At 40.1% G+C, this 239659-nt stretch overlaps 13 protein-coding genes and 1 long non-coding RNA gene across 40 annotated transcripts; 4 read left to right on the top strand and 10 right to left on the bottom strand.

The window, feature by feature from the left end:
- The first annotated feature begins 8766 nt into the window (after window positions 1–8766).
- ccn2a (cellular communication network factor 2a) lies at window positions 8767–11515 on the top strand. The gene is made up of 5 exons (XM_044049475.1): window positions 8767–9043; window positions 9206–9422; window positions 9523–9774; window positions 9872–10083; window positions 10202–11515. Exons 1-5 carry the CDS (start codon window positions 8981–8983, stop codon window positions 10496–10498), a joined length of 1041 nt encoding a protein of 346 aa, XP_043905410.1. The 5' UTR covers window positions 8767–8980; the 3' UTR covers window positions 10499–11515.
- A 1147-nt stretch (window positions 11516–12662) lies between these two features.
- chga (chromogranin A) lies at window positions 12663–20472 on the bottom strand. The gene is made up of 8 exons (XM_044049474.1): window positions 20188–20472; window positions 19821–19870; window positions 18388–18481; window positions 17122–17190; window positions 16947–17042; window positions 15494–15844; window positions 14427–14824; window positions 12663–13483 (listed from the first exon to the last, which is right to left on the bottom strand). The coding sequence occupies exons 1-8, from the start codon at window positions 20231–20233 to the stop codon at window positions 13400–13402; spliced, it is 1188 nt and encodes a 395-aa protein (XP_043905409.1). The 5' UTR covers window positions 20234–20472; the 3' UTR covers window positions 12663–13399.
- Window positions 20473–23103: 2631 nt separating this feature from the next.
- si:dkey-177p2.18 (phospholipase B1, membrane-associated) lies at window positions 23104–30574 on the bottom strand. The gene is made up of 16 exons (XM_044049175.1): window positions 30499–30574; window positions 30188–30252; window positions 29699–29789; window positions 29519–29577; window positions 29121–29188; window positions 28925–28968; window positions 28694–28814; window positions 28401–28452; window positions 28221–28301; window positions 27679–27744; window positions 27492–27583; window positions 26508–26589; window positions 26249–26350; window positions 26025–26120; window positions 25843–25914; window positions 23104–24796 (listed from the first exon to the last, which is right to left on the bottom strand). Exons 1-16 carry the CDS (start codon window positions 30554–30556, stop codon window positions 24629–24631), a joined length of 1317 nt encoding a protein of 438 aa, XP_043905110.1. The 5' UTR covers window positions 30557–30574; the 3' UTR covers window positions 23104–24628.
- A 240-nt stretch (window positions 30575–30814) lies between these two features.
- Window positions 30815–41625, bottom strand: sel1l (SEL1L adaptor subunit of ERAD E3 ubiquitin ligase). The gene is made up of 21 exons (XM_044049174.1): window positions 41082–41625; window positions 40899–40936; window positions 39887–40085; window positions 39066–39233; window positions 38843–38948; window positions 38399–38561; window positions 37978–38031; window positions 37785–37844; window positions 37614–37695; window positions 37330–37484; window positions 36664–36720; window positions 36507–36575; window positions 35933–36010; window positions 35723–35785; window positions 35406–35493; window positions 34613–34761; window positions 34220–34385; window positions 33493–33567; window positions 33152–33324; window positions 32850–32978; window positions 30815–32681 (listed from the first exon to the last, which is right to left on the bottom strand). Exons 1-21 carry the CDS (start codon window positions 41167–41169, stop codon window positions 32376–32378), a joined length of 2466 nt encoding a protein of 821 aa, XP_043905109.1. The 5' UTR covers window positions 41170–41625; the 3' UTR covers window positions 30815–32375.
- Window positions 41626–42362: 737 nt separating this feature from the next.
- arhgap18 (Rho GTPase activating protein 18) lies at window positions 42363–60853 on the bottom strand. Of its 3 annotated transcripts, XM_044049290.1 has the most exons (19): window positions 56611–56679; window positions 54324–54418; window positions 51907–52183; window positions 51076–51205; window positions 50352–50431; window positions 50093–50242; window positions 49379–49439; window positions 48290–48408; window positions 47670–47741; window positions 47483–47576; window positions 46800–46891; window positions 46490–46567; window positions 46159–46318; window positions 45959–46041; window positions 45650–45856; window positions 45327–45461; window positions 44668–44789; window positions 44486–44541; window positions 42363–44022 (listed from the first exon to the last, which is right to left on the bottom strand). In XM_044049290.1, exons 1-19 carry the CDS (start codon window positions 56662–56664, stop codon window positions 43931–43933), a joined length of 2157 nt encoding a protein of 718 aa, XP_043905225.1. In that variant the 5' UTR covers window positions 56665–56679; the 3' UTR covers window positions 42363–43930. The 3 variants fall into 3 exon arrangements, with proteins under 3 accessions (XP_043905225.1, XP_043905226.1, XP_043905227.1); XM_044049291.1 differs by lacking the exons at window positions 54324–54418; window positions 56611–56679 and adding an exon at window positions 60502–60853; XM_044049292.1 differs by lacking the exon at window positions 54324–54418 and having other exon boundaries at window positions 56392–56646.
- A 2608-nt stretch (window positions 60854–63461) lies between these two features.
- On the bottom strand, window positions 63462–67553 carry fkbp6 (FKBP prolyl isomerase 6). 3 transcript variants are annotated; one of them, XM_044048764.1, is made up of 9 exons: window positions 67029–67553; window positions 66097–66214; window positions 65918–66007; window positions 65605–65807; window positions 65221–65340; window positions 64882–65079; window positions 64604–64713; window positions 64093–64191; window positions 63462–63825 (listed from the first exon to the last, which is right to left on the bottom strand). In XM_044048764.1, exons 1-8 carry the CDS (start codon window positions 67107–67109, stop codon window positions 64119–64121), a joined length of 993 nt encoding a protein of 330 aa, XP_043904699.1. In that variant the 5' UTR covers window positions 67110–67553; the 3' UTR covers window positions 63462–63825; window positions 64093–64118. The 3 variants fall into 3 exon arrangements, with proteins under 3 accessions (XP_043904699.1, XP_043904700.1, XP_043904698.1); XM_044048765.1 differs by having other exon boundaries at window positions 63462–64191; window positions 65918–65977; XM_044048763.1 differs by having other exon boundaries at window positions 63462–64191.
- Window positions 67554–67630: 77 nt separating this feature from the next.
- tmem244 (transmembrane protein 244) lies at window positions 67631–87835 on the bottom strand. Of its 2 annotated transcripts, XM_044048767.1 has the most exons (10): window positions 87771–87835; window positions 84193–84235; window positions 84008–84078; window positions 83056–83117; window positions 81058–81183; window positions 69766–69851; window positions 69572–69648; window positions 68715–68840; window positions 68447–68491; window positions 67631–68278 (listed from the first exon to the last, which is right to left on the bottom strand). In XM_044048767.1, exons 5-10 carry the CDS (start codon window positions 81130–81132, stop codon window positions 68181–68183), a joined length of 507 nt encoding a protein of 168 aa, XP_043904702.1. In that variant the 5' UTR covers window positions 81133–81183; window positions 83056–83117; window positions 84008–84078; window positions 84193–84235; window positions 87771–87835; the 3' UTR covers window positions 67631–68180. The 2 variants fall into 2 exon arrangements, with proteins under 2 accessions (XP_043904702.1, XP_043904701.1); XM_044048766.1 differs by lacking the exons at window positions 81058–81183; window positions 83056–83117; window positions 84008–84078; window positions 84193–84235; window positions 87771–87835 and adding an exon at window positions 71983–72317.
- Window positions 76450–92151, top strand: tmem200a (transmembrane protein 200A). Its single transcript, XM_044048762.1, has 5 exons — window positions 76450–77354; window positions 87520–87657; window positions 87753–88048; window positions 88135–88298; window positions 89283–92151. The coding sequence occupies exons 2-5, from the start codon at window positions 87527–87529 to the stop codon at window positions 90366–90368; spliced, it is 1677 nt and encodes a 558-aa protein (XP_043904697.1). The 5' UTR covers window positions 76450–77354; window positions 87520–87526; the 3' UTR covers window positions 90369–92151.
- A 9698-nt stretch (window positions 92152–101849) lies between these two features.
- LOC122783854 lies at window positions 101850–115650 on the bottom strand. The gene is made up of 5 exons (XR_006362100.1): window positions 115587–115650; window positions 106011–106074; window positions 105870–105927; window positions 102521–102558; window positions 101850–101870 (listed from the first exon to the last, which is right to left on the bottom strand). It is a non-coding gene; the product is annotated as an uncharacterized LOC122783854 (long non-coding RNA).
- A 1731-nt stretch (window positions 115651–117381) lies between these two features.
- Window positions 117382–162700, bottom strand: epb41l2 (erythrocyte membrane protein band 4.1 like 2). Of its 18 annotated transcripts, none has more exons than XM_044048747.1 (24): window positions 162538–162696; window positions 148395–148618; window positions 147800–147985; window positions 146412–146678; window positions 143255–143359; window positions 143070–143112; window positions 139522–139597; window positions 138113–138209; window positions 137889–138013; window positions 137655–137742; window positions 135749–135901; window positions 135471–135568; window positions 134822–134994; window positions 133643–133719; window positions 129722–129772; window positions 128794–128826; window positions 126814–126981; window positions 125109–125195; window positions 124070–124720; window positions 122851–122979; window positions 122438–122536; window positions 122199–122279; window positions 120929–121046; window positions 117382–120385 (listed from the first exon to the last, which is right to left on the bottom strand). In XM_044048747.1, exons 2-23 carry the CDS (start codon window positions 148602–148604, stop codon window positions 120939–120941), a joined length of 3105 nt encoding a protein of 1034 aa, XP_043904682.1. In that variant the 5' UTR covers window positions 148605–148618; window positions 162538–162696; the 3' UTR covers window positions 117382–120385; window positions 120929–120938. The 18 variants fall into 18 exon arrangements, with proteins under 18 accessions (XP_043904682.1, XP_043904677.1, XP_043904681.1 ...); XM_044048742.1 differs by having other exon boundaries at window positions 128767–128826; XM_044048746.1 differs by lacking the exon at window positions 128794–128826 and adding an exon at window positions 129508–129540.
- A 9521-nt stretch (window positions 162701–172221) lies between these two features.
- On the top strand, window positions 172222–196640 carry itpkb (inositol-trisphosphate 3-kinase B). Of its 2 annotated transcripts, none has more exons than XM_044049263.1 (12): window positions 172222–172741; window positions 176851–177049; window positions 177656–177809; window positions 177904–178194; window positions 178654–179643; window positions 189606–189705; window positions 189992–190029; window positions 190177–190352; window positions 190681–190885; window positions 192232–192333; window positions 192687–192758; window positions 193339–196640. In XM_044049263.1, exons 2-12 carry the CDS (start codon window positions 177003–177005, stop codon window positions 193546–193548), a joined length of 2385 nt encoding a protein of 794 aa, XP_043905198.1. In that variant the 5' UTR covers window positions 172222–172741; window positions 176851–177002; the 3' UTR covers window positions 193549–196640. The 2 variants fall into 2 exon arrangements, with proteins under 2 accessions (XP_043905198.1, XP_043905199.1); XM_044049264.1 differs by having other exon boundaries at window positions 177659–177809.
- A 2224-nt stretch (window positions 196641–198864) lies between these two features.
- On the top strand, window positions 198865–214013 carry coq8aa (coenzyme Q8A, genome duplicate a). Of its 4 annotated transcripts, XM_044049320.1 has the most exons (18): window positions 198865–199093; window positions 199169–199217; window positions 202003–202102; window positions 203002–203084; window positions 203165–203445; window positions 203527–203716; window positions 203848–203914; window positions 206556–206630; window positions 207502–207627; window positions 209209–209294; window positions 209457–209597; window positions 209820–209901; window positions 210001–210094; window positions 210887–211028; window positions 211138–211245; window positions 211336–211401; window positions 211640–211726; window positions 211864–214013. In XM_044049320.1, exons 3-18 carry the CDS (start codon window positions 202009–202011, stop codon window positions 212158–212160), a joined length of 2019 nt encoding a protein of 672 aa, XP_043905255.1. In that variant the 5' UTR covers window positions 198865–199093; window positions 199169–199217; window positions 202003–202008; the 3' UTR covers window positions 212161–214013. The 4 variants fall into 4 exon arrangements, with proteins under 4 accessions (XP_043905255.1, XP_043905254.1, XP_043905257.1 ...); XM_044049319.1 differs by having other exon boundaries at window positions 198865–199217; XM_044049322.1 differs by having other exon boundaries at window positions 198865–199217; window positions 206556–206621.
- A 1672-nt stretch (window positions 214014–215685) lies between these two features.
- Window positions 215686–234485, bottom strand: stum (stum, mechanosensory transduction mediator homolog). Its single transcript, XM_044048522.1, has 4 exons — window positions 233670–234485; window positions 221309–221491; window positions 218785–218793; window positions 215686–217678 (listed from the first exon to the last, which is right to left on the bottom strand). The coding sequence occupies exons 1-4, from the start codon at window positions 233878–233880 to the stop codon at window positions 217644–217646; spliced, it is 438 nt and encodes a 145-aa protein (XP_043904457.1). The 5' UTR covers window positions 233881–234485; the 3' UTR covers window positions 215686–217643.
- Window positions 234486–237865: 3380 nt separating this feature from the next.
- ccl38.6 (chemokine (C-C motif) ligand 38, duplicate 6) lies at window positions 237866–239150 on the bottom strand. Its single transcript, XM_044049483.1, has 3 exons — window positions 239025–239150; window positions 238329–238440; window positions 237866–238199 (listed from the first exon to the last, which is right to left on the bottom strand). Exons 1-3 carry the CDS (start codon window positions 239107–239109, stop codon window positions 238097–238099), a joined length of 300 nt encoding a protein of 99 aa, XP_043905418.1. The 5' UTR covers window positions 239110–239150; the 3' UTR covers window positions 237866–238096.
- Window positions 239151–239659: the final 509 nt, after the last annotated feature.

Genomic DNA, 239659 nt, shown 5'->3' on the forward strand with positions numbered 1-239659 from the left:
TGGGAATTACGGTCAACAGTAAAATCAGTCAACAAACTCCATAGTAGACACACTCTTTCTCTGACAGTAAAGAAAGACGTTGTAAAATAAGTTTCCCAGCTTTAGGTGAACACTGTGTTTGAGGACACAGTTTTCGTGCTGACAGCCAAACCCTCCAGTGAAACAGACGGTAAACACACACTTTCAAGACCACTCTGACATCCCAGGCAACCGGAGTATACGGGAAAAAAAGAGAACACAAATTAAATGAAAGTCTTAAAAAAGTCTAATGATAGAAAAAACAGTCTGAGCGTATTTGATGTAGAGGAATGGGAAGGTGAAGCCTTGACCTGGATTGTGGCACATCACGCCTCGAAAAACACCTGTCGGGGGAAACACAAACCCACAACTGAAAAAGTCTGTTTTTTTCGGCGCTTGAAGTAACATTTACCCTGGCAGCGAATGAGACAAAGTGGCAGCGTGTGATTAAAGCCAATGTTTTTATTCAAGGCTTTTACAGGAAGCTAATTAGCTGAGGTATGCAGTCGTGTGCCAAGCTAATAGGGGGAAGCTGACATTCCTGCAGGAAAGCCGTAGCCTCAGAACGCAACAGAATATGTATTTACACACAAGCCTTTCAATTCAACATGTTCTCATGTGCATGATTTTATTTTTTTACTTTCAAAACACAGGGGAAGTTAGGATGTGGTTGAGCTCAGAGAGCGGTGGAAAAAGAGATGTGCTCAGGTTTTTTGTCCTGCTGTAGTCACTTTGAGATGAAAAACCATTTAAGTTGTTTAGAATGTTTTGCTTTCTATATATCAGATTAAAGTAGTAAGGCAAGAGGAGGAAATGTAGGATCTGCGATAGACCAATTTGAAGGGTCACACTATAACCAAAATTAATGATGGCTGAGTTCCATTTGGCTTCCCCACTTTATAGGTACATGTGGGTTCACTGTCACACTGTGACACTAAAACATGTCAAAATGGCTGCTGTGCAAAGGGGCCATTCAGGTGCAGTACACAGAAAGACCACACAGCAAAGGTAAGTCAAAATGAAATTAATAATCCAGTGAATAATCCAGAAAAGGGTCAAAATAAAACTGAGAAACAGCACAGACAAAGGGAGAAGCAGACAACGAGGAGCAGCTGTGACAAATTGGGGCGCGTGCAGGTAATCCATGAAGTGGGAAACACAGGTGAGCAGGAAGTGAAGACACCCGAAATACGATAAGATGTGAGTATCAAAATAAGACAGGAAGTACAAGACAACAGGAACGAAAATGGAACAGGGATGACACCTAATAGCAGTATTTTATATATAAATATCTGTCATACTATTTTATTTATAGTATAACAGATTTGATTTATGTGCAAAACATGCAGCAGCAATTACTGCAATGATGCCCAAGATCAATACAGCACATATAATTCTTCAAATCACGAGTGAGTGTCCTTATTGCATGACAGTTAAAAATACAGTTTAAATGTAACTGAATTAAGTCAAGCTAGGTGTTTTGTTTATTGTCTTACACTAAGCCACAAAGCCAGCTCTTAAGTTCCACACTGAATGAACAGACATGAAATCAATCTACTCACTTTTCACACAAAGTATTCTTTAGAAGAAGCAGACCTTCAATAAAGTGCCAGGCTTAGTCACACCAAATGAGCCTCCAAATGCTTCTGTTTTAGTTGAAGATCTGTGTGTGGCAGCAGGACCCACGCTACACTTGGGAACATCACCTGTAAAAAGCAGACCAACGTACGGGTCATAGATGCTATGTGACCCTAAAAGTTCAGTGTGATCCAGCAGCAGGCGTTTTGGAACGTGAGAAAGGTAGTTAGTTTTTACTTCTGATGGTTTCAGGTGATTAACAGCTGGCTCAAAAGGCAGTTCTAAAGCTGGCTGCTCGATGACGTTGCCTGGTTTCATCCATCCGTTATGGTCTAATGTGAGGTCCAGAGGAGGAAAGTGCTCAGTGAGGACCAAGCAGTGTGTCAGACCTGAAGGCTAAGATTAGTAAGCCGCTGAACCTCTGGCTGAAAGGTCAGTGAAACAGAACAGAGGCCATCCTGGACTCACATGGAGCTGTGTTTAAGTTAAGACCACTCCACTTCCATAGCCATGTGTGTGGCAGTGAATCTACATCTGAGATGAGTTTCGGCTGTTTGTTGAAAGAGTCCAACAGCCCAAATTCTCATCACCGTCACTAGTCTAAACACTTTCCAAGATGCAGGTTTTAAATAGGCAGTTTCCACTCTCTCCCCCTTCAGTCCAGCTTGTTATATCTGTACAAATGTTCCCAGGCACTCAGTCTATTGTTAGATTCCACCTGTGAGCTTCAGCCAATAATTAAAAAAAAAGAGTTAGTTCAAGGCAGATGAAAGCAATATAATTTCCCTTGTTAACAGATTGGCAAATGCATTCCCCTCGATGTCCCTAACCGAATGATTTATGAGAAAGTTTGACCAAAAAATGCATTCCTCCTTCCAACAACGCCCCTCTGGTATTAATCAATATATTATATCTTGGCCCATTACCCCAAGAAACCCTAAACCCAAGTGTTTTGTTCAGGCTGCACAAAAGATTGGGTCTCATGTGTGTTTTCAGTCTGAACCTTTTCCACCATTCTGGGCTTTAAATAGAAACAGTTTCCATCTTGACAGTTCATCTGCCCACCAACCCCATTGTTAAATCTCAACAAATCATCCTGGGCTCCAGATCCATTATTAGTTTCCACTGCTTGTCTCTTCATAGGCAGGCTTCAAAAAAGCATTCCATCACTTCCAACTCTTTCATCTCTCAGTAATGGACCTGTCCCTTCTCCACTGTTAAATGTCAACAGATCACCGTCCAATCCATTTAAATTTTCCCCGTAAGTGTTTTTGCAGGCGTGCTCCAAACTGTTGAATAAGGCCGCACTTCACTTTCCCAGCACGACCTCATTGGCCCGTTTCATTGTTAGCGATGCTGATGAAGCACATATTGCAGACGATGGAGGAATGCTGTGCACTTATGCTACGATCTTGGCGAGGTTGTACCCTTGTTTTGTAAACTGGTGCTACAAAAAAGGTGCACTTCTTTTCAAGCTGTGTTTACAGAAAGTCAATACAAGTGCCTTAAATGTCAGTATAATGCAGGACAACAGAATCCTCCAGTTTGCAGCCGTATTGTTTTGGATTTTTCCACCCTCACATCTCTCTGCAGGCAGTCCAAGAGTTCAAAGAAGCAGAAATATGCAGACAGGAAAATCATTTTGCGATCTCGGTTTCATGTTCAGTTTACGGAGTGGTATATAGATGGTTGGTTTGAAGGCCAGAGCCATGGAACATTCCTCAAATATCCTGCCAGCTACCACTAATGGAATTTAGTTTAATGGAAAGCTGAGAGCAGATAACACCGCTTCAACTTCAAATACAGGAAAAGGCCATAACAAATGCATGTTTACATGTGTGTTTACTGTGTTTGAAGGTTTAAATGATAACCCAGGAATTAAAAAATAACAAATATGAAGCTTTCTTGCAGATTTATGACGTGTTCTTCATAAACTGGCAAGTGAGTGTACAATTAAAGTCCACTAACTACTTCAGCATGGGCTGGATATGTATCCAGCAAACCTCACACACTTTTCTCAAACTGGCATAAAAAGGAAAGTACACAAAACAAATGAAAGACAGATGATTGAAGAGGTACTTTGTGTACTAAAATGTATACTGTGAAATAAAATTCTATATCTGGCCCGATGAGCAATAATGTAACTTTTCTTCAAAGTTTGCGTTGCCTTGTTTACTATTTATTTACCCATTTAGCTGCCCTGGAAGGTGTGACTGCAGCTTTACTGAATATGAGCAGTATGCGGGAACCATGATGTCGCAAAGAGACACAGAGGCCTCCTCTGTGACATCAGGCTTAGCTGTGACATCACCATCATGGTGTTAAGGAAACCTGTGAATAATTTCCACTTTCCATTCCTGAGGGAGAAACTAACTGAGGACAGTGTCATCACCAGAGTCTGATGTGGGCAAATATGTAGCCGGGGTCGGAGTGTGTGTCGTCTCCACTGATCCTAAAATCGGAAACTGCACAGCTGAAGTGACACCGTTGTGTGGCCTTGTGATGTCACACTGTTACTAAAAACTGAGTGGTGAAGTCATGAGGCTATGAATGGGAGGTAACAACATGCATGGACCCAGACTAGAATAGAGGGCAATTTAGACGGTCTGGAATTACTGTGTGACACATTTGTTTCCTATCAGTGCAGTTCCATTTTATATTGTGTTTGTGTCATTGTTTTGTTTTTTTGGTTTTCTGGACCACAGCTTTACTGGGAATTTCTATTCACTGCCCGTGTCAGTGTTGTCACAACAAGCAGCCGTTGCCAACAACACAAGCACTAAAAATGTCATCCAAGTCCAAAACTAATGAAGTTAGTGGAACATTTGGCTGTTAACTGACAGTTTACATTAGGAAGTTGGTGAGGAGGTGAATATAGTGTTGTATACACTTGTCCAGGCGCCAGAGACAAACCCTTCCCCCCAAATACATTTTCTGCTGAATGAACAATTTAATCACATCAACTTTATAAAAGGTGTGAATGGGACTAGTGTCTTTTTTAGTAGAGGGAGGACTTTTTCATTTCTACTTGCTTTACAACAAAATGCATCATCATGCAGTCGAACAGTTCTTTGTCTTAACACATACATCATCTTTTAAAGCTCACTAGCACAGAATACAGTTTTGAACCCACAAGCACAACCCCAAAACAAGAGAGTGGTGAAAAGCACCGTGTATATATAAGCTGAGGGACTAATGAGTGAATGGGCTGCAGGTGAGTAGGAGTAGATGGGCGTGGCCCAGCAGGTGAAGGAAGTTAGGTGATTATCTAACATGGAGGAGGGGAAGCAACTGAAATAACCAAGAAACAGCAACTTTAAAACAGAAATATCACTGATAATTCATGACATCATCATTATATAAATTGATCATAGGTGGAGAGCAATGAAGTACGTTTACTCACGTTACTGTAATTGGGTTGGTTTTTTGCGTACTTGTACTTTTTAAAGTCATCTTTAAACATGTGTCATTTTACTTTTACTCATGTGTGTTTTATGTGGAACTTACTGTACTTCACTACATTTTAAATCACATCCGTTATGGAGTAAAAAAAAAACTTCACGCACTGAAAACTTTGGCTATGAATGATACATATTTTATCATTATCTATTTATCTAACCCTAACCCTCAGCACTTTAATTCTTAAAGGTTTGCCTTAGATTAAAAATAATGAATGTGAGATTTGTGTCCCCTTGTCCTTTTTTGCACGACACAAGAAAGAACCCCAAACTTGTTAAAAAAGTAACTAAGTAACTTTTACTCTCAGTACATTTTAAACAAGCTACTTTTTTCAGTACACTTTTATCAAAACAGTGGTACTTTTACTTGAGTTCATTCATCATCTACGGTTGTAATTGTATCATTTAATCATCACGAATCATCGACACACTGAACAACATTACATTTCAGAGTGTGCACATGTTAAAGATTTTAAGTGAAACAGCTTGCACAGGTATGTTTAAAAACACCGATGCCAACAAGTACAGAGCTGAACAGACGCTGTATCACCACCACAGTTCTGATTACTGATTTTCACTCACAGCCACTTGCTTGGACAAATATCTCGGTCTATACTTAGTCTTGACATATCTGGGCCTACCACACACGGAGACATATGTTTCCTTTGGCCACCACAGTCAGGCCCATCCACACATTTAGATGTGCCGAACTGTGAGTCTGCATTTGAAACCATGGACCTGACAAGCTGAGCTCAGTGAATTTTACAATCTGACAGCAAAAGCAAAACAGCCAGTAACCTAACAGCATGCAGAAAAAAGGTCCTGTGAGTAAGAATTAGTGACATCTAATGGTGAGACTGCAGATTGCAACAAGGGAGTCAGGTAACCAGAAAAGATAGCGCTCTTTTTTGTTTTCCGTAGTTGCCTAAAGTACATGTAAAAGGCTTATTCTAAGGCTGCTTGTTTAAATTCGATGTCATCTGATGAAAATGTGTACATCTTGCACTATTTTAAGGCAAGAGAAAGCCATCAACAGGATTTCACTTTATTGTTAAGGAACATTCTTTAAAGCCCATTCAAGAATGTTCCTTTCTTTCCTGTGATGTAAGACACACCGACTTTATAAACAACCTGTCAGACAGTAAATTACTCTGCACGCAACATAACAGCATCAGCTACACTTGATGTTGTTGTGCAGCGTGGCTGGAGTGTGTCGCTCCGTCAAGCTGCTTCCTTTAGATATCACAGAGGTGACGTTTGGGTCCTGATGCTGCAACGAGTAATCAACACACACACACACACACACGTATGCACACCAGTCTGTTTTGAGAGACAGACTACTCCACACAAACCACACTTTCATTCCCGGCTGTATTTTTCCTTGGTTTGATAGTAGTTCCAACTGTACTGAGCCAGCAGAGAGAGAGAGAGAGAACATATCCATATTAGGAAAAGAGCAGACATCCTTATATGGGGATGCTTCCTCCCCGTAGTAACAGCCCAGTCTGCTGGCTTCTTTCTCACATTCTTTCAGATCCAGGTTTCTCTGGGAGTTTTTCATTTCCGATTCGCTGGCTGGAGAAGGAGCAGGGCCGCCTTTCATAAGAGTCTGGCCTGGTGTGTGATCCCCCTTCGACAAAAAAAATACACAAACCTCCGTCTCGCCGCTTTCCTGCAATCCTCAACTCTGGGGTTTGATGTAGTAGAAATAAGCCTGGCCAGGGACACAGCACACCTGGCCTCTCAAGTCGCTCATAGACTAAACCTCATTAGGCAGGTGAGAAGCCAAGGAACATGGAGCTTTTGTTCCCACAATCTCAACCACACATACCTGCATGGGCCGGGATGCACTTTCACTTCTGCCGACTCAGGATTTTTAATCACCATTTGTTCTTTCTAAGACCTGGTGGAGACAAAATGTCTTGTCAAATGTGAAATAAAATCCCTGAACGTTTTGTTCAGCAAAAATCCTCAAATTAAGACAAGCCACCTTATGCTATGATCAGTTAATAACTGAGAAAAATAGTCTTTATCCCCTCAATACCTGTCGTGCATGCCTTGGCTGATCTGTGCATTCAGCTCAGGTGTCTCAGAAAACTGACCATCATTATCTCATAGTATTCAGTTCCTGAATGAAAAGTAATGATAGCACACTTTATATTTCAGGTATTTTGACTTTGGTGAATCTTATTGCGTCATGAAGAAGGGAATCTAAATGAAGAGGGGGTTTATTTGATGCTGAGTTGATTTATTTTATTCTCTCTGATGTTTCTTTGATGACCAAAGTAAGTAAATACTCTTCAAAGTAAGAGCTTTCATTAAAGCTTTCATGGGGTGGAGTGGCTCAGTGGTTAAGACCCTGCCTTGTGTACCAAAGACATCATGGTCGCAAGTTCGATTCCACCCCTGGCTAATTGTACTTGATTCCATTGTAAGTCGCTTTGGATAAAAGCGTCTGCTAAATGACATGTAATGTAATGTAAAAAAACTATGAAAAGCTCAAAGGTTGATATACCAGTATCTGATGTTTTTCTTTGATATGTAACTTTTCCCCTGAACATCTCCCATGCTTTTTCTTTAAACAACTGTTGGAGGCCTATGAATGTCAAATTATCCCATATGTCACCAAAAGAAACTTTTCCTCTCCTTTTGTTTCTACGCCATTAATAATCATCAACCCATCATTGACAAACCACTGTAAACTACCTACAGCAGTTGTATACAAAGTAGCTCCACCTGGACACAGTTGTTACACTATAATAATACATGTGCATGGCTGCAACTGTATTAACAACATTTACAGATCACTCAAAGGAGCCAATTCTTGTCAGAATGATTGCTTTCCCTCCTGCCGCAGCAGCATTCATGTGCTTTTACTAAAGCAAGTGTTTTCAAAACAAAACTCACTTCTCTTTTTTTGCATTGCTTTCACCACCATCACGTAATAACCGATAATAACCAGAATGCTTCATTCATTCATTCATACTCATGCACCCACATGTGTTTAAGTGAGTAATACAGCACGATGCATTTCAGCCGCTGATGTCAGTGGACAAAAATGCCACTGCAGTCAGTGTCCCAGACGAAACCACACAAGTACAGAAGACAAAGTGAAACTGCAGCACTGGAGTTTGGAACAAGCACCTTGATCGATAAGCAGCTCAGGTTAATAATGACACAAAATACAAAGTACAGACTGCCCACGTGTCTTTGAAGTAAAGGCTGCAGGCTTATAATCCTAACCACCCATTACACATCAATCCGTTTATTAAACCGAGGCATGTTTATGTGTTTCTTTACGAGTTTACCTGTTGTTTTTAACTGCCCATCTTTCATGTAAAGCTCTTTGTGCTTCCATTTTTTATTTTTTTTTCTGATCTTCTTCCTCTTTTTTTTCTGAGAATTAATATTTATAGGTACGGCTGTCTGTTTGTGAAGTCAGTCTTAAGGAATTCCCAGTGTGGGGTCCCTGGTCTCTAACCAGACTTAGCCTCCTATTTCAGATGAAAGCTGTTCTGAGACGGTGTTGTTTGGCCGAGCAGCAGAGCCTTGCCTTCAGACAGCAGGAATGTGGGATGTCTGGAGTGGGGGTCAGGAAGCGAGGAAAGAATGCCAAGTATGTCCATGTTTGTCCAGGGCTGGCTCTCCATTCAGCCCCCAGTGACGTGCTGCGAGGGCCAGCGAGTATAAAGGGAGCTCGCCTCTCCAGTCAGAACTCAGATCAACTCCTCTACTGAAGCTAAACTCTAGCTTATACCAAGAAAGAAAGAAAGAAAGAAAGACATTGACCGGAGCAGCAAAGAAACGAAAACGAGATCGACTTGATCAGAAAAAGGTTTCTCAAGCTCAAACTCGAAGACTCAAGGAAGACTTTCTAAAGAAGACTTTAAGGAAAAACTAGAATTTATTTCTGCAAGGAAGAAAAGATGTCTGCTGGACTGAAGAAAATGATTTTGTTGCCTTTCCTGTGCATCATGCTCTCATACATGGTAAGTCCAAAAGACAATTGTATTGTTTTAGTTTTACAACTGCATTTAATTTGAACATTGACTCTTCCAACTTTTATCGCTGAGTAAGCTCATTGTGTTGTCAGTGTGCTGAATGCCAAGCTCTTGCTATAATGCAAAATGTGGCTTTGATATTTACCTCAGGCTGCAGGTCAGGAGTGCAGCAACCAGTGTTCGTGCCCCTCCACTCCCCCTCAGTGTGCACCTGGAGTGAGTCTGGTGCTGGACGGCTGTGGCTGCTGCAGGGTGTGTGCCAAACAGATGGGAGAACTCTGCACCGAGAAAGACGTGTGTGATCCCCACAAAGGCCTGGACTGCGACTTCGGAGCCCCCATCAACAGACGCATCGGAGTGTGCACAGGTGAGCCACGGTGAAATATGACTCCACAGCAGGAGCCCACTGTAAATGCCCTCAGCTGTGAACTGAATCATGACCTCTGCCCTGTTGATTCCTTCCGCAGCTCGAGAAGGCGCCACCTGTGTGTTTGGAGGGATGGTGTACAAGAGTGGAGAGACTTTCCAGAGCAGCTGCAAGTACCAGTGTACCTGTCTGGATGGAGCTGTAGGCTGTGTCCCTCTCTGCTCCATGGACATCAGGCTGCCCAGTCCCGACTGTCCCATGCCCAGACGAGTGAAGGTGCCAGGAAAGTGCTGCGAGGAGTGGGAGTGTGATTCTCCCTACAGACACAGCTTCATGGGCTCAGTTTTGCCTTGTAAGTTAATCTCCTTACGGGCATCATACTGCATGTTTTTTAATATGCAAATGAGCTGTAATCTAATCCTGTTGTCTAAATCCTCTTGTTTTTATAGCTTACAGAGAGGAAGAGACCTATGGCCCAGATCTCTCCTTGATGAGGGAGAACTGCCTGGTTCAGACGACTGAATGGAGTGCCTGCTCTAAGACCTGTGGCCTTGGCATCTCTACCAGGGTCACCAACGATAACCGCGATTGCCGCCTTGAGAAACAGACCCGATTGTGCATGGTGCGACCCTGTGAGTCACATCTGGAGCAGAGCATTAGGGTGAGTCTTTGTTCTCTACTGAGCTGCCACCACACGCTTCACATGAAACACGAAACACACCTGAACTCACAACGAACGCCTGCTCATGTTGTCTTTGTCCGCCATTGTCTTCCTGCAGAAAGGAAAGAAATGCATCCGTACTCCCAGACTCTCCAAACCCATGAAGTTCGAGATCTCTGGCTGCACCACCACCAAGTCCTACAGGCCCAAGTTCTGTGGCGTCTGCCTCGATGGCCGCTGCTGCACCCCCCACAGGACCACCACCCTGCCCATGGAGTTCAAATGCCCCGATGGACAGGTCATGAAGAAGCACATGATGTTTATCAAGTCCTGCGCCTGCCACCACAACTGCCCTGGGGAGAACGACATCTTTGAGTCCATGTATTACAAGAAGATGTTGGGAGACATGGCGTGAGCCACTCAAGGACGATCAGAGCTTATGACTTGAAAAACAAAAAAAAAACAAAAAACGCAGAACTCCATCTCATTTTGCAGCTCAGTATATATGTTTTTGTTTTCTTTCATGTTTAAGTTTGTCATTGTCTCATTGTAAAGGTAGTCCAGACACTTTGTCTGAGTGTCTGTGAGTATTTTATGGCTGCTGAATATCAGCCACATAGACTCAGACAGAGGGCTGCATAGCAGCTCCAAGAGATTCCTGCACTATAACTATTGACAAGCCTGCTGTCAGGTTCCACCCATTCCCCTTGAAATGTGTCCATTTTACAGCGTGCATTTTAAAACCTTATCTAAACCTTTGCCGCCTCTAAAAAATGAGGTGTCTAATTACTCCCTCCACCCTAAGTCCTGACCAGACCTGCGAACTCGTAGCAGCTGTAGAGGGAGCATGCAGACCACAGCAGGCCAGTGTTCCCCTGTCCAAACAGGTCTGAATGTGTCCTTGTGTGTGTGTGTGTGTGTGCGTGCGTGTGTTTGTGTGCGTGTGTTTGTGTAAGCACAGGCCTGAATGTCAGCCTTGTCTGTGTAAGACGCTGTTCACTCTCGTCAGAGTGGAGGAAAGGTCAGAGTTTCCGCCCAGCATGTGGATGAGAAAGCAAGCAGCGCCCTGAGTTTAGGGTTAGATATGGAGACAGTGGGCTTTGCCACAGCACTGAGGAAAAAAAAGAAAGAAAACATGACTATTCCTGATTCAGGTCAGAAGGAAGAAACCAAGTGTTCATAGAAACGAAGACGTGTCTATTTTGTACAAAATGTACGAGGAACGACTGGAAGAATTGCAATTTCATTCCTTTTTATTGTCGACGTGTAAATGTTGTACATACTTGTACAGTTTAAGTTAATTTAAAAAGCCAAAATTTTGTGCTGTGCTTCGAAAAATGTATCAACAGTGTATTTTTATTGAGAAGTGTGACAAAGATGTTACATGTTTGACTTTGTAGCTGGAAATAAAATGTTATATTTTTATACAAAACACGCTTTCCAGATGTGTCTTTAATTGTTATTAATTGATAACCACTCTTCACTCATTACATCCACTGGCTGACATTTTTAACATATTTAAAGCCTTCAAACTGCACTGACTGCAAGTGATTATTACTTTTGAACACGAATGAAACATTTCCACTGTGTCATGTTTGCAGCTTGAGTGAAAAAAAGTAAATAATAAAGCTGATTGAAAGGATTTGTAATCCTGTAATGTTATATAATTGACCTCTAACCATGTGCGCGAGTTTTTCCTCTTTGTTGAATTTACATAAGAAAACATCTTCTTCTGTAATGAGCTGATACATTAAGAAAGTGTGTGACCATCGGAGTAATATGACAAGTTTTTTTTGATGAAGAAAAAAGAAACCCCACTGTACCAATGACGCATTTTAAAACTGCCTCTCAGACGGTACAACGTCGCCACCTGGTGTCCAATTCACTTTGTTGTCCTCAATATTTCTGCATTTATAACAAGGTTTTTTCTGATGCATGTGTTTTGCTGCAGATTATAATAATAATACAGTGTGATTAATAGCTAAGAGGTCTGCAAACAAATATAATCCACTCTTCTTTCTTCAATCATGTTTAACTTGTTTATAATGAATGTGTTACCAGTTTCAAATTTTTATTTTTATTCTTTGAATATTAATGTAGGCATAAAAGTTGGTGGATTTCGACTGCGTCTACAGCAGCTATAGTTATATAAGTTGCCAGAGAAAGTCAAACTTTTCTTCTCTGTCTGCAATCTATTTTTGTCTCGTTTCAATCCGTTCATTTATTTATTTATTTTTTTCACCTTTGCTCAAGCATCACTCTCTCCTTAGCTATTACTCATCAGTAAGAGTCACCCACTCTGCAGCGGCTGATTGACGACTCCTTCTCATTAGCAACGGCCAAAGCATAATAAATCCAGGATCAAAACGTTGTCGTCTAAGAACACATGTACTATGGAAACAGCTCGAGTGCCAGAGTGATGAATCATGTTTTCAGCTCCATCGCCCACAGACACAAACAAGTGCAGACTCAAACTATACATGTGAATCGATCGTCTCTCTGCAGCGAGGAGCTTCATTCACTATGAAGATGAGGATTAGAAGTTTATTGCACATATTGTATCCAAGAAATTTGCCAACCAGCTTTCCAGATTCAAATTTATTTGTTTTCTTACACAAATTTCATACAGTTTCAGATTACAATCTGGCCATTTTGTCTGCTAAAAATGTTCACTTATTGCCTTGGCGTGACTAGACTCGACTGTATTTAGAATAATAAACAGGCATGTATCTATTCTTGTTCCTTATAATAATTAAGTAAGCATCTCAAGAAAGAGCCGTGTACATGTACAAACTCATGGTGATAGTGTGTTTATACCTGGATCTGCCTTAACCTTTCACATAAATCAGTGTGCAGGATTCAAAAATAATCTGAAAAGCAGGCGACACGCATTGGCAAAGAAAGGCAGCGATGATTGTCAGAGAGGAGAAAAAAGAAAAAAGGCAAACTGTCGTCTTTCACTTGGGAGAGATTTTCCCCCTTCAGGAGCCTTGCTGAATGTTGTGTTGTGATTTGTGTTTTAATGCAGAGAAACGGGTGCATTTGTTTTGTTTTTTACAGTATGTGTGTGTGCGTGTGTCCGTGAGGGAGGGAGGGACGGAGGGAGGCGTGGGAGACTGTAGCAGTGTGGACATCCTCGAGAGAAACAGCAAAAGATAAAAACTTGTCACATATTCACACACTATCTATGGAAACCAGGCATCTGGTAAAGCGGAGGAGGACGAGGAGGCAAAGGAGGCAAAGGAGGTTGCAGCAGTGTCAACCAGTCTCTCTCTCTCGCTCACCCTCTCTCTCTAGCTCTCTCTCTCTCTCTCTCTCAGCCTCGTCGCAGCTCATGGAGTTTCTGGGCAACATTTTCCAGCTCTGACTCAATGGCTGCCAGGCTTTCAATCTCAGGTTCCTGCAGAGATAAGAGAGAGAGAAGACAAAGAGAGAGTTTTTAAGAATTCATATAAAAAAAATTCAAGGTTGATATTTTTTTTTTTAGAGACAATTCAAAATTCTCCTCCGAGTCATTATATGAGTTAATTTGGCTTTCTTATCAAGAGAAAGTATATTGATATTACCACAAGACACTGTGTAATCAGGGTTCCCACACCTTGGTTGACATTAAATTCAATGCTGTCTTCAAGGACCAATTTCCTCAGATTCAAGGACTGAATGTCCTGACACAGCCTACGGTGCGAGGGCAACTTTTAAGAGCCGCTTTGCCCGTGGCGTCCACTTTTATTGATTATGAGCACACTCCGCACCTGGACAAGTGACTGTCTTTGAAATCTTAACTGCAAGCCAGTCTTTGAAATTATCTTTGGTGAGCCAGAGATGTTGGAATTTGCATTTCCCTCATCATGTGATTGACTCTCTCTAGCTTAAAGTTACTCGCTCATTGTTCTGCCTAGGCCTACATCAAGCAATGCAGAGCATGAAACAGTAACAGACAAGGGAGACATTTACCTAAATATCAACTTAACTTCTTTCTTGCACAAAATTCAATGACCCATGTGTATTTAGGTCAATACAGCCTTGAAATGTAGTTTTTGGATTCACAAACTTTAAAGGATTTCAAGGACCCCGGAGTAATGTGTTACATCTCATTTGTTACAAAGTGCCACATATTTCTTCTCCATTTGTAGCAACAAGCAGTCGCTTGTTATAACATGATAAACTGTGGGGTTTCGAGGTGCTGGTGAGCTGTATTAGGTAACTTGTAGACAAATAATGTATGCTAAGCTAGGCTATCTGTGACATAAGTGACGTTATCTACTCTAAGTGAACTTTTCCTTCAGACTTTGTCACCTGTGTCTCTCGTCTTTGTTAAGAGATAAAAGGAGTGAAATGTTCACCTCTGACTTTCTACTGGCGCTCCCCTCTTCCTCCAAACCCTTCCTCTCCTCTGGTGACCTTCCTGCGATCATCTGCAGCTCCTTCTCCTCTGGACTCTTCTGTGCATCTCTTTTCTTCTTCGCCTCCTCGTCCTCTGCAGCCTCCTTCGAATGATGTGCGAGCTGCTGCGCCTCCTTCCTCTCGGCTTTCTTCTTCAGTCGCAAGCCTTTGCCTCTCTTGTTCCACTGCTTGCCGCTTTCCTTGCTCCCTCTCTTCACGTCACCTTCCTCTTCCTCCTCATGTTTGTTTGAGAGAAACGAAGATCTCTTGTCTTCCTCCTCCTCCTCACCTTCCTCACCTAGAGTCTGCTCTTTTGATTTGTGCCTGGGTGCATCTCGCTTGTCCTCAGATGCAGCACCTGGGAACGGCAAACAGAGTCGACATTATCGTCCTGACACACCTCACACACAGTGCTCTCCATCAGCAGGATTGCACTTCTTGTAATCAAACGTCTCTTGCCAGCTGGCAGCTTGGGCTCCAGTACTGCTAGCTGTGCTTTATGGGATTGAAAAGCATGGCGAGGTAATTAGTTGACTTGGCTGAGGCTCCCTTTTACAGAGTATGTACAGTAAGTATCTGTTCATTTAAAAAAAGAAAAGGAAAATGAATCAGAAAGATTTGACTGCAGATTTAACCTCAGTGTGCTTTTTGAAATGTTGGTAGATGTGAAACGAAGCACAGCAGCTAATTTAAATTCAAAGTCATGGAGATGTTTAATCATTTCTGTTGTGTGTGTGTGTGTGTGTGTGTGTGTGTGTGTGTGTGTGTGTGTGTGTGTCTGCCAGCATCATTGGCCTTGCTCCCTCCCCCCAACCTGAATTTCATCTGGTAGATGGAGGTACTTCCATCAATCAGCCAGTCCTGTGATGGCACGCTGTTTCATTTACTAGGCAGTTTTTTTTGTGTGTGCTGCCTTCAGAGAGCTTCAGTATTTTAATTTGCTTCGATAAGGAAAAACAATTATGACCGAACACTTAAAATACGAGGCTCTACGTTTGAATATGCACATTTACCCAAACTATATTACCTTTCTCCTTCTTAGACAGGTTTTCCTTTTCCTCCTCCTCTGAACTCTCCTCTGAATGTGCTCTCTTTTCTTCTTCTTCTTCTTCCTCCTCATCCTCATCCTCATCCTCCCGTTTTCCAGCCTTCCCCTCTCTCCACTCATCCACAGACTCAGAGACGTGACTTCCTGGGCTCTCGTCCTCTTCCCTCTTCACCGGCGTCTCCTCCATGATGTCAACACTGTCCTCCCGAGAGTCTCCATCTTTGAGGCTCTCAGCCTTTTCTTCTCCTCCGTCCCCATTTTCTGTCTTTCTTTTCTGGGAGAGGATGGATCGTTCGCCGATGCTTCCCAAGGCCTCCAGCATGGATCGATCTAAAATAAATGGGAGAGGTTGAAATTTACTTAACTAGAAGGAATTGATTTTTCAGTGATGCTGAAAAATGTATTAGAGGAGTTATTCTCAGCCACAGCTGTACAACTTCACACAGTTTCTGTCTAATGGAGAGAAATCAGTAAGTCAGATTTTAACAAACATATAAAAACGACTTTTTTAACTAAAGCCTGACTGATTTGCTGATTTCATGTAACGATGAACCTTATTTTTCTGCTTGGTCGGTAGTTTGAAACATCATGCTGAAGGGTCTTTGGGCAAGACACTGACTCCTGATACCTGTTAATCTGGTGTGAATGAATGCATGTGAACGGGTGAAGGTACTGGTCTTAAGGCTAATGCTCGTGATAAACTATTACAGGCTAATTCAATTATATTTAGGATAAGAATAGGTAGGACTTCATCACTAACACGTTACATTTACTTTGCATGCATAAAGACAATTAACACGCAAAGATTCAGTCAGATTCAATGTAATTGTTATTTCTATTGTACGTGTTGCTTTTAACTGTACTTTAGTGACTGTATGTGCAACTCTTTGCATTTTTATCAGTGTTTAGGTTTTAAATCGACTCTTACATCAGAATTAGTAGATTTCCGTCTGTCACAACTGGACATGGTTATAGATCCTGAAGACGTTTAACCCTAAGTCGAGAGGTGAATCTACGACAAAAAACTCCAGATGCTCTGGAAAGATCTTTTCTTTCCATATTCGTCAGTGCTGCTCTGATTCTTTCCTCACAGCTCATCCAGAGTCTGTGCGGTGTTCTGTTAGTCTGGAAGCCTCAGTGCGTCTGACCTGATTCTGTCCACTGAAAACATTGGTTTGAATTCACCTCAGCACTTTTTCTCTTCTCCACCGTTTATCAGCCCTGTTTTTTGCTGACAATGGAATACAGGAAGTCGTGCATCATTTTTTGACAGATGGTGCTGATTATACTTACACCGTCTTTCTCAAACTGCAAGTGACTGAAATGTTGTGGAAGAGTGGAAGTAAATAAATAAACACAATAACAATGCAGCAGAGTGGACACGTTTGTTCACGTCAGTTTCCCGTGAATCATCGCGACGGAAGAAACTCACCAGAAGCGGCGTCTGCAGTCTGAGGAGTCTGAGGAGTCTGTGTCATCGCAGCAGGTGCAGCCGCGTCTCTTTGCACCTGAGCTCTTTCTTGGCCTCCTGGAATTAAAGCATGATATTATTCAAACTTCCTGTCTGTGCCTTCACGAACGTAGGCTTTAGCCGATCCGTGACTCACCGTGCACAGCGATCTCCTGCAGCTCCTTCAGAAAGTTTTGATGGCGAAGGATTGTCACAAGTCTGTCATCTGCTCACACACAGATAAAAGACGATGACATGATACGGCAGCAGGGTAAAACACAGATATATGTCTTTCCTTTTCATTTTTTTTTTAACACGACTCAGCACTTTGGTTCAGTGATTCGTCAGAGTTAATTGCCCTGAAATGTACTGCTTTCAAAGCAAGCGCACGATTAATCATTTGGCTCACAGTGACTCCCCCCCAGTGAATTAAAGAACCCGGACTTTCTGCTGAACGCACAGATGGCACCGCACACTGCACACACACACACAAAAAGACACAACGCCTGTGCTTTCATGCTCTACTATCAGCCTGTGATACTCTCGTATTTCTCTCTCGCTTCTTCGTTTCCTTGGCTATGACTCCCCCTCCTTTCCTCACCCCCTCACCTCATCCCTCGGGTGGATTACAGTTTCTCTCTCACAGAACCAGCTCAGTGACAAATGCTCAGAGTATAGTGCTCTGATTGATTTTTTACAAGGACGGCATCAAGGTAATACAATGACCATGTAACTGAATAGCCTTCCATGAGTGTTAGTGATCCTGCTGTATATTATAACACTCTGCAGTGGGTTTTTCACCCAGCAGTCACTGCATTAATCCATTAACGTTGAGATGTACAGGCCTCGTGCAGCAGCATGCAGATGCGAGAGGAGAGAGGATGTGATGGCTTTCATGACAATGATGCTGTTCTCAAGGTTGCAGTTAAGGCAAAGTGAAAAAAGAAACTTCATCGAAGCATGACGATGATAATGAGGAAGATAGTGACAATTTACATAACCCACAGTGTCATGTTTTTGTTAAACTGTATTAAAAAGGGCTGCAAATGATGAATCACTTTCATAATCAATGAACTTCTTAATTATTTCCTTCATAAATGTAGTTGTTTGGTGCACAAAATTTCAGAAAACAATGGGTATTGTTGATCACAAGTGTCTCACATTTTAAATATTTTGTTTTTCTGGTGTTTTATCCACGAATGAGCAACAAAACAATAATATTTAAGTATCTAAAAAACAGAGAATTAGTTTTTAAATAACTGATTCATAGCTCCAACCCTAATACAACATATTGTAAAGAAAAGTTAACAATAATGATGCGTTTATGCTGAAAATCTCAACATTCCTATAACTTTTCACTCATAAAAATGGGACATTAAAGATGGGGTTTGTCCAAATGTCTTGGCCTGTGGGAACGACTCACCTGTCCTCAATAAGACCAGACACTCCTGACTGACAGGCACGGGGTGCGGCCTTGATAACACGTCTGCCAACGCCTCAACGATACATTTCATCACCTGTGGACAAAGACAAAGTTTGGTTTTAAAAACCTCCAGATCCATATATTGGTCTCATGTCTAGAATGGAGTTGTTTTAACCAGACAGGATTAAGAAGACACAGTTTAACAAATTCAAATAATTCTGTTTCTCTTTGAACGCATTTCTGCTGCTAACTCCACCAACTCAAAGAGTGAAACATGAACATCATTTCAGCTCCTACTGTACAGTGTGTTCAATGTCAAACCATTCCCACATGACTGATCATTTTTAGTTCCTTTCTCTCCTTTGTTCTGCTTCACTCTGCCAGATCTTTGGCTGCTGCTGCTGAGTCAGTCCTCACAGTCGACACACACACAGCTTTTGAACATCGTCCACATCTTCCCTTTATGTATTCATCTCTCCAAAACCCATTCTGGAAACGACCTTCCCTCACAACGACTCCTGTTCACTGTAAAGCCAAACACAACCTACCTCTAACTGTCACCTAACCTCACTTCACCTTACACCTCATAAAATATGTTTATCTTCATTGTACATTCACACTTTACAACATCATGTGGTACGACATGAATACAATATGTCAGTATAATATTAAGAACTATACAACTCTCACATTTTAGAGTGACACATCTTTTGCCTGATGAGAAACCATGACGATTTATGGTCCCATTATTGCAGGAGAATATCAAATATTATAACCACCCACACACACACCATTGCTCTCTCTCTCTCTCCCTCTCTCTACACAGAGCAATGGATCCAGTAATACCAAAACATATCAATGCTCTACTCTCTGGATAGTATGTATTGATTTTAACAAGGTCACAGTGAGGGAACTTGTAGTGGAGAAGCTACATGAATGAGTTCAATTGCTCAGATCAGGCATTTGTCTGTAAGTGTGGCAAAACATGAAACCATTAAAGCCACAATGTGATGAAACAGTGTTTGGTACAGTGCATCTCTGATTTCTGTGTAATGGACTCAACTATTACATTTTGTATTACAGTACAGTAACAGCAAGGTAATGTGAGGTAACATTAAGGTAGAAGCGTCTCAATGCAATTTCCAGCGTGGCAGTAACAACAGTGATGGTGTCATTATATTAAACAGTAATACCATGTTATTTCCAAAGTCATATCCAGGTAGTAGCTTGGTTATGGAAATTACAATAGGCTACTTATATTCATCCTATTAGTTAGTGATTACTATTAAATGATTCTCTTTAAGATAAATCATATTATTACCATATTGTTACTGCAACATCATTTAAATGTATCATACTATTTACACGTAATGCAACAATATTTCAGATACAAATCATATTACAAGAATAAAGATGATTTAAAAAAATGTTACCTTCACGTCTTCATTCTCCAGCTGACTTGAAGTCACTGGCAATGACAGAACTGCAAGAGAAAAGCATCGAAATGAAGATGTTGTTGTTGTTTAAAAACAACCTGTACAGATGTGATGATTTCCTCAGTAATCGTGTTACAACCCCTCACACTGTGTGTGTGTTAGTAATGTGAGTGTCAGTGTCAGGGACTGTGAATGTGCCAAAGGTGCATTCAGGTGAATTCTCTGCGTCTGTCGCTGCATATGTAAAGACGCGTCTGTCGCTGTCCTTGGTGCTGAAAACCCTCACATAATAATATACGCACAACGAGCAGCCTCCACTGTGACATCAATTAACTTCACTGCACTGACAGGATGCTTGACTTACCGCAGTTGGACAATACTGTCACTATGAACAGTCCTCTCCCGATCATGTTTGGACACGAAGCTCTCCAGGAATAGAAAAAACAGCGGAGCTTTATGTCAGAAGGTTTGGGGTTTTTTGTTGTTTTTTTTCCCTCCGTTTTGAAACAAGTCCAGTGGATCAAGGACGCATTCTGAACCAAAACTTATCCGCCTTTCGGGTATTTCTGGAGAGCTAAATTCTCCTGAAGCGTCGGTGACCCGACACACTCCGTCCTCTCAGGTCTCTCCACCAACACCTCGACGCGACAGCGCCTGCCTTTATAGGGCGATGTGGACACAGGAAGTGACGTCACCCGAGGACAAATTATTTGCCGATGCACCTGATCATATACCTAAGTGGTTGTCAGGGCGTGTACAGGTTTAAAGCACCTCATAGGAAGTGGACTGGTTCATATGTGATATAGGTTTTGTTTATTTAATTTCACAGTATAAAAAAGCCCTTAAATGACCTTAAATCCAAAACCTGAACTCTGCAAAGATAAAAAAAACAAAAAAAACAAGACACTGTGACCATATCATAAATTATATCTCAATGTTTTTATAAGTAGAGTATTTGTGGATAAATGGTGACATTATGTCTCACATCTCCATCAAATTTTGTTCTCATGGAGGACAATGCTGTCTCATCATACTGTATTTACTGATCATGTCTCTTGACTACCTGAACGTGTTGCTAGGTGACCGCTTATTGAAAATTATTGCTACCATTGTTGTTGCAGTGCCCACTTTGATCATGTGAGCCGCTGGATTGAATAGGAGTTTTTTTAAAAAAAGGAAAAAAGAAAAAAAGATTTAATAACCCAGGACGTGTTCACGGTTTATCAGCACACAGAGCCGTGCAGGTGTCACACAACCGACCACACACACACACACTATAGATCAAAACACATGCTTAACTTGTGCATGGTTATGAAATTGTACAAGATGTATTCTGAATATCTTAAAGATAAAGCCAGTATAAGTCAGCGTGATTATTGTGGATACTTCATTCAAGCTTATTTTAAATAATTCAAGAAATTTGAAATGTGGTTGTATGAGGTATATTGACACATTTATTAACAATGACTTGTGACTTGTGAACCAGCTTGGGATCTGAACATATGGCTGCAGACAGGAACAGAGGGCGAAAACTATTTTAGTTTATCGGTTAAAATGTGTGTCGTAGTCTCTATCAGTTTCAGTTGTATAATGACTATAAAGATCCTTTCCTAACTTCCAACTGTTTTTGGCTGGAAACTCACATTTTCAACACTCTCTCTCTCTGCACCATAGTTCACAGAGAAAATATAAAAATATAGCTATTATGGAGGCACACAGGAGTTGTTGATCCACTGCTGCCTCCATCAGCAAGTTCCAGTATGTTATCTTGTGACAGATTTACCAAAAAATAGCAGCGATGGACGAGCAGCTCATTTGCCCCTGCAAGCTAGAAACACTTACTTTTTACCTATGGACTTTGGTGCAGGAGAGTGAGTGGTTTAGAAACTTTCATTTCCAGCCAGGGAACACCGTTTATCAGTGAGATAAAGCAGAAGTAGGTTTTACTTGTTTGGTCTTTTGTAAACTGGCCATGAAAACCATGTTTTCACTGATGAGTGAGTCTCCAGGTCTCGGCTGGTTGACTCACATGACATGCACAACTGCACACTTGGTAAAGTCATTGGAAATAATACCGTGCCAATATCTCATACAACCACACTTAAAAAACAAACAAACACTGTAACAAAGGGATGGTACATGGCGAATTTGGAACTCAGCTCGATGGAAAAAGGCTGAGTCATGCTCAGCATCTCTGAAAGTGTACCAGGACACGTCGTCATCACAGAAACATCCACAAACTTCTCACAGATGCCGGTTGACATTAAAGGAGAAATGATGCCATTATTGAAGAATGAATTGTGAGTGAATATTAATTAATTGACTATCTACTAAACATAAATCACACAAACCTACAGTATTGCGATCATTGTAGGTCTCATAGGTGCAAATTTAGAACACATGACAGGAAATGCACTGTGTTACGGAACCCAGTGATTCGTATTCTTATCATAACGTGTCACCAAATGGCCTGTTCGACTACGCTCCAAGAAACTTGGAGCTGCGTGGTGCAGGAAGAGCAGCAGCTGTGACTGACACATGCAGGTATGAAGTCAGGCAGGGTGAGCTTGTTATTTCTATTTTTTAGATATTTGAGTATTGTGTGGAGCGGAAAGGCTTAACTCAGTACTGTGTGAGCTGCACTGAGGTTTGAATGTAGCAGACATTTCTTAATATAAAAAAGTTACAGACTACAGCTTTTAAATTCCCCGAATCAAACAAAACATACAATACATTCATTGCATTGTGCGTTTTGCATTACATCATAAATGTCTTACGGACTTATTATTGTGTGGACACATGAACACTGTTTGCTCTCTGTTACCTCATAAGCGCAGATGTTGTGGTCACTTTCATTTGTTGCCGACATGTTCATTAAAAACACAATGACGCACAAAGAGGTTTCCAAGGTGTGGGCCCCGCTGTTGTTTCAAATTTCCTACCGAGATCCCAAAGATCTCTTTATGCTTCCAGAGAGACAATAAAGGCCCTATTTGCGTCAGAGCCCTGATCCATATTTGTGCCACACAAACTGGCAACCGCTTTGTTTAAACATGAAAAGGGTTTTTCTTTGAAAGCAATAATAAGGTCATTATGAAACCCAGCAGCGATGAGGACTAAATGAAATTCAGTCCACTGCCACATCCAAGAGATTTATAGAAAACTGGGATATACCTTATATCCTAAAGTGTAAGGTTAACAAAAAATACTTAATGGGGCGATAACATGTCGACTCAAGTTTCTGTAATTGCTAAATAAACAGATTAGAAAGGGCCTTCTCTCTCTTCCAATAGGTTTTATTGTGTTTACCTTGAAAGGGGCTGTAGAAAACCATATCATTTAAACCATACAAAGCAAAGTGCTCTTATTTTCCATTCAAGGGCTAAATTATCAATTCAAAGTGAGCCACAGTAGCTTGACATGAGCTTATTATAGCCTCCACCTGTCCATGCGCTTACACTAATTAAACAGTCAATACATAATGTACTGTTCTCTCTGTTTGACCAGAGACTGGATGTATAGAGGAGTGATATGCAGTAGATGATCATATAACACGGGTCATATTTTGTGTTGTGTGTGTGCAGACACAGATTAATAGAAATTCATCAGAATATACGTATAGTGTGGAACTAAAGCGTCATACAAGCATAAATCAGTTTAAACAAAGGTTATCTTATTTCAAGAATTTCTTGTCTATTTACTGTAGGTTTTTTCTTGCTGAGTTTATCTTCCTCTTTTTCTTATTAGGTAACTGCTGTTTAATATAAATAATTAATGTAAATTTGTTTTTAACTTTGGGTGAGAGGGTGGAAGGAGGAGTATTTAATGATAAGAAAGCAGGTTGTGTATTATTAAAATTGTTTTCTGTACGTGGTTTGTTATTCAAAAATATTAGACAAATATGTATTAATTTATTTATGTGATGTCTTACTTCCCCCTCCTCCTCCATTTGCTCGGTGCATAATAACGCAGCTTCTGCAGGAGTGAGAAGTATGTGGGACAGCAGCATCCTGAAGATCTGAGGAACAGACGTGCGACTAAATTGTCTATGGCTGAAAAAGTCACCAGTTACGTGGAAACTCTGCGGAGATAAGATGGATGACATACTCTTTAAAAAAAAATTTAAACGGTGTCACTGAGCTGATCAGGGTTTTTCAACCTCTGCGTGTAAAGAAATCTCATTCAGCCTCTTGGATGAATGAATTCCAACATGCTGATTGTGGCAAATTGTAAATTTTATCTTCACAAACCCGAGATTTTTACTGGCAGTGCAACAAAAACGATTGGTATTGTGACATTGCCAAGATGCATTACGTCCAGAGTAACTGAATCTAGATTCAGGATTGTGTCCAAGTACTTTTTCCAAGAAAACACTTTCAGAGATTAAACAGACATTCACTTCACTGTTGGACAGAATCTAATTAGATCAATGTTTTAGTGTTATTACATTATTCATAATTATATTTGCTAATTACAACATTTGAGATGGATATCAAGTCATATAGTGTAGTGAACCAGGCAAGACTTTTCCTAAAAATAACTACAGGAAATACATCTCCAAAATCATCATGGTGCAGTTGTAATGAATTAAAATGTAAAAGAGAAAAACTCTCATCTGGTCACAAACGACGAGTAAAAACTCTTCAACACTTCCCACTCCAACTGCATCTGAATAAAATTAAATATTTAGGCTGCAGGATTCACTCTGTCGCATTATCCGGTATAATTTCTCTTTGCTGCCGTTTGAGGCCACAGATATGCAATAAAGCAAAAGAGCAGCACACAGAAGGGTCTAATGAAGGCGATCACGGAGATAAATAGCTCAGCAGAGTCAAAGCTACACAAGTCCAAGGGGATCCCAAACCCACAAGCAGTGAGAGCAGCACGATGGCTGCGTCTGATGGTGCAGCAGACTGAAGTGGACGCTGGCCTGACTTAGCCACAGTTGGTCTGGTGAAGATATATGGATGTTCCTGCAGATGGGACACAGAGATGTGAATCTCAGAGAATATTTATGACTGTACTTGTGGTTCTGCAAAGTGTCACTCTTTAATTATACATCACTGAGGACAGATTTTTTTTTTCCTAAAGCAGATGCTTTCTTTTGGCCTTGTTCTAATTATTACAGCTTGGCAAAGCAGCTGCACACGCACGGTGCTGAAAACAGATTTTCATCAACTATATCACACATGTTGTACTTAAAGACAAACGAAGAAGAAGACAGATTAAAAATTAAACAAGGAAATTCCAGTGTTGGAAATAGTACAAAAGTAAATGTATCTGCATTTTACTGTATTTATATTTGCAGCAACTTTTACTCCACTACATTTCCTCTAACTATCTTTGTTATTCGTTACTACAAAACAAAATCAGAAGAAGAAGAGTTGGTAATGGTCTGTTTATTTATACAGAGCTTTTCTAGTCTTGATGATCTTTCAAACCCATTCACACACTGCAACATAGGGTTAAGTGTCTTGCTCAAGGACACATATAGCCAGGAATTGAACCCACAACCTTACAGTGGAAAGACAACACGCTGCACCACTGAGCCACTATGGCTCAATCCTAACTCCTCACTTGTTTAAGTAGATTTTATATCAGAAAATGACTTTTGATATTTCAATGTCATATACTTTAAGAATATTAGAAAAAAGTGACTTCAACTTCAACCAAAGTCATGTTCTGGTAACTACTATACTTATACAAGACTGGCTATTTCATTCATTGACTAAAAGTCTGAATTTTATTGAATGCACCACAGTGAAACATCCCAGAATAGTCCCTGAGAGCAATTGGATTAGAAATGAAAGAAATACAACAATAGAAATGACCCCCAGGAAAGAAATAGGGCAACAAACCAACAACATTTAGTAAAAGGCATTAAGCATGCTCTAACCTAATTTTCCCCTAAACATAAAACTACACCCACAATAATAACTATCAATTAGTTCTTGTTTGGTTTAACTGTCTGTTTAAAAACCCTTTCAGACTAAAGACACAGGTAGCATCCGTATCTTACCACAGGTGGACAGATGAGACCGATGGGGTCAGAGAAACTGTTCACAATCATCTTTCCTCCCTCAGGCTGAAACTGTGAAGAAGGAAACACATTCATGTGAGACAAAAAGTTATCTTTGTAGTATCTTACATTGTTCAGCCTTTAACAAAAGGCACAGAGCCAGTGAAATTCATTGTTGTCACCATGTTGTTCCATAGCCCTTTGGCCAACTCTTCATGTCCCTTTATGGTGAAGTGGAAGCAGTCGTGAGTGAAGAAGGTCATATCAATCTTCCCGCTCTGCTCACGGACACAAAACAAACACACGAGTGTGAATCCATGCTTCCCTCTCTTATGATTCACTATCTGATATGTTGATATAATACTTTGGCCTTTGGAGAGAAAGAGAGAGAGAGAAAAGATATTACCGGGAGGCGGGGAGGGTCAGCGTGTTTGAGGAAGGGCTGGAGAACAACAGCAAAGTCATCCTTGAAGAAACGATCTCTGTAAAGCAGCTCCTCAAGTCTTTTCTTAGAATGGACACAACACAATCATTTTTCAATGTATTATTGGCAAACAAGCAAATATGACATCAACAATACTTCACTGATGGGTTTATGTTTATAAAAGTATACAAATACTCATAATACAAATTCAATAAAACTAGAGGTATATGGTAAACTGTACCTGGAACTCAAGATTGACCTCTACCAGGTCCTGTAGTTCAGGAGACTTGGCAACTGGGTCTATCAGACACGAACAGAAAGACCTGAATCAGGACGAAAACAAAAAAGATGTAGAAATCTGAACCAAACAACAATTTAACCAAAGACTTAAGACATAATTTAAGTCATTATTAGCTACACCCACTGCAGGGTTTGGCTTTAAAGCTACACTACATTAAAATGATATTATTTTGTTTTCACTTTGAAACTGCTAACAGTTTTTAAAACTACATCCAAGTCACTTTTAAATCTTTTATTTCTGTATGCATGTGTATATGAAGCAGTAGAATAGCTCGCAGTTGTGATGTCACAAGACTTTGTTCTTGAAAGTTCATACCATCAAAATGTAGTGCGGAACTTATAAATATCAACAAATGTCATTCAATGCATTGTCAAATCAGATCACACAATTCTGATTAAGTCATCAGTTGCACACAACTCTCTGTGCGTGTTTCTCAGGATAGCAGCGTTTAGAGCTTGTGTCACCCCGGCGACATTTCCGAGGCAAACAGGAAGTGATTTGTTATACTCAATACACTGAACAGGTTTGAGTATGACTTTAAAAAACAAGGAAGCTCCAACAAAGTTTCAGAAGTGAATGGTAATGTTTAAAAAACACGTTGTTTGATGGGATAAATGCTTAGTGCCCCTTCCTGCCCCTGTGCTGCTGTTGTACACAAACAGACGCTCTCTCAGTCAGGTCTGATAGTAGTGCTTGACAGAGCCCACTTCCAGATGAAAAACACAGCAAACAAATAATGTTACATTCTATCTGTTCACAAAGACCAACCAGGAGCAGAATAATAATATCAACAACAACAAAGAATTCTAAAAACCTACACACAACAACTTTAAAGTGGGATGTAAGAGATAAATGATAAATGTGAGCCTTCTAGTGTCAAACTCTTAATTTTCAAATGCGCTAACAATCAGCCAAGCGTCTCACCGTTGGAGCAGGCAGCCTGGAGTGGGCTTCTGTACCTCCCTCAAAGCTTGCATGGGCAGAATCTGAACCACGTTAACGATCATGCGAGGAACCTGCAGCACGACACAGCAGGGAGTGCAACGTGTTCTATACATCAGTGAATTCAAAAAATTAAATCAATCCAAACACGGTATGCCTTACATCTTACCTCGTTCATAAGCATTTCCAAGGAGACGGTCATATAGTGAACAAAGTTATCCACTGAATAAAGGGCCTGAAAAGAGGCTGCAGAGGTTAATTACATTCTGTCCGACTAATTTGCTACTGCTTTTCCTCAGACCATACACAACCCGGACAAAATTAACAAAAAGTCACATAATCTAATATTTCACTTAGTGTCCTGCTGTACAAGCCTGTGGGGTCAGTGTTCTGGGTTTAGCATCATAATAACCCTAAAAACAATGTGCAGCTGACTGCCTAAACATACTGAATAACTAGGTTTTTGTGGCATATTTTAAGACCACCTATGCTTGGAATCATTGGGAAGCACAAGACATCTTCTCACATGGATTGTCCACCACTGAGTCCAGACCTTAACCTCACTGAGGTTGTGCTCGAGTGAAGCAGTAGGCAAAAAAAAAATCAATGCAACTGTAGATTGAAATAAATGTTGTGACATTGCATAAGCTAATTAAAGCGATGCTGCAGCATTATTTGCAGATGACCAGTGTAAAAGAGGAGCCGACAGACCTTGTCTTTGCAGTAATCACAGATGTCATTCATGCCAATGAGGATGGTCAGAAGCTTCCAGTCCTCCTCGAAATTCACACCCTCAAGGAAGAGACAACAGGAGTCGGGTGTATGAATCAGATATTTCAGAATGAAGGTTGTTAAAAAAGCAGCTCACTCTATCAATGCACTCCACCATACCTCATAATCTCTCAGCGTGTCGATCAAATGTCTCGTCTGTCCAGGCAGATTGCTACAAGCAAACAGAAGAATAAAACGTCCTGGTGAGATTCACTGATGAATAAAAGAGGAAATGCATACACTATTGCGCTTAGCAGAAGCACCGTGAAGCCCAAAGACGTTAAACAGTTATGATATAATGGGTCATAAAATAAGCCAAGGAGACATAAAAGTGTAATGGTCCCTCTGGATCAACAGAGATTATTTCAACAGGTAAAAAACAAACAGTGTTCATCCCAGTGATGACAATTTACAAGGTGTTATGTCCAGTCACTGCCAGGTTGAAGCCAGTTGCACTGATATGAGCCTGCATCCCATGTATCGTCCTGCCAGAGGCCGCACCGACCAGATTGGGATTAAAAAGCTTGATGATGTCTGACACGCAAACAGTAAAGAGAAGAAAACCATGTCATGTTTTCTGTTCAGTAAACAGTATGTGGAGGTTTGACATGAGGTGTTCTTGAGGTGTTAGTAAATCCTCTTACTTGCCAAAGTAATAACATCCTGAAATGACCCGTAACCACCGATACTGTGGGATCCAGAAGGGGAAAAGAAAAGATTATTAATAGTGAAAATATGACAATAAACATTTCATATATATTTGAAAAAAGATTCCTGTAAAGTAATTATATATAGAAAATTAGACACTATTGTCAGAAATGTCAACACATTATTTGCTACCTCCACGAAACATGTCGGAACTCGATGGGAATCCCCAGGACAGTGGTGGCGTTGGCACCGATGCCTGTCTGCAAAAGAAATAAATACATTCTAAGAAAAGTAAAGATGACGTCATTATGATGCACAGGATCTGAGATATATATAAAGAAACCAGTGTCACTCTTTCATAAGAATAAACCGGGAATGAGTAACTCTTAGTCATCACAAGTTTAACTTTGTTTTTCTTTCCTCCATCCTCCACCTTCCTAACATTTCAAGATCCTACCACAAAAAATAATCTGCATATGTGTTTGACCCTTCCTGCATGAATCAACTGCAAACAGTAGATACGTGTCATACACTGTATTCCTCATCATGGAGCCAAGAAAACGAAATACAAATAACAAAATAACACCTACTGTCAGAGAATCTCCCAAGGCAGCAATGACTTTGATATCAGCCGCCTTCACAAATTCAACTGAAGTAAAAGTATGGAGAAATAAAACATGGAGACCGAGAGAGAGAAACAACATGAGAAACAGAGAAGCTTCAGCTGAGTTAAGTGATTTGTGGATATGATGATGGATGGGGGACAGAACCTGATGAGGGGACAGAGGGAGAAGGACTCATGTCTGGACACTGAAAAACAGGATGCTTGAAGTTCACGGGGCGAGTTTTCTCTGGAAATTCCTGGAAAAATAAATAGAGAGACAGATTAGACAGACCAATTATATCCTTAATTGTTGTGTACTAGAACTCAGCAAATCAAACAGATCTGTTCTGACCTTTGTTTCCTCCTTTTGAGACTTAAACTCACTGACATGCGTTGTTTGTCTTTAGTGTGTTACTTGTGCTTGTTGTGCACATACTCTGGTCACTTGTCACCACATGGAATTGTGTCTCTTGTCGTTAACGTAGATAACCGATTGTTACATAAAATGTGCTTGTTTTTGTCCATTTTGTGTGTCCATCAAGGCCCTTTGGTCATTGTGAGTTGACCAGACATGTTTAAATAACAAACAAAATCAGATGACAAACTAGATGTATGATCGATTCATGCTGAAGAATAAAACATGTGTAAACATTACCTTGTTGAGGGCCTCCTTGCTGTAGTGTCTAATCCCCTCCTCGTACTCCAACCACCAGTCGCTGCCTGACAGAGGATTATCAACAAGTTTTCACTTCAAAATAAACCAATCAACATTATCAATGAAGAAGAATCATTCTTAGTCCAAAAAAAAGGAAAAATCATAACCCCAGGAAAGCAGTAGGCTATTTAACTTCAAACTTCATCTAACTGTTTAATATAAACTGAAGTAGGTCACTACATTGCTGAAACAATAAATGCAGAAATGCTGCCTCACACGTGCTCTGTCCTCCTGCTTGTTCCAGCACTTACCTTTGACAGTGCAGGACACGAGCACACATGTTGCCACGGTGATCCACAGCCACTCCATAGTAGTGTCAATGGACTGCACAATGCCGTGCTCCGTTTTTTTACAACGCTGTCACTTTGTCGAGCCCTCCCTCCAAAGCTGAGTGACAAACAGTGGGTCCTCTGACAGCCATCTTTCAACGTTCAATCAGCGTCAACAGCAGCAAAATACCTCACCCAATCACGCATAACTCATCCCTTCATCTTTCCAACGCGTCATTGAAGGCATCGACACATTAACGAGAACGAAAAAAAACAGTCAAATTAAAAGTGACAAAACTAAATATCCATATATCATTTATTTCCTTATAAACTTGTATTTACTATAATAAAAATGCAGTCATCGCAACTCTGTTCACCAGTGTTTCATTTTAGCGACATCATGAATGTGAGAGCGGGTACAAACGCCTGAATGCAGAGACGCCAGTGTCATTGGAATCAGGAATCATTTGTCATCATACTGGAAAAAAAAAAAACCCAAAAACATTTGACTGTTCTTTCTTTGTCTTCATATACGTCATGCGGCACATCAGTTCCCAATAATTCCAACAACGTGTACATACGGTGTAACTGAAAACAATGGACCTAATAGAATAAACTGGGAAAGTGGGACATTTTTTATAAAACACTGTAACAAGGGCTTTATTCATTTCCCATCTAAAAGGTACCAATTAAGACTTATTTGAGCAAAAAGGAAATGCAGAGCACAGAGCTACAACATGAACTATTCTGAGGGGGTGGATATTCTCACAACAGCTGAAATTGGGTGAAAAAAAAAATTCTCTGAGAAGTGGAAACACTCCAAGTGTAAAGCCCTCGTATTTTGTGAGGCTGCTCTACTTTCTGCCTCAGCAAACATGAGGCTAAAATGACAAGAACATAGGAAACTGTTGAGTTCTCTTTTCTAAAACCAACAAATCAAAGCAAATTTATGGAGGAAGCGATCACAGGAATATACAGTAGTCGTCACTGCCCTATGCTTTCTTTCACAGGGCTGTGGACATTTGCTTTTCTACCTTTTGCTCTTAAAAATGAATTTCCACAAAGACTATGCACTCTGCTTCTCTCTGGAGTGAAAAAAACAACGTTCTATGTGAATTTTCAAACTGGATCCACATTAGAGGATTTGACAACAGCTTCTCAATGTCAATCTGTGTGCTGATCAAACAAGCATCTAGTCCAGCTCTTCCATCAGTTAAAGTAAACCAAATAAACATATTGCATGTGTTACTAACACTGAAAGAAAAAAGTTTCTGTGAATAACTAATAAATGCAACGCAAAACTGTTTCTTGAAAAAAAAAAAAGTGCCTAAAAATCAGCAACAACACCAGGGCTAGCAAATAAAATTATCTCCATTCACTTTTTTTATTTTAATTTCTGCACAAAATAATTGAAGCAGTTCAACTGTGTTTTTTTTTCTTAAAAAGGGAGAGTGAGGAAAAACCTAATGCACACATCAGACTCAGCTATGTTGATGAAAATTCCCTTGATCCATCAACTGCAAGACTATTTCCACGCTGAGGACCTTGGTGCTTCTGACAGCATCCTGTCGGGGGTCACAGACAAACAAGTCTGCGATTATCCATCTTCTCAACACTGTTCCGCAGCACTGACCATGAACACCTCTGCTCTAAAGCAAAGGACTGGATTTTAAATAAAGAAAACGAGTTGTGAGGCTGCACACTTCTGCAGCCATCTTTGTCTTTTTTCCAGTGAGTGAAGTGGAGCAGACAGAGAGAGAGGCACTCAAACTCCCGGGGTATCCAGCAGCTGCTTCGTGCAGTGGTGCCAACACAGCTCGAGTCTGTCTGTTCCTGTCCTTGCTCCGCCTAGCCTCCTCTCACTGTTGCTGCTGCTCCTCCTCCTCCTCCTCCACCTCCCCCTGAGCCAGGTCCTGGGCTTGCGTTTCTCCCTGATCCTGGGTCTCGTCCTGGGCCTGTGGCTGTGGCTGTTCCTGAGCAGGCCTGGCAGGCGGCGCTGGGACGGGTGCAGGTGCATGTGGACGAGGCGGCACTATGATTTGGTGCTGGCGCTGTCGGTAGGCAATGACGGTGCCCAAGAGTAGGGCGATGACAGTCATAAGGTAGAGGTCCCACTCTGGGCCAAGCAGCTGGTCCAGGTCCACCTGAGAAGTCAACTCATTCAACTGAGAGGAGCCAAGACCAAAAGGACAAAGACCATATTGAAAAAAAAAAAAAAACATGATTAATTTCACTTCGGCCTAATGAAGAAGTATTTAATGTGCTTAAGTGGGTTACAGCTCCAAGTCTCCATTTCAAAGCCAATTTGTCAGCTTAAAAATTTAAGTACTCACATTAAGATCCTGCAGGTACTGAAGTGTGTAAATCAGGCCGAGCTTACACAGAGCCAGAAACACTGGGACCTGAGCATCAGGGCTGGCTTCAGCAGCCATGTCGTAGAAACGCTTAGCTAAATGGATGTCCTGCAGAGAGCAAATCAGAATTACAAATCAGCCTGTGTATCTTCTCTGAATACAAGATCAGCCACTCCATTAACTACAACATATTGATCACCAAGTGTTAACAAAGCACTAATAAAAGATGAATAAAGATTAAGCTTAATGTTTAAGAGTCTGAGCTGAGACTCAGTGCCCACCTGCTTGATGCCCAGGCCTTTCTCATGCATGTAACCCAGGTTGAACATGGCCTGAGCACTGTGCTGCTGCTCTGATGCCAGCCTGTAGTGGATGACTGCCGTCTCATAGTCCACATCTGTCCCATAGCCATAGAAGTGGTAGTCCCCTAGTTTGATCCTAGCAACAGTGTAACCTGGGATAGAGAATAAACTGCATCAGCTTTCTTTCTACCCAGAGTAAAATAATTCAGCGAGCTTTCAGTCAAATCACAGATGAAGTCTCAATAGAAGAGAAAGGTTAAAGGCAACAAATAAATCTCACCGAGATGCAAAATTGATGAGGGACAGATGAGTGGACTCACCTTGAGCTGCAGCTCTTGTCCAGTGGAGCAAAGCACGAGGGTAAGTCTCATTGTCACTGAAGATCCTTATCCCTTCTGTTTGAATTAATTCAAAAATAATTCAATTGTTAGAATATTACATTTAAGAAAATGAGTGCTTTGACACGAAGGCATTCTTTACTACATTTGTTTGAGAAAACACATTGTGATTCAATAAGATGACCAAACAAAAATGGTCAACAACACCATCAGAGAGCAGTGAAGGCAACAAGGTGAAATTAAAAAGACTTTTGAGACCTTTTAAAAACCTCAAAAAGAATTAAGACCATTACTGGGGAAAAAGAAGTGTCACATACAAACAACTGCGGTATTTGTCCTCTTCCAGCCACCTTCCGTTAAATTTACATTTGCCCATAGTTCACCCTCCATTCCTCATCTTCAGATCCTTTCCTCACCGTGGCTCTCGAGCACAAACTGTCTTCTTCTACATTTTAATGGCGGTCATACTCACAGCGATAAACAGCACATACACACTAATGAATACATAACTACGTCCACGAGTCGGGACATTAAATACAGGTAAAATAAAACATTAAACTTGAACATTAAACCAATATGTTCATTCTGCCCGGAGAAATTTACTGCCTCACCTTGTAAAATTCCAAACTTTATATATCAATAATTAAATCTATGACATTTTAAGGATCCGCAGGGACCCTGATGATGTAAATGTTATGGTTTTTCTTACTCTGGTCTAGAATGAAGGCCACGTTGCTCTGGGCCACCTCGTAGCCCTGTTCAGCCAGCAGGAGGTACTGCACCAGTCCTGCATCAGTCTCACCCTCCTTATAGCTGCCATAGGCCATCATCAGACGCTCTGACCAGCGACCGCGTTCGCACACGTTCTTGAAAAGCTGCAGCACAGACAAAAGACACAAAAAGTGTGAAACAACAAACAAATTGAGTAATTTTATGCCTCTCTCACACGACGCCGTAAATAATGACTGTTAAACTAAAAGATCGGCTACATAATCAGCAGCATACGGGCAAAAATCGATGAGTTACTGCTGTATCACAGCAGAGAGATGCCCTCAATCTGTCCTCATGTCAGCATATAAAAAAAAAGAAAGGAGCGGCTCACCTCAACAGCAGTGTGGCACGAGCGCATCACACCAGTGCCAGTGGCGTGCATCTGGGCCAGATTGTAGAAGGCCAGGATGTGACCTGCCTGTGAGGCCAAGTTGAAGAACTTCAGTGCCTGTTTATAATCACGCTTCACACCAATTCCATCTGGTGAGCGAGAGGAAAGAAAAACAGTGAGGAGGTTTCATTCACCCTTATGGTCAATTTCAAGAACTTTTCAAGCACTTTCAAGTTTTTCCAGCAACCAACAGCTGTGGTATATTAAATACTTACACAAATATATACAGTGATACTCAACAGTATCAAAGAAAAATACATATTTTGTCCATCTAATAAGGTAAGTATTCAGCCAAATAGCCATTTGTCATGAAAGAAGTTACAATAATTATTATTATTATTATTATTATTATTATTATTATTATTATTAATAATAATAATAATAATAATAATAATAATAATAATAATAAAGTATTTCCAAGCACTTGAATTACTTTTCAAACATAAAAACAACATTCATATGAAAACATGTAAGGATTTCAAGCACTTCTACAAACTCTGGGAAAATATGTATTCAAGTCAACAGAAATTAAAATGATTTGAAGGATATAAAGATAACGAGACACTGACAGATTGGAAGAGACATGATATTATGATTTACCAGACAGATGGCAAAAAAAAAAATATGACAGGAGGCAACGGACAATGTGTGCAAAAATCACATACTCCAAACCCAGGTGCACATACACAGACACGCACACCATGTGTATGTTCACTAATTCCTCAACACTCACTGTAATACATGGTGCCCAGCTGGAGTTGTCCGTCCACCCAGCCCTGCTCTGCTGCCTTCTGGAAGTATTTCAGTGCCAGCTCATAGTTCTGAAGACACAAACACACAACTTTCAAAAGGCTGCTCTCACTTCAGCCTTCACACAAAGTGAAATCCTCATAAATTAAACTACTGAGAAACTCAGTAATTAACTACTGTTCTTAGTGCCAAAAAGCCTAAAGGATTCGGGTTCAAAAAGTCTGAAATAGATCATTGTACGTTTATCTTGTGTTAATGTACAGGCAAATTATGGGATCATGACCAGAAGAGGTTTCTTACCACTGGGACACCTCTTCCATATAGATAGGCCATTCCCAGGCCACTCTGTCCTACTGGATTACCCTGAATGGAAGAACAGATGAATAAATAAATGAAATAGACAGTTGAATGATGTGTGTCTGATGAGAAGGTAACAAACACGTGTTCTTTGGCAGAGGTATAAGGAGTCTTTTACAAGGAGAAGTGACTTTCTTCATTATTTATTCTTACCAGGTCTGAAGCCTTCTTGAAGTACTGCAGTGCTGTCTCGTTGTTTTGAGGGAGAAACTCACTGCCTTCCGAATACATCTGAGCCACACAAGGAACAAAGCTATGAAAACTTGATTCGAGTTTCTCCGTCATTTCTTATGCAATTCCATACATGAAACAAAAATGTGCATACCCCTAAAACCGCATACTAAGAAAATAGGAGTGCAGAATGATAAATAACAAAACAGATGACAAACAAAAACCAGTATAAATGGATGAAATAGCCCATGCCAGCCAATTATTTGATTTAATTTAACTGATGTAATGCCTTAAATACAAATCCGCTAAGCCACCTACAAGAGCACTGCCAGATTGTTGGCTTTCTTCATTTTGGACTGGATTGAGAGTGTCTTACTGCTCTCCAACTATCGCACTGTTTCTCCTACATTATGGGCAACATTTTCATAATATTTGCAAACACAGAAGTGACAGAGGAGTAACCTTATCAGATAAGACCAATGAACAACAAAAATAAAGTTGCATTTAACAAGAAATATAAAGTAAGTGACAGATTGATTAATTTCATCTCACCCACCTTGCCAAGGAAAGCCATAGCGTGTGTATTCCCTGCGTTTGCAGCCTGAGCGAAGTAGTCATACGCCCTCTGTTGGAGAGTAAGCATAATGAATATATTAGCTGGTGAAAAAATAACCCCAAACATAATATAAAGTGGTCTTCAAAAGAGAAGCTACCTGGTGATTTTGTTCAACTCCACGTCCTCCATGCAGATGAAGCTGACCCAATCCCACCTGAAGTGAAACAAAAACATATAAAATAATCTATGCAACTGACTAATTTACAACCAAAAACAATTACTACACTATAAAAACTTGTTATATATGAATTCTGGTGTTGATATGTCCACATAAAAGAAGATATTTTATTTCTCACATAGTGCAATAGTGAAAAAAGTTCTGCTCCAACACACCTGGTTCAGATGAACAACTCGTTATCAGGCTCCTGCAGAGCTTGATGACGAGCTGACCATTTGAATCAGGTGTGTTGGAGCAGGGCTACATCGAAAACATGCAGGGCAGTGTTCCCTGAGGACCAGGTTTGGGAAACACTGCAATAAGTAATGAATGACCATGTACCTGCACTTGTTTTTCAACTAAGACATGCCAGTTATTAGATTATAGAAAGCAACTGCACAACTGAAAAGCAGAAATTATGATATACACAGTGTATGGCAACACGGATGTGCTTCATGAAACCAAGAAATTCAAATTAGTTTTTGTTCATTTTCTATTACTCTATTTGCATAGGAAAGCAGCTGTCATTGTGACACTTTCTATACTGACTCTAAATTGCATTTAAGAGAAAATGTAAAAAAAAAAAAAGAGTGAGATTTGTTTTACCTGAGCTTGTACATCTCCTTTCTCAGCAAGGAACTGGTAGTATTGGATTAAGTCCTCCTCCAACATCCCGCTGGTGGACCCTGGATTCTCCACCTCATCCAGGAGTCTGACCCTCTGCACAGCCGAGCCCCCAGTCAGAGACACGTCGCTGGCCACTGGGAGAGGAGATAGAAAGCAGAGTAGAGAAACAGTGAGAGAAAAACTTATTATGAATTTATGTCTTCAGGCATCTGAATATCACACCTGATTATTACAATAATGAGTTAAGTGCAAGAAAATCTTACCCTGATTTGCCACAAGCCTATAGTGTGTTAGAGCTGACTCACAGCTCTGGGGGACACCCACACCTCCCCAGTATCTGTAGCCCTAATAAGACAAGCGAGAAAAGCTTTCTTAAAATGTAATAGATTCAATATGCAACTGTAATTTATTCTTTGACTGATCTATGGACTTACCAGAATCATATGAGCTACCAAATTCCCACCGAGAGCACTGAAGGTATAGTAAACCAAGGCCTGAAATACAAGACTTATGTGAGCAATTGTTGGAAATGAGTCAGAAATTGCATTACTTTGGAGGTAAATAACAACTTGCATATAAATGAAGTCATACAGACAAAAACAAAACAAATACAGACATATACAACACCTTAGCTTGACTTGAGTTAACTCCAAGTCCTGCAGCATACAGAAAGCCAAGAGCCTTTGAAAAACAAAGCACAGCGTTATACATTATGATTATCTTGAACACATGAAGAATTTAAGATGTCAGGTCACAATTTTTTATCATTTTGCAATGCACTGGAAATCACAGTGATTATCCATGGTCTGTCTTTTGGGTTCTTCCTCATACAGATTATTATCTAATTGACATTGGTATATGAATAATAAGATTCCTTTGCTATTCAATGATTTAAAGATAGAATTCAATAATCTAGTAGAGGAGAGAACATTTTTATGTGGCAGGTAAGTGTGTCTGACAAGTGGACACATTTGTATAGATGTGATTCAGTCCCAGTGTAAGCTTTAGCAGTTTCCACAATAAAAACATTGTCAAAAGGTTAATGTACCATCTGAGCTTTGGGTGAGCCGTCGATGGCGAGCTTCTCAAATATTTCTTTGGCCTTGGTGATGTTCTGGTTCATGTAATCTCCAAACAGCATGGCGTAGGCCACTTTCTCCATGGCTTTCTGATGACCCTTCTCTGCTACTTTGAGCAGCTTTTCATACAACCTGGTTAGAGTGAGTGTTTGCATTAGCAGAGGTGAGGTGGAGGAATGGTGGTGCCACTGTGTGATATTTTAAAATAATGTGTACACAAAAACTATTGTGACATCCATTGCAAATATGGATGTGGTAACTACATTCACCTGGTAACAAATCAAATTAAATGAAAAAACTGAACTGAGAAGCTAAAGCTTGCAGATGAAGATAAAAGCAAAATGAAACCTTTTGTTGTGCACACTGTGTGTGCTTCTTACAACAGTACAGTAAAGCAGAAAGAAGTAACTCACTCTTTTTTCTGTGTCCTCCTGGTGGTGATATTGAGCATGCGCAGGACAGTCTGATACTGCTCTTCAGCCTCCTCTGCCTGCAGTCTCTGCTGTGCCTGCTCATCCGCTATTGGAAAGAGAGGAGAAGCCAATAAGAACATACAGATCAAATAAACAGCAAGAAAGGTTAAAGGTATGAATCAGCTTTCATAATTAGTTTCAGAGCTTTTAACTGAAGACTTACTTTCACAAAACCCCCACTTTTTATCCTGGTCATAATCAAAGGTTGTGGCGCACCACAGCCGTCCGTCACCCCGTCCATCAGTGGTACAATCCCTGTACTCCTTCCGCTGAAATAAGTATGGGAAGACACAGGGCTCTCCATGGGCTGTACCTCCATTCACCACTGGAACTGTACAAAATTATAGTAAAAAAAATGTGTGTAAAACACTTGAAAATAACACAGAGTATATCAAATTAAAACCTTTATCCAAGGTTTATAAATCCTCCCAAATGAAGTTTGATATAACGTGCAAGAAGCCAGTAAGAAAACTGGTTAACAATCCCCAAGTATAATGATGTAACTGACTGCAAGACGAGCCACAGGTGCACAGCACAGTTAATTTCTCAGGGGGTTTAACCATTCACTCTATCTGGTGCTGCCTTGAAACCACATGTGTGCTATTGCTTAGAGTCAGCAATACTGATGAGAGATTAACAAATAATAATAAAAAGATTCAATGTCACAAAAACAAGGCAATACCCATTCTTAAAAAACAGATGTGATTTAAGATATTCATTTCCTTCAAAAATCACACTGCTCTTCTGGGTTTTAATTAGACAGGTGCCATCTCTGTCTCTCACAGTCATATCTGCTAGTTACAGCAACAAAGAGCCTCTGTTCTACTGTTACAATGGAAAGGCACAAAAACCCACCTTATAACATGAAGTACATAAAAGAAAACATGTTTTTGAGTTGTGTGGGTAGATGCACAAGGTTAACAGTCCTCACATGTCATTAATTATTTACAGCTCATTGTTCCGAGTTTAAATGTTAGTCTTTACCCTCTTTAGGTTTCTCCTCAGGTGGAGGAGGCTGGTCAGGGAGGTCCTCTTTCTCCTCTCCCTCCAGTCCTTCTACAGGTGAAGATTTCTCCTCTTCTGTGTGTGAGGTTTCATGACCAGAGGCCACAGAGGCACTTGCCACAATTACTGACGACACCAGATGTACGTCCTCCTCTTCATTTTCGGGGTCGTGATAAGACTATAAAAAATGGGGGAACCAAATGCACATTAAAAAAAAGGAATAAAATAAGCACATTAATTTGTCATATCTGATATCTCCTATACTTGTCCAGTCACATTACAAAATGTCAGCAATGTACCAAGTGTTTACATGATGTATAAGTTTTTCAGATAATATTTTTTTAGTTTTTGCTCTTTATGACATTTGATTCAAGGATTTTAACTTTAATTTACATTATATCTCAAAGAGTGTAGAGCTGAAACGATTAATCGATGAATCAATTATTAATCGATTACTAAATAAATCGACAACTATTTTGATAATCAAATAATCGGTTTGAAGCTTTGTTCATGATTAAAACAAGATTTCCGAATGTTTAAGCTTCTTAAATGTAAATATTATTTATTTGCTCTGGATAACAAAGAAATCATTAAAAGTCAATCATTTTGCTTTGAGGACAAAACAAGACATTTGAGAACATCATCATTTCCAGGTTTGTCAAACACTGATCAACATTTTTAAAGGTTTTCTGATATTCTGAACACCAAACGATTAATCGAGAAAATAATAGACAGATTAATCGATTATAAAAATAATCTTTATTTGCAACTCTAAAAGAGTGCTTCACAGTGCAATAGATATATTAGCACACACCGTTTAATATTGTTATTAAAGAAAATTGGATTGCAAATGTATCGTTATTAATTTTTTCTCCAGCCCCAAGTATATTATGAACAAACCTGCTCTTATTGAAATTTATATGCGAGTGGTTTACATATAAAAAGTTAGGGAAACACTGCTTTAACCAATATCAAATGCCGTTTAACATACCTTCAGCTCTGGACCGTCATTTCCGTCTTGCTCCTCATCTGAAAAGTTTCAACAATGCAGCACTTAAATCAATAATTTTAAGATACGTGAACCTGTTCTGAGCACACAAACAGTTGGCAGCCTACAATATCAAATACAAACACTTCAAATGGCAAATGAGTACAGCAAAACCGCGGTACTTACCAGATGTTATTACTGTGACGAAGACGATCAGCAGAATGGTGAACAAATAAAATGTTCTCGTTGTCTTTAAACACCTTTTTAAATCCATAGCTTATAATGACAGGCTAACAATATGCTAGCTGTAGCTGTTGATGTTGCTATATCTAACACCAAACATTCAGGTAGAGCTGAGATCCACTGTGGTTAGAAGCATAAATAAATATACACGAGCACACTGACCAGAGGAAATAAAACCCAATTCCCTTTGGTGTCACTAACTTCGTTAGTTATAGCTGCTGTAGCTGTCAGACAAGCTAACAAATTCCAATGCAAAGCTAAGCTAGTCAACTGGCTAAAAAGACGTTGAGCTACAACGCCAGGGCCACTCAAAGACCCAACAAACCGCACCCTCTTTGTGACCAAACTCCTTGGACAACCCGAGTACCTTTAAGTTCTACAAAATATTCAAGGTTAAAGACGAAGATCTGGAAAAACAAAAGCGTTTAGTTGGTATTGCCCAGACACTATTTAGCTAGCCATGTTAAGCCCTACTACTGGCAGACACTTCCTATTCTCGACATTTGACCAATCAGAACGCGTATAATTTAACAGTAGCCAATGAGCGTGGACCAAAGACGTGTCAGCCTATCATGTGTGTACACAAATGTATTTCTCGTTGATGGGCTCGTCCACGACATCACAACACGTTGGGGAGATGCAGTTGGTTGCGATAGCAAAAAAAGGAAAAAAGCCTCTTGTATGTGTATGTAATTTTACTAAAATTAAACATGAAACCTTCTCCTGTTATTTATATTATCATTTAGAATCTATCTATCTATGGATCAAAATGATATCCAGTGATTTTTGGAATTCGTACTCTGCACACCAAAATACACTATAAAGGTCATTTACAAACAACGTGCAAACTAGAATAGCCTAAAAAGGTTGTTGTTGTTATACTATTCTGGCAGATTAAATATTGACATTGTAGGGGGTCAAGTGCAGGCCATTAATATGTTGATCAACTGAAATGTTCATGTAGATGTACATGCTGTATATAAAGTTGCATTTGTATACATGAAACGTGCAAACGTGTAAATAAATAACAAATCACCTACGTAGACTCTAGCTGAACACATTCTCTTGGTCCTAAAGAATGTGTAATAAGGCATGTGTATGTGTTGTGGATGTGTGAAAAGATCTTGTATACAGATATGTATTATCTTTCTTTATGAAATGACACTTCAGTTGCAGGTTGTTGTTTTTTATCTTTATATACAAATGGACTCATAACAGCAGATATAATGGTAAATTAAGTGCAAGTTTATTTACAAGCGGTTTTAGTGGTCATTTCCAAGGCAGTAATAAGACATCATTATTTGGAAAGAAAAGTTTCACAGTAAACACGATAATGCAAGGCAAGGAGTATCATACTGAGATAAAAAAAAATATAATATAAAAGTGACACAGAGTTTGTTGCTTGCGCTCCACAAAGGAAACATATGTGAAGTTTGACTTTGTGGTGCAGATACGATTCTCCACAGGCTTATGAAACTGAGAAAGCACACAGGATTAGTGAAGACATAAGTGCCAAACAGATATTATTTTATACTCCCAGCTAAATTAAACTGCTGCCAATGTACTGCATGTGTTCATTTCCAATTGTTTTAGTGTCCAGAAACTTATTCAACCTGTTCATAGAACCATTTGTGAGTGAGAAAATTATAATGTAAGAGGTGCTTACAGTATATTTAGCATGGTAATGTAAAAAACATGCAAGGCAAGTGGTTTAACTGATTTCATGTGAGTTAAAAGGCAGAGATCATTCTTATACAAAAAACAATAAGGAAATGCATTTTCTTCACACAAGCACATTTATGCTACGCATTTTTGAGGATGGATCCATACAGTAACACACTCAAACATCCAGTTTAAAGTCAGAATGCACCACAATATATGAATGTGCTATAAAAACAGAGGTGTTGTCATTGCGTGTCCTGGTTACTTGACTGCAACAGTTTTTTTATCATGAAATCCCAAAAGTGGAGACAATAAAACCAGTTTGTGCTGGTTTATGCTGCACTCACTCATGAAGTGTGCCATATGTGGGACCCCACTCACATGTAACTGACTGCAGTCACTCCTCAGGTCCAATAGTTCCTCCTGGTACAATGAAGAGCATCCACACACTGACATTCGATATTATGACCTGTTGTTAACTTTGACTGAACAAAAAAACTGATAAATAAAAGCCAACATTTGGCTTCAGAAAATAAATGTTCAAGAATTAACAGAATTTGATCATTCATTGCCACAAACTATATTTTAGCTTATTATAGCAGGCACAACAAAGTGATTAGAGGTAATTAATCACAGTATACCTTTGAAATACTTACAGTTTCACACCATACCACCACACCAGATAAACTAGAGGAAATAATGTATTTCCACCAGCGTTCAACAGTGGTCTGTCAGGAGCACAGAGGTGACGGTGTAATTCACATAAAGGAGGTTTTCTTGTAATTGCACTCACTGTATTGTACTTCAGGTTAGTTGTACAACTGCGATACCCAGCAAAAGGCAGACTGTGAATGGTTGTTTTTGCATATATACTGAAATTTTTAATATATTCTTGTCTGGGCATCCTTGTCATGCAAACAATTAGGAAAAACTAATTTCACCACACCTTTCTCCAACTAAATAATTTGCATTTTTGTGATAGATTTCAGGTCAAAGCAGAGGCTTAAAACCATGTTACACTGCCTATGTTTGCTAAAACTCTGCAACTTCTCCAAGTGTACAGTACGTCTTAAACCTCAGAGAACAAGGTGAAGTCTGGTCTCGGAAGGACATCCAGCATAGGAACAATTTCACCGCTGTACAACTTTGATGACCCACTCTGCTGCAGGATTCAGCTGGAAGAGGTCTTTCATGAATGTTTCCCCATCCAGACATCTCTCCTCTTCAAGTAGAAAGACAGAGATAAATATTTAATGGATTTAAGACACATCCTTTCTTATACTGTATGTAATATGTACATGATGTAAATTGTAAAACTTGACATTGTGATATGTAAAATTCTGAACTGATTTGGCAAGAAGAGATTTGTGCCATAAAAGTTACTTAAATTTGAGAAATATTAACTAATGGATATGATATTCTCCGTATGACTTTAATAACCTGTGGGGTTTTTGAGCCACAGCATTGATGCCTAGTGTTTGCTTATTGTATGAATTGTTGGGTTTCTCTTCTCTCTATAATATTGTAAAGTTTTCTGCCTTACAATGTACAGTGTCTTGAGATAATGTACGTTGGGATTTGGCACTATACAAATAAAACTGTATTAAATTATGTATTTTGTTTTGCCCTTCTGTCTGTTGGGTCCCTCAATAAGTTATCAGCAGAACGACAGAGAAAGGACTTACTGATGTTTCCCCCAATCTCATAGAGACACAGCTCTTCACGTTTCACTGCCACTGAACTGAGAGAATAAAAAAAATACATTACATAATCAACTTTACATACAGGAGGGAAATCATGTTTATTTATTAATGTAACAGTGCGCAAAGGACTGTATGTACTGTACACACCGTCAAACACACATTACCTGTCTTGGCTGAGGAAGCGTGTTAAAACATCAGCAGCCTGCAACTCTTCAGTCAGCTGAACTGCCATAGAAACTTTCCTGAACTGAGGAGCTTGGACTCGAATGAATCCCTGTGAACTCTCCTGGTTGTAAGGACAGAGACAGAGAAGCATAAACATAGAGTGAGAAGAAAGTGACTTGCTCTATTATTGGTACCTGCAGCTCATAGCAAGAGCCAGCTCCTCTTCCTTATTCTTCTTTTGTACTTAACTTCTTCATCTTCAAGAATTTTACCTTAAGTGCCAGGGCTGTTATGCTTTACTTAATTGATTTATTTTGCATCTATGGAGTCTTCACTCTATAATAGCTTACTCCATGATTGTAAATTCTCAGCCACGACTTTCTAACATATTTCATCTCTGCATTTGCTTTACACACACTTCAAGAGTGAGTGTCAGTTAAATTTCAATTCTCACGTTTCATGATGTGGCCAGTGTATGTAATCTATATACTAAGCTTAAACCTACATTTGTTTTAAAATGTATGGTAGGTTTTGGAATGTCATATAATCTACGATCTACTTTAAAATTGATTTTGAATTACACTCCGATCTGGAATTATTGACAGTGATTTCTAAGAAAAGGGTAACTGAACAATGCAAATGGAAATTAAACCTCTACCTCAGCCACAGCTTTATCAGGTGGTCTGTCAGTGGTAATCTTCTTCAGCAGTTTCCTTACAGCTCTCTCTTTATTTTGTTTCCGCTGACTTTCCATGTTTTGCTGTCTGACCTGGGTCACAATGAACTTGGGGATCTGGGAACAAGAAGTACACATGGAGAGTGAGATGTGTTACCCAGCACAGCACGGTATCATTAGTCATGCTGCATGGAAAATTCTAACTAACTACACCGAAAACTATATTGCTGGCACTTACACACATGTACAGCGTTATAGGTGTTATGAATGACAGAATATAGAAAATTAAATCCGGAGTTGCTTACTGTCCACAGCAGATTCTGGTATCTAATCAACAGACGGACAATATTGGCTGTGCTAGTTGCCATGGAGATCTCCTGTTGTTCTGTAACCTTGGAACGGAAGCCTTTGAACATGAAGATGTTGGGTGCCATGACAACAGAGACATTGTTAAGTGTCATTTTATTTTTGGACTGATGGTCAATCACATGTTGGAAGAACTCCACCAAAGCCTGGGGGGAAAGTAAAAAATAAATAATACATTTACTAAAGTAATTAAGGGAAAATGATTGATCACTTTCATGACGAATGTTTGAAACTGAGCATGCACTTACCTTTAAAGTGTCTCGATTGGGCTCGGGAAGCAAAAGGACCAGTAGGTTCAAAGCCTGCAGTTGTTGTTTCTTTGTGGGGAGCTCTGTATCAAAGACACACAGAAAAGTGTTTAGACGTTAATATGCATGTTTTTAATTCATTGTGGCATTAAAGCTCTTGTGAATAAGCTGAATACTTCATGAAGAGAGGTTGTACATACTGTTGACAGCGATAAATGCACTGAGGTACTCCACAGTCAGTAAAGGATGGGGTAACTCCCTGATGAACAGCTTCAAAAGACTTGCGGCATCGTGCTGCTTCAACTGTTGCCAAGGAAACATCCCATCATAGAAGGAGGACTCCAGCTCCTGGCACAGTGACTGAATATGGGACAGACACAATGTTATCCGCTTCAAGAAGAAGTCAGACTGCTAAGGTTAGCAGTGATGACAGACTTGACTGGCAGTAAAGTAACAAAGTTACATGAACCTAATAATCTTAACCATCTTACAGTGTGTCTGTAATGGTGTCAGTCAAATACTTTAACCAACCTTAACTCTAGTGGCTGCTCCAGGAATCCGTAGAAGCCCCTCTGTGTCTAATCCTTCCTCCTCGATATGAGAGATAAGCTGGAGACAAGAGCCAGATTATGTTTAAGTATGACTACACAAGTGTGAAGACTATGATCTACATTGGACATCATTAATAATGATTACAGCACAGTACCAGGCACATGTATGTAATGTAAATTGCATGATCATATATAAAAAAATACAGTATGTTGCACAAGTATGTTGCTTCTGTTTGATCAATAAATGTCATCATTGTCTCCGACTGATATGGTGATTGGCTGCTGCTCACCCTCTGCAGTATAAATGGCACTTTGGTTCCGGGAGCACGTCTCTGGTCCTGATCCAATAAAGTAATGAGGGGAACACCAAACAGACCAATTTCTGCACAAACACACAAACACATGTTCAGTTAAAAAATAACTAACCTATACATGCTATGTAATATTCAATTCTAATGACTTTGAAATGAAACATACTTAAATGACACATATTTTTGCTCATGTATCTGTTGTTTTCATTCATTTACATGTTTTTGTGTGACTGTGCATGTCTTGAATTTGTATTTGTCGTGCGTGTGGATTGAGAAAGTACATTTACTATGCCATTGTTTTGTCTTCAGGTCCTAATGTGTATTTCTGTTGTAATAATATATACACAAATAGTATCTTCATTTATATAGCACTTTTCAAAACAGGGATACAATGTGCTTTAGACCAGGGTTTCTCAAACCTAGTCCTAGAGGCCCACTGTGCTGCATGTTTTAGAAGTTTCGTTTCTCCGACACACCTGATTCAAATAAAAGGCCTGTTATCAGGCTTCTGCAGCGCTGATGAGAATCAGGTGTGTTGGAGCAGAGAAACATCTATAACATGCAGGGACCAGGATTGAGAAACACTGCTTTAGACAATAAAGATACAATAAAATAATGTAAGTTCCAAATGAAACATGATAGCATATTATATATGTGTTTACCTTTAGTTTTAACTTTAACAGCTTTGTGCGCCTTAAGGTCTATTCCAGCAGTGTCGAACAGAGCAGTCATCTCCACAAGCGCCAGCCTATGTACCTAGAACATTAAAAACAAACAAAGCTTATCATTAATAAACATGCACACACACACATATACATGGATTATAACAACATATACTAACATACTTACCTTTTTCATATCCAGAGGAGACAGATCTCCTATTTTGGTTTGGCCTGTTTTATCTCGAAGCAGCTTAAAGTTCTAGAAAAGTTAAACAAAGCACAGCATTTTCACTAAACGCGTAATATAAAAGGCTGAATGAACAGAATTTTAGTGGCTATGGATTTTACTAGAATAGTGGCAATAATCTGTTATACCAGCTATGACCACTAGATGTCACTGTAATCTAATCTCAAAATAATCATTTGAAATAACCTGTGTTCCATGCTATGCTATATACTCAATTAGGTGTGGCAGTACACTTTTCTAACAATAAATCAACTATGAAAACATAATCTAATGGATGTTTGTTGGACTAAAAATCACACAATAAATAAGGTTAATAGTTGATTGTGACACAGCAAAACAAACACAATATTCATAATTATTGAAGTGCAAGGAACATTTATAAACTGTGAGAACTAGCTTGAATGTCACACCACAGTACAATATAGATACTTACAACAATAATACAAATTCAAAAACATAACATCTTATTAATTCACTGTCAGTGGAACACTTGGTACTCCACAACAACAGACAGACTCATTTATCAACACCCTGACTTCGACTTTGTGTGTGTGGCTCACTGGTAGTTTGTCATCAGGTGAGTTTGGGCTTGTGATGACCTTTAACCCTTGGAAGTTTTCCCTGTAGGTGAGTGCTTGTTCTGAAAAGGCCACTTCAACGTTCAGCTCTGTCTCTGTTTCTGCTCACGTGTACACACACACACACAGAAAATAAAACATATGAGATCACATAAGTGGTCCATTTAAACTGGTATGGACTTGCACTTACTTGTACATTGCACTTAGAGTATGAGTAGCACTTTATAGTTTGCCATTTTTGAAGCACTTACCTACTTCCAGCTCTTGTTTGTACCCGAATGTTGAAATGCACTTACTGTAAGTCGCTTTGGATAAAAGCGTCTGCTAAATGGCATGTAATGTAATGTAATGCATGGTCCAAGTGTATACATTTAAGTGTGTTTACATGTATCTATGGTGATAAAATCACAGTGTTTTTGTTACTATGGCAGAAAGAGGAAGAAAGAGTGCTGCCTTTTATGTACATAAATAAATAAAGCAACATTTCAGGCTTTCTTGGGTGTTTGCACCGATTTTATAGTGATGATATCCAAACTAGGACCTGGGGTCTAATGTGATCACTGTATTGTATTATTGTATCAAGTTGTATTCCCTTGTATAGTGTCAACATGCAGCACTCTCTTCTTTACACCTGCTGAACATTTCCAGGCAATAAAATATGTTTGTGTGAGATATTGATGCAAATTGAATATCCCCTCGTAATACTGTTTTTTCCCTGTTCTAAAATATGTTTAGGAGTTGCTAGGCAGAAGTTTATTTGTACCTCAGTTAGTCATTCTCGATGCTGACTCATACTGCATTTGTTTATATGCAAGTGCATGTATACTTTAATTTGTTTCCTCTTCAGGACCTTTTCAGGACTAGTAGACCTTAGTGGGACCAAATCCTGATCATAGCGGGGCAGAACATCCTTCCTGAGATAATGCTTATGTATAGGACTAAGACTCATGGTTAAGTTAAGGTTAGGGATTAACTGGATGTGGCTGTGCAAATGAATGTAAATCAGTGCAGTGTCCTAAGAAGAATAGCTGAGCGAAGCTATGTGTGTGTGTAGGAGTATGTTACACATACCAGCCATGACATCTTTTTGTCCATTCTCACTTCCCTCTTTGACTTTTCTTGGCTGTTCCTCCTGCAGCAAACAGGCAGACAAGTGATCAGCACACAGTGTAATGTTCAACAAGCCATGACTTCAAACACAACTTCTCCGTGCCAGCACATTTTTTTCATGTTACAAATTATCTTGTCTGTTAATAACTGGACAAATGGTGCATCTAAGTGAAACAACTTGGTTATTCTTGCTGACAGCAGTAGTTTAAACTAGCAGTCTAATACTTTAAGGTCCAGTGGGTAACATTTGGGAGGTTTTACTGGCAGAAATGTAATTATACATCCCATAAGTACGTTTGTAAAAGGATCATGTTTTGTGGCTAAATCTACTTCCTCATTGGTTGCTGATCACTTCCAGACTGGAGAAGCCACAACAAGAAACACATTAACAAAAGAAAATGAGAACCTTGTCTGTTGTGGTGGAACACTTAATTCATGTTGTAAAAGCAGGAAGACATCACTGAGGAAAAAGAACTACCCCAAAATGAGTAATGGAGGTCTCAACTTGTGAGAAACACACATAAAACAATTTGCAAAAACTTTTTTTGTTTTATAAACAAATAAGTCACAAAGTTTCCAATAAGACCTGTTCATTATTTAGCTGTTATATATATATGTGTCACACCAGTGTCGATACACTCCAATTAGTCTGAGCCATCGTGTGCATCTTCTGACCTTTTCACGAGGTCTGAATATATCCCTAACATCGGGGACGTGCTGCCGGTTGCGTCGCCGTAGCGTCTGCTGTAGTGTGGTCACACGCCGTTCTACCGCTGCGGCCTGAGTTCTGGTCAATGTGGACAGGAAGACTGCATGGTCTTCTTCCTGTCAATCAATGAAGTCGGACATGAATCAGGTGACATAGCGTTTAGAAGACAATCTGAGTTAAAAAAAAAATATATGAAACTGAGACTTAGCCCTGTCTCAATAATACCTGATCCTGGTCAGCCAATGAATGATCAAAGAGTCGTCCTAGCCCTGCCTCTGTAAGCCACGCCTCCTCTTGCTCTCCTTCTGTAAGAAAAAAGGGGTAAAAATAAAAACAAAGGTGTGTGATATTATGAGTTAATATATAGTATACTGTATATCACTAGTGTCATACTGAAGGAAAAGTGGATTTCAGTATCAGTTAGTTATTGTGTATTTGTTTATTTGTCCATGTCAAAGACAATTTAAGACTACATGTATATACATATATACAAATAGAGGTGAAGGAAAGGGAAATGAGTAACCACAGACAGAACATACAGGAAGAGTTTGTTTGCTCCTGAGGACAGTAGTCTGCAATAACTAAGCTAAATAACACTCACAATCTACATTCCTTATGTGCAAAACAGTATAACACCAGTCTGAACAAGCCTGAGCTTGAAATGTTTGTTCTATTTCTTTTTCTTCTCTATGAAAATCCCAGAGATCTTGTTTATGAGTAAAGATGGAGAAAAACAAGCTTTGTTCTACCTATGGAGCAAATTCTGGTTGGGGTGTCCCTCGCTCTCCCCTTTGTGGAAAAGATGGTACACTTGTAACATATCTGTGTCCAGTATCTCCATTGAATGAAAATGTGCCTTGAACCACACACAGAATAATATGTGCCTCTTTGTTGTTATTCTCTACACACAGTGTTCTTCAGGTCCATCCATGGACACAGTAAACCCCACCTTCAGGAATTTTATGCTGCTCCTCCTCTTGATTTTCCCCTTCTTCTCCCCTCCCTGCTCCTTCTCCTGAACTGGTGATATTCTGCACCTCCTTCCAATAGTCGTCCATCTCCAGCTCATCCAGAGAATCCTGCAAGAAAAACATTTCACAGTTTCAAATTTAAATTCCAGTTCTGGTCTAGTTTCTGCCTTGAACTGTGTTTTTGTAGGTTAATTGTCTATTTGAAAGACGTGATGGAACATTTGCTCTCATATAACACACAGTAAAGAACACACACACACACTGCTTATGTAAAACTCCTTAGTTTTAAACAGACCTTGTCTCGCATGTCTCGCCTGCTCACTCGCTACTTTTCCAAAAATGGTACTTAACTTAAAATGTATTCAGTGGATATTTACTGAGATTTTTACTCCTCAATGCTGTGGAGCTTACACACGCTCACCACCAGATATAATCAAAATTGTGATTCTTTGTTAAAACCATACATTTGAAATAGATACAGTAAATGAAAGCCAGTCCATTCTAATCTGTTTTATAAGGACAGTTCTTTCCATTTCATTGCTCAAGATGAACATTGTGATACTTCCACTGAGTAAACTAGCTTAAATGTAAATATAGAACTTGAAAAATCAACCTCTACTCCATAAGTGAATAATTGAGATTAAAATCTATTTTTCAAGAAAGAAGTGGCCAAACCTGGAAATTGACTATCACTTGAAAATAAACACGCACAGCTAAATATAACCAACAGAAATCCAAACAAACATGGAAAAGAAAGTACACACTGCCATGTGATCAGGGCAAATTTCATCACATCAATTACGGCTTACCTGAGAGTTACAGCGCTGACATGTGGGTCGGTTCCTGGACCTGGGACTGTGTCTGGGACTGCAGTTAGACTTTAGACCGGAGTTAGGCTTTGGACTAGAGCTAGGCTTTGGGCTGGTGGAGCTGTGAGACCTGGAGTAAGCCGCAGAGATTGAGTTGGGCAGAGATGATGACTTGACACTGCCTGTCTTGCTGGCATTCGAGGCAGAGGCTTTTGTGCATCCGTCTCCATGTTGTGTGTTTTGGTTCTGTGGAATGGTGTAATGGCCTGATCTGCGACTACAGGAGAAACAGACAAGAGACAACTTTGTCAGGGGTTCAGAAAGAAAAGACATGTGGTTATTTGTCATGATCTTGTCATGATCATGATCTGAGCTTGGCCAACATATGAACACAAGTTCTTCTCTATCCAATCCAAGCCAATCCAACGTTATTTATAAAGCACAACAACAACAACAGCTGAAACAAAGTGTTGTACAACAGAAATAAATAAAACAAATAAAATATAACAACGGAAATAAATAAAACAAATAAAATATAAAAACACAAGACCTAATAGACCGAAGAACAAACAATAAAACATACAATAAAACAATAAAATACTGTAAAAAGTATAAAAACAACACAAATAAACCGGTCATACAATAAAACCATTAAAAAAAGTACTGGGTCGCAAGCCAAAGAGTAAAAATGGGTTTTAAGATGCATTTAAAGTGGACAGTGAAGGGGCGTGTCTAACATGCAGAGGAAGATTGTTCCAAAATCTTGGCGCAGCGACAGAAAACGCTCTGTCTTCTCTGAGCTTCCGTTTAGAATTTGGTATCTGCAGGAGCAGCTGATCTGCTGACCTCACAGACCGGGCAGGAGTGTAAGGATGAAGCAGCTCAGGTAAGGTAAGGCGGGACAAGACCATTTAAGGAAGTCATAACAAATCAAATAATTTTTAAAATGAACTCTGAAGTGCACGGGCAGCCAGTGGAGTGAGGCTAAAATAGGTGTTATGTGTTCCCTCTTACGTGCTCCAGTTAAAAGACGTGAGAGGGAAGTCTGACTGACTACAAAATAAAGGGCTTTTGCAGTAATCCAGGCGAGACGTAATTAAGGCATGGATTACTGTTTATATGCTATATGCCTTACCTTTGTTAACGTTCTTAAATGAAAAAAGATGGACTTCACTACTGCACCAATTTAAGATCACTGTCCATTTTAAAACTCAAATCAAGTTCCATCTAAATTGACTTCTTAATGCAACCGGCAGAGTGGTGGCTATTCAATATATCCTTACTTCCTGGTTGTGCAAAGCAAAACAGGAGGCAGATGTCCACTTTTTATATACAGTCTATGCTATGATCCAGATTAACTGACCAGTTGATTAATCTGTCTTCCTCTACCATTGCTCCTTTACATAACGGTCCGCCTCACTTGCAGCGGTGCACTTTGCACCTTGTTCGCCAGTGACGTTATGACATCAGCCGTCATAAAAATCTTCCTGGATTGTAAATGTTGGATTATCCATAAAAACTAAAAAGGAGAGTATGTAGTGGTGGTTCAAATAGTTTTGTCTTTTATTCCATTTAATCGTTATGTGAGCATTGTGTCTACAGTGGAAGTTAGTGTGCCTTTAATGACTGTAAAAGAAAGAGTGAGAAAGAGAGATGGCTTATGACACAGTGTGGTCAGTGAGTCAGAGAGACAGCCATCAGCCAAAAGACTATAACTAACGACATGGTGAATTTACAGCAGCTCAACTAATGAGGTCAACATCGGCAGAAGACTAAGAATAGCAGCTCTAACAGCTTGGAGTTCACTTTACTTACTCAACACAGTCTTTTCATCTCAGCCCCATCGAGATGGAATGAACCATTAGTGCTAAGTAGAGGTTTAAAGTAACCTTATACAGTTTGTCTCACTATAATGACAGCCATCGTGTGTTGTCATATACAGCACACTATATACTATATCAACACTGCATTCTGACATGTGAAACCGACACTCATCATGGGAAGAAACATGCACTCTAACAAATAACATGTTCACGATATTCACAAATTACTTCAACTGTTTTGTTTTGCATTTTATAAATATATATAGAGTTACAACAAAGAAAATGTTCAAAGTGATAAACACGCACATAACTGCATCAAAATACACCAAAATGGTCACACTGATGCTGAATTTTTGAAACAAGCTGATATTTCACAGTTTAAAGCAGTCAATAAACCAGTCACCTAAAAAAAAATCAACATGCTCCCAACAGCAAATGGGAGAAGCCTCTTTAAATTATTTAAATACATATTTTTCATCATACACATCACATCATATTGTCTTACTCTTAGTTCAGCATTTCTCTTAATATAAGAGTTGCTTCTGAAGTTACATACACTTCAAACACTGATTTCTACCTGCTCACCAAACTCACATAGTGCAAGGACAGAGGTTCAGGTGCAGAGTGGGAAAGTAAGAGGCTCCATTCTCCCTATCAATAGACAATGTGGTTTTCAAGAAGCTGTTTCTCTGGAACAAAACAAAACAAAACATTGCACACTGCTTTACAATGGGTAATTGTGTTGCCTTTGTCTTTACTTATGAGTTCCTGTTCAGTAGCAGTAATTGAAAGGATCAGGATCCATTTGGGTATAGCTACTGATTCCAATTTACAAGGTCTTTTTCTGAATCGATTTTTTTCCAATATTGATTCATTTAGAGACATTTCATTTTCAACATACATTTTGCTTAGTTATCAAAGAGGTGTTCACAGAACTAATGCTGCAAATTGTATACAATTTGAATTTGGGACAAAGTCGTAAACACAACACAAAACTAATCAGAAAACCAATGTCAACATTATTTCTATATCAATACAGCACTTTCACACCATTTAATGTCATTATATTTTTGTGTATCAATATTTTCTTCCACGACTAACAATAATTCTGTTTCTGGAACAAGCTTAATCTGTCTCATTTCAGTACAAAATAAAACTCAGTTAGTGTGTGTTTGATATTGGGTCTTGTTTCATTGATTTTACTGCTGCTCATCTGAATGGTCTCTTTGTTATAACAGGAAGTAACACAGTGTGTTCTTTCTTTGCCCTCTTTCTTCTACTCTGTCGTTTCAATCTTTCTTTCCCACCTCAAGCCACAGGGATTATTCATTGAGCTACTACAACTCTAATAAAGGTGACTGATGGTGTATATGGCTGCCTGCAGCAGATCTGTCATTGCTGTGCCACATTCCAATCACACTCAAAGGTTGCTGTAAAAATTGTCATCATTCACAAATCTGCTTATGAAGCAATCCAACCATCCAAGCACACTGTCATAAAAGAAACAGTTCTGATACTGACACTGAAAGCAACCAATACAACAGCAGCAGCGAGAAAGTAAAATATCTGTCAGCAATAACGTTGATATACTACCCACGACATCACCGCCAACTCAACATATCAACTCGATTGGTCCATTTAATTATTGAAAGCAGCTGTCACATTGTAGCACTTAAGAAAGAACTAAAGTACTGATGTAGAGTGATGTTTCAAGCGGAAAAAAAGACATATAACTTGGTTTTCGGTAAAGCTCACTCACTCATCTTCTACCGCTTTATCCTGCACATGAGAGTCATGGGAGGCGCTGGCACCAATCTCAGCTGACATAGGGTGAAAGGTGACAGGTCACCAGTCCATCACAGGGCATCACATATAGAGACAAACAACCATTCACTCTCACACTCATAGAGTCCAACCTAATGTTCTGACCCCTGTTCCAACCGGGTTGCAAACATGAGTCTTCTTGCTGCAAAGGCAAGAGTGCTAACCACTACACCAACCGTGTGGCCCACATAGCACAAAGCTTTTAAATATAAACAAATGTCTGTTATATTCAAACTATTCTCTAAGGAGTTCACACAGAGCTGTTTCTCAGAACGGCACTGCATGACTGATGGAGGGAAGATGCCAGAAGCATGACAGGCACACAAGCAATGCAAGACAGCAGCAAACTTAAGGTTATGCGATTAACCCCGGTTCTCTGAAACACAAGTGAGGCATCTCACTATGGTGGAACATCATATAGGTCATGTGGACGGGGCTGTTTCCAATAATTCCTCACAAACACATCGAACTGCAGTGGAAAGCAATGCAGTAAAGGTATGAAATAGTGAGCGATATTAATTTTGAAGTTGGAGTGAACAGTATGTGGTCGATTTGCTGTATTAATCAATTTGGCATTATGGGTATGAGAGTATTACCCAGAGGGTCTGTCATGCTGAGGCAAAGCCACATACCACAGCCGTCTTCCTGCTACACACACATTGTGTACATATTAATACAGCAATAACAAAAACCCCACTGATAAATATAGATACAGGCACTTTGATCTGGTTTTTACAAAGAATATCCGGCACTTTACCAAACCATGTGACCTCTTCCTCCCAGCAATCTCCTTTCTTTCCTCTACCCTTCACCCCTTTCCTCGCCTCCTACACCTCACCTGGCACTTGTGTCATCTCCTTTTCCTCTGAGTTTGGTGTTTTGTTTTTCTTTTCCTGCCGTCTTCCTTCCTGCATTTTCCCCCTGCCAACTCCTCTCTTCTTCCATCCTTTCTGACATTGCCTGAAGAGCATTTATCTAAATCTCAGTGTGCAGAAACATCTGCTGTGTGTTTCCTCTCTGTCTCACTTTGCTGTGAGAAAAGACACATGTGAGCTACCTTGAACAGCTCAGTAAGCTGCGTGAACAACGGCAGACATGTCCTGGTTTTCATAGAGCTACAGTAAAAAACAGCCTCGGAAAACCATAAATCCAAGATTAGCTATTATTCATCATCTATCTCCAAACCTGTCTAACGTACAACGAATATCCAAAGGCGACAACAGACCAACGCTGGCCATTGATTACTTTTTTTTTTTTATGGCTCTGATGCAACAGATTCTATACTATCCGATTGGCTGAAGGGCTCGTGCTTTGTTTTCCATTCAACTACAATCCTGTGGTGCAAGAAAATATGTCCACAAGCTTGTTAAATATTAATCACCGCGGCTTCCACAGTGTGGAGTTTCTGTTGACCGCTCTGGGAGATTTGCCAATCTGGAAAAATCTGTGAAAAACAGACAGGCTTCTATTAAGTGAGCCGAGGTCAAAATGCTGAGATGTTTTTTTTTGGTGTTGATGGGTTTTTTTTTAGTTGCTATCTCAGGTCATAGAACATAAAAGCAACAGCCGCATAAAAGTCATTGTACGCATGACTCCACTGCACACACAGATGAGCTGCCCTTGTGCAGAAAACAAGCACATGCTCTCCCTGGCACACATTCATGGACCACTAAAACAAAACACTCCCACAGCTGTGTGAGTGTTTGTTCTAGTCTTTGTACCTTTATCCACATGCACACACCTTTTATCAGTGCCTTAAAGCCACAGACAAAGTGTGCGGCTTTTTGCGTGTGTGTAATGAAAAGTGTGAGTTAAAATAAACAATGAGGTCCAGAAATGACTAGAAGGAAACAGTATCGGCCCGCAAAGAGCACTGACGGTTCAGACGAGTCAAGGTGTGAACACATGTGAGTGTGATTATTACTGCAGTGACACGGCGAGAGAGACATCAATTTGAATATTAATCTACTTAATTTCAATATTCACATTATAAATGTGAAAGAGCAATATTAAAAGTTTTGTCTGCATAAAATTGACTTTTAAACCTGGCTTGGTACCTATTGGCTCTATTCAGCCTGTTTTTGTTTGATTGTCCACACGTGGTTGACCCTGAATATACAGTGGGTGAAGTTGTGGACATTTGATTTATGTATGAACACTTGGGCTCGTTTTTCCTGTTTTGTTTGGTTGTTTTTAGGGTATGGTTTTGTAGTCATTACAGAAACTACTCTACAAGGATGCAAATTTAAAGATATGAAATACCATTACCCAAAAAAACCTGGGTCAGAAATGACGCGAGACACATGGCCTATGGCCTTTGCAATTTCGGTTTGAAAATGATTAATTGTCAACTCTAGTGTAAAGTGCTCACGGTATATGTTATGTGGTGATTCCATTCAAGTTTGTTTTTTTTCCTAAACAGAAGCCTTCATATCAACAGCGAACAAAGCACAGCTAATGAAGTTCAGAAGGGTTTGTTTAAAAGATGAGAAGAGTGTGTGGTATTTCCATTTACATCCACAGGTGCCAGCTGCCCCCTGTGAAAACAGTGACCATCTCTGTTCCCCCTTGGACACAGTTGCTGGTGTGTGAGCGATGACCCACAGGCTGAATCAGTCAGCTGCTCATATCATATCCACCCCCCTGCCCTTCTTTTGTGCTGGAGGTCTGAATCAGTTCATCTTCATCAATGTCTCTTTCTCTGTTTCTGTCTCTCTTGCTATTTCTTTCTCAAGACTGTTATTTTACATGAGCCTTTTTAGTCTTCCATTCACTACAGCAGAATGTTATGACTTCTGTTCTCTTCAGCTGAGAACAAACAGAATGCTACAGAACATCAGCTCTGATGGCTCTTTTAATTGCAGCCCACGTTTGGCTGGTGTCTTGTAACTCTTCACAGATCGTCTTCCTTCCTCCACATGTCATTTCCTGTGCAGCTCAGTATATCTGCCGACTTGCTGCTGGCTCACACTCTACGTTTATCAAAACCATGTGTGACACACAGTGGAAGTGTTTCCTCCTAAATACAGTGGAAATACAACAGTTGTACAAAGACAAACTTCTGTGTGCAAGACTTCCAGCAAGCACATCACTTAAAGCTCCTTAGGCCAAATGTCTACTGCTGGTTACAGGCCAGCAGATTATCTGTCTGTTTGTCTGTCTGCCATTCCTTGACCAGGGGAACAATGACCACAGAAACAAGCCTTCATGTCAACCTAGACAGGAGACACAAGCACACAAACACACAGGACACACGCTACTGTGGGAGATGAGACACAAAGGCAGGCTGTAATGTGATGCTGGGTTTTTTCCAGTTAGCCGGAGAAGCCATCTGGAACACACACACACACACGAATACATATACTGTACACACACTTTTATACAAAGTGCAGGTGTGTCCTCCTGAATACCAGCTGCACACGGTTGTTTACTTTTACCACATCACAGTTGTTGACATCAGTTGTTTGCTGAAGTTAGCATGCACTGGACACACACACAACCCCACACATAAACAAGCCCAATAATTATTTTAGTGTAACTGAACAGTTGTTTCCATATAAGCGTAGTTCCTGTGCATGAGAGGACTGTTGTCATTATCCTGTAGATGTGAGTCATCACAGATCTGTTTACCACCGCCATAAAAACAACAACAAAAGAGATATTGGTATTCATCCCTCCAGTTGCAGCCAGACCAGAGAAAACTTTTAAATGAACTAATTAATGAATAAATGATCAGAAATACAATCATCACATCTGCTGATCAGTTACTTGTTTAAGTCGTTTAAGTAGCAAAAGAGACGACTGTTTGCTGGTTTCAGTGTAAATCATTTGACTTTTAACTAAGTTGTATCACTTTCAGTACTAGGTGATTAGTATTAGTAATAAGTGTTCTGTTTTGCTCAAATAGCAGTTAATAAATTCAGTTTTAACTGACTAACCTTCAGTTGATTAATAAACCCACAAGGTGCTGATTCATATCCTTGTGTTCGTACTATCTTTAGACCTACAGTGGTAAAAGACTGGCAACCCTGAAGAATCTGTTGTCGTTATAACTAAGTCAAGGTGAACCTGCTGATGAGCTGATAAGGAAACTGCTGAAGGAATAACATAACCCGGGGCCATGCAGGGAGGAGCTGGACATAAAAAGCACATAAAAAAGAATATGGTTGCCTTCTGAGGAGAAACTAACTGACCAGGTTAGTATTGGCTATTAGTGTGATGGGCTTTATTTAACTCTTTTGCTCAATAAACTTCATCATTTTTGCTTTGGAACACAGTGACCTTTGCTCACCACCCCTTAATCGCACACAAACACATGTTCTTGAGCAGCATTTTTAGTGAGGACACTTCTAGACTAATGATTCTTTAGCTTTTTACCCTAACCTTAACCATCACAACTAAATGCCTGACACTAAACCGTGACCTAAACACTCATATAAACCTAATGATAAGCCTAACTGTAAATCCAGGCTAACATTCTAACCTTCTCCTAAGTGGCCCCTTGCATCTGAAATAAGTTAATAATAAATACATACACAAAACAGTACAAATGCAAACAACAACAAATAAACTTGGTTGCAATATTTATAGTCTCCACGTGTGTGTGTGTGTGTGTGTGTGATATGTTCTAGCTTAATTTTACATTTAAGTACACACTACATTGACTCCCATTCATTTGGACAATCATACTAAACTTTTACCCTGAACCTAAACCATAACATGTTAGTAAGCCCTAACCTTAACCTAACCACAATCCACACCATGTCCTAACTGTAACCAGAGCCTCAGAAATGAGGTTCTGTCTCGTTACTAACAGACTTTGGGGACATTTTCAGTCAGTGTTTACACCAGAAACGTCAACGAGAGATAATAAAAACAAGTACACACACACACTACGCCATCGTTCTGTAGTAGGGTAAAGTCGTGGTAACACACTAACTTGCCCCACCTGTGCCCGGTGGGCTCGTGGTCCAGTGCTGACAGACAGTTGGGAGGACACAGTCCAGTTTTCGACAACAGTTCCGTGTTGCTGTGGTAACCCGTTAAAACCACTCCCTGGGTCTGCTCCTGCTGCTGCCGACTCATGTTTCTCCTCTTCTTCTCCTTCTTCTTTCCTCTGCTTCACACACCGCGCATATAAACACAGCTCAGTCTGTGGAGAACATCTGGAGAATTATCTGTCTGCGCCTTCCATAACTGGACTGTTATGCTGTCGACTCATTCTGACTCCACACTTTCTTCCTTCTTTCCCTCCGTCTCCCTTCTCTTCCCTCTCCAGGCTGTAACTGTCTGTGTGTGTGTGTGTGTGTGTGTCACATAGCTCTATGATTGGCTGAAACTACAGGGCAAAGTCTCTCACAGGTGAATGCGCCCCCTGCTGTTCAAAGTGAGCAACCTTCTTTCTGAAGCCATCACCGGTCACTTTATTAAGTACACCTGTTCAGACTGCTTGTTAATTGCAAATATCTAATCAGCCAATCACATGGCAGCAATCCACTACATTTACACAGGGTCGATAGGACCTGCTGAACAATTTAGTATTTTTGCACTATTCCCCTGTGCTATCATTTTCTACACAGTGAATATTGTTATATTATGTGATTAAGGTCGACATATTTGTAATATTTTCTCTTATATTTTTAGGTACTTGTTTTATCATATTGCTAATTCTAAATCCTATTTTATTGTATACCCTTAATTGTTATCTTTGTTTTGCCTATACATGTTTTGTACTCAACACTGATCCATTTTGTTGCTGTAAAAAGTAAATTTCCCCAATGTAGGATCAATTAAGTGAAATCTAATCTAATCTACTGTAATCTAGTTTTATCCAATTTAATATGCGGTTCAAACCAAGCAAGAGCATGGGGAAGAAAGTTGATTTTAGTGACTTTGAACATGGTATGGTTATAGGTGAGTATTTCTGAAACTGCTGATCTACTGGCATTGAGAAAATGACCACAGAGTCCTGCCAATTTATTAGGTGTCCGATGTACCTAATAAAGTGGCCAGTGACTGAATTAATACAAGACAGTTGTAGATCTTAAGTGTTATATAAGAGCAAAGGGTTCAATAAGATAAAACAAGACAAGACGAGTAGAAATAATATTTAAACAGCGACATTTAGACTGATGATGTTTTGAATGTGATTGTTTGTTGCAAAATCTTTGTTTTTATTTTAGCTTCATGACTAATAAATGCCACCAACTTCTACAACACTAGAGCTCGTTTTCACACTGGTATTAAGTAACAACTGTAGAAATCGTGTTTAAACACACCGTCTTCCTCAGTGAATGTGAAGCCAAAACAAACACTGAAATATTTCAAGGCCAAACAGTGAATTGTTCCTTGTCTATACAAGTCACTTTAAAAAACCTGCATTTGACTGAGGGAAACACAAACTTGAGACAAGTCAAGACTAAACAGATAATAGATAAATTGATATTTGGTCTTTGATTCATTTACAGAATTGTAATTACAGATTGTTTTTTTTTAACTGCGATCATTCATCTTTGTGTGATTGCGTAACTTTGCATATTTTCGACAGTCATTATACTAAAAAATGTAGAAATACTGCCGACTATATTTCATGTTAATGTGTTCACAAAAACATACATCACAGAATTTTAAACTTTAAGTGGCACGATCATTATTGTATAATTTAATAAGTACTGAGAACAAGATAGAAATAAATCCATATATAGATGTGAATTTTGTGTTCAAATGTCACACACACCTGAAAAATGGGTAATGGGAAGAAGTATTTTTCACACACAAAAATGTTTCCCTTACTTAAGATGAAGGTAGTGAGCGAGTCTGGAGACCATGGTGTCTGCGCCAACTGTCTGTCACAAGCACCACACACTATGAACGTGTGACCATGAGCTGCAAGATGATGGTAAAACACTCACATACTGTGACAAGTGGATTAACCAGAGAGGTCAATCAGATTTTTCTGCACCTCCATCTGTCCATCTACCCACTTCTGACCCCATCACTCCATTTTCGCTCTTCTCTTTCTACTCTGGTCCTCAGTCTCATTTCCTCACCAATTCTACCTCACTATATCCCCCACCATCATCTGGCAACACAAACACTAAAGACAAACAAAGGCAGCATAATACTGCATTGTATATTACATGTGATGTTTTTGCTAAAGATAACCCTAATGTCTCAGCTTCTGCATACCTAAGAGAGTTGATGAAAAATAAATAATAAAGCTGTAAAAACCTAAATCAATACTGCCCTCTGGTGAATATCATAAAGCAAATGAGAAAAAGTAAACCAAAGATATTTTAGTTTTCATTCATTTCCGATGTCAAATGCACTCTGAAGGTAGGACACCAGAGCGAAGACAGAGTGCTCATGTGCCCCCTAGAGTCTGTTGCACAACACTACAACCAGTGGCCCTTAGTAAATGATCTTATTTGTCCCGCAACAGCCCTGTGGCTGTATGACTCCTCCTCAGCTGAACTTACTGTATTACACACATGCACGCGCGCACACACACACCATCTGCTGTTAATCTAATTAAATGGCTTCAGTACTATACTGAACAACATACAGTCCAAGGATACAAAAACAATTATTTTCATAATCAATTAATCTGTTTTATATTCTAAAATAAGTAAATGTCAGAACATGTTGATAAATATTAATTCCCAAAAACTTAAAACTCTAATATTCTCCCATGTCTTGTTTTGTTCACAAAATGGTTCAGTTTGAATGATTTCTTTGTTATATGGAGCAAAGAAACCAGCAACTATATACATTTAAGAAGCCGAAATATCAATTAGTTATTAATTTAGTAATTGATTAATAATTAGCATTCAGCACTACATATTTGACCCTGAAGCAACTAAAACAACAGTCAACAAACACATGCAGGTTAAACAATGACAAGATATATTAGATTTGACATTTTATTTTTTTTATTTATTATTATTATCATTAGCACCAACAGTGATCAAACCCCAAGTCAATGTTTAACAATCCAGTACAAACATTTGGAATATATTTCAAAAAGTGTGGCAACTTAATAGAAAATGCAGACACTTGATATGTTTCATAACTGTTCAAACTAATCTCAGTGACAAAGGCCAATTCTGCAAAAGAATAACTGTTGGGGCACAGTGTTAACAACCATTTGATGAATGGTAAACACCTATTTTAAAGTAAATTAATGACACATCTGTGCAACACAACCTTCATGACAATCAAAAACATGATGGAAAATGTAACTTTTGATTCACTTGAGCTGAAGCTTTGTCATCTGCAACACAGTGAATTTATTAGTTAGGTAAAACTTTCTCAATCCACAAGGACTTTATTATAAGATAAATTACTATCTAAAATTGTTAGACCGTAAAAGTTAAGCAATTAATGTCATGTTTAATGCAGGAGAATCATTATGTTGGATTTCAAACACCCCAAATCAAGTAACTTTGTCTAAAACCAAGACTCTTTGAAATTACATGTGTGGTACATTCATTTAATTTCACAATGTTCATGACATGTTTAAATGAGCAGGTTTTCTTACCTTTTCTCTCTCTTGCATTTACATCATCATTGCCCCCTCAGCTCTTTGCACATCTTGGAGTACATGTCTTTCTCCTTGTCCAAATTGTCTTTATAGCATCTAGAAAGTGATTACAGTCATTACATATAACCTGTTATGTTACAGCTAAGGCTAACATCACTTAAAACCACACACTAAAGATGCATTCAGACATGTACTGAAGGCTGGCCATTTTCCTGGAAAATATCCAGGACCCACTATATGTGAGATTGCAAAAATCCACAAATGTTGCACTGAACTTTTTCTGGAACTTTTGCAGCCAATCAACAAAAATACAGATCAGAGCCATGTAGGAACACAACAGAAAATTATCTGTAAAATTCACAGTGAGTGAGCATCTTTTCATTCTCATCCCAATCGCCACCCCTCTCCTTTTCATGTTTTGAGTACTGTAATTTTTGGTCAAGTGTGCATGTAAATGAATTACTAACATTTTCAAAGCAGTGAATGTGTGAACTAATGTTGGTCTTACAAAGCCACTTTCCTCAGGAGGTTGTTAATGTCAGTGTCAAAGGGTCTCTTCGCTTGAGCAGTTATGAGGCAACTCTGGGCGCTCTCGTACTCCTGCAGCTCCTGGTAAGCCTGACAGATATGACATCAGAGCGTGAAACAATGCAATACATAGATAGATATGTAAAACTGAAAGGCCAACATGTAAAGCTGGAAATGTGATGCATTTACTTTCAAGCAAAACCTTCAATATTGTACACTTCACAGCCTGTGAGAATAATAAGAGAAATCATAACAAACCTGTCCACAGCGGAAAAGAGCCTTTGTGTTGTTGGAGTCAATCTTTAAGGCCTTGTTGCCATACTTCAGGGCTTTTTGTGGGCTGTCCAGACGGAGTTCAGTGAGAGAAAGGTTCAGGTAGAGAGGAAGCAGAGCTGTCTTGATACTCTCCTTCTCTGCCTGGCTCTGTGATGCCCTGCTCTCCATCAGTGTCATGGCCTATACTCGCCAAGCAGAGAATCCAATAGGAAATACATTCTGACTAAGACTGGCACATCATAACAAATGAAATGTAATGAAGAACAAAAGTCCTAAAAGCAGAGAAAGCTTTTCCCGTCTGTCATTTCCTTGAAGCTTTACCTGTTTGTAGCGATCTTTGGCATTGTAATAACGGCTCTGCTTGAAGCAGCGGTTGCCTAAGCTCCGTAGTGTGCCGACAACATCGAGAAATCTGGAAAGAGGAACAGTGTTCTGCTCCTCCTGATTACAAAACAAACACAAATTAATGTGAGGTAACCATTTTAAATGGATAGACACAATTTACATCATCATCATCATTATCATCATCATATAATGGACTGTGTTTTCTCTGGAGGCAAAAAGCACGACTCTCAGGTTTTGCTGAACTGCATAAATGAAAATAAATAATGATGGTTTGAGTGATAATAAATGGCTGACAATATAAATAAAGCGTTAGCTAAGCCTTGGTTTAGTATAAATGTTCTCCTGTCCATTGAAAAATACCGGGCTCAGTGTGAGAAATTCATCCACTTGTCCTGAGTCGAAGAAATCGAGGAGTTGAACCTCATACAGAACCGTGGCAGCAGCAGGAATTAACGGAGGACAACCCATCTCCCCGAAGGCATATCGAGGCTGGAAAAGGAAGCGACAGAACTCCCCTTTCTTCATGGTGTACAGACCCAGCTCCAATCCTGCCAGTGTCACATCTGTTTTAACAGTACATTTTAAAAACAACATCATTTCTTTGTAATCGCCAAAGTTAAGATCTGCTATTAGCTGTAAATTGTACAGACTAGTAATGAGAATAATTACTGACCTCTCCCTAATTTCAACATCTGCGGGTATTTAGTGTATGTGTTGCTTTCAAAAGGTTGATCTGAATATTCCAAGAAACCAGAGTAATGGACTGTATAAGAAACAAAAGGAGGGGGTGTAACAAAAACATTTGGGAAACTAGGTCAGGAGTTAATACAATAAAACATAACTTGTAAATACTTAATACTGAAGCATTCTGGGGCACAGGAGGGCCTACTCCAGGCTGGACCACCTCTTTCAGGATCCCTTCATCTCCCAGGAGGTCATCCATCTGCTGACGTAGATGTTCAAATGGGCTCTGGAATAAAATAAATTAATAAAAATCAATCTAAAGGCTTATTTTTACATTCAAGTCAATTAAAGGTAAAAGCTGCAATTTAAGTCATAAACTTTCACCATTGTCAGTCTTTAGTGTGGTAAATGTTAGGGATCCGAATCAGTATAGGTCAGTATTGGTATCGGTCCGATACTGGTCAAAATTACTGCATCTGATATCCGACAGATAAAAATGTAAAATCCGGTAAAATCCAAGAATCTTTTACATTGCATGGTTCACTATGCACAGACTGTAAAAATGTCATGTTTGGACTGTTTATTTCTTCTTTTTGGGAGAACAATATGTTATCAAACGATCATAGTTCATAAAGAGTTCATAGTTCTAAAACGACTGCATTGGACCGTATTGGTAGATATTTGAGTGTGTGATATCAAAGTGGTATGTCCCATCCTTGTTATCATTTGAAATCTGTAACTTATGCAAGACTGACATACAATAAAGTACATGGTTAATGTCTGGTTTACCAGTTCAAAATGATATTAAGTGTCAGAGAATTGCCTTTTAAAATAGTCAGAAATGTATTATGTACACATCTACTCATTAAATTTACTTATTTGGTTTATTGTCAGTTTTTCAAGTGTCTCCCCCTATAAAAAAAAAGGTTTGCAAAACACTACTAAAATACTGAAAAAGGTTCATTCTTGACTGGATTTTAACGAAGAAAATGGCGGAAAATATTACATTGGTATTCACCATCTCATCATTAGCGTTAGCATTAGCATGTCAATAGCTATAGCAATGTTACAGGTTATAGCCTACAGGTTAGCATGCTTACAGGTTGGCTGTTGTTCGTCCTCGGATGCTCATCAGCGTTTATAAACCTCCGGATGCTGGATATTAACCCGTTTCCCGACATCTCACCGGAGGAGCAGTCACTTTTTTGTCGTTTATTATACGAGTTTTGTATATTGTGAAAACTTGCACCAGCACAGCAGCGGTCGAGCTAACTGTTACGGCTCAGGTGTAGGTGCTTAATTGAAAGCGGGGTTGCCAGGTCTGGTGGCCTAGTACCACATCCCCTGCCACATGATATACATATCCGTGTATATACGTATGTACACTGATTTGACATGGCATAACCAATGCCAGAATTTCTTCTTCTCCTTCATTTGAGATGCATCTTTCTACTGTAGACCTAATTACTATATGATGATTAAAATAACCAAAAAAAAACATTAAAAGCAGCTGGCAGAGAACATTGCAGTAGGTTGATTAGGCATATACATGTGTGCCAGAGTCAATTTGGCAGGAATTGAGTATAAATAAATCATAAATCAGTTTATGAATTATTCATTTTTACTGTAAGCAAAATAGGTCTACCCAACAAACAGATGGGGTGGGGGGGACTTCAAGACGAGCCCAATTCTGGTGGAAAAGTGTAGATCTGTATTCACTTTATTTGTACGACTGCAATCATTATCAATAACTTAATCTGCAGGATCTGCAGGATCCATTGTAAACACATTTTACATAATAGATACAGTGGGCAGTATTAACACATCAAAGGGTTGAAATAGTTGTCTGAGCACATGTAGATGGAGAACAGACCTGACAGACGGGTATTTTGACGGGTATCAGATTAGTATACTCTACAAACCGGCCATGTAACATTGTACAATATATTACAACTCGCAAATATTTTCCTATATTGTTTACAGTATGACATTTGTGAAGAAAAATGTACAAAAATATTGAAACTGTACAGAATATGTTACAAAAATACTGATAAATTGACAATATATGCTGTATACACAAAGAGGGATCTGATAATAAGAGAATGAAAAAAGTTACCAAGAGTGTTGGGAGACAAACACACACCAGCATTAACATGAAACTAGCTGTACACTCTTTAAAGTGTACCCACTGGGATGCATGCAGGCCTGAGATTAACCAGTAAGCCAGTTAAAAGATTTCCTCATTGTGTTCATCAGAAGTTCTGCAGGTCAGCTGGACACACAAAGTTGGTTCTGAAGAGTTTGTAGGCCAGGAGCTGTCCCCCGAATATCATCATCACCAGGCCTGATCCTGCAGAAAGACAGATTAAATGAAGTGATAAATCATGTCTTGGATAGATTGAAATGAGGTGGTGAGAAATAGAGAGTGGGATTCTGCAAACAGGACTGAAGTCAGATAATGTTACACATGATGAAGCAATACAGAAGCATGAATAATTAGAAGTAATCAAGAACTTACCAAGAGCTATCCACCAGTGTTCAGCTGAAGGGAAGTCTGACATCACTGCAAACATACAACACCAATACAGTATGTTTAACACACAAAATAAACAAAAAAACTTCCATCTAATTATTAATACAAAGTAATTGATTTATTTTGATTCAGTTGAAGTGGTGAAGATATACAGTAACTTTTGCCACTGCATTCAGTTACATAACCAGGCCACGCAGGCTTCCAATCCCATTTTCTCTTCCGCACCATTGATCCACTTTGTGTGTGTGTTTACCTGCCACGGTCATCGCAACATGTAGCAGTGTCACAGTTATGGCGTAATCCCAGACCCACTCCTCTACAATCCAGGCAAAGATCAGCCCTCCTAAAACGTAGGTCACTTCTGTGGAAATGACACCAACTAGCCAGAGAGGGAAGCATGCGATGATGACATGGTTAAAATTTTATTAATTCATTCAGTCAATTGTGAATTTAGAGTCTAATAATTGACTGAACCTAAATCTGCATGTTTGTGCAGTGTGGCAGGAAGCCAGAGAAACTTAAACACACAGGGACTTGCAAACAAAGGAGCTACAGTCAAATTGGGATTCAAACTGTCAGCAATCTTGTTGTGACAGTAACAATGCGAACCACCACGCTATGGTAAACATTTGAATGAAGGACATGGTTCTCTTGATCTCTGTACATGTGATGATCAATAGAAACATTAAAATCAACATAGCTATTTTCTTCCACCACAGTAATAACTTCAAAGCAGCCGGTGCAGTTGTGATATTGCAGAATCGCAGTTCTAGCAATACAATTGAGAGAAACCAGGCATCATATGAGTGATGAGGAGATAAAACACTTCAATAAAATAAACGTATTATAATAATAATTTGATGTATTAATTCCACATGTGTTTTTGCTTTGCTCTTTGTCACAGCTTCTGTAGTTATGGAGGAGGGATTTGGATCTTTTTTTTTACTACACTATAACAGTCTAACAGTTGTTTGTTACATATTAAAAGGGTAACTACAACTGCTAATCGATGCAGTGGCATAAAAAGAAGATTTTAGGAAGTATAAAGGGGAATAAAATTGAAATACTCAATGTAAATGTATTTAATTTTACTCCGCCACAGATACTCACCCAGGTACTTCGGGTTCTGCCATGACGGTTGCGTTGTGTAGTCGAATGGTGCCAACAAGCTGTTGATCTCATGAACACTGGTGGCACAACAAGAGGACTTAGATGTGCACCAACAATACACACGGACATCATTTCAAGGCTTTATTGACTCAAAGAAGGTTTTTATTTATGTGTGTGTGTGTGTGTTTGTGTACCTGAACAGTCCGATGCAAAGACTGACCGCAATGTAGTAGAGAGAGTAGAAACACACCATGCACATCAACAGATTCTGCAGGACGACCTGAGAAAAGGAGAAGAATGTGAACATCATTCTATATTCCATTCTGCTGTCCGACGAGGACTTCTTTAGAAATTAAATTTCATATATAGTTACAAATATTCCCGTGTTGTAAGTGCGACAGTGTGGCGCAGACTGTATAGTCTGAATATAAATTCTAAAATCTGTAATATTTTATTAATATTTTTTGGCTCTTAGTCCATTGTTTTCTTTCATATCCTTTTGACAGTTGAATAAAAGATGAAATTACAATCCTAATACAATTAAGTAGGTTACATATAAATCTTGGTCACTGAAAAGACTTTGTACCATTTGGCTGCTAAATTGTCTTCCATTCACCATCTGATAATGTGTGATCAATCAGAATAAGAGAACAACAGCTGGGGCTCTTAAGGGTGAAGAGATAATTGCTATTTAACTACTTGTCTGTTTACAAAGAGACAATTTTCTCGCCTGCATTTTCAAATCTTTCTTTAATGACACAGACAAGTAACGCTCATAACAGGAGAAAGCAGTAGACAGTCGGCGCTCGCTCCCCTTGCTGACGTCTCCTTTCACAGATGATTAACTGCAGCCTTTACAGGAAATGAGTTACACGACACCTCAGAGGAAAAGATAGAAGACCTTTATTTCAGCTTGTCAAACAGAGCTTTAACTATTTACATTAATAATGGGCTGCATGCCAGTCTTGTGTGTGTGTGTGCAGGTGCCAGGGCCCTGTACATTTTTACAGGCTGACTTAGTGGTGCACCTTAATGGAAATGGAGCCTCCATTATTGTGTTTAGTTACACGTGGGCTTTCCCTGCTGTGACAAATCAAATATCAACTGTGACAGAAACAAGATATGAGATTCAGTGCCAACTTTCACACTGTCTAAGATATATAAACTATATAAATATATAAACTTTCCTCTACGCTGCTTTTATTAATCTGCATGGAAATGTATGGGGTCACAAAAAAAACCTATCTTATATATATTATATTACATTGTTCATCATATTAGGCACTAAAAATAGCCAGACATGTTGTATAATGTACACATTTCTTCTTACCATAATTTATACACATGAATTGAGTTGAGATCATTTGTCAACCTTAAGAAGTAGATCCTCATATAAAATCTGTTCTATTCTACTATTCCACTATTCTACAGTGTTTCCCAAAATTTTTATATGAGGATAAAGAGCAAATTCTGACATTTAAGAGGATGATAATATGTTTGAGATTGTGCTGATTTGTGTAGACTGAAACATCTCAAAATCTACAAGATAATTTCCAATTAAATGTAAGAGATAAGAACATGTACAATCCTGATTAGTTAACACGCACACATGAAGACTATAATGCTCTTTCATTATGTGAAGACGTTACTATGTCTCACTACAGCTACACACGTTTGCAGACTCCTTATAAATGACTTTTTGCTTTAACATTGTCATTTGTGGACATCCACTCTTTTCTTTCTCTTTGTCTGTGGAGGTGAATCGTGGTGAGAAAAATCATGCTAAGAATTCAGGGATTATAGATCATGATTAGTTGTTTTTTTTAAAATTACATTACTGTAGACACCTCAGCTGGCAACCACATGGAATCTAGTTACACACTGTTCTGAGAGCCATGAGGATGTGGGGGCATCAGTTAAGCAGCTGATCTCATACTAATACCCTCAGAGTCGGCTAAACACATTATCCAGCTCTCTGGTGTGTTTTTGTCATCTTTGGACTCGTCTGGACTTCACAAGCTGCTCTAAAAACCCGCTCCGAGGCTTCAGTGCACCATTTGCCCTGATGACATCAGGTGACTGAACCCACTGATATTCTGTCAGTCTGACGGTGACATGAGGGCATTAACTTCAATAAATATCCAGTTTAACACTGGGATTATTGCACACTCCTAAAGAAAGTAAATAATACTGGAATTATTTTAAAAAAAAGACATTTAATGGAATACATGATCTGTACAAATGAAAACAATAGAGTTACTCATATTAAAAATCTATAGAAACACAGTAAAATGGTTCATGCTGTACCAATCACTGGACATATTGATAAACACCTTTCTGTTTCACTGAGCCTGCACTAATAAAAAAACATCTCAACTCTCTATTCCTACATTGTGCAGTGTTTTCCTTACCCAGGTATCAGTGGGTGTGGTCTTGAGGGACAAGTGTCCATGGCGTTTTATGAGTGTGAATCCACAACAACGACAGCAGTAGTCCAACAACATGAATGGCTGCGGGTCTAAATGAGAGTATGTGGGCTACACGTATGCATCCGTGTGTGTGTGTGTGTGTGTGTGTGAGAGAGAGCATGTAGGGGATTAGGGCGGGGAAGGGATTAGAAGAAATGGGATTACTAAGAGTAAATCCTAAAATGGATGAAGTTGAACATACTCAGGTACAGTACAGGTGCACAAACATGTATATGTTCATTTAAAAAGCACATTTTTGGAAAATAGTTGTTTACCGATTCAAAAGGATATTAGGTATTACGGATGTGACTTTAAGTTTGTTGCCACATTAGGCTCAAACTTGCTATTGTCAAGACTGATATTGTGATTTGGATCATGATAGTTTGCCATTTATAAAAAGTGGGTTCTCAAATAGAAAGCTTGGGAAACACTGTTCTACTCTATGCTTCATTTCATTTGAGCTCATTCTTTCCATTTCTTGTAACTTATTTTCTCATCCCTCACTTCTCCCTTTTTCCTTTCTTAGTTGCCACTTTAAACAAACCTCTTTTAATGATTTATTTCTTCCATTAGGTCTGTCTCATTTCTGTCCTCCCTTTTCATTATACAGCTTTCCTCCTACTGCTAGTCTTTATTTGGTGTGCCTCCTCTTTTCAAAAAAAACTGGAACTAACGATTCTTTTCAATAATTCGATTAATCTGTCGATTATTTTCTCGATTAATCGATTAATAGTTTGATCCATAAACTATCAGAAAACCTTTTATTTTTCTTCACAAATTCGCAAGACATTTCACCTGTTATCAAAATGCTTTTTTCCAGCAGTTCTGACAATGACCACAAGGTGGTAGTCTGACCTAACAAGCACAGATTTAAACGCTCCCCAAAGACAACCAGCACACAAACATGAGATAAGAGTCACATACACAGGACTGGCAGCAACAGATAAAGACGCTCCATTCAAATGTGTAGAGCTTTGACGTCAGTGTCATAAATCATTTCCCTACATGTTTACTTTTTTTTTTAACCAAGAGATTATACATACACACAGAACAGAGAGGATGAATCTGAAGGGTAGAAAAAGAATGCTTAGCTGCTGACCATCCACCATCTGTTTTCATGCAAATGAAGTGGGTGAATTGACAGAGAAGACAAAGTAAGGGCAGAAATGACGTCAGTTCAATGTTGCCGTCTCCCTCCAGAAATAGCTAAAGAAACTCCTGAGCATCACGGACAGGGTGTATACTGTGTATATATATATACATAGATAGATATCTCTGTGTGTGAGGTGCCAAGTAACCTGCATCATTGTAACCATGGTGATGAAGAGCAGGGGAGTCAAAGGGCTGTGGAGCAGGACAGACGTCATAACTAATCAGAGTGCTCTCTTTATATGCGTGTGTGTGTCTGTAGTAGGCTGTGAAGACATTTAGGCTGGTCCTCACAGCCTTTAAAGGCTTTTTTTAAAGAATTAGGATTACTCTCAGGTTCAGGTTTTTAGATGTTGCCCTTATAACACACCTGATTCAAATGAATGGCTCGTTATCAGGCTGTTGCGGAGCTTGATAACGAGCTGACAATTCGAATCAGGTGTGTTGGAGCAAGGAAATGTCAAAAAAGTTGAGGAATGCATAATGTTTATCTGTGTTTATCAGAAATACTTGAAAAAAAGGACTTTGTAATAAGAAATAAAGAGACTTTTCAGACTTAATATAGCTAATATTGTGTTGGAAGTACAGTATAATATGCACAACCAAGGTTCTGCAACATTCTGGACTCAGACTCTCAAGTATCCACTCATTCCGACGCGACTTATAGCCATTTATCTTTTATCTGTGCAAAAGAAAAAGTATTTTATTTATTTATTCTACACTATTTGTCATTCCTTTCTCCATGTCGCAATGGAGACAAACTACAGGCAAATACATTTGCACTCACCAAAAATTTTAAAAGTCAATGACTCAAGGACGCTCCCTGGTGGCTGGCTGCTTTAACCCCTCCTCCCTCATTTGATCCAAACTAAAAAGGTCAAACAATATGACATTGTTTTCCCCAGACGTGTTGATTTATCTTGTCATTTTTCATGCTGTGTGTTAAGCTTTAATGTGTCATATGCTAGGAAAGAAAATGGGCCAAATGCCAATGTGTCACAAAGTTACAAGGGCATATACAGTAGTAGCTAAGGAGGCAGTAATACAACATAAAGAATGCCAATTGCCATTAAACTCTAAAGAATGAGGGGAAAAAAGAAGTCATCTGTTTGATAATGTGGCTCCACTTCTTCCTCCAACAGTAAAGTTCACACAAGAGAAACAGTCTCACTTCATTAAAGCTGCAGTGTGTAACTTGCGTGGGGATTTTTGTTGTTGTTGGTGGTGTTTGTGTTCTGCGTGAACCGATATAATAAGCAATAATCCTATACAGCAGGAGCACAGGGGCGGGCGGGGACAAGAAACATTTATCCCATCAATATGCTGTTTATGTTTACAAGTTAGACACTCCTGTTTTTAATATACTGTAGCTGTCTGAGGCACAGCGGCGCAACAGCCTAATATGAGGGTGAAAAATGGGACTGACAGAGACAAGTGTACAGAGTGTTTACAACACACACAGGTGACTTTAAACAGTCTGTGTTGTATCCATAGAGAAGTGAACACACACACACTGTATCTGCTTTATTCTCCTTATGTGTTTTTAAAAGCAGTTCAACACACTCACACACACACACTGAGGCTCACTGACCTACATGTCAGCATGTTGAAGTAGCAGAGAGGCTGCTATCTCCATGTTCTCAGTGTGTGTGTGTGTGTGTGTGTGTGTGTGTGTGTGTGTGCATCATGATTTATTCAACAAATTCAAAAATAGACATCAAAAAATAGTATGAAAGGAAAGAAAGAAAGCTATATGTTTGTTTAATAAATCACTTGAATTTATGCATGTGCTACTCAAAAATAAAGAATGGAAATAGCGTTCCAACCTTGAAATTCTTGTCTAAATATTCGTCACGTGATATTCTCATTTCAAATCACCATATCCTCGCTTCCTTCTCCACCTTTTCTCACCTCACACCTCTTCTAACATCCTTTCCAAGCGTCTTTCCCCTGTTCTTTCTCCTCAAGTCCCCTTCATTTTCTCTCCCTCCCTTCTTTCCATATCATTTCCCCTCTCAATTACAGCATCACACAACAAGTCCACACTTTTTGTAAATCCCATAATCCCAAGTGGGCTTGTAAACAAGAAATGCAGCAGTCAACAATGTAAGGCTTTGTTTTTCCTCTCCATTTTTTTTTTTTGCTCCAACACTCTCTCCACAGTCCAGTTAACGCCGTCTCTAACTGCTGCTCAGTTTCTCTCTGTCGCTGTGCAACATGTTTTCATTTCCATCCGTGATGGAATGTAAATACAGCCGCGACTGACCACACCAGGGACATCACACCAGCATGAATCTCAACTAGCCGCTCGGCCTCTGCAAATGAGGGGTTTTGTGGTCTTCTGGGCTCCAGATGTCTCCATTAAAGCAGATCTGGTGATGCCCGAGGACGTCACGACTCACGTGGTTATTTTTAGTGTGTGTGGACCAGAGAGCTGGTTATTACTGGAGTTAAGGTTAAGGTCAGACATGTCATGGTCAGGAGGGTGGCGCTGGAGGTCATGGAGAAATGTCACAACATGTGTCCATGTGTGTAATGTGTGCACATGTTCATCTGTAATGCTCAGTCGGCCCTCGAGGGGTTTCAACTCCCACCAACTTCATCTCAGCCATCTGAACAAACACCAGCCTCTCTCTCTCACTCACTCACTCACACACGCACAGAGAAACACTGAGGCTCACTGACCAACAAACTGTCGTAGCACAAAGGCTATCATTTCCATTTTCTTAGTGTTTGTAATGTATGTATATCATATTTTATAAAATATATGTATGGAAGGAAGAAAGGAAGGAAGAAAGGAAGGAAGGAAGGAAGGAAGGGAAGAATGAAGGAAGAAAGGACACACTTATAATTTATTGCTGAAAATATGTCAAGTACGCAATACAGGAAATTACATGCATGCCAACATCTGCAATGTCTTTGCTGCCCCCTCTCTATCAGTGTGTGTGTGTGTGACTTCTTGCATTTGGTGCCTCTTTAGGACCCTTTCTGGCATAAACACTGACCTTGTCAGGCCCAGTAGTCCTAATGGAGACCAAAACCTGGTCCTAATGAGGCAGAAACCAATGTATGTGCATTCACAAGTGTGTCCTAACCTCTGAATATTGGATGTAAATCTATCATGAAGTGTTGGGAGGGTTACCATCTAACACACTTTTTCCATTTTAATGCAGAAACGTTGCATTTCCTGACCTTTCTGTGCTAAAACTGCCGCTTGTTGCGTATTTTACGTCATGAGCTGTTGTATTTTTCCTCCACACATCTTCCTCAGTTTTTTCCCTTTTTAAAAAAAAATCATTTCATAATTTGCGTCCCAGACATGAAAGAAAAGCATGGCCCAGTGCCTCGTTTCCCCCCATAAACGAACACACACTCCCTCGCGCGCGCGCACACACACATACACGCGCGCGCGCGCAGGAAGCCTCTCACATTCCCACAAGCATAGAAGCGCTTTGAAGGAATTGGATGGAGCTGCCGCGTCTCTCTGCCGTTCAGAGGAATAAAAACGCGTTTTCCGCGCTAATGAACACTGCTCACCATTACTTTACAACACATCAGTGATATACCGACATTTAAATATCTACTTCCTCCTTTTTAATTCACAGAAAAAACAAGTTTTCGGACGCGAAAACCTGGACAAGCTGAGTTTTACGCATTTCGGCGACCAAGGAGGACAATCGAGGAGCGGGTTTTCTTGTGTTTTTTTTCTACCAAACTGAGGATATTTTTTCCGCTGGGGAATCACAAACGGAACCTTACGACGTTATATACGTTGGATGCGTTAAAGGATTTTCCCTCCGTCGTAATTAGGAGCGCGTTTCACCGCCTTCTTTGTCCTGAGCGCACACACTCTCCATATGGCGTAAAACGTGCTCTGCGCTGAACAGTCTTTTTAAATAAAACACTTTGGAGGACCACAACTCAGATTTGACCCAGACAAACTGTACCGAGGTCAGTACAGTGAGTCTCCATTAAAGAACGTGGATGTAATAACGGATTGTACTGCCGTTTTTTTGTCTCCTGTCATCATAATCCACTCCGGCATGGCGTTTCTCTGGAAGTAGTCTACAAAGTGGAGGATGGCTTGTTACTTTGCCGCAGGTCATAGTCTGATCCTCCTCAGTGCCTGATGGCACAGTGGCAGTGAAAACTCTGTTTTTGTGAAGGTAAGAGCTGAGAAGTGTTTGATCACTCCAACTCCAAACTCTCAGCATGAGACACCAAAGATGACTAAGTTTAATCTTTTGATTTTCATCCATATTTTGGCAGTATTTTGTTCAAATTTGATAAACAGGGAAGTTTAACCACACATATCAGCCTCTGACAGACTGACAGTCTATTAGTGCCATGTTTCCAAACAAACTATTGCAACCAATTCACATTTCTAGGGCATATTTAATCCTAACATTCCCATACAGTGTGATATTTAGTACTTGTATAAAGACTGTGTGTGTGTGACATGTTGTTTTAAAATGTCACCATATCCTCTTTAAAGAATCCAGAATTTGTAAGCAAATATTTTCACAAACAAAGTTCTTTTACAGCATATTTCACTGGATTCTAAATCGCTCTGTAGTGTAGTTGCGTAACTGGGCTGCGACTGGCTTCCAGTTGAAACATTTAACCTCTGGTTTATGGCGAGAAACTCAATGAATGTGAACCCAGCTCATGTGCGAAAGGTCACAGGTCAGATTGAAGACACAGTGATGCATTTTACACTAAATGACCGGTGCTCCTGGGAGATGATGAAGGTGATTTGGGAGAAACTTTCACACTGAGAACTGTGTTTTACTGCCACATTTTCCACGGAAATGCATCCGAGTTTAATTTGTGAATGATTAAGACGTTGACATTGGACTAATCCACCTTCACGGATATCGCACTGACTGGATAATCCTGTTAAATGACTCTGGTAGGTGAGCAGTCGCATCAATTTGCCACTCCAAAGATCCCCTTAGAGAAAAATGCCAGCCCAGATTTTTAGCCTAGAGACAGTTTATCTGATTTAAGACGCCTGTTTGCAGGGGAATTTTCTAATGGCCAAAATTAATAAGACGAATTTGCTTATTGAAAACAAAGCCTTGGATTGAGATTCCCTACATGGAAACAGTCCCAGCTCTTCAGTCTGGACACCAGTGCTACAGAGCAGGTGGGAACAACTTGTGCGAGTGACTGAGACTGCAAGGAAGACAGAATGAGTCATTTTGCTCAAATCAACAGGAGTCTCGCTCCAGTACATCAATACACAAACACATGCGTGTCGCTCGAGTCAATTGGAAAGCTGAATTCAAGTGAATTTATTAGCCAATGATAGTGATTCAGTGTGACACGCGCAAGACTCGCATGTATCGTCAAAATAATGAAGGGGGACTAACAAGAGGCTGCTGGATCTGACACTCAAGTGTTTGCATCAGAAAATAATGTGATGCTGAAAGGTCAGAGAGAAACACAAAGTGACATATTCTCCAGACAGATGACTCACCCTTCACTGCAAATCTGTAGGAGTAAAGCAATTCACAAACCCTTACTCAGTTTATCCTCTGCTTATTCTTATTTTCGACTGATATAAATTCCCTCTCCTCAATCCGTTCCATGGTTTCTTTGCTCTTTTCATTTCTCGTGTGCCCTCTGAAGTGACGGCCCATTTCAAAAGGAACTTGCAATCAAGTAAAGTGAACATGAAACAACGTTTAATCTCGTAAACTACATGGCGGATTGCTTCTACAATGAGGCTGAAAGCCTCAAAAAGACTTCAGTCAGAGGTTTGATTTTACAGGAACCACAATCAGCTGGACCAGAACTTAATGGCAGCATATTTCATTTTATCCGATTCTGACTCCAGTATAATCATGGTAGACCTTATAACATGACCCTGGACTGTGTCAGTGTGTACACACTTAGTAGCTTCAGCATAATGTACTTCTATGGGTTAGAAACTTAATTGCCATTACAGTAACTACAACTATTTTGATAATCAACTAATCGGTTTGTGTGAGTTTCTAAAAAAAACTAATAACGTAAAAGTGTGACATTTTAGCTTCTTAAATGTGAATACTTTCCGGTTTCCTTCCTCCTTACACAGTGTAAATAAAAACGTCTTGTGTGGAAGCCTCTAGATTCACGATTTAACTGGCACCGTGTCAACCGGGAATTCACCTATTGGAAAATACTGTGTGTGCTACGCTTTATCATCTATTTTCATCTAAATGGGTATTAAAGAAGACATAAAAATTGACAGCAATTGAGACCCCATTTTCATGGAAATGTTTACTGATTTTCAAACTGTGCACCCACAAATTGAACCCGCTGACAGGATTTGGCATGCATACTTCTCATTACCACAACTCATAGACCGCTTGTCATATCTAGGAAATTCAAAAACTATAAATGGCGATCTGTCCAAGGTGTGACCCCGTCTTCCACCCTATGTCAGCTGAGATTGGTACAGCACCCCGCACAACCCGTGTGGAGGATAAAGTGATAGAAGAAGGATGGATGGATACCGGAAAGCAGAGAAATAGAGTTTGCTCCCATATACTTGTCATTACGGTAGCCCTCGGGACTTCTACGGAACGACCGTCCAATCACAGACAAGATTCACCAGGGTGTCACACGTCAGCTTCTGAGTACTGTAATTCCTAAACAGTTAATAACTGCCAGATATTGAAATTGAACCTTTTTAGACAATTCTACAGCCATAAAATCAAAAATAATTCCAGGCAGCCTGAATATCATGACAGTCATAAGAGGGTTAAACAATAGGCTATTCAAGACTATGTCCATTTTTATATAAAGTCTAAGCAGTAAACTGAATGTGTTGGTTTGTGGACAGAGCAAAATATTATAGGACATGATTGTGGATACATGTTGGTAAAACTCAATCTTTTAAGCACCAGAGAAACCCGTCATCTCTCTTGGCAGCATGGTGCACTTCTGCTAACGTTCATCAGTGACTGTATTTTTCTGACGAGATTCACTGGCATGAAATCAGAGTAATTAGCACCTGCTGGACTGGAGACAGCACGCCGTTGGAATCATTACATGTTGCAACCGTGGTGATAACTTGCCAATTATTTAATTTAAATCCAGCTCTACGAGTGAATCTCTCATTAAGTTCTCGGTCAGCTCATAATTCAGATGATTGGTGCCGTCTTTCTCTTCGCTCTTTTACTGCTGAACGTCTGAACTCACGACTGTGTTGGTGAACAGTTGTTTTTGAAGGCTTTCATTTCACCTTGGAAATGAATCAAGGATTTAATCTCAGTTGTATGTAGCAGCTGAGATTAAACCACCTGCAACAGGTGGTCTTTTTAATTTTGCGGAGAGCTTAATTTTTCATGAATTTATGTCCGGCTTGTGGCCCTGTTGTCCTAGAACATGACATCATAGGCATGTAACCTCTCCCACGCGTAGCATCCATCATATATGATCATTTATATATGATGGTTAAATAAACCTGAATAACTGAAAACATCTGTGTGTGCCTGTGTTGCGTACACTTAAATGACTTTTGGCACCGTCTGACATTTTTTTGCTCACGCAAACTTTCCAAAGGATCAAGTTTAACTGCCTTAGGAACAAATGCACAGGTTGTGTGTTTTCGCCGTAGTCGTTGATTTCTCTCCGTGTGTGTCTCAGAAAGAGCCAAGCCTTTCGTTCATTTGTCCCTTTCTCTGTTTTTGCTGATCGAAATGAAATACAAAATTGCAAGAAACTGACCTAATGGTTGGCTGTTAACCAACCGTTCTAAGGCCAACCGTGATGTGATGTCACAACAAGTGACAAGAAATGCAGTAAAAAGAGAGATTCGCCACATCAAACCGGGAAGAAAGACAAAATGTCCAACAAAACATGACAGCTTTTACTCACTTGTTCAAAAAATAAAGAAAGGTAGAGCAGGGATCCAGGGACAGCAGGAGGATCCAGATTGGCGCGTTTGAACATGGAGCAGCATGTAGGCTGTTTCTCTGACGCGGATTCTGACCTCTGCACTCACTGGAAACACAGACACAGATTTCCACTTCGGGGATCAACAAAGTAAATCAGGAAAATGTGTGTCCATTTGAGAAATACTGCTGCAAACTCAATCATGTGCCGTGAGTAATCAATTTCACAGCTTTGTGTCATATCCAATCTCGTCTCTCTGTTCCGCCTCGCTCGCCACATAGCGTAGCGTAGAAAAAGTTTATTTGAATAATTATGTTAATTGCAACGTAGCACGTTTCAGCCCACTAACACAATCCCTGTTTATTGTTTGTTCCCACCGATCATTTTCCAAACACCGGCTATAATTTGACCTCATACACTCGGCTGCCTCAGGAAGGCCACGTTTCTTATACCCTGCAGAAAATCCAATCATGGCAGATTCTGACGAATACACATCCATTTTAGCGCGTTTATGAAAAGCTTTAACAACACTTGAGAGTCAGCGGCCAAAAAAGCATCACATCTGGGAACAATAATGTGGGAATGAAAAAGGCAACAATGGATAAGGATAATGTGATGGTTAATGGTTTTTGGCAGGCAACGGCTAAGAGGTTTTCTGACTCTGATTGTAACTACATTTCCTCCTATCGTCCTTTTGGTAAAGCTATTATATACTGACTTAATCTAATATGTACACAATCTGTAGTATAACATAACTCCTTTAGCAAATATGCTGTAGGCCTATTAATTATATTATGAAAAAGCTGAACTATACTATATTTATTTAATACCACACTGTCCACTGTGCTTATTGAGAGTGACTTAAGTGTGTTAGAGGGCGAGGGCTGTTATGAATTAAACAAAGCAAGTGTACATGCAGTGGATTTATAGCCAAAGTTGTCACGTTTTAGAGACACAGTAAATGCAGCGTGATGTCAGTGAAGTGGGAAGTGACACGATATGCAGCACGTGAGCTTGTCACTCACAGCTACTGTAATGCACTGCTCATGTATTCTATATCAACAAAGTGTTGGCAGTGTGACCTTGAAGGTATCGCAGGTGGGGCAAACACGGAAATGTCAAAATTGTTCTATTTGCCTAACTATTTAAATCATGTATAATATTTGTCAAATGACAAACAACTTGCTGTATATCACAGTTATTATGATCAATAAAGATATAATAATTTATGATCATGCACTGGTAATATTTTAGTTTCAATGTTGTCTGTTCACCTAAAAATACCAAGTTTGTATATACACCATCCAAATCACTGAATTGGATATTGCACAGATAAAAATGTAAAATCTGATACAATCCAGAAATGACTCAGCAAAAATGTGTTGTTAACAGCTTTGTAGTTAGTCATTTTTGTATTGAGTCATTTTTAGAAATGACTCAATACTCAAAAATGAGTATCAGTAGATACTCAAGTTTATGTTAAAAAAAAGTGGTTTTATTTACTTTACCAAGTATTATGTTATACAGTCATACAGTCTTTAGTGTGTATGGTGTATAGTGTAATAGTAGTATTAGTAGTATATTACCGTACAACTGTCCCAAAGAATAACATTTGATTACATTTCCACTAATCAGTCTATGAACGTGTTCTTTTCCACTAACCCCAGCTGTGTTTGTAATAATGTGCTTAACCATTCTCAGCTCAAGTGTTTGAGTCTGACCGGAGTCTGAACACTTGACAGCCTCTTTAATTCAGTCCTTTGTGTTCAGAGTGGTGTCAGGAACAGGTTGTACAGAGATCAGATATTTTTCACTACATTTTTGACTCATGCAGGTAACTTCCATAAGTGAAAACTATTTCCATTACTGATGAAGCTGGAGATTATTTTCCTGTTTAATTTAGTTACTTTTCAAATGTCTTCTTTTGTCTAAAAAACATAAATATTGAATTTACTGTCAAACCAGTGAACAGTATCTTACCTTTTAGTTGAGGGGACGCGGATTAGGATCAAAGAATACGGAAAATATTCTCATTTAAGAAGCTGAAATCACAGAATAAACAATTACTAGTAGTTCATTAATAATTCATTAATCAATTAGTGACGCTGGTAAGGCTCAGGAAAACAGCAGGAATTAGGAATCATTTAACAATTCATTCATAACCACCTGATTTTATGAATTGCTGTTATTTATTACCACAGAATGAGCCTCAGGAGATGGGTCAGCTCATACAGGGGCCACCATTTTGGCTCATCATGATTTACAATACAGTAGCTCAAAATAGACAAACTTAACAGCTGTTGCTTTCTGACACTAACTGAATCACCTCACACCTGGAAGGGAAGGGTGAGGAGAGAGATATTCAGCTGAAACATGCAACTTTGAATTTCATACACTGTACCTTTAATGGTATAATATCCATATTTGACTCTGTGATATGATGACAGATGACCTTAACTACAGCAGCAGGGTTGTGTTTGTCTCACCAATCTATTACAGTCCAGCTCAGCAGTTAATGTTTCTTTATACCCACTATTATTAGAGCCTCATTAGGCCTCAGTTAACCTTCCAAGAACAGTTTATGGCACAGAAACAAAACACCACATGACCCCACCCCAATAACTACAATGGCAGACATAATGTAATAGATGCCAAATTTTTCTTTCCCTACCAAGCTCAATTTTTATCTTCCCGCTCATTCCTCTCTCATTACATCTCTCCTTTCCTGGACTTATCCATCTGTGTCCATATTAGATGTCGGTCTCCATGATTTATTAGCACACAGCGCTCTGAAGTGGGTCAATTGAAACAAACTTTACTTTCTCGTCTGGAGTCAAACAAAAAGTCTCTGGAGTTTCTTACATGAAGATCAAAGCAGCTCCTCTATTCTATTCCCCCCCAGATTCCTTCATCTTTACTCTCCTCCTCCTACCTTACGTCTTTCCATTTTTCCACAGCCGCTTTCCTCTGTCTTCTTCCACTCTCTCTTTGCGGTTTACCACTCTGAAGTGTGACACAAACAAGACATAACGATTACCATGAAAAAAATGCTAATGCATATGCATTAAGCACTCGACAAATTTCGCTTTTAATGCCAAACCTCTTTGCTGCTCTCACCCTGTCTCCACTCATGTCATGAAGTCTTGTTTGTGCTCAATTTCTGCAAAAGAAAAATGTTGACACAATCACAACCATATACAGTACTTTTGTCATTCCTGTGCACACATCTGGTAGTTGCTATGGAAACATGTCACCTAGCAGCGGCACATGTTGTTGCTATAGGGATAATAGATCATGTGACGCCTCCTATAGATTAGCTTGTTATCACACTACAAAAGGCAACCCCTCGCACAGCGATGCAACACCGGCGGCGGATTCTCACGCAGGACGTGTCACAGTGAAATCCCTGCTGGGGAAAGACATGATGTTGTAGTGAGAATAATGACACTTGTAAGAGGAGTCAAAATGTTGAAATGTCACCAGCAACAGAGAGAAACTGCTTCTTAAACGTTGAGGCAAATTAAATGGTTTTAATCGTGTTCTTGCCTGACTACTGAGGCAAGAAACGCTCAGATAAACAGCTGAAGTGAATAAATTATTAATTTCACACTCATTTAGAAAAAAATATGGGAAAAAACATGGAAGAAATAAGCAAGTTTTGTGCAAAAGGAGGTAAAAAAAAATGGAATATCATTTGATAAGTTCACCCAAAAGACTGTAGACACCAAAAAATGCTCTGGCCTCGAGAGCAGTGATTCCTAAAGAATATCAATTTAGACCCACAGATGTGTCACAGGAGGCTTTTTAAAACGAAGTGATTCATTTATGAACATATATCTTGGCGATTCCTCATTCACTTGTTCCAAAACAATATCAGGTGGTACAGAACCGGCAGTGAAACAGCCAAAAACAACGAGTACGTGCACATTTGGCCCGATTTACGTTGTTAATGGGTCGCTGCAGTTTGTCATCTTTACGAGTAAAAGTGGGCACGTCGCGTAAGACGTTTGGAAAACACTGCTTTAGAGACTAAAGAGAATTATATCAGTGTAAAGCGTGTAGACTGCACATTGTTCACATTAGGAAGCCTTTTAGTGTCTGAGTCTGAGTTATGTTTAGTGGTTTCTCATTAGGCTGCTGGTGTGTGTGTGTGTGTGAGGACAGCATTTGATTGGTTGTGCGTCACTTGTTAAAAGTGAAGATGCACTGGGCTGGTTTCTGCCTCTGTCTGGTCATCACTGGCAAGAGAAAGAAGAAAAAAAACACCTCACTTCTCTTGTCCTTATTATCAGGCCTCTCTGACCTCCTCCTCTCTGCTCAACATCTCCTCTCCGTCTCCTCTTCACTGTTTATTTCCCCGATTCCTTTTGTTATATTCGGTTCTTTGAAGTTTCATGTTGGAACTCTCACCCAGGTGCTTTAACTGTTGTTAATGCAGTATTTGTATCCTTCTTCCTTTCATAAGCTTATTCCTTCCCTGGTCCTGAGACTCCTGTTGTCATCATGTGTCCTCTCATGTTTTCATGTCATCCCCCCCCTCTCTCTCCTTCCCCCTGTACTCTCATCCATCCCTTTATCCAATTTCAATAGACTGCTCTTGCAGCACTGTGTGGGTTCATGTTTGACGCACGCTAAGAAGCGGAAGGAGAAAATCAAGTAGAGAGAAAGAGAGAGAGACGGAATGAGCAGGAGGGCAGAATAAAAGCAGATTGGTCGGGTTTGTCCTTGTGTGATTCGCCATCTGTGGTAAAGCATTTCCCTTCAGCAGAATTACCAGTACAATGATTGACAGAAAGGTACAGCAGAATTCGAAAAGGATAAAAGTGGCGAGGATAGTGCTTCAGTCACCCTTACTTAGCTCAGTAGCCTCTGTAGCTTTGTGTGATTTTGAATCTTCAAGCAGACTTACTGGTTTTTGAGATGAGGAAGACAGCAAGGGAATGGGAAAAGGGACAGTGACCAAATATGAGAAAATGTAAAATTAGAGGTGGATTATAAATAGATCCATGAGGACACAGGGAGGAGGGGGAGGAGGGGGAGGAGAAAGACAAACAGGGAGTGATGAGAGAGGTGGAGAAGAAGGAAGTAAAGGAGGTGGACATTATTCAGGGTCACAAACAGAACATTAGCAGACAGACCAAGGGTGAGAATGGAAGAGAGAGGCAAGACAGGGACATGTAGGGAGATGTTCGAGTGTGGGGGGGGGAGAGAAATTAACAAAATAGACAGCTGAAGGTCATGGCTGTGTTCTCATTACCACGTTACATCCATTTTATCACCTAATATGCACAAACACGTGCACATGTGCGCAGAAAAACTGGCAACACTGCAGAAAACTGGAAAAGAAGTTAAATAAGTACAAATGTTTTACGTCAGTTTACTTTCTAAATAGGGAATTGGTATCGCCAGTGAAAATATTCATTAAAATTCTGCAACCATTCAGGCATTATTCTGGTCATTCAGGAAGATTAAACATTCAACAGCTAATTCAGTCTATTTAATCCTCTTATTGTTAAACAGCACAGTGCTAATGTTCATGTGAGCCCAGATTAATGGACATTTAAGAGGCCTTAATTTGGGTTGTTTGTTTTGAGACTGGGTCCTTTTTAATGACTATTAATAGACGTCTGAGCGGCTGGTGAGCGGATTTCCTTTTTTTATTTTTTAAATCCCCTCTATTCATTTAAGGAATGTATGTCTGTCTGTCCATCTACATCTGGTAACCACATACTGTAACTGTCCAAAGGTTGCCTTCACAGTCGACTCTGGTGGTGTTCAGACAAGACATTTGAGCGATATCAGTAGAAATGTGATGTATCGCGAATTGAGCCCATTTCCCTACTGTGTTCTCCATAATGGAGAAGTTAATTTGGTAGTAAATTGCACTCTTTTTTTTATATAATTACAAGCTGATTGCTTAAAGAACACACCAGTATGTCCAGTGTCAACTCTGACATTGTTTGGGGAGGTAAGGCAAGGGAGCGGGTGTTGTTTTACTTCTAACAAAAACAACGATAACAACAACAGTTTCTCGCTCACACAAACAGGAAGGAGTGCAGTCAGCAGCACATGCACACACAAACACACAGCTGACATCCACAGTAAACAGACAGTTGTACTGGGTGTGTACTGTTTCGGTTGTTTCTTTGAAAACTTTGAAAGTCTTGACGTATTTTCCCTGTAAACACAGTACAAACCTCTCAGCTGTGTGTGACCTGACACTGTTGTGTCGCTTAGTTCATCCTGCACGATTATGGGAGTGTGTGATATACCTTAACAGGTAGAGCATGTGGGAGACTTTGACAAACATGCATCTCTAGATAATGTACAGTACATCTGTGCCACAAACACATGGATGTTTGCCTTTGTGCACTCACATGTTGAACCTACTGTGTATTGCATTTTAACCTCATGACTAATGTGTGTCTGCGTGTGTACGTGCAGGTTCAGTATGACTGCAGCTGCAGCTGTGTTAACGGGCTTGGCCAAGCTGAAACGCCAAGACTCCGCTCGCTCTCAGCACCGACCCATAACACCCACATCCCCAGGTCTGGGAATCCCTGTCCCAGAAGCTGCCCCAAGGTCATCATCTCAGCCTTATTTACATAAATACAAGATTTTGCAGTGCTGTCTCCTATATACATGCGTCAATCAAAGGTTTTTTTATTTGCATTCAGGAAAAGAAAACGACGCACCGATATTGTCGTGGTACGTGGCAGGCTCCGCCTCTACTCTGCCTCGGGGTTCTTCCTCCTACTTGGACTGGTCATCTTAGCTTTTGGGATCGGCATGGCGACACTGGGATACTGGCCACACAGTGAAACCATGCCCTCGGCCAAATCTGCGACTGGAGGAGGAGGAGGCTCTCAGACAGATACTGGTGGAGGAGCCAAATCATCTGGTGAAAGAAATGAAGCCAAGACAGTCCCAGAGGGGGATGAAGCCTTGTCGAGCAGGAGTCATAACGTGCAAGGTAAGTAACAAAAAAATAGGTGATTACGTACTGGTTTGTTCTCCAAATGTTAAATGGCTTAAAGCTGCCATGTCCTGTGCTTGTAGGTACACCGTCCAAGCAGACAGGGGGCGCTCTAACGCGGTTCCTGGAACAGCATCGTCACTCTGAGCGGATGAAGATGTTTGGGCCTTTCACCATGGGCATTGGGATTTTCATCTTCATTTGTGCCAACGCTATTCTTCATGAAAACAGGGACAGAGAAACAAAGGTGAGGTGGAAATCAAGACATCACACATGCATTTTATCTGTTGTATCATCTGCCGACTATGTATCTTTAACTGCTGTTACTTTCTGCAACAATGAATGTTTCCACTACTTTCTTCACTTTAGAGTCTTTGCTGTATTTTACCTTCCTTTATGGTCTTTTGTTGTGTTTGTGTATTTTACTTGCTGTTGCGTTACACCCTCCTGTTGGTCTGAAAGATAATGAAAATATGGTTTGGCTCATGATGGTACAGTTTGGAAAGGGAAAACCTTGATCTGCATTGGGTAACCAGCTTGGGGTGGACAGCAACAGCTCAAACACAGTGTCCTCCATCAATAGATATTCTTCTTAAGACACTGCATTGACTTGACTTCTAATCATTTGAATGGCCTAAACAAAAGCTTATCTTTAACCATAACCATTTAATGTCCAACCCTTACCTTAACCTAACCACAATTCAAGTCTAACCATTTAACCATTTCCTCAGAAATGAGGACTGCTGGTCCTGACACATATACACAAACTTCTCTTAGTGAGGACACATCATTGACATAATGCATTCCCAAGCCCCTTACATCACAACTAAATGCCTAACCTTAACCTTTACCCTAACCCTAAAACCAGGTCTTAATCCTGACAATCCCAGACAAAATGTCCCCACAGACAGACGTGTTTTCAGGTTTTTTTGGACCTTACAAAGATATACATACAAGTACACACACAGTGCAGTCATCCATATTTATCAGCTGTACATAATGTATATGCACATCACATTTCTCCACACTTCTCTCTGCCCTTATCTCAGGTCCTGCACTCTCATGCGCTCTCCTTCCCTTATCTTATTCAAGTCATTCTCTTTCTGTCCAGAAGAGCCATTTAAATACAAACAAACATAATGATAAATGCGATGGGAATATCACACATATTTCCAGATAATCCAAAGACGAATGCTCGAGGTACTAATGATGTATTTCTCTTCTGCACTAGATAATCCATATGAGAGACATGTACTCTACAGTCATTGACATCCATCGCCTCAGGCAGCGAGAGCAAAAACAACACCGCAATAGCGCTTATGCAAGAGAAGTTGGGGATCTCCGTGGATTTGGAGGCGATAACGCAGCACAGCTGGCCAGTAACTCCCTCCTGGCTTTCTCTTCACGAGCAGGAGTCTCCACCGAGGAGGAGGTGCTGTTAGGGGATGAGGAGTTTCACAGACATCGAGAGAAGGCTAAGTTGGATTGTAGCTTTGCTGGGCTGCTTGCCCCGCTCTACAAGGACCGCCCCTTCTGCGGCCCGGGGCTCGGGCTGGCTCATTCTGACTCCATGCACCGTCAGTGGTCAGTGGATGTAGATGGGGAGAAGGGAGGACACCATGCTCGCTCCATCGTGTCCTCCTCCATCTCTGCTTTTACTCTCCCTGTCATAAAACTCAACAACTGTGTTATTGATGAACCAGAGATGGAGGTGATCACAGAGGAGGAGAGAGGAGGAGACAGAGAGAGGGCACAGCCACTGAGCTCCATGGTGTCGCTGGTCGTTCCTGTAGCATCTGTCGCCAAGGCCTCCAAACCACCGAGCTTACACCGAAGTAACTCCGCCTCCTCCTCCCCCTGCTCCTCCATCTCCTCCTCCTCACTGTCCCCTGCTCCGTCCTCTACCTCAGGCTGCTGGCTCTCCCCGGGAGCAGCAAGGAGTGACTTTGGCTCTAACTCCTCTCTGCACATGCTCAGCAGCCACTCCAAATCTCTGGACCTGGAGCACGCCGAGTGCGGGCTCAGCGTGCATCCAGAGCAGCGGAAGCACCCCAGCTGGCCCCGGCTTGACCGGAGCCTCAGTACCCGCAGTAACAGTGGCAACCGGGGCAGCAGCAAAGGCTACATGCGGCTGGAGGACAGAGAGGAGCAAGGGGAGCGGCTGCTAGACGAGCCATCGTCCGCAACAGCGAGGCGTGACTACAGTAAGCGTGAGAAGCTTCTGATGATATCGCGGTCGCACAATAACCTGAGCTTTGAACATGACGAGTTTAACAGCAACACGCTGAAGAGAGGAAGCTCCGAGACTCGATTCTGAAAGTGATGAGTTAAAGGTTGAAGACATTTGTGTCCTGTTCTATAAACTGCTCTCCAGACAGTTTGAGTGTACAGAGGAAGAGGTGCGTCCTGCAGAGAGGAAATTCAAATGTGGCTTCAAAACAGCAGGCCGCAGAGCAGTGACTAAAAGACCATCCTTCAAAGTAATGGTTTAGGCTTAATGTCGGCAAGACACTGAAAGACCTAATGTACCAGGTCTAAAAGTGCTGTTCTGTAGATGAACCTGACCTATGAACTATGTGAGAGGAGCACAAATAAATCATGTTACATCATGTTAGTCTGCTTTACACAAAAATAGTTTCAATAGAACTTCTTTAGAATCATTACGTTTCCTTTCAACTGATTTAAAAATAGCTTTTTTTCCAAGCGTGACAGAGTTGAGTTCTAGCAGCTGCTCATGAAGGAAACTATTTTATTGAACTGAAACCAGAGAAAGACCAGTTTAATATAAGACAACAATAACAAATCATACTTCTGTAGCACCTTTGACAACAAAGTGGCTTTATAGGCCGATTATGGTCATTTTTCAGCAACGACAAAAAAGTACGACCACTAAATTGAACACGGCGGTTCAATTTGTGCATTGCACACGGAGGCGACAAAGCATTTAAGTCCAACAGACATAAATATTATTGGTAAAGAATTTGTTTTCAAGGTGGTTACTGTGTGTCTGTGTTTGTGTTTGTCTGATGATGTCTGTAGATGCAGAAAGTGGGAAACACAAACAGCAAAGTCAGACAAAGTCAGTTTCTTTAATGTGGGAGGGCAACAAAATAGATGAGAGATAAATCGAGCTCCTTGGCTGTGTTACACGGGCTGTGTGACCTGTGTTGTCCCGAGGTTACAATAAAGAAATCCTGTGCTTTCTGTAGAAAAAGTAACAGACAACAACTTGTGGCTTAGTTCACTTCTCACAAGAAAAGACCTTGGCTTCACTCAGGATTAAAAAGTCTGTAATTAATGTACTGATCAGTTTGTCCATCATTGACCCTACTCAGTATCAGGGAAACCCCGTCTGTTTGAATAATATTTGTAAACTCTCCAGAAGAGTCTGAATATTAAGAGTTTCACGAACAATTGTCACAGATTTTTCAGTGTGTACATTAAAAGCTTAAAGTGATGTGTCAAAACTCCATTTAAGGGTCAGAAACTAGTCTTAAGTTATGAATTGTATCTGACTCATCATTATTTATCAATAATAGTCACCTTGTTTGATACTTTTTCAGCGTGGTGTGATTGAACGGACATTACCACCGAGAGAAATCAGTAGAAAACACTGAATGATGTACTCATGTCGCACTCGAGTCTACAATAAACCACAGTGTCCACATGTACCTTCATAAATCCAGGGATTTGTATTATTGTAATATCCGCCCACTCTGTCACAGTTTTGCATTTTTTTCTCAGTATTTACCTAATGATGAAGGCTGTGTGATGATTCAGTGTCTGAGCCACCACATAGTAATAGCGGCTCGGAGTATTTTATTGTTACATTAGGCATATTCTTATAAGTGCAGCCGCTTCTCTAGTCTGTATTTACAAGCCAATGTGGTGCCTCCATATCGCTCAATGTCCATGTTTCACGTTCTACTCGGTTTGTCAGCTAATCTCATTCAACACAGCCTGTAGTGTACGTTCTCTCGGCTGCTTTTAATCCAGAACACACCAGCTCACTGGGCGTCATTCACTGGTAATCTCCCCACATTTTATGGGGCAATGTCCAACTTTATCCTTTACCAAAATAAAGTGTATTTTCATTTGAACATGTTTTTTCCTGATGGGTGTTTACGGCTAGGGCTGAGTCTCGCTCATGGATTCACTCAGAGAAAACCCTGTAGTGCGCTTATCAGGGGTGAGTGAAAAGGAAGGAACAAAAACACACACACACACACACACACACACACGCACAGAGATATTTGTTACAAAACATCATCTCTGACCTTACATCTACACACAGCTTCCCAAATTCACCACTGACTACTCACTCTGTCTCTCTCCTGCTTCCTTTGTCTCCTGCATAGAAAAATCATAAAAAAAAACATTGGATGACTCACCATCAATTATCATATGTTCTTCAGCTCTGTGGGATGACAAAACACACACACACAAGAGAGACACACAAACTCATGTATACATATTACTCCTCAAATGCAAATATAGACAAAAGCAGAGACATACAGTGTGATTAAACAGCAGGAGCTGGTGATGGAACAACAGATGATAATCCTAATGCTGTGTGAAGGCACAGAACAGGCAGAGCAGAGATGGACGACAACATTTGTGTAAAGCAAGTGAACTATAATTACCTCATCCTCTTTAGTCCCTCCGTTGATGATTTCAATATTTAATATGGAGTTAAATGGCAAAATGATTTTCCAAGTGAAACATTTGCCGTCTGCGGTTGATTGATTTTAATCACATAATGTTGGGCTGCAGCTGCAGAGAATACAAACCTACACCTCGTGTCAATTTTGCAGTCATTCCACTATCACTGCAAAAAAACAAACAAACACTGTTAGTGTAAAGTTTTAAAGCCAATCTAGCAACAGTACATTATCCGAAATGTGTGCGTTTGCCTCTTTAAGACAGACGGTTAAGCAGTGACAGCACCTGAATCAAATGCTTTCCACTTTGAGCAGAGAAATGAATCCAGAGTGTCTTTTTTAACAGGTAACATCTCCAGGTCTCGATTCCCATTTTTTTCCGAGGAACACCGTGACCAAACAGCCACTGCACGCTCTGCATCATCTCAGTGTTTGTTCAGTCCTGAGCCAATGTGTTACGGCGACACAGCTCATGCTCATTCTCACCTCTTCAGCTGTGTCCCACACTTCGGCTCGCTGAGGACCTCCTTGCAGTATTTTGTACATGTGCACGACCGACTTCTCTTGCATTTCTTATCTCAAATCTCAGCGTCGCACCTCTCCTCCTATTTACTCTACAAAAGCATTATTCAGCCTTTAATGTTCCACATGCTTCCTCAATATGCTCTGTGTCAAACAACTGGAACAAGCTCACACAACTAAAAACAGTCACTAAAATAATAGGACTCCCAACCTCCCAGAGCAAAAGCCTCAGAGCACCACACGCATTACAGACACAACATCACAAGATCCCACACACCCACTACACCGCTACTTCACAATCCTTCCCTCCGGATGCAGGTACACAACACAAAGATGCAACAAGGCAGGTTTTTAAAAACAGCCTGATACCCTCTGCTATAGCAGTTTTAAACAAAAACAAATAGTATAAGTAAAACCATATACAGACAACAGTTGTTCTCAATGTCGCATACTTGTACATCCATTGTACATCACCTGCCAAGATTGAGGCGTGTCTTGAGGCAGACATACCTTGAATTAATAGAGAGATGAGTTACTTTTATAAACTTCATTAATGTAATTTTGGTGCAAAGCTTGGCTCATCTTATTGACTGGCTGCATGTCAAAAGGTAAAAACAGAGAGTATTACACAGTGGCTCACTGAATATTCATCTTTTTTTTCCCCAAAAAACATTATCCTCCTACCTATAAGGCTTAAGCTGAAGTCTGAGAGTTCTCCTGCAGTCAAGATATTAAAAAATACATCAAAGAAAAGTGTTACAGTGGGAGAAATGTTCCTTAGTAATAATGAACATGGGTATGAGTAGTGTGAGTCACCCAGTCCTATATTATTTTAACAAATGATACGTGTGACTTGTTTTAAATTCATCTTATCTGTACCTTTGTTACAGATAGAGATAGAAAAAGTCATTTTGTTGGCTTTGTACTTTTGACATTATGCTTTGGTAGGAAGAAAATAACTTGATAAAACCAATCCTATCTTTAAAGACCATTTCCTGATCTCTGCTAAGGTCACGAAAGCTCTACCATTTACTCTCTGGGGCAACCTGCTCTTAACTTTTCACATTTCCTGCGGCATCAACAATACTTATGACATTAAATTTAAAAATGACTGGGTTTCACTGGAACATCTCGCAGCAAAAGCTGACAAAGAAAAGAGCGCTGGTGAAAGAAAAATCAGTCTGTGTTGAAACGCGTGCCTCACATATAAGCACAGAAGGATACATAATCATATAAAAAGGAGGGAGAGAATTCATTATTATTCATACAATCGTTCATCTCTTTCCCTTACATGCATAATAACAGGCTTTTATTTTGTATTTGTCGTTGGCGTATAGTGTGTACAACACCATTGTGTAGCAGCAGCAGCGAAGTGGGCAGTTTACTGACATTATCAGCTAATAAACAGACTAATTAGTGCAACACATCTGGAGGGTAAAGAAAACTGTTTCGCAAATTAGCCGAGGAGTAAAGGCTGCCAACATTAGCACAGCTAATAACTGTGCGTCACAGTTTGAGATGAGCAGCACAGAAACAGGAATGGACGTAAATCATCCAGTCAGTAAAATATGGGTTTCAACAGTCGTGAATACGCTCATTATAATGTCTTGATAAGGGAGATGACACGTTAAAAGGAGCAATAACTGATTTAAATGTTGAACGTGAAGTACTTTTATGTGTTTCAGGTCTCTTTTTTTCCAAAGCCTGTCATGGTTTCCACCTCGTTGTTATTATGTCATGTTGACCCTTTCCCCATGTTCTCATCTCTTTGCACTGTAACCTGTGCAATTAAGCAGAAAAGTGAGTCTCTCTGCAGTGTGTGTGTGTGTGTGTGTGTGTGTCACTGAAAGAGCTCTGTGGTGATAGTTCCCTTCCGCAAGTGTGTGTGTGTGTGTGTTTGTGTGCCTGCTTGTGTGTTTGCACACTTGCTATGAGGCAACAGTGGGGGTGCCAGTCTAGTTGCCATAGCAGCTCGAGATGTGCTCTGGACCCCTGCCTGAGGAGCAAAAATCACGCACTCACTCACTCACTCACGCACAAATTGAGCTTCTACAAACAACGGAAACTCTAATTACCAGTCATTAGATGATGTAAAAAATTAAATAAACAGTACATCACACTTGTGATAGTGAGGTTAATCCAACCCCCTGCCGCTGTGTCCCATGTAATGATGGTCAGATCATGTAAGGTCACCAGGGTTTATCTGAAGCATGTGGCCCGAGTTTCTCCTAATAGGAACTAAAATGATGTTGTGTACATTAAAGTACTCTGCCATATACACATATATATATATATATATGGGTAGAGAGGAGGCCATAGACTATATAAACTGTAGAAATGAACATAGTCTGTTGCAAAACAAATTTCAGTTTCGAAGTCTCGAGATTCATGATTTGACAGAATTCTTGACACTTTTTGAAAGTGGAAGTTCACTGATGTCACCTGCAACCAGGCACCACACCTCCGCACATCTGTCAATCACTGGTGTCCACACATAGGTGCATGCTTTATTGTCTATTTTCCTCTAAATGGGAACTATCCTTCTACCGCTTTATCCTCCACATGAGGGTCGCGGGGGGAGCTGTGCCAATCTCAGCTGACAAGTGGGGTACACCCTGGACAGTTCATCAGTCCATCACAGGGACACAAAGAGACAAACAACACCCACACCTATGGTCAATTTAGAGTGTCCAATTTACCTAATTCCCATATTGCATGTTTCTTGGACTGTGGGAGGAATAAATGGGAACCAAATGTATCATGATCTACCGGAGAAGACAAGCGATTAAGACTGTACCTGTCCAACACTTCCTGTGTTATACACAGTGAGTGGAGGAGGCCCACTGTTATCATACCTGTTCCATGCTGCTTTGAAATGTCAGAGTGCAGTTTGTAATGTCAAATCCTGGAGACACTGGCACTGTCATGGTAACCTGATGGTGGGAGAAGAAGTTCTTTAAATGTCTATTACTAATTTAGTTATACAGTATAGTGATTATATATAGTATAGTGACATGACTTTTAAACGTTTTTCCACTGACTATTAAATTGTGGACCCTAATATGCTGCAAACATCTTTAGTCTGATGTGCGTTGTGTGATGGACTGTGAATGTGCCTCGATACTGGAACATTTCCGTCTCTTTGGATTGTTTCCAAGTGTCAAACAAAACAAAAAAAATACGGAGGACACTTTGACTTTCCATGTGCACACAAACTGAAGACTACCAGAAATGGCCGACACTGAATCTAGTCAAAAGTCAGGAAAAGAATCACAGCCAGTATGTTTGAAACAGTGGTGCATTAAGGTGAGGTCTCCTCCATAAAAGCACTTTATTATGTCATAAAATACCAGTTGAGAGAGAGAGAAGGGCAGCCAACTGTTGACTGGTCTTTATTTTACAGCAGTATCAAGTTTATTTGACTGCAATATTCAGTTTTTTTTTAAAGGCTCTTGCTTAGCAGTAAACCCAAAGCTTAACGTGCACTGTGTGCCGAGGTTAGTGCACGCACACACACACCAGGTGAGTCATCAGTGGGCTTTACATCTGCTTTTTATTCCTTTCTACTTGCAGCCTTCATCTTTCCCTTTCTCCACCCATGTTGTTATTTTCTCTCATGTGGTTTCCTCTTTCAATCTTCCTCATCCTTCCCCATGCCCTGCTGCCTCCCTCATCATCATCATCATCATCCCATCTTTCCCATTCTTATCTTCCTCTCCTCTGCTTTTCAATTCTCTCTCTCTCTCTCTCTCTCTGCATATTTAATTTTCTGGTCTCTTTCTCTCACTAAATTATACTCTTTCCCCCTGCGTATTCCGTTGCCTCAGCACGAGGAAACAAAAGCACCAAGAACAACTGTGAGCTCAGAGGCCGACGACTACATGTTCATCAGAGAAGTAATTAAAAATCACTGCAGAAGAGATTGAGACAAACTGTTAACTGTAAAAAAAAAAATGACATTCTACACTTGCAGGAAAGGTATCCCAGCAGAAGCTTATGTCACATCACTACACCTGCATGTAAAGACACATGAGATAACCTGATGACATTATCAGGGCTTTATAAAGCTGCTCTCCTGAGCCTCATTACACAGCTGTCTCCACAGGCTCCCAGCACTCCTTATGACATGTCATGCAAAGTGTAACGCCATGTAAGCCTCATTTCATTTATGTCTTTGAATAATGTAATTCCCGTGGACCATCCTCAGGCTACAGCTACAGTGTTTATCAGTTTATTTCCTATGCCACTGATAGCAGTGGAAAGAGAGACTTGAGGTAAACAATACGACATTCTGGAGGTGTGTGGAGGTCAACACAACAATGTGTGTATGTGGGCTTCTTCTTCTTCTTCTTATATATCCAGGGTCTATAAACCCACTGTAGTTACAGGGTCAGACTCATTACGGGTTAGTGAGGAATGGGTTTAGACCACTCAGTCAGTTAGGGAATGCATCACTAGTGGGTCACCCCACACAGTTATGTATAGAAGGATGTAATGGACGTATGTGGTCTTCACCTGACCGCCTAAAAGCTTTTTCACAGCACGCACACATCGTCCCTGTGTCTATATTCCTTTACCACACACACACACACACACAGTGGTGTACACTGCGGTGTGTAGAACACAATGTACAGTCACAGAGAACGACAGAGACTCTCCTTGTTAATAAAATACAGTGCACGCATGAGTTAACTAATCTGTGTGTGTGTGCAAATAATTATTGTTTGTGTACTCGTTGTGTCTATAGAAATCTGTGTGTGTGGTTACTTTTCATCGTGTCACTGCAGATAAGGACTAACTTTAATGGTACACACACAAAGCGTGTTCATATTTGTGGATATAATTCAGTGTGTGCAACTGACCAATTTACTGAATCGCTTTAAAAGACAAGTCCAATTGTGTGTGTGTGTGTGTGTGTGTTTTAAAGGTTTAAATTGCCCCTCCTGGACTTCCTGTCTCTGTGGGCATCATCTGCCTACTCAACCAATCAAGAGGAAGCATCCGACATCGCTCTTAACAAGCCAATTAAATTAGTTCTGCTGAAAGGATCAACCTCAGGGAGCTAACCTCCTCTCTTCCTGCTGATTTTCCTCTTTGCCTTCCTTCTATCTCTCTTTAACAGATATTCTCCCATCCTCCGTAGTACCGCTGCATTGCATACTGCCTCTCGTTCCCTTTGAAGTCCTGACTTTACTGGGTTTTGTTGAGTCTCACTGCTCTCATCAGGAGCATTTCCTGTCACGAACACACACACACACACACACAAAAAAGATCTTAAAACCCACACTGTGAGCTACCTGCCCAGAAAGAAACAGCAGACAGACAGAGTCGGTCAACATAAAGCATTTATCAGCTACAGGTTTAAATATTTAAAGCCACAGACCAAACAAAACTTATATTTGTCAGACGAAATAACTTTGCTTTGAATATTCTATACCGGATGCAGATCATAACGAGTAATGACAGAGGAAGAGGGATCCTCTACTCTAAAGCATCTTAAAGCACTGGAGCAATTGTATATCGTGTATTAGGATGTATCTACACATGAGCATCTAATGTATATCCTTTAAAAGTATATGCACACATTTGGTGGTTAGGGATGGAAGGATAAGATATATAATATAATTCTGATAATGAGAATTGTCAGAATCTGGTTACTCTGGTTATGTTTCATGTGCGTATGGTTATGTGTTATCACATAATCGCTGACTAACAACAAAGACGACGAGCAGATAAAATGAAGCACTGTGTCATGGTACATCTCTCTACAGGATTTAAAACAGTAAATGTTATTCACGAAAAAAGCTGCAAAATCATGTACTCACAAAAGAAAAGTCTAAATATGTTTTTCCAGCCTCTTCTTGACCATAATTTTAATTTGTTCCTTTCTGTTTCTTCTGTTTACAAAGATAAATTCAACATAACATTATTAGGTTGTGACAATAATAACTCTGTTCAGTGAGGAAACATCAATAACGGACTGGTGATTTAATTTAGCGTTACCGCGGAGCTGACGCTAGTTTGTCTCTGCATTGAATGTCAGACGTAAATAGAGTTTGAGAATGAGATAGAGTGGAATTTGTCTTAATTAGTCAGAGAGAGAGAGAGATAGTCTTTTCACTGACACACACACACACACACACGCACAAACACCACAATAAGGGTCTTTAAATAGAGGAGGGCTATGGGTATGAAAGATGAGTGATAGAAAATACACTGTGGTCATCAAGCCCTACGTAAATACAGACCATTTACCATTTTAAATGTTACCACATATCTTGAGGTTGAAAGCAATAATTGGCTTCCTGTGACATGACTCATCCCGACACACACAGCAAATATCAATTCTGGTGTTTGCTCACTAGACGTTCACTCACATCAGTTACCGTAGCTACAGAAGGAGGCATGGATAAAAAAGAAATGATAAGGAACGCACACAATGACGTCCCTAAATGTTTACAATTAGACGTACAACCATGATGACTAAAGAAAAACAACTGCTTCACAGCTGGAACAAACGTCGTGGCAGATCCACGTCCATGCACTTTGCTTTGACAGTGTGTGGAACTGTGAGCTTCTAGTTCACAATGGAATTCAAGGAAATACATTAACATTTGTGCACACTTACACACGATTAGTCCACTTTTCTTTCCTCCTTCCTACTATGTTCTATCTCTCTCTCTCTCTCTCTGATACACACACACATACACAGAAGCAAACACACACCACTTTGGAAAAAAAGAATGCATATTTGATCTGAAGTCAGTGAGTTATGAATTATACACAGAGCAGCCTACACAGAACTTAAAAGCCGCACTGTGGTAGTCTTTGCATGCGTGTGTGTGTGTTAAGAACAGAGGAACAGAAAGAGAGACTGACATATACACACACACACATACCAGGCTGAAAGTCTCTGATTCTGACACCTGAAGGACACCGTTTAAGTGTCCTGCTGGACACCTACATGTGCGGACAATGTCCAGGTTCAAATGCCACTGTGTAGTTCACACGTCTACGATCAACCTCCATTTTAAACCACTGATAAAATGTCCATGTATCATCTTAACAAGAACCAACAGTGAATAGAATACCTTACTGTATTAGAAATACAAAGACTACTTAAATACAGCTGGCTCAACAAAAGAAAATATCCATGGGATTTGAGGTGTTTTATAGCAAATTATTTTCAATTCAATACAGATGAAATAAAATATAAGCTTTCTATATTTTTAAAACGCAGGCTTAATGTAAATTATAATCCTCCTTCCAGCTGCTTCCCTCCCTGCTCCTGCTGCCTCCTCAGGGAAAAGCAATAACAAGAAATTGAGTGAACAGACTACATGAAAATGACAGACAGGTCTGACAAAACCTGATTTTTTTTTTTTTAACAGAGAAGCCACAAGCAAAATATATTACAATAAAATCTAATACGAGACGAGTGTGAGCTCTGTGTACAGAGAGAATTGGGTTTCTGCAGGACACTGGGTTTCTTTTTATTAATCAAAGAGATGAAAGAGTGGTTCAGGAGCAACAAACGTAACAAAGACAGGAGAAAAACAGGACGGTAATGTTTCAGTCTGCACAGGAGTGTGACGGTGAGGGGAAAAACAAGTGAGGAGCAGCAGATAAATAACACACAAGTCATTTGATATCTCTAGTATCTGTAATATGATCACAGCTGTGTTGTGTCTCAGTCACAGCCCAAGGTTATCTCGATGGGTTTGGGTTTTTTTTTTGGAAAGAAGCGAGGGAAATAATATTCCATGAATTAAACATGTTCAAATCTCAAAATCATCAAGAGTCGATTAACACTCTCCTCTTCTTGCAATGAGAAACATGTCAGACACGCTACCTCACTGCAAGGTGGCAAACATGCTCACAGACAAATTATACTACAGGACGGACTTCATGACCTGGTTTGAATTTTTCATTAAAATACGAAATATCAAATCTATAAAAAAAGGCTTCTCATTGGAGTATTGCAGTGAATCAACTGAACTGTATTTGTGACACTGCTGCATGTGTTACAGTATTAGTTTCAAGTCCTCTTTAGGATGAAAATCCCACAAATGATCCCTCAGCAACTCTCTTTCAGACGCAAAGTTTAACGTGAGCTGTAACGTGAACGTCTCAGTCTAAAATATCGCATCCATCCTTTCCCCCCCAGCGTACCTATCATATTAACTTCTGTACCTTCCCCCCGCACACTTCAAACTTTTCAGCCGCTTCTCTTTTCACCACAGAACCAACTTCAAAAAATGTCTCTCTCTTTTTTCTTCATTAAATTTCACCCGTTTACCTCCCTCCTCCTCCTCCTCTCTGCTCTTCACTTCTCTGTCCTTGCCCGTTCATTTTGGACACCCCGTTAAGTACACCCCTGAATTAGTGATCAAACACACCAAAGGATTAGAGACACGGTGATCCTCTGTGTAATCCCTCAAGAATACTTCCTTTAAGATGATACTTTAACGTGTGTTGTGTTTGTGACTAAAAACAAAATTCTGCCTGGCAAAAGGTGAAAGATGTCTGTGTGTCTGTGTGTATTTGTTACCTCTTTAGCATAAACGCTGACCTTGTCGGGACCAGTTGTCGTCATGGAGACCAGAACCTGGTCCTAATGAGGCAGAATGTCATTTCTGAGGCACAGAGGGGAGATTTAAATTGTGGTTAGGTTATGGTTAGGCATTAACTGGTTATGGTTACGGTCAGGGATAACGCTTTGTTCAGGCTGACTTAATGAATGGAAGTCAATACAGTGTGCGTGCATGTAAGATGCCTCAAATCAAAGTTCTCTTTGTCATTAGCCAGACACAAATAACTGTGCGGTTGAACGACACGGAGCCATTTTTCACATAAGCAGCTCCAACTATAGCAACAAGAAAAAACTGTTGGATAGAGGCAAGAACATGAAAAAAACTGTTGTAATAATGTGCGCTTGTACGTGTGTGTGTGTGTGTGTGTGACACAATTTGGCTCATATTTCATCGTTTTATTTGGAGCCTTTTCAGCACATTCTACAGAGTGTGATCTGGAAGAAAATGTCCTCCACGGTTTGCTTTACATCCAAATACAGTGAAACATATGTTTACATCTATTTGTGGCGTGTGTGTGTGGTTACTTTGGTGTTAAATAACCAGTGAAGCGTTTGATAGTTTCTTTGTGTCTTGTCCTGATTAGGTGTGACACTATGCTGCTTTTACGTCTAAACGCATAGATGCAATCGTTAAAGCAGCTCATAGTCCTTTTTGCCAGTAGGAGAATGAAATGAGAATGAAAATGTACTGACCGGCGTCACTTGCAGAGACTGAAATGGCTCCATGTGTCCTGAAATCAGAGGAGTGGAGTGCATTACACAAGCAGATGTGATTTCAAATCAAACAGAATACGGATCAAGTTCTTTTCCTTGCAGCAATTGCATCGTCATTGTGGTCATGCTCACTCCAAGCACTGCTACATGTAAATACTTTATACAGCCTGCTTTTGGGATTGAATCGTCTTTAAATCTTAGTTGTAGTTTCCATAAAAAAACATGCATTTTTAAGAAATGTTTCCAAACCATCATGTCAAATGTAAAAATGTCATCAGGGCCAGAAAGATGAAAGTGAACAGAAAGAGGGAGCAGCCAAAGAAACTGGGTAAGAAGATAAAAGAGAGGGAATAAATGATAAGCGTAGAACTGAGAGAGGCGAGAACTAATCCCATTTTCCATCTTCCTTGTTTTTCTTTTTTTTAAATCTCTGCTCTCTTTCTTAGTAACCTCTTAAGCTCAGCTACCAGACCTTCCTCCTCCTTCTTCTCTCTTATCTCCCCCACTCCTCCATTTTGTCTGAGGTTAAACGACCCCACTCAGTATCAGAGCATCATCGGGGAGTGAGATAACCTTTTAGTTTATCCTTTTGATATATCTTTCTCTCTCTCTCTCTCTCTCTCTCTCTCTCTCTCTCTCACACACACACACACACACCCTCTCTCCAGTCCCTGTGTGTGCAGATTATTCAAATTCAAAATTTGAATAAGACTTTGATTACAAGACACATGATTTCACACCTCTGCTCTCTCTTCCTCTAAGAGACGCATCATTTTTTGGGTGAAATAAAACTAAACCTTGTGTCCTCTCTCTCTCGACAGACTTATTCTCTGACCACACAGGTGCCTCAGCAAATTGCCAGTGTCAGATAAATATTTAAGTTATTGCGGTTCCTGTTGGACTTCATCATCTGCTCGTCTCTGGGCAAAGAGCGTGGGTTGGGACTGTTTGCCGGACGGTTGCTTCAGCTCCCTGGGGTGAGTCCCTGTCGTGTGCTGTCTAAGACACTCACTCATTCATCACCACGATGTGGTCAGAACTACCAAACGGTAGTTCTGAACTGTAATTAGAGACTTAAAAATGTGATTGGAGGAGGGCAGCATTGCACTTCTTATGGCATATTTCCACGATACAGTTCTCGGCACAGTTTGGGTACCAGGTATGTCGTTTTCCATTACTATAGTTCCACCTTAACCCTTAGAACACTTTCTATGTTAGAACGTATATACAGAGGCTTTAACAATGTGCAATATAGAGGGTCTTATATCCTTTTTTCAGCACAACATATAGGCAATCTGATGAAAAAAACTATATACAACTATATAAAAACACCTAAGCAAAAAGTTTTTAAATCGCATTGATTTTGTGAAATTTGGAAATACAAAAACAAGCAAACGACACATAAGACGAAAAAAATGCATTGTGTAAAGTCTGAAGACGTGACCTACAAAAAAGTACCAGGTACTAACCCTAATGGAAAAGCAAAAACAAAACAAGTAGAGTGCTAGAACTGTGTAGTGGAAAAGCACCATAGGTGCACAGCCTACTGGAAGAAGAACATAGCAGGACAGAGCATAAGAAAAGTTTTATAAATATAGTATCGATGCATACAATTAGTTGATGATCCTCTTATTCAGCAACCTGAGCCAACTGGCCAACTGGTCAGTCCAGTGTGTTTTATAATAATTGTACTTGTGTGTGCAAGAGTTGATTATGCAGTAATCCTGTAATTTACTGATAACAAGTTAATCCCCTCATGGAGACAGAACTCTGTGTGCTTCTGTGTTTCTGTTGGTGTTGGTAAAAACATGTTGCTCTCAAATTGAACAAGTTGCCATGGCGATAAAAGAACAGAAACCCAAATTATCAAAACACGCCACTGATTAACATAACTGGAAAGTTTCTGGAGTTTTCTGTGAACACACGCACGAGCAAATGATTTCAGGTGGATCAATATATGCTAAGGACACAAAGTACAATGGTACAGTAAAAATATTAAGTGATGCTGCTCACTCATAAACACATCTTTTTCTCTACAGAGCAAGCGATGAGCCTTCTTGTGTTCTATTGGCGCATAAAGAACCAGTGAAAGTGGTCAATCCAGCCAATAATTACAGTCTAATGTTTACACTGGGAGACATTTCTGTAGCAACGTGAGTAATGCACCTGTCAACATTAGAGAAAAGTGTGTAAACACACACTGTGGAGACGTGTCAGTGAAGAATATCGTCTTTGCTTTTAATCTTATTTTTGTTTCTCGCTCGAGTCATTTAAGACACAGACTCATCCATGTACTGTACATCTCTCTTTTTGTGTTTGTGTTAATATCTTTTCAACCGTCTCACGTTTCCAGCTGGAACAATATCGCTGTAACGTTCACCTCCAACCCGACTGTAATGAATCACACAGAGTTTATCGTATCGGGTTTGCGACTCGGACGTGGAGATTAAAGGATGCTGGGAAGGAGTATGAACATGTGTGTTACAGCCTATACACACACACACACACACACACACACAGGAACGGGCCTAATACGGACCCTTGCTGTTTGTGTGGGTAAACACCAGTAAAAGGATGCCACTAGCCACTCTTATGTAACAACCCTGTTGGAACTGATGCTAAATCATTGCCATAGCAACCGAATCCCCCCCACCCCCCCACGGCCACAGAGTGTTGGTCTCTGGCTCTGCTTTGTTATTCTCTGCTGGCACTTGTTCTCCTCTCCATCCTCCCTCTGTCTTATATTTCATTCCATTGGACTGTGCTGGAATGAAACAGGCGAGACACCCGGTCTATGTCACTGACTTTCAGCTGCTTTCTTTTTCACCTCCCCCCCGTGTCTCATTCCCTTGGGTCTCTTTCATCACTTCTCACCCTCAAACCCACCCACTGTGTCTCTCTACCACTTCAATTCCCCGTGCTCTTCCTCTGTCTGGTCGTCTCTTTGCCTTCCCCTCATCCTGTCAAGACAGCTCTTTGTAAACAGCATCTTAATTAACAGATTAATTATTCTTTACGGTTTCTCCCTCTCCTCTCCTCTCCCTCTCCCCCTGCCAATCTTGCCGTCTCTCAATCTCCCTGACTGACAATGTCTCTGTGCTGGGTGACAAATATTTTTTCGAACTGCTCTGCATTCTCTTTCTTCACTTTCATCACTTTTCCCTCTCGCTCTGTCTCACACTTCCACCCACCCATGCTCTCTAGGCTTTTCAGCACATTTTGCTATAACCAGCAAATAATGGACAGCTTCATATTCCTACTTTGCGTGTCTCCATCCATCACATTCGGATCAATCTGTCAATCTTGTATTTCACGACTGATTTCTCACCCTCTCACCGTCTCGTCTTCCTTCTTCACGCGAGCTTTACCTTCATGCGTCAGCAATTCTGTCGGAGAGAAAAAGGTAAAAGAGAAAAAAACATGATGAACTACATGTACAGGAGGAACAACTACGTTTTTTTTTCTTTACCTTCCTCTTACTGCTGGCTGATTTCTGATTCATGATTTTCGTCTTCTTGTTTGATCTTCACAAACTGTACACACAAATACCATGGATCAAAACACATGTGAGGGTTTTGGTCAGTACTAAAGTATCAATAAACATCTGGAAACCCCCCCAACCATCCCTTAATAACGATGTCGCTGCCGGAGTCAGGTGATTAAATGTGTTCACTCTCTACTCTCTTAGTAACATAGAATCACTCATAGCTATATGAGGTGCACTTGTACAACAGCACTGCTTTATATTCTACCTTTACAAAGCTTTCATGTGCAATTTCTGAGTGTTTATTTACACTATACATTTATTTTGCAAACTAACATCTAGTTTGTGTTTATTAATTCACATTTTTAGTATATTATATTGAAATAAATTAGATTTTACAACTAGTCCTAATAAAGTGAATGTATCACACTACAGCATATAAATCAAGTTACATGCAAAAAAGTTACTGAGGATTGTAGTGTCTTTGTCTTCTGTTTTAAAAAAATGTTCCTCTGCTGCTGCTGCTGCTGCTCACGGGCAGATTTGCTCCTGATCCAAATAATTTGTCGACACTGTGATACACTGTAGCAGCACAAACGTCTAATGTTTCAGTTTCAGAGTCGTCCTCTAGACACCCGCATCTGCCCGTGTGTGATCCCGAAACTTCTGATCTCAGAGCAGATGTTTGAGGACAAAAAAAAGAACAAAGTAACAGTGAATTCAAGAAGATCAAAGACTGAATGGCTGTCTCCAGATATTTAATCACGCACAGAATTACATTCTTGATGTTTTTCCCAAGCGAAAGCAGCTCGTCAGCCTCTTAGAATATAGAGGTATTTACTATGCAGCTTTTCATCATAATCTGCAACAGCGGCTGCAAAAAAATACACAAAGAATGTCTACCTTTCCTCAGTGAGGTGTCCAATTACAGCCGACATGAGGCTAAGACGGAACATATGACCATATAATACTGGAATAGTTTTGTTTTCATGGGGTTTTGACAGCTTGACAGCAAGAAACACAAATCAATACGCAACTTCCTTCCTTCCTGATGCATGCAGTGTCTTCACTAGACACACGCTGCATCATCCTGATGCAGGAGAAACTCAATTATATTAAAATGTCATCATGTATAACTAACTCCAGTGAGCTGTTGTGTCTCAACACTGAGTCCTAAGATTATTACATTGTGAAAAACTGATGTCTTTCGTTATATTCTGCACTTTTGTTTGATTCTACAAATGTCCACACCATCTTCCACAGTATACTCTAGTGTTATATGTCCAACTTTGAGGGCAAAACAGAGGAAAGGCTCAATTATATGCTACATATTCTACACCACACGAGAAAAAAATCATTCTATAATGTGTGAAAACAACTGCCAATGATATAGTTTATCGTCATATTTAGTGCTAATACAGGAATCAGCAGAGTAAAGCTGTATGTTAAATTATAAATCATTCCTATGTTGGAGGCTTCTACAGAGAGTCCAGCATAAGACCTGGATCCAGAAGCATAAATCCACCTTAAACCCCTGATGCTTTCCACTGTCAGCAGCTTTAATGAAGGTCATTGGAGTCACAGAGGTTCGTGCTTCTCTCCCTCGTCAATACACATCAATATCGTGGCGAGTTCACACTTAGCCGAGTGTCAGTGATTGTAGGTAAATGTCACACACGTCTCACATGATGCCGGAAGCACCGAATCTCATTAACAAAGTACTGGTAACTATGGCAATAGGCATCTAACGTGAACCCCCCAATGTAACTTACTCAAAGAAAGGCCGAGAGGGTTGCTATGACAACAGGAGGGGAAAACAAGAGCAGAGAAAGTTGAAGCGGTTTCCTTGGAACCTGCATACATTCACTCTCTCTGAGTACACTCTGGGATGGTTGTGACGGCGCATTTATATGAACACTTATAAAGAATAAACTCTGAACATTATCTCAGGTAATGTAACTTCCTGGAAACATCATCACTTTTATTTCTCAGACATCTCTGTGCAACATTCCACACAACGACACGTTATTATGACTCGTGTTTTCTTCCGAGCGTAAATGTACAAAGCGACATCTGTGCTTCCTGTAAAAGTGTTTTGGACGGCTGTATCATCGACCGTCAAGAGGCCGGCGTATTATTCCCTACGGCGTGTGCAGCAGACGGCTGTCAACTTTGTGTGCGCTAATTAGAAGATAAAGTAGTGAATATGTGTCTCCCTTCATCTTTAAATACTGCGGGACTGCAGTGGAGAGAGGTATTATACGTTTAAAACAAAACAAAACAAAAAATGACAACATGTAATTCACTCAAACAACTAAAAACAAATGTGAATAGGTTTGCTGCAGATCGAGACATACACCAGATACACGGCAACACCAAAAATAAGCTCCTCTAATGAAAAAAGATGATCTTAAGGTAAGAGATATAAATGAATTAGGATAAGTGAATTTAGAAAAAGGATGGTTGGACATGAATTAATTGATTTAGTCTCAGATTAAACCATAAACTACATGGTTAAAAGAGAAGTCACATGGGGTAAAACGTCATTTATTTAGAATATAGTGTATTATTAAATGTTTCCTTTTTTTTCCCCCAATTTGACTACGTGGATGAATATATATATATATATATATATATATATATATATATATATATATATGTATATATAGAAGAGCAGTTAATATCATTAAGGGACCAGCAATTCTTTTTGCTTAAAAATGATTGAACCTTGATCAGTAAATCATCTCTTTGTTTCATTTTCAGACTCAAGCTGTTTTTTTATTTCACTGTGGTCTCACAATGAACAGAACAAATTCATTATTTCTTGAAACAGCCAGTGGCACAATAGGCATGACTTGAGCTGCTTAACGTGGACCTTGAATGAACTTTAAATCTGCTTTGAAATCTTAACCTGCAGCCATGTATCAACCTCTGCATGTAAATGGTAATTACAGGCAGCTAGAGAGTTGCACAGTGAAAGTAAAACATGTGGCTACATCCCATCTATCTATCTACTACATTCACATTAACTTAATCATTCTTATCAGCCACCATGACACCCTGCTTTTACTTTGGGCCATCATTAGTTTTTTTTCAGAATTTAAAGATGTTAAAAAACTAAAATATTCAGAAAAAACACATGTTTACCTGAATGGTCATGTGATATGTTTTCAGCCCTTAGTATGAATGTAGATGACTCTCTTATGCTCTTATCTGCTTCCTTTACAAATGACAACATTTAAAACTGCTATTTGTAAATTCTTGTTATTTCTTTTGCTGTTTTAGATGTTATTATTCTGCCTCTGTTTGGTATTCGTGTACCATCACATGTATGTTGCGAGTGAGTGTTTGTATACACAGCAGAAGAGCAGGTGCATCATCTAACTGCTCAAGGACCAGGTTTTTGAGCAGTAATATTCACTTCTGCGGACACTTCTCTGTGCTTTCAATCGTACTCCGACCTGCCTTAATGTCGCTGTTGCCTCCGTCAGCCTCTTTCCTAAAACACTGCATGATTTGCAAAACACTAAAGCAGCACTGTATGAATGGATTCATGATACGGGTGAGACATTAATCCTTATATTTACATTTACATTTAAGCATTTAGCAGACGATTTTATCCACAGACTTACAAAAGAGGAATAAGCAACAGGGAAGAAGTCTGGGAAAGAAAGAGTGACAGAGGGTGAGAGTGGAGCGGTGGATCCAAGTGCGGAAGGAGATCATGCAGGGGAGGGAGGGGGTGAAAGGTAAAGTGCTAGGGCAGAAGATGCTCTTGGAAGAGCTGGGTCTTCAAGAGCTTGTTGAAGATAGTCAGGGATTCTACTGTTCTGGTAGCACTCGGTAGGTCATTATACCACCAAGAGTCTGGATTGTCTTGTGCGGGGTGTTGGTGCCAGACAAACATATACGTATGTGTATATATATATATATATATATATATGTATATGTATATGTATATATATATATATATATATATATATATATATATATATATATATATACATACATATATATACATATACATATATATATATATATATATATATATATATACACATATATATATGTATATATATGTATATATTTATATACACACACATAACGCACAAGGGAGAAAAAAAATCCCAAATCGACTTGTTACATGTACAGTATATATATGTATGTATATATATATATACACACATATAATGCACAAGGGAGAAAAAAAATCACAAATCAACTTGTTACAATGTCTTTTAGAAAAAAATCACAAATCAACTTGTTACAATGTCTTTTAGAGAAAAAATCACAATTAGATATGTTACCCAAACTATTTAGCCCTGCATAAAAACACTCAGTATAGGATCTTTCTCAGAAAGAAACTTCCTACAGTAACTAAGAAGAACCTCTGAGGAGATTGATCCCGCAGTGATCAATCAGCATCCTAAACATTCTGCAAACAACTACAGTCCAGTCAGAACTGACACAACTGTGAGGTAGCTCAGAGTTATTAGGCGTGGTCTCTCCACTGTTTCCTGTTTCCTACCAATTAGACAGAAGCTCTGCGATAACACGCAGTCAGGAGAGAATGGAGTTGGTTTCGACACACAGGATGAGTCTCTGCAGAACTAACACACACACACACCCACACACACACACACACACCGACCACATTTATCAGAGTGAAGCAGCAGCAGACAGACAAAAAGATGAAGCTGAATTTCAAAACAGAAACAAAAACAAGCCTCTTAAGAGAGAAAGTGCTGAAGGCTGACATCAAAGGAGGACGGAGTGCAAAGCAAAACTCCAAAAGTGTTGAGATTTACGCCGAAGATTAGCTTCTACCATCACTCAAATCCTAAACGTGTGCCTCTTAACCTCCCTGAAGCAACAGCATCTGTTCTCAGTAAAATAAAAACTAAACATTTAAAAAGTGTGGTGCATTATTTAACTTTCACCGGTGTTATTGTCATTTCCACTACTTCCATGACAGTTTCTCCAGCAGCGAGTGAATCTGACTGCAGGGCTTGTCAGCTGTGACAGATCTGCTGTTATCTGCTGCGGCTGTAGAGAAAAACCAAAGGTTTTGTTACTGATGTTGTTCTCGTACCACATACCAGAGGTATCCATGCAAAATTCCCTCTGGGCATCAGGGGAGCAAACCTATCAGATTCAGAGGAAACACTTAATCACTGGAGTAATGGCTGCTCAAAGGAGATTTTCCACAAGATCCTAAATCAGAGTTTCACTTCCTCCACTTCCCTCACAAGTGTAAGAAACGTCTCAACAGTCACGTGTAATCAATCAAACTGTTGCCTATTTTGTGACCCACTGTATCGGTTGAATTAAAAGGAATATAATGAAGTGTGAATAAATTCACAGTCAGGAACAAAAATAAAATCGTATCAAGTTGATGATAAAAGCAACAAAGAACTTGGCGTGTGAACCTCAAAAGACACGTCCTTCTCTCACAGGTTTAAAAATAAACAACATAAAATTTAAATCCATCTACTGATCAATAAGTGAGTGGACACACACAGTCAATCAGAAAACACACACAAGCTCACACACTCCCAAAATAAGCCCATTATCTCCTGATCAATCAGAGAATCAACAAAGCCAATCAATTCTATTGATCTTGTTGACAGCGTCACTCAATTAGCCAGCACTTCTCACCAGCCTGAGACAAATTACATCCATGATTTTATCACCTCCTTTTTTTTTAATCTCCCATGAGAAAACACTGCTGGTGTGTTTAAATGAGTCTGTGCCTGATGAGAGTAGTGATGTTGAAATCTGAGTAAATGAGAGCACGCAGATAAACACACACACACACACACACACACACACACACACACACACACACACACACACACACACACACACACACACACACACACACACACACACACACACACACTTACTGTTCTGCTTTGCCAGCTCAGAATTAAATGTGTTGGCTGCAAATGAACAACAGCAGCAGCCTCCTGATGTGAAGAGAACATGACATGCTTTCAATTTAATATTAGCATATTAGGATCAAAAATATGGCTTTGGAGATACTTAACAGTTTATTCAAACGTGGACAGGACAGGCGTGGAAACAATCTAGTTTGTACACCGACACAGAAATGACCTTTATATTTACATATTGTTATATCACTGGCTTTATAAGCACATTAATATAGGGTTAAAAGAAATAATAACCGCCAACTATTTTGATAACTGATTAATCAGTTTGAGTAAAACAAGCCTCAATATTTTCAGGTTTTGTTGTTCCTATAACAAAGAAATATTTTTGGTTTGTGTACAAAACAGAAGCATTTTCTGACATTTTCTGGACCAAACAACAACTCAATGCATGGACAGATAAATCAGATTAATTGATCTGTTGATTCATTGACAGAATAAGATGTTATTTGCAGCTGAACAATAAAAATTAGCTGAAGCATGTAGTGGAAAAGCAACCAAAAGTAACAACAACAACAAAAAGATCACAGATCTGAACTGAGATGTGTGTTGGCAACATATCCTGATTTATTGGGATACTATAAACTAAAAAAAATAATTTTACTCATTTTATATCTTTTACAATGCCAGTTTTGAGAAGAAGCTATCACTTACAAACCAAACTGTATAAAATGCAGAGCAAAGTTGCAATAAAAGATAATAAGCTGTAGGCACTGTGGTATTTTAATAGCATCAGAATGCCATTTTCTAACACTCGCCATAATCCTCTCTGTCCCACCACAGTTTCATACAACATTTTTCAACTTTTTCCTTTAAAGTTCATTCATTTAAAGATCTTGGTCATTTTCCCACCAAGCTCGGTTCAACTCCATCAATCGAGTTATATTGACTTACTTTGCACACGCCCACAGTAAAACCGTGAGGATTTAAACAACTTAACAGCCGTGTTAATTAAGCAAACCTGAGGTTAAAGCTGTGATGATCGATATTTTCACAGCAGTTTTCCTCAGTTCATCCTCTTTCATTATTTGACTCACATTCTGAACTAGCAGCGAAGGAAACATAACAAAAGAGACAGGTATTTCCCTCAGGATCGTTGTGGAGACAAAATGTTGCTCCACGTCTGTGGGAATTTAAACAAGTCTGGAAAAAAAATAAAAAATGAATTCCAGCTGGAAATTCATGGTTACATCAGACTAAAAAAAAAAAAAGGTCTGGTTTTCAGCTTTTGATACTAAACTGTGTCGTCATTCCTCAATTTGTTGCGACGAACCGGTCAAGGTTAAAGCGATGGGTTTGTTTTTAACCTGATCAGCACTGACACAGATCAAGAGCAAACAGAGACACAGCATAGACAAGAGAAACAAAACCGGGGTTTGAAGATAAGACAAATTAGACTCAGATTTCCATTCAAAGAGGCACCAACCGAGAGAGAGGGAGGCAGAGCGTGTGTGTGTTTTTTATGACAAGAGTGTGCACACAAGGTCTAAGGTTCAACAATCAGGCCCCAGAGTGCCCACAAACACACAGAGGAATTTAACTATATCCCCATTTTCATCCTCACACACACTATAATGTGTAATAATCTCTCTCACACACACACACACACACGCACACACACACGCACACACAGGTTTTAGGGATATGATTTCAGAGGATATTGCATTGACTTACATTAATTTCCTGGGGACTCACTCCATAGCCCCATAATTATTACTGTCCTAATCTTAACGCTGATCCTAACCTCACGCTAATCTCAGCCTAACTTTAAAACATGTCTTGATTTTTGTCCCCACAAGGAAGACAAGTCCCCAAAAAGTGACTGTGTAAACAGATTTAGGTCCTCACAAAATAAGGAATACCAGGCCCCACACACACACACACACACACACACACACACACACACACACAGAGGCCAGCCATAGCTAATCTTCTTAGTAATCACAAGGTTTGACTGTTGGAAGAGAACAAAGTTCACATCACCATCAACACCAACAGAGCCGGTGCTTTTGCCATAAAGTGAGAGACACTCAAAGACAGACAAACTAAACAGAATCCCAACCTGTGGATTATTTTACCACCTTCTACCTTCTGAACAGTGAACTATGATGTGACGCTCAATGTCGTGGACGTGTTTCAGTGCTGTTGCGACGCAGACCAGTGGAGGTCATTTGACATCAGAGAGGACAACTGTTGGGACAACTATGCAGTAGCTCACTGAGACGATTTAGCAGCCACCTGCGAGTTCTTCCCAACCTAGGGGAATTTAGGGGAACCTGAAACCTGTAAGTTTACATTTATGTATTTCTATTAAATGTTGTGTTTTATAAACAACAATGCTGAGTATTTTCTCTGCCATGAGATAACTTCTTATATGAGCCTGAAATGTAATATTTAGATTTTAAACTATTCTCAAAAAAGCTTAGCTACTTGTTGCTAATGTTTAAGCTGAGAGTAAACTATGCGACGTTCACCTGTTGTTTAGTGTTTAAAAACTAATGTTAAGTCATATTCACTGACTTCTTGCCACACATGTCCTGGAGGAACAGCATAATAACAGCACACTAAATAAAATGAACTGTGTGCTTGGAGTTTGAATCATTGTTGGAGATGTTAAGGATAATCTAAATATTCAAATAAATAGATGTTGTGATTATCTTCTGGTAAGTTTATTCACTGAGAAATGTCATCATTTAGTGTTTAATGCTTCAGTAATTCTGACAGAATTGAAACGCCTCTTTTGTATAAGCGTAGTATTCTATTTTTACTGCACTACACACACTGGTGACATGTTATTGTATAGAATAAAATGATTATCCATAATTTGCAGACATATCATTTCACTGCAGAAACAAAGTGTTTTACTATTTGGATTTGGAGACATTTTTTTTCATCTGTGATTATAAGATTATGTATCATAATCTGCTGCATGCAAACGTGTTTGCAAAAGTGCTTTGAATTGTCTGAACTTTTATTAAGAAAACCCAGTCCCCATGTCTACCTGTATTGGTTTATGGGCTGGAATCGCCTCTCACAATATGGAGGGACAACACAGTGAATGAGATGTATTACTACACCTCTCTATTTTATGTTGATACTTCACATTCAACAGTGAGGATGAGGTGGAATGATGGGACAACATTAACGCGTGTAAAAGAGGCTTATGTTTAATGCACAACACACATTGTGCATAATCTACACATCCACAACCAGCGACACAAATCCAGCTTAGTCTTCATTTAGAAATCTTACAGTTGTGAGTCGTTTTGTTGTTGTTGGTTTTATTATTATATTATATAATGCGTTTAGTCTCGGTGAATTCACCTCTAGTTCAATGTTGTTGTTGCCGTCTGTTATAATATGAAACTTATGACTTCCTATGTACAGCACAGGAATGAGGAATATTGCCGTACAACACAAGATCTAAATGCTGCTATACTGAGAAACACAGTGAATGATGATAAGGTGATAGGCTTCATGAGAATCGCGTGAACTCTTTTGACGACGGTTTGAATCTCAGCTGCATTTGTTGATAATTAAAAGTTACACACTATGGATTTGGAGTGAATATCAATTTTCACTGGGATACATGATGTGATGTGTCAGGTACCTGTCTGTATTATCACGTGACACCTTCTCTCCCCTCTGACTGCGCCCTTCCATGCAGGAGCAGTATGGAGGTGCTCAGTGGCCCCTGGGCTGATTTGGCTCTGCTCCTGCGACAGACCGTCGCACAGACAGATGGACAGTCGGACAACTTTCTTCCTCTGTGGATCTTCGGTCTGCTGCTCTTCCTGTCCATCTGTGTGCTGCTGCTGCAGCTGATTATCTACCTCAGCTGGAAACTCAGACAGGGTAGGCATGTTATTATGTTATTATTATTATTATTATTATTATTAATAATAAATGGATAATGTGAAGAGGGGTCACTCTCCAGGGCCACACATACTATAAATATACACATGCACTCCTCTCAATGGGGATTTCTGCATGGAGGTGTACTTCAAAAGGGGAAACTCTACTTCATGCTACCATTCTGTTGCAAACAACTTCTCCACTACATTTCCTCTGTTTGTTACACATTACCAACAAATAAAATCAGAAGAAGAAGAGTTGGTAATGGTCTGTATTTATAAAGAGCTTTTCTAGTCTTGATGAGCTGCTTTACACCAGTTTTGCCATTCATCCATTCACACATCTTTCCAACCATGCAACGTGAGGTTGCATGGTTGTCTTGCTCAAGGAGCCAGAAATTAAACCCACAACCTTCCAGATGAAAGACAACCCGCCCTACCACTGAGCTACTATAGCTCAATCCCCAAGTACATTTTATATCAGATTTGATACTTAAGTACACTAAATGACATACTTCAAGACTTTTACTTATGTAATATTATAAAACGTGAAAACACGTCCTAAAACTAAGGTATACTCTAAATTAGGGGCCACAAATAAAAGGTGTATAAAAAAATAATAATCATTAAACCCATCTATATATGCTACAGGCATAGCTAACATTTAAAAAGTAAAATAATACATTTCCTTTTCCTGTGACTATTTCAAAATAAAAGTCTGTCTGTGTTTCACAAGTGAAATGCTATTAATATGAAGGTGCGAAACTGAAATGTTTAGTCTAACTCTGTGAGTAACTGTCTCTTTACATCAGATTTTCATATGAATTCTGGCGTAATTACATTTGGCACGAGTGTTTATGTGTTACATGAAATTACTTTTATGTGGACTTAACGCAGCATAATCCTGGTTCAGTCTACTTAAATACGTTCATAAACCAAGATTTATGAGAGTAAATGTTTGCTTACCTGATATCACACACCTGCGACACAGTGGGTTGAATCACGCGGTGTCTCTGATTGCGCATGCGCACACGGACAGGCTTAAAAAACATTCTGGAAACACGGGTATTCGATAGCATTAACTACTTTTGAACGGTTTTGTACGTAATAACCTGTATGCTTTTCCCCCCTTGTATCAATCTTAATGTCTTAACTGTCAAGTTTCTTGCTTTTATCTACAGTTGAAGCTGAATTGTCGGAGTTTCCGCAGGACGAAAGCGCGCTCTACAGGCGGATGCACAGAACTAGACACAGGAGGAGGAGGAGTGTTGGGTGACGTTCACACACACCTGAGTGAGCAAACCCTTGTTGTAGCATTGAAACGTGTTAATAAGCGGTTTCAAGAGGACGATGGTGACGCCGTTATAGGTCGTGATTTGGAGCCATTGTTTGAAAGTTACAAATGTTACACTGACATCTTTTATGACCGTGTTTAGAGATGAACCTCTTGTTTAAGCTTTAGAAAATACCCTTTTTTAAATACTCAACGCTTACACATCAACATACAAGAGAAACTTTTGCAGAAATAAACAAGAAAATGGACAGTCCATGCAGAGTATAACAATCCTTTATTCAAACAGTGTTACACGGGGGGAGTGGCTGTGTGGGGGAGACACAAGACAGTTAAGCTGCTACAAAGAAAACCCTTACAGTGATCCTTGGTTGTGCTAAGAGAGAGAGAGCAGTGAGGGAGCGGGGTGTTTTCCATAAATGTTTCTTCCTTTATAAATATTTTGTTGAAAGTGAGTCTGTCAGAATACAAAATGATGCTGGTTTTAATTTACCCCACACTGTCTCACCTGTCCAAACTTGAGTTTAAAAAAAGTGTACACCAATTAAGGTCATGACATTGTGTGAATCGGCTGGCACTGCGTTATGTTTCCTCTCCATGTGTCATTATGGAGTTGCCATAGTAACCATTAAAAACCTACCATAATCCAAAGTGTTTTTCTTTTTTAAACCTGTTAAAAAGTTATTCTATTTTTCCCTGCAATAATCTCACAGAAAATTAACGAGACAGAGCTACAGACATTTCAGAAAAACTGACTCCGCTGCCCCAAAGCTCTAGTAACTGGAATAAAGTGAGTCCAGACTATGACAAAGTTACATCTGTGGCTAGAAGCAAAAGAGCAAAATTGTGGCAGAACATTTGATTTGTAACGCTGCTTCTTTGATGTCCAGAGAAACAGACAGAAAAAAAAAACGGTGACAATGTTGATAAATATTCGAGAGGGAGCACAACAAATGCCACGTTTCAACGACTACATCAGTGTCACAGAAGAGGAGACAAATTCTGAGAAAAGCTACAAACAGCACAAGCTTACAAAGCTGCCTAGCACTGCAGGGTTTTGTTTTCTTTTGTCGTTATGTTATTTAAACAGAGTTGAGGGATATAAATCCACCCTCATCTCACCTGGAATGTCACTTAACTGCAAAGCAGAGGTCAAACTACAGTTGATCAGCCACGACAGTCATTACCACTCCATCATCTGGACGTGCCTCGGTCCATGAAGAGAGCTTTAAATTGTTTAGAATTAAGAGGGACCTGCTACTTACAGCATTTCTTCATAAAAAACAAACCAAAACATGAATTATTCCATAAAATACCATTATGTCAATTTAGAGGGAACATGTAAAGCTTTATCTGAACCACTTCTTTGAGTACAATTGATCGAATTTTACTGAATGTCTTTTTTTTGCTGCCCAAACTGCAAAATGTGCATCAACTAAATGCACCAGACTCCAAGAAATTTGCAGTAAAGGGACAAAGAAACTGAATAAAACATAATGGGATTCTATTCAGAGAGTTTCAACTTGAACTTCGAACCCTCTGATTCACTATAATCTGCATTTTACTGCTGTGCTGTAACCGTTACAGTGTCCGTCTGTCTGCAGTGAGAGATTAAGAATCCTGCTTGTGTGTGTGTGTGACAATACATTTTTAGCTTTGAAAGTGACACGAAACAATGTGGCTGCGGTGAAAACAGTTAAAACAGAGCAAAGATAATCTTATCTAGACAACCCGTATGAGCAGAGCTATCCTGTTTACTACACACTCTCAAACCAATCAACACAATCTAACATCGCTCAAAGATATAAGAACCGCGTGGCGACATTGGTCGATTTATTTCCAGATTCTCATTATGTCTAGCAGATTTGCTCGCTACGAAAAGAAGCCGGAGCGTGAAATCAAGTACTACGACGACAAATAGGTTCTGATGCCGAGTTAACAAACAAAGTAAACATTCAACTATTCTGAATTTGAGACAGAACTGATATCAAGTTGTTCCAGACACTCGTCCTGTACCTGTGCTGGCAGTATGAGCACAACCCTTTTTTTTTTTGGAGTAAATTAAATTGCATATTGTGTGTTCAACATCATCCTACAATTATTGTAACTGCTTTAAGCCACCGCAAGATGCAAAATAACATGAAAATGAGACTCGGCCGTGCTTTAATAAGAAGCCAACATGCATCAAATGATTTGTAACGACCATGTAGACACTGTACAATGTCACCATGTTCTCCCAGTTATCCTCCTGTGCACTGGTCCTCTCTCCCAATAAAAAGCCAGTTTACTGCTGCCTTGCTCACCTGCCGCCCAACAGGAATGGTCAGTGTTGTACAGTGGTCGGGCTCAGGAGAGCATTCAGCGGATTAAAAGCTGTTCATTAAGTTTACTGTACGGAGTTCATTTTCAGTTTCAATTGAACTCGCTCTTAAAGTTTTTTACAGCTCCATATTTCCTGTCGTGATGATTAATAACAATACATGATCATGGGACAGAGCTGGTTACTGGTTGTAATGATGTTGTATCTCCCTGTTTCTTGAAGGCATTTTTGTTACTGAAAAAAAATGGTACACTTTAATAATCTCCACTTATTGAAATGAGGGAGGGAGTTGCGATTTATCAAATAACTTTTTTTTGTTTTTGTTGTTTAGGAATGCACCAATAACACTTTCCCACTGCTGATTCAGATTCCAAGTGCAGAATATCAGTGACAAATTGTGTCAAAAAGTTATGAGAAAGATAAAAGCCTTCAGTATTTGAGGTGGCCCTTCCTCCATGTGGAAAAAAATTAAACATTTTATAGTGTTACTACTGGTAATTAGTACCCGTGAAACAATCATTATAATGATCTAGCTTTGTCACACCAGAACTGGCTATCAGTGCATCCCTAAAAGTTTTATTTTTGCAATATAAGACACACTATTCTCTCTTTGTAAAACAATCAGTTAAAGAAAACAAAAATGAAAAAAAAGGTACTATTAAAAAATAAAAACACACTACAAATGTTAAGCTAACAAAGTGGTTCTTTTTTGTTCCCTCAGACAGAGTGAGGATATTATTTTTTCCTTTTTACTTGGTTTCAGAATGAGGGATTTAGTTGCACCAGAGACATGTGAGAGCGACCGACTGGGAAAAGATTGGCACCTTCTCTCCTCTCCTGCTGTTCATAAGCTCCTCCTCTTCAGTCAGTCATGGTTGGATGTCGAAGGGTGATGAAGGTTGTTCATGTTAACATAGAAAACAGTCATGACAGGCCCTTTAGTTCTGGAAAAACAAGAGTAGAAGGCATTAAGTCTGAGTACTCAGATGCATTCAACAGCACACACACACACACACACACACACAGAAAAGCCTATACTTGACTTCTCCATGATCTGTGCGATGACAGCTGATGGTGTTCATGTCTGGGACTTTGTGTCATCAACAAAATAAACCCAACAGGTTATTGCAGAGTTAAAAGGAAAGGACACATATTGATCATAAATTTGCTTTTCATGCCTTTCAACATGACATTTAAGTAAGGGCCTTGCTTTGTAGAGGCCACCAATTTGTTTCTACAGAAGCCTGAACAGACAAACCACCCAGATTGTGCTTATTTCATTTTGAAACGTGCTATGCAAACAAAGAAGAATGGCACTCTTTCTGCTATGTGAAGGCCACCGTAGTTCCCTGATGTGCTTGGGGAAGGAAGGAGCGAACAGGAGTCCAGACCTTTAAATGTTGCCAATACCGTTTCCGCCATGAACAATAATAATAATAATAATAATAATAATAATAATAATATTGGGTTACTATTATTATTATTACCTGAATTCAGTCAATCCTCCTCCTCCTCAGCCAGTTCTGTTTCTTTATGAACCACCACTCTGGTAACAGACATGTCAGGATGTTGCTCTTTGGCCTCCTTAATGGCCTGGGCCAATGCCTGCAGGACCAAAAGGCCACACAGTGGCAGCAACGAGTGAGGCAAGCAGTGGAGAAAGTGGCAATCGGGGAGAGGAGAGAAAATGATGGGAGTTAAATGAAAAACACATTAAAAAAAAGAAAAAGAAGCATTAAATAATGACAGAAAGGCTGGATTTACAACTAGAGAGTCTTTTTACTTCTTTGAGTTAAATGGGATGTAAACTGAAGTAGAAATGACCTGAGATGAAGTAGTGACATTAAGTGGAAACTAAGGAAATTTAATTTCCAACTTAATGTGACACAAATCAGTTGGCAAATCCAGCAACTTAGGACAGACAGGCAACATAAACTAGGGAATCATGCAAATCAAGACCTGAACAAAATAGATTTTGCCTTTTCAAATATTTGAAAATGTCACTGTGCACTCAGACACCACAAATCCATAGTTTTATTACCAATGAGTCTATGAACAATTAGTGAAATCAATTTTTATCACCCATTACCTTTAAATATAATATATATCATATAGACTCATTCGAGAAAAGACTTGTAAATCAAATTCTACAGAAGGGTCAAAGTCTTTGTTAACAAAGAGTTGGAAACCTGACTGATTACTAGACTTGTATGCACTTAAAGCACAGGGTAGATTTATGTTGTATTTCCCAAAAGCAACTAACCAAACTATTATCCAAACTAACCAAGACGAGCAACAAAAAGAAAACAAATGGTGTGGCAAATTAAAGGTTTCTTCTTGGATGTATGAAAGAGACAGAGTGAAGGGACTGATGCAGATCTCAGCCAGTGAGTGGAACTCATTGGACATTTATGAAAACTTCTAGTTAGTGACGGATGAGTTAAATTGTGCATTCAGCCTGCAAGCAACACGATCAACATGTCACCAGATGTTTACTCAGTCTAAGCGACCAGAAAAGAACTAAATGAAGATAAGTTAAGAGTTTGACCTTCTGCTGACAGCAGTTGGCTACATTATTGTCAGTGTTTTTATTTTAGGAACAACGATCCTACACAGTAAAGTGTAAAAATCAGGGCTGTTTTGGAGGGAGATTCACACTTCACACATGTTTAAACAGAACAAAGAGACCCATGAGCCACGCTGCGGAAACACCTGGTAAAGACGAGAGATTGATCAGCTGTGTCACTGAAATCTGACCTTGTCGTGGTCAATGTCACAGTCGCCAGTGATGACGATGCGCTTCTCAATCCTCGTCTCCGATAGGCCGCCCTTTAACGTCTGGAGAGAAGGGCACAACATTGAAGTCATGCCTGTCGCAGTGGGTTAATTACGAACAAATGAGGCCCACCTGGGCGCAGGTGAGATACAGCGCAGTGACACACATTGTCAGAGCAGGTACAGTCCGTAATAAAGCAGCTGCGTGAGTGTGAGTATACCTTGGTAATGTGTGTGGTTGTCGTAGTACACAGAGATTCAGAGGTGATTGTCTGAGCAGTCATCAACACTCCGGGCTCACCGTCGCCAGTACCATCCAACTGATGGCGGGGAACGACAAGAAAAGGGTCATTAATTAGTTGCAGTTCTCAAAAAAAAAAAAAACCTTCCCCGTGTGAACTAAACTCTTAGAGGGATGAAGAAAAAAAAACACACAAAAAAAAAAAACCTGTAGAGGGAATGAACGATGGCACCATGCACTGAAAGGAAGCACTTTGGAAAATGGAACACTATTAATACGCTCTAAAACAGTTTGAGGGGTATATGATTCACACATATAATGGAACCCTGAATGGTAACACACACAGAGAGAGAGAATACAGACAAAAGCGCCCTGTGTTACTGAAGTGTGCACCTGTGCGGCTTCGTAAGTGATGGTCTTGGTTTCCGTATGAACGATGGGCACTTCTTTTGTAGCTATCTCAGTTTTCTGGGCGGCAAACGTGTCTGATATAGTCACCATTTCTGTCTTTACCACGGGAGGCTGGGGAGGGAGGAGAGAGAGATGTGAGGGGGGAGAGGAGAGAGGGTTAATATATTAAACTTGAGACAGTTGGGGAAACATATAAACATCTTTTAGAAATATCTATTAGCTTTTTGTTGTTAAGCTGAAAAGGATTTGCTCCACTATCTTCTCATTAACTGAAGTTTGCATAGCTGGAACTGTAGGTGTGTAATGACAAATGCGGCAAACGTCATGCAACACAAAAACTAAAAATGCATTGAACGCACACCATGAAATGCAGAATACGTGTATGAGCAACAGCCACAACAGCAGCGCCACTAAGGAAACGTCTTTGGCGTCGACATGCAGCTCAAGAGCACGACACAGCACAAGCATGCATAAAACATGAGCCGATGAAACAGACGACTCTCAAACGACTGGCAAACGAACCGGCAATTAAAATGGAAACAACATGCAAAGATGACATTCAGACGAGCGAGTGGCATTTCCAAAGTGGTTGGCAATGACGATTACCACATTACCATTACCATGGTGACCATGACAAACCAATTACACAGGTACAGGGGAACGTCTCTGCTAAAACACACACACATAGACGACGTGCACATGCAAATGCCCACCACAGGTGAAGAACAGCATGCAAAATGAAAACACGCATCTAAAAAGCATTTTCCCAATTAGGCCCCATTTACTTCACAACACTGAAATACAATGTAGAGTAGGAAGCAGTGACAGTAACACATCACACTATGCACAGCGGGGACTAATGTGTTCATGATGGTGTGAAAGATGATGAGATGTTGAAATATATGAATGACATTAAAATGACAGTGTACCGAATCTGGACGTCAACAAAAAAGTAGTGAAATGTACATTAAAAGCTATTTTGTTTTGTTTGTTTTACTATGAATGAAATGAACTTGGAGAGTTTTCACAGGACAAAGACGAGTGTGAGGATGTACATGGGGCTTAAATATTCACGCAAGCAGGAAGGAAACCGGCACTGTGGAAAGCAGGAAGGGGGAAAAAAAGAAGTGGGTGTTTCTACAGTTGGTAGGAAGGATCAAAGCCCAGGGAAGCTCCGAAGTTGGCCCAGTGAAGACTTTACCTCAGAGCAACAAATAACCTGTGGCCTGGGTTCGCCGTTCATTCTGGGCTCCGGCTCTTCCCCTACATGCGCCGCCAACCCAGTCACAGCCTCCTCAGACAGGGCGACACCATTAGGAGTTTCTTCAGGTGTCATCATCAGATCATCAGTACTGTCCTCGGTCTCTCTCCCTTCTTTTTCATTCTCTGCATTCTTCTTCATGTCCTCCTTCTGGGACTCCACTACCCCGCCACTGATGTCCTCTGCAGGATGAGAGGTTTCAGCTTGATGGGAAGAAACATCTGGAGCTAACATGTTCGGCTCTGCCGTTTCATCCTCATTTTCTTTGTCCTCCACTTCCTCTTCTTCTTCTTCTTCTTCTTCTTCTTCTTTCTCCTCTGGTATTTGAGTATGAGAGAGGGATACAGAGACATTTGGATGGTACTCTGCTTCTTCCTCGCTCTCACTCTCAGATGAAACGCTCTCCTGCTTTGCCGCTTTAGCGTCCTTTGGTACCGCCACTTCCTCCTGAACCGTCACTTCCTGTTCTCTTGTTTCCTGGTCTGTAGGTGCGCTGGCAGGAGAGCCAGTTGTGACCGTGACAAGTCCAGGTTTGGTTGCTTTGGAAACTTCTTGGATGACAACGGTTTCCTCTATTTCAACTTCGGCCGTCTATATACACACGCACATACACATGCACACATGTACACATAGTGCACAGACACGCACACACACACACACACAATGGAAGTGCACACGCATACACAAACGCATTGGAGACAAAAAAAACAAAAACAAAAAAAATGATCACTGAACATAAATTAAATAAAAATAAACTCAACTGAAAATAAACATAATCCAAAGGAAAAATCAGAGAAGAGATGACAACTGTGGACAACAAGACAAGTGAAAATGTGAAATACATGTAGGAAGACACAACAAATCACCAGCAACAGCCACCAGGGCTATGGAAAGACAATGAAATGAAGTGAAAGGATAAAGGACACAACTGATGAGTAGAAGGCTTGTTGGATTAAAGAGTTATGAGAGTTAAGACCACCTTTGCAGATTCTTTGGTATCAGAGATCGTACAATCAGCTGCTGCTGGTGCTGCTGCTGCTGCTGCTTCTGCATGAGGCTCACTCACCTGCGTGACAGAGAGGTTACCATGGAAATGATCAATCACACATTAGCAGGGACATCCTCAGTGTTAACAGTTAGTGATATAATAATGAGGTTTTTAAAATCACAGCGTTGCAAAAGGGGCAGATTTTGGTCAATAATTGTCCATTTTTGCTCCTGGTGAACTGTCTTTCAAGCACAATCAAGTTCATTTCCACACAGTGTCAGGTTCATTACAACAGGAGAGATGGGATAAGGAGCAGAAAGGAGAACAAAAGATAAAAAAAAAACAACATGATGTGGACTGAAGAGAATTAGTAGACAGGAGATTATACCTATACAAAAAGAAAAAAGAAACACGACTGAAGTCAGCAGTGCCTTTGAAACAGCAACAACATGTCACCGTGTAACAAATGGGGGTCAAAGTCTGCACTTGATCTAGTCGAGTTAAACGCTAGTCGATGTAAAAAAAATAAAACTACAGAGTAAACACATTAAAGGCTCTAAAAATAGAAACTGCTGCTTCAATACGTGTTGCTTTTCACTGTTATTCAATCTTGAAGACGCAAAGATTAAGCATGAAGCACATTGTCACGGTCACATTAAGTCCACTCACACAAGCAAACACATCGACAACCGTGTCATTCACAGCTGTTAGTTGTTGTAAAGCAGAATTAGCATGGCCATTATGCATCCACAGACACAAAGACAGTCATCCAGCATCCACAGCAGGCATTACAATCATCTGGAATGTCTTTAACTAGTGAAAACATCAGGCGAGCATTTTACATATTACAGGTTGTCGGTTTACTTTTAAGATGCGTGATGCATTCATGAAGCACGTTAAAGACTCCTCACATTGGTTACATGAATGAATAATAAAACTGTGTGGATAGATTCAAACGAAAGTAGACAGACTCATAAATATTAATGTGGGGCGGCAGCACCTCAGTAGGAGAGAACTCGGTCGTAGTAGACAAACATGTGGTTAGAACAGCATCTAGTGTTGGTTCAGGAAAACTGCAGAGAGCCTGAGCAGCTGAATAAAAGCCAGTGTCTACCTAGAAGTACAGAAGCTTTCGCCTATTTAAGGCTTTACGGCAAAATACTCACACACACACACAAAATTGGGAAGAACACACACAAAGAGATACAAGAAATCACTCTAAAGCACACACACACAGTGAAACACACCGATGTACAGGATAAAGCATCAACAAAACAAAGGCCATGCTTTGTATCCTAATATGATGGAATAAAAACGGCAGAAAATGCAGGGTGACAACCAGCACAATATCAGCAAATCAGCAAAAATAAACAGAGCAGAATAAAACCCTTATATGCTTGAAAGACCTGTGTGAATCTACTGTAGCTGAAAGGAATGAGCAGTTCTTAAAAATGGAAATAATCTCCCACAGAACAAGCAGAAGGCCAACAAAATCCACTACTTGACGATGACAAATCCCAATTGTGACCAAAAGAATCGGGAGAAAACACTTGCTGAAGACTAAGAGAAATAAAAGACCTGACAGAGCATTTTTTTATGAAAAACCACAGCAAACCACAGCAAAATGGCATTTAACCAGAAAAAAAAGAAGCTGTCTAATTCAGTTGCCGAGTCGTCAACATTCAGACAGACATACCACTTGTTGCTGTTGAACGCGCACTGCTGTAGCAGGGGAGGAGGTGAGACGTTTCTCCCACTGGTTGGTCTGAGGAGGAGAGGGAGGAGGCGCCTCCATAAAGGAGCGTTTTAGCTGGCTAATGCTAGCTTGGTGTTTCAGCACCTCGTCTTGGGTCTTATCATGGTCCTAATGGGGGGGAATGGAGGGGCAGAGGTGGGGTAAGGGAAATGAGGGAGGGAGGAAGAGTCAATGAGGTAAGTACGGTGGTATGGGAGTAGTGGGAATAAGAATAGTATAGGATGAGAGATGTTAGGGGAACGATGGTGGGACATTTATGGAAGATGAAGGAAAGGGAACGAGAAGAGAAAAAGGTCAGAGTGAAGAAAGGATTTGAAAGTAATAATAGGAGGATGGAAATGAGACAGGGACGGAAGGAGGGAAGGAGAGAGGGATATGGGGAGGGGAAAACTTTGGTTCAACAGGACCCACGGACATTAGTCTGTCAAACAGGAGTGAAACAAGAAAGATGCCGTGCCTCGCTGAAGCCTTGAATGAATTCTTGATTCAGACTTTTCTCTTGTATTTTTGTGTGTGTGTGTGTGTGTGTGTGTATGTAAAAACAGGCTGCAGCGAAACAGAGCTTCTTTATCATCTTTCTTCAGTGAACCAGGAACAGCTGGGCAGAATGTAAAACATGGAACTGAGAATAATGATCTTTCTCTCCATCTGTCTCTTATCAGTCTATATGTAATATTCTAATTTTGCTATAGTTTTACTATCGCTTTTTAATCAATGTTGTCAATAGTTACTACTCTCATCTCCTGCCCTGACCTAATTACTTGACTACTAATTGTCATGTCTTGAGGCGACAGTACTGTGGTTAAGAAGTTTCTGTCGAACTTTGACTCTAATCTCTTTAAGATATTATCAATTAGCAATCCATGAAAGGGAGACTATAGTAGGGCTATGAATATTTCTTTCAAAGCATCACTATTGGTTCCATGTCTCACAAAAGGACGTTTTAGTAAGTTATTAAACCACGTATCACACAGTGGTAGCAGCCAATCACCAGAGAACAAAAAGGTAACTCTTCAGATGGGTTAGAGAGGCAGGATTAGTCAGGTTAGACAAAACTGCCTGGCAATAATCAAATTTTTTTTTAAAACAAATATGGATTGGAAATACAACCAGATAAAACAAGTCACAAAACAGCATTCACCATGCGCACAGCATGCATAAAAGTCACATTCACACACTGAGCCTATTCACAAGGCCGCGATTGTGAACACTCGGGCTGGAAAATATTGCTTACTAGTAAATCTCATCTGTACTGTTGTGAACCAAGTTAGAGTCATATTTATCCTGAGATGTTCAATTAAAGAAGTTACTGTTGTGCAGTTGGCTGAATCTGCATTACTTTTCCTTTGCTTCGCCATTTGATGTCAAGTTAACATGATGCATGTTTGAAATATTCAGGTCTTGTTAATATGATAAAACTGTTGAAAGTGCTCTATTATGAGCGGCACCAACAATGTGGCGGTTGTTTGGCGCAACAGTGGGTTTACAGTGATAAAATCTGACCAGAGCAGATGGTGAACCCAGATTGAGTTAATAATTCTCACAGTGTTCGTTACCTCAAGCTTCTTCACACAAAACATTTGATTTATCATTCTTTTATACATGACATTTCCAGCCTGTGTCTTCAACAGAGCTGCCATTTGAATTCAGACCATTGCAACCATGTCATATTTTCACTTTTCCATACTAAACATCTTTAAAATAACTGGAGATGAGTTCATAAACAAACATTCACACACACACAAACATGCATGCACACAGAGCTTGAGAGTGCCAGAGGGCAGCAGTCTTGTACAAAACAGTCACAGAGGAAGTTGAAGTTCTGATGGCGTCGAAAGTACACAGAAAACATGTAGTTCTTATTTTCAGCCATCAGACGACGCCAGTACCAACCTCCAACATTAAATTACTGTGCCTCACATAAATATTGTCCACATGCACTCTCAATGGACTCTGGAAGGCAGACATACAGCAAAAAATGTGAAATTAATTTTTTAAAAGTGCTCAGTTTAAACTATAAAATGACACAAAATAAGAAAAAAAAAAAAACATAAATAAATTAAATGAATGTGGTAACACAGCCAACATCAGAGTATCAGAGTGATGAAGGCTGGAGCTACAAATGACAAACATTTTGGAACCATTAGAAAATGATTCCTGATGGTGCTCAGCATTGGCTTAGGTAATGAGTGCCAGAACCATTTCATTCAAAGCATTCAAAATCACCACCAAACCCATAATGTGCTTCTATTGTGATCATCAGTATGACTAAAAAGAGAAACCACAGAAATGAACAAAAGGAAAACTGAAAATACAAAACCATGAACTGCAGCAAAGCAACTGAAAGTGAAGATTTTAGGGGAAAGTGCCCGTGCAGGATAAGTTTTTATACTCAGGCCCAATCTGCAATCCTCATATGAATGAATAGGCAGGGTCAGACACAGGCAAACAGTCACTAATTGCCATTCGAATACTATTTAATTAAAGTAGATATTCCAGATTGGGTCTTTCGTACGGACTCCCTGTCCTCACATTGGGGCAACTTCACCCTGAAAGAGTGAAACAAACCAACCGACACAGCAAATGACCCACAGACCAAACGCACAATCATATAACCAGTTACAATGTGTCAACCTGAGCGACGGCAGCCTCACTGGCTCCAAGTGACTGCTGATGGGTTCAAGTCAGGGAGAGAGTAAAGACAGGTTAGGTTTACCGTCTGTGTGCTCCACCACCACACCATAAAACCACTCACAATCATCTTTACACTACTTAAGTATATTCCGTTACACCCATTTGGATTTTTGATTTGAAAAAGCATGCTAGGGAAAGACGGGCCCGGACAAACCTGGGCGGACGTGGCTTCAACGTCACCAGGGCTTACGTCCACCATCTTAACCTTCAATGCCGTAGCCATGGCGATGGCAGTCATGACAAAATGAGGTGGTGGTGGGGGTGGGGCCAAAGAAAGAAAAAAAACATGACATGGATGTGGATGATGGGAACAGCGACAGCATGTTCTTCCCCCAACAAGCATGGTGTCGGGGAGGAGTGGTCATGTGACCTTTGCATCGAACACACCCGTAAAATATGACAGTGGTCAACAGGGAGACAGATGTTACTGTTACAGGTGTTACTGACTGCTTTTGTGCAATAATACTTTACTTTATGTATTGAGGGTACAATGCCATGATTGCTATAGCTCCTGTCCGGCAGGTTCTAAACACTCCAAAGCAACATTTTAATCAAAGACTAAACTGGGTTTATCTTCTGAACACTGAGCGATATAAAGCTTTCCATCAGAGATCCGATTTCACGTTTAAATGCAGCCAGTAATTCATGTGTTCGTTCCTACTTCTCTTTTGATTACTAGAGTATTTATTAAGAAAACATTTACTTAAAATAAAAGGCAGACTGGACTTAGGGGAGAGTCCTGAACCTCGGGGATTAGAGTTAGTTCAACATTGTTTACTTTCATCAGACATTCATCAGTAATAATAAAATCCGATATGCTTGTCAGGGTAACAGGTTTTTTATCTGCATCTACAGTTACGACATCTAATCTACTAAACTAATCCTTTCTCTGAACTACAAAGGCAAAACGCGGCAACTGACATTTTAGTCGAAAGTGCAAATTACCAGTTAATACCATTATGTTACATCAACTGACGCGTGTGACATTAATCTCTTACCAATGATTAAGATATGAAAGGCTCCCAAAATATGCTCTTATATAACATCACTGTTATTGTTTTTTTGCCTAAATAACTTAAATATTCTTTCACAGCCTCTGTGTGGTATTTACATCTGGTCATATAACTTTCTCCTATTATTATAATAATATCAACAGTATACTTATTGTTTCTCTATTTCAACAATGATTATCTTCTGCTAATTCTCTGGGTTTAAATACTTTGAATAATCTCTCTCATTCTAGTCTTTGTTTCTCAATATTAACAATACAATGGGGTTGACAGGGTGCAGGTGATTGCAGACATTAAGTTTACACACAGAGGGGGTCAAAGAAGAGGAGTGGAAGAGGGTTCGTAGGGTGGGAAATGTGGTCATATGTGTGTTTATGCAGCAGGATCGCACATCTCTTGTGTCCAGCTACCACTCGTGTGTGCATGGTGTCTGACGCGAGGAGGCGTGTGTGTGAGCGGAGAAGCCAGCTGGCTGAAACCAGAGCCCAGCTGATCCTCGGGCTGATCACTTGGGCTTTCGGTGTTAAACACCGGCAAAACGGCCTTCCGCTGACTGGACACCACGTTCTCTAGGTAGCACAGGGTCAGACCGAGGGGCGTGGCTAAAATCAAGGCCAGGACCAAAGACTGGCTCGCTGTCAGCATTACAACCAAAAGGAAGACGACTAACAGGCAAGGGAGAAACAGAGGGGACGGGTTTAGGAGGTAGCGATGCATCGACGCGGTCAGGTTAGAGCGAGAGAAGAAATTCAGCAGAGAAAATAAGTAGGAGGAAGAGGGCAGAGAAGAGAGGGAGGAAAAGGAAGAGACAGTTAGAGGACAGGTCAAAGACGACACCGAGGGCAAACGTAGCTGTGTCGGGTGAAAAGGACAAGCTGGGACCAAACTAGTGAACCTGGTGGGGAGATGATGAATGAAAAACTGATTCATCTTTATTGCCAAACTGGTTAGATTTGGACACAATCTGGATGTCGTAATTTGAGAAGGAATAACAGTAAGAAACTTAAGTTTCTCGGCTGACTTGAAGATGAGCTTGAACCCATTTAAGGTCAAAGAGCTCAGTTTGTTTATTATTCCTGAAAAGGGCCTTGCAAGCTGACATATCTTTCCATTCTTCCCCGTGGAGAGAAAACACAGAATGAATGAGAAATATTTAACCACTCCTCTCAGAGTGCACCAGCTCCACCAGCTTGATGGCGCTCTGGTTTCAGGCAAACCGCTCTCCTCGGCTCCCCAAACCTCTGCTGTGAAGGTCTGGGAGCTTGTTAATGTGTTAGAAGCTTGAAGGTTTTGTGCAAGGTGTTCGAGATCGGTCAAGTTCTCTTCCGAGACGACAGATGTGTATGAGGGAGGGGCCCACGGTGAGTGTGAGGTGGCTGTGTCGTCGACAAGGTCATCGTCTTCAGAGATGTCTGACAGGCCGCGGTCAAGCTCAGAGACAGAGTCGTGGGAGGGGGGGATGGAGGAGAGGGAGGATGATGAGGAGAAGGAGAGTGGAAACATGAAGATTGACTGGTGAAGGAAGACAAACGCAGAAAAGGAGTAGAAGTACAATACAGTAAAACCAGAGTGAGGCAGATACAAAGGGGTGGGACACATATTCACACAGTGTGGGAGCAAGCAGCAGGGATGATTAAAACATGTGGGGGGAAAGAAAAACAGGATGTACAATGAAAAAAAAAGTAATTGCATTTTTTTTTATCAAAAATGATGTCATGCATGCAAGAGAGGAGTGAAAACAACGCACAATGTGTGAAGGAAAAAAGAGAGAAGGGAAAAGACATAACATTAGTCAGTGCACAGCACACCACAATAGGTGGTAAAGTGAGCATAAGCAGAATACAGTTGTATGCAAAAACGGTGTCAACGGGGAGTCGCCATTTAAAACAAGGGTTAAGATAGAGACCAGGATCCACAGTGCTGGGGTGTGAGCAAGGGAGGGGAGGAGGGAAAAAGGCAAAGTGGGAGGGGCAAAACAAGTGGCATGCGTAGCGTACAGTAGTGATCCATATTATACTCTAGTGCAAGGATTTAACAGAATGGACACTGTCTTGCTAGCGGACAGAGATGCTGTGAGTTGAGACGGCAGAACCTCGTAGCCTCGGTTTTACTTAAAAACGCTTCAAAACACTGTCAGTTTAGTCCTTGTTTATATACATATATGCACTTATTGAGGAGATAAAAGGTCAAAGTTGACTGCCTTCTGTTCTTTGTAGAATTCCACCTTGTAGAAAAAAAAAGTTAAACACCTAAAAACCATGTGAAAAAAAACAAATGGCACAAGTGCAAGATACCTAGTGTCTGTAATTTCAGACCAGCAGGCACCACATAAATTCAATTGAGCCCTCCTGATACTGTGAGAGCAGTTATAATTCTTTCAGGAGAAAACAGTTTCAAACTTTTTATTTAAGTTCTAATTCCAATTATTATTTACTTGCAGCCTATAATTTGAGTGTCATGTTCATAAATCATTGACTTGGTGCAATAATAACAAAACCTGCTTCACCATTTCACCATTACCACCTAGAATCAAGCAACAACTTGCTATGGTTTCCCACACACGTACAGTATACGCAGGTTTGCAGTGCAAATGGACCTGCTTCTAGACTCAACTCTCAGTATAGAGGTTATAGTTCCATATACATACATACATACACATATATATGTATACATATATATATATATATATATATATACATATATATATATATATACATATATATATATATATATATATATATATATATATATATATACACACACACATATATATATATATATATATATATATATATATATATATATATATATATATATATATATATATATATATATATATACACACATATATATGTATACATATATATGTATATTATAATAACAGGGCACCAAACATACGACATAAATAATGTTCCTCCCTCTGACACAGCAGTTGTTCCTGTGGGACAATGTGGGCTCCAAAACAATATAACAATGACTAGCTAGACATATTTGCTTCCATTCATGTTCTCTTAAAACACAGAACGTACACACACACACACACACTCATTCACACACTCACACACCTTAGAGTCATCCAGGCGGTGTTCACGTCCGTTCTCAGCCGAGTCCCTGCCGGCCTCAGTTATGCTGATCATTGGTGCTAAAAGAAAAGGAAACAAAAAAAGTTTAAAAAAAAAAAAATCAAACTCAACTTCTCAGAGAATATACTGGCTCTTGCAAATATAACCTTTAACCTTTAATTATGCCTTATCTTAACCATAACCATTTAATGCTTAACTTAATGCCTTAAACTTGATCCTGAAAAATTAGTCTTATTAGGACCAGGTTTAGGCTTCCATGAAGATGACTGGTCCTGACAGGGTCAATGTTTATGCCAGAAAAGGTCATAAAGAGGTAAAAAAAAACATTGTGAGGAATTTATACATCAACAACTATTGCCAGAATACATGAATTAACCCAATCGTATTGCTTTCTTTTAACATGTCCAGCAGGGGACACTGTAGGACAGTGGAATAAACCATTAGATCATAGAGAAGTAAAAAGTACACAGCTGCATGAACATAAACATGGGATCATTTAGCAAAATCTGGGAAAACCACAGCAAAGTGTGTCCTCTGTCTTCCAAAGACAATGACACTGTGAAAATGGCTCATTTAAAAAGACTGATTTCATGTTGTTGTGAATTCTACAAGATCGCAGCGCTGTAGAGGACTGTTGTGATCTTACATGCTAAGAAAACGTAACACAATTGTTTACAGTATCATTTTAAAGCCATTGTAGTTTTTTTATTTGTTCAGGCCAAAATATAAGAACTGTATGATCCATGCTTTAGGTTTCCATTGTTTCCCATTATGACACGTTATTGCCGCGTACGCTCGGCTGCATCAACATATTCTACTTCTTTCATAAAAGAGGACTTTCTCTAACAAACGCATTCTCTTTCTTTTCAATTCTTTCTCGTTCTCGGTTTTCTCTGTGTGACAGGAAACACATGCTGCAGCTATTTCCTGTATCTGGTCTGAGCAATGTACACACAGACGTGCACACACACACACACACACACACACAGACAGACAGACACACAAGTAATCCTTCCATCCATGACCCTAGTTCCACTTGGTCATCATTCCTTCCATTCCTCTTTCCATCTGTCTATTCATTCATTAAGAATTCTTCAGAGTGAAGCTAGAATGGCATGTTTCGGTGTCACTCTGTAAAGTGTCGTCGTGCATGTGCGTCACCTCCATCCAGACTGCGGCTGATGCGCTTTGATGAGGTGCGTTCAAAGCTGGGCGCTGGTCGGTCTATGAGGGAGCTGGCCGTGCGGGTCTGGGCCTGGGTTCGACCGCTGTAGCGGAACTTGGAGCCCAGAGTCAGGAACCGGGGCTTGGTTGGAGGCTCTGGTGTATTTAACCTACAACAAAGAAAGAAACAATGAAACTGAGACAATTCCGGTAGCGTAGCAAAACAGTTTTTTTACTTAAATAAAATGAAATAGTTTTAGTTGTGGATCCAGGTGGAAGAAAGACTAAATGTTTCCAGAGAACCTACCCTTCAACAGGATATTAAAGCTTACTCCCTTGTTCCTTCTCTCTTTCAAACATGTAAACAGACTCACGGCAACTACAAACACAACAACGCAAAGCCCTTATTTCAATTTTTGTGCATGTGGTTTGGTGTGCATGTTTTGCCCCCAGGGATCAAATCAATTAAAAGCTAAAAGAATTGCTGACAAAGAGTCTTAATTAGTCCGATAAAACACAGGTTACTTCAGTGAACACTATTCACCAAGATGTCTCTGTGCCCTTGACACAAGCCTGTAAATCTCGGAGGTCCATCTATAGTACATGTGTTCTTCATAGAGCACATTAAGCGTGTTCTCGTTTCTACCTGAAGAAACTGTGATTCTCCACGCAGACTTTCCACAGCCGTTTGGCAGATCGATGGTTCTGCAGTTTGAATCCCACCGTGCTCTCAAACTGCTCCGTCTAGGAAAGAGAAAACAAAATTAAGACATCTTATCCGCTGTAAACGGTACAAAACGCTATGTGTATTTTGTTTTGTTAACAGTAGACAGATTGATGTCTGTTCTCATGCGCAGGACTGAGTAAATACTATCCACAGCCGATGTTTACTTTGCACATGTGTGTATGTCCAGGGGTACAAACCTCTCCTGGTCTGATCTTAATGTAGAAGTTGTTCCTCTTGTATGAAATCTTGAGTATTTTGGGCCAAGCGAAGCGATTTATCCGGAGTCTGTCTTTGTAAACCAGGAGTCCATTGGCACACACACCTAGCATGATGTCCACACCCTCAGAATCCTGCAGGAAGCAGATGAAAAATGCACACAAGAGATATTGATTGTGAAATTATTAACAAATCTCCATGTTACATTGATTGATTCCTTAAGTAGTCTGCTTAAGGTCAATAGTAACTCAATTACCACATGCATAAACACTGTCGTTAGGTACAGTAACAGAGCAGACTAGCTCACTCACAAAGCTTTTAAGTCCAAATCCATCTGGTGATGGTAAGGGTCTTATTGATTACAGTGGTGAATTAACACAAGAAACATTTGTTGGACTAATGGAAGAAGCAATACGCTGATAATGGACAGTTTTACTGGGACATGCACACATGTCACATGGCCTTGGCATGCTTTTAGCGAGCCATCGATCTCCGTGCTTGTGCTGAAACACTCCGTAGTTTTTTTTTTGGTTTGTTTTTTCAAACTATTTCTCACTCTAATTCTGTTGTTTCTGAGAACAAATAATGACTTTTCAATGATTGAAGCAAGACGAGTCTTAGTCACTCTGGAAGAGAGCGCCTCGGTTTGAAAGCTAATGCCAACCATCTGTTGTCGATGCTCCATTCATTCAACATTATATAACAAGGTTATTAAAGGGATGATGTAATAATGATGGTCGATTTTGACCCACTCTAAAACACTACTGGACATCATGGTCTGAATTTTTAGTGCATTCATTGATTCTGTAAAAACAACTTTTGCATTTACCTAAATAAACTACAATGTGTACATAGTGGGACCTGCTTTACTACGTTTTTGCTGCTGCTGAACCAATGACTCTTCATCATGCTGTTTACAGCATCATCCATTACACTCAGAAATCTTTGTATTTATTTATTCCAAGTTACTTGTTTCCCTAGTCCCAAGTTTTATTATTAATATTTCCCATTTATGTTTAATGTGTATGGACGTTTGTGCCTTTTTCAGTAAACCTTTTAACATGAGATTGTATCTCTGTAAAGTTATTTGTTCCAAAATGATCAGACCAAAATCACGTTCACCTTCGTCTTGTATGTTGTTGTTGTTTTTTTTTTTACTGCTGTGTCTATAATAATAATAAGCTCTACAATAAACCAGCTGATGCAATTAAATCAAATCAACCCAACCACCACACAACTATGATTGAGCAGGGGAAAAACTAATTTGTGTTTGTCCAAATGATTGCCTTTGGATCGCTGAACTATGAAAACTGACTGAAACAGGTCTGCTGTTTGAATTCCCACATCTTTGCTATGCCATGAAAAAAGATTTTCAACATTTGAAACACTGCCCTCCTCTTCTCCCCTGGCATTCTGTGTCTGTCGCAAACAAGTGGAGCATACCCTTAAAGGGGACTCACCATTTTCAATCTTTTAAAGGATCGGTCCCCATTTCACTCCCCCTCCCCCTTCCTTTGCCTCTTTTCCATGTCTTCAATCTCATTTCCTGTCTTTCTATTTAAGGACTCCTCCTTTTGCTCTCAAGCACATTTACCCATCTTTTCTGCCCATGTTACACAAAGACACAAAAACATGGAAAAATGCACGCTCTCTGCAGATGACCTGCTATCCCAGAGAGTGAGAGAGAGAGAGAGAGAGAGAGAGAGAGAGATTGAGAGACTTGCTGTGTAACCATGGCAATGATCCCCCCTTAATGTTTGTACAGCTGACACACATTCACACACGCAGATACAGTGACACCAACATGCAGACCCCCACATCTAAGAAACTCTGTTAATCTCCAGACACAGCAGAGCAGAGCAGAGGGGAGGGGAGGATTATTTGTACCTTAGCATGGTGCAGGTCTACTCCATACATGGACAGTTTCTTGGCATTTTCTAAAAACTGTGCGTCAGCCTGAGCTGGTGTCATTCCCCTAAACACATCAAAAGGAGAAATATTAAGAACAGTTAAGTCATCCATAATATGCAGATTACATAGTATGTGGGGAAAGATTAGTTACAGACATGCAGATTTGTTGTCTCCCAGTACTTAGGAGAAAATCACTGTGTCCTTGTTTACCTGTGAGACTTGTGGAGTTCAAGTATCTTCTCCTCCATCTCTTTGTTCTGACTGGGCGCGAAATTCAGCTGGCTCATGAAGTCCACAGGGCGAGGTTGATCGGGTTCATAGTCACCGAATTCTGCCTGCAGACCGATAAAAGACAAGTCAATTAGCCAATACGAAGATAAATCACGCAAACTGTACACTCAAGCTTTTAGGGTGCACAGGTTTGGGCACTTTACCTGCAATGTGTATGAACCCAGCAGAGCATGAGTGACGAACGAGCAAGGCAGCCGACCAGAAGCCACGTCTTCACGAAGCTGCAAACACAGCAGGTACCTACAAGAGCAAGAAAAGGGAAAAAGATTGATTTTGTAGATGAATGTTAGTCTAGTAGTCACAGCAAGAAAAACTGACCATGTCGCCAAACGGGTGGGTGCACTGGTATGTTGGAATAACCTGATGTCTAATCCTCACCATCAAATACCCAAACTCCATTGCATAACATGTACATTTGCAAGTTAGTGAACTGTCCAGTGGTTTTGCTGGTGAATGCATCATCCTGGCCACAAAGAATCCGAGGTCACTTAAGCAGGGCGAGCACTGCGGGCTTAAATCTCAGTCATCCAGTGAGAGTGTTTTCTCTTCAGTGGAGAAAAACAGAGTAGAGTATTTATGTGACCTAACACTGTGTTGGTCATTCGAAAAAAAAAATAATTGAGTGGGCTCTAGAGTGTCAAATATAGTCCTCAAGAGAGTAATACATTTTGAGGCAGAGGTACCCTTTTAATCACACAGCAGGACTGCATTATATGAGTTATCCTGGCCCTTTACACTCATCTTTAGCTGTAAAAGAAAATGAGTGGACTATGATCTGTCAAACAGATCACCACGAAGAAACTAAATTGGCTGTAATCAGTCCAATAAACCAATAAAGCATGAAGTTAAGCAATCTGGAGGAAGAATAAAAAAAATAAGTTGCTAAGTAGGAGATGTAATCACATTTTGGCAGGTAAAAAAACAGCATTTGATTTGTTGTATTGGACCTTTACAGGAATTACTACAAGTATAAAGGACTAATTATAATAATCAGCATAGGACAATGGTAGTGCTAACGTGCTTGTGTGTTATTGTGTCCTTATTTCGCCTTTAGCTACAACCATCAGAGAAGTTGTTCGCTCCATTAGACATTCACTTCGCCCTAAATGCGGTGTGCTTGGAGCATGCCTGCGTGTGGGTGTGCATATGTATAAACAGGCTCTGATAAAAAAAAGTGTAACCCACATGCCAACAACTGAACCAACTCCACAGACAAAGTGGCACACTGAGAAATAAACAGCAGGGGAAAAAAAGTGTGTCATATTTTAGCTCTGTGGCCAGTAGACACCACAAACAGGGTGACAAATAAGATTTCCATTCATCAGGTAACCAGAAACACTGCTCCATTTCAATGTCAAACAGTGTCACTGTGAATGTGGAAGTGGTTTCTTGACACTTTCAAACAACTGGGAAAGGTGACAATAACAAAAAATAAATACTGTGTTAAACTTCATGGTCTCTTTCCCCAAATGGCCATAAAAAAAGCAGACTTTAGTAAACAATGGTAACATCTCTGACGTGTGTGCATGCATGTGCATGTGTGTGTGTGTACCTGGTAATGTCCTCAGTGAGCAGTGAAGGGTCAGGAGGGTAGAACTTGACATTGAATGCAAACTGCCAGTTGTTACCTGCAGAAAGAAAGACCGTTAAACCCTTTCTCCTCTATTAACGTCCAAAATCTCATAACTGCCACTTATCAGAAACAAAAACATGTCCTTCAGCATCACCATCACTAACAGCTTCATGATAGCGTCTCATGGTTTCCTTTTGCTTTGGACTAATCTCATTTCAATCTCCGCTTGGTTCCAATTTCCTATTGTCATTACTGCAGGACGCCATATTGCCATGCGTTCCACCCCTTCCGATCTCCACCCAACAACCATACACACACATACGCACACACACGCACACACACACACACACACACTCACACACTCACTCACACACACTCACTCGATAAAACATGGAGATCACATCGTCTGGAAAATTCAATTGGGGGAGAAGCTGACGTCAAGTCACGACCATTTTCTCCCCCAAGGTCATGGACACATCCATGTGTACACATACTCACAAACATAAAACGTGCAAGTAGACACGCACCAATAAAACCACCCATACACAGGAGCACCCATCTCAGGGAGCAGGAATGATGTGCGGGGTAAAATATGTATTATTTCATCCAATGACGACATTTTGTTTCTGGATGTACACATAAAATAACACAACAAAGAATATCAAGTGCAGCGACTTCCTCTTTCACTCTGTGTGTGTCCGATGGTGAGTGAATATCGACGTACTGTATGTTAAGTGTAGACATGAGACATGTCTGGACGTGAGATTGAGTTTGCATGTCTTCTTGGCAGCGCTAAGTGTTCTGATTCTCTTGTGACCGTTATGTCTTTCTACACTACCACGGGCTACCCATCATTCTTCCTCACAACCTATAGATTATGTGTACAGAGAGACATTCAATTCGATAAGACACACCCTCTCACAAACATCCTGGTTAAAATAACTCCACTCCCTTTATATTTGCAGTTTCTATTCATCATTTCTTCACCTACTTGTATTCCTTTAAAAGTGTTTTCTTTCTAAATTGATTTAGACATAATGGATTTTATGCCATACAATGTTCCAGCACTGCTTGTGTAACAGTAGGTTAAAAATTACGATTTGAAATCCAGTCTAAATCCAGTTCAGATGTCTTTCGTTTTGTGTATGCCCGATAAAGCACACAAAAATCAGAACATGTGCCCTTTTAGTTCTCAATCCAGAATTGCGACTGGATTGGCTAAAAATGTATATAATGACACGCGTAGTATCAGATAGGTGAGACACCCTGGGGTTAGTTTGATTATGTGAAGAACGTGAGTGCTGCTGCTGCTGTTAAACATTAACAACAGCCACAGGTCCTGCAGAGGTCCACGGCCTGGACTAAGGGAGAAGCTTCAGCTTTGCTGCTCAGCCTCCAGTCAAATTAACCATGACATCAAGAGAGCAAAGAAATCTTGTTCCCATTATCTGGAACAGTGAAGTCTAAGAAGGAGCTCAGAAGAACCCCTGGAACTTTTACTTTCTCTGCTCGAGTCACACTTTGAGGATTGGCAGTTGCAGACCGTTTCCATGCATGATATGATCTCACTTAAGACAGCACACCTTTGAAAATCAAAATTCCCCGTCTCATTCTGACATCACACTCTGCAACTAATTGGGGTCAGTGTTCTTTCTTAATCCTCCACCACCCTTCTTCTCAAGTGTGCTCACATTTTCCCCCAACTTTTTAAATCACCTGATCAACACATTTTTCCTTCATCCGTCAAAAGATTGAGCATCGACTGAATGGAATCAAGGATTTGGAGAATCGTGACACTCATAGTATATATAAAAGATTTAACCACAGGAACTACCTGACCACTGAAAACACACACATGCACGCACAAGCACACCATGATTGCCATAGAAACAGCTTCAAAAGTGTGTGAAGGGGATTTAAAAATAGAGCTTAACAACATAAAGAACCATCAAATCTACAACCTCAAGGATACTTGATCTACGAGACTACCAATTTATTTAGCAGCGTATTTTTGTGCCTATAAAAAACTCCAATCTTACAGGTGATAAATGCTTTTTTTCCCTAATTGTCCACTGTATATAAAAGCAAGAGCAGCGGCTTGATGTTTCCATCATAATTCTCTCCCTCATAAAATCTTATGAGGGTCTATGTTTATCCAAGCCTACTATGTAGTGATGTAGAGTTGCGACAGCCAAGTGTACACGGATGGAAGTTCGGAGCAAAACAGTCGTACACTGGTGTGGTTTGTCCGTATATACACACACACACACACACACGGACGAAGGCCTCCAACTCACATGATCACAGGCACACATGATAGTGTAATCCTTTGCACTCTCCCTCTCAGTATAAACATTCAAACACACGGAGAAAAAAGGAACCCAGTGAACACTTGGAGCCAGACATACACCACTCATCCATGAACCACAGGCGCACACACAGCTACACAGCCACAAAAACACAGGCATGCACACTCACCACTACATTCTCTGATGTGCACAGATCCACACGGAGCCACACGCAGCCTCGCATCACAAGCTCACATGTACTAAATCTAAAATAAACTTTATGAGCCAAAATTATATGTTTTTTTTTCCTCTTAAACGTCTGAGCGAATTTTATACTATGTTTTAAAGTCGGTTTGACCTGTACTGTCAAGGAAGGAAATAAAAACCAAAATAAAAAAAGACAGTCAAGTTGTGGAACAAGAATCTGATTGCAATATATTATAATGTTGTTGATATGTGAGTTAAGAAAGGTTTAGCAGTAACCTCCCATGCTGAGGTCAATCCTCTGGTCAAAAAAACCCCGACTTCAACAGGTTTTAAAGAGTGGGAATGTGTCAACGATGCAAATTCTGACATCATTTCCAGGGCAACACTGTGACTCGTGTTCACTTTCCAGATGTTGGCATAGTTGCCATTAGTCTTTAGGGAACCTTACTTAGGCCTGCACTCAACAACAACAACAACAACAAGGGTGATCCAGGGGTAAAAGGAGGGAAGTACCAGAGATTTGCATATCCTTGTTTATGTAATAAACAAATGAATGAATAGAAATGGTCACCCCCAGTATTGTCTCTTTAATAACCAAACAAATACAATGGCAAACTGGAGAAACAATAATACTTTCAGTATGTATAATTCTTTCAGTTTCAATAAATATGCCACTTTTTCCAGTCTTACACATATGCTGTGTGCAAAAAAATAAAACAAAACATTGTAACCTTGCCCCACATTTATAAATCAACAACAGTTATAAAGAGATTGATGAATAATGAACACGGTGGTAGCCCTGTGCATGCTGCCATACTGCTGCTGTTGTTTGGTGTCAAATGTCTTTTGGTTTTGTTTGGCTTTATTGTGATGGAGCTTGTTTTTCCAGCAGTACGAGGATATGTGATCCGATTCATTCATTTAATATGTATTAATCTATTGTCTTTTGGTTATTATGTGCAACACCTTGCACAACATGGACGGATGGATGGATGAAAAACCAAGAGAGAGCGACTTCAACATAAAACTTACTGCGGATCTGCCTCTTGATTTCCTTCATGGGATCCAACCAGCTCTGTGAGTAGAGAGTAAACAGAAGATGAACACAGGACAGTCACAAAACTGCATGACACACTATCCAGATGTCTGCAGTTCACATAACTGACTTATTAGGCACACAGTATATCCTGTGTACGTGTGTGTGTACAGATACATACCGTCTGTTCATGGTTGTCCTTGTATGTCAGTCCAAAGTAATCTTTTTCCAGCAGATTAAGGTGCTCACACACCTTAAAGAATAAGAACTGGCCCTTAGCACGTTTCTGTGGAGTTGGAGACACAAAGATTAGAACTAGTACTGTCTGTGTACTCTCTGTGTTTCTTAGTATCTCAGCATCATTGATGCCAAAAAGTGGATTATACTGCTAAAAAACATGCAGTTTCAGCAGTTTGACTGCATAAACGCTTCTTACAACCAAGTAGTGGTGGTGCAAGATCACTTAGGGATACGTCATGCATTGGTAATTCCTCAGGGAGGCTACAGAAGTCACGCACTGGAAATGAAAAACTTACCGATTTGATTTTAACTGGAAAATACAATTAAAAGCTACTGCATACTGTAAATGTTTCCCGATCTCAAGTTCAAACAAAGCCAGAGAAATGTGCCAGCAAAAAAAGGAGTACATTTAAAAAGTCCTTTATGCATCATCTAGTGAGATGGATGTTTCTGTCGATAGCTCCCAATCAATGCATCTCTGTTCCTCCCGTTTCACTATAAATCTGCGTCTTTATTCTCTTGATCTTTTTTCTCCAGTCTCTCCATCTGTTTTTGGCCAACAAATTCCTTCATAACTCCCGATGGGACCCATGGCTGTAAAATCCTCCACACTCAACTATGACAATGACATTTAGCACACATCCATGCATGCATGCAGTGGCGTACATGCACATAAACACAGAATGTTGCCCTTTGGACAGAGAGAAGGTCAGACAGACAGAGAGAGAGGGTGGGGAAAAAAAAGTGAAGAAAAAAAAGGCAATAATTTAGTAATGCCCATTCCTTTTCTGTTAGCACAGCCTCAGTCTGGTGTACAGACAGTGAGAGTGGCGTTCCACAGACGGCGTGGTCAAAGTGGAAGAGAGGGGGATGAAAGAGGCCATTTTTCTTCTCGTCTGGGGACAGCTGAAAACATCTTGCACACACTCAGAGAGTCTGCATTCTGAACACCCATAGAATGTGACCTTTGGGGGGTTTAACTGACTGTGACAATGTGCTTCAGAGCAAGGCACTACCTCACGATAACTGTCTAATGTCTGCAGGACGTTGCAGTGATCTGAACTCATACAACACCGAGTTAAGAAAAGCTCAATTAAAACTACAATTTCCTCAATATATACCAAACTGTTGCAACTGCAACATTCAGAAAAGGTCACAGAAATACATGAATTAGGTGTGAAATCCTAAAATCTATAAAAAATAATAAATAATGTGACCATAAAAGAGCTACATGGATGAAGTGTGCCTGCTTTGTGTGTTGAACTCACAGTAACTGTGCCTCATATTTACAAGTACTATTTGACTGAGACCTAATGACTTCTATGAAACAGTGTTTTAAAGCGTGCGACACTGAAATCCCACTGAAAACAATGCCAATGAAATTTTTGGTAACTTTAAGACCATGTGACGCTGAGACTGTACTCATATGGCGAGCCTGACCAAGGTTTGCATTCAAGGTACTGCAAAACATAACACGTGAATTAAGTTATTACACTGGAATGTATTTGATGCCATCAAGGAATATATAGAACAGATGGAATAACATGGTCAGGTAGTCAGCACAGTGTGCGTGTGTGTGTATGTGTGTTGGAGTCAGGCTGGGCAAAAAAAGAAAATTCAATCTCTGGAATGCATTGTGCATCTCTCCCTCTCACGACCTAACTATGCCAGTGTGTGGAGGGAGGGAGGGTGGGATGGATGGATGGATGGATATGTGAGTGTGTGTCTCTGTGTGTGTGTGTGTGTGTATACTTTGGGACAATAGCAGTTAGTTGCAGTATCAGCGCGATCTGCTGAAAGACAAAGCAGATACTGTTCAAACAGCCATAGACACTCAGACGCATGCTGTGGGGCGTTGGCACACTGTAGATTAGGAAGTGGGTTTACCATGGTAAAGATGCCGGTTCAAATTCCCAGAGAAAATCTGCGCTTGGAGAAAGCTCCCTATGTATTCTAGAGCTGTAGTGTTTGAAGCAGACACCAGTGGATCTGTGTGGTGGCTATTCTGGGCAGTTTCCAAATGAATGTGTGGGAATGGTTAAATATGAGCAGTCTACTTTGGGAAACACAACCATTTCAACCACAAGAACCGCTAATAATGAGAAAAACACACATTGTCACAGAAACACAATGAGCAACAGTAATATATTATTGCATCGCTTGACCCAAAATGACTTAAATTCACTAACCACTAAAATAACCCTGAATCACACCCAGTGTGAGGGACAGATGATTTCATGAATATCAACACGTGTGCTTCTGTGTGTGTGTAGGGCATGTGGTTGTTGGAGGAGCAGATGCAGAACAGTAATCTGGTTGGACCCCCCCCCCATTAACTGCCAGGATTGTGTGTGTGGGTCACCTGACAAGTCCCTGCAGTAAGCATTTATCCCCTAAACCACGCCCCAACACTATGAGTGAGCGAGTGCTTCTGCAGTAGTCGTACTTAGAGTCAGAAAGTTAAATATCCACTGAAATGTAATCATATTAGCCATTATATCACTGGCATGCTGTCACTCGCGCGGCCTACTTAACTAGCCTAAGTACATAAGATAATGATCCGATTCATTCAGCGGTTAAAACCTCCGCCTTTCATAGAATTTCTTAGCGGCATGTATGTTTTATTTCAGCGTTCCGTGCATTAGGCTTCAGTCCTTGCAGGGTGTAGTAATACTGCAAGAATGCATGACTGAACATTTTTGTCCAATCACTATTTTTTTTCTCTTCTCTAATTTGACCAATCATCATAGTAGCACGGCCAAACATCGTGTAAGGCGATCACTGGGCCGTGTTTGGGTGGACCGCAAGATGAAGTCACTGGATGACACACGCACGCGTCTGACGTCCAAACATCTTGGAGGCACTGAGACTTTCACATGGTAACAATGATGCATTGGTTTGATCTCATGTGATCAGAACAGAGCTAAACTCTGAGCACTTGTTTTTCTTACATTAACAGATGTTTAGGAAATGTGGTGAGGCTGCTTTTACAATTGACAGCAGCACTGGCAGACAAAACAGTGTAACATTAGGCAACAACGAAGTTTAAAAACACTAAATTCTATTGTTAAATTATAATGTATGCTCCAGTGTCTTACCTCCACCTCACAGGAGAAGTCTGTCCCATCCAGTAGCGTCACATGGCATACCACCAGTTTCATCTTGGTCTTCCTCACCAGACGAAGGGGAGACTGGAAAATGGAGGTCTGGCCTTCTTCTCCTCCTCCTCCTCCTCCCTCCCCTTCACCTTGCACTTCTCCTTCCTGCTCCTTCTTCTCTTCCTCTACTCCTTGTCCCTCTGTTGTCTCTTTGGTCTCTTCAGGACTTTTCTCAACACTCTCATCCACCTTCTCTTCCTTGGCAGGCTGATGGGACGAGATGAAAAGCAATGTTAAACCACAGATGCTCACAGGGTCGTCCACTGTGCCCTTTTACGTAAAAAACTTCAGATTCTTCTGAAAAAAGTCAGCATTTGTTCATAAAATCTGTTTGTCTAGAGTAAACAAGAGAGATCGCTGCTTTCTCTACCAGTCTCCCTGTGTGATTTCCCATCTCTTGTGAATCTGCTCTTGCATCAGGCATTTTTATTTGACCTGGTAATAGTAATGTTGATGTCACTGGGTGGGCCCGCGTCGCTTAATGTGATTAGTGGTTGGAATAGTGTGTGTGTGTGTGTGTGTGTGTGTGTGTGTGTGTGTGTGTGTGTGAGGGAGCAATGTTCTGCAATGATCTCTCACCCTCCCCAGGCTGTGCAGCACTTTAAAAGATTCTGTTTGCACAGCTGTGAATCACCAAAGTGTCTTCAAAGAGTTTGAGAATTGTGAAAATATGTCAGAGGACAAAATTTGCTCCTGCAAAATACTTTTTATCACCTCATGTCTACTCCATGCAATCTTTAATGTAGGCTATGTGACAAATATCTGATGTTATTCAGGGTAATCAAAGAAACCATTTAGTTTCATAATCGGCGTTGATTATAAAAAATACGTTCAAGAGTGCACGTTTATGCACTCTTGAGCTCATAATATTGATAAAAGATAAAATCCAAAAACTTTGGTTTAGTTTAGTTTTTGATGACTTGCTTCATACTTGTATTGTTACACCAAATGCAAAGTGGAGAGGAAAGACATCAAGTCCTGTCCAATGTTTTATGTTTATTTAAAGTTAAGCTGTTTTGTGAATCATTGGTTATTAAATTCTTATATTAAATCAGACGGAGGAAAAACAAAAAGGAAATTGACCAAAAGTATTCCCCCAAAAACATCTGCATCATATACGAGCAATCGGCTGCACTGATTTCTAAAGATAAACCAAAGACAGAAGACACAAGAAAACCCATGTCCAAAAAAAAACATATCTGTCAACTGCTAAATTTCAAATATTTATATATGTCAGTCTGTGTGTGGACACAATAAGCCTGAGGGAGTCCTTCCGTCTATTTCACTTTTCCTTATGGAGAGCAGTTATAACAGTATGTAATCAGTACCTCAGTGTCTGTGCTGGCTTTGGAATGAGGTTTTTCTTCTTTTTCCTTCAATTGCTCCGACTTCACTGCCTCCTTCTCTGGCACTTCATCTGCGAGACCGTTCACTTCTGGGGCAGGCCCCTCCTCTTCCTGCTTCTCCACACTAATGGCTTCCTCTTTGAGTGCCGTGTCCTTGGTTGGAGAAGTCTTCAGAAGACAACGGAAGACAATATTGTGAAAACAGAGACATTACAAAGCGGACATACAGTCCTGTGCAACAGTCTTTGTCCACCATTAGATCTGTTGTTTGAGCAACACTATAATGAAACCAATAAACACTTTATAATGAAACCAATAAACACTTTACTGGGACACACCCAGAACATTTACAAATATTTTAGAAAAAGAAACCCCAGCTTCTACAGGTTTTAAGTGTCAAGTATTTAGTGTGATCTACTTCTATGACCCTGGCTCTCTTAAACCTAAAACGGAACTCTTTGTTGTGAAAAAGGTCTATTACGGCAGGTTTATTCAAGACATGCTTGAGCATTGTGCTAAAACAATTAATTAACAATGCTTTTTATTCAGTGATAATATCAGGGAGAATTTAGTGTACCTGACTTAGAGATTTCTGCTTTTTAAGCCATGTTGGCAGGAATTTAGATATTCCCTTTCCCTCCTTCTCTTTCTCTTTGCCCTTCTCCTCTCCCTCCGCGCTCGCTACTTCCCGGGTTTCTTCTGTTGCCTTCTCCGATTGGTCCGGCTGATCAGCCGACTCCTCTGCTTTCTCCTTCACCTCTGTCTCAGAGCCCACTTCTGTTGTCATGGTGACAGATCAACCTGCAGGGAGAGAAAAGGAAGGTGATGGAGAGGTGTTAGATTTAAAACAAATCAAATAGTATGGTTTAGGTATTATGGTTTTCATTTGTATATTCTGGGATACATCTTAAGGCTGAGAATGATACAAGTTGCCTTGGTTAAAAATGCCACTGATTTTTGCCAGCAGCATTACTTTTTTATGTCATGTAATGGTGATTTTATCCTGGCATATATTTTATAAATGAGCTACACATGGTCATGTTAAGCTTTGAGCGACATTAGTGTTCAGCCCAACAATGGACTGGCGCCCTGTCCAGGTTGTACCACGCCTTTTGTGCTATGTAAGCTGGGATTGGCTATTATGGTAGGTACCTTGTCACAAATGCAATAGAAAACCACAGTCCAATATTCGGCTGATATAAGAGAGCTGATATCCTGGCCCTTTGTCTCCCAGTAGTTAGCACATGAGCTCATAGCAGTTTGAAACATTAGCTTTTGGGTTGGGCCATCTCTTTTTACGCAAGAAGACAAAAACGCAAGAGATTTGGATGTCATTATGTCACACACACACACACGCTTCATCCGGGTCAACAGCTGGTTACAAGCAGTCGCACACTTCAGCGCACATAACTCGCAGAAGAGGGTGAATTGACTGAATTCTTAATGACTGAGTCAATGTTATTACCCCCGCAGCTGTGGTCAACACATACACACACATACACACACTCTTCAACCCAAATATCTTTGGCAGCTCTGTCCACGCACACCCAATCAAAGCAACAGACACCGTTATTCAGTGTGACACTAATCTGGTGATAACGCTAGATGACCATGACATTGGTCTTGAGGGCGTGTTGAGGCCAGGATTTGCAGTGTACCTGCATACACAGCCTGTTTCACTCTGGTGGGTGGGTGTGTGTGTTTGATTGTACCCAGCTCCAGGCTGAAGGTTAGGCATGATTCATACTCTATTAAGTCACTGTCCTGAATCTCTCTAATCCCATTTTCTCCATCACACACATACTATAGCGCTCTGCCCACCCCCTCCCTTCTATTATTCATTACATCAGATTTTTACTCCCAGACCGTTTTACTCTGACTTGCTCTTTTCTGCCATGCCACCTTCAATGAGAGGACACACACACATCCACAGAGTGCTCAGCACTGGATGTGTGTAGGGCGGGGGCCGGTGTAAAAATAGAACAGGTCTCCTTAGGCCTGATGGGCTGATGAGGTAGGGAGGGGAGGAGGAGAGATGCCCATAGAGAGGTGTGTATACTGTTGAGTGCAAATGTACAAGGGAAATAAATACTGCCGACTTATCTCTGTACGACGAGGGAATCCAAAGATATAGCACTGTAATTTTACTAAACCAATCAACATATTTTGGTTATGTGTAAAAGGAAACGATCTAAAAAAAAAAGTTGCTGAAGTAGTTGGTCATACAGGCCGACTGAATGTTACACAGTCAGGGTTTGTGTTGAGTGGAAGCAGTGCCTGGTTACTGTTGCAGAGCTGTTAGAAAAATCTTAAAATTGTGCATTGTGTGTGAGCGACGTGCATGTTCCTGTTCTGCAAGAACAAAAGCCTTGCTATGAGATATGCTGATGAACAAGCAAATATCCTTCAGGCGTTTGGAGAGATGTTTCAGGATATGAAAAGTAAACAAAGGAAACTGAACATAATGTATTATTTTAGCTGCTAAATGTGGAAACCTGAAAACCCACTCTACAAAAGCAATGAGCTGGGAAGCAACAAAGGGCTAAAGGCTTGAGACGACAAACATCCCTCTGGTTTAGTTCTACAAAACTGGCTGTATGTCACGAGGATTTTCTTCATCTTTGAGGAACTGTCTGCTGTTAGTTGTTCTTTAAAAAAAACAGACTCTTGCTAAGAAACGAGTGCCATCATCATTATCATCACTTCCATTTGACATCAGAGGACGCACCAAAGAGAAGCAGCTCCAGCCATCAAATTAGAGAGGTTAGTGTGATGCATGTGTTCAATAATTTAGTCCCCACAAAGGATGCTATTCAAGTGAAATTTTTGTGTATGTGTGTGTGTGTGTGTGTGAGAGAGAGAGAGAGACAGAAAGACAAAGACAGTGAGAGAGACAGAGAGAGTTGGCATCAGATTGTAGGTTTTTGCAAGATGTTTGTCATGGCCACTTAGGGCCTGCTTCAAACCAGCCCTCAACTGTTAAACACCAGGAACCTTGTTCTACCTCTCTTGAAACTTTTTAACTCTCTCTCTCCTCCTGACTTCTTCCTCTCTCTCTCCATCTCTTTCAGTTTTTCTCACCTACTTTCCAACACATGGGTGCCTCTGTCACCTTTTCCACTAAATCTCCTGCACTCCCCCCTCTCGCTCTATCCCTTTCTTCCAGGAACCCTTTCGTTCTCCTCCAATCACCCACTCACACTATGTCCCCCTGAAACCCCTCCCGTTTCCCTCTTCTTCCCACAGTCCATATAAACAATGGCGATGGCATCATAACAGCCTTCCCTCCTATATGTACACACAGTGATGCATTATATACACAGGGAATGTTTTATGGCAGTAAAACCAGGAAAAACAGTCAAGCGTTCCTGTAACTCGGCTCCATCATGTACAATTTATCTAAAAGGCAAGCGTGCACTATTCAAGTGTTTTTGCATTATTCAAAATCCTCCTAGTATAAGATACTAATCTTATAATTATCTGAAAGCATACATATATGATACTTGAGACTTGGTTTAGTAGTTTATTCAGTAGGCAGTAAAGTTTTAAAAATTTTGTTCGAGTTAACTGATCTATTCTCTTTTCAGTCAGTGCTTTTAAATGACATCAGAGAAAAGGGAATCATTATGTTAGTCTGACAGAAACCGGACAAAATCCAGTCAAAAACACACCCAGATAATGTGATTGGGAGTCAGATGACTACTGCATGTAGTTGGACCCCTGCTGGTCTGGCAGCTCTCCTCATGCACCACAGTTTCCACCCTTACCAACACCAGGAAATAATAGAGGAGGCCAGTTCACAAAAGAAGACGACAACCGCGACAAAAACGTGGTGAAATTCAAGCCAGGGAATGGCACTCGTCATGCTAAAAACTAGCCAAACCAGTATAAATCTGCATAATGCTAACAAACTGAAAGGGGGCGTGGCGCCACCTGGCGTAGGAGGGGGCAGACATACTTCAGTCAATAAGTCAATTGCCCCCCAGTCCATATATACTGAGACAATCACTGTAGTCCTCCTGGATGACATAATCACATAATTGTATATGGACATGAACTGAATGTCAGTCTCAGTGTTAGACAAGCACAAATGACCTTGATCTTTACACCCTACGACTATTTAACCACCTGCTCTCTCCAACAGTCTACAGGTTAGACTTGACCTTATGCATAAAATGAATGGATAAATGAATCATCATGGACAAGACCAACAGCCTTACCTATTGTTGTCTGTATTTCTTTCTCTCCTGTAACTCCTTTCCTTGTCACCTCCTGATTTCTTAATTTCTTTTGGCTCTTCGATCTCTCTCTGCCTATGTCTCTCCGTTCATGTTGTCTTCCGTCACCTTTACATTCCCACCTCCAAGAAAATGCCTGTCCTACAAACTGTCATTGCCATTTTCTCCTCTCTGTCATCTCTCCTGCCTCCCTCAGTGCTCCATTTCACCCCCGAGAGACGATCGCTGACAGAAATGAGGGCAGAAAACCAGAGAGAACAGAGAGGAGTAGGGATGGGAGGTGGAGCTGGTGAGGAAGAATTAGAAAAGAGCAAGATGAGAGAGACAGGGAAGTGGAACGTGGATGGTTGATGAAGAAGAGAGAGAAAGATGGAAAGTCCCAACTACTGTGCCATATTACAAATGGACACAAATTATAAGGATGGAGACCACACTTCAGCTGTTCCCTCCATCCTCCTCACAGAACAGAGTGCAGGGTTAACTGTTCTTGCGACATATTCGTTTCAGTCAGTCAACAATCTGTTACTTCATTCCTTCTGAATATTGATCAGAAACAGACTTTTTCCATCTAATACTTTTTTAAAACATTTTTTAATAACACATCTCTTCAAGTTCGGACTGCAACACGAGTCTTGTTTACTTGTTTCAATCCATTGGTACTGTTGATAAAACATTTCACAGTCTTTTGAACAGTGACATTAATATAAACTTAAGCCGTCTTAATTCCCCATATGAGAGACCATATTCTTATTTGCATATTTAGAGTGTGGATGTTTTTACCCCATGCACACCGCAGCTGCACCAGTCGAGCAAAAACACACACACACACACACGACAGCTACTCCACTTACAACTTTATTGCTGTCTGACTGGGTTTTAGGGGTTGTTGTCATAGCAACATTTGCATGACGTGGTCTGTGGCCAAGAGATAAAATTTTATGAGAGAGACAGACACGGGATAGAGAGCAAAAGTCAACAGAGAAAGAGAAGGGATAGATCCAAATTTCTGACATCAGTGTTTTTGTTTATTTACTTCAAGCAGATATGACAACATTTAATACAATAAAAACAACCCCGCCCATCTCACTCTAGAGGGGGTACAGAAGGGAGGAACGTGTCTCTGTGGAAATGACTTCCATGGACTACAATAAATCCCAATGGAGACAAGAGATTGCCCCAGCAAAAATAGAGATTAGTGGACATGGATGTGACAATAGAAATTATGACTCTGTCTAAATCCATTCCAAACCACATCAGATATTATGTGGTGGACCTACAGGAACTGCAGCAGCTACTTTTCACTCTCTCCATCATGCACCACACCCAACAGATCTGCAACTCCATAACTACAGTCAACTCAGTAACTGTGTTTGCTGCATGCACAGAGAATTTATTCAAATTAATTCTGCATATATGACAAACTACTCCAGTTATGGCTCCTTAGCACTATCCATTCAAGCATCCTTCAATTCAAGAGAAAAGAAACACCTTTAGCCACATCAGAAGTACTAAATGGACCAATAGATTAACTTTTCACAGAGAGCACAATAAAAAAATAAGATGCAAACAATATTCCTGAAACCAAGTTAACCAGCCTGGGTGTTTAAGGTGTAAACATGTTGGCATAATAACACATTATACACTGTATTTGGAGTGTGCATGGGTAACGTGGTGTGGATCCACCTACAGTGTATATTTACACAAATGTGCAATCCAAGCTTTGCACTAGGAGTGGCACTTCATTGCAACAAGTGACTAAGAGATGACACAGTTTCTGACACTGTGATCCTGATTACACTGTGATCCTGATTACACTGTGTTCAATTTTGCTTTTCTCACTTTAAGATGAGAGAAATTCACATCATATACATATATAATCTGGAGAGTGGGGACCTGATATGCAAGATGAACGATTTTAAATCTGACCTTGCGTCATAGACCAGTGCACCACTATACATTGTCTGGTTCAGACCTTTGGACCCCACTGTACTGTATATAAAGGACATCAGCGATGTGAATTGTGATTAATACAAGACTGTGTGATTTAAGGTGTGCTACAGTATATGCATTTTTAAATATATTTTTCAAATGATGTAAAAATTACCATTACCTCTGATATCACAAATCATAACGCAATCACAATGCCTGTCAAAAATAATAATCAATAAGATACTTATTCAAAATAATTCAGCCCTACACTGGAACATCCAAAATCTTCATGCAGCAAGCCAATGGCTTTAGAGAATATTCCAACAGCTAACAGTGAGCCCTAGTTTGGTTTTGAAATAACTGTGCACACACACAGGGGGTAGAATCCTAATCTGTGCTGTCCTCTTGTACCATTTGTCCATCTGTCACACCATGAGAGCTGCACACATACACACACTTCAAAACACATGAAAGCACAAAAATACTCCAAATGTTTACATACATGTACTCTTATAATCCCTGATGAACACCCTAGCTATGGATTTGTCTTTCCAATTACACACGGTCACACACAAATACTAAAACACGAGTGGTGTGAAAATTCCCAACATGTCTGTTGCTCTACACTGCACTCTGACACTGAGGATTACGCAAAGGATAATCCCTGTGTACGTTTGTGTGCGTCTGTCCGCATGTAGATCCATTTACCACTTCATCCAACTCTCTGGATAAGTCCACACTCATCTTATTTTATTTTCAGAACGCATCACTTTCTCTATGCTTCTGACCGGTGTCCACAAAACACAAACAGCACCCTTCGGAAATACTTTTTGTTTACTCGGATACAAATCTTTCGGATGAGGAGCAACACAGAGATCTTTTTTAGCTTAAAGCAGTGTTTTAAAATGAACAGTGAGCCTTTGTCTCTGCTTCTACTTACAATCTATGTGTGACAACAAAATCTCACTGCCTTACCTCCCAGTGTCCCCTCGTTGCCTTAGACTTGAGCTTAGCAAATGAAAGGTCATCTTATAAGTGAGGCTTAGGTGACCAACACTTTATCATTACTGCTGTTACTGTGTTATTACTGTCAGCGTGTAACTGCTGGTGTCAGCTGCAAACTCTTACTCTTAAACGACAAGAGATGCTCTTCCAGTTAACTTCTCAGGACTGTAAAACATTCCAAGAATGTTGTCAACTATACTACGCATTTGCTGATATTCATGGATATTATCTAATTTATAATTGACGGTGGACATACCACCGTCAAAGAGGAAAATAGAGAAAGGTTGTCAGACACCCCCCCTCCCTGACATGCAAGAATAACGGGTCAGCTCAAAACTACTATTGTGAACTGCTAAACTCCTCTATTCAACGATTAAAGCAGTCAGGCGCAAGTGGCCAGTTCGTGTGAACTTGCAGGCGAGTGCTGGTCGGTCACACGAGTGAACATAAGCAGAGGTGTGTGTGTGTGAGTGAAGGAGTGAAAAAGACAAAATGGAGTGGAGGGAGAAAGCATGCACTAACTGCAGTGTGTGAGTGCAAAGACAAGAAAGACAGTGAAACCACTAGTGAAACTGCACAGCTCTCTCTCTCTCTGGTAGAGGTGGGTGTGGTGTTACTATGGCAACATATATCCCATAGAAGGCGGTAGCAACAGGTGTTTTGTGCTCATTGCAGCGGTCTTGATGCAGAGCAAGTGAACATATCCTGTGGTACAAAGCTTACCGTCGATGAGTGGATCATTATTTTTCCATTAGAACACACTGAACGCGTTACAATCCATTATCCACTCTGCCCAAATATGGTGATCACACACAGTGACGCACCAACTCAACTCATCGAAGCACTACCTCCTTACCTCTTCACTCTTAGCACTTATTCTGAAGCAGCACATCACCAAGTCACATCCACCTGACGACTACCCTTAACCTTTAAATCTAAAATTAGGCATTCCCCTCACGCAGACCACGAGATGTCCTCATTTTCACAGCGTTACTCTGTTTTCTCAGTTACTGTGAGAATACGCTCTCTTTAAACCTACACACACAGACTCTCACATCATTATCTGAAAAATGTTGCACTGCCCAGCTCTACTTGAGGAGGTCTTTGACATGAGCAGACGAGTTATTTAGGGACCCAATATCAGTTCATCCCAGACCACAGACCTCTAACCTCTGGCCAGAAAACAGGAAGTGTAGCACAGGGCATCTACTCCCACCGCACAAGTTATTTTCCCATCCCTCCATCTTTTCATTGTAGTCACATGTGTCTAAGTATTTGTCTCTTTCATTACAAACCTGTCACTATAGAAACATCTGTTCCATCGTACTCTCTGAACAGCGTTGTTCCGAGTGATCGTCGGGAAAAGTGATGATCACGAGTAGGTTCTATGTTGGCAGGACAACCAAGTAAACAGAGAAATGAAGTCTGGCCTCTTCTACTCACCGGCCTTTGTTTGACTAACCTCTGTAACTTAATCGGTTTTCTTATAAAAGGTTTCTTTATTCAGTCTTTGTGAAAGGCTCTCACATTTTTTTGGTCCACACTGTGGGAAGAACAAAGCTTCAGACTCAGGGAAATCAATAATATGAAGCCTTGTGAGTGTATAACATATTTACAGTTGTATAAAAAAAAGTCACCTTGGCTGTGTCCAAATTGTAAATGAATTGCTTTTTAGAACGGCAGCATACTTTATTAATGCTAAATAAAAATGACGGTGGCGTCAAAATGTTCATACAAAAAAATGGTGTACAGTAACACATTCACAACTTTTCATAATAGTCAGTGAAATCCTGATCTGTCAGTGTCTGAAATCTTAGTAGTTTCCAAGTCCATTGCCATGTTATACAATGTCTATAGTACATAACATTGTGATTCAGAGGTGCATCTGGCCACGCTCTTTGACTGGTGTCCTGTCCCCAGAGTCCACTTAACTGCCCCATTAACAATAAACACACAGATACATAGAGGTCCTTAGTCTGAACATGCAGGCACACACCCATCTAAGTTTCAATAAAAAAACAGAAACAACTGTGACAAACTAAAAATGACAGGGATGAAAACTAACGAGTATACATGAGTAAATACTGTGTTTTTATTTAATTCATCATAGTACTTATCCAGGAATAAATCATTTTTGAGCTCCAGCTTATCACTCCCTGATCAGTGGGCGATACGAGGGAATGATGCTGCTCTGTCTGTCTGAATCTCCCTCTAACACACACACACACACAGAGTTCACTGGGTCCTTTACACACTGTCCAACATGTTTTACAAACTTCAGAGCCTCTGAAAAGCGCCTAATGAGAGCAAGCTCGCAAAGTTGTCAACCTTCTTGCCCTAGACACTCCTCTCACTTCCTTTTCCTCCCCCTCTACTCCAATGTCTCTCTTCTCTTACACGTGATCCTATTGGACTTTTTGGACAGACTGAATGACTGAACAAATTAATCAACAATGGGTCAACACATAATGAATAATTTAAATGAATTGTTGTGTTAATAGACGGGTGAGTGAATCCATCAATCATGCGATGGAAGAATTGGTTACGCAATTGATATGCAACTTATAAAAAAGACAACATGGAAAATATGTATGCTGATTTTAAATTTACACTAATTTAAAAAAATAAGTTGAGGATATTTGACTGAACGTGACAATTAAAACGACTTTTGCAAGATAAAATTGTTTCCTTGTTGCCTTTTTCACAGCTTTTCTTGGTAAAACAGATTTTAAACCACCATATTCCTTTGTTGAGGCAAACCTAGATGCACCCTTTAAAAGATGAGGGCTCTGCCCTCTTCTCTTCAGCCTCTCTGTGAGAATGTGACCCTGTGCTGATTAATCTGTTTTTAACTATGTTTGGCCTCCTGCCAAAGCCACAGGCCCACTCTCTCTCCCCCTCTGGTTTTATTCCATCGCTTCTTTCAGAGCTGGACACTTGCTGGGGACCTGGGGTGAAAGCAGTTAGTGCCCTCTTTGAAGTAAAATGTTACCATTCTCCTCTAATAAATCCTCTCATTTAACAATAAGTCTCCATTCTTGGCGCAACAATTAAAATGCACAGTCAAACTCCATTATATTTACCTCTGTTACACTTATTGGCTCAACACAACGAAGAGAACACTCAGTACATTTCCATGTAGAGTGTGTCCACCTGCTTCAGTGATTTTGACCAGTATCAGACCAGAGTATTACTAATGTAAACATGCTGACTATAATCTTAATGATGACTATTTAGCCACCAACCATCAAAATCCTCAACATCTCTATCTTTTCACTCCACTCCCTTCCTTCCCTCACTCTGCCCTCTCAGAAATGAGCTCAGCGATGCATTTCAGTTTCCATTCATCCATCCTCTGATCTTCTGTGTGTGTGAATCTGAATGATGTGGTGCCCGTTGGCCTTAGGCAGCCCTGAATGTGACAAGTTAATACACGGCAGTCACAGCTGATTATGGCACACCAGAATATGTCTACTTTGATAATTGTTGAGATTGTCCCAATGTCACCACAATAGAAGACATGAAAGCCACGGACTGTGCTTTAAGCAAGAAGCAAACACATGCATAGACTGAAACAAGACAAAGAAAACTCAATGAATTTGATTTGTGACTTTGTGCATCAGACGGAGGATTGATTTTTGTCTTGTACTTTCTACTTTTCAAAAAACACGGTCACCACGAGTCATTTAACCTGCTATGGAACAGTAGGGCTATCTATGTGTGTCTGAGCTGATGTGACATGTTTGGGTCCTGTTGAACGCACAAGGTCGGAATGAGAACACACACACACACACACACACACAGGGATGTTCCCATTCCCAGTCTTTCTGAATGATTAAGCAATATCTGTGTCGCTCTCATTCAGTCTCTCCTTCACTTGTACTCACTTGTACCTCTCCATTAATTTTTGTTTTTCACCCGTTCTTAACTATACAACACTCCAGATAAACTGTTAATTATAATGTTTAGCATCTTACACTTAGACAATGTTGTGTTTATGTTTCTCCAGTTTTAATTAACAGTGCTCTACAACACAAAGATCAAAGACTAGGTAGAGGTAACCAACTGAAACAACATTCAAAAACATACACTGACAGATCCCTTATTAATGGATATGATGACAGCAATATTAAGGGGGAAAATCATGATCACATTCTAGCAAACCAAGAGTTAGCTCCAGCTACATTTAATGAGCAGATTCTCCCACCAGAACAACCAATTAAGTCCTCTCATTAGTGGGTTTGACAGAGCTGCCACTGTTCCACACACCCCCAGGAGTCTGAGAATGAACATGATCAGCTATACACACACAGGGGAGTCCTGACAGGAAAAGCGCACAACAGTGACATACTATACATGATTACTCCTGACTTTCACAAGATTTCAGAACCATGAATCCATATACAGTAACAAAAATAATCAAATGCATATTATGTAGTCCATTTACTAGACAGGAACTTGTAAGACAATACAATAGCCTTTGTGAAGCATGTTCAATTGCTGCCGAGACTTCACAAGAATTGTTAAATCCACACTACTTTTTTTTGGTGCGTAATCCATACTGTTGTACTCCACTTCATTTTATTTTGCATCCTGCAGCTTAATAACTCTCACATATCCCATTTTTTGCCTCTTCATCTTTTCACCTAAATTTTACAAATTCGACCTTTAAAGCTAAATAATTTACATTGTTTCAATAATTTCTTACTCTGATGATTTGTCACAGTCTGTGGTCAACATATGGAAGGTCAAAATACAACACACACACACACACACACACACACACACACACACACACACACACACACACACACACACACACACACACACACACACACACAGGAAACATCTACGTACACCACACAGGAAAGTGTGCTGTACGTTGGCCATGTGTGAGACACACCCTATGCCAATAATCCTAGCAAACAATAAAAATGATAAGGAAAGGAAAATCAATGCTAATATAACATTGCACCACCATTGCACATGACACCGTGTCTGCCCTCGTTACCTTCTCATAATGGAGAAAAGACAGGAAGGCCTGCAGAGGCACCAAATCTAAGCTACACTGATTAATGTGACTGAGCACTGGGCCACACAGACACATAATTATAGGACGATTTATAAGAGCGCGGTCAATAAATACATGCTGACATAATTGCATGGTGAGGTACTGTAATATTATTCTGCCTGTGTCAGTGACAGTAAAGCAGCAGATTTTAAGAGGCACCTTTAATAATGTACTTCAGGGAGCCAGGTTTGATTTATCAAAGAGAGACAAATCTACAAGTAACAAACTGGCTGACTGTGTCAACATTGATTCGATGCATTAATCAATATGTTTTTCAATTCCCACTGACTGTGCACATGTCAGCACACTCTCAGCTCAGTCCAGAGTGGCTGGATAGTTTGCTGACCTGTCTGCCTATCTGTCTGTGAAATACACAATGCCTTGCCTTCTGTCAAAGTATGACCTTCTATGAGTTGATCTGGGAAACACACACATGTCAAGGACTGCATGTGCATACAGTCATGTCAGCAGACAAGTGGCATTGAAAGGTTCATGAGAAAGTATGATATTTGAACAGGAATAGGAATGTAGCCTGGGGAGACCGATCAAAAATGAAGCAGAAATGACTGCAGCAATGTACCATATACGGTCAAATCAGCAGCAAGTCAAATGATCATGTGTGCTGCTCATAAAGTGAAAATCGTCATCTGATTCTAATTGAAATATTAACTTGTTGCTTAATAGAGCGTTTTGTGTGTGGTGGTCAAACCCAGAGCACATTTACCACATCATCTCTGACAGTCAGTGGTTGATAAGAGTGATGACCTCATTGTTTAAGAACAAACTCCGTTCTCCCTTTATTTGAATGAGCGTCACGTTATCTCAGCCCATGTTTTACTTTATCACCACCACAACAACAGAGTAAATCATTTAAATTCATGATGTGTACATTAGAATTCTTACTAGACAATTGAATTTAGAAACAATTAATGAACAGTGTCCAGGCCCAACCAATGTAGAAAAGTTTTTTTGGGTGGGCGTGACTTTTATGTATGGTTTAAGAATGATGATTTAAAAAAAGAAAATTATTAGACTGCTGAAGTGTATGTGGATTTAAATGCATGCACCGTATGCATTTGTGTATTTATTCCTATAAGTGTGCATTACTTTATTTATTTATTTGTTTTATAGCATATATTAGGGATGAGCCAATGCAATTTCACAGCCGATACAATCCAAAAGTCCTATATATCTACTATATATCATTTACCATGAACAGAAAATGTAAATCAGCAACAGTTTTTAGGTGAGTCATGCTGTGGGCTTTTTATTTTTACACAGCTGGAGAATCATGTCTTTGAAGTAGGTTGAAATGGCACAAATGTGTCATTCTCTGAATGCTCTGAATGCTGGTCATTGTTTAAAAAGGTCGAATATGACTGTATTGGACTGATATCTGTATCGGTACATGCTCTACTTGTATATCGGTATCTGCTGGGAAAAAGTGGCATCCCTAGCATATATGATATGTTAGTTTTTTTAATGCTGTCAACAACTTTCCAAAAAAATGATAAATAGCATTTCAAAGTTTCATAAGTTGCTTCATTAGACAGATAGAATTGTATTGATTGGGACATTTTGTGAGTTAAAGCAGCATAATATAAAACACACTGAAGAATGTATAAATATAAGAACATATCTATCAGAATAGTATTAAATTAAAGTACAATACTCCATACATATAGAAAAGGAGGTTAAAAGGAGATCACATAATACAACTTGAAAGAATGTACAAGGACATACTCTACAGGTAAATACGGTTCTGGATGAAAAACTGTAAAGGCAGTAAACAGCGTGTTCTCGTTCAGCTACTGATACAGCGGAAGGTTAAGGTAATGAACACAAACGCACCTCAACAGCAGATAAAACACTTTAAATCCAACATTGTTGTGTTTGTTCTCAGCACCGTGATGCGTTCACCCACGAAACCACTGCTAGTTTACTTTGGCAATGAATTGTCCCGCAGAGACAACGAAAAAACGGAGACGGATGTTTGAACAGCGTGACGACTGCATTAGCATGGCTGGAACAAACTACCGTTAATGTGACTAACGTGACAGCACAATTCACCTACAACAGGAAATACGACCACGACCAACAGCGTAAAACTGCGGACTACTCATTTATAAAACCACGCGTGTTTCAACACAAGCTAGCCCTTTCCACGCTGAAATTATCCACGTAAAACACACCCGCGTGGGATACAGTGGGACATGAGAGGAGTTGAGGTGATGATGATAATATGGGAGAAGATAGGCGCCATGAAAGAAAGGTAAGGGGGGAGTAACGGGGATTTCACCAGGAAAGCTCTACGTTAGATTATCCGTTTCAGGTGTCGTTATGGTTTTTCGGTGCAGGTTTACCACCCACCGCTAAAAAAACTCACTGCATTTGACGCTAAATATCGAAAGCGTTGAAGCAGCGGCAATCGCTGATGTATAAATCACGTGATTTAAAACGGGGAGAATTTTAATTACCTGTTGCAATTCCCAGCGATGCGTATTAGAGGAACGTTTCCAATCTGTGTCCACTTGCTGTGTTCCCCTCCAAAAATAATAATGTTCGCCTCACTGTTTCAGCCTCCAAAATCCACAGCTTCTGTCCTCACACACAGACAATCTGGCCAGTAGGTTCAAAGCAGACGTGTCCATCATCCTTAAGACCCGCCCATACAGTGAAAAAACATCTTTTCGGCGTCTCTCATTGGCTCATAAGGATTACTGTATTAGATGCTAACATCTGATTGGTCGACAGGGCTGTCCATTCGCGTTGGAGGGATTTTTGACGCAGACGTAAAAGTGGTGGCGTGGCGGAGCAGCTCCCTCTAGAGGTTAGATTTGGTTACTGCAAAATGTTGACGCTTGTTCATTTGTCATCTGGTTTATGCTGGCCAGAATTTTTTCGGACGAGGATTGGATGACTATTACATCATCTTAATTTTTTTTTGTGTACATTATTGGAATTATTCTTACATTTTGCACATCTGCTCTGTACTGCAACTGCTGAACAAATTTCCAGAGACTGCACACATGTTAATATTGTGTATATTTCTACTTTTACATATATACATTTAAGTTTTAATTATCAATTGTGTGTTCATTATTGTGCCATATAATTGTGCCCAGTATTTGAGATATGCTGTTTATGGCCACTTATCAACAGTGAGCAGTTGATGAGGCAATCTTTTTGTAACTGCTCTCCAAGTCACTGAGTTGGGATGATGATGAAGAAGAAATAAGGAATAAGAAGGCAGTGATGCAAAATTAGAGATGCCAACTGTCTTAATACAACAGCAAGTCACATAATTAATAGATTTAACTGACTGTGCACAGATTAAACCTCTGATTTTGATCTCTATTTTTCATATATGGATTTACTATAGGTATGTCTTAAAGCCTTATGGAATCAGAAGACAGTCCCGCTTCACATTAACTGTACATGGACTGTATCAGAGTTTGTATGTGCTGTAAACAGGAGACAGTTTGTGTTGTTATTTGTTAAAAGTTAAGTGGAGAAATATGTGTTGAAGTCACACATACAATCTTTGATTATGTCGATTACTTCACCTGCACTCAGTTATTCTTCACTCTCAAACACACACACACCTCTTACATATATAACCACATCCAGATTACAGAAGCCTAAGTAATTGGCTTATAGTGTGAGGCAGTGTGGAGATTTGACATCCACCGAGGGGGAGGAGCAAACAGCATTAATATGACGTAAAGCAACAAACAACTGTGGATACGTTTTTACGATTGGAATATAAATACTATGTGACATAAATTGACAACAGAGAGGTATTTTAAAAAAAGGTATTTTAATAGTAAACTGAAGAGAGTGACAGTCAATCATCACATTCTGCAACTAGGTGGTTCTACAGTAAGTGAAGGGTGTGTTTCAGTGGACTCACCAGAAGCAGGAGCAGTATGGATCCAGCAGAGGAGCAGGTCACAGCAGGAGCATGCACACAAACACAAGAGAAATAGAAGGGCATGAGAACAGGAGCATTGCTCTGAACCCTGGGTCCTATTTCACATCACAGCAAACATCAGATACAGCAGCATACACGAGAGTGAGATGTAGTTGAAATTGGGGATTATTAACTAATTTAATTCAATAAATATATTTGATTTTTACAGATTTTTACCACTTTTATGATGGAGAAAATGTCAGTATTCATCCAATCTGCCGATTAGTTAAAGTGACACAGATGATTCCTGTTCACGGACTTGATGAAACAAACAACTCGCAGGGATGTGGCAGCAAACATCCGTGTATTATTCTTATTGTCTCTCTTTCTACATGTTATCATAGTGAAGGGAAACCAAGCTACGTCAGCTCGTTTAATCACACAAATCATACAAAACAGAGCTAACTAAGTGAATTAAAGCCACCTTCCCCTCGACCTTTAGCAGCCTCAGTCGGTACCACAATAATAAACAATATGCTGTGTAAGGGAGGACATCACTCTATTTATTCTTATTATAAAAAAAAATATCCCTGGAGCGCTTAAAAAAAAAATCAAAAAAATATGTTACTCAATAGTCACACAAGATAACCAAATCTGTAAAATATGTATACCTACATGGAAAAGTATACTGTTATCATTAGACAACAAGTGAACTGGTTTCACTGTGGCTCTGTGATGCAACATTTTACTCTCAATTGATTGAGCTTTACAATAAGTAAACTGTAACTGTAATAAAGACAAACTTAAGCAAACACAGGGCTCTGTTAATAGTAACTCCTCCATGATCTATAATCCCTAATACAAACCAAGTAAAAAACATGTACCTGATTATAAAATGTCCCATGAGTCTTGACTCTGCACCCAGTCAGCTTGTCCTGATCTATTTCTCTTTGCTCTCTTCTGTGCTACATCTCTCCTCTAAGCATTTGCTCGTCCCAGTGATCACTTTTGCCTTTATTGTGACTTCAGAGCAGTGAACCAGCGTCCTCTCTGTAAACCAACACACCGCACTCGAGTCGAGAATCCGACAGAATCTCCCAGAAACCGTGTCCAGCAGCCAAAGAGCTACAGCAGGTTAGCTGTTCAGTTTCCCATCCAGGGCACGAGATCAAGCCAGTGCAGATTCTCTGGAGGATTAGCAGCGAGGAATTACCCTGACATAACCATCTGGACAGCAAAACACTGTCCACTAGCCATCCTTCAACCCTCAAACCTTGTATCCTTGTGTACAGATTGTAAAGGATGTCCAAACTACACCCCGTAAACTCCCATCAACAAGTGAGAGAATCCACAGATTAATCTTACATGTTAAATGTAAATTAGCTCTGCCACTGAACAGGATGGAATTTGCTTGTCATGAGCTTCAGTCTTTGGTCAGGAGTCAGGACAGACTGGACACTACAGTAACTTAATATAATGAGATGGCTCTGCCCAGCCATGCAGAGAACAATAGAGAGAACAGATCAGAGATCAGGCGAGAAAAGAAACTCTGCTCCACAACAAAATTGTGTTGTGTTGACTAAACCTTTGCTGTGTTGCTTTTTAAAGAATCAGAATCAGTTGTGTTGAAAATGTGTGGTCACACAGTTGCTCCATACCAGATTAAGAGACAAAAAGGAAAGTACCAAATATTACAAAAAATAGAAGTCATTATATATACATATAATATATGAAAAGTAAGTAAAATCTAATTAAATACCCCTTATGAATATATACAGATGTATGCAGAATATGTACCAAATAAAACATTATCAATATGATAAATAAGAACAGAATGTACAGAATAAAACTGCATTCTGCTACATTTGCATATTTTATTCAGTTTCGGTGACGATTTTCATTCATTTTAAGTTAAACATGCTTTTTTATTCTTAAGTTAAAGTTTAAAGACCGTTATTGGATTATTATCATCAGCAATTTACAATCATTCTGACATTTATGGTTGATGTGGTCAAAAATGACAGCAGGCTCACAATATTATATTGCATATATATCATATTATATGCTGTACATTGTGTTACAGGACAGCATATCATTATAAAATTCACCCCAGTATTTATTATACTAACATATTATGTTTGTGGTGAGCAATGAAGTCCAATGTTTGTGCTGCTCTTTCATCGTATTTAGCAGTGACAGTCTATTCAAAAAAACAAAAAACAACTAATATTATTATCACTAATAATAACACACACATCAAACTGCAATTTACCTGACGAGTGGTTGACAACCAGCTGGAACACACTGATTCACTGAACTGAGCACTTTCCTTTGTCGCTCTCTTGTGTCTTGTCTCATGTCAAACAAAACCAATGCAATCGACAAATACACAAAGCTCCTGTTTTCTATCTGTTTGTTTTATATCACGTTAACCACAAGCTATCCGGCCTCTTCTCTACACTCCTTAGTGTGCTGTAACTCTACACGGCAGCATCAGGTGTCAGGTGAGGAGGGGAGGAGGAGGAAAGAGGCACAGACGGAAGTTTTTAATCTGGCAGATTTATTTATAGAGCATTTTTACATACACACAAAGGTAGATTTAAGGTGCAGTACAGGAGCATTTCAAAACATGTTTTAGAACAACACAGAGACAGAATTGTAAGACAAAAATTACAACCCCATAACACGTTGATAAAAAGAGTAAAAGGGTAAAAATAACATTTTTTTTTGTACAAAATATGATCAAAAGGAAGGTACATAAAAAAGAGTAAGACGTTTAAAGGTTTTAAAAAAAGTTGGAATAATTTATTTTAAAATACTGTCAAATAATAAAAATAGTGTATATTTAAAAACACAACAGTAAAATATACTGTGAGAAGAGGACAAGAAATAGAGAGAGGCATCATTATCTTAGTACTGATAGGATAATAATATGTTGTTTTGTGTGTGTGTGTGTGTGTGAGAGAGAACTGTATCTTAAACAGGTAACTACATGTGTGGCACCTCTCATCCACTCATACCCACAAATTATGAACTGGCATGCTGAATAGTTTTGTGTTGTGATGCTGTGAACTTTAAAAATGCCAAATATGTCAGGATGTCTGTTAGAATTAGCGAGAAACGTGATGCACTTGTGTCTCAGAAAGAGAGCTTTGCAGTAAAAACAAAGTGTGGAATGAACACACTCTCCACCAGCAGCCATTTTGACATGTTTTAGCAGGAAAAGTACAGGTGTGACTGATCACATTCATTTTGATGAGCTGCCATTCACCCATTCACACATCTTTCACTTCCATTCACACACTGCAACATGGCGCTAAGTGTCTTGCTCAAGGACACATATAGACTAGCAGAGCCAAGAATTGAACCCACAACCTTCCAACTTGCTCTATCCCTGAGCTACCATGGCTCAATCCTAACTCCTTACCTTTTTTAAAAAAAAAATACTTTTACTTTACTTAAGTAATATTATAAAAAACTCACTTCAACTTCTACTAAAGTCATTTTTTGGTAAGATACTTGTACTTCAAGTATCCCTTTTAGGTACTTTGTACAATACTATCTGCAACTGAGGAAGACAAATGGAACTCATCAATTTCATGATTTACACCTGTGATTTCCACACTGTGACCTGTTAAAATGGCTGCTCCATTCAGCAGCTCAAATGAAACCCATAACTTCAACCACAGTCTAAGAAACATGTGAATCCATTGTTTACCTCTTTATCTTCCTCGTGAGAGAGAGCTGGAGCCAAAGCCAGGTAATCCCTGGACGGGACTCTCACATTCACACCTTGAGTGTCCAGCTAACGTCTGCAGCTGGAGGAAACCAGAGTACCTTGAGAAAACACACACACACATACACATACACACACACAACCCCAAGGGGGCGGACCTTGCAAATCCATGCAGAAAGGCCCTTGGTCAGACCAAGTTGTAAACCCAGGTCTTTTTGCTTCGAGGCAACCAAAGTAGCCACTACTCCACCATGTGGTCCCTTGCTGGCTTTTTAGGTTGGAAAATGTTTTGCGTATTACTTTGACACAATATCTGAAGTGAATCACTAAATAAACTCAACATGCTTATTGTGTGTCCTAGTAGTCCATGTACTTGTGTCCTGTGTTACTGTATGGGTTAAATGAGTGGTAAGTGACACTAAAAGTATTGCATTTACTATAAAAGCTAATTTAAAATCATCAAACCCCAATCCAGTGTTGCAGAACATTAGTGTTGACATTACATTTCAGCCACAACATAGAGAGACCACTAGAGGGCAGCAGCTCCTCTGTGTATCACAAGAGTCTCACTACAGCTTCACTTTAGCCAGTAGTGAATAATAAAAAACAGGTCAATCTCGCAGATATAGTGATGTGCGTGTGGTTATTCCAGAATAACGCTCTGAAGGAGCCCTGCTCTCCTCACATGTTAGACCATGCAGTCATTCTTTCTCACCCTACTCAAAGTCAAACAGCCACGCTGATGTCTTCCTGGAAACAATGTGAAGAATTTTGTGTTTTTCAAACCAAAAGAGCAGAGAGGAAAATTCACTCCAGCTTAATACAGTGGCCGATTGTGAAGAAACAGTGTCTCGTGTCCAGACAAATGTCGTAAGAGACAGCCGTTGTGAAATTAAATCATAAAAATGGTGAAACTAATTGTACAATGTCCATTTCTGTGCTTCAATATTGCTTCAAAATAGCTCACTTTTGGATAAGTATGACATCCCTCTAGTGGTGGGATTACATATTGCAAACAATATGAAAGCCCCTCCCTCTCAAATAAGGTTGTTGCAGGTGTTCTTTCCTCAGGTATGAAAACATGAGAGGCCTGAGTGTTTGGTTTGTCAAGTGTGGGTTTGATGCAAACATGGCACAGGACCCACTCCTTATGTAAACATGAAGAAGTGATTTTAAAAAAAAAAATCACGATAGTTCTTAGTTTCAGCTGTTAAATATAACAAATGAATACATAATTATAGATATTGTACCGCTGATACAGCTGACACAGGACCTTTCACTTTCATGTTGCCAACATTACTGCATAGTATTCCAGTAAACAACATTCTAACTGGTATTTTTTTAACATTTCCTAAATTTAGAACCGAATTTTGTTCACAAAACATCAGTTTGTCTTCAAATATATTCCTTTATTTATCCTTTACTATGATCAGATTATATCCCGAAGGTAGTGTACCAACACATGTTGATGTACATTCATAGATATGATTACAAACTTTGTTTTATTTCAGTACATGAAGACATTTGTATTATGTTTATTACGCATCATGTTAGAAATTTGCGACGCAGTCGGCAGATTTTCCCAGTGGCCACCTGTCGCCCAGACTCTGCCCCCACACATCACAGACAAACTTGACACGTGTGTTTTCCTGACTCAGACGGAGACGGTGGAAAAACTGTATCTTCTTTTATCCTCCTGGTCTCTATGGTGACAAGCAAATCCCTCTCAGAGACTGAAGTTTTAACGTCTGCTGTGTTCTTGCTGGGAGGTCATTGTTTTTCCTTCTCCTTTCCCCATCAACATCTGCTCTTCACTCTTCAAGACATTCAGGGTATTCATCATCTGAGTTTAATACCCACCCACCTCTGTAAAACAAGCTGATCAATCTCCTCTCTTTCTTTTCAAACTCCTTCACCTGAGTTTTTGTCTCTGTGATTGCAAAAACAGGTCCATCTGCCTTTTTTTGTGTTCACTCTGCTCCCTCAAGACCATCTGACCCTGATTTAGGCGACATCCTTGAATCAGCATTGGTTTTAAACCAAGGTTATTCAAAGGCAACTGTTTTTTTCCCATTTGGTTTTGAGGTGGATACACATGGCAAACTAATCTGAACCTGTTATTTCAAAAGTTAAAGTTTTATTTTTATCTGGAACAAAGTTGGAAAAAAGATTCAGCCCACAATTTACAAATGCTTTCACAGTCCATATGTTCAATGTCTGTGAATGGAAGGTTCTTTTTTTAATTTATTTCAAAATTCAGTCAAACGAATAACATCCAAACCAAGAGTAAGCAATTATTTACTGATATGAATGATTATATTTACTCACACAAAACTACAAAACATACCATATTCACAATGTGAATATAGTATGGTAGGAATGATTTAAATATTGTAGGTATTATACGCCATTGAGACAAGATGAGACATCATGACTGGGTTAAATGCTTTTAATCTTTCAATTTCAAAGTCCCATTCTTTACGACTGAAGACTCTTCTGTTCATAGTTTTTTGAGGTTTTCTTTTTTTCCACCTGCACAGACAGAGCGGTTAACAGAACAATGGACGAGTGGATGAATGAATGAATGGAGCATTGTTTGTCATTAAGGTCATTAAAGAGTTTGCGACATCATCCGATGTTCAGTGGAGACATAGTTTGAACTAAGAGAACACCTGTGTGAGGTTTGCCTTTCAAGTTCATCCAAATCACTTGGCACACATTCAACCTAAAGTCATCATCATGGGCTCGCGGAATTTCCCCTCTGTGACACGTTGACAATTTCCGAGCGTTAATTACGGCAAATTAGTTGTCGTATGTGTGCGTGTCGGTGGTGTGCAAGCTATAAACAAAAACCAAGCCCATGAACAATGTGCAAGTAATTAAAATTATTAATTAAAATTAAAAGTTCCATTTCAAGGCATTTTTTAAATGAAATGATGTACATTTTAATTCACTTCATCTTAATTGCACTAGTGTAGTAGTAGTAATGTAACATGTAACTACATTTGTAAAAACTAATAACGATTAAATACTAAACTCTGAAAAATAAGTTTCTGATCATCACCGAGTACTGTGTACGCTTCCGTGCTAACTTTTATGTGTAATAAAATAAATATTTATGTACTTTCACTTAAGTAAATAATGATGTACTCCTCCTGCCAATATAACTGTGCTCCATCATTATGTCAATAATGCAAATTTGTTCTAGTTCTTTTTTCATTAAAATCGCCTCAGTTGAGTTTCTTTGTCCTCTCTGTTTCAACTTTAAGCATCTTTCACTTAAAACAACAACAAACACCTGAAGTATGTGCTTACATAGGCCAGTACTGTCCTAACGTAGCAGATGAAATCAAGACAGACAGATTAACTTTGCGTTATAATCCAAACTCTGAGATAAATAAATAACACACACATTCTTTATATTGAATTGCATTATTTGTGATTAAAATAATAAAATAATATTTAGGACACCCTTATGTTGTTGTGTAGACAGCGAATATGCTACTTTAGAAAAAAAGGAAATCTTCTTTTGTTTGTGGAGATTGTTTGGCAGTGTTGACAATTATATAAAGTAGGCCTGAAAAGACGTTAGATATCACAAGAACACGTCCTGTCCTCAGCGTCTTCAGACACGGGGAGTGAAATAGAAAATAGAGGAGAAAACAAAATATATTTCCACTAGACACTATTTTTACTTGAATGAACAGATGAGTGATTGTTCTGCACACAGTCAGCTGTACTGCACAACTACAGCTCATTCATGTCTGTGTCTGTGTGGTCACAGTGTTTCTCTCTGTGTCTACAATAAGACTGGCAGTAAATACAGCGAGATGAAGTTTACTCGCGCGGCAGAAATGGACATTTCCTTCTCGGAAAGTAGTTAGAAAGTCGCAACTTTGTTGCTAAAGAAAAAAACATGTACTAAAAACTAACTCAAGCATCCCTTTAAGGTACTTTATACAAGACTGGCTTTAGATGAAGGACCCAGCATACAAATCATGTTCCATGTTTTCTGGTCACAAAGACCAAAAGTTACGGACTGCAGCTTTAAAGTAAATAGTGATGTACTGTTTTTCCCCCCTAAACAAATCTATGTTGCCTTTTGTTCTTCCCGCAAAGCTGTACAATACGTTTCAAGAATCTGTATCACTGTAAACTAAATAGTGGAATAAACAAAGGGTGCTTTAATAAAAAATAAAAACATAAACCAAAACATAACACACACACACACACACTCGAATACAATAGTCTATTTAGAGAACATCAATAGACGGACACAAATATGTGTGTAGCGGACACACAATCGTTCTGTAACTCTTTGTGCTTTTATTTTTTAATTAAGTCCGCGCACGCGCTCGTGCACGTCATGTTTATCAGTGGCTGCACGTGCGTGAGGCACAGTGAGAGAGAGAGGGAGAGAGAGATAGAGAGAGAGAGAGAGAGAGAATGCCTGGTCGCTTCCGGCTTCAGACCAACGCTTTTTACTACGAGCAGCAACAGCAGCAGCGGCAGAGACACAGAGAAAGAGGGAGAGAGACACACACACACACGCGTGACAACACACAACTGTGGTAAAAGTATTTCTTTCTCCTGAGGACAGAGAGTGACAGGAATTCAGTGTTTAACGCGGAAGCCTTCAAAGTTTCCCTTTTTTTAAAAAAAAGAGAGACACTAGAAAGAAAGGGACAAGCTGCTCGTGGACAGAGAAACACAGAGAGACAGACAGAGAGAGACATTTTGAATCTTCTGTGGAGGAGTTTTCTTGTGCGCGTGTGGGAAAATGTGAAGAAGGAGCCGCAGTCACGTCGAACAAGTTTGTCAATGTAGGAGAAAAACGATGAGTAGAGTGTGAGTTGTCCACGCAGACAAACCTGCGTGTTTTTGTGTTAGTGTTGAGCTCGGGAGTGTGAGACACAGCAGTGAGAAATCATCCACGGCGTCTTGTTGTTGCTGCTGCTGCTGCTGTCTGGTGTGTGACACTCACATCACTCAGAGCCGTGAAATTGTCCCACGGAAGCCTCGGAGGACTGAGGTAAGATAAAGCAGCTCGTGCTGTCATATCTTATATGAAGTTTATTACACTTTTATAACGCACCTCTGTCTCTATAGTGCACATGGAAAGTTAATTAACGTGAGGGGGATTCAGTTTATTTCCAATAATCTCGTGTGGTGTTGTTTTGGGTGCAGCTCCTTTGCAGCAGACTGTATGCAAAACTTAAATTATGTCGAAGAGCTGAAACTCAAACATTGACTTTCAAATAACTGACACTCAGGTTTTTCCAGATTTTCCGCAAATTCTCTCCTGAGCTGAATCACTGTTTGCTCCTGTTTGACTCCGGGCAGAATTAATTATTTATATTATTATTATCTTCAATATACATGAAAGAAAATGAGTCCATATTGGCACGAAGGTGCAGAAAGCCAATATTTGCACCATGTTCTCACTTAAGATCATTAGAATGCATCATTTTTTTTAAATTAAATATCATTCTCATTGCAGAATAGGACTTGTGGTCAATAAAAAGCAAGCAACTTTTGTACATTACATTCAGGGGTTAGCTTGTTTTGTGCAAAATCTACATTATAAGTCAGCACACATGTTTTTGGCATTTTATTCTACATTTATTACATTTATATCACTCAAATTGTTGATTAATTAGAATATAGTTATAGTTCGTAGCTGCAGATACATACATACTAATACTAAAATCTTTACTAGTCATGTCCCTTTCCCTCACTGAGCCTACATTTTAGTTCTTAGTTTTGAGTCCTGCAATTTTGTTATGATATTTACAGTTTTGTGTTGCAGTTTTCATATACAGTTCATCGCATGTCACATAATAGAGTGTCCAGAAATACTGTTGAGGAGGTTTACATGCTATAAGTAAAACAAACAACCATGTGTTGAGTTTGATTTCTGACAGACCAGATTACATTTACACAAAAACTAATCCTGCAAACGGTCATACTGTATATCATGTCTCACTCTTAACATAATACAACAAAAGGTATTTAACTTTAATCGTCTCATCGCCTTAGTCAACAGTCGGCTTATGTAAAATTTAACTTTTTTTGTTGCCATGGTTTATTTTTCTCCAGTGAACTATACGTAGGTTTAATGCCCACTTGTGTAGGCAAGTGGACCGTTTGAATACTCACTCAGTCCCACTCAATCTGACATTATAGGCTGCACTTATTCCAGTCAGTATCTATATAGCTACTTTTTGTTCCTATTATTTATTATTGAGGAGTATATGGCATATTAACACTTTGCTTTGCTTCTCTGTGTCATGGCTGTTTCTAATGGGTGCTAGTATCTTAAAGGGAGACGCACACACACACACGCTTCGTGTTTTCTTCACACTGCGCCTGTTTAAGCTTCTGTGGGGTAATGTGTGTCTTCTATGTTTTTTTTGTCCTACTGTCTCATAACCTTTATTAGAATAGTCAGACAAAAACTGGATAATAAAATTTGGGACAAACTGTCTCGAAGCCGTTCAAATAGACATTTGCCTAACACATTTTAATATTATATTTTGTATCTGTATGATAATGATTTCTCTCTAGTTAAACAGGACTTTTTTGGCACATGCAAAGTTCCCTTTAGCACACAGACAAAAACACGTTTTTGTGATGAAGCCACCAGTGTCCAACAGGCAGCGGGAACTTGCGTCTTTGTGCTGCTGAGTTATTTCACAGAAAGTAAATCCACTACTTCTGCATGAAGGATTCATTATAGACAACTAATCCAAAAAAAAAGCCTTTGAACACCCCTCTTTCCTCTTTCGCTCTTCATTCCGTCACCCAGATCTCTCAGTTCACTCCTTCCCTCTCTCTTAAGGCTTCCTCGTCCTCTGTGGGCCTGTGTTGTTTTTCTTCAGTGGATGTTTGTGTCTAATCAACATAGAGAAGTGATTATTCACTGTGAAAGAGGCTGCGCTGGTGGTTAGCGAGCCTCTCGAGACTCAAGCCATTCAGACTGTTTCCTGCCTCTTTCTAACTGCGTCACTCCCCCCAACTAGGAAATCCCATGTTTACATTGCACTCCACGGCCTAATGTCTTCACTTTAATCAAAATACATCTCTGGGCAGTGACTGGAAGCTCACCACACACAGGCTACTTTTGCTGGAGCTAAACGTTTGCTATGAGCTCGAGCTCTGGACTGAAAAGAATTTGAAAACACAGGGAGCTATGATCTATGCAGACCATGCCGCGTCACTCACGTCCATGTATATAACGTGTATCCTCTGAGAGTCACAGGGGGAGTTGGAGTCTCCACTGACGCTGACATTGGGTGAGAGGCAGAGTTCACGCTGGACAAGTCTCAGGGCCATCATACAGAGATAAACAACCGTTTCACTCATTCACGCTGCATGTGTTTGCACTGTGGCAGGCAGCTGGAGTATTGTGTGTACTCCGATTAGCCAAAACATCCCTAACACTCTTTAAATCTGTCTTTTCTGTCTCTATAACTTGTGACACAAACCTCATAAAACATCAGAGCGAGGATGGAAATGTTCATTACTGCTAGTTGTTGTTTGTATTTGCCAATAATGCTTCATGACGGCACATTCTGACACTGACGTTCTCCCCGTAAAATCCAAACATACAGGCGGAACCAAACATGATCCCATGCTGCTTCCCAATGTTATCAAACTGAGACCCCGTAACGGCAAAAATTACAGTGTTTGATTACACATTTATACAGAAGTCTGAAAAGAAACACTAAATAATTACCCTCACGCTTAGGTTATGATTGGCCATAGAAGTTTCATAACAAATGAAAGGTTTTTCCCGTAGTCTAAAGTGTTTCTTGATTTTTCACAGCTCTGTGTGGAGGTAAAAATCCTTTGATTGTGATTGTTACATCTTAAATGACAATTAAGCAGCAGTTGGAGTCTTTAACGATTAACGCTTAAGTATTCGAGACTCAACCTTCAAAGCAGTTTTTGTAAAAATGAGCCGTTTCTGCAAGTGATGAACAGACTGTCCTCGCAGTATTTGCATAGTTCAACACAACTTGTAAGCAAATCTTCCTCTACTTCTTTCAGCTTCTCCCTTTAGGGCTCGCCACAGCGGATCATACGCAACCTATACAAATAAAACACGAATCCGGGTCAACGCCTGCATTTAACTGAAAGCCCGAAAGCATCGCTTTACAATAAATAATTCACAGAAGCATGTTCTCGAGTATTGACTTGACTAAGTTTTGGTTCCCGAATGTGACTGATGAGAAACTAACCTCCTCCACTGTTAAAATAGAAAGCCCAGTATTTGATTGTGCTTGAAACTAAGCTCTCGTGGTTATGTTTTAAATGTTGCAAAAAAAGAGAAGTGGTATTTCAGTGGCTCTAACCCCTTTTTAATCAGCATCAGGTATTAAAGAGTTTCCACAGATCAGCTGTAGTTTTATCTTCCTTCTTCCTCGCCTGTGTTAAATTCTGCTGCCTCTTTTTTTTTTTTTTCATCTGTTTGCCCCCACCCACCTCTCTGCCTCCTTGCCTTAGTCAATTTTCTTGCACCCTTTTCCATGTGACCTGCCTCCTTCATTTTCTCCCAGAAAGAATGTTGCCTTGAAGTTATTGAATTTGCAGACTGAAGCAAACAAGCCCAGTTTGAGAAGAGCGCTTGGCGACTGTCATGTTGTGCCTGAACAAAGTCGTGTTGGTGATTGTTTAAACAAGATTAGGGGAAATGTTCATTTAGTTAAATATATTTAAAAAAAAAAAAAAGACTCTCTCAAGAGGTTTCAGAGTCAGTCTGGTGTAGAATTACCAGTCGAGTAGTTGGATAGGAAGGAAGACAATGTCCACGGAGAGGACTAAACACTGGGCTGTGTTATGAAACAGCTGTTTGATTCAAAATCCCTGCTTTTAGGGAAAATTGGTTGAAAAGAAGGAAAAGTTTTTATGCCGAGTGGAACTTTGCCGTGCTAATTTTTATTTTCTTCCAATCCCTCTCTGCCCCGTTTTTATTTTTTGGTAATTTCTTTATTTCTTGGCTCAGCAGCAGGTCTTTGTCCATGATAAACCTACAACATCTTTCATTTTATGCTCCATCTAATCACTCTTATGATCATTTATCTTACAGACAGGCAGAGATGTGGAATCGTGAACTTTGTTTTGCTTTTCATTTTTCAGTGCTCGGCTCAGATCGTGTGTCAGTGTGAAGCGACTGCTCTTGCCTGAATGCGGAGGAAGCAGTGAAGGCTCTTCTCTAGCCCTCCCTGCAGCTCTGGGGGAGTAAGTCAGATGTGTACCCAGCACTCAAAGCCCCTGGCCTGGCTGCGGGGATGGCAGCCTCTGCCTTGAACCTGAACAGCCTTGGAGTCATGAACAGGTCAGCTGATTCAAGACTTCACTGTTTTCCTGGAGAGGTTTAGTTAAAGCAGTTTAATTCTTGATATATCACAGTGCAATGTTATAAATACAAAGTTGTATTGATGATTTATAGTACAAACAAATGTTGAATAAAATGTCTGCTTAGCAGCATTTTTTTTTCTTTCAATCTGTAATTGAAGTTTATGATGTTTTTTCATAATTCATAAAAAAAAGTGGATCACCTTAAAGCTGAGTAGTGACTTTTGTTGATGTTATTAACGGCCTCTGTCTTCGAGACCAGGAATGACGTGACGTTCTTTGTATACTGTGTCTTAGGTTTGATACAATACTATCAGACCTGGCTGAGGGAGCGTTTGTGTGTATACAGCAGCAGCAGCAATGGCTGGGGACAAGAAGCATTTATCTACAGTATTGGCAATGTTGTGCAGTGCAGGAATGTTACATGACAGGAGAACAGGAGAATTAAACACGTGTGTGGCGCGGAACAGAGGTGACGTGGAGTGGCATTGTGAGAAGCCTTTTGTACCAATAGTTTGATTTTGACCGACAAAAATCTCTCCTCTCCTCTCCTCTCCTCTCCTCTCCTCTCCTCTCCTCTCCTCAGCAGCAGTAATCAGTTCCACACCCCACCAGGCTCCTCTAGCACCACCACCAGAACTAGAACCAGCCCGGCTGCCCGACCTGTGCTACCGGTGCCAGATCGCAGCACCTACTGCCAGTTACTAGGTGGAGGTCTTTACAGCCCAACCAGCCCCAAGGTAACTGGATTTAGTTTTGAAACCTTAATGGGAATTCCATTAAGTATTAAGTGAGTTTTGAAGTGCGGCTAATAATGTCTTACTCCTTTTCCAGACGAGTCCAACATCTGTTGGTCAAACCTTTGTGTTCCCCCCTTCGTCCTTGCTCTGCCCAAGCCCCGCCCCTCGCACTCGCTCCCCCTCCCCTTCCCCACGAAGCCCGGAGCTCCTAGGAGTCAATGTGGGTCAGCGGGTCAGACGTTTGAGCTCGCCCAGTGGCGAAGACAGCGGGGAAGGAGACGGCCAGGAGGAGAGGGGAGGAGAGACAGGGGAGGGGTGGAGGCGAGATGAGAGGAGACGCCAGGCGCAGCTGCTGCAGATTCACAGGGAGCTGCAGAACGTCGAGGTTGTGGCTCCCATCGTCTGTACTTCTTTTTTGTCCCTGTCTTAGTGCCACTATCCAGTGTGGGTCTTTATCTCTATCTAATCACAAGTGATTAATTCAAATAAACCAAAATTCAGCTGTCACTCATCTAACACCAAGCAGAACAGATAAGATTAAATCAGAGTTTGTACACATCAGAGTTATATATGAGAATAGGATTAATGTGTCAGGGATCGGTAGATAATTGCATGGTAATACAATAGTTAATCAGATTAATTATAATTATGTATTTGTTATATTCCTTATACATTCTGTTGAAGGCCAGCTTACACTAGTACGAGTAGAACACTTGAAATAATCACACACACTGTGTGTAGCTTAACCATGTGTTAATTTTTCAAATCACTTTATTGCCAAACAAGGAAAATTGTCTGTAACTTTAAGCTGTGTTTGGACATTAATTATCTGCGTGTCTTTCAGGTCAGAGGAAAAGTTGGTATTTTTGAGGCTCACATTTCCGGGATTCGTGCCCAGGTGCTTAACAGCGAGATCCAACGCAGCCCTCGATCTCCAAGACGATCAATAAACCAAAACCCTTCGCATCCCAGCCAGGAGAAAACAGCTCTTACATGCTTAATGACCCAACCACAGCAGAGCCAAGTTCCCTCCGTTTTCCAAAATGGGAGAGATGGGACAGAAATAACATTACTAGAGAGGACAAACGGAGGAAGGAGTGAAGGCGAGGAGGACAGCAGCGCCGCTTCAATGAACTCGGAGAATAAGACACTGGTCGGTCAAAATGGCAGCCATTCAGAAACGGCAATGCAAAGTCTGTGTTTAGACAGGACGTTTGTTGTCCAGGGTTCCCTCGACACGTCAGATGCAAATGTGAAAACGGACAGGGAGAAAAACGAGGGCGAAAAGCTGAGGGAGAAGGAGGGAGGAAGAGACAGATGGGAGACTGAAAACAAACAGATTCTGGGAGGCAAAAAAAATTGGACAGAGAGCGAGGTGAAAGAGGAGAAAGAGAACCAGCTGTGCTCCGAGATACTCCAGATAGAGGAGATCAGGTTGGAGGCTAACACAGAAACACCTGCCATGTGTCACACACAGAACACTGAGAGCTCCCAGTGTTTGCTGGACGTGACCGATCAGACCTCCAACCATTGTCCCACCATCCTTCCCTCCATCCCTTCAGTCATAATAACTGATCATGGACAGGACAGTCAGCTTCAGACTTCTGAAGGACTTGGCTCAGACCAGGGGCTATACTGCATTCCTAGCCCCAGCTCCAGTCCTGTCACTGGGCCTAACTCGTCCTTGCGCTCCCTCAGGAAGCTGTCGTCGTCCTCCGCCTCATCGGCCGGTTTCTCCTCGTCTTGGGAAGAGTCGGAGGAGGATATTTCCAGTGATCCCGAGAAAGGGGAGCAACTTCTCAACCCTGGGCTCCTCAGTTCTCAGCAGAAAGCAGTAAGTGGAGTGTGTCTGCGTCTGTGTGTTTAGAAGAACCTCAATCATATTTAAGAAAAGGCACTTTTGGTACTGCATTTGCATGCATGGTTTAGTGCATGCACATGCATTAAACCATGCAGAATTTACGCTTTTACAAATAATGAGTGAAAATCATTCGTCTCTGCTACATATTGCTCTACAAATAGTGTGTGTGTGTGTGTGTTGAGTGTTTGAATGTGCCTGTGCATGTTACTGGGTGCTCCTGTGTCAGATTGGCCTGAGCTCACTCCCTGAGTAATGGTTGACATTCACAGCAACAAAGCTAGCTCTGTGCCCCGACCTGTGTGCCTGCGTGTGTGTGTGTGTGTGTGTGAGCGGGTGGGTGGCTAAAGTGAGGGTGTGTGATGGAAAAGGGGGACAAGCAAAATAATTCTGCCAGTCACACACACTTAGACTTTGCCTGTGTTTGGATGCTGTTCAAAGAGGTCTGTGAGTGTGTGTGTGTGTGTGTGTGTGGGTGGTTGGATGTGTTTTTATTTGTAGCCAGCATAAGTTCACGAGGCCATCTTACTGCAGCTTTGAAACATGATTTCATGCAGGATTGTGTAACTGATTTTGTACTTGTGTCTAAATATTTTAGAAAAATCCCCCAAAAAGTGTCCGTCTTTGTGACTTGTTGTGACCGGGTCTATATGGAAATGAAGTGCTGATGTTTACTTTACTCTATAGATCTGCTGAGTCACTGTGAATGTTGTCTAAGCTTTAAAACGTTCTGACCCCACGCTCGAGGCAGGATTTGCATATATTTTTGAGACATGGTGTTTTGAGGATGGCTTGATTTTTGAGCAGCAGCAGCAGAGGAAACTGAAATACTCTTATCATGCCCCATTCATCATTTTGTACAAAGTGGCTGCAGCTTTCCTGCACATTTAATAAAAGAAAGACCAAACCAAAGCCCCAGCTCTACCAGGTGATAGAGATTACAAACTATGCGTTCAAGTGACTTTGGCTGGTGGATTTGAATACTGTTTTTATTGCTCTTTGCATATTTCCAGGCCTCTTTTTTTCTTTGCTGTATCCAGGAGGCACAAGCTCCTGATGGAACTGCAGCTCACAGAGGGACAGGGTTGTTTAATCGTTTTCTGTCAGGATTTCCCCCCTCATCATAGCACATAGATGTCAAACATGTTAGTTATTCATGTTCCTGTCTGCAGCTTGTCATGGTTCCTTGATCCGTACAGAATAAGAACCTGGTGGATGTGTGCAAGAGGCAAACGTGCAGAAACACATATGGCATGCTTACTCGTGTGGGAGGTATGTAGGAGAGAGGAGAGGGCGAGAGAGAAGAGGAGTGATACTGAGAGAGGAAGACGAGAACACATCGAGTCTAACAGTAAGACAGAGCAGGGGGACGTAGCTCTACACGTGCGGCGTCCAGACATGTTTTCTTCATCTCTTCTTCATGGCTTTAACAGTCCGGTCCCTGCACTTTTAAAGACATTTGTCATTCTGTGAGACTTTTAAAGCATTCACAAAGAAAAACACAGATGTCGTAGTGTAGCTCTGGTGCTATTTATAGAAAAGATAAAAAAAAAAAAATAGCAATAAATGTGCAAAAAATGGAAAATGTAACTGCAGACGTGCTGACGGTTTGTCTTGCATTTGCACAGATTTTACCATTCTGTTACTTTTTTAGGGGGATCATTAGCGTTTGGAGTGTATGAAGTAATTTTTAAAAGTGTACATGTTTAAGTGGTAGAGGCTGGGAAGTTAACAGAGCCATATATAGACAGTATTTGGTGAATCTTTTGACTGTTTGGCATTCCTCCAAGGTTAGAAGGCATGCATGTGCTGCCAGTCTTTTCCTCGTAGTAAATTGGCAGCAGAAGGACACCTGCAATAGATTGGCATCTGTTGTTTTTCTACTTCTTCTTCTTCTTCTTCTTCCTCCTTTCCGTCTTCTGAAATGTCAGTAAACTGCTGTGGAATGAGATGAAGAATGAACAAGTTTGTTTTTCCTGTTTAATTTATTGCTAAGCATCCACACCCACACACACACACACACACACACATCACAGAGATGCAATTAACGTTTTGTATAATGTTATATGTAGATGTAAGCCAATAAAGAACTTTTGCACAGTTAAAGTGCATGAAGCTTTATCACCTTATTGGTTACATTGCAGTTTTATGTATTTTTTTTTCTGATTTATTCTTGGCTACAGTTTTCTTTATATTCAAATCGGTTTCACTTGGGATTTTATCTTACCTTTATTTCTATCTTCATTTAAATTTAAATTGTTTTTAGCACAATAGTGGTGTGTCGCAATTTTAATTTCACCGACAATGTACCTTCTCGTGTGACAAATGAACAAATCTTGAATCTTGAAATGAAAGTTGATACGTATAAATAATTAGGGTAAACCAAAGTGCTGTATGTAAGCAACTGAACAAATCTTTGTCCAATGTAATTTTCTAATAAATTACAGTCACCAATTAAACATTCAACTTTTTTGTCCTTGCATTCGCTGGTTTCAGCTCCATATGCAGTTATTTTCTCCATTTTATATCACAATTCATTCCAAATGTTTGTATGTTGGACCACAATTGCAATTTATGGAAATCACTTATTATTATTTTTAAAATTTTCAAAAGTAAACAATACCTTTTTGCACTCTACAGCACTATGTTTCATATCTAGTTGCTGTTACCCCTATGTTGCTGCCCTTAGGTTAAAGTCCAGCATCATGTTTCAGAGCCAGATTGACAAGAGAAACTAGTTAGTTAGTGGAGCAGAAGCTGCAGTGGAACGGAAGTGGGGCAGGATTTATGAAGTTCACTCTATAAATGATGCAGATGGTGTGTTGTTGTTACTCATGTTCTCTTCACTGTAAGTAAAGCCCTGGATGTGTTACCTTGTTGGACACATTCCAATAATGTCATTGTTCTTGAAAGGACGCATCCGTTAAATAAACAGATGCGTCTCTTGGAATGAAGATTCCACCCAAACACAGTCGGATACACACACACCCTCTGGACACACCGCAGCATCACGTTTGCTTTTCACACTCTGCACAACGACACACAACACGGACAAACAAGACCGTCCACACCACACAGACGCGACTTGTCGACTCACAAGTCTCACATCCCTTTTTAGGATCCGACCTAAAAAGCACCTATTTTCCAGCTTTAGTTGAACTTTTGAAAGAAACTCATTTCCTAGATAAGAGTTAGTTTTTGTGTTGGACTAAAAGTCATTACTGTAACACAAGTGGGTCAGCACCAAATATCATCACAAACACACAGACAGTGTATGCACACACAATGAGACGTGCACACAGTTGCACACACATTAACACACACACACAGCATTTGTACTGCAGTGGAAAATCTTCACTACCACAGCGCCAAGTTGCCTAGCAACTTTGTGACGTCAAAACGAGTTTCCCTCTCACAGCTGTGTATGTGTGTGTGTGTGAGAGAGAGAGAGCACAAGACAGAAAGTCTTTAGGTTTATGGGTGTGTGTCTAACTCTTGTTGGTGTGTGTGTGTACTGTGTAAGGGGAAACACCGGTCAATTCTTTATTTGGTGTTTTCTGTGTGATGTCGCATGTGCTGTGCTCGAGTTGCCCCGGCCACTGAGGAGTGAGGCAGCGTGACGTTACTGAAGCTGACACTTTGGCTCAAAGAGAACCTTTTAGTACTGGATCCAGTGCAGAAGTGATGTGTGGTTTCTCTTGGTTTCAGAGCTGTCAGACTCATTCACAGGGGAAGCCTTGACGTGATATATGAATGCAAACAGAAACGTGCAGTAATCGCGGGTGTGCAGCTCGGAGTCTAGATGTCCGTTAACTTGTCATATTAACTCTGACATGTTTATAGGTCACTGCTGCTTAGTAAGAAAGTTAAATTGTCTCAGAGTGGATGCTATTTTCTCTAGTGTTCTCTTCGATGTTCCATTGTGACCTAAATTTGGAAACAACTCAGACTACACTTTTTAGTTACAACAAAACTGAACCGCCACATCACAAACATTTAACCACCTTTTTTTTTTTTCTTTCTTTCTTTCTTTGAGGTGTCGCTTTTTCACGCCTTTTGTGTAGCTAAGGCAGTTCTGCAAGGCTAATTTTCCACTGGTCAGTCTTTGGTTGCTAAGAGATTCATCATGCACTCGCCAAGCATTTTTGTTTCGCCTGCATCACCCTCCTTGAAGTTTAATTTTGTCTCAGTGTGTGTGTGTGTGTGTGTGTTTGTGTTTTGAATGTGTGTCAGTCCTAACTTTGCAGACTCAGACTTTTGCAGTATTTGTATCTGCATGGGGACCTTGTGGTGAGCGATACCAGGCTTGTTGTTTCCTCAGTGCTTCTCTGTCGAAAACATCAGCATGCATCAGTGTTTCCCCTGCCTGTTCACGTTACACATTTATTTGTAACCTAGAGTTACCCTTTGCCCAAGTTTTTTTTTTCTCCCGTTACCATTCTCACCACTTTCAGCCTCACTTCACTCCCTCCTGCGTACAGACGAGTGATACGTGATGACCATGTTTAAACCACATTGTCATGCATTTTCAGCATTTAACATGTTCCCCTCCTTTTTTTTTAATACATATAATAATTACATAACATGATCAGTAACATGTCATTTTAATGCATGTTTAACTAAATCAGTTAAATGTGTGTGCTGAAAAATAACCCCACGACGCTCATTCACCTCTGTGCTTCTTTTTTTTCATCTGTGCTATTCTGTTGTTTACAGAGGGCAAGGCCCTTTTTTCACTCGTTCTTTTGTTTGTAGTCAGCGGCGGATATGGAAAATACTGTCGCTGAGGCAAGCGGCAACCCCCCCCCACTTCCTGTCTGCAAGAAGTTCCTTCGCTTACCATTTCCCCCCTCTCTCTCTTCTCTCTCTCGCTCTCGCTCGCTCTCTCTCTCTCTCTCTCTCTCTCTCTCTCTCTCTCTCTCTCCATCAGTGGAATCTTCAGTGTTTGTCCTGATCTCCTCTTGTCATGCAGCTCATCTGGGGATAGAGATAGGAGAGAGAAACAGCGAGACACAGAGAGAGAGAGAAAGACTGCTGAAATGCACTGAGCCAAAAAAATGTCCAGGTGGTTTCCACCGTTTTAAAAATGTAAACTTACTTTAAATAATAAATTTAATAAATTGAAAGGTGACTGCAGACACCACATATGAAGCTGGGTCCAAACCACATGTTTTGGGGGATCATGTTGTGTCAGTAACTCCCATTTTTTTTCCCTTTGGCTGCCTGAGTATAGTGTAAAAAACACAACAACACTCAAACAGAGACAATAAACTCACCAAATAAAAGCAAGACATAAGTTGTGATGATCATATAGCGATTTTCAGGTGTGTTTAAAAACACTAAAACTCCACAGTTTACTGGACTATTGTATAAGTAAGAATCTTTCCTACAAGGCTGTTTATCAGAAAACTATGACTGAAGTTATGGGGCACAATTTAGATTAGTGCTAAAAATTTGCAAATTCATTAATCAATAGACATTCATTACTAAGAAAAGTAATTTTAATTTAGTTGTACCCCCAGTCTTGATAGAGTTTCACAATATAGACATAACAGATTTATTAGACCGCCTGTCATAAAAACACACAATGTTTTAGAAATCTTTCAAAAACTTGTTTACAACTAAAAATTTTATTCTTTTATTTGGAAAATAAACTGAAATTCGGCTCACTGAGCTTCTTTTCTGAGAAGTCAAGCGTAAGTCAAATTAATCAAGTGTAACATTCAACCACTCAAACAAAAACTTTTCTCCTCAGGAATGCAAGAAAATTACTTAATAACTATTTGTTTCAGTTTTTTTTGCAAAAAAATAAATTGGGAAAATTCATTAAAACACAATAATTATTATATTATATTATATTTAGCATTAAAAACATCATTTTGGTTAAAGAGCTTCTACATACTGGTGTATTTAAATAAATGCCCTAAATTAACATTGCTGTAAATTTAGGGCAGCTGTGGCTTTGGGTGGTGGTCTAATAAATTTGTTAATTACTGCTTATTAGCTATAAAAACAACTTTCCGAACAGTTTGATTTTAGTGACAAGTTGGCGAAAGCAAGTCCAAATGTCCTACTTTTAATTCTCCCCCACAGTTTCATGATTTGTATTGCATTTGTGTCACTTTCCTCATTTATATTTGATCTATTGTCCCAAAAGTTTTTTTTTTGTGTGTAAAACAGCAAATATTTCACACGCAGTTCATCTCGCTTTTGCACAAACCCCGCACACGTCCTCATGTGGACACATTCATGCAAATGCTTTTTCCCAGCCTATCAAATACGACAGGTACATCTGCGCACTGTGAAAAGACGACATCCGTGTAAAACCACATGCAGAGAATGTCCAGATCTTTGTCACGTGTGTGTTTGGTTTTAAAAAACGTCAGATGTGATGTGTTGTTTCACACAGCGGTGGCGAAACAGAGGCTGACGACGCATCAACGGCTTGGCTTCTTCCACAATCTGTGTCTAGCACATGTTACACACACGACAAAGGTTTGCACAATCACTGACAAACTACACAAAACATTCATGCGAAGAGAAACACGTTTAAAAGGTACCTTTCTTATTTATTTTATTTTCCCAGAATGTGGCGTGTATTCACACTTAACACCCACTCATGTTCACACACACACACACACACACACACACACACACCATCTGTGACTTTCACAAAGTTGTGACCTGTGTGCAAAGATTTGCATACCCAGATTGTGTTTATCCTCTGTTTTGCCTATCAAATCATCAACAATTGTTTGTCTCTGCACACACACACACACACACAAGCATGGAAATCGTGTGGGACTCGGCGATGGGCGTGTGTTTGGTCAAGGTTTCAGGACAGAGGGGCAGAGTTAGAGCTGCACAGATAAACGGTGAAATTAGGTGAATTAGTAAACTCCTCGGCTGAGAGAGAACCCACCGGCCACGATGTGGTCCTCGTGGCTGTATTCGGTGATGAGTGTTGTTGTGTCAGTTGGAGCCATCTTTATCTTTGCCCTCATCCACCTCCGCACCAGCCACCTTCAGGTACCGTCACCTCTGCTGCTGCTGCTGCTGCTAAGGCTTGCAATTACTCTCTCGAGTTTTTATACTAGAGGGAAAACTGACAAGTAGTCACATTACAGACTATTCGAGGTGATTTATGACACTTATGATACTTATTTATATAATTTACGTTTGTCTCTAAAACCTATTTTCTTTCATCCAAAAGTTTAGTTTTAGCTCATGTATTCAATATTAAGTTTAGAAATACTTTTTATATGTGTTCACTGTAGTGCAGACACCACATACAGATTGGAGAGACAGAACATACATATGGTTCTTTTAAAAAAAGAAATCTGCATTATATCAGCGTTGATTTCTAAACATCAGCCATAGAAAAATCAATACACCTCCTATTTTATCTCAATCTAGTCCTTGTTTAGTCATGTTTGACAGCTTTACTCTTCGGCTCATTTTATTGAGCTATAATAACGCTGGCAATATCAGCGTTTGTGATAGTTAAAAGCCTTCAGTGTTTTCTTTTGAGTGTCAGAGACAAATCCACCCTCCGTTTCTTTTGTCCTTGGTTCCTCTGGTTGGATTTTAATGTCTCTACAAACTCAAGGCAATGGCTGTTATTACTTACACTTGAGGCAGTCCAGACGTTTGTCTTACTTTCACTCTCTCTGGCCCTCCTCGTCTCTCTCTCGGTCTCTGTCACACACACACACACACACAGTGACTATAAGGAAATAAGTAAATGTTAGAAGGAGTAAAGTGTGGGTTGATGGAGAAAAGTACAGGCCAGGGCCACTTGTCAAGATGTAGTCTGATACTTTTATTTAGAAGAGGAATGAAATATTTGTCTTCCTGGTGGTCAAAGTCAAAGCTTAATCTGTTATTTGTGTTTATAGTTACTGTTGTTTAACTATGAGACATTAGTGGTTGATTATTGTTAATGTAATACCTGTTGTCTCTTTCTTAGTAAGTTACAGAATCATTTCACAGGACTTATTCCAAGTTGGTTGTGCTGTGCTGATTGTTGTTGTAATTTACAAGGCATATCCTAGTACGGCTGATGAAATCCCGGTGCTTGCTATTCTCTGAGAGCCATTTCAGCCAAAGTACCTTAGAATTATTTTTCCAACATGTGATCTGCACACGTGTGTATTTTTCTCTCTCCTCCACTGGGGCAGAGAAAAAAAACCCTCATGTGTCTCTTCTCCCGTGAATGTGTGTGTGTGTAGCCATAGATAGTCACGCTATCAGCTGATCCAGATGATGTGACAAGGGTAATACATTTCTCCTTCTATGGTCCTCTGGTTTCTTATCTCCTCTCCTTTAACTTGAGGTCCCTATTTATGTACACCTCGACTCCTTTTCATATTTTTAGTAACTTCTGCATCTACAGGTCGCTACTAGCGCCGTTTGTACCCACCTGAAATGCCTCAGGCCTAACTGATGGTTGGGTTTTTTTTAAATATATTTCTCGGTAATAGTTTGATTTATCGCTCGTTTGCCGAGCTGTTGAAACAAGCAGCAAAAGTAGCACACGCTGTAATCACTTTGCATTTACTTACAGGGTAGTTGAGGGGAGTAACAGTGCTCAAAGGGATAAGAGGGACAACAGACGGGTGGTCCATTTAAAGACGAGTTACTGGCCTTGTCAGATGTGTGTTTAACAAGCTGAAACTATTCTATGGTTAAATATTACGTTTATGTAACTGATGAAGAAAAACAAAAGTCTTTTCCATGTCAAAGATGAGATGGAGAGCAGGAGAAATGGACAATGGGCCTCATTTTGTGGTCAGTGAGAGGAAAGTCAAGAGTTTTTTTTTTTTTTTTTTTTTATGAATGAGTGAGTGTGTTTGTTTGTTTGTGTGGCAGGAGTTCGGTAGGTCAATGTGTCCCTGCCAGGGACAGGGAGAGCCTTTGGAGAAACATGCTGTCTGTTTGTGTGTGTGGGAGCATTTGTGCAGATGTCTTTCTCCCTCTGTGTGTGTGTGTGTGTGTGTTACCGGGGAAACCCTAGCTTGATCCTCCAGAGTTCAGTTAAAAACAGTTCTGAAACAACTAAAATAACAGACGGGGGGAGATTAAAGACGACTGCATCACCAGGGCCAGGGATGCTCCACTAAGTGTGTGTTTGTGTGTGTACTTGTATTTCTTACTTATTTAGGACCTTTTTCTGGCATAAACACCTGACCTTTTCAGGACTAGTAGTCCTTATGGAGACTAAAACCTGGTCCTAATCAGGTAGAACCTCATTTCGGAGGAACTGGTTACACTAAGGGCTAAGATTTGAATTGTGGTTAGGTTAAAACTAGGGTTAGACATCAATTCTCAGTTTCATGGGTGATTTTATGGTGATTTGTATCTTTTTTATATATGTCAATAACATGTGCAATATCTAAAAAAATTAAAAAAAATTATAAATATTGCGAAGTTTGAAGAAATGTTTAAAGGGGGCCTGAGTTCAGATTTTTCATGGAAGTATTGTATTAATAATCAGTGTCTGCATCGTCTACTCACTGTCCCGTCTATGTTAGAGAAAAAGACATCATACACATAGACTAGATGAAACGGCCAAAAACATTGTCATATCAATCAAATTAGCCCAATAAATGTCAGACAATCAAATACAATCAAATACCCCCAAAATCCTTTCATATTATTAATGAATATTGCCCTGCATTATGTATACTTAAGTATTTACTTATAAGTCAGATCGTCATTGCATCATTCAACGACGTTATTACATATCACTGGTTTCTGTAATATCTTGCAGCCCCTCTGCACATGGCAAGGTGTTGATGCACTTGGCTTAATTCATATTTCACAAAGCATTCATAAACACTTGCATGGAGCTAATGATTCATTGATGTTAAATGATAGTAGATCACATCCCGGTCATCCCATATAATCGCTTGTGTTGTGTTTTCTTGTGTTTGCAGCACAAGTCTTGGAAGAAGATTAAGAACATGGTCCACTGGTCTCCGTTTGTCATGTCCTTCAAGAAGAAATATCCTTGGATACAACTGGCCGGGCACGCAGGCATGTGGACACACAGACGCACAAATTACAAATGTCAAAATATTACAAACGGTAACGTCCGTCCTCTCAGTTACACTGTGGAAATAAAGATGGGGCTGAGAAAACACAGCAAGTAGGTAGTTGGACGATGTTTGGGCATGGAATTTATTTATAGTGTCTAATTCCCTATTTATAATCTTACCCTACAGTGTGATGAGACACACAATCTGATCATTGTTGGCTCGATTTTGCATAATGTTTGGGGGGCTTTGTGGTGTAAACAGAACAATGTCTTCTTATTTTCCAGGGAGCTTCAAGGCAGGAGCCAATGGCCGCATTTTAAAAGTAAGATCATTCACACTTTTTTTTCCTTTTTACTCTTCTTCAACAAAGACTCTTTTTAGATACTGAATCAGCACTGAAGTCGTGAAGTTAAGTTTTTGGTGACTCAAAGTTTTACAAAGTCGCTAAGTTGCTGATGCTATCCTATAGAAACACTGTGACTGCGAGCAGCGCTGCTTGTCCCTTCTGATGAGGGATGTGCTGCGTCCGTACGTCCCGGGTTACCATGGAGACGTGGAGAAGGACGGCCAAAAGTACAACCAGATGGAGGATCTGCTGGCCGAGTTTGACTTTCCGTGTGTGATGGACTGTAAGATGGGAGTGAGGTGAGGCAGAGACCCATCACATGACAGAATAGTCTTCTAGTTACTGTATTTGTCTCACCTATTTGGTCTTAAAGGAGGCAAAGATGTTGTCCTTAAGTCCAGGACATGAACTTAAGTTGTGTGACTTGACTTAGATCTGAACAATGATGACTCAGACTTGGACAAGACCACCGACTGCATTTAGACTCAAAGGTTTTTTGTTAGCTTTTCATGATAAACCATAGTATAGTCATATGGTTTTGAAACATTGCTGTGTTAATGTTGCTCAGATTCTCCACCAAGCACCATATGATTGGCTAAATCATCCTCCCTGCTTTTCTCCTACCAGAACATATCTGGAGGAGGAGCTGACCAAGGCTCGTAAGAAGCCCTCTCCAAGACCTGACATGTACCAGAAAATGGTGGAGGTTGATCCCGAGGCGCCTTCATCAGAGGAGAAAGAGCAGAAGGCGGTGACCAAACCTCGATACATGCAGTGGAGGGAAACCATAAGCTCAACAGCCACGCTGGGATTTAGGATAGAAGGAGTCAAGGTGAGGCCTACAAAGAGAGAGTGTGTGTGTGGCTGTCCTTCCCCTTCTTTCTTGTAGTATTTAGAGTATGTGTGTGTGTGTGTGTGTGTGTGTCCTTCAGGGGCATGATCTAACTTCCTGTTTTGACCAGAAACTTCCTCTAAGTATATGTTTGTGCATGAGTTCCTTTGTCGTACATGCGGCCTGTGTGTGGCAGCTCTTTAGGGATCGGCATCTGGCCCTGACAGTGACACACACACACACACACACACATCTCTCTCTGTGTCTTTATTTGAGGGCTGTGGCTATATAAGGACATTCACGGCCTCCTGGAGATCTGTTGCCATGACACTTGAGGTTATCCCCAGAACCGAAGACGTGTGTGTGTGTTTGTGTGTACTCATTTGTGTTACCTCATAGGGACCTTTTCTGGCATAAACACTGACCTTGTCAGGACCAGTGGTCCTCATGGATACCCAAAGCTTGGTCCTAATGAGGCAGAACCACATTTCTGTGCCTCTGGTTACAGTTGTGGTTACGATGTGAATAGCATTTTTAATCTTAAAGATTATTTAGGCAGTGTCCCAACAAAAATAGATGCATAAACCTCTGTGTGTGTGAGAGAGAAATAAAGAAAGAAAGACAGAAAAGGGGAGACGACTGTAGCTGTGCTCAGACTTGAACCATAAAGGGAAACAAACTTTTCCTTTGTTGCCTGGCAGCCAGCAGAATAAGAGCTAACTTATTTCACATTGAACAAACCAGCTGGTTGTCTACCACTGCTCTCATGCAGTGGTATAGTACGAACAATTCTAATGCTCCAACTGCAAGTTTCCCTACTATTTCTGTTTCTGCTTTGCCAGATGTAGACACTTTATTTAATACGGTTTATTGTCGTTATTTCTGTTTTGTGAGTTTGAGGCCTTGTTGAACATAATGAACAAATGCTCTGTTAGTTATGTAATATTTACCTTAATCATAGTCCCAATAATTCACTTGTTCTGACCTATAAACAGATTTGTACAGTCAAGTGACCGCAGAAATGACACGATTTTCAGAATCAAGGATTTTATGACTCGGTCGGTGTGGTCAAAGACCTTTCCCTGCTTTAAAACTCTAAAAATAAATGTCCCTCTCTGCTTCCTCTCCTCCCACCATTGTTTTTTTTAAATCTGCTTTTCTTGTCAATTTTCTCCTCACATCCTCCTGTTTTCTGCCTCCACCCCATCCTTCCTTTTGTACAAGGAGCCGGGTATTTGTTGCTATTTAGGTTTAAAATGTGAATATAAATACATATTACCAATGTCAATATACTCTCATGGTCATTTCTCTCACTAATAAGGACCTCTTTCTTATTTCATCTGCAGAAGGAGGATGGGTCAGTGAACAGAGATTTTAAGAAGACAAAGACAAGAGAGCAAGTTACTTTGGCTTTTGATGACTTTGTTAAAGGAAATAAGGACACACTGGTGAGTGTATGGAACTATGAAGTAATGTCATTAAATGTTCTTTGCTGGTGTGAACAAAGCATTCATTTAAGGATTCAACCATTTATTTTTTGGTAAACACACTAAGATATAAAGTAAAACAAGCAATAACGTGACTTCATTTTATTTTAAATGATGAAATCCTGTACATTAAGGTTCCAGACCCTTTTAAAAATACTACAAAGTTGTACACCCATGCACAATGTGAGCTTTTATTTTGAAATAAATTAAGGGTTTATGTAAATTATGCCACAAGTAAAAAGAAAACATGCTATGTAGACATTCTCAAGCAAGTAAAACACAATTTTGATGTTTTTTTTGTTGCTGTTTTGCAGAATAATTATTTAAGCAGGCTGAAGGAAATTAGAGACACTCTGGAGATCTCCCCATTCTTCAAAACCCACGAGGTAAAGACACACATTGTTGTGGTGAATTCACGTGGAATGCAAAGTCATGTTGTGTCATGTTATTTGACATTTAACGCTAGAGCTAACAAACAGTTTGCAGGTAGTTCTGCTCTAAATGGGACCATTGACTTCATGTGCTAAAGAAAAAGACCTGAAACTAGCGATTGAGACCAGTAACTCCTCAGGAAAATGTTCTCTGCTGGTCCCCTAATGTCACTTGATTATTAACATCAGAGTTGCCCCCTGGTGGCTATTTTATCCAGCCATCCATCCATCCAAAGACTATGTGCATTTTTACATACGGTCTAGGGTGTGCACACATACAGCAACTGTCCGTCATCACTGATACTCTAAACAACTGACTTTTGAGAAGTGGTATTAACAGACTCATTCATGTATTTAATAAAAAATAAGCTGTCTGAGTATAGGTCATACATTTGACCCTTTTCAGTTGTAATAAATGCTGATTGCCTCATACAATCGATAAAATCTTCCCGTGATTGGATCAACAGACAGACGCTTGATGAAATATTTCCTGTTTTCTGTGTTCATCCCCTCGTGTCTCTGTGTGTCTCTTCAGGTGATCGGCAGCTCCTTGTTATTCGTGCATGACAGTAAGGGAAGAGCCAAAGTCTGGATGATTGACTTTGGGAAAACCACGCCTCTCTCGGAGGGCAACGAACTAAACCACAGAGCATTATGGGTAGAAGGCAACAGAGAGGACGGCTACCTGTTTGGACTTGATAGTATGGTGGACATAATCTCATCCATGTTGAACTCTGAGACATAAACGTCAAAGGCGGCTTATGTGAATATCTGGACTCACTTCCATTCATTCGTCATTTCTCTGGGGAACACTTTAGGATTTCCACAAGGGTTTTTTTTTTCTTTTTCAACTCATTTGTAATTTCCCGCAACAATGTGTGATTGATTCATTGACGGATGCAGTCTATTTAAATCCAGAGGAATTGTGTGCTATTCTTTTTCTTATTATTCCCCCCATTCATAACCCTCTTGTTTTCCTAAACCCTAAAAGGCATTCGACACTGGCGGACATTTGAACTCGTCATAGCAGGGGAGTAGAAACAATGACACGGTGCACAATATCATTCATGTGACTAATGTAGCTGGAGTCGAGCTTCCTCTGCTAAGACGTGACAGAATGCCTGCTCAGAAAAGAGCATGCAAAACATATTTTTGTTACTGTGACTAAATCCCATGAATCTATCAAAACCGTTAAGACTTACCCAGTCTTTGGGTCCAAGCAGACACGTTCCTTATTTTCGAACATGAATTTTAAATGCAGTGTTTAGCAAACTGTGCTCTGACAGTACAACATAGATATTTAGTTAGTAATTAGTTGGATTTGCAGCAGGGAGAAAGTGCATGTGGGATCATTTTAAACTTAAATGAGGAGTCAACAGAAGTAGAATCAACTCCTTGTTGGTTTCAGTTTCTTAATGGGATTGTTTGACAACATGGAAAATATTGAAAGAACTATATGGTGTGGAAATTTTAAAATCCTGTCATCGTTGGCACCCTCACATGGAAACACTGTAAAAGTTTTGTTTCGTAAATAACAAATAATGGTGCCATCAGAATTTGGGATCCTGGTTTTAGATGCATAGAAATGATATGCATAGTGATTTTAAGTCTGCAGAATTTTAAAACTCCCTTTGAATTTGAATACCAATCCACTGGGATCCAACTGCGGTTGATTTAAATAACTGAGTTCAATTGATTTTTATCCTTACAGGAGGTAAGCGTGACATTATTAGACATTTGTCTGTACCACATCTTCAGCATTCTGCCCATGTTTTAAATAATCTGCACTCCATTACAGCGGAGACTACTGTCACATGTGTTTTTCCTCATGAGAGCATGATTTGAATACACATGATGTTTTTTTTTGTTGTTTTTTTATATCATTTTAATCAGTTTCAGTCCAAACCACAGGCCGAGTTAAGAAGCTGGGTGTTGATCTTTTTCTGTGGCAGCCTGTGACTGCATCTGTAAGAAGTTATAAACTGTAAGTTTGTACGGGAAGTTGTTTCACATTTGCAACCGACATGGTGACATCACACATATGTGGACACACACACACACACACACACAGGAGTTGGGATTGTTCACAGTGTACAGTAAGATTTATTATGTTAGATGTTGTTGATGTTTTTTTAACATGTAACATTACTTTAGTCAAACTCTGTGGAACACTTACAGCCATGAACAATCGTATTTAAGCTATACAGTGCCTTGACCTTACGAAGCCAAGTCAGACAACTTCAAATATGTTAATAGACATTATTGTAATGACGGACTTCTCTCTTAGTCTTAATAACTGTCAGTGTAGACTTACATGGGTGCATGTTTATTTTCTTCATAAAGTTTGGGCTTGAATGTTTTTGTTTTTTTCTTCCATTCATACTGTTTTTATTTATAACATTATATTATGTTTTGTTGGTTTTAGTTAATGGGATACTGTGACATTTTCAATCCTGGGCTGTTATGCTATTGTTGTTGTTTTTGTCTTAAAGCATGTTTTACAGTACGAGTCAAAGTCAAACTATTAGGCAGGTGGCCGACTCTGTGGTTAACCTACATTCAAACCATTGGATGTGGCTGTTGAGGAGATTGATGTTGTCCATTTATTACAATGGGGGCGATGCAAACAGCCGTCTGGAGAGTGGTTGAGCTGATAAATGAGGAATATTACAGGTTGTCAACAGAAGAGTTGACATTTGCAGTGACGGTAGACGGAGAGAACGATTGTTAGCCCATGCAATGCCTTCTTAAAGAAATAGTTTTGGCAAATGCACTTATTGGCACTTATTGAGAAAAAAGATTGATTTGAGCCTTGTACAGAAAATGTGCAGTCGCTGACAGTGCAGTAAGCAGAATTTCCTTTGTTTGCACAGCCAGACTCACTGTCTTTCCCTTCTTGGTGTAAAGCTAAGCAAATTAGTGCTGTCACGTTTCTAAATCAACCAATTCCAAAATCTCTAACCGTTCCTTTTTTATGAGCAATCACCATGTGCTCTCCACTGCACACTCGTTTCTGTGAGTTTCAGTCGGTATCATATTTTTCTTACTTTATGTACAACACTCTAGTCTATTAGGGTTGTAACGATTCTCCAACTCCATAGTTTAGTTTAAGTTTATTACAACTTTATTGTATCGCAAGAGTTATGAAATATTCAACTTTTCCCAAACTTGGGACAGAATTAGAACTTTCTAAATTAAGTGTGTTTATTATGTTAGTTGAATGTTTGTTTATCGGACATATAATAAGATCTCAACAGGCTGCGGCTACATCAGTGGTGTAGGGTTGGTGTTTTCTGCCATTGCTGATGGTGATATGATGGTTTTGGTCTTTGTCGCAGAGTCGTTACAGCCCTAATAAATCATTTCTCTTTGTAATTTTAAATGGGAACAAGCAGCAAGCGCATGTTATTCCAAAAGGACAAGGCATGAGCGTGAATGCGTTGTCATGTTTCGTGAAACGTTGTGCTCAAACCCCTGAAGTCAACATTTCACAGTGCCACGTGGAAATGCCTTTTGTTTGCTGTAAGTGTGGTAGTACGAGTTTGCTTCTGGTAGCTGTTCGGTTGGGTTCTTACACTTCAACCAACAAGCACATGCAAAGTTATCAGCAGGATTTGAACATGCAGAGGGAGACCTGCTCCCCCCGATGTATTTTCTATTTCCAGGCTGATGGGACCATCTCACATGTGTGTAAAACATTTCCAGCCCAAAAGTAGAGGCATGCAGTCCTTTACTGAGACACATCCAAAGGTTAGAGTGTGTTGAAAAAAATGTGCTTTTTGCAACACTGTTCACCAGAAAGTCAATAAAGCATCCTGAATTGACAAGAAACAGAAACTGGCTGTGAAGAGTGTCTTCTTGTGCATATTTCATACAGCAGCGTTTCAGAATCAGGCTTATTGCCACAGGCCAGATCATTCTATTGTCACTGAAACAAATAATACACACGATGCCAAACATAACTACATAGAATACCAATATAGGTGCTGGATTAGGATGAAATGATCCCAGGAAACAAGACAGCTGAACATAGAGTTGCAGCGATGTTGAAAGTTCATGTTTCGCTACCTCACCTGTAAGGACCATAACCAGTCAAAGCATGTTCTCACCAAAAACAAGGCTGTCATTCCTCCAGGTCATTGTGTTGTCAAGTGTGAAGATATTGAGCTTCAGTGTGAAGACACCCAGGATGAGGTCATAAAGCGTAAGTTCTAGCACTTCCTCACTGAGGATAATTCTGCAGGTTTTTAGACATACATATAAAAACTGCACATTCTCATTTGTGTCTGGATTATTTTGATTTCTGTCAGTGCCATGATGTCAAAAAAACAGTGGATATCAGTCTAATCCAATATGTTTTTGTTTTTTTTGTCAAATTCAACAAATACCTCCAAGTTCTCTGCTCAAACATCTCTACTGGCTTTTAAATCTGTGCTTGGACTAAAAATACAATCAGGGTTTGTACACAGCACAGCTCTGGCTCTGAAAATAGGAAATAAACACTGTGGATGGATGGAGTGAGGAACAAGAGTCTTGCGGTGTGTCATTAGGTCATGCTTGCTGCCTTCAAATCAGGTGTGAATTCACTTAGTCTCTCACTGCAGCAGCAGAATCAGCCCTGCTGTAGCAGTCTGGGTTTATCTGAGTGTCTTTATTCTCATTTTGATGCATTTACAACACTCCCACACTACATTTCACATTCACACCTACACGACTGATATTACTGACTTTCAACACCTCGTATCTAAGTATTTGTATTTTGCATTTTAGAAATCCCTCTGTTAACTTGTTGAAATCATGGTGTACTCCTCATTATTTGCCATTACATATCTGAGAATGCCCCAGTCGACCCCAACGCTGCTGCTGCTGCCTTCATGGCCACGTTAATTGCTGAGTTTGCATGTGTGTCATTTGCCATTCAAATCACACATGTCCACAGCAGCATCAGCATCCTGAGCTGGTCGGAAAGAGAGGTTTTGATTCAGGGGCTTTTGGCTCTTCATAGGTTGTGAACAATGAAAACAGAGGGGATTTTTATTTTTTATAAAGATCATTCCAATCTCATAGTTACAGTATTTAGAGTTGTTATTAGTTGTAAGGTGATCAGATTGCTGGATCAGAATCTGGGATATTTCTCATTTAGTAGTCACTATATCATTAATATATACAATTCTAATTATCTAACAAATGAAAAGTAGAAGTAGAATTGTGTAATAGTGCGTTACCATTTTATGTTCAGAATGCAAGTGTTGCTCATTTTATTAGCATAAACAGAACAGAAATAGTAGTGTGGAAAATGGAATTTGAAGGGGGATTTAGGTGGGCGACTGCCCCTTTAAAATTACACCTATTTTTGACCAGTTTTAGTCTGTGTCCCCCAGTGAATTTATGTTATAATATTATGTTATAACCTCATTTACAAGACAAGTACAACAGAGATGCTAAGATGATGTCTCTCTGCAGTTTCAGTAAACATCTGACTGTAACATACTACTTTTAAACGTATGCATTAAAATTAACAACATTTTAAAACCTAAAAATATTAGCTTTGATATTTGTGTCACATCATAATAACATTCATCTGTTATTATTGTCGTTATTTGTTGTGGTAGTGTGGTGGTAGTAGATTAGTACTAACAGTGGTTATGTAATGTACATCCAACAACAGCAGATGGCAGCAGAGGCCCATTCCACCATGGAGGAACCTGCTATTATTATTGTTTACCTTTCGTGATGTTTGTGGCGTAATGTGTCATTTACTTACTGCCAGGTTTTCTATGCCAGCTCTTCGTTGTAAACATGATATTTACTATAAACAAAAACATCATAACAATATAATAATATTTTTTTACTGCATGGTGCACTAACCAGGAGCCACCAGATGGTGGCAGTAATCCAACTACATATAGGCATATCTGCCATTTAACCCCAAATAAAAAGAATACGGCCATTACATATGTGGCCGTTGTAATAATTAACCATCACCACAAGATGGCGGTAATGCACCCACGTGGACGCAAGCTGTCGTTTACCCCCAAAGTAGAAGAGGAGGAGCAGCAGCAGAAGTAGCTAAGAGAGCGCTGCTGCGTCACAGCACTGTCCTCTGCAGTGAAGTTGGTAAATAAGGTTTGACCTCGCTGTGGAGAGAGGGCGGTAGATAAACTAGATTAAACGCTGTGTGCTGTAGTGAAGTAACAACAACAACAGCAGCAGCAGTAGGAGGGCGACACTCCAAACAGCCACGTAACCCCTGCTGCTAACATACAAACACAGTGGAGTCCTGTGGTGGTGTAAGGACGAGGCCCAGTGAAAGTTGCTGCTCAGTAGTCTCAATAAAGTTTTACTGACCTCGCCTGTGTCCACAGAGCTGGACATACGAGCAGCAGCAGTACAGTCGCCGCCCCACAGCTGCTGGTGAGTATATGATTATGCTATCAGACTTTAGCTAACATGGACAGACAGTTGTTTATTTCGGCTGGTCCTCTAATAATCTCGCTCACCGTTGTTTGGTCTATAATCCCTGTCCTGTGCTACGGCGCGCGTCACTTCTATGGCTGCTCTGTTTACGTCTGCATACTCCTTACAGCTAACTGCTAATGCTGCTTCTGCTATACCTGTGACTTCTTTATGTAAACACTTGCCTGGAAACTGCACATTTATTTACATCGTCAGTCTCATTCGCTGTTAAATACTATTTAATTCGAGCGTGTTATGAATTAGTTTTCGCTTATTCTCGTTAACTTTTGCAGCTGAGCCACTGTTGATAGTTTAAATGTTACTTAATACACACAGAGTTATCAAACTAGTTAATCTACACACAGGCTAGTGTTCTGTGTTCTAGGGCAACATGTTTTCAAAGTAGTCATTCATTGTCATTTACAATGTAAACACTCACAAACCACAAATTACATTCTGTAATCTTTCTAATCATACAGGAAACGTTGTGTCAACAAACATGAGCCACGTTCGATATCTATCTGTCTAACATCTAAATAGAATTACTGCTTGATACATTTTCAATTAATATTTGCATCTATAAAAGTTAGTACATTTAATAAAACTACTAACTAACTACTAATATCTTCACTATAAAATATAATTGAGAGTGAGTGTTGTAAAACGTGTCTCAATTTCTAACTGGGACATTTACAATATTTTCTTTTTACGTAAACATAAAACAATTGTATGCATGTATGTATGTGCCACAACGCACAATTAAAATAATTAATTGCAAAGTAGATTAAGTGTACCCTGAAGTAAACCTCAAAATGAGACTGTCCTTAAGCTTATTATCGCCGTCGTTACTGATAAGATAAGATTATATAGTGTGGGTGTATTGGGGTGGCCAATAATTACCAAGTCATTGGAACAAATGAATGCCAAGGACACACTATTTTTGTGATTATTAGTGTTTCCTTCACTTTTAAAACTCAGATGTTTGGCCAACAGGCCAAAGCAACCATTATTTAGATTAGAGCCACCAATAACCAACATATAATGCAGATATTGCCGGGTTTTTTGTTCGTTTACAACAATTACTACTATCTCTACAAATGACACACATCATTTCATACTGAAGCTTATAGTGGCTCAGACCACCTGCATTCTGTGTCCTGCATCCCTGCCTTACTTACTCATTGTAATCTAGATAAATACTGGTTCACAGCACAAGCTTCTTGAAGGGAACATGGATTTAGTCACGTTTTCCTGTGAGTAGTGGTGACACTACTGCTGTGGTTGTTCACCACTGCCCGGCAAGACGATGAAACATTTTCCATTTTTGCTGCCTGATCACTAGTCAAGGGCAGTGTGTGACTGTAAGCGGCCATGAGGTGGGTCAAACAGCATTCAGGTATCAACTCATGCTTGCTATTTTCAAAGCAGTGAGTCAACAACTTGCGTAGAGACGGCCACTGAGCCTAGACAACAGCTGAGGCTTAGATGTGTGTGTACACGCGCAGTTACAGTTGGTGTCCTTGAAGTGACCTCTGACCTACTGGGCATCAAATTTGACCTGTTAAACTGCATCTCATTTGATTCTAGTGGTGGATCTATTATAAATGATACAAAGGAGGAGTGAGGTTTATTGGCACTAAGACAAGCTTCATATCCACGTTGACGAATGGGAAGTTACCCAATAGATTACAATGGACGGTTGGTCTTTTGAGCCAGTCTTCAGTTTAAAAAAGCAGGAGCCCTGAAGGAGGGTCAGATGACCCACGTACTGACACTGGACATGTGTGCGTGCACTGCACACGTGGCTTGCCATGCTGTGCACACATATTGCTTCAACTTTTTCAGCAATGCTTTTTTCCACTGGCCCAAATCCCAGATTAGCTCTGTTCAAGCATGTTGTGATCCACAGCACAGTATCTGCAGTCAGAATTGCTGAGAAATGCAGCACAGTCTCTGGTTACTGGCTAAGGCGTAGGCGTACGAAACATAAGAACTGTGACATCATTATGACATCACAACAGTCTGAATGTGCTATAATAATGTATATGTATAAAATGACCCAGCGGAATTACTGGAAAGTGATTGGTGAGTTATTTTAGTTCAGCCATGTTAATAGAAAACGGCCTGATAGCTAACACTATCAGTTACAGTGAGAAATGAAGAGTGGTAAAGTGTCACAGCTAACTCTGCGCATGAACTAAACACGTGCCTAGAACCTGGATCAAGTTCTAGAAATATCAGGAATCTTCACGGCCTTCTCTCCTCCCCCTTAGATTCCAGTGACAGTTTCTTCTCTAGTCCTGCACCATCATAAACAAGCTGTACCTTTCACACCGTACATACATGTATGCACAGCATTTCCTTGTTCTTTCTTGTGTGTATGTGCTTGAACAAATGGGGAAACCTAGGTCAAAAGTATTTTCAGACTAAGTATTGCAGTTATTCCAAGATATGACAGCTGTGATTGTTTATGAGTGTGTACGTTTCTTTTTTAGCAGCAGCAGAGTTTGTGTTGACGACAGGTTTTATTTCTCTTACCATTTGCTTTATTGTCCGTCATCTGCGTGTCATTGTCGCTCTGATCATGTCCTCTTTCCTGACAGGTTGATGTCACACGTTCAAATATCAGTCTAATTTTATCTGTCCCTGTTTTGTCTGGGACCAACATGCACCCTTCATGCTATCAGATTTACTGTTTAACCCACTTTTTTTCTGTATTTTCTGTTTGTGTCTCTGTCTACAGATCATCATGGCAGGTGATATGATGTTACTAATGCGGGGCTTGGCTAAATTAAGCCAGGCAGTTGTTGAGACTCAGGCCAGTACCTTGCGCAGTGGCACAGGTAAAAAAAACAAACACTAATGAAGCTTTTCCATTACACTGTTCTAGCACTACTTGACTCTACTCTGTTTGGTATCAGGCACGTTGTTTTCCATTACTATAGTACCTTCTCAATGTGGGCGGGGTCGTCCTTGCATGGCTGCACGAACCTGTTGTGATGTTGTTTTATACGCAACACAAACACACAAACTAGTGATGAGCGAAACAGTTGTTTTCACTGTACTGAATCATTAGAATGAGTTAATTAGAAAGATTAGTTCAGTACGTCCTGGATGACCAAAGCACAGACTCTGTCTGACACAGTCAGTGAGCTAAAAAGTGGTTGTGATTCGGCTCACGATCACCAGCTTTCAGCAGTGCGGTCGCTTAATACACCCGACTCCTCTGTTAAACATTGAGATTTTAGAATTGTCCTTGCCTCAGGATTTGTAAGTCTTCATACCTGATATACAGTTCAGTATTGTTCAGTTTTAATCTTGTGTCGGACTTTACGCTCGTGACTCTTCCAATGACGACACTCTGTCAATCAGCGGCCGGCATTCTGTCAACGAAACATTTCAGTATCGGCTCAGCTTGCTTGGAACCTCGCCAGAGCAAGTACTAAAAAAAAAGTGCAGAGTCGAGCTAGAAGTGCATTGTGGAAATAACACAACATTTTACTACACATTTCTGGTCTCACTTAGCTGATAGCATGCCACTTGAAACAAATTTGGACATTCAAATTAAAGTTGTAGTATTGGTATCTGAGACAAAAAAAAAAGTATCAAGCCATCCCTAATTCATTCATGTATTTTATTGCTATTTTCGGGCTAAAACAATTATATTTGGTGTTTATTATTATTAAAGTTCTCAGTTGACTTTAGTGCTAGAAAAGCTTAAACGCTTTCATTTGTAAATTAGCAGTTGCAGGAGTTGGTGCTGCTGTCCAGGGCGTCCAGTCAGCAGCTGAACAAGGCTTTTCTGTTGCCATGATGAAGATGCAGGTATGTGACTGTCTCGCAGAGAATTGTAACTTCCATTGATTGTTGAAGTGAACCATACTGTATGTGCATACACTTTACAGGAACTGTCTGGCCAGCAGCAAACAACTTCCTCAGAGCAGGAATTTGACTTTCCTCAGGATGAAAGTGAGTTCTCAACTTCAGAGTTTAGAGAGGAAAGCTCAGAGTTTACTTCGGATCACTCAGGAATTGGCACCGACACAGCAGCCTTTGAGAGCGCAGCAGCAGCAGCAGCAGCAGCAAGCGCAAGCCATGTCAACGGGAAACAGTCTCTGTTTGAGGGATACAAAGATCCAAGCAAGCAGTTCAGTGGAGACTCCAGATCTTACCACCATGATGCCAGGTATAAACTGTCTCTTACTCATACTTTATCATGCACGTTTTTCAAGGATAAAGGTGATCCCTTTTGTTTTATGCGTGGCAGACATTACACTGGACGCCATCATCTCTACAGTCTGAACAGACACGTGGGGGGGCAACTATGCTCTCAACATCTGGTCACGCAGATCAGAAGCTACCATCAGGACCAGTCCACAGTTGGAGGTCTGACAGCGGAAGACATTGAGAAAGCGAGACAGAGGAAGGGGCCTGAGACTAAACCACACAAACAGATGGTATTAGTTATTCCTTGCTTCCCATTCCTAAACAAAAAGGCACATACACGACACACGACACAATTAATTAACTTTCCATATTCAATATTCTTATGGAAAAGCGTCTTTACTGTTCTGTCTTTTTTCTTTAGTTAAGTGAGAGAGCCAGAGAGAGGAAAGTGCCTGTGACACGGATCAGCAGACTGGCCAACTTTGGAGGTAGAGTAATTCAGCTCTTAGTCACTGTGTCTTAGTCAGCTCTGCATGCTGCTTGTCTGTGTGCAGAACTGCATGTACACCATGCCGAATTTTTTTTCTGTTTGCCTGTGAGGTCCATAAAAACAAAGAGTTTTTTCCTGTGATGAATTTGTTACGCATTCACAAAGTTAAAGCTGTTATTAATGCAGCGATGGTGTCTGTCCTCTCTGGAAACTTCTTAACCTTGTAATCAGTAGCCTGACAGCAGCCTCCCTCCCACCCAACCACCCACCTACCCTTTTTTAACCCAGTACAGCACAGTTGGTGTTGTTGTGTCACTCCAATGACTTTCTGTAGCAATTAATATCCAGATAACATCACTGAATACACACATATACACACATTCAAATCTGAATGAAAGGAAGGCAAATAGTCAGAGGGGAAATGATTCTCAAGTTTCACACTCTGGAGCTGCAGTGAAACAGGGAAGTGAGGTCAAGGTCAAACTGTGGTTTAAAAAAAAGAAGTTTCCACAAAAAACACACACCATTGTTGTCAGGTGCAGACATGGCTTTATTTTTGTTTGTGCCTTGTTTATTTTCAGTTGTGACATACTTCCTGTATTTAAACATACAGGTTTGTGCCAACATGACACATTTTTAAATACACTAATACATTTATATGGCAAAATATTAGGAAAAATCTAAATTAGACAAAATAAATTGGGTAATTTAGTATTCTTAAGTTCATGATGTAAGTTTAAATGAAGCGAGTTTCATTAAAAAAAATATAGACTGTATCAAGAACACTCTCAATAGCTCGGAAATCGTGACACTGCCACAATGTTTTTTCAGCAATTAACTCACCCAGAGGCCACAATGTTCTCATAAACAGAGTGAGAAGCTCCGAACAAGCATTGGCTGTAATTTAAGACGGAGCAGAGCTTTTACATCAGCAGCTTGTCGCTACATACCAGATGAATGATAGATCACTTAACATGGCGTAAAAAAGCTGGACAGACTCGGTGGAAGTAAAGAGTGAGATTATAAACTGTGGACAAGCGTAAGCACAGAACAGAGTCTTGGATGAATCATCAGCTCCACTGCAGAAGTGCAGTTAAATTGATCCTCAGCTCATCAGCTGTTATAGCAGCATTAGTGAGTGCAAAAGGCAGAGCGGAGTTGATTCAGCATGTGGACAGTGGTAACTTGAAGAAGGTGTTGAAAGGGAGGAGGGGGTGGTGGAATGTTGTCTCCTGCCGTCCTTCACTGTCCGGTATTATTTATTGACAAAGATGGAAAGACACCATGACCTGGTTATGTTTGTTTCTTTTCATATCTGAGAGTACACTTTTTATTTTTTAATGAAGGGCTGTTTTCTGTCATGTATAACATCCTTGTTGACGTCCTGTTGTTGCTATACTTGTCACTTTCATAAATTATGCTCAGGTTTATAGCAAACAAAGACTGTACAGAGATTTTTAGTTTAAAATATTAAATATAATAGGTACAGGAAATAGGAATCCACTTGAAAAGCGTGTAAGGAGGGCACAGCATAAACTCTGTAAACACACTGTTGAAATGATTGACAGATCTTGTGCTTGGTCTAGAAAGATTGTTGACACTTATACTACAGGAAGTGCTGATCAATTTGTCACACTTTGTGTGTATACTTGTGTTATTTCTGGCATAAACATTGATCTTGTCAGGACCAGTAGTCCTCATGGAGACCAAAAACTGGTCCTAATCAGGCAGAACCTAATTTCTGAGGAACAGGTTAAGTTTTAAGTGTACCTTTATTATCCCTGGGGGGCAATTTGATTTCGCAGCCAGCAGAAAAACAGGACAATAAATACAAGAACAATTTACAATTGCCATGCTGATAGCAGCCACTATCAATGACAGTCTGAACCTGTTGGTTCTGCATGGTGGCAGAGTGAGTCCACGCCCTGAACAAAGAAGAAACTCACAATGTCTGTGTGTGTCTTTTCTGTCTTGACATATTTTACATATTTTGACCGATGGAGAAACGCAAAGCGCTCTGCGTCTTGATCCACACGTCAACTGTTGTGCCCCAGATTTGTCACTTCATCGGTTGCTGCTGACTAAATAATGACATAATCCTGTGTTGTGCAAGGTGGACGCTTGAATTGAAAGAACACACAAACAGTCCCTATCTGCAACATGTGCAGTCTTGTGTCTTTTCTTATTTTCTCCCCAAATAGTCCTGAAACCGGCAAGATAAGTTTTTAAGCCTTTAATTATTATGCGATTAGTTGAGTTCTATGTCCTCTGTCGGATGGAAAGACTGGAGCTGTTACTTTTGTCTGCACAGAGCTGAATAATCACAGTACATAGCCACCTATGAGTTTGTGTTGCATATTTGTGATGGTAATATTCAGAGACAACTCACGGACGTACACATGTACAGACACGGAGATGGCGAAATGATGGTTTTCATTGTTATTATTTAATAATGACAAGAACACGTTGAGACAATAAAGCATGTTTGTAGATACACTGATCAGCGAATAGAACGCTTTAAAGCTGCCGAACCTGTGGTTTTGCGACTTTCTCGCAGGTGTTGTATTGATGAAGAGCTTCCGATTGTGTGACATCATTTAAAACGTGTGTCCCTGCTTGTCTGTGTGTGTTTCCACCAGGTCTCGCCCTTGGGTTGGGTATTGGAGCTCTGGCTGAAGTTGCTAAGAAGACCATGAGACATAGTGGTGGGTCAGGTAATACACAAATCACACACTGGCTCATACAATGGATGGGTTTTACATTTCAAAAAGTGCAAACAACATTGTTTCCTTTTTCAGCATCGTTATTATTGTGGTGTTTTGTGACATATGCTTTCTGCAGTAGTTGTTATATACTCGTGTAAACAAAATAAAAATCACAATCAACATGTTTATGTTCTAATAAAGTCATTATCAAGACCTTCTGTCCTGCTTTGTAACTCGATCTGTTTATCTTTGGCTGACTGTAAGATCATTGGGGTTTAAAAAAAAAAAAGTCAGTGTTCAGTGCCCAACCTTAATACATGTTTGTGCAGGACAGAGGAAAAATGCAGTTCCACTGTCTCCCTCACCAGCACACGTAGTTCCTTCCTGCTCTGCATTGTTATCCTGCTGGTCCTAAAACATGGCTAAGCTGAAACAGAGCATATGGTTGTAAACGTGTTGCATTTTATATGTCCGTTTGTGTGTGTGTGTGTGTGTTAATCTACCAGGACGGCCAGAACACACTTCTAAGTGTGTTAATGAAATCTGTTAAAGCTCCTAAAGGGCGGCTACCTGACGACACACTGACACTTATACACAGTGGAGTTGATCAGTTTATCATTTTCAAAGTGAAATCGCAAAGGTGCCAGTTTATATTATGTGCCAATTAAAAAATGCAATACATAAATCATAATTCTTGTGTGGTAATAATATATTCCATTTCTGCCATTAAACATTCTTAAATGTTAAACACTGGAGGTCCTGCTCCTATAGAGAGATGTGACACAGATTTCCAACTTGAAACATTGGTGTAAAACCTGCCATTGTATCTATTTTTATCTTTATTTGTTGCTGAATCCCTTTGTGGTTTGTGTTGTTGCAGGGGAAAATAAGGCAGTTCTGGACTCCAGCCCCTTTCTGTCAGAGGCTAATGCCGAACGTATCGTCAGGACTCTGTGTAAAGTCAGAGGAGCGGCACTGAAACTGGGACAGATGCTCAGCATTCAAGGTGGGTGACAAGAAGAGAAGCGGTAGAAAGGGCGAGGTAAAATGTGTCAGGAATAATAAGAAAAAAAGATGATAAATGGCAGGAGGTAGAAAAGTCTGTTTCATGTTATTGTGATGTTCACTTTTACATGTCTTTTAAAGGTGTAGAATCTCTTGCTTTGATATGTTGCACATTAAAGTTAAAATGCACACTATCTAACAAACCCACACACAGTTGTTGTTTCCACCAAATATGGATCCCTCAGATCACCATCTGTATTTAGGAAGTGAACTTGTCCTATAATTCTTCTAGTTTAATTTATTTAAAGACATCCTTGATCACAACTGTCAGCACTGCATCTTGGCACTGATGCCTGGCTGTGGTTGTTGAGAGTCTGCCAAGAAAGTGCAGTGTCGGCCGGATTTTCTCTCCCAGAAAAAACTGAATCAAGTCCAGTCTATGAAAAGCTGGATTTAGTTTGGTTGGGCTTTTGCTGTTCTGCCCTCAGTGTTGCATCATTTGTTCAGACGTGGGTAATTTAATGCCCGTTTGTCCTGATGGACAGGACAGATAATAAGTGGACGACTAGTGGCACAAAGCATCCTGGCACAGCCTGACTGTGTCCAGTCAGGTCAGGTAACAGCAGTAACCACGTCATGAATTTTGTTTGTTGTTGTTTCCCCTCTCTGCCTGACCTTGGCTAGTGAACTTTGTAATTTGGCATGCATGTATGTTGGGGTAGGACAAACAGTGTAGCAGATATAATAAGTTATATAAAAAAAACCTCCGAAGTAATGATTGTTGTAATTGACAAAATCCAAGAAGCACATTACTACATAGCCTCTGGCAATGCCCTTAAATATAAGTTTTGGAAAAGATTTACAGAATGTTCTTCGAAAGAACTGTTATAAAATATGAACAATAAAAAACAGTATTAAGAGACGTCTCTGGGCCAAAAACTGCTGTTTGGTGATCATGTTTTGGCCCAGAGGCTTGAAGCTGTGTGTATGTATACATGAGCTGTATGTGGTTATTTACAGACGCGGTCTGGTTATGTACAAAAGGTCACCGTCGACTTCTAAACTTACAAAGACTGTAGACTAACTCCGACCGACTGGTGTCATGTAAATCTGGAGGATGATACCGCGCCGTGCTGGTCGTTGAACACTGTTGACATTTACCCGTCATTGTCCGTTGTCTGTGTGTTTTTTTTGGCTGGATGATTGTGAATCCAACCATTATAACCTTTAGCGCAGACCAAAAATAGTGTCAAGCTTCCTGTGTCTAAAACCTTTAAAACCAATAATGAAGTTTGCAATTGGGAAACCTCGTATCACAAGCCAAAATCAACCCATGTGGTTGCCAAACAGGTGTAGCTTATGTCTAAATGTTTAAGTTTAATCTTTGATTTAATCCCCGACGAGGCTATTTTAAGTATCATGCACGTCATAGTGTGACTGTATCTGTGCTTGGAAAAAAATGGCGTTAATGTACAATATGTTGTGTGGCAGAGTTGTAAGATATCATCCACGTTTTCCCCGTCTCCAGATCTTTGTCTCTGTTCAGTTTAAACAAATGCACTCTGTGTCTCTGTGTTTTCAGACGACGCATTCATCAACCCACAGCTCGCCAAGATATTTGAGCGTGTGAGACAGAGCGCTGACTTCATGCCAATCAAACAAATGACGGTAAGCAGCGTTGTTTTTGTACCGTCTTGGGTGATGATATAACAACCCGGTTGAATAACTTCATTATGATCAATGTGAAAACATTTCACCAAATATGGACCAAGGTGAAGGAATGTGACGAGCTGCGTAAATATGTTGGGTTTTTTTTGTGTCTGATTATAGAAAGCACTGAACCATGACTTTGGCCCTAACTGGAGAGACAAGTTGGCGTTTTTCGAGGAACGTCCTTTCGCAGCAGCCTCCATTGGCCAGGTTCACTTGGCGAGGATGAAGGACGGCAGGGAAGTGGCCATGAAAATACAGGTAGACGGTGGACACGGGTGTTTTCACAGTACTCTCGCTTGTTATTAATATAAACAGTCACGGAAGACTTGGAATTTGTTTTCCTTGAGCACCGTTATTAAGATTAACATAAACCATGGATCGTCACAAAGCCTTGTAGACAAATTAAAGTCATTATAAAACATGTTAGTTTTTGTTAAAGAGCAAATTAAAATGATAAAATACTCTGTTGTGTGTCACCAGTACCCCGGTGTGGCTCAGAGTATCAACAGTGATGTCAACAACCTCATGGCGGTGCTGAATATGAGCAATGCCCTGCCTGATGGTACACACTCTTAAATACACTTGCAGATGTATTGCCCTTTTGAAAGCTTATCTCACAATTTCCACATTTCTGTTTGTTAATTCTTTTGTGATTCTAAAGGTTTGTTCCCGGAGCATCTGATAGACGTTATGAGAAAAGAGCTGGCACTGGAATGCGACTACATAAGAGAAGCCAAGTGTGCTAAGAAATTCAGGTATCATTTAGCAAACGGCAGTATTTTATCTTGACATTCTTTCTTTTCACTGTAAATATACTTTATGATAATCCAGGATTTATTGCACTCTTATATTTTAGATTTTATAAATGTATATGCAGAAGTACGCAACTGTATTTGCCAGGTCTCTCTACACATAGATTTGGTCTGCATTTTTAAACTCTCCATGGAAAAAACATGACACCATATATTATTATGCCATTTCCACTGGTCAAAAAACCTGTTAGATCCTGGGTTTAAACAGGTTTTTCACCAGTGGAAATGTGTTTAATCTCCATTCACTTGAGGGTCAAATGACTCTGCAATGCACACAGATTTTTATCAGTGGGAACATAAGACCTGGATGAACTTGGATCCTCCATTTGGTAACCATGGTAACTCTTGTCACTGAAGGTGATGCTAGTGTTATTGTTTTTTTTCCTTTCCCCTGACTTGTTTTGTTTCTGGCACATCTGTGTCATAATTCGCGCCCTGATAACATGCGGGTGACAAAACAACATAGGGCAGAACAATCACTTGATATAGGAATGTTGTAAACCGCCTTTTCTTTAGTGGCTTCACCAAGGTTTGAAAATCTTGAGGGTATCTGCAATTTTCTGTGTGAAAAACACGCAAATATCTACAAACCTATGCTTAGTCTTTGCCTTTCCTTTATCAAATTTTTATCTATGTAGCTCAAGGTCCCAACAACTGCAACTGCTAGGTATTTATACGTAGTTCAAATACTCTACATGATCTAACTACTTCACGTGTGTACTCTTCTGTTCTCAGGGAGCTACTGAAGGACCATCCGTTCTTCTATGTACCAGAGGTGATCGACGAGCTGAGCAGCGGCCACGTCCTGACCACGGAGCTCGTCCCCGGGTTTCCTCTGGACAAGGCTGAGAACCTCTCGCAGGAGCTGAAAAACGAGGTACAGCAGGCATTCAGGACACAAAATAAGCCGTTTAATTTGAAACCGCCTCTTTCAGAAAATAAGAAGTAAAAGGAATAGAATAATAATCTGAATGTTTTTTGTTCAGATCTGTCACAACATCTTGACGTTGTGCCTCAGAGAGCTGTTTGAGTTCAGGTACATGCAGACGGACCCAAACTGGTCCAACTTCTTCTACGATCCACAGACACACAGGGTGAGTGTGTCCTCAGTCTAAACACTCCAACCGTGACTGGAGATGTTTATTTTTAGTCTACATTCTACAGTATGCCATTTGTCTCTCTAGGTGGCACTGTTGGACTTTGGAGCCACGCGAGGATTTGATCAGAGTTTCACAGATGTCTACATCGAGGTAAGAATACTTCTTTTGTACCTTTCATTATTATATAATGTAAACGTGGGTTCTTTTTCATACTTTTTTGTGTGACTGGATGTCACCTCTCAAGTAGATCATCGTATTTTATTAACATGCAACAAAGGTTTGATTTTGATCATATGTGTTTGATTTGTTGCAGAAAAGTTCTAAATTCTGGACTGAAAGCAAATGAAAGAAGAGACAGAGATTAATGTGGCTACATTTTCAATTTCAGGTTATCCGTTCAGCTGCTGAAGGCGACAGTGAGGGAGTCCTGAAGAAATCTATAGAGATGAAGTTCCTAACTGGCTACGAGTCCAAGGTAATGCATCAGAAACAACTGCTGTGTGAAGTTTACATTTATGTATGAAACAAAGTGCTTGATAGGATTAAACCACATTAAACCAGTTAACACACAGGCCTTGACTGAACACTTTTTTTTCCCAATTCTGCATCCAGGCGATGATCAACGCCCACGTGGACGCGGTGATGATCCTCGGCGAAGCCTTCGCTTCCACGGAGCCTTTCAGCTTTGGTTGTCAGTCGACCACAAAGAGGATCCACAACCTGATCCCCGTGATGCTCAAACACCGCCTCACTCCGCCTCCGGAGGAAACATACTCGCTGCACCGCAAGATGGGCGGCTCTTTCCTCATCTGCTCCCGTCTGAACGCACAGCTGCCCTGTAAGGAGATGTTCCAGTCTGCGTATCAGAAGTACTGGGAGGGCCGCACGCCGCCCTCTCAGCCGGCGTAAGCCGCTCTCAGGTGTCAGAATGTTTGATGGACAGGTCCTGGGGCCAACGGCAAAGTGCCCATCCATGTTAAGGTCAGTCAGGTGTGAAGATGCAGGAGTGCAGAGTGGAGGCCATGTTACCTTCTTCTTAAGCTGAACACCAGCTCATCTTTTCCATTTTGGGTGTCCCACTTGAACATATTTACAGCTGCCACTTCTGAAAAGGAGAGAATGGCAATATGGCATGTGGAGGCCAAGCTCTTACCCTGTGTATGGCCCTGAGAAAGACTGATAAAGAGGGTGGGTGTGGATATAAGAGAGCAACAATCTTGTTAAGGTGTAAAATGAATGTAAAATGGTTTGACTTTTTTCTGTCTAACATGATTGTTTTGTTGTTTTGTTTGTTTTTGCTGTGTTTGGTTGAACTCTTGGGAAATCACTCTGAGTATTTAAGTTTGTTTTGTCATCAACCAGAAAAGAGACATTGATTACATCAGGAATTAGTTGGCATCAGGGTAAGAAAGCAGAACTCCGCCAAAGTGGTAATAATGGGGTTAAAGGTCCAGTCCAACATTGAGGAGGTTTTATTAGCAAGTATATTTGAATAATTGTATAATCACTTTAAAATAAAAATTAATTGGTTATCATAGCTTTAGAATAAATCTTGTACCATAGATGAGCGCCTCACTTTACAGAGGCCAACATTTTGTGCTGCCACATTTTTTAACGGCAGCCTGAATGGACCGACCCAAGTACAGCAGGGTTTTTGCATTTTGCAGTGAAACTTTTTAACAAAACAAACCAAACAATGACCATAGTATTTTCCTGACGCACTCGGTAAAGGGAGGGCTGAGTTTGGAGGACAACCTGCAGTCTCACCACCAGATGTCACTAATTCTTACACACTGGATCTTAAATATACAGTTCAAGCCATCACAGTCACAGTAGTTGACCAGGAAGAGGAAGGACCAACTTGTCAGACTCGTAATAATCTCTGCTCCAGTTGTTTTTCACAGGCGACACTCACTGCTATAGTTTTGATACAAAACATAATCTTTTAAGAGATGGATTTAGTGTTAAAGTAAAGATTCAAAGCCATCAAGTTGCTTTTTTTTGGGAAAATTATGACTAGAGTGGAGATTGTCTGCATTAACACGCACAAAGATATATTTTATCTATGTAGTATTCAGTGTCTTCTGCTGCTTCCACCCACATTTACAGTACTAAAATGTTTTTGATCATGTTTCAGTCACTGTTAATAGCTTTTTAAGGGAAATCCTTGGCACACGACTGATTGAAATAGTCTGACGGGTGCGTTTTAATGATCCCCTGGTTAAAGACATGATTTTACACACTTTTGCTCTGTTGATATTTCTCTGTAGTACCTCATGTCCACATATGAGATTTGTCACATGGGTTTTTGGTTTGTTGCCAGCACAACTGTTACCATTGTGTCCCTGAACCATAATTCTGTGCGACGTATTTCAGTGAATCCATCTCAGAGGGTCAGGCCCACAGTGGTGAATAATAACGAAGATGGATGACATCAACTCGTGCGTTTGCGGACTGTTCAGTCTCTTCTCAGGTGTGGAGGTTCATCACCTGGTTGCCGTGACACAAAGGTTTTCTCTCATCTGCTGCGTGATACAGTTATAAGAAGGTGTGAAGAAAATGTAAAAAAAACAAAAAAAAAATTGGTGCCTGTAGATTCCAGTGGAACATTTTTTTTATATTTTAGAATATAAATACATTTCCTGTCGAGACCCGGTGAAACAGTGGTTTAAAACTTTGTAATCTAAAGGCATTCTTAACTGAAACATGTGATAAAAGATATTCCAGAAAAAGAGTAAATGTTTGTTCTTCTCTTGTCAAAATCATGGTGTGTTTTTTTTTTGTTAAAAAGGGACCATCTATCTCGCCGTGTGTCAGTGCTTATTAAGAAACATGGATGTCTTTGTATACATCGTGTATCATGGCTTGGTAATGAGGCTGCCATAAAAGAAGATGATGGAGGAGACGGAGAGTTTGACATCCTTATATAGCAATGTCTTGGCCGGCAGTGGAGAGAACTGGCTGAGAGCCTGGGAAATGACAAATATTCTGAAAATACACAGTATGCACTTCTGGCAAATTAATATTTACCAGTTTTCACGCAGAGCAGGGTTGAATACAGACTTGTAGATGCTGTGATTCTTTTCATCATTATTGGAAAAGATCCTGTACAAACTATTATTTACTCAATATCTCAGTTTTCAGTATTAAACCCAAAACCTTTTTTGTAATTCCCTTCTGTGTCCAGCACGTGGCAGTGTTGTGTTGTGTACGCAGTTTCAATCAGGCTTTTGTTGACTAGCTCATCCTCATCGTTCTAATAACAAAGCACTCTCAGTGTGAAGCCAGGCAGATAATTATATAATAATAATTAGAAACTCACTCAGATTTCTTTGCTTTATTGCACAATATCCTGTAAGTGGTGGTGGGTGAAATCCGAGTGAAAGGTGATTACACAAAAGAAACAATGGTAATTAGACTCATTTGTTTCCCTGCCAAGCTAAAGTCCTGAAGCATTTATCAATTACTTTATATTGCGCGTGCTTGCCAAACAGCTTTGTGCAATTTCAGTAAATCAAACCAAATAAATGAGCCGTTTTCCCAGAATAGATTTTCTAGAGAGATTCACTGACTGCACTAATATTTTAAGCAGTGTATAAGGTCAGGACCCCTGTCAGCACCTTGCAAATGGATGACTGTTTGATTGTCAAGAGTCTGTGACATATCGAGTGGAGAGATATCACTCTGAGATGGAAACTACTCAACCGTGGCCGTGTTTACACTACAGGGAGGATGGAGTTAGTGTTGGTGGGGCCATGTTGTGGATCACATCGTCTGGTCAGAAAGAACGAGGACAGAGAAATCCTTATTTGGTGAGAGAGAGAGAGAGGACACTCTAAAGCCAAACACCCTCACAGCACCAACTTCACTCTACAGATGGTTAATGAGACTATTTTTAATGTCACTATGGAAACGTGGATGTTGTATCGTTTTGTTTTGTGTCAAGCACTCAAGACTTTGGGCGGAAAAAAAACCCTCACTCAAACTGTCACAAAAGACAACATTGAACACACTCAAGACGTTTTCCTCTTCTTTCACACTTTCATCGAGGTGATGATTTTTAGGCGGATGAATGGAAAGGTTTTATGACTAACCTTTTCATTTATCATAATGTAGCCCTGTCTGCTGAGAGACATGAATGTGAACTCGATGCTCACAAGGATAAATGCTCATAACAAGCAGACTTTCAGTGCAGCCACAGCCTCAGAGTTGCTGAAACATTCAACTTCAAACCACAAAAGTGCTCGAGAGGAAACGTGAGTCTCTCACAACGCGACACGACTAAAAATGGCATTGAGCTATAATGTATACAGTTTAAACTTGTCTTTGAGTGAGAAATCTGTCTGAAATATGCAGAAGGAAACAGTGGAAATATCAAAGATTGCAAAGCTTCCATAGCAACAACTGTTCTCATGTTCTTTTCCACTGCTCTCGCAAGCTCAGCCACATTCAAAGAGGCATGTTTATTAATTATGTATTCACACAAACATATGCTTTTTTTCCCCTGATTGCAAACCAAAGGAGTGCCACTGCGTGCAAAGATTGAAAAATCAAGATACTTTTAAGTTTAAAAAAAAAAAAGCCTTTATGAGTCTAGTTAATGAATGCTTTAAGGAGAAACTCAAGCCTTCACTGCGGTGACAAAAACATAAATAAAAAGGAAATGAAAGTTAATGTTTTCACCACAAGAATACTTGGGTTATCACATCAACACCCGCTCATGTCTGCCGTGTGCAGAGTTGACAAGAAACAACTCCATTAATTAGAACCAATACTGTTGGACCTAATGATAGAAAATATTAAATAATTACAAGCAAGAGTTTTTCATAGCAAGATTGTATATTTGTCATCAATATATGTGGTTGTGCGTGATATTTCATACATTTAACATCAAATATTTGCATGCAGAAAACTGAATTTTGTTCATCCTACAGTCAAAAAAAAAACACAACAACATTACAGAGCACTTTGTCTCCTCCCCTCACAACAGAGTCCGTATGTAGAGCTATTTCACATCTATAATCAATAAATCCATGAAGTATAACCAACTCCACTGCGACAAAAACACTTGGTGGGCAAACACTGGTCATTTATAAAGTAAATATAAATTATCATCAGGATTACACACATCGTACTCTTTATCACACACACACACACACACACACAGTCAAAACAAAAGCATCAGTGTTGTCTTACAAAAATACGGTAGAAAAGCAATTAAACCATAGGAGAGTGGAAATGGGAAAACGTTACAGTACATCACTAGAAAGTGGGGAAAAACCACAGCATCCGTTCTATAATACATTTTGATTTCTGTAGAGGCACCAACAATATTTTGAGTTCAACCTCGAGTCCAGAAATGCTGCCTTGCATTTGCAGAAACGATTCAATACACGTTATAATCAGCTGGTTTGTCACTGAGCTGATTATTTACACACACACACACACATTGATTCTCTCCATTGAAAGCTGTTTGACTTTTGATACGGTTGGATATTTTTCAGGGAAATAAGCCGCTGATAACGTTAGAGGAAGCTAATGTGGCATCAACATGGGGAAAAGGCCAGTCGAGAACATCTGCACATCTGTATTTGCCACACTATAAAGAGTATGGCATATGCTGTTTTCACACAGATTTACACGTGTAAGGTTTTTATATTTCATGAGGGATGAAGTTGACGTTCACAGCCCGATATCTCAGGGTACAGTACATGTTCAGGACAACAGTGAGATAAGCACATGTTGAGGATAAGACGAGCTTGTGAGACGTGTTGTATACACAGTGAAACGTAATAAAAAGGATGGAAACGTCGCAGTTGTTATCACGTTTACACTGAATTTTAAGCATCACAGATAGGTAAGAGTCGTATAAAATTAAATATATGAATGAATGAATTTAATGAAAACTGGAGGCTAATGTTAAAAACCAGTTACTGTAACTGTAGTTTAAGCAGAGTGGCAGTTGGGACAGTGGTGATTGTTAAACACACAGATTCTGAGGAAATTTACAAGGCAAAATACAGAAAAATCACCATCTCATACCCACATGTACATGGATTTTTCCTTCATTTATTCTCTAAATAATGAAGGGAAAATGCAGTTCAACTAAAGTCTCTACAAATAAAAAGAAATCTTTAAAAAGCATAACTGCAAACACGTGAGTTTTTCTCTTCTTCTTCTTCCCTGCTTTTGTATTTGAATCATAAATCATAAAACGTGACCCGGTGCTGATGAATCAGCAGCAGCTACTCAAATCAATCAATCACATGATTCATTCAGACTGAATCGCTCTCCTCAGCAGGTCTCCTGCCTCTCTCAGCTTACAGGTCATCACAAAAGGTCCGGCCGATCGAAAACTGTCCGTGTCTTCCACATCTGAGCGATGTCTCTCCTCACACGTCCTGAGGGACACTGTGGTCCCGACAGCCTGAGGAAGAGGAGGGTGAGGTCCAGACAGAGGGAGGGGGGGACAGAGAAGGATGTTGGACCCGACTTGTGGATAATAACAATATCATTTAACAGTTTACATCACAGTACAATAACTCTATGGTGGTAATTATGCAATAGGGAAGTCATTTCATGGCAATTCCATCCTTATTGCTTTGCTAATCACCAAATAAATGCTTAATAAAAACAATGGAAATTGTTATTCACATCACGTCTACATACGTGTACTGTGCAGATACAAAGTTCACAGCATTCCAAAGACCAAGGTTTTTGGGCCAAAAACAACACAAACATACAGTCGTTGAAATAAAGTTTGGATTCTATGACAGGAATAAATCCTGCTTTTGGTATCTGCAAGCTTTGTGCCGTTACTAGATTATAGATATGGGTGCTACGACTAAATGTTTACAGTCTTTGAACAGCGTTTATCACTGTGCCCTGAGATTTGTCACTGGTTGTTGTCAACTTATTCATCCTTGTGAATTTTATGTTGAATCTGAATGTTCTTCTCTGAGTGTATGCAGACACACACACTGGCTGTATCTGCAGTAACCCTAACCCTCGTCTTCAAAAGAACTAAAAGCCACTATTTTCTTCGTTCTAGAGAAGTTCTCCATCTTTCTGTTCCACGTGTTAGAACAGAATTAGGCAAAAGAGCGTTCAGCTGAATGGAACACACTGAAAAAGCCTGAACTCTCCTAAACCTAATTATCTACTATTTATTATGACGTGTGCTGCTGACCTCTTGGCCAGGTCACTCTTTGACAAATCTTAGTGGCATGCTCTTCTATTTCATAACTATTTTAAAGTATTTTTCTTCCTTTCAACTATTTTCAGAGTTAAGAAGGAGAGTGTTTGGCAGAACACGTTGAATAGAAGCCTGTAAAATTTGAAGGACGACTATTTCCAAGGTCAAATAATTCAGGATTCCAAACATAACTTGCGTCCCAGATGAGAGATCATGGGAAAGTAGTTCTGATTAAAAGTTACTTACAAGCCTGGGAACCCTGCCTGGGTAACTACTCAGTATGTCTGTGACATGCTACTTTATGTCAGTGAAAATGAGAGAGAAAAAGAAACACCTACCATCAGAAACTGAATCATGAAGAAGAAGAGCAGAGGGAGGAGCAACAAGAAAGAGACAATTAGTCATGATTTAACAGCTTTAAAGCCCTTTAAGTATTTATGAAATTGACTGTAAGTAACACTGAATGATCAAATACGCACAAATACAGTAACACAATCCTGGTTTAGTGAGTCGATGAGCAGAAGGAGGTGGAGAGGAGGAATGGGTGGGGGGGTGTAGAGAGTGGGAGGAATAACATGAGTGACAAAAAGAGAGGGAGCATGGATATGACAAGATAAAGCAGAGGCAGTCATTAGACAGAGAGATGTGGGAGGCAGATAATACCACGATGATTAGATAGATAAAGAAAGAGAAGAAGAAGAAAAAAAAAGGGAGCTGTGTTGGAAAAGATGGAGGTATGGAAAGAAAGGACACAGTCATCATATCAACACTTATCATATCAGCTCATTAGAGAAGAATACAGTCGGTATTCACTTCACATGCAAGAAGACAAGAGGGAATAGTTCAATGAGAGCCAAACTCTTCAAAGACGTGCAGCTCAAAGACAAAGAGCATGTATGATTTCAGCGTGAGGATCTGGTTTCCAGTGCTTATAGAAAAAAAAAGAAAGTGTTTTCATATTCAGTGTAAACAGTCGGATGCCTGTTAGCCGTGGGCGCTAACAGGAGGCTTTATAAGCAGCAACATGTTGAATAAGACATGTGGCCTGAGGCCCGAGAAACAGAAACACACAAATGTCCTGCAGGCATGTACACATTGTGATGCACATACCCTCATATGTATATGCTATATGAGACTGTGCTGCTCTGGTGCAATAAGATATAGATATATATATATATATATATATATATATATATATATATATATATATATATATATATATATATATATATACACACATACACACATATACATACACACACACTGTCTAGAGAAAATATTTCATGACTTACAATATAGAATAAGGGTTATTTTATTATTTATTTTGCTTGGGGGACACTATTTTATGACGATCTACATTTAAATGTGCCAATTTATGGCCACTGGCTAACAGTGCTGGGTAGTAACGTGTTAATAGTAAAGCTGTTACTTTATTCAGTAACTAATAATGTAACCGTTGTTTTTTAAATTGCGTTACTCCGTTCCTTTTGGTAAGGTTTTACAACGGCACACAATTATAACATTTTAGCGATCAATAAAGTTTAATTGAATTGAAAAACAAAGCACGTGTCGCCCTCCCACACACGTAATCAAACACGCGCCATGAAGAGGACTGGACAGGTCAGGGCACGGCACGATGGCGAAGGGGAAGGTAAGCTTCTCCTCGTGGAGGTATTCACATTATTTTCAACTGGAGAGCAGAGGGAAAAATAACATTTCGGTGACTTGTAGACTGTGTCCCGGTTCAAAAATACTTTCTATGGCGAACAACAGCAATCTGCTGAAGCACCTGGAGAAGCGGCATGCTTCGACAAAGTTAGCAGCTAAGGTAGCTAACGCAGCATCCGAGACAGACTTTTTGGTTTAAGTAACCGAGTTACCATTTTCCAAAGTAACTAGTAACTGTAACTAGTTTTCAGTAACTAGCACAACGCTGCTGGCTAATTTATATGTGTAGTCCTGAGGCAGGCTGATGCATATAAGGCACAATTCTCAGGTACATTCAATGGAGGGGTGCAAGAAAAAAGGTATATACATATGAATAATGATAATAATAATAATAATAATAATAATAATAACAATAACAATAACAACAACAACAATAATAATGATGATCAGTAGGAGTAGTAGGTGTAGAGAAAGTCTACAGTAAATTAATCTCAGTCAAAGTAATATCTAATAAAGTCATGAAAACATGACTGTGTGTGTGAGTGCAGAGAAGACAGTGAAGGTGGTGAATGACCCAAGCTTTCGCTGTCTTTATCCATTTGTATGTGCAAACACTGCATTTGTAGGGTGTATTTTCAGCCATTATTCTTATTCGTATGCAGTAATCTGGCTAGTTTTTTCTTGATAATTACATCTTCTTGTCATTAACCCTTCAAAAAAGTCATGTTAACACACCAAGAGCACCAAAACGTAAATGTTCAAGCTATAAAAATTGTATACATTTACTTGTATAAATTAAGTTTTTGTCATGATGCATCCAAAAATACTGATCTGAGCAAGTTTCAAGTAGCACATTTGTGTGTAGGTGTGTTACTGTGAGTATTTAAGTTAACAGTATTTGTTTTACGACAGACTGAAAAGAGAACACTCAAAAATGCACAACCTGGCATACATTTTTTTTAACAATATGAAAAAGAGGATAAAATAATCTAGAAATTGAAAAACACAAAAATGTGTTTAAGTGGTGGTTAAACTTAACCTGTGAACTAAACTTCACGCTATCAATGAACCTCACTAAAGGTCAAATCATTTATTGCTGTCATTTCACAGCTCTATTTTCATGCTAAAAAATAATGTGGCATCAGTTTGGTGATAACTGAAGTGAACAGAATAACTGTATCAGCAGCTACTGACTTGCCAGGATGACCATGTCCATTCCCCAGAAGATGCTCATGATCCATCCGACCATGATGACGGCCGTCAGTACCTGGATCAGCGCTGCTGCCACGTTGAGCCAGAACACGCAGCACACGCCACGCTCTGAGATCAACTCACACCGCGCTCCACACAGAACTGTGAACGCTGAGATGAAGGTACCTGAGACACAAAAACAAACAATTACAGATTTTAGTGAGGAAAATATGTAAAACTTTTCTGTTATGTGAGAAGAAAACACATTGACAGCAGTGCTTTACTGCTTATTTATACAGTGTATTGTGGATTAATGTATCCTGAATGTTTGAATGTCTGGCCCTGATTGGCTGCAATAGATCCATCCAAAAACAAACAAAACAAAACACAGACAGACTGATGCTCAGTGTACAGCCCTTGTCTGCCTTAATGAAACCCAATATCAATCCTCATCATGAGACCTGGACCTTCCCACAACCCACTCATTTTACAGTTACAGTCTGTGTGTGTCTCTCTGTCTCAGTGCTCTCAAATCACATTATCCTACTACAAATTGTTCCCATGACAACGTCCCCTCAGGAGAAGACATACACAGTGTAGATAAACAAGACTTCTCACTTATTCATTCTACTACTGTTTTTAAATGTACTTTTTTTAAATGTTTGTAATGGATACTACTTTCCCAGCGCTCCTAAATATAAGCCTAGAAAAACAGTACATTTCTGAGAGAAACTAACATTCCCACATAGAAATAAATGACTTTTTCCCATGTCATCTCAGCAGTATATACATTGCCCATTTAGGAAAAAATGTATATACTTGTTTCTTTTATTAAATTAAATTAAATTAAATTAAATTAAATTAAATTAAATTAAATTTACATTCACCCATCGTCTACTGCCTTATCCTCCATATGAAGGTCGTGGGTTGCCAGTCCATCACAGGGACACAGAGACTAACAACCATCCACTCTCACACTCAGTCAATATAGAGTGTCCAGTTGACATAGCACACACGGGGAGAACATGCAAACTCCATGTAGAAAGAGACTTGTTCCAACACGGGTCACTGAACCTGTGTCTTCTTGCTGCAAAGGCAAGAGTGCTGACCGCTACACCCAGCCTTTTCAAATGGCGGCCCATGGAAATGTGCCATTAGTGGCCCAGCCTGTGGTTCCACCAGAAACACTGAGAAAAACTAGACAAATACTTTTCTGTCCCTCACATACAGTAGCACTTACTATGAGTGGGTCATAAGGGACAAATATGTATCTTAATTCAGAGAAACTAATGATGTTGCTAACATTGTGCACCTTTTTGATTGTATTGCGCATGGGTTAAATATGACAACTAATGTGTTTTAAATTTGAAAGAGAAACAACTGTGACTACAGTGCATATGTGTTTGCTTTTATACACTTTGAGGTATACAAAAGGACAGAATGAGCAAAAAAAACATTATTGCTGCCTCCTCAGATTATGTTCAAGTATAGTTCTTTAACTGTATTTATGCAATTTTTTTAAGGCTTTATGCATTTGTGCTGGTTTTAACCCTTTAGCACCTAAGCCTTTCTTGCTTAGTTTAACCATAAAAAAGGGCCAGAAAAGTTTTATTTAGAAAAACACTGCAGTTATACACGAACACCAGATTTTGCGTGTCAAGTTTAAAATGTGAACACTATAAAATATATTTAAAGTAAAAATTAGTTTGAGTTTTTGTCTCAATGTCCAAAAACAGGTGTTTTTCCAACGCTCTCCTCTGTGGTGACAAAGACGTTGATTTGCCAGCTTCCTGCAACAGTGTGAGTGAAGTTACCGTAATAACCACATGTTGACTCAGCTTTCAGAAACCGTTTTGTGTCGTGTAATTACAGTAAGGCAACGTGCACTTGCGCAAACCTGTCGTCTGCGATACGCTTGGTGTTACAGGATTAAATTGGGTTTGAAAATGTTGCTCAGCTGAGTTTGTAATGGCCATCTTGCAATCCAACTTCATTCTATTATATAAGTCCATTCTTGGCCCAAAACACTTCATAGTGGCTAAAATATTGAATAAAGTTTGACACAGTATGAATGCAGAATACTTTGACTGAATCTCATTTCCATCTAGAATTTATCCTCGGATAACCTGTTTAATTGTGCATACAGTAATTCTAAACACTTATGAGCCACACTGTGGCATCTCCAGCCTTCACAATAAAGAGTAAATGTGATGCTGCATTCCCATAGTTTTTAATGAGTCGGTAAATATATTAGCTGAATAAAATAACACATTAGTCTGCCTTATTGTTTCCACTTTTCTCATTTAGTTAGTCTTAGTCCCACTGAGCCTAATTCACCAGAATGGTTGGACAATGAGGTCCATAATGGTTTGTTTTTATCATGGATGTACTCTCAGTTTTTATAAGTTCCCTGGTGGTTATGTCTGATGTGGATGGAAAGGAAAACAAAGAAACAGAGTAAGAGAGAAAAAGTGAATAGAACTTCATGACTTGACTTTGGCCTTCTCTTGCTCCTAATAAACAAATAAACATTGGCTGTTGTTTTTCACAGTGATACTTGAATTCCTCCAGTGTGAGGAGAAATAGAGGGGAGGAGGAGAAAGAGAAGGACCAAGGCCATGATGCACATCATGACACCCACCACCAGGCTTTTCTTGTGTCGCACACAGTATTAACAACAACAGTACAATAAGCCTGCAGGGAGAAATTATTATACCAGCAGATCTGTTGAATAATTTATGCTTTTTGTACAAATGAAAAACATTTTTTCAAATGAAAGGGGAAAAAAATGAAACACTTCACATCCAGACAGCTTTATTGGAGTCATTTTCTTCTTATTCTGTCTCACAGTCTAAAAACAACACCATGATATAAAGCCTGTTTCACATGTCTGTCAACAACCACCGAATAATCAAATCGAATGAAATGCGACGTGGAGACAGACAGATGAGTTTAACGTTTGGATTTTAGCCAATTCCCATTTCAAAGCTTTTCCGCAGAAAGAGCAGCAGTGAGCTAATTGGAGCTCATCCACCCAGAGACGATTATGGTCTGATCTAATAGAGGAATCTTCTGGTCACAGAGGCCACGCCCACCAGCAGATGCTCCGGATGACCACCTCCACACATGAGCTGTGACCGACAGCAAGCTGCCGTCTGAGCTGTTACAAGCTTACTTTACTGTGAGTTATAGGCAACTTTTTTAACAAAAGACCTCAGGGTTTTCAGTTTCTGTGTGATTTCATCTGTTATCACAGAGTGGGAGTGAAGTATTGATATTGGTGGCTCTGTCGGTCTGTGTGTGTCTGTGCTTCTGCACTTCCAATATGAGCAACAGAGGCTTGATAGAATATGTGATAGACACACACATTGCCCATGAATTTGAACACACAACCTTCCGATCTCAAGTCAGACATTCCACTGTTGCACTACAGGTGAATGGGGTGAAGTCTGCCATCTTTGATTGCCTTGTTCATTCTTGTTTTTACCGTGTTTTATTGTATGGCTGCTACTTATACCCATGTCTCATGTCTTTTAACTTATATTAACAGTTTCTTTAGATGTAATTTATTGCCTTGTGTGAGCATTTATGTCTTTATTTATTATTCTGTGCAGCACTTTGGCCCTCTGTGGTTGGTGGTGGTTGTTCTTTGTTACTCGTTACTACCAAATAAAATCAGAAGAAGAAGAGTTGGTAATGGTCTGTATTTATATAGACCTTTTCTAGTCTTGATGAGCTGCTTTACACTATAGCTTTCCCCCATTCACACATCCTTCATACACTTCAACATGGGCTTAAAGTGTGTTTCTCAAGGACACAGACTAACAGAACCAGGAATTTAACCCACAACTCACCCTGCCACTGAGCTACCATGTCTCAATCCTTACTCCTCACTTTTTTAAGTACATTTTATATCAGATAATAACTTTTGATACTTCTACCAAAGTGCTTTTCTGGTAAGATACTTGTACTTTTACTCAATTATCCCTTTAAGGTACTTTATACAAGACTGTTAAAGTGCACTAAGGAGACTAGGATTCAAATGTCAGCTCTAGGAAAGGGTCATAGTCAATAGTCCTTTCATGACAATTCAGGTTTTAGGTTTGTAAAACGCAGATACTTGAATCAGTGCTCACAGCAAAGACTATACATTTAACAGGCAACATAAATTTGCTGTCCCAAGAAATCCCCCAAAAACAATCTGAACACACAGTCAAACTGGTTAGGAAAAGAGCAGTGCCTACTGACACAAGAGCACAAGAAGAAGTGGCACAGCCACAGCGAAAGACAGGGATTAAATAGACTGAGGGAGGGGCGAGAAAACGACATGCAGGTGCGACACATTAAGGCAGGTGATGGTAATCAAAGAGGCGGGAAGTGGAGACAACTGAAAAGAAAACAGGTCAACACAAGACAAAACAAAACATGTGATGAAGGGAATTAAAGGGAACTTAACTAAACAGGGATGAAACAATTTGTAATTTGATTTGATGTATATAAAAAAGGCTAGATCCATTGAAGAAAGTGGGCAAGTGTTCACATTTGAAACTGGAGCTGATGAACAATTAAAATTTTTAGCATTGAAAATGCCTCATACTGCTAAATATGATTGTTTGTTTACTTTGAGGCAGCAGAAACAACTTGTAAAAATGTATTATTCACCTCTTATCAGCTATTCATACAATTAGCTACATACTGAGCACTGCTGCTATTTAAACTCTTTGAGCTCAGAATCTCCCTTCTTACCTTGCTCTTGCTTTACTACCACGGTTCTCAAACTGTGGTACATGGAGGAAAATCTGAAATACTGTTCTACCAGGGTATGTGATTGGAGTGGAGCCGAGGAAGTGTGTAGAAAATGAAACAAATAACAAAAAATCTTCCTCACATATACGTCATACTCTGGTGTAGTGAAATTAGATTAAAAAGGACAAGTTCAATTGACTGTCTGTGACACAGTAATATCCTTTCTTTTTCTTCCACAAGCAGACGTTATGAAATAGTGTGTAATGTTTTCTTCGTGTAATCAGTTGCAAAGCAGCTGCAGACATGTAATTAGAACACAAGGCCAAACATTATGTGCATGAAGGTGCAGAGACGGATGGAAAGTTCTCCATGACAACAACAAGGTTCAATAAATCTTTGTTACAAATCGACATTGGAACATTCCTTCATGTGTGAGAAGCTTTTGGATCCTCTGTATGTTGCATGTGGGAGAGTGATGAGTGTCCAGGTATTACTAATGTTGTGGGGACCTAAACCTGTTTACGCAGTCACATTATGGGGACTTGTCTTCCTTGTGGGGACAAAAAGCAAGTCCCCACAACGTAAATTATTATTACTACATTTTAAGGTGAAGATATGTTTTAAGGTTAGGTTGAGTTTCGGGTTAAGGTCAGGGTTAGGATTAGGCCAGTAGTAATTGTGGTTAAGGTTAGAGTAAGTCTCCAGGAAATGAATGTAAGTCAATGCAATGTCCCCTCAAGTCATGAATGTGTGTGTGTGTGTGTGTGCCCAGATATTACCCAGACTAATGACTGTAATTACACACAGATCTGCACAGAGCACCCACTGGCAGTGTAGGAGGTTAATGATGGAGTGTGAGAAAGACGGAGAGGTTTACAGAAGAGAATAAAGAGAGGAAAAAAAAGAAAGGGAACAGCTAGGAGAACAACAGGTGCACTTAAAAACTGCGATGGCAAAGATATTTGTACAATAGAAATTAATGACTTTACTTTATCTTTTACTCAACAGCAAAAGCAATTTCCATTCGGCGTTTCAAAGACGTGTATGAAGCTTATGACAGTGTAACTAGGTATGACAATATCACACAATAGAAAAGATGTACAATATTTCTCTTTTATTGACTGAGCTTTACTTTTAAAGGTCTTTTTAGGTTGTCAGTGACATTCAAAACCAACTCTTTGATCAATTTCTTGTAAAAAAAAACAACCAAAAAACTGCTCTACTGCAGTGACTCCCAAAGGTCATTAAATATTTAAACATTAATATATAAATAAATTATAAAATATGTCTTTAATTTTCAGTTGCATAATTAAATTTTAAATTGTGGTCAAATATGTACGGCAGATCTTTAAGAAATACTCGCAAGGAATAAAACTAATCCATGGCATTTTAAAAAATGTTTTATCTATTTTAGCAATGTTGTATCCAGTGTCAGCAGGGTCAGCATACAGGTATATTTCAGTGTTCACATTCAGTGTTAATTTGTTAATTTTAATGTGTGAATTGTTATTTATGTTAGGTTGTTTGTTCATTAATACATCTTCTGATGCACCTCATCAGTGATGTAACCCGGTATCCCTGGGTGTTTCGGGTCTCACAACATCATACACCCTCCTCGAGACGACCCCACCATGGTTGATCAGACTGCAGTGTGTGTTCAGGTGGCATTTGCTTGTCCCCATAGACCTTCTCTCTGGATCCAGAGCCATCTCGACGCTTTCTTGGATGCCTCAGTGATGTTCTTGATGGCTCTGGTTCTTGCTCCTCCTGTGATGCCCAGTACACTGAGGGCTCTGTGGAGTGATTGCCCCACAAATCCTCTGTAGCCTACTTCGTTGGGCATGCACTTTGCCTTCCAGCCCTGCTCTCGACAGATGTTTATTCATATTTGGTCCTCTTCCTTTCATGAGCCTCCCCCAAGCGGTCTTCCCATGGCACCGTCAGCTCCACGATGAGGATTTTCTTGGTAGCCTCTGAGACCAGAAGTATATCTGGCCTCAAAGTGGTGCTGACGATGTGCTGCGGGAATCTCAGCTGTTTCTCCAGGTCCACTAAGAGCTGCCATTCCCGGGCTGTTTGGGGTCTCCACCTTTCCCCAGGTGAAAAGGTTTGCCGGGCTAGGCAGGACATCGTACACTGCCCGAATCAGAAGGTGATGCGGTGTGTCTCAACCTGCCATAGGTCTGTCCAGGTGACTTTCCGGTCCATTGCCTGCTCCCACCTTGTCCAGGCCCCTTGTTGCTTCAGACCAACTGCTTGATCTTCCTTCCTCCACAGCAGCCCTCACCTCCTCCTGAATTAGCCTCTGCCTCTCTTTCCCCTTGTGCTCCCTATACCGGGTGTTGGGAACAGCCCAAAGCCTGCTCTGCCATGAGCCACCACGCCCACCAAATCTTTTTGGCATAGCCGGGATTCTGCATCCAGCACAGCAGCCTCAGCCCTCCAGTTCCTTCCCGTCTTCACCTCCACTCCAGCCTGGGCCACCTTTGGGTCTCTTGAGTCTCTGTACATCAGCACCTCTCAAGTCTGTGTGACCTTGAATTCCTCTTTCAGAGACTTCAGGGGCAACCGGAGCTTCCTGCTGTTCCAGTAGAGGTCGATGTTACTGAGACTTCTGGGCAACCCCAGCTGCTGACCCTCCTCTCCAAGGTCTCCACTGTGGAAATGGGGACCTCATAGACAAGTAGCGGCCAAAGTATCCTTGGCGGAATACCATGCTGGTAAATCCACGCTTTAAACTTGCCTGGGAGGCCGGATCTGTCAACTGCTCTTAGCCAAGTGTCTAGTTCCTGGCAGGTGGACCGCACAGATGAGGAGTCCTTGAGACTGCTGTCAAACACCTTGCCCAAGCTCTTCACTGGCTTCTCGGAAATGGTTGGAATTTGCTTCCCTTCAATGTTGAATCTAAACCTGTCGGTAACCTTGCCCTTCTTCACCACTAGTGCTCTGGACTTGGCTCGTTTGAAACTCATCCATGCCCGCTGGATGAGCTTTTCCAGCCCTTGCAGGATCCATCTGCATTCTGGTATAGACTCTGTGGTGACCGTTAGGTCATCCATGAAGGCCCTGATTGGTGGCTGGCGGATCCCTGATTGGGTCTGGGGGCCCCGACATCTAGGCACAAGGTTACCGAGATGTGATTATCCCACCCTCCACTCTGATGTCACAGCTCCTGCTGAGACTCTCAAACAGAACTGATAGTAGTAGTCCAGGATCAAGTCTGCAACATGATGTGGCACATGGTGTTTGGTCATGGTGGTCTCAACCAGTTTGTGGGGGTTGGAGCCATATGCATTGGCTAGGTCTAACCACAGGACTGTAAGGTCACCCTTGTTCTTGCAGGCTTCCCTGATGAGCTGCGTCACCACTCTAGTGTGCTCTAGACACCCTGGCACTCCTGAAATACCTCCCCTCCGTCTTCTCTTTGTTCCACAAACAGAATATCAGGAGAGTCTTCAGTTTAATAGACAATATGGTTGTGTTGTGCAGTTGTGCACTGGAACTCAGTGTTTAGAGGGAGATTTTACTTCGAAAAAACAACAGGTTTGTACCACACTATGTTTCAGTTAGTAGTGTGAAACGATGGAATTGGCTTCAGTGTAAATCAATTTAAACAGAGATACAAAAACAACTTTTTTGTGAAGAAAAAGGATGAGGATGAGTCTCTTTATTGTTTTGTGCCTCTGATGCTCTTTTTTATTTTAACACAGGGTGGATGTTTGGGTTGTAAATAAGTTTTGGATAGTTAATTTATATATACACGTCTGTGAAACTTTTTAATCCAACTCCAACTCATCTTTTTTCATGGTCAATCCATTTGGTCCTCACACACACGCACACACAGAAATGTTTGTGCAACATTTATAGAGGACACTCATTCCCCTTTTATTGGATCTGTTTTCTTTACCATTGGTTTTAAGCTCTGTCTTGTTTTCTGTTCTTTGTTTCCTGTTTTATTTTGAGGTTTTTTTTCTTGTATAACTTGTTGAGTTTTGCTCACTGCCCTTGCTTCCCTGTTGATTGTCTGCCCCGCCCTAATGTGTTTCACCTGTGTCTGATTAGTCTCACCTGTGTCTCGTTATTCCTCACTTTGTTAGCTGTATGTCAAGGTTTTTCTGTTTGTGTTTTACCTTTTTTCTTTCATTAGTTTGTTTCATTAAAGACTAAAAGACTTTATAGGATTTTTGGTCTCCACAAAGGAGAAAAAACCCTTACAAGAAAGACTAAACTAAGGCTACATCAAAGAAATATTTAGATGTCTAAATAGTGTTTATCTTGGGTTCCTTTTGTAGTTGAACATCATCATTACACATTTGTACAACTGGTCAACGTTTTAAAATCAAAAGCCATTGAATGATTGTTTACAAATGCATTGTGTGCTGTTGTATTTTGTCATTTTCTTTTTAATTCAATATTACAATTAATTAATTCAAATTAATACAAACCACTACTTGGGTTAGTACTACCCTCTATGGTTTTAAAAAACAAAACAACTGACACTGCTTTGGAGTAATTAACACAACTATAATTAGTGCAATTTATAGTGTTGCATTAGTATCAATAATGAGGTGGTGGGAGGGGCCCCCCCCCCAAATAAAATTCGGCTTAGGGCACCATAAAGGCTTGGGGTGGCACTGCACACACACATCCAAGACAACATGTCAGCATGACCCAGAAAACATAACACACTGGACAATCTCTGCCTCCCACAGGTTCTCACTCAGTCTGGACTAAATCATATATTCACTTTAGATCTCTGTGTTAAAGCAAAGCTTCGTGCATGGTGATGCATTTTCCCCTCATTTTTTCAGGTTCATTTCTGGAAAACAAATTTGACCTTTATCACAAAGTTAATTCCCTTAAAAGAATATATAAAAAGATGAATAGCTTTATCTATTCATACAGCCATAAATAATATCCAGGGCTCAGCTGCTCTCAGTTGTGCTTCATAAAAGTGTCCTATATAATTTGTCATTGTCTGTGTGTGTACATTCTATCTATGTGTGTGTTTCTTCGTCCACCCGTGTATCAGCATGTCTGGTGTTCTGCTCTGGCTTTGCCCTAATTCATTTACACATGTTCACATGTTATTATGGCTGGAGGTTGAATAGGGCGAGATGCTGGTTTCTGTCTCAGTCAATTCACTCCCATTTGCAATGACACACGTGCACACACACACATGCATTGTATTCATTTCAGTCGGTGTTGTCATGACAACTAACCACAGCTATTCAATGAAATGTCATGGCATTCAAGGCGAACCTACGCTGTACATGCACACACACACACACACCTATGTTGGAGTCAATATTAAACACAGTGTGTGAAAATCTGTGTCAAAGGAGGGAATGTGATAATTTGCTGATCCTGTTTTAATCAATGGGTGTTTGTGCCATTTATATTTTTCATTTATTGGGATTGTTGGTTGTGAGTATCACACACACACTCACAATGCCGACCAACAGATCAGGGTCGAGGGCTCGCCCTCTGTGTCTTAAAGACGTGAGTGTTACGTGTTCTCCTTTGAAGCTCCACTTCATCTAACTGTTTTATGTCCTGCTGCTTCCCGGCTGACACACTTAACCAATCTGGATGAGTCAATGACACGTGTGTGTACGTGCATCCGAGTGAGTGTGTTACCGTGTGCCCTGAACCTGAGCTCCACTTACTTTATGTACAAAGCGAGGATCAACATATTGATGAAGCTGCTGCACACTGTATGTGCACATGTGTGTGTATGTGCTAAACCACCAGATGTTATTACATAATCTTACCATACAGAGGTGCACATGCAGAGACAACCAGCCGAGTGGAGGATTAAACTGTAGAGGGAAAAGGTGTAAGAGAAGGGAAGAAACGTCCTAAAAATAGACGGTTTGGTTTCTAAACACACACAGAATACAAATCCTTACATTATTCTGCCTTTATACAAGTATTATATGCATATTTAGTATTCAAAGTATATCTTTTAGGTCATGTGATTTGTGGGATTAATGTGTTAAATATAATGAGAAACAAATTACACAAGACAGAAAACAATGTGTGGTCGAATGTAGAGTAAATAATCACATGGAGATTTAACTGACAGCAATTACATGTATCTACATAAACACATGCAGGTCAGGTCATCTTCTTTGATCCTCTAGGGGGCGACAGGACGTTTAGATTGTCATTGCAGACTTGCAGGAAGGAGCAGATTTTGTGTTCCAGCTGACTTTGCAAATGTGACACTAATTCCACCGGAAATTATTGGGTGGGGGTGTGGGGCGGGTGTAGCTGCTCGATGAGGGTTTGTAGTTCATTATTAATTCACAGCACAGATATATGTGGAGAACAATGATGCTGAAAAGTCACAGTAAAGTGTTTTTTTTTTATGTGCTTCACTGACAATCTTCTGCCTGTAGCTTTACACAGCGATGGAGCTACAAGCTGCTGGATTTACAGCATCTGACAGTGTGAAGTCAAGGTTTCCAGCCATTCCAATGAAAGTGATGATGTGTCTTGCCTGCTGTGATAATGCTGCTGCCTGTAATGACGACACCTTTCCATGGATTTTTGTACACACACACACAGAGACAGGCATAGAGATGACACCTCCACCTGCTACTGTGATGACACGGAGACGGCACATTTACCACGGGCATTATCAGACTGACACACTGAAGCTGCGAGTATTCACACTCTCTGACACTCTTATTTTAATACGTGGTGTGAATGGGGTGAAAGCCATTTTTAATTCCATCTGTAAATCACACACACACACACATAGTGGGATTGAGACCTCTACAGTTGGACCCCGTTCACACCTGGTTATTAACAGCCTTCAACTGCCAGATAACAATGAATACAGGTCTAAACCCTAACAGTGCATCCTCAATACAACTCCATATCCAAACCACATTTGGAGGTGGTTTGGATATGGTCCACAGGACAGATTAGAGACCACCTGCTCAGCTGGTGCTGTCTCACCTGCAGCAGTTTCAATTTAATGTGCTTATTATTATTTTATTATAGTTGTTACTGCCACAATATTAACATGGATGTGTAAAACTTTCATATAACAACAGCAGGAGTGGAGTTTTGATTTACTGGAGCTCCTCTCGTCTCCTTTTCTCCCCCCGTGTACCTCAAACACACAGATTGCACACACAATTACAAGGATAGTGGACACACCTGTGCTGTCAGACTGCTTCAGGAGCACAGCTTTGTCCTTGTGAACAGACATGATGTCATTGTGAATTTGAAACAGAGGCAGGAGAAGCCAGATGTGATCGTAGTAGATTTTAACGCCAATCACACTTTGATGTAAGTAAATTCTCTGCCTTTAATGGTCTGAAGAGTTATTGTTTTTTTGTGCCAACTCTCCTGACGTCATGTTGATGTGGTTTGCTGGCATGTCTGCTTGCACCTCGTCTGTAAACTTCTCTAGTTTCTGTGTTTCATGAGCACTCAGTGTTTCCAGCTCTGTGTGTTTACTTTCTCACTAACTTCATTTATGTGCTTGTCTTTCTTTTCCACAGGAGCAGGAGCAGAGACAGATTAAAACAGTCTCCTCAAACAAAAAAAGGATGGATTTAGCTACATGGAAAGAGGAGGAAAGTCCTGATGCTCAACTTACCGAGTCCAGGTATGAAGGTGTTGAGGAACAGACAGATGACAGCCAGAGGGAAAGGCATTGTGGGTATTGCCGCCCGAAGAGGTCCTTTCTTCTCCCTGACCTCGACCACCACTCCTCCGCCGGCTGTAGGGGCCCCGACCATTGCTTTGGCCCCCAGACTCTCCCCTGTCTTGACAAACCCCTGCTCTGTTCCTCCTTCCTTATGTGCCATCTTTTATTTTTTATTTGTTTATAACACTCAAACGAGTTGGTGGTGAGTAGAGGTTGTTGTTGCAAAAAGAACTAGAAGTGTTCCTCTTGGTGGTGTTTCAGTAGAAGGAAAAGTGATCCACTTGTCTCATTGGAATAAATAAATGTTATTTATTCAGGAAGTTTATAAAAGCACAATCAAGCTGTGAAACAAATATATCCAAAAATGAACAGAAATGCTAATTTTTATTCCCCAAAATGAACATTGAACACTTTGATGCAGGAAATATTTTGGTGCCTTGAAGATTTTCATCAATATTCAAGTGAATCTCTTAACCTCTACCTTTTTAACACTTCCTGTGACTGATGCTGAAACTCCACTGGGGGAAAAATCACCTCATTCTTGCAGCTGTTGGTGTCCTTTTTTTTTTCTTTTCTTCAAGACTGTTCACTTATCCTGAATTTAATCCCTGAAAGAGATTACAAATGTCTCATCAGGCATCACAGGAATCTGTTGACGTCTGTCTCCGTGTCCAACATGTTCCTGAGGAATCAGTGGAATAGTCCTCAAAAGATGTGCAGCACTTTTTCAGCGATGTCCCCTGTTTTTCTTTGTTTCTTTGGTTCTTTCTTTCTTTCTTGAAAAGAAAAGCACACACACACCTCTCAAAGACAGAGAAGAGAAAGTGCACACATCCCCCCTTTTTCTAGGTCTCCCTCTCGCCTCCTCCTCCCTGTACTCCCCATCCTCTTGCTCCATTTAAAGGAACAGTGCAACAAAAATGCTGGAACAAGATAAACCTTCACTGTTAAAAGTTTACAATGATGTTGATACACGTTGTTTTTATTTATTCGTTCAGCAGCATTCAAACATAACATTTGTGCTGAATTTGATGAAAACAATATGACATAAATGTGCCTTAATAAGGCATATCTTCAAACCAGATATAGGCTCAGCCTAAAAATCAACAAACATTAAAACAAAGAGACAGAGACAAAGAAAGACATGAGTGGAGGGAGAAGCGAAAAGAAGCAGTGACTGAAGAAATGAATGAAGAACTATTGAATAAGAGAATGAGTGGAGGCAGGTGTGTGGATGATGATGAACGGTGAGGAGGAGTCATCACAATGAAGACAGTATCAATATCTCAGTAATTATTCACGCAGCCCACAATCGATCACACACAGTGCACCTTCATCACCCATCCTCTCCCTCCTCTTCGTCACTTTCTGCTTCTCCACACGCTCGGTGCAAAAGCCCGGCGATAAAGACCCGCTCATGCCTTTGTGTTTCCCTTTCTCTGTTTCATCGCTGTCTTCTCCTCCTCCCCTCCCTCTCATCTCTTCTCTAGTTGGTCTCCTAGCAACCCAGGAAGCTGTAGGTAATTATGCACAAGATATTGATCTCTACGTTCAGGTCCTTTTTAGGCCCCCCCCCCCTCCAGCTCTTAATACCTCTCTTTCTCATAATTTCCACTTTTAATTTCCTTTCAGTCTCAGCAGCACACGACAGTACCGCACAGTGTTATCATGTGTCATGTGAAAATGTGGACCGCTGTGCCCAATCGCTCAGCCAGTGTATGTGCTGATGCTGATTACCATGACAACGTGACATTGTGTACATGGAGTAACCAAGAAACTTGTCTCTTTCTCCATTTCTGCTGTCTTGTCTTAGTCTTGTCACCGTCTGTGTTTGTCTTGTCAAACCCAGAGAGAGTTTAATTTATGTTGATTCCATCTGTCAGGGAAAGCTGTCATCAAATAGTTATTTCTCTCTCTTTGTGTGTGTGCTTCCCCATTGTGTCCCTCGGCCCAGACCGGATCATCACCACAGTGTCTGCTCTGTCCAACACACACTCCTTTTCTTTCGCCTTTCATCCGCAGGCTCCCGGCTGACTCTGGTGCTGGCTTTTATGTTCCTCTGTTTCTTCTGCTGTCTTTTATTTCCCTTCACTCCCCCGTCAACGCCGCACAAATGTCTCCCCAAATTCAAGTAACATGGCACAGTGTGTTTCCTTTCAGCTTTTATATGCACAGACGTCTTTTATTGTTGGGATACAGCAGCAGGGAAACACTAAAGACACAGACATTTGATGCGCTCATCGGCACTGGAGCTTTTTCAGACCAAGGTCAGAGAACAGGAAGGAATAAGAAAAAAGAAGGAGGCAGTAATGAAACATCACCTACGTCCTCCTCAGTGCACTGATCATTACATGAATGTATGTGTCATTACATCTCAAAAACATTTATCATGGTCGTCAGACAGAATGAAACATGCAAGAGGATTAAATTTGACTGTTTTTTAAAAAAAAAAATCTATTTGATTCTTTCCAGATCTTTTACTCAGAAACACAGTAAAGAGCAGTGTAGGGTGTTTCTTTTCTTGGAAGGAAGTGACTTTAATTTCAGTTTATTGTAAATTGTATTCATCCTCTGTTGTTGTTTAATGAGACATGTATCTCAGATCCACTGTCTGATGTTCGAATAACACATTTATCTCTGGAAATGAGTAAAAGAAACTGCATATTTTTGTGGTGAAGTGGCCATGAAGTATAATTTTGAAGTTGTTCTATTCATTGCATTTTATACTTCAGGTCCACATTTAAGAAAACTTAATCCACTGCAGACAGTGTAGTTACTGTTTTCGACATTGAACTATGTGACCCTGAGGTCAAATGGTCCATAGGACACAAATATTGGATAAAAGTTCAAGAATTGATCAAAAAGTTTATTTATTCTTTGTTCTCTCAGCTGATTTACTTATTGTAACACCTGACACCTACAAGAGTGAAACACTAAAATCCTCCAAAAAGAACTACAGAAAAATGCGACTTATGTTCTTAATGTGAAATTGTCCTTTATAAATGAAAACGTCAATGAAAGACTTCAGTTTAAATTGAGCATTTTTGTCATACTTGTGTCACACACTGTGTGTGCAGGGGGTCAGACGAGTCAGGCGAGCAGGACGGACGTGGTTTTATGCAAATAGGACATTTTCTGAGGCTCCCGTCTCGTCTCATGAATATATTTTCATCACATGACCGAAGATCAAGTGAAATGTGGCTTCACCACTGTGTTCGCCCTATTAATCCTGATGCCGTCCAGACGCCGACGTGCTGACGAACGCTCGCTGTGATGCAAAATAAGTTTGGCATTTTTGAAAAGTATCAGCATAATTATATGAACAGAGTCACACCAGCCAGAAGAGATTTCCACGTGTGTGTTGGGTTTTATTCTCTTATTATTCTCTGCCTCCTCAAACAGCTTCACCACCTGTGTTTTCCCGCCTCTGAGATTGGCTGCTCCACCTAATTACTTTCACCTGTGTCCAATTAACTCACCTCAGTATTTAGTCTCTGCTCAACAGCTCAGTGTCTGAATGGTTGTTGTCCTGAAAGTGTCCCAGTGGTTTTTTGTGTTGTTGTTTTGTGAGTGAATGTTTTTGTTGCCTCTGGTCGCTGCAGTTCTGACACCTGTGCCATTTTTGATTGACTGTGTATCTGAGATTTTGTCTCAACTACTCTAAATTTACTTATCCGTTACTTGATTTCCTATGTGATTCTGAATGCAACCCTAAAAGCTTTTGGGGATTAAAGTGTTTTTTTTAATCTCTTAATTTTCTTTGAGTAGAATATTTCCCTTCTATTACACCAGACAGGAAAGAGCTCAGAGGTTTTATTGGTACGACTGTGAAATGTTGTATCTCACTGTGGTTTAGCTGAGAAAAGAAAAAGAAGAAGAAAAGAGCTAAGGTCCTTTTAAAGAAGCCCACATGTATCTGCAGAAACCACACACTGAAACCACCGAGAAGAGCGACATCTGCTGGCGACTCACATTAGACAGTGTAAAGTGACAATAAGGACAGCTTACACAGAGATTATTCATGAATTTACCAATTTGTGCCTTTGCACTGCAGATCTGGGTTTCCTGTTTTCAGCCAGCAACTCTCTCTCTACTGTTTCTCGTGTGAATGAGCTGAATAAGGACAAACAAAGTGGACGAAAACAGCAGTTTAAAGTTGAATTTATTTGTTCATCACTGTAGATCTTACATCTAATCTTCCAATACAACAGTTGAACGCTGAAAAGAGAAAACCGATAAAAGAATGGATCCAAGAATTTTCACTGCATGCATTATTTTATTTTTTTTTAATCATGCATCACACATGTTTAGATCATCTTCTTCTTGGCTCTGCAAGCTTTGAAGTGGAGCCATTCTTCATTTTTGTGCAGAGAGCCCTACTCATTTTTAGGCCTGACTTTTTGTTTGGCCTTCAGGACGTTCTTGACCCACTCCACAGATGGGTCGCCACAGATGTTTGCATTACTCTGCATGGTGAAGCTAAAAAAGAGACAATGGGTGTTGTTGTTTTACACCAAAAAAGTATGCAGATACATTGATGTATGTATTCTTCACATGGATGATATAAATCTATTTAAATGTACTGAAATCACGAGACAAAACACTTACAGCACACCCTCCATAGGACACATCCTGTCTGTGTATTTGTAGCTCACCACCTTCTTCACAGACAGAGGTCTGGGGTAGAAGACAAAACAGCATTCGTCTGGACTATAGAAGCCTGCGCAAAAACAAACACAAAACCATGACACGTCAGAATAAAACAAGTTATTCAAAACTATCAGAGTTGAACCAAACAAAGGGTTTTTCTTATGGCCCACCAGTCTTACGTTAAAAAAACCTAATGTAATTGTTGTTTTTTTGTGAAATAGAAATTATTCTTATGTGTGTGAAGCATTACAATTACTTTATGGCACCTCACAAGAAAAAATAAAGATATGTGACAGAAAATTGCGGAATTCTTAGTTACCTATAATAAGTAAAACAATATTTAAAGGAGGAACCTGGGATTCCAGCGCTTGCTTCCGTCTTAATACACACATTAAGTGTTTACTTAGGGCACACACCTGCTTCAGAGGACATGCAGATACATGAATGTAAAACGTTGAATTGATAAGTAAAGAAGTTGGATGCATCATTTTAAAATCAGTATGTAGTGGGATTATGTGGAAAAATAATGGAACATTATCAGTATCTCATGGATAACACGTTTGTTTTCCAGAAAATTATTTCACTTAACAGATCTTTTAATTGAATTCATAATAAATGAATAAATAAGTAATTAATAAAGTACAATTAACTCACTGCGAGAAGCCAGGACAGCGGGGGATGAGAGAATCAAGATAAAGGCCACCAATGTGATGGCAGTCTTCATCATCTTCAGTATCATGATCTGGTCTGGATGTTTATCTGTCAACGTATGTCTCCTTTTATTTCAGCTTCTCTCTTCACTTGTGTGTGTGTGTGCACGCGTATGTGTGTGTGTGTAAACACTGACCTTGTCAGGACCAGTAGTCCTCATGGAGACCAAAATCTAGTCCTAATGAGGCAGAACCTCATTTCTGATGAACTGGTTAAGATTGGGGTTAAGATTTCAATTTTGTTTAGGTTAAGGTTTGGGTTAAGCATGAACTGGTTATGGTTAATGTAAGGGATGTAATGTACAAATGTCCTTAAAAGGATGGCTGTGTGAACGTGTGTGTGTGTGTGTGTGTGTGTGTGGTATCAGTTTAAGTTTCATGACAAAATAACCCCATAACCTGAAACTACATATACTGCAGGCATGTGGTCAGCGCTTCTCAGTAATTATATGAGGGGTGGGGGTGGCGTACGGGTTTGATTTGATGAAACGAGTAACTTTGTGCAACGTGCAGATGCAGCTGTGGTCTCCAGCTCAACCCGTGATGTTTGTTTTCAAATAATAAAACATGATGAATTTA

Source organism: Solea senegalensis, linkage group LG17 (assembly GCF_019176455.1).
Source record: "Solea senegalensis isolate Sse05_10M linkage group LG17, IFAPA_SoseM_1, whole genome shotgun sequence".
NCBI lineage: Eukaryota > Metazoa > Chordata > Actinopteri > Pleuronectiformes > Soleidae > Solea > Solea senegalensis.

Excerpts from the sequence above, each read along its gene's own strand:
- si:dkey-177p2.18 (XM_044049175.1), bottom strand. The coding sequence starts at position 30,556 with ATGGAGTGGCTGTGGATCACCGTGGCAACATGTGTGCTCGTGTCCTGC. Across the intron at positions 26,590-27,491 it reads CCAGGCTGCCTGCTCCAACG|GTCTTTCTGTTCGTGTCTGA; the intron begins GTGAGACGCTTG and ends GTCCTGATTCAG. Across the intron at positions 26,121-26,248 it reads CTGACCCTCCCCGCCTCCCG|AGCGGGAAGATTGATATGAC; the intron begins GTAATATCTTTT and ends GTCCGTGAGCAG.
- tmem244 (XM_044048766.1), bottom strand. The coding sequence starts at position 72,075 with ATGTTGTTGGACTACTGCTGTCGTTGTTGTGGATTCACACTCATAAAA. Across the intron at positions 68,841-69,571 it reads GCAGAACCCGAAGTACCTGG|TTGGTGTCATTTCCACAGAA; the intron begins GTGAGTATCTGT and ends CTCTCTGGCTAG. Across the intron at positions 68,492-68,714 it reads TGTTGCGATGACCGTGGCAG|TGATGTCAGACTTCCCTTCA; the intron begins GTAAACACACAC and ends GTATGTTTGCAG.
- ccn2a (XM_044049475.1), top strand. The coding sequence starts at position 8,981 with ATGTCTGCTGGACTGAAGAAAATGATTTTGTTGCCTTTCCTGTGCATC. Across the intron at positions 9,044-9,205 it reads GCATCATGCTCTCATACATG|GCTGCAGGTCAGGAGTGCAG; the intron begins GTAAGTCCAAAA and ends TATTTACCTCAG. Across the intron at positions 9,775-9,871 it reads CATGGGCTCAGTTTTGCCTT|CTTACAGAGAGGAAGAGACC; the intron begins GTAAGTTAATCT and ends TTGTTTTTATAG.
- tmem200a (XM_044048762.1), top strand. The coding sequence starts at position 87,527 with ATGACTGCAGCTGCAGCTGTGTTAACGGGCTTGGCCAAGCTGAAACGC. Across the intron at positions 87,658-87,752 it reads GTCCCAGAAGCTGCCCCAAG|GAAAAGAAAACGACGCACCG; the intron begins GTCATCATCTCA and ends ATTTGCATTCAG. Across the intron at positions 88,299-89,282 it reads ACAGGGACAGAGAAACAAAG|ATAATCCATATGAGAGACAT; the intron begins GTGAGGTGGAAA and ends CTTCTGCACTAG.
- stum (XM_044048522.1), bottom strand. The coding sequence starts at position 233,880 with ATGGCACATAAGGAAGGAGGAACAGAGCAGGGGTTTGTCAAGACAGGG. Across the intron at positions 221,492-233,669 it reads CACCTTCATACCTGGACTCG|GTACCTTCATCTCAGCGTTC; the intron begins GTAAGTTGAGCA and ends TTTGTGTCTCAG.
- itpkb (XM_044049263.1), top strand. The coding sequence starts at position 177,003 with ATGGCAGCCTCTGCCTTGAACCTGAACAGCCTTGGAGTCATGAACAG. Across the intron at positions 189,706-189,991 it reads ACAACTGGCCGGGCACGCAG|GGAGCTTCAAGGCAGGAGCC; the intron begins GCATGTGGACAC and ends CTTATTTTCCAG. Across the intron at positions 192,334-192,686 it reads AAGGAAATAAGGACACACTG|AATAATTATTTAAGCAGGCT; the intron begins GTGAGTGTATGG and ends GCTGTTTTGCAG.
- ccl38.6 (XM_044049483.1), bottom strand. The coding sequence starts at position 239,109 with ATGATACTGAAGATGATGAAGACTGCCATCACATTGGTGGCCTTTATC. Across the intron at positions 238,441-239,024 it reads CGCTGTCCTGGCTTCTCGCA|GCTTCTATAGTCCAGACGAA; the intron begins GTGAGTTAATTG and ends GTTTTTGCGCAG. Across the intron at positions 238,200-238,328 it reads TGTCCTATGGAGGGTGTGCT|CTTCACCATGCAGAGTAATG; the intron begins GTAAGTGTTTTG and ends TCTCTTTTTTAG.
- chga (XM_044049474.1), bottom strand. The coding sequence starts at position 20,233 with ATGATCGGGAGAGGACTGTTCATAGTGACAGTATTGTCCAACTGCG. Across the intron at positions 17,191-18,387 it reads TCTGGTCTTATTGAGGACAG|ATGACAGACTTGTGACAATC; the intron begins GTGAGTCGTTCC and ends GTGTGTGAGCAG. Across the intron at positions 15,845-16,946 it reads GACTGCAGACGCCGCTTCTG|ATCGATCCATGCTGGAGGCC; the intron begins GTGAGTTTCTTC and ends CATTTATTTTAG.
- fkbp6 (XM_044048764.1), bottom strand. The coding sequence starts at position 67,109 with ATGTCGGGAAACGGGTTAATATCCAGCATCCGGAGGTTTATAAACGCT. Across the intron at positions 65,341-65,604 it reads AATTTCTCACACTGAGCCCG|GAGGAGCAGAACACTGTTCC; the intron begins GTATTTTTCAAT and ends TTTTGTAATCAG. Across the intron at positions 65,080-65,220 it reads CCAAAGATCGCTACAAACAG|GCCATGACACTGATGGAGAG; the intron begins GTAAAGCTTCAA and ends TGGCGAGTATAG.
- sel1l (XM_044049174.1), bottom strand. The coding sequence starts at position 41,169 with ATGGATTTAAAAAGGTGTTTAAAGACAACGAGAACATTTTATTTGTTC. Across the intron at positions 40,086-40,898 it reads ATGACGGTCCAGAGCTGAAG|TCTTATCACGACCCCGAAAA; the intron begins GTATGTTAAACG and ends CATTTTTTATAG. Across the intron at positions 37,485-37,613 it reads TAGGCTTGTGGCAAATCAGG|TGGCCAGCGACGTGTCTCTG; the intron begins GTAAGATTTTCT and ends CTCCTCTCCCAG.
- epb41l2 (XM_044048742.1), bottom strand. The coding sequence starts at position 148,604 with ATGACAACAGAAGTGGGCTCTGAGACAGAGGTGAAGGAGAAAGCAGAG. Across the intron at positions 138,014-138,112 it reads TGGGTTCATACACATTGCAG|GCAGAATTCGGTGACTATGA; the intron begins GTAAAGTGCCCA and ends ATCGGTCTGCAG. Across the intron at positions 137,743-137,888 it reads GAACTCCACAAGTCTCACAG|GGGAATGACACCAGCTCAGG; the intron begins GTAAACAAGGAC and ends TGATGTGTTTAG.
- arhgap18 (XM_044049290.1), bottom strand. The coding sequence starts at position 56,664 with ATGAAAACCAGGACATGTCTGCCGTTGTTCACGCAGCTTACTGAGCTG. Across the intron at positions 50,432-51,075 it reads GCAGCATAAAATTCCTGAAG|AAGGAGAGCAAGAGGAGGCG; the intron begins GTGGGGTTTACT and ends TTTTTCTTACAG. Across the intron at positions 45,857-45,958 it reads CCAATCGAGACACTTTAAAG|GCTTTGGTGGAGTTCTTCCA; the intron begins GTAAGTGCATGC and ends CTTTCCCCCCAG.
- coq8aa (XM_044049319.1), top strand. The coding sequence starts at position 202,009 with ATGGCAGGTGATATGATGTTACTAATGCGGGGCTTGGCTAAATTAAGC. Across the intron at positions 206,631-207,501 it reads GAGACATAGTGGTGGGTCAG|GGGAAAATAAGGCAGTTCTG; the intron begins GTAATACACAAA and ends GTGTTGTTGCAG. Across the intron at positions 209,598-209,819 it reads AAGTGGCCATGAAAATACAG|TACCCCGGTGTGGCTCAGAG; the intron begins GTAGACGGTGGA and ends GTGTGTCACCAG.